This window comes from Neopsephotus bourkii, unplaced genomic scaffold (genome assembly GCF_033783945.1).
Source record: "Neopsephotus bourkii isolate Nb327-2 ecotype Australia unplaced genomic scaffold, CSIRO-AGI_Nbou_v1 NB_882, whole genome shotgun sequence".
Lineage (NCBI taxonomy): Eukaryota > Metazoa > Chordata > Aves > Psittaciformes > Psittacidae > Neopsephotus > Neopsephotus bourkii.
Window position 1 is genome coordinate 1,942,222 of NW_026901376.1, and position 230,327 is coordinate 2,172,548.

The window sequence follows — 230,327 nt, forward strand, 5'->3', positions numbered from 1 at the left end:
ATTATTGACCACTGCCATGCCATGCTGGGGGTTCCACCCCTGTGTGTGTGCTGCTTAGGATACTCCACAACCTACACCAAATGGATCAAGTCAGATTACCAAGAGCTTCATGTTAAACTTCAGCTCATTCTGATGAAGCCGATTAGGGAGCAACCACACAAGCCAACAGTGACCCTGGGCAGTGAGGGTGAGTTCAGGCATGCAACCTCTTCAGCTGGGTGATGTGTGATGGTAGCAGCCCCTTGACTTACGTCTTTATTGCCTTTCCCACAAACCTTGTCTCAAAAACCATTTGCTTGTAGTGGTAGGACAAGGGGTAATGGGTTAAAACTTAAACAGGGGAAGTTTAGATTGGATATAAGGAGGATATTCTTTCCTGTTAGGGTGGTGAGGCACTGGAATGGGTTGCCCAGGGAGGTTGCGAATGCTCCATCCCTGGCAGTGTTCAAGGCTATGTTGGACGAGGCCTTGGGTGATACGGTTTAGGGCGAGGTGTCCCTGCCCATGGCAGGGGGGTTGGAACTTGATGATCTTAAGGTCCTTTCCAACCCTAACTGTTCTATGATTCTATGATTCTATGATTCTATGCTTAGAACTGGCTCTGTCGCAAATAATAATAATACAGTGATAGTATGATATAGAGCGGTGAGTCTAAATAGAAGAATACTAATGACCAAGAAAAAAGTGTAACAAACCCCACTGTTTAATTTTCCTTTTTCTTCACTGTCTGTAGTTATTTTGACAGCAGTTAGAGCTGAAGCCATCAAGCAAAATGGGCTGCAGCCAGCGTGATGGGAGCTGAGAAGTACCCTGCCCCATGACTGTTTCCAGCTCTGCTGCTGGAGATTGACGTGGATAAAAGTGACCCTTTGGGTCATCTGCCCTTGTCACCTTGTCTAGTCCATGCACAGCGTCTCCTGGTGGAGCCCATCTCACCATGCACAGAAGGGCTTCACTGGTAAGGGTGCTTCATCAGTGAGCGTCATGGAAGCAACTGTAATCCAGATGAAAAAGTAAGACTAGGGAAAAAAAAAGCTACTGAAATTGAGCAGTGGATGAGACTGTGAGAGGAAGAAAAAGCCTCAAACTTTAAAGGCAGTATTAAAACTGGGCATGCAGAAAGTGAAGTCAATTAGGCAAAAGAATCGTTTGCTGACGGAGGTCGCTGGGCCAAATTCCTAAAAGGATTCATGAATCGACTAAAAATACCCTTGGGATAGTTTGAGTACGGACTGAGTTACTGAAGGGCAATGCCCCAGATGACCCAGGAGACCCCTTCCAATCCTACAGTATAAACAATGATGCTATTAACATTCGTACTAAGTACCTGCTCAGGCTCCTCAGCTCCCATCCAGAGCAGGAGCAGAGGCTGTGAGATGTGCTTTGCTCCCTACTTTACATCCTTTAGGTACCCAGCAATTGCTCTGGTTTTCTCATCCCTAAAACCACCCTCGTAGACAGGGAATTACGGAAAACCCTCTTGACAATGGTAGGAGCAGCAAGAGGCCAAAAAGATCAGTGGAAAAGCCTGAAGGAAATCCTGCAGTGTTGAAAAGAACAACAGAAAGGCTGGAGAAAATCACCGGTGAGCAGAGAGACTCAGGGCACAGAGACCTTAATGGCCAAGTAATGCCGAAGAAGCACTTGCAGGGCACAGGAGGAATGGAGACAGTCGGGGGAGTTTGCAGGCATCTATTCTAATTGTAGAAACAAAGAGAACAACATCTGAGGGCACTGAAAAAAGCCAGGTGGAGTTTGGGGTGAAGGAAAAGAAGCAGGATCCTGGTGTCACGAAGGTGCTCCAGGTGACCTTAATGTTGGGATGTGCCATCCCACTGGGGAGGATTTATCAGCATATAGACCAGAGACTGTGTGTTGTATTGGCTGCAGCAAGAGACAAGCCATGTTGTTATTAACTATTTCCTTTAACATCCCTGATGACTAGACCTGACTGAAATGACACCCCATGCTGTGTCATTGTCGGGTGCTGTCCTGGGAGGTGGCAGAGCACTGTTGCACCTTGTGTAGGTGTACAGGTCTGGGTTTAACATGAAGGCAAACCTGCTGCCCTAAATCCCTAACTTGTAATTCAAGAAGGTAAAGACAAAGCCAAGGTTACATAGAAACCTCCACTATCAAAACTTAATTATGCACCCACAGGCTGAGGCTCGTTATTTGTCCTTCAACCTGGAAGCAAATTAGCCTAATGAAACCATGAGTAAAAATGGAGAAAGGATATAGAGGCTGAAGAACATTTGTGTCTGTGCTCGAGTATCAAAGTCAGCACTGAGCTCTGGATACTACATTTGTCACCACAATCAGGTGCTTCCCACATACGGTGGTATATCCAGGACGTGTATTTTGCTCAGAGCAGGTTACAGTTGCTCATAAGTAGGAATCTGAAGCTGTTAGAGACTGGTGAGATGCAGGAGCCCATCAAAACCAGAGGCAGTCAGAGACCATGGATCTAGTGTCAGCTGCCACTCAGTCAACCCAACTTGAGAGACACGTTTAGCTCTGGCACAAGCTCCCCAGCGACAGCCAGCATAGCCCCACAGAGAGTTTGGCTCCAATGACCTCTCATAAATGTGGAATCAAAACCCAGGGGCTGGGAAGAAAAGAAGCTGGTAACTACAGTAGGATGGCAGCTCTCCGTGGGCTTATTGCGCAAGAGTTTAAGAAGCTGAAGACTATAATTAAACTGCCTGGGAATGTATAATCACAGCAAGGAAGGCCTTTTGCCCTGCTTCTTCCCTGCAGAATGTGGGGAGAAATGAAATTACATCATAGGAAAGGGACTTGGTAGTCATTTAATCCCATGCTCTCTGCCGCACCACCCAGCACACCTTGGGTTTTGACCAGCTGCTTTGGCCACCTATGAAAGTCACCCATAAACTGGAAGTCCTGGCATAAGTGGGACAATCCTGGGCTTGGGGATAGCTAAGGGCTTACCAACAGCATGCTACAGCAAATCTGGTGATATATAGCCCAGGTCAGCTTTGCAGCAGAGCATAAAAGGTTCAAGTGACCTAGTAAAGACCATGCCAGTACCAGAGAACAAGTCCCCACAGGCCCCTGGCTGAGCCATTCTCGTTGCTTTATTCTCTCACTTCCATCCTAATGTGCTTAACTATAAATGACCCCTTTATTTTTTATATCTCCATTTCATTTTTTCCCCTTCTTCCAAGGAAGCAGTAAAACAGGGAAGCCGAGAAGCAGAGCTCTTACTGTAAAGTGAGCGCTGACACAGAGCAATTCTGGGGACCTCTCTGCTCATGTTGAACATTTGTATCACCACAAAGAGGCTCTGGGCTTTTCCCCTGAGCCCAAACCCTAATCCTGCTCCCAGATTCCCAGAAGAAGCCTGTTGGGATCGCAGAGGTGTATCTGGTATGGGGGCCCTGACATTCACTGCGTGAGCTTGGCACTATTTTATTCCAGTTTTGCTGGGTGTTTTATTCCATGCTGTCCTGGGGTTCATCACAAGGATAGCAGACTGGGGGGGAAAGACAACACGGGTGAGCAGAGCCCCCCAAACACAGCCCCTCTGCTGTGCTCTTTGTCTCCAATATGCAGAAGATGCTCAGCCGCCCTGGGCAGAAGGACAACAGCTAGCTGTTTATTAGTATAATTTTTAAAGGTGCCTCATTGTATTTATTTGCTGTGTGGTTAAACATTTATTATTTATATTTAATTTTCCCAGATTCAAAGGGGCATCACTAGTGGCTGAGTGCCTGCAGATTCAGTGCGGCTCCTTCACACACTTATTTATGTAACCTTGGCCTCCCCTGAGGGGCTCCCATTTCACTATGTGCCATCGGCCCCTTAATTGGCCTCACAGATCACACCTTCTCCTTCGGCTCTCCCAGGTCCCCGTGACTCGGAATTTCTAAGATATTAAATGTGGTTGAAACAAAAGAGTTCAGTGAATTAAAGTCAGGAAGTTTCCTATCCCTCCTAAACCTTTGCTTTCAATTCCCTCTCCAGGGTGGTGGCCAGCCTGTGGTCATCCCAGTTGCTCTGGAGGTCTCAGAGAAGGACCTGGCTTCTCTTGGGCAGGAGATGGACATGCCGGCCGGTGTGCCTGGCCATTGGTTTTGCACTCAGCTGCATCTTTCTGATAACAGTTTCTGGCACTAATTAGACTCCAAGCAGCTGATTAACCTGCAGGGATGTATGGAAGCTGGTTGTGCTATTAGATGCCACAAGAGAGGCAGGACTCTCTCCTTGGGACCCTTTTGTACAGCCCCCTTGGATAGACAGTGGGTGGTGGATGGAGGAGAGCCATCCTCTGCCTCTAAGCCACCCCAAAGCCACCTCTTCCTACTCCTTAGCGCTGTAGCACTCACCCAGCTCATAGTTTGGGTACCAAGCTTGCAGGGCAGCCAGGATGGGACCTCTACCAGGGTACAGACTCTGGGGTCTAAAAATGCAGTTTTCAGAGTCAGGAAGACCAGAACTCCTACTGACATTTCCTAAGAAGTAAAACCAAGTCAAGGCAATAGCTTTGGATATTCCTTTTGTGATAAATCCTCCTGACAATCCACCCCAAGCACCTTAGGGACACAACTGACCCAAAGATGCTGCATTTCACTTCCAGCCACCAGCTGTGGTGCTTCATAAGTAAATAATCCAGAGATTTAATCCAAACACAGACCAGAAAATGCACTTACAGCTGTTAAACTTTATCTTAGACAATATAGATGCGGTAGCAAGGAGTTCCACGTGTCAGCAATAAGGCAAAGGCATCCGGACAACTCAAACATGTCAGGTTTTCAGAGGGGTAACTAGATCTCCAGATGAAGGGGGTTCATATCCCTGGTATATTTTAACCCAGTTGCCAGCTGCTTGGGCTTAAAGAGAAACATTCACTGCCATAGCTAGAGCTATTTTGGCATTAGTGATTTTATATCTTCTCCTTAAATATATCACAAGCTATACTTGGAGATAGAGTTTGAGAGTAAACATTGTTATGCTGGAGCTGTCATCTGTGAGTAATCACAGACCTAATTGAAGCTGGCCAGCCTATTAAATAAACATTCAGCATAAACGAGGGAGCAAAGAAATACCCTTTAGTTTGGTAATAGTTGGAATGATGGAGACCAGTACCTGAGTTAGGGATCAGGGTGATAACGTTAGAGTAGCAGGAGGGCTAGAGGGAGAGAGAGGTTTCCCTCAAGCAACTCATAGCAGCATGCTGCAAAGCAGCAAGAACTTGAAAGCATCAGGAACCAGCATTTGGAGGGAGAACAAAGAGGGAGCTTTGTGGGACAGGTTGCTGACCATGGCAAGCCTGGATTTTGGGGTAAGGAGACTGTGGTCTCAAGGAGACTGGCTTTATTGCATCCCGGGAATCATGACTTCCTGCCACCTACTGTTAATAGATTGGCTAACGCTCACAAAATAGCCTAACAGAAATCATCCTCCCAGCATCAAATACTGCCTAATCACCCCACTGAAATGGGCAACAATACAATCTTGCAGCGCTTCTTGTGTTCCTTGGGGAACCTCCTAATCCTCTGTGTTGTCTGTCAGTTTTTCCTTGTCCTTGGGAATTTCATGTATAGAAAAGGCTGGAGATTTCCAGAGCTGGAGGCTCTCTCAGCTTGCTGCAGTGCCACAGGCAGCACCGAGGCACACGGGCATCAGAGGCTGCTCTCCAGGGACCGTAATGCAGGATTGGCATATTTTCACCCCAGCAAACCTTGCAGCATCCTGCCTCTCCGCATCCCCTCGCCAGATGTTGCACGGATGTGTGCGAGCGGCGCTGCCTCTTTGGGAGGTGATGAGAAGAGGGTGATGCACCGAAGTGACATGCTCAATTTCCCTCAAAGATGGTGCAGCCACAATAACATTTTTCCTGCTGATGGCGTCCATGTGTCTCTCCCTTCTCACTGGACCTCTGTTAAACACTGGGATGTGGTATGAGCGTGTGTGCACCTTCTGTTCCCTGAGCCATCCCTGCCTTTCTGGGGAGGATGAGGTGCCTGGCCTTCCGTGGTTAGTTTAAGAAAAACACTCTCCCAGTGATCAGTGCCTGTATGAAGTAGATGTATGGTTTCAATTCTGTCCTTGAGCCATGGATCATTTAATGTTGTCAACACATATACATCCTTCTCAAACATCCCACTGAGAATTTCTAGGGACTGTAGACAGCTTAAAGCTAGCGTTACAGCAGCAGCTTCATATTTGCTTCCAGATCCACGTGCATTTTTTAATACTAAAGCTTGCATAATTGCTACTGAATTTCTAAGCAACTTCTTCAAAGGGGCAAAGACATACTAGCAGCAGGGGTACTGGCGGTGGAGCAGGAACAAGGCCTGTTGTTGGCTTACGGCTTCCCAGCAGCTGCTCAGAGATGGTGTTTGAGGAGCCCTGAAGAAGGACTGGGTTGGGACCCCCCAGCTCGGCATGTGTTTGAGCACGTTTTCTTCCTGACCTGAGATGTGCTTGCCAAACAGCCACCGATGCTAGGTGCCTGCATCAAAAGCATTGTAGTGCAGCATGTATCTTGCTAAGGAAGCTTGCACTGACATCCTGCTTTGAAAAGTGGGATAGGGCACTGTCAGCCTTATATTTCTGGGGGGAGGTGGAAGTCTGGAGATGCCTTGAAGCGGAGTGAGATGCTACATGCAATGGCAGGCAAATGGTCCATCACAAGGCTGATTGAAGCAAGTCTATGAAAGGGGAGACAAGGTTGTTCCTTAGTATAAGAGAAGGATGCCCTGATCTTTCCCAGCTAGTGGAAATGGAGTTGCAGCTAGATGGGGTTAATATCTTCTGGTTTTGAACGTTGCAGTCACTCTGAGGCATGAGGTGTGCTGCTGCTCCATGGCGGTGTGGTAACAAGCTGTGGTAGGGATGCCCATCCCCACAGGGGTCAGTCTCCCCTGGGTAAAGGGCAGTGACCACTGCAGGGAGCAGGTCACTCTCCTCTTTGTTAGCTGCCAGCTGCTCTCAGATGCTGGGGAAGAGACTGATGGAAGGTGATAATGTCTGCTGGCCGCAGCCTGAGAACAAGAGGCTGTGGCTTTGTTGGAGAGGCTGGTCACTGCTGAGAGGTATGGATGGAGCTGGGTACCCAATGGCTCCATGTGCCTTTGGAAATGTAGAAGGGCTGTGGGTGGTGATGGCTCCCTGGCTGCACACCCAGCCGCAGGGCTCTGCTGCAGGCATTACAGACAGCTTCTTCCTCTTCCTGAGGAAGGGCATTTCTGGGGTGACTCCAGCTTGAAGTGTCCCCCTGTACCAAAGGGGATGTCCCCTCTCCATCCCTCTGGCTGCCATAGGGCCCTGCGCAGCACCACATCAAAAGCACCTGGTCAGCCAAACTCCGTTTACTGTGTCTATGAATTTATTATCTTTGGAGTCCAGGGTAATTACTTTACAACTCTGAACATTAAATATCATTTGTCTTATTCCAGGAGGTCCAAATCTTTATGAATTTTATCTGATGCTTGCTCCCTTCAGTTATCTGCCATCAGGAAAAGTTTATCATTGCTGCAAAAATATCAATTTGCTAGAGGTTGCAATACATTCACTCTCCACCTCTGTAATTTACAAACTTACATTCTTATGATTAGAAAGAAAAATGGCTAATAGGAGAAATATTCAAGCAAAATCGATACTGAATAAGATGCTGCCACCTTTTGGCTTAACCTAATTCTACATCTGGGGCCAAATTCACCCCTGGTGTAACTGCTTTGCTGGGAGATGAGCTGCAGTGGCCCAGGGGTGGCGCAGGATGGGGAGATGGAGCAAGATCTGGGGGGGCTCACCCCATGATTGTGAATGGGGCATGGGGAGCTGATGCTGTGGGGGTTGCAGGCTATTAAGTGAGGAAATCTTCCATGGCTGTGCTTCTGCAGCACATTTCCTTCTTGCACATTCAGGGCCAAAGTGGAGGTTCCCTTCAGCCATCCTGGAGGCTGTTCTTGGAGCTGTGTCCTGAGCACAGGGACCAGCACTGGGCTGCAGGCTTGTGTCCTTGTTGATGCGCTGGGAAAGAGGGTCTGGGATCTGATGAGAGCACACGGCTGAAGGTACTGGTTAGACAGTTCATCTAAGCTTCTAGGCAGCCTCCACCACGCTGCGTGTCTGCAGCACAGTTAGACAGGATGCACCACCGCGGGACTTGCAACGCCATCAGTCTCGGCAGCTATTGAATGTACTTATTCTTCAATTAAATGCCACTGCAATGGGCTGTGGAGCCCAAATGCTGCTGCGCTCTCAAAAGAAAACAACAAAAAAGGCATTTATTTTTTGTAGCAGAGGTATTCCAAATTGCTAAGTGCTGCAGCAGAGCAATCCCAATGTTGCTCTGTCTCCTTGCCCAATGACACAGGGGTTTTTCAGCTGAATACAAACAGGCATGTGATTAAAAGCTCTTTGGATTCTGCAGTGGTGGGATTTCCAGCAGAACTTGCTATTTCTCTCATATCTTGCCCCTTTGTTTCCCCGAGTCCAGGGCAGAGTCTGAATTCGGTAATTGCCACCTGGATTTGCTTTGCTGTCTTCCCAAGGAACTTGTTTGAATAAATTGAATTGGCAAATGTATTGTTCAGCTGCAAAGCGTTGTGTCAGGAATAATACAGGTATTACCAGTCTCTCTATTACAGCACTGAGCACACTGCCAGGGACAGTGAACTGAGGCATGAGAGCTCCCTTTGAGCAGCTCTCTCTGCTTCCTCTTCAGAGAGAAGATCATGGGGTTTTTTGGATAGTTGCTCCATGCAGAAGGAGCTACCTGGAGCTTCCTCAGCATGTGCAGAAACTCTCCTCTGTTGGGAAATCTTCTGCTCATAGGTTCCTATGGCTTGTATCTATGCTTCCTTCACTAAGCAAGACTTGGGTGCAGCAGTTACCTCTTTTTCCATGGGCCAGTCAGTCCCATTGACTCCAGCAGCAGGTCTGCATCAGTAGAGCTCAGGGCATTGTGGTGGGACAGCCAGGTCCTGGGGTTGTACCCTGCCTGGGCAGAGCAGGGCATTAAGCTGCAGGGCTTTGCTGAAGGACCCAAAGCACCAGGTTAGGCTGTGGAAACTCAACAGTCAGAAGCTCAGGAACATAATCAAGGCACTAACTGGGTGCTAGGCAAGTTCTTTGGGTTGGGGATTGTCACTCATGCATTTCTTGGGTGCTCCCAAGATGAAGGTGGTCTGAATGTGCCAAGGCATGAAGTTTAAAGTTCTTCAGGGATATAGGCTCAGCTGCATCCTCCCTACCTTGACATGATCAAGTGGGAGAAATAAGCTCTCCTGCCTGCAGGTCCATGGAGGCTGGGGGCACAGTCAGTGCACACCAGCAAGTCAACAACTACCACCATGGTGGATGTCTCTCCTAGTACCCACAAATGACTGTGACAGCAGGGACAGGAGCCCATGACCTTGAGGAGAGCTGTAACCAGTGGGAGATGGCAGCGCAGCTCTGCAACCCCTGTGCTGTAGAGTGACCAGGTTTCTGCAGGAGATGCAGAGGGCTCTCCAGGCAAGTGGTCCTCCTGGGAGGATGCTCCATGGCTCAGAGCAGTGGCATCACCTCCTCCCTCAGCCAGGGCTTACAGAAGGGAGCCCTGCCCGGTTATTAATAAAGGCTCAGTAGGGGTATTTTAACTATGGGGCTTCCTGGAAGCCGGAGGCCTGCCAGGTTGAGCAGCATCCTGCAGAAGGTGCTTGGCCACGGAGGTGACCCCATGTGCAGGTTATCAGGGACATGGTGCCACCTCGTGGCACACAGCTCCGGGTGTCACACGTCCTTGTCCCTGACATCTTTCCACGGGGAGCATCACCCTGTGGGTGTTCCACTGCTTCCCAGGGCTGTGTGGTGCCTCCAAGGATGTGGCTGCATCAGGCCACCAGTAAACGGGTGGTTGGGAATGATGGGTGAGGGTTTACTCTCTGCAAAACAGGAGAAATGGTTAAAACTGTTGTCCTACACCCTAGTCTGAGTAGTGGCTGCAAAGCTGGGTATGAACCAAACTCATGTTGTCCAGCTCAGCCATTGATTATGGAGAGAATTTCTTTAGGTCTGTCTGCCCACTATGGAATCCATACATTAACAGGGTCTCCTCCCTTGCTCAGCTGTTCCCCATGGGTTTATTCTTTGTTTCCCAAACTCTACCAGGATTCCCCTGACCACCCTCCCCTGCTAACCCCCATCCACACCCCCATGCTCATCCACACTAGAAATGGGCTTGGGTCCCTTCTGCACCTACAGCATAAACCAAACCCTGCTTATGAGAAATTAGGTTTATTTCTTAGTGCTACAAAATGAGAAAAATAAAGACAAAAAAAAGATGGCTCTGTTTGTCTATGTAAATAAAGGAAAAATAAAGACAATGCTGAGGTTTGGCACTGCTGTTAAATCATCCGTTGAAGTGCTTAAGGATAGAGTCTCAGTTTTCAGTGAAATGCTTTAATTCAAAACCAGCAATGCAATGAATAAGGAGGCTCTAGTGTCTGACTTCCCTTGCTGATTGATGGCATTGTGGTAGTGCCTAGGAAATATGGGGCTTGGTGGTTGTGGATTGGATCCTATTGTGCCATTTGCAGTATGGACTCAACAAAAAAGCCCATTGTTATCCCAGGGGAGTCTGCCACAGAGACCCTTAATCTGTTTTCTGCTACGTGTTGGCAACAGACATTGTAAAACATTAATGTTTGATCTGTGACCACAACTCACCTGATAAGGGACTTATTTCTCCACTACTATTAGAAAGGCTGTTGCAATGCTTCCCACTCTTTGACATAGCCTTTTTGGAGCTATGTGTCCTTTCTACCTGTCCCACTGCCAGCTTGGCTGCCATCTGTGCTCTTTCCTTTTGGGTTGGGACATTCCCAAACAGCAAAGCAAATGGCTTGATTCTGCTGAATCTTTGTTCTTCCTATACAGCACAAAGTGATACTGAAGAAGGAAAACCTTTTTGTTTTTAAAATGATGCTCCTTTTAGAGAATCCTCTCTGGATGCTCTTTTAAAGTGATGCTTCTTTTACAGCATCCTATCTGGATGCTCTGAAAGGGGGTTGGAGACATAGTGGGTGTCAGAAGCAGCAGGAGATACGATGGGGCTTACATCTAAAACACTAAATCTGAGGTTTCCTGTGGAGGGCCAGGAGCTGGGGATTAGGAGCACTTGGTCTCTAATTGAAGTTCAATCTACCAAGTAAACCTTTGTTTTAGTATAACCCAAGGAAATAATTTAACATCCTTGTACAGGTCTATGCCATCCTTTCCAGTTTACTTCATCATTTAGGAAGGGGGGTTTAAACAAGAGACTCTTCTGTCGAAGAAGTGAGCTCATGCTGGTACAGTGGTATCTGTGTAAATCCGGCAGTGTATCCGTGGTTGCGGCAATGAGCCTTTAGGCACTTAGCAAGGATTTGCCAAGGAGCCTAAGGGCTGATATATACTTGAAACTCAATGGGATTTAGGTGCCTAAATGCGTTAGGCTGCTTGGAAAATCCCAGCCTTTGAAGTTAAAATAGGCACTAACAAAAATTGGCTAAAAAATAATTAAAATAATAAAATTCAGGCTCAACTTTCCATGAAGGCAGTGGGTGCTCTGAGTTTCACACTCAAAACAAGGCAGCGGGAGGTGGCCACCAAAGGCAAGTGAGGGGCTCCACCAGCATGAGGGTTCCATCCTTCATGTCTCCAGCCCCATCAGGAACTGCAGAATAGCCCCTCTGAACTATTTCCACATCTGATGGGTATCTGCATGCGTGGGAATGATCCATGGCATTTGTCTGGGGACATCCACTTGTGAGAGTATGTGAGGAAAAGATTAACAATGCCTTTTTTTTGTTATGGTTGAGAAGAATCTTAGGAAATTAAAAGTTGGAGAACTCATCTTCGTTATTTCTCTTTAAAGTTACTTATGAATTGAGAATGGCTCTGCTCATATTTCTCTTTTATTTGCTATCTCCCCAGGCTAAAGTGTTGTCTATTTATCTTGCATATTAGGTTACTTTTTATGGGGTTCCTGCTATTATATTTCACCTCTAACTTTGTTAGTTTGTGTTTGATATTAAATTATGTTGAATAAAATGGGAAGCTCAAGGACATTTTTCAGCTCCATCCTGAAATGAGGTTCTTAATCCTGTTTCTGGGTCTGCCCCTGTAGCCCAGCCTGCGGGGACAGGATGGGGTGGGTAAGAAGGGCAGCAGAGAAGTGTGTGTATCAACTGTGTGCTTTGCTGGGTGAAGCTGCAGGAGAATTGTGCCTGTAAAACCAATCCGTTCATGTACAGTGATTTTGGAAGCATCTCTTTAGAAATGGGTTCTAATAATATTGACACCATCACAAGATAAGATCCAGGACTAGTTAAACCACAGCTTCGCAACTCGGTGCTCCTTTGGGAATTAGAAGAAGTCGCAGGGCTGTCACTCTAAAGCTGATCATGGGCTCGTTTAACTATGTCATCCCCTAAGACAGCCCTTTCAATTATGTCAACCTGTCTGCTCTCCCTAGACTCTAATTTTAGAGCAGCAGTAGCTAATATTCTTGGAAAACTGATCCGCCTCCACAGATCTCTCCTCTCTGTCTGCTGCTGTTAACGGAGTATCCTGTGGGGAGATCGGACTGCTTTACTTCCCCTCCTGTAATAAACCTAATAAAAATAGGTACCATTAGGTTCCTTTGTGTGTGGTCTCTTTAAGACACTTATCTGAGCTATGTAATGGAGATGTCACGTCTCCTCCACAGAGGGATATGGCAGCACCACAGGGTCATTGCAATAAAAATAAAACTCACTTTTAAGAGCCTGGTATGAGATTATGAGCTGAAAAGCAGGTTGATGGGATTGGAGTTCAGAGACCTGCAAGAGGCAAGTGTGAGCTGGAGTCACCCAAACGTTAATGCTGCAGCGGTGGCTCTGCAGCAGGATGCTCCTGGCTGGTGCAGGAATATGGTGGGAGATGGGGTGGCCCTGGGGACCCCAAAGACAGGGGACATATTTGTGTCTTCTGGATGGTGCTGGGAGGAGTCTGGGGCACACAAGGTGGAGATGAGATGGATGGACCCCTGTGTCTTGGCCATGGGCACCTCTGTGATGTGCTGTCCATCATAACACACCTCTATGGGAAGGGGACAGACTCTGCCCTGAGAGATAGGATGGAGACAGCCACATCCCTGCCTCCCCATCCATGCTGTGTCCATAGCTGGAAGTCATCCCCCTGCCCTCACAGGCTGGCAGCACAGGAGGAAACAAAGCCATGATTGGGCTGTCCCATTTGGGGTTTCCATCATGTCAGCATTGAAAAGCAACAAGGACTTTCTCCAGCCAAGCAATTGAAGCTGCAATGAAAGAGAGGATGGGGAAAGCCTTTGAAGACCTTCTTCTGGCCAGTGTGACAGTCTGCTCAGCTGGGTCAAGTCTCCTTTGGTCATTGCTCCTCTGTGCCTGGCCTCCACCAGGCTGGACTGGCCATACTGGAGGATAGTGGTGTGTAGGTCTGAGGCTGGCAGAAAGTTTTCTGTTTTCTGCAGAGCCTTTTCCAGAATAATTACTTTTGGGGGCCCTGTTTGAAGGAAAAACCCATCTGTGAAGTTGAAGAAGGATGTGATCCTCTTCAGAGGTGTTTTATTCCCTCTTTAGAATGCAGTGGGTGTCCTAAAGCAGATCATGCTGGTGAGGTGGGGTGGACAGTGGTGTCTAGTCTCCTGCAGAGCCACCAAGAGGCAATCACAGGGATTGGAGGGAGAGAAAGGGAAGGAAAAAGGAAAAAGCAATAGCCCTCCTCCCGTAAAAATAGAAAAGGAGTAAAAGGGAGGAAGGGGAAAAGAAGAGGCAGAGAGACCCTGCAGAGACAAGGGAGGGAGATGACCCCCATCCATCGTCACCATCCTGGTGGCAAAGTCCAGGCCTTCCCCTTGCGGACTGGGTTATACAAACCCAATACACTGCAGGCTGCTGGGGAGCAGTGCCCCCCGCAGACTCCAGCAAGTTAGTTACACGTAGCTTTCCTTTCATAAACCCATGTTGGCTGTCCCTAATCAAATTCTGCTTCTCAAGCAATTTCCCTTGCTAATTCCTCCTGAATCAGTTCTAACCCACCTATCCCCCTTGTCGCTAAGCTAGCCAGCCTCTAATCGCACACTGCACTGTGTGATCCCTTCCCGAGTAATACAGGGTTCGGCACTTTCCTGCGGTTCTCAGCAGCCTAACCTGTCAGGAGCAACCTTCTAAAAATATCACTAAAGACCTCGGCTAGTTTCTAATCCTCGTTTCTATTAAGATGGCTGCCTGTACTATGTGGGTTTCTAGACTTGGGATTTACAGTCTTCCTTAAGAGCATCTAATCTGTGCAGAGCCATTTCTGTTGTTATCCTCACACAAACTCCTCCCTTCCCTACCATAAAACATGATCCCTTTGGCAGCAGCTCTCCGGCGCAGGGCAGCATCAGACAGCCAGTGAAGACACCAGCCTCTTTCTGCCTCACTTTGGCAAGCCTTCCTGGAGAGATCAATGGGGTCCCACTCCTCTTGGACACTGGGTAGGTGCTTTGTATGAAAAGCATCAGCCTACAAGCTCAGCATGTGATTTACTTTGCACTTCCCAAGTTCTTGAGTGTTGTGTAAATAATATAACAGCTGATGTATAGATGTGTAATGGAGCAAAGGTCTTGAAGTACCTCGTATAACTGGACTTACTGTTTGTCTTTGGATATTTTATGCTGTTTCCTCCTTCTTCTTAATACTCCCCCATCCCCAACTGTGAAAACCAACCAGGTCAAGAAGAACAAGCAAAGTGGGGTAGAGCCATGCTGCCTGCCATCACCCTGGCAGACACCAGGCAGCTGGCTCAGATCAGTCAGGGGAAATCCCTTTAATCATAGAATCACAGAATGGTTTGATTTGGAAAGGACCTTAAGGCCCATCCAGCTCCAACCCCCAGCCATGGGCAGGGACACCTTCCACCAGACCAAGTTGCTCCAAGCCCCGGCCAACCTGGTCTTGAACACTGCCAGGGATGGGGCAGCCACAGCTTCTCTGGGCAACCTGTCAGCACCTCACCACCTGCATAGGGAAGAACTTCTTCCTTACATCTAAGCTAAATCTTCCCTCTGTCAGTTTAAAGCCATTTCCCCTTGTCCTGTCACTTCCTGCCCTTGTAAAAAGTCCCTCTCCAGCTTTTTTGCAGGTCCTTTTAGGTACTGGAAAGCTGCTCTAAGGTCTCCCCAGTGCCTGGCCAAAGGAACCTGGTGGAATATGCTGCATGGCTGTACTGTCACCAGGCACATCTGTGTGCTAAAAGGAGCATTGACTGCTAAAGCTCTCCCTGGGCTTGAGACCACCAGGGCTTGTGTCAAATGTGACTCGAGAAGCAGGTTCTGCTTTCGGGGAGAAGGGCATCTGCAGCCCAGGGGTGGGACCCTCAGCAGGTAACAGCATGATGTCTCATGGGAACATCTACCACAACTGCAGAACACTCTTCTAGGACACAGCTGGACAACGAGGGCTCTAACTTACACATTCAAAGCAGCATCAGCCTGGTACCTTCAGCTGCTGCTTATAAACATGGCAAGAAGAAGCTATGTAAATCAAAGCACAGCACTTCTTTAAAGGCAGACAAGCCAGGAAAACTTCCACACTGGAAACACAAGGCTGTCTTCTTTCCATGAGAGCAGGGGTGTTGTGGGACAGCTGATAGGAACAAGATGCTTTTAACATTGAGTTTGGTTTGTTTATGACAGGAATTAAATGAAGTACTTCTATGTCTAATAGAGACTTGAATTGAGTGACCTAGAAAGTCTCTTCTTATGTCAGTCTCCAAAGTCTGTAGCCATGTGAGGCAGAGGGGCAGGACACACTCTTCTTGGCACACCACTGCCTTTCACACTGCCCCTATCCTGAGCTGGTATCTCCCTGTGGGGCTATGCCCCACTGTCCTGGGTTTAGCAGTGGCAGTCATTTTTCTCTTGGTAGCTGGTGCAGTGCTGTGTTTTGACTTTCAGCTGGGAACAGAGCTGAAAAACAATGATGTTTTGGTTTGGCCAAGGACTTTGTGAGCCTCATGCTCTGCCAGGGAGGAGGGGAGCCGGGAGGAAACAGAGACAGGACACCTGACCCAAACTGACCAAAGAGGTATTCCATACCACAGCACGTCATGCCCAGGAGGTAACTGGGAGTTAGCCGGAAGGGCTGGGTGGACTGCAGGGTTGGAGGAGGTATCGGTCGGTGCTTGGTCGGGCTGGGGGGAGCAAGTTATCGGTCGGCTGGTGATGGGGTGTTGTATTCTCTTCCCTTGTTATTTCATTTATCATTACTATTATTGGTGGTAGCAGTAGTGATTTGTGTTATACCTTAGTTACTAAACTGTTCTTATCTCAACCCGTGGGAGTTGCATTCTTTCTGATTCTCCTCTCCGTCCCTCCAGGAGTAGGGGGAGGGCAAGAAAGGGGGGGGAGTGGGTAACAAGCTGTCTGGCTGTGGGTTAAACCACGACAGTTCTTTTTGGCGCCCAACGTGGGGCACGAGGGGTTGAGATAACGACAGATCTGACCGTCACAATGATGATTTATTGGATCTCAGAGCTTCAGAATGTTGTAACTTACTTAGAGCCGGTATTTGCTGTGTTAGTGTTTATCAAGTGTGGGGCTTGGGCTAAGGTTCTTGTCTCACTGTACTTTATGGCAATGACTTGTAATACGGGCGGGCTCCAGCAGCAGGGCGGGACGGACGTGGCCGTGGACTGGTCCCTGGCCGTCCGGCTGCTCCTCACCGTCCTGGCCCTCGCCCTCGCCTCCGTCTGCGTGAGGCTCTGGGGAGCCGAGGGGGGGCGGCCCCGGGAGCCGGCGGCTGCTGAAGCGGCCCGGGAGAGCGGCCCCGGGGACCGAGCGGGACCGGAGGCCGCGAGGGGACGGCTGCCGGTGGAGGAGGTCGGGGCGGTCGAGCAGCGGGAGAAGGCGGCGGAGGAGCCGAGCCCCGCAGAGGAGCCGAGCACCGCGGCCGAGCTCAGCCCCACGACGCCCGAGAGCATTCCCCGGAAGCCGCCCGCCGAGCCCCAGGAGGACGCAGGAGACCCCGCAGCATTTCCCAGCAAGGCAGAGGAGGAAGAGCTGGACTCAGGAAAAGAGAAGCTGGTGGTGGGAGAGCCGGCAAGCACAGCAGCTACACCAGCCCCAGTGACAAGTACAGCAGCTACACCAGCCCCAGTGACAAGTACAGCAGCATTGCTTGAGAGTTCTGGTTTTGAATGGCGTTTGGGTACCCTTGGGACCTGCCTGCTGATTGTGATGGTGTTCACTATGTTGGCACACATGCAGAGTGTGTTTTACCCACCACCATTGTGTCTGATCCCAAAATTTAAGCAGAGTCGGGTTTGGGTCTTGTCTGGGGTTAGACAACGATATGGGAGGACCAAGAGGTTTTCTCCAAGACTGGAGAGTCATGAGTGGCAGGGCATGTGGGACAGTATGGGCAAGTATCTAGTCCACTGGGCCCCTCCAGTGCTTTGGAAACATTGGAGATGGAAGGACAATGAATTATTTTGAACCTGGTGGGCCCATGACCCTTAAGGCCAACAGAGCAGTGATGCAACATAGAGATGGACTCATGATCGAGGGGTGGACCTAACAATGGACGCTACTGCCCAGGTTATTCATGTGTGTGAACACTGCACACAGCCTCTCCTGCTCTGGAAGACTGTTACAAGAGATGGAGCCTGGCATCATGGACCAGATGGACTCAGCAGCTTTATAGGGACTGGTCCATGCACTACGATGAGAGTGCACTTAGATAAGAGTGAGGGTATATTGAAAATGTGGGATCTGAGCATGACGTGAATGGTATGGAATAAGGGGTGGATAATGTCCTGGGTTTAGCAGTGGCAGTCATTTTTCTCTTTCTTGGTAGCTGGTGCAGTGCTGTGTTTTGACTTTCAGCTGGGAACAGAGCTGAAAAACAATGATGTTTTGGTTTGGCCAAGGACTTTGTGGGCCTCATGCTCTGCCAGGGAGGAGGGGAGCCGGGAGGAAGCAGAGACAGGACACCTGACCCAAACTGACCAAAGAGGTATTCCATACCACAGCACGTCATGCCCAGGAGGTAACTGGGAGTTAGCCGGAAGGGCTGGGTGGACTGCAGGGTTGGAGGAGGTATCGGTCGGTGCTTGGTCGGGCTGGGGGGGGCAAGTTATCGGTCGGCTGGTGATGGGGTGTTGTATTCTCTTCCCTTGTTATTTCCTTTATCATTACTATTATTGGTGGTAGCAGTAGTGATTTGTGTTATACCTTAGTTACTAAACTGTTCTTATCTCAACCCGTGGGAGTTGCATTCTTTCTGATTCTCCTCTCCGTCCCTCCAGGAGTAGGGGGAGGGCAAGAAAGGGGGGAGAGTGGGTAACAAGCTGTCTGGCTGTGGGTGAAACCACGACACCCACCCCTATGGTGTCCCCAAGATGGGCTGTGGATGCTCCCAGCATGGACATGGCACAGCCATCCCTCAAGACCCTATGCAGCAAGCACTGCAGTGGAGGAGATAAATCAGATTGCTCTTCACAAACCAAAGACCTGCGACAGATGGAAATGCTCTGTCATCACAGCTGACCAAAGAATGGCATTAAATGAGGTCTGCTGGTAATTTTATGGATTCAGGAGGGAAAAGCAGTATGTGTAGGAATGCCTGGAAATGTCTGGTTGATGACAACGTATCATTTAATCCAGCAGGACTGTGTTGTTGGGAAGGCCACAGCACCAGTGTGGCTGGCTGTAAGCTGGCACACACAAGCAGGAGTCACACAAACACAACGTGGCGAGGTGATGTGGAAGACAGATGAGTGGCACATGCCAGTTCCAGCGTTGGCAGCACAAACTGGCCTTTGCAGTCACCACCTGCCTCCCCAAAGCTCCTTTTTGCTCTCATAGCTCCACTCTGCATCCGAGTCATCTGCTACAGGCGAAAGCCAGGTGTTTTCCAGGGAGAGCAGGGGCAAAACAACATCTTGTCATTTCTCAATCCTGTAACAAATGTCATTACACCAATAGTCCTCACCTCCTCTGTGCCAAACAAGTTACACACATTCAAAGATCAACATTTCTAACCTACACCTTGATCTCAAGGTGCCTCGTTCAAGCCAGGTAAGCATTTAACACCACAGACCCACTGGGAAACTTTTTATTCGGCTGATTTTTGCAAACCCACAGCTGCAGCTGGGGCTTGTCCATCCAAACCAGTCCATACATGACAAAGTCCTGCAGCGGGATCCCGACCATCACCCTGCTGCGACGAGCAGACCCTCTCCCACCCAGGCCCATGGATGTGTTCGAAGTTTGACGGTGACCTGAATTAAGCATCAGAGCTCACACGGATGCCGTCTGAGCCCTGATGGAAAGATGAAATCAGAATGAGAAGAGGCTAAGGGCTGGGTTTCTTCTGGAGCAAACCAGCCCGACAAGGGCTCTCCGGGCACTCTCACACGTCTACCTTATTCGATACACGTGTTCCTGTTTGAGACAACGCACCCCTGCGCTGCCTCCCCTGTCAGCGCCTGCATAACGGGAGTTCACAGCCGCGGGGCTGCCCGGATCAAGCCGGGTCCGGGTCCGGGTCCGGGTCCGGGTCCGGGTCCGGGTCCGGGTCCGGGTCCGGGTCCGGGTCCGGGTCCGGGTCCCCGCCACCACCCGCTGTCACCCATTACCCCCATCTCCTCCCTGTGCTCCGGTCCCTGATCTGCTCCATCACGGTCACGGCCCCGGCACATGACTCAGCACCCCTCCCCGGCCGCCGATTGGCCGCCCGCCTAGAACGCGCCGCTGACGACACCGGAGGGCGAGGGGCGCCATTGGTTAGGCCCGTCTGATGTCATCCGTGGTGGCCGGGGCATGACTCAGCACGTGGGTACGGAGCCGGGCTGAGTCAGCGGGAGGTACATAAAGGCGACGGCATGCCCCGTGCCCTGTATCCGGTCTGGAACCCGAGGTCGTTGCTGTTATGGAGTTCCCGGGGCTCGGTGAGCACTGCTCGGAGCGCACCTGCAAGCAGCTGGGTAAGGAGCGGCCTCGGGGCGCGGTTAAGGGCTCCCTGCGCTGCCCTTGAGGGGGGCTCCTCTGGGCAGCGCTCGTAGGATGGTGCTTAAAGGGTGGGTAGCTTGTGTACTGGGGGGTGTGGGTGTCCAGATTTTGCACCCTGCGTCTGTGAGGTGCTCTGGTTGCTCGCAGATATCAGTGCTGGTTCAGTGATCCCTTCTAAGTGAGTGGGGGAAAGGAGTAACAGCTGAGCCCCAGTGATTTGTTCTCCTGTCTTGTGAAGGGATGCTTTCTAAAGAATAAAACTCTTCTGGAGTCTAAGCTTCGGCTTTGTACTTCAATTCCGAGGTCCTGGTTGGTGCATTGCTAAAGTTTCTGTGTTTGGGGTGCCTTTAGGGTATTTATGGCTTACGTTGTTTGAATGCTGTGGGTAGAAAGAGGGGAAAATGCCTTATTCTTTCTTCTTTAGTTCTGATGTTTGTGGTGGCACTTTCTGTAGAGGTAACTACTTGTGACTAGACAAAATGATTTGCGTTTGAGTTTCTGTAGCCTTCTGTGAGTGCTTTTACAGCTGCTAGCTCTGCTTCATGAGAATGCTTTCTTTTTTACTTCTCTCACAGATTTCCTTCCTCTGAAATGTGATGCATGTGGGGAGGTCTTCTGTAAAGACCACATCCGTTATGATGACCACAAGTGTCGCTCTGCCTACAAGAAAGTAAGTTCATAGACATGAGTTAGCAATTAGCACTGCTGAATTGTCAAGTCACGTATACAGGCTGCTCTGAAACTTGACATGTGGTTACAGTAAAGGTAGATGGGGGGACTACAAGAGTTAATGATACAGCTGAAGTTTGGGTATACAGAAACACAACATTTCAGAGGTCAGTACTTCTGTGTCTTTCACTTACACCACACTGTCCCAGAGAGAAGTGCTTTATATTTTAAGGAACGTATTGTGGTTCAAAGCTTCCTGTAGCCCCAGTCCTTTACGTTGGAGGACAGTAAACATGAAGAAATAACTAGAGTAAGCAGGGCCAGACTTAGATTTCTGGCCTCTACTTGGACTTTGAAGTGTTAAAAGGCTGCAATTCCAGAAAGTCTAGAAACATACTTAAAGCCAACCTACCCAGTATGTTGCTATAAATTGATATAGCCAAGTGTGCCTGTCTATATTTTGGATAATGACTTGCAGTTTCCTTTGAGAGGATTGCCTTTAAATGCATTAGTAAATGAGTAGAACATAAAATGCTTGTGAGTGGGCTACTATCACCCATGGGTAAGGGAGCAAAAGGATAGAAAAATGAAGTTGCACTTCTAAGAGTAGATGTGATTGTCTTAAAGTTTTTTCCAGCCTGGATGATTCTGTAATTCTAATCTGTGCTGTATGTGCTTAGAATATGCAGGTTCCAGTGTGTCCACTCTGTAATGCACCCATCCCTGTACAGAAGGGAGAAATACCAGATATTGTGGTTGGAGCCCACATGGATAAGGACTGCAAATACAACCCAGCACAGCAAAAGCAGAAGGTAAAGAAACTGCTGGTAAAGTCTAGACTGCCTGCCTAACGCTTGTGAAGTTAGGTCTTCTGACAGCAGAATGTGTAGAAGCTTGCTCTGTTTCATCTTAATTCTAAGGCTAGCTTTGTGTCCTCTATTTAGATCTTCACAAACAAGTGCTTAAAGCCAGGCTGCAAAAGGAAAGAGATGATGAAAGTTGTTTGTGAGCAGTGTGGTGGCAACTTTTGCATAAAACATCGCCATCCTCTGGATCATGACTGCAAAGGGAGCAGCCACCCCATCTCCAAGGCAGGGTAAGCTGTATTTATGGTACTTCGAGCTCATTCCAAAATTTCAGAGCTAGTATCAGGGGCTGATGGGGAGCTCAGACAATAGGGAATTCCGTAAACTAGTGGTCAGGTCAATAAAGTATCCACTATTTCCTCCTTGTATCTCAAACTTAGTTTCTGCAAGTCTGTGGGCCAGGATAAGAGCTTGTCAAATGCTTTCTTAAAATTCTTCCAAGCTTATCTGTGTCAGTCTCTGCTAATTGAGAAGAGGTGCTGGCAAGCTCAAGTACCCTTTGGGGCCTGGATCTAAATACTAAATCCTGATGTTCTGCCCAGCACCTTGAGGTAACCAAGAACAATAAAAAACATCTTTCAGGCAGATGTACCTTTGTTGTTCTGTGCAATAGGACTTTAAGACTTGTGTGACAGATGGAGATAATTAAACTAGATGGAAGAGTGAAACTTCACTGGTGTGTACATAAGAGGTGTTGACCTTGGTTGTATTTCTTTGTAGATACGCTGCTCTGATGAGAGCTTCTCAAGCTGCCTTCAAGTCAATAGGAGCAATTGGAGTGCCATCTGATGGGAGTCTGCAGCACAACAGGTACAAGCTGTAGAAGGGAAAAAGACAAACGTCATTTAAAAATAGTCTTGTGTCAACATGATGTAGGAGTGCTGCTGTCCTGCCTCTAGCTGTTCTAGAGTTGGTCACCTTTGCTTAGTGTTGGGAATGTAGTAGAGGTGTTCTGACAGCACAACTACATCTTTACTTGTCCATCCTGTACTGCTTAAAGTTGCTGTATAGGCAGAAGCATTAGGACATCAAATAGTTTTAATGGCAGATTGGTCTTCCACCTCCTCTGTGTGAGGCTTGGTCAAGTTCTGGAAAAATGGTGTGTCAGCACAACGCTGAGGAGAGCATGGCAAGCATTGGAATTACAGTGAATGGCCCAAGTCCTTCTCTGCTGGGCTGGATCTGCTTGTGACTGAAGGTTTTAGGCATGTAACTCTTACAGTGTATTCTTATGTCTTTCAGATGCAGATGGTAAAGGCTTTTCACATCTGGATCAAACCTCTGTCTACTTAATCTTGTCTATAGCTCTCTAAATTTTTCTATGCAATTAACTTATTTTTGTATGATAATGTTTTGTGCATTCAATAAACTGTTGCCCTTTCTAAGCTAACTTTGTTCTTATATTTGGAATAAGATCTTAATGTTCTGGAAAATACTCAGTGGAGGAAACTGGGCAGTGGTGGTAGGAAGGTGACTGAATTAGTGAGAAAGACAGTCAACTTAGCTTAGGTAATGTTAAGTCTCCCATGCTAACTATGAGTCTCCCAAGATGGAAGTCTGAAATACTAGCTGCTGTCATTCATCTAAATCCTTTTGGAAGTGACCTGGCACACAATGCAGCATTCTGCTTGACAAATGACATACATCAACATGAAGCAAGTTTTTATACGAACTGCCATTTGGTTTCTGATTGTCATTGGAAGTACTTGATTTATAAAAGCTGTACCTAGCTTTCCTAGGCTCTCCCTAAGCAATTCACTGAAAGTTAGTGCTCACAAAGGTATGTGCAGTGCAATTCTTCAGAATTTATTGCCCCTTAGAAGCTTGGAATTGCATAGGTATTTTTTGCAGCTTGGAAAGGAAAAGGAAGCCAGATAAAGCAGCATTAACTCTTTGCCTCATGTAATGAGAATGAGGCCAAAATAGTGTTGTCTAGGGAGGCTGTTCTTGCTGCCTTCCTGAAAAGCTTAAACAAATGAAGACACAACAGATATGCTCCATCTATTATCCTGATCAGCTGTCTTGGCTCTTTAAAACTGCATGAATATCCAGCTGCTTAGCTCGAGGCTTGAAATATTGTAGGCTGATGAAATGGAAATGTGCTGTTAATGAACAATGCTAATTCCCCAGCTGGGATCTAAGTAGACCTCTCATCCAGCTAATTGTGAGGAAAAATGCCAAGGCTTACTGATGGTGTCAGGAGGTCAAGACCTCAATTTCATGTGTCATTGGAGCTGTTCCTCTGCATGCTGGGGCTGGTGGGCTGAAATGTTGGTTTAGGACTAACTGGAGGGTAATTGCAGTCCCTTGCATCACCTGCAGCTATGAGTGCCCACTGCTGTTCTGCTGTGGTGGGAAGATGAGCAGTTTGCATAGCAGAAAATGCTGTGTTCTTTGACCTGGGTAAAATGATCTTTGATAAATACTGTAGGGGATGTGAGTGTGTTATAATGCCTATGCTTTATACAGCGTTGAGGTTGTACTGCAGCTGTGCAAAGGTTGCTGTGTGCCTCTGAAGAGGCTTAATCCTTAGAGTACAAATGCTGCCTAAAACAGAAACGTGGATTTATGGTCTTTGACAGTAGTGTGTAAACAAGCACCCTAGTGAGCTGCAGGCCTTTCATCTGAAGGGGCAGATACAACATAATTTCTGGCCAACACAGAACAAAATACCTGTGCTGTCTTATCACATCGGGCCAAACATTATTATCTCATGCAATAGAAGTTTTTGAAGAAGGCTGAAGCTACATGGAAGGCTGAAGTTTGTCAGACTACATATGTAGTGTAGGTGTGAGTTACTGCTGCTGATTCCATGTAGTCTATTCTTATGCAACTGTGGTCAAATTTGTGATGTGACAGTGTCTGTAATACTGTGTTTAACCACAGGATGTCAGAATAGGATATGTAATTAAAAACCCCCATAATTATTTTAGGAAATCTAAACACAGAAAACATACCTTCCCTATTCACATTGGAACAAAAGCTTAAATTAAACTTCTAATTTTAGATGCCACCACCTGCTTATTATCCTCTGTGCTCTAATGCCGTAACACATCCCTAGCGTCTTACTACAGTATTGGGACTTTTATAATCTCTCTAACTGGCCATGCATTTCCAAACAATGCTGTGCACCCCACTGGTGGTGTAGGAAGGGGTTTCTAGTGGAGGCCCTGTCCTAGAGGCTTTGTTTGGGACAGCAGGATTGGCACCCCGTGATGAAGGGAGGAAGTGGAAGGAGAGGAATGGCAGAAAGTGTGATGCTGCCTTGGACAGGAGTAGGAAACAGGCTTAGCTCTTCCCATTGGTACATGTACAGGGAGGTACCACCCGTATCTGCTAGCACAGCAGCTACTGGGATCAAACTTAATGAAAACAAAAGCCCTGTTTCAGGTTATGAAAAAAGAAGCTCCATCTATGTGTGTGCTTGTGGTAAATGGTTTTGCCCTTAAATTACTAAGGGGAAATGGGAGTGTTTGTGCACATGGTATTTATAGAAAATGAAAACATGGAAACCAATTTGTTCCCTAGGAGCCTAGTCCTAGGAGCTGTTTTCTTGCCCTCTCAAACCGCAGCATTCACCTCTTCCCATCACGTTTCCTCAGACCTGATGGGGACAGCAGATAACGCTGCCTCAGACACACAGCCTTTAGGATTTGCTGGCTGGAAGGCATCACCATTGTCCACAAAGCAGCATCCCACTGCCTTAGCCGGTGGCATGGCACCCACGGGGTGACACAGGAGCCTCCTGTGGCCGGCAGCGCTCTGGCTTCCGTGTGGGGAAACTGGGTGTCCTGCACGGACCGTGCAAGGGTGGGTGCTGCCAGATCTGAAGCTCCCTGTCGGGCCCCGGCTGGATTCCTGCCGGGCCCTGGTTTGATCCCTGTCGGGGTGCGGAAGGGTCCCCGTCAGGCCCTGAAGGGTACAGACAACGGAAGGGCGGTGCGGTCCCGCCCCTTCCCGGCGGAGGAGGTGGAGCCCTCTTCCATGGCGAATCTCGTCGCGGAAAGGTGACGTCACGCGCACCCCCAAAAGTGGCCGAGCACTCCTCCCAACGCGTGTTTCAGGTGGGCGTTTCAAGTCTGAGCGAGGCTTTCTATTGGTCAGCCTGTAGATTGGCATGGCGAGGGCCAATCAGATCCCTACGTACTCTCCTTGTAGCCAGTGAGAGAGAGGGGGCGGGCCGCGGCGGCAAGCGTGGGGCTCGGTTAAATGCGCGAAGGAGGCGGGATTGTGAGGTGCGTGAGGGGAGCGGGAGAGGGAGGAGGAGAACGCTCGGTGTCCCGCACTCCTCAGGGCCGCCATGAGGCGGGGGTGTCCCTGTCCCGCATGGGGGGGGATCGGGAGGGATGCTTCTCAGGAAAAGAAACGCAGCCCTGGGGTCCTGGGGTGGGAAGGCGGCGGTTCGGAGACTCCCCAGCGCCGCCAGGGGCCTGCTCCCGCTGGGCCCTGCTGCATGTCGTGCCTGAAGTGTCCCTGTGGTGGAGGTGCCGGGGGTCGAGTTTTGTTAGGTGGTACAGGCCCTTACCACCTCCTGCTGTGAGGGTTATCTAGCCTGAATGGGTGCCTGGGTTTTGGGCTAGTTTATCTTTCAGAGTGCGCTTCAAGCTTAATACTTGTGATGGAGACAGCTGTTGTGTTTATGCTGTTACACAGAAAGCGACTGTGTTGGGGCAGCTGTTGGAAGCCCCTGAAATCGGTTTTTCAGAGAAATAATATGCTGTTACAACTAGACCCGATTTTACAACCAGGTTCTCTACAGCTCCTGTTTGCCGTTGCGCTCAAGTCGTAAAGTGAAAGAGAACTCATAAGACATTTAAGCATGATTTTCCCCATTAATCTACATAAACACAGGAAAACTTGAAAGTTTCAAAGAGCACTTAACGGTTTAAAATTGTTTAGTAATCAGGTAGGCTTACTTTTTGCTTGTGGGTATGTGTGTATGCACATGTGTATAATGAGGTGACTAAGTCACATGTAACAGTTTTGAGGAGAGGCCTGACTGATGCTGCCTGAGGTGGACAACTGATAAAACAGTTCAGTATGATGTGCTGTAACCTGCAGCAAGCACAGCACCCGTTACGGGGTATTACAGCCAAGAGGGCCAGTGGAGCGTTTCACAGAGTGGGGCCTGAGAGGACAGTATGTATTGAAGTTTTCTACAGGAGAATGACATTCTACTTCTACAGTAGCCTAACTATGCTGTGTTCCTAAAGGAAACAGGGTGGAAGCTCTCCAAAATGAATAAAAACTCAGTGCAGATGTGTGTTGTGTAGTTAAGTAGCCACAAATCATTCTTGCACCAGTGTAATTATGATATAACTCTGTATACAAGATTGATGTTTAATATAAAAAAAAGGTTCTAATTCTGGTTTGGTGGTTTCTGTTACAGAGTAGTTTTGGTTTAGAATGTCGAAAACAAATGTGGAAAAAAAGAAAAAGAAAGCAGAAAAAAGAAAACAGCTAAAGCAGTGTGTGGCCCAAAAGGGAGAGATGGAATCAGAAACTGAACCAAAGAAACAAAACCTGCAGGTAAGTTCTCCAATTTTTGACTGTTTAATTCAATAAAATGTAGATATATTGTTACCTGTGATATGAGGGTTTCAGGATTCAGTACTGAGGCTGAATATACTATTTGATTCGATTGCATTGGTTCCTTGGTGCAGTCTACCCAGTGTGAAAGCTAAAAGGTGAAGATAAATTAAGCCAAATCTAGATATGGTTGTATCAGGTTGTACATGTTTGCTTTGGATGCTTCTGTGAAAGAATGAGTGAGCGAATGTGGGTGAAAGGTGGACTAAATGACTTGAAGCAACTGTCATATGGCAGTATAGGCATAGCATAAGTCCTCATGTGATCCTGAGTGGCTGGAAAAACATGAAAAGATACTTTCTTGGAAAGAGTCTTGATTTTTGGGCAGGATGTCAAGTGGCCAGAAGGTGTCAGCAGTCTCTTTGTGTTACTGAACATTTTATGAATTAATTTTATAAGCATGAAATTAGCAATACTGAGTTATTTAAGTGCAAACTTAGAGCTGTAAGATTTTTGTGGTGGAAGTGGTACATAAACAGGGTAATTCAGTTCTGCTGCTCTGAGTGGTTACTATAGAATATGGATCAAAGAAATATGAAGGGGTTTGGTAACGTCAAGAAGCAGAGAAGAGAAGGCAAAGGACTTCCAAAGGACTTTTTCTCAGGACTTATCAAGGTGATGTTAAGCCATAGTCTTAAAAACTCTCTTAGCTTTCCTGACCTAACATAAAATAGATGTGAAAAGCTGTTTGTTCATTTATTGTGAGATGTATAGGTCAATGGAGATCATATAAATAAAATGTAGTACTTCTTACTTCGTTATTACACTTCAATAAAGTTCATTGGCAAGAATGTTTTTTGAGAGGTTTTTCATGCATAAGCATCTCTGGCTATTAGATTTAGAGTTTGTGAAGTGTAGTATACTAAATGCCAACCTATTGGCAGTAGCTAGTCAGAGGTCTGTAAATTCATGCAGTTATGAACTCAGCAGAAATATTCTTAAGTAGGAAAAGATTGCACCTTTGTATCAGAGCAAAAATAGGAAATCTGGTATTTACAGCTTAATAAAAGGGAATGCTTCTAATTTTCTATGTAGGGTGTGTATATAGACTTTAGGTTCACAGTACTGTTATTCAATTTGCATGAGAATAATTTTCTAGCATAAACCAGTGTGAATTTGAAATGTCAAAATTAAAAATATATTGCTTCTGTCAATTTCATGTAGAAGTAGAAAAGTCCCTGTTGGGCTTCAAACCCTTTGCAAGTGGGACCTTTTTAGACCATGTGATGTCAACTGGTCAATTTGTGGAACTCCCCTGTTACTTTTTGTTGGCCATGCAAGACTGTAGGACTGTGAAAGAAAAAGCAAGTGTGAAATGCAAAGAAGAATCCTTAATACTATTGAGGAACACTATTAGGCACAACAGTTCCTGGGATTATAAAAGTTGGTGTCAGTGGGTGGCTTAAACTTGTATATAGTGTTAGTTTTAGGGAGTACCATATAAGGTCTGTGACAAGCCATTTTTTGGCATCAGCTTTATAAGCTGTAATTGTTGATAGTAGGAAAGTGTAAGTTAGTAGGCCGCTTTTTTCTTTTTTTGTTTGAAATGGCTGTAGAGAATAAAAAATGTTTAGGCAGATCTTAAAACAATTTTACTTCAGAAAGGATTAATGGAAGTTACCTCTTCGGCAGTTTATGATGATTGGTCAGGATGTATGCTTCCAGCTTTGGGTGATGTACTCAGTTAAGTCACAGTGGCAGTTATGCTTCAAAATGCTTTTGGTCACCAAACCTTGACAGCATGAAAATATAGTAGAAAACAAGGTAAAATTGTTTTGTGTGTACAGGAAGATCAGGAGGCGTTCTGAGGCTGCAATGATATGCTCAGTTAGTCAGGATGGTTCCAAAGAAGAAATTTGGAACAAAAATTAAGGCAACTGCTGAGAATGTTTATTTTGCAGCCTTACTTTAATTTTATTTCTGTTACTTTAAAATAAACTGGAACCTTGATATATTTACAGAAATTCCTGAATCATGATGACTGGACTCTGATGAGCTGTGATTGACTTTTAATGCGGCAGCTGAATTAAAGAAAACTTTTTTGGCATTCTTAAAGTAAGAATGGGTAGACTCCAGTTTCTCCTAAGGAGTCTCATGTGATGGAAAGACCTCAAAAGATAGCTATATGACCCATTGCTTTTGGTGGGAGAGAGTTTTCACTGGTTCATTAAGTCACTTTCCTATGATTTACTTTTTTTTTTTTTTTTTCCTATTCTAGTACAGCACTTTTAGTCTCCAAAGTGGAAAATTAAATCTCTTAATTGATTTTGTTATAGAGCTGCAGGCGGGCAAGTTGAAATGTATCTGAAGTGACTGGATTTAGTGTACATTGGTCATTCCTTCCTGAAATTTGTTTCAAAAACTCTTACCAGCCTAAGAGAAAGCATTTTTCCTTCGAACAGCTTGACCTTTCAGAGTAATCTTGATGTTCTATTGATTTTCATCTACTCAATTTCTTCTGTTTATATTAAATAGCAATGAGCAATTCAAGACCAATATAAACAGTTTTCATGAATAATCTTGCAACCCCACACTTTTAAATGACACATGTCTAATGGAGCTGAGCAATGCAAGTTTTAAAACTTAATTCAGACCTGTGTTTATTCTGACAGATTTTCACAATGTTACCATTTCATTAAGCTACTTGGCAATAAACCTTGGATTTTAAACATTGATTTTTATTGTTTGTTTTGTTTAAATGCCTGAACATGAGTTTTACTTTCTTCCTTTCATTGGTTTTGTAGTTTACTAACAGACTTGCATGTTAATCCTTCTGACAGTTTACATTTATTCTTTTGATTTGTCAAGTGACACAGTCATAAAGAAGAGAGATTTAAAATGTGCCGTCTTTACTGGTGGTTTGAAGTTAAATACTGGCTTCTGAAAGAAAAACTTTCTGAAGGACCTTGTCTGAGACAAATCAATGTTGTTTCAGTTCTCTGAAAAAAAAAATCTTTATAATGTTGGTAACATGTCATCTTGAAATAACAGAAGCATTAGAAGTGCTTGTTTGCAATTCCCTTGTCTGGCTTCTGTTTATGGATTTCCTCACTTTTCAGAATTTCAGCTGCCTTAGTGCCACAAAACTTACTGAAACAGCAGTACTGACACAACACTGTAGATGGGGAACAACATGTTGTGGTTGCTTTGTTTATGAAGGCTATTTGAGTTATACCCAGAATGACCTCACTGTATCAAAGGATCCTTTAACCTTATAATTTTAAGGGGAAATCTTGTTTCTCCAGTTGTTGTTTTCAGAGCTGCAGGGTTTACACAGAACAGTAACAAATTCTTCCAGAGCTGAACATCTATTAGGCAATCTGTAATCAGTAGAAAACAATATTAATTTCCTGGTTTTCCCAATTTAGTCTGGTAAACTAAATTTTTCCCAATTTAGTCTGGTAAACTTCAAGGAAAGTTACACTAATTAAGAGACAGTCAGTCTTTATGAATCAAATCCTGGTTGAAGGGTACTTTAGATAAGGCTCATACAGTCAGTGGGTTCCCTTGTATGTTCCTTGCTATCAGCATTGCAAATGTTTGGAGGAGGAGGAATCAACGTTTTCCCCAGATAAAGGCATAATCAGTGGGAAAGGAATTTAATTTTTGAGATTCCATACGGATAGTACAAACAATGGCAAATAAACAAGTAGCTCATGGTCTTTCTTTACTCAGAGGGCTTGTGTGCAGGTGCCCAAACAGGAAGATCTCTTTGCTAAATGGAAAATGGCAAAATTTGTAGTGAAAAGGTTTTCCTATTCAGCTTTTTGGAGGTTATCAGAAAGACCAATAAGGAGTTATTAAGCTAGTACTACAGCAGAGCAAACCACAGAAAAATGATTCTTTAAAGTTATTATTTGTAGTGGTGGAGAACCCCATAAAATTATGTTTAAGCTGTGGACATAAATGTTTGGCATGAGCTTGGTGGAATAGCTGGGAGTATTACTTTGATATGATCTCTAATGCTGCTTGTCATGAGGTAACTAGGGTAGTAATTTGAATATTTAATAAATGAAAACCAGGCATTTTGTTCTACAAACTCCATCAAGCAGATACTGTAAAAATATCACCAGAAAGTGTATTTATTTATTTGACAACCCACTAATTCATAGCAAAGCCTGTTGTTGAAATATTAAGCTGTGGAAGATTTGCAAACAAACTCACTAATCCCTTATTGTTCCATTAATTATTTTTCTTTAGTTAATGGGAAGTTTATCTTGTAAGCATCAAAATAACATGCTATGTATTTTCCCATCCTAAAAAATGCCATAAAGTTACAACATAATGTGATGTTGCAAGATTTTCTTCTGATTACCAGGCTACCAATATTAGCTGTATCTTGTATGCATTAAAAATGTATTTTGGAAACTGTTTACATTGCAATTCCACTATCAACACTTCCTGCATTTGTTTTGTTTTGCTATACTGGCTTAATCCTTTCTTGTATGCATTAGTGTTGTCACAGAATCACACAATGGTTTGGTTTGGAAAGGACCTTAAAGCTCATCCAGTTCCAACCCCCTGCCATGGGCAGGGACACCTTCCACTAGAGCAGGTTGCTTCAAGCCTTGTCCAACCTGGTCTGGATTGCTGCCAGGGATGGGGCAGCCACAGCTTCTCAGGTACCCTGTGCCACTGTCTCACCACCCTCACAGTAAAGAACATTATGCAGGGTTATTATTTTTGTTTAAGACATATGTAGAAAAAAGTTATTAAATACTGAAAAAAGGAAAGTAAATTCCAAAAAGTTAATTTTATTTTGCATAACCCCATAAAATAAGTATCTTCTTGTGTCTTTTTGACATTCTTTGAAGTATTTTTAACAAGCAGATAGAATTTTGTCCATGTTAATGATGAGAAGGTGACATAATCTTTCATATTTTTCCCCTGTCTCCAATGCCTGATGTAAGGATGCATCAACAGTTAGCAGTGGTCTGGTGATAAAGGGGGGTGGGTGGGTGGGTGATAGCTATTTCTCAAAATAGCAAAGTTAAATGTCAGTATGGATATTAGTATGCTCTTGTTAGTCTGCTGGTTTTGGTCAGTCTGTAATTGAAATGTTGGGCCTATTTCTCTTTTCTTTGGGCTGTCTTTCAGTTGAATGTTTATTCTTGGTTTATTTGTAGGGTTTTTCTTACTTGCACAGACAAGTTTACTGTTTGCTGGCCAATTGGCTTCTTATTGCCTTACTATATGATGGCCTTCATGATAGTTGAAAAACTGTCATGAAGCTACAAATCCATTTGGCATTTCTGACTCACTGTGTGACACATTACTTGATGGTCTGTCTGCTTTCTTATCTATGCAATATTTCTCAAATTAGGAAAAAGAAAATTAAAAAAGGCCACCCAAACTTTGAGGGTAGCTGCTTATGGGACTGAAACATTTGTTTCCTGTGAAGACTTTTCCATCAGAATATTGATGGAGTGCTTTAAATAGTCTTATTAATTTAGCCATACATTTATTTATTTATTAAAAGAGGTAAATTTGATTGTGACACAATATAGTGTTAATAGAGAATAGGAGGCCTTTTGTAAACAGACAAGCCTAAGGAGGTACAAAATAGTGTCTGAAATATGGATATGCATAGATTAGGCTGAATAATTTCACATTCCTTTGAAAATTATTTTTGTAACGGTAGGAACAGATTTCCCAGGAAAGAGTATTCACAGCTGGGAAAACAGTTGCTACTTTGAAGATGGTTTTCCCAGGCGAAAGGCTCACGTCCCCAACTGTGTTCGGTATAAACAATATGTGGTGTATTTCTTACTTTTGTTTAAAGGAATTGTGCATTCTTCATTACATATAAACCAGCGAGAGTTTCATGCTAATTCTGGGGTTTTGCCTTAATCTGTAGACATTCAAAGTTAATTCTTCACTTTTATTAATACAACCAAGGTACTAAAGTGCGTTTGGTGGTGAAACACAACTGTCCCTCCTTTGCTATTAAGAAGGGAAATTCTTCATTCTCGGAGCACATACTTGATGTTTCCTCTCAGCCCCTATTTTTTATTTAGTGGTGAGACCTTCCTTGATGGTTCTTGTTAGGTTTCCAGTATAAATCTTTGCTTTCATGACTTAGCTGCAAATACTTTCACAAAATGGAAATTCAGGATTCCCACCTGTGGGCTGAATTTGGTGAGTAACAGTTGTCAAGCAGTTGTTGGAGTAAGGAGCAGAGGGTAGGTCTGCTTGACTGCGTGTCACTCAGCTCAAGTCCAGTGACAACACTATTTTCTGCCTCTTGTGTAGTTACGGTTTTTTGGGGGATTCTGTGTTAATAACTTCCAACTCATCATAGAGAGAGATCATAAATGAAAATGGCTGGAAAAGGCCCAAATTGCTGAATGTAGAAAATTTGGCACAAAACCCCAAAATATTTGTAAGTTCAGTTAAAAAATTAAAGCCCCGTTACATGTTTGAATTCACAAATGTATTCCATTTGGCAAGAAACTAAGTTGTAAGCTTGAAAGGATAAATGTTTGCTACATTCTGATAGAGGATAAAGAACAGAGAAATAGGCATTCAGAGGCAGGTTCTTGACAGGGCTTGAAACTTGGAAGTGTGCACAGTATAACAGATTAATTAATGCAAGCCTGATTCTTGTGTATTTGTTACTTCCTCTTTATTGCTCTTGGTACTATTTTTTTATGTTAATTTATGAAAAAAACCCCTCAAATAGGACAGACTTGGATATTTAAAATATGCTTATTCTAAAAAGCAGCTGTTTTGTTCCCCATTTTTGACAGAATGACACCTTTTTCTTTTTTAAACAATATGGGTGTCTGGTATAAGGATTTTAATAAAGTACAAATCAGTGTGCGTTGATGTAACAGGTTTAAAACAACCATCACTTTTTGGATCAGATAAAGGGGGGACGATGGCTGCTTTCCTCCTCTAAAATACCTTTTCTGTTTTGATCTAATATTGTGAACCACAGGAAAGATTAGTGTCTATTTATGTATGTTAATAAATTACAGCCTAGATAAAACGGCTCTTGGGTATTAGATCAAAGCCGCAGACATTAATTCATAATTGGAAAGTGCTTGTCTGCTGCATCCAACAGGTAATTAGAACAGAAAATTCATTGTTAGACTTTTAGAAGCTGCCTGAAATAATGACGGTATAAGCATGAAGGTGTTTGACAGGGGAATCTCTTGCTTATAGAACCAGACTCTGTCTTTTGAATGCATTTACCTGTTTCTAATGGAATCCCACAAGAGTTCTGATGGACACTGAACAGAAGATCATTAATTAATGTTTTATTAAATTTCTCAGCATTATCTTAATAATTTGCATCTGTAAACCAGGCTTTTGCAAACAGCATGTATACCCAAGGGAAGACAAAACTCTGCTCCTACCATCTTGCAGTCTGAAATGGTGAAGTTGTTCAGAGAATGTACTGAAGACTTAGAGCTGCATCGCTTAAAAGGGAGCAGAGAGGGTTATATAAAAGGGGATAGCGAATCTTAAGTATGCATGCTTCTAATAATTGTCATTCTATCCTACCTTTACATACTGAAACATAAATGGGAGTTATTAGTATTTACCCACTTGTAAAATAACTAGGTGGTTACAGAACTGTTACACTGAGCTGTAATATAGAACTCACTGAAATCAGTCTTGGCGTTTTGGGGGGACTTACTATTGACTTTGGAGCCTTCATGTACCTCATTGGCTGGTTCTTTTTTCTAGTTACCTTTGGAATAGGCAAGGTTTTCCTATTTATTTTATTATGAAATGCTTATCTTCCATTGTCCAAATCTGTAGCTCCATGACTTCCTAAAGGCATTTTTAACAAACCTCTGGGGTTTGGTTTTTTTTTTTTTATTGTTTGTTTTCGTAAGTCTTGTAATAAAATCTTCTGGCCAAGACCCAAAAGGTCTTACGCTGTATCGGAGAGAGTCAAGAAGAGCACACATCTAGCAGAGGATCCTCGTGGACCCCTTGTTACGGACAGAGTGTGCCATGAGGTCTCTGTGATCTGATGTCAACTTTAGCAGCACATCTACCAGCAAGTGTCTGCTTCTGATCACATGACATTCAACAGGGCCATGCAGCATCAGGCATCTTTACATTACAATACAAAAGTAACATCACATTTCTCACTGTTCTAAGAATTGTAAGCATTTAGTATCAGAAGTAACTCTTCTTGACTGCCTATTTGAAAACCAAGCGTATTTATAAATATGTTCTCACAGGTGTCAATATCTGTATTATCTTATTGTCATGCTACTTGGTCATTAGATGAATCTTAATCACATTGTTTAAGTGAGCTCTTCCCTTGATTTCTTTCTCCATTTGCTGTGTGCACTTCACTCATAACTAAGTACTGGAACACAAGAGTTAACAGGTTACTGCAGTCAGGTAAAGGCTGTTTCTCTTTTGTAGCTCTGAATGAGGAGAGAATGAAAGGAAGAAAATCTATTTGTCATTATATTATCGTTTCTATTGAGAGAATGCCCAGGAAAGGAAATGTTTTTGCTGCTGAGGCAGAAAGCCAATTTATCTCCACCACTATTAGGCAATTCTACCACCAGGCTCTTTCTGTAGAAATAGTTTTAACTTCAATTTCTAAGGATAATGTAGCACTATTCCAATAATGTTCCTGTTTCTTTAGTATGCCTTTTTTTCCACAGTTTTTCTGAAGTCTATAAAGAAAACACATTCCATGCAATTTGAAAAGGTTTTTAAACCTTTTTCAGTCATTTTGCTTGCAGGTTGAGAGAGCTGGGTCTTGTAAGCAAAGTTGCTGCTTTGGAAAGGCTTTCCCTGCTGCATTAAAGGCTTATTTAGAGTAGGTATATTAAAAAAGTTAGGTTTTGCTTTTTGGTAATGCATATTTAGAATTTTAAAACTTCTGTATATATCTGTAGCAGACTGTTTGAACAATTTGAGATCATAGGTTGGAAACTTGAATGTGGTTTTGTCATCAGGGTTGAACAGCTTCAAAAGCCATTCTAAATGGTCTCACACAGGTTTTATGAGACGTAGAAAATCACCTCTAAATTTTGGAGTGAAGTTCAGTGGACATAAGTAAAATAACTGAAGTAGCATATAAGAGGCTGAGTTGGAAGTAATGAGCAGATCTGGAGTATCTGAAGTCCTGAGGAGGAATTGCTCTTTTGTTGTAATCTTGGGTGGCTGGCTCAGTGTGCAGCTGTTTATTCTTAGCTCCTGGCTGTGTCATGCTGCCATAAGATGGAATGGAAATCTAAAAGGAAGCCAAAAGCTGAGGCTGAAAGCTTGGTGTATCATATGTCAATGTGGAATAAATAGTTTGGACAATGTTGTTAAGGAAAGGACACCTAAATTATAAATACGAATGGAGGGTGTTCAGGTTTTCCAGTCTAGCATGTCTCTCTTTAAAACATAACTCAGAGCATGTACCACAGTATACCTCCATGGCAGCAGCGAATGAGTGTACAGAAAAGATGGTCTGTATGCATGTCTTAAAAATTGCTTGTTCCCTATCCTCTGTCATTGCAGACTTAATATAAGTAAGATAAAGTGCAATTCCAAGGTGGAAATGGTTTATCAGTGATATATTTATTAAGCAGAAGGTAATAATAATACTTTCTTAACATGAGCGGTCTCTGAAGGAGGACTGACTGGGTCTCAGTGTGTACTGCTGGGCTGCTGGAGATGTCATTGGTAATGTAAGACTAAACTTGCATTGCAGATGCAGGATTGCAAAGATTCAATCAATTGAATTAAGGAATTTGTCCCTATGCTCTTCTCTGATGACAGTTTTAAATATTTGTCTGATGGTCTGAATGGGTAAGATGAGACTTTTGGAGTGAAATGGAAGGATACTGTCCCTTAAATTAAAATCAAACCCCGATCTTTGTCGTTTTCAGTCAAATTAATTCATTGGTTCAACTTCATGAATAGCTATTAAAATTTAAACCTGCCTTCTTCATACACAAACTTGTTTTTCCTGCTTAATGCAGAAACAAGTTCACGTGGAATTAAATAATCAGGGTTGAACTTGACATGTTTTTACTTACGGTAAACCACTTTTTAATGCATTTTTTAACGTGATGATCCTAACCATTTAAAATTGTTCAGACAACCTTTTCCCTTCTGCAATCTTAATAAACAGCTGAGAAAATACAGCAAAATCCTTACACAGGAAAAAATTCCATTAGGTTCTAACACGACTTGATGCCTGGAAGAAGGATTAGAGCCTGCACTGTACAGGCAGTGAATTCTGTTTAAAACACAGGTATTTAGTCTGAAATTCTGAAAGCATTTCCTTGTTAAAACTTTGCGCTCAATGTTTTTTTATGAGCTTGCCTCTGCAAATTTAGAATGGATTTTCTATGCCAGATAAGCCATTTTTGATTAATAATAGAAATGTCAGATTACGTTGGGGAAATAGAAGATGAATCTGTATCTTTCTCATTTACTAGAAACAGTATTGAAGAAAACAATGTTTTAAGAATTCTGATATTTTTAATTTTGTTATTTATTTTATAGCGTATCTTGTCTTTTGGAATTGGTGGATTGGATGTTCTGAATGCCAGCGTTCTCATTTTCTGTGGAGAAGAGAGGAGTGACTTCTCTCACATGTTGTCTGTATTATGTCAAAATCTTGCAGAGAATTTGGGATTGCCTTACTCATTGTTTCAAGTCCGCTTTCACGTGCCCTCACATCATGAAGCTCTTCTCACAAATGGACCAAGCTTCAATGTTAGGCAGACTGTGGGGTTTTTTTAGATGTGGATGTGTTGTGTCTGCACAGTCAGTACTTAGTGTGCCTCCCAATATTGTTATAAGGATAGAGAGTTACAGCATCTCTTTAACATGTTTAAATGGTCTAAGATAACTATTTTTCTCATACATTTTGACACAGCTGAATGAAGACCGTTGCTTTCAATCACATCAGGTTCAGACTGGTGCTAGTTTGTGCAGCTTGAATTTATTTTGTTTCTAGATACTCAGTAATACTTTGTGCATTCAAGACCTTTTTGTGTTAAGGTGTTATTTTCAAAAGCAGTTAGTGGTTTGAGGGATTCTTTAATTTCTTCATTTTGTCTTTTTCTCTGTGTGCTTTCTTTAATATTAGTCTTGTCTGGAGATTTGACATAAGACTATTATAGTAAAGATTGTAAGCATCTTCATAGTTTTTATCACTGTAGCATTTTAGGGAGGCATCTGGAATCCTTTCCTTAAACAATTCGTGAGAGACCAGAGAGAAAAGTGAAGAAGTTATATCAAAACTCTTACTCCAATTCCCTCTTTCCCTACACTTCAGAAAAGGTTTTCTTAAATGTTCATCACACTTCTTAATTTTAAAGAAAACTACGTAAAGCACAGGTCTTTTTGGTTCATGGATAAGCCATGGTAATGAGTTCCTGCAAGGTGGTAAGCTGCAGAAAGCATGTTCTATATACAAATACATGAAAGTTGTATGGCATTTCTGTAAATGCTACTTTGGACATAGTTGCTGTTAAAAAAAACCCTAAACTTTTGGGAAGAAGTGTGCAATTTCTTTCCACTTGGGAGAGTACTTTTTATTTAAAGGAAGTAATCTGTTTAAATTTAGTCATTTCAGGCACAGTTCATAAACCTGTACCAAAATGCCAACATCGATGAAACTCATCGAGTAGCTTAGATTTGTAATTTGGTTTTAAGTATTCAATAGGTCATTCCAGCTTGAGTAAATACTGTTTTCTTCATACTGTAGTAATCTGTTCTTTACTAGATTTCACTGTGATAGCAGGACATTATTGCATATGATCGTGTAGAAACAAACTATTTCATCATATGGATGAGCAGGTGTTTGATATTATTGTCTGTTTATTATAATAAGGGTCTGAACAAAACCGCTTTCTTGGTTTGTTACCTACAGTGGTGATGAAAGGGCTTCTACTGTAGCCTTGATCAAAACGTAGATTCCTTTATTGGAAGGAAGGAGGAGGGGAAAGAAGTTTATTCCTATAAAAACAAAATAAGCAACAAATACAACAGGGAAGTGTATTTCTGTAACCCCAAGTACATTATTTATTCATGGCAAGTGTCAAAATGACACGAACCTAATACATCTGTTACCTCTGAAGATGTGTCTGACTTCACAGAATTGTATTGCCAAGAGAATTATCCATTCCTTCAGTTCTCTGTTGTCTAAAATAGCCATCTTTCAAGGTGTGATTAATGTACATTGGCAGTCACTAGGACACGAGTAATTGTGGCTAATTCTAAAGTGAGTATAATGAGGAAGAAGGGCAGCGTGTGATGGAGCAAGGTGCTGTGATATTTCTTCTAAGTGTTCAGTGATTCGTTCTATGCAGAGAAGGCATGACATTGCTTGCACCTTTCTTGGGAGAAGATCTGTTTGGTGTTCTACAGGGAAGATGTGACTAAATGACATTTTTCCTTAGACTGTAATTAGCAGTCACTTGCCAAAAATCAGCAGTTGCCACAAACTCCACCCCGCAGTTCTATTTCACTTGCAGGAATATCTTAGCTATCTATTTCAAATTCAGTCATCGTCTTGTGGCCTTTCTGTTTATAGGTCAGGTCTTTTGTGGCCAAAGCTTCCACTAGGAAGCTCTAAATACTGCGTGAGAAATATGAGTGGAATCATTGTTTTCACTGTTGTGTTTTTTTTTTTATTGCTTAGTAACTTTAGTTATTGTTTTGTGTGTATCTTTAAAAATTCTTTAAAATCCATTAATGTGCTAATTAATTCATATGTGACATTTGAAAATAGAACAAAGCATCTTATTCTGTAGAGTTCTGGTGCTTTAACTCAATGAGCACAGAGGTGAAATGAGTTTGTTTGCTTCAGAGATGCAGCAGGTAATGTTTTAATGACCTTGCACACTAATCTCTAGCAACTTTATAGCTTCCTCTGAACAAGTTCAGCAGTAGCTTATGCTAAACCTCAATAAGATTGAAACCCAAGTTATTTTCTAGCAGAAATTGAAAACTATCATTTTCAAGTACATGGTGCTAACCTTTGTTTTCTTAGTATAATTAATCTTCAGATGAACAAAGCAACCAACATGCATCTTAAAATCTTGAAAGGCCCGTAGTTTCTGGAGATGGGATGAAGGGTGCACAAAGTGCAGATCTGATAATAACAAATCACGCTCCCAATTGCATAAATTCTTCCTTTCTAAAACCTTGGGCTTCTGTCATTTTCATAAGCATTTTTTATACTCTTTTGTAAGAATGAAACTTTAAACCCACAGCAGTTTGTCCTGGCAATCAAAATAGGCTGCTAAATGTAAAGAGATCCTGTGTAACTTTCATTTAAATCTGAAGGCAGATATGAATGTAGGTATATGCGCACTGGTCTTTTTCATGAAAGGCCCAATTATGTCTCTCCTGGGAAAGATTGTCTTGGGCAATCCTTAAAGGGTAGAATGAAGCATTACATTTTGCTTCTGTGAAATTCTTTGGGATGAGCAATATGGTTACAGATGATTTCAGTTTTGATCAAGTGCCGATGTAAACAGTAGATTACATTTATGAGACGAAAACTAACCACCGTGCTAGATTATATTAAGATTTAGAGAAAGCTCATCATGGAAGACATGCTAGAATACAGTGACAATAGTACTCTGTAGTTCTTCTAAGCAAAGTAATTTATCTTAACATAGTTGGATAAAAAAATCAATGTTTTCTGCATCTCCATGTCAATAAGTTGTAATGATTTTTTTTCCCCACTGCTACGGCAGCTTCATTATTTCGGTGGAAGTGCTTTATATACACCAGCAAAGTAGCATCTCTGATCAGCAGGTTACATCTGGAGTCATTGTAACTTGATAAAATTTTCCCCCATATTGTTGTTCATACATACGTAATATAAAATAAAGCTCCTTCAGTGCTCAGCTTTTAATAATCCTGTTCATAATTAAATCTGACTAAAACATATGCTTCTACATTTAAGTCTTGTCATAAAAACATTTTGAATATAAACCTTCAATACTCAGTAGAGTGATACTAATATATATATATGTACACACACACACAAATGCACTCTTTTCTGTTAGTAGAAAGCATTTTGTTCACTGTTTGCACAACTTCACAGTCATATGTTTTATGCAGCTACTCCTAAATCAGACTTCTGATTGCTCATTACTGTCAGGAATGACAGACGTGAAGGCAGCCTGACAAAAGCGGTGCAATGTTGACATTTTTGTTTTCTGTTCAATGTACAGTCGCAGTTTGTCTCTGAAGGTTTCTCCTAGAAAACTGTAAATTAAAGGGTTCAAACAGCTATTAGAAAAAGCTGCTAGGTTCACAATATGTCCTGTTAAAGGATAATCATGTCTGAAGGATGGGCTGCTTGAAGACACAGGCTCGCTTTTCTTCTGAAGAAGTTGAACACTAATGAAGACGTTTTCAGGTAGCCAGCATATAAAGAAAACCAAGACAACAACAAAAATCATTCGAAGAGCCTTCTGTCGCCGCAGACGAAGACTCCTGTGCTTGTGGGCTTTTATAAGAACTCGAACAATTAGTGAGTAACAAAGACCGATGATCACAAAGGGGATAATAAACCCCAAGGTTATTTCTAGCCATTGGATTTCTTTTACATCTGCAAAACAAAAATAGACCTCTCCGGTGTGTTGTAAATGCACAGCTGTAAATGGAACTAGTGCTGCAGAAATAGATGCCATCCATATGAGACCACAGCTTATTCTAGCGTGTTGCATAGTGCGAAATATGTTGGACCTCATTACTTTTGCCAGTGCTATGTATCTGTCAAAACTCATCCATGTCAGAAAGAAAATGCTGCTATACATGTTGATCTGAAGGAACAAAGACATAAAGGTACAGATAATAGTGATATCATAGTACTTTTCATCAAGATTAAAAACCTCAATAAGAGAATCAGCAACTAAAATGAGATCAGCTACTGCAAGGTTTATGAAGTAAAGGTCTGGAATAGTCATTTTTTCACGAAAGCTTATGTTGACAACCAGTATCAGAATGTTTCCTACAAAACCAATGGGAAAAAGAAATATTGTGTAAAGACATGATAAGAAAAGACCAATAACATATTGTTGGTGTTCTGTTTTATCAGCTAATCTAGAAGATAAGCTTTCATTACACAAATGTGATCCATTTAGGTTAAAAGTTGTGCCATTACATATAATGGGTGATAATGAGGCAGAGTAAGCTTCCATGGTTGAATTATCTGCGGAAAAGATACTGGTACTCACAGTTTGGTGGTAATGCCAAAAAAATCAGGTTTTTTGTTGTTTTCAGCCAAGTTCAAGGTAAGCATTTTGATTGGATTGAAAAAAGATATACACTTTCATTTAGGAAATTAGAATTCTTTAGAAGTCAAATTAGTTAACATTGACTGAAATATAACAGTACATAGAGTAAATTTCTTAAGGTTTTTTTTACAGGACACTAAATACATCGCAAATGAGAGAATTTGCAGTTCCTGTATGCCTTAAAATCATGTAGGAATCTTTTTACCATTATGGTACTTGGGTCTCTTTAACAAAAGCTTTTCATCAACGGTGTTTCTTCAGACAGGCTGGAAGGTAGAGTTTTAGCTCCATTTGTTTTCTTTTAATAATCAATGAACATCCTTGGACCTGCAATTTGTAAATGGAAAATGATTAATCTTATAATCCAGCATTGTACTATGTGTCATAGGCTTCTGCTAACTTAACATCCACAGCTGAGGTTGTAGAAAACATCATGTTTGAGTATATTTACAAAGGTTTAGTTAAAATTATTTCATTTTGCTGTGGATTATAGTATGTCATGAGGGCAGATCTGTAAAAATGTTGTGTGCTCTCAGTATTGGAAAATGTAAAAATAGAGAAAATTAGATGAGTGAGTTTAGTCAGCAGAGGAAAAAGCCTTATCTATGTTTATATATGTGTGTGTATATGTATATATGATGAATATATTTATTTCGTCATCATCTTGTAAGGCTGTTAAGTAGCAGTCTGTGTCTGAGAAGGTAACAGATAAAAAGCAGTTGGTTCCTCCTGCTTTCAGTAAGAAGGAAAGTCAAGTCTTGGAAATGAAGGTAATACAAGCAGCATATTGATTTACACCAACACTATTATACTCAATTTGCTTTTCTTTGGGATTAATTATGTTGCACTGACTTCCGGATAGGAATGGAAAATACCAGTTATCTGATTTGTTTACTTATATGCGGTGAATGGTATGGACTTAAAGGATTGCTGGAAGTTTATTTAAAAGGAATAAAACAAACAAAAGACACCCCAAACAAATAAAACAGCGATAAAATTATAACTCAGGGTACTGTGTGTGAAATTTTAAATATTGTGAATTGCTTTAATCTTCATCTTACTCCCAAACCCTTGGTTTTAATGACACTAAAACATAACAAAAAAATTGGTTACTAGTAAAATTCATGCATATTTCCACATTTTAATGACTCAGTTCCTGCTAATTAACAATCGGGAGAAAAAGGAGCACTAATGGAGTAGGAGTGTAGAATATTTTCAGTCAGAAATACAGCTCTGAATTTGCTTAAATATATTCATATTAACAGAAATAGCTAGTAGACACTTAAAGAAATAAAGGTTATCAGTTTCAAAGCTTTTATTTCTTAATGAATCAGGCATAAGTACACAGTAGCTGTTGCTATGTTTTAAATCATTATCCTAATGTCAGTCTTTACGTTAAAATATCCATATGAAGTTACACTTACTTGAAGAAAGCTTGGTGTTTGTTTCGAGCAGCGATGGGAGCCAGACGTGAGCTGTTGGTTTTTATGTAACATCCTTTTATTTTTGAATAAGGCAGTAAAACTGCTTTAAATACAAGACAAGCTAACAGTCTCAGCAGTTGATTTTAAAAGGTTGGTCTGTGGTCAGATTTTAATTACACCTGAAAGGCCACCAAAAGCCAAGCAATTACAAGCATTACAGGTAACCATGTACTGTGAAACACTTTATTTTACCTTAATTCCATTTCTGCAGAGCTGATTTTTCCTCCAGTCAACAGAAGGCTGTTTCTTGCTCGGGTACACGCTTAATGGATGTGCCAACTTCAGCAGTCGTGTCGGGGAGAACTTGCATTTAGGTGTGTAAAGCTGCAGCGAATGCCACCTGTTGATGATGCAGCAGTAAAAAACATCATATAAAAGTCTATTCTGCTTTAAAATGTCTTAAATAAAGGATAGTTTACAGCAGCAAAATGCAGATCTTGCTGCATGTCCTTGGCAATAAAACAAGCTTTATAGATTCCCAGGGTTGTTCTAATTTGTGTGCAGTTGAAGTGCTGCTGAACAGCCTTATAAGGCTAGAATTAACCCTGTTTCTGCTGGTTTCTTTTCTACTAGGGCTAGTCAAGCATCTTTTCTCTCGTATTTTCCCATTTTGTTGTACCTAATGTTCATTTCATCCTCTGTTCTGCCCCTAGCATTTTTAAAGGTTATGTAGTTCATTCAAACCTACAGCTCAGCTGATCAGTAATGAAGAGATTTATTTGCCGATCATAACTAAGCGTGTTTTAGATAGTTAAAAAGCAATAATTACTGTTCTATGCAGTATGATTTTAAAAGCCCCTGGACTGTCCAAAGAGGAATATTCTATTGAGAGTAATCTAGCAGCTGCAAAGGGTCATTTGCTAAACTGACAATATAAATTCCAGTTTTCCTACCTTCAAGTTGATCCCATTTTGCCTATTTGTATTTATATTTTCAGGTATACATCATCATCCTCATGCTTCTTAGGATTGTTCAGCTGAAAAATCACATGGATAAAACAAGCCTATTTTGCAGAGTATGTGAAGCCTCAGCCTTGCATAAACTCACCAGTGTTGCAGGTGGAGTTTTGCATTTCATCTGTAGGGGGGAAAAAGCTACTTGACATTTCCAGAAACACCACCTGCTGGTGGCCAGGGTTCTTAGAACAGGAACAAAGTTAAACCTTTCTCATAAGAGAAATAATTTGTGTAAATTGCTTTTTAGGATGGCGCTGATTCGATTCCTGAATGTTAAGTGCCATAAATGGCTATGCTGAAATGGATATGCCGTACATTGATGCATTGTTCTGCTGCTACAGGAATAAGACAAATTGGATTTCAGCATTTAGGATTTCAAGAGGACAATGTTACAGTTTCAGAAGTGTGGAGTAAACAGTTAACAGGTCAGTGTAATGGATGTGTTACATCTATTACAGCGGCCAAATATCTTTAGGTGACAAAAGATCTCATCTACAGGAAAGTGAAGCAAAAGTTCCTTACACAAGTGGCTTTGGGAGTAGAAGGCACTTCGCCTTCTAATGCCATTGAGGCAAATACGTGATTTGCTGTCTTTTTGTGGAACACAAGATTTTTGCTGTGTTACTAAACATGTTTTTAAAGATGCTCCTACATGATGGCTGTTTACAAGTAGGTTTGGGTTAAATTATCATTTAGCCAAAAGAAACCTTGCACAAATTAGTGCTGGTAAAGTGCTGAACAGAGGGCTTTCCCTGTGTATGGAATGGTTTTCTGGAGTGTCTTTCTGCAGGGTTATAAGGACGGGAGCCTCAAGTGTTTTGCTTTGAGAAGTGTATATACATTTGCATTGTATACTGGAATAATTGTGATGTTAGAAAAATCTTGTGATACCAGCTTTGAAGATCTTGATTTTTTGCTGCCCTAAAGAACCCTAAAGGGTTATAAAAAGCTTCTGTTGTTTGCCGATCATGTGGTTTTGCGGTACTTAATTCCATCCTTCAGAGCTTTTACTGATCTTCTAAGGGCCAGAAGGATTTTTTACTTTTCTTTATGCGTAATGTTAGCTTCTGGGTGTTAGTTGTTTGTAATTCTGGTGGCCTGGATTTGATAATCAGCTGGTCTCTTTGTCTTTGGTTTTCTACCTGTGAGTATCAGCTGATTTGCTATTAAAATGCAGTATCCTGAGTGCTATTTTTCTGGTTTGAATTCATGCTAACAAATATGTCACTGCCATATTTCCAGAATTGTTAGGAAATTCTCTTCTGAGAGACCCATGAAGCAGCTGCTTTTCCTGCTAGGAGAACTGTGAAGCGTAAGAGGCCAAGTCTAGTATTACTATATTGTAACTAGTTTTTAAGTAAATATGAGATGATCATGTGAATCCTCTGAATCCTGTTTCCTAAACCAGATGGCAACATATTCAGGGTCTTGTTTATGCAGTCAAATTATTGTTACTGATTAATCTATTTTAATCTCACTGTTCATCACTTCCATATTCCATAAAATGCTTAAAATTCATTTCAGCAGCTGCTGAACATTGAACTCTTCTTCCTTCCCTCTCAATTGCTGATATTCCGTGGGGCTTCATAGAGAATGCCTTAATGATCCATTCTGATTCACAGTTGTGACAGTACCAAACATTACGGTTCTGCCTGTCATACCTTACCTTGTTTGTTGCTAAAACGTATGAAATGGACTAATGTGATAGCATTTGTATACTGTCAGACCTCAGTAATCCAGCATTTAAGATTTTCCTTAAACAAAGAAAATTAAGGTTTATTTTTAAATCTGTAGTAGACAACTTCTGTATATATCTCAACATGTCTATGACTGTGGAGTCTTTAAGGAACACTAATTGTCTATGATGTACTTAGATGCACCCAGAGGCTAAAAGCGGGTTTAGCAAAAGATGTTCTATATAATTTAGCAGACTTCAACATATGGGACTGCTGTTGTGTTGCAAAAAGGTGAGAGCTGAGGAGGAAGAAAGTGTGAGGTGTGAGTATAGAGGAAGTAGAGATGCTGTTATAATGTTCATGAAGTTTTATGAGTAGATGGATCTCATCCTCCAAATTCTTTCTCATCTTTCTGTTATGTGGGTACTGACTGTGACCTTTTTCAGCCACTGAATAACATCTGGTTGCATCCATTACCCTGTTCTAGAGCAGCCTCACGCTTTATCCTGTCCGTTCTCAGTAATTTTCCCTTTCTTGCAAGTAATCAAACTTAGTTTAACTTGGAATTGTGTTCTATGCCCACAGAAAACCTTGGCTAGAGTAGATTTTGTGTTTAGGCATTTCAGTTGCCAGTAACTCCGAGAATGCATTTTTCTTACTAAAAATAAGTTTTAGAAGTTAAGCCTTTTCTTTGGCAGGGACAACGCCCTGTAAACTATTTTGGTAAAAAGTTTTTGTTTTTCTTCAAGTGTATATTGCAAGTCTCTTGGGGATAATATAAAAATTTTACAGAACTGGACCACAAAATGTTATCGAGTGAAAGGTGATTCATCACGGGACTTCAGGCTCTATCCAGATACGATGAAGAAATACAGTCTGCAAAGCATCAATGGTTTTCACTTTAGTTGTGCAGTCTGGCAGCCCTTTGCAGGGCACTTGTACCCACATGGAGGTGAAATGCATTCTTTGATTCTAGTCAGTGATAATTTGTCACACAACATGTGTAGTGTAGATGTTATATAGAGTACTTATTTTGGCTGAATTGCCTTAGCTTTCGCCCTACCCCAAAACTTCTGCAGCTACCTCAAAATCAAGATAAGCAATACTGTTGCCCTTTCAGGGTTTGTACATTTGAAATTAGAATGTAACTAGGGCTTAGTAATACATGGGCGTAGCAGCTCAAGTTTTGATTCAAGTGTGCAAATCCAATCTCTCTTTAGCTCAGATGTTGTTTTGCAGTGGGATAAGAGCAGATTTGAGTCAGCTGGTTTAGCAAGATGAGTCTCTACATGTTCTTTTCCAAAATGTTACCAACTCAGAAATTCATGCTTAAACTTCAGCAGCCAGCTCACTTCTTTTACTGAATGGAAAGGTTTATTCAAAAGCAGGCCAAAGTCTTTCAAAGAAAGGAGTATTACCGGTGCAGAAGTAAAATATTCTTCTTTGAATTTTCCAGTGTATTCCTTCAGTTAATTTTGACATCATGCCTATAAAAATATATGCTCTTTTTCTTCTGGAACATACTGTTAAAAATTAGGGGAGGCCTGGAAGTAGTAAGCGTTCAGCAAAGCTGTTGCTGTTGTAGGGGAAAGAAATCTCTCAGAGCAGGGAAATTTTATTTTGTTCTTAAAAATACAATTAAAATTATTAGTAATTTAAAATTATTGCTTTTAATCTTAGTCACGGCTGCTCTTTTCTCCCTAGTGTCAGGTTGTTTTAGAATGCCTTTTGGCGACAGTTTCTGTTCCTTCCTCTATTGCACGTAGGGGTACTTGTCCTCATCTAGTAGGGTACAAGTAGGTTTTTGCTGGGATGGTATGTTCATTGTCCTGAATTTTAATGTAAGCTCTGTGTAACTTTATCACGAATGATTTAGCAAAACATTTATGCACTGCTGGCAGTTAATTTATAACCATTTGAATTATTTTAATGCATTTTTCCACCTCTTCTCTGCTGTTTACTGTTGTTTTCTCCTATTCAAAGTCTTTTCATTGCGCATAGAGATTTTTTTATGACAATATAACTGGCCATCCAGAAAATACTCTTTTCCCCATGACCATAGACATGGACAGGGAAGAGGCCAGAGTACATTAACTCGCATCTCACAGACTTCAGCCAGGAGCTATATCCAGGATTACACAGTCTTGGTCATTTTTAATATATCAAGATATACTTGTTCCCAGATCCTAGCTCTGACAGTAAGGCCCTACTGGTTTTATTACTTTGAGACATTTGGTTATGGGTCTGCTTCAGCTGTGTTCCTTGCTGAGAGTATCATGAAACATCATCTTTCCACCTGTGTTGAACCTTCAGGTCCCTTAGAGATTCACTCATCATTAGACCAGTTTCCAGGTCCCAGCCAACATTAACTAAAGCCAGCATTTACTAGGTTTTCTTTTAAGCACCTTTAACAGTAACTCAGGACTCAGAAACAACACAGTATTTATTCTTTCATCCTCAAATATAAAATATATAGAAGCAGTGAATAAAGTATAATCCTTTGAGCATAATTGCCACACTGGAAAAATAACCTGCTTATCCATGGTGCAGCTGAAACTATGATGTTCATCTGAATTGTGATAAACAGCTTGCATCTTCTGACATACTCTTTCACTCAGTCTGTCAGCTTTTTCACTGATGTACAGCTCTTGGAACTCATATCTTCAAACTTCTTTCTGCAGGGCTGATATTTGGTCCATGTTGTTTAATCTCCTCCTTCTCAGGTGCAAAACAAACTTTCTGATGCCAGCTGAGAAATCCTTTCACAAGTATGAAATTGGGTCTTGTATTCAAAGAGATGATTATCTACGTACTTCCTTTCTGACCAGGTTCTATAATGGTCTGTTTATATGTAGTGTCCTTTAATTAGCCATCTGTTCATGCTGGCAGCAGAACAAAATTGAACAGGAAAACAGGCTGACTTAATACAGTGCAGACATCTTACCAGCTGATTTTTGCATCTCACAGAAACATTGGTTCTTATGGTCATAGCTGACTGAAGACTACGTATTGCCCTTTATTTGCATGTGATGCAGTCATGGTCCATATATTTCAGGACTTGGATGTCTAAGACTAGATCCATATATCTAAATACTGGGTCTAGAAACTTACTGTTGAGCAAATACAATTCTTCCATTTATGCACTTAGTTGTTTTATGGAAGATGTTCCTCTTGACTGATCAGTGCTTGCTTTGTCTCAGGCAGCTTGGGCTAATTTGCACCAACTCTCTACACAAATCTGGACCCTATCAGGAAGACCTTTCAAAGCATACAACTCCAAAACCAAATCTGTCACCTCCATTAGCATCCAAGTGTCATGCAAAGGCACATATTTAAGGATGAAAGTGGCTTTTCTCAGAACCCTTCAGGTCACTTGAGCTTTCCTCGTCACACCACTGTATTTTTATAACTTCGCAATTTAAGTTTTCATCTTTACAGAATTACAGAATCACAGACTGGTTTGGGTTGGAAGAGACATTAAAGATCATCTAGTTCCAACCCCCTGCCACTGGCAGGGACACCTTCCACTGCTGCCCAGAAAAGGGTTGTCCTGGATGGTGGGGCATCTGCAGCTTCTCTGGATAACCTGTTATATGGTCTCATCACCCTGGTAGTGAGGAATTGTTTCCTAATGTCTAATCTCAATCTCCCCTCTGTCAGTTTAAAGCCATTCCCCCTTTTCCCGTCACTACATGCCCTAGTACAATTTTCAAACTTCCCTGTTGTTCCAGTTCCCTCTAGCTCTATGAGAGAAAAAACTGAAACCAAAACAATGTCTAAGATGCTCCTGACCAAATTCAGTTACAGTAACAATGTGCTCAAAGCAAGCATTTAAAACTTTGCACCTACATCTTGGTCTGTATTGGCTACTGATTCCGCAGGGCTACAACTGAACTCCTATACCACAGCTGTTTTATTTGCTGATTCAGATTTTCGTCCCCATTTTGCACCATTTACCCAGGAATTCTAAACTAAATATATTATGCTCATGTCTTGTCCCTGGCAGATCCCTGATTTCAGTTTGAAACTTGGGTTCTGCCTGGTTTCAAACATTCAAACACTTCTACTGTTCTGGGCTGGCTTTTCTCCTGTTCTTTTAGTTAGTATATTATTGTGTGACTCTTCCAAGGCATCTTCATACTTCTGAATGAACTCATCAAGAATGGCTTAAATCAATAATTGTTCTAAGTCTTAATGCAGAGTTGAAGCTTAGAGTACATTAACGAAAACCTTTCATTCTTATAGAGTTTTAATTAGCCATCCTGTTGATCTTTCCAGTTCAGTGCCTCACAAAGGAGCTGAAGCTTTCCTTTATGGACCAGACTTTCATTAATTTGAAATTTATTTCTTTTCTTTTTTTGGCACACAAATTCAGATAAAAACCTTAAGGACTCCAATAAAACTATAGGAGGAAAATGGAAAAGGGAAGAAATGCTTAGTTTGTGTGTGTGTGTATGTATAAGCAAGTGCTACAGTAGATGTATAGTATTACATACTCTTTCAGGGTTATAATGGATTCTTAAGCCATACTTCACTGCTGCTGCTACTGGAATTTACCACTGTTATAAAAATAACTAGTTTGTAGGCTAAGAAATCAGAAGCAGCAGCACACCTGAGAAAATGCTTTGACTGAAGATTTTTACCTTTGTTCAGAGTTGCTTTCTGCTGTGTTTTTGCTTGCAACTTTGCTGGGGCGGTGGTGATATTACAAAAGCACACTTCTATGGCAGCAGGACTTTTCTTACTACTTAGTTTTGAAGTAACATTGTAGGCGATTTAAATATATATATATATATGCAGAAAAACCCTCAGACCTTACATGTTTTCTTATAGATCACTGCTAATACTAGCACTAAGTATCTTTTTAGTTCAGAACTGCTAGCTGTAAGACTGTCCAAGTTGGTTTCTAAAGAAGGAACAATTACCCTTTTTTGAAGAAGTGAAAAAATGAACCAACACCCACAAACGAACTCAAAAGTAAAATGGATTGACAGTTCCTCAGAACAACAGGGTATTACTGAGACCCACTTTCATGGGTTGTAGCTGTTACTGGTATTTCCAGGTGAGTGTTGGCATTGTTTTTCCTTCGGCAGGTCTGGATGACTTTAAGTATTTCATCCTTGCATGGTTTATGAAAACAAAGTATAAGTACCAAACTAGCACAGCTTTCACAGAACAACACAATTTCAGCAATATTCATCACAAGCTCATTCTTTGGAGTTCCAATGCTCTTCTGTAGTTTGAATGTTGCCCTGAAGAGAAGCATAAGGTTGTAAAAGAGACGGCATATAAATATTGTTATGCTTATAATATATGCAGCAGGGTAAGTACGAATGTGCTGTTGTAAGGCTGGAGCTTCAGCAGGTGCTTCTTTTGCGAAGAGAACAGTAAAACAGAGCATCTGAAGAAATGATGGGATTGCAAATCCAAAGGTGAATTTAATGATCTCATATTCAGGCCATGCAAATAATGGATCTAACTGGCAGTCTCTTTCCAAGTGGTAGTTATCTGTGCCAACCAGTACTGCCTCAGTCAGTGACAAACAGAAGGCGTATATAAGTACAAATCCAACACACAATGTGGGTCTTTGAGTTGCTTTGCTGAGAGCAGTCCTTGGTGGAAATCTCTTCAGTAATAGTATGAGAAGTGTCAGCAAGAAAACATACTTAGAATTGAAATAACTGAAGTTGAAAAAAAATGACAGTACGTTACACGCGAGGTGAGTTGCTTTTAAATAGTCAGGTCTAGTGATAACAGAAAATGATAAAAGAATCATGATAATATTGCTGATGGTGAAGTCTAGAAGAAGCAAGTCTAAGTTTTCTATGACCTTGTGCTGCACATAATTCTTTATGAAAATGATCAAAATACATATGCCAGCTATTAATCCTGTTGGTACAAAAAAAGCGATGTAGCAGTGCATAAGTCTTGATATGATGTTTTGAGAAGCTATGAAGGCTTCGATTTCTTCTGGGGAGTTGAAAGCCAAGTTCTTGCTTGGGTAGCTGATCCATGTCATGTTGTGAGAAGCCATCCTTCCCTCTACACCGTGCTTATTTCCCGTTCAATGGAGTTTGAGTCTGAAATGGAAAAGGAAGGTGAAATAGGTTTTAAAGTACAGTTCGTAATTTCTGCATTAAATATTATGTGCAGTCAGGAGTATGAACCATTTGTTCAGAATAGCTGTAGTATATTTTTGGTGGATTTTACATTCCTATGTTAATTTTAGGCCAACTTGCATAATATTTTTAGCCAGCAAAATCTGCCCTTTTATTTTTTAATCTGGTTCCTGCTCTCACCACTGCTCCCTTTTCCTCCCCTCATGCAAACTGGACTTCACTGTGGCTCAGCCCTGCAGAGAGCAGCCAGGATTCAAGCGCATTCATGTTGCCTGTAGAATAGATGGGGGAGTTGGCCGTTTGGCGGGCGAGGAAGCAGTTGGCTCTGGGATTAGGTGGAGCCACTTTTCCTCACTATCCTGCCAAAAAAGGGTAAGGACAGCTCCAGTGTGTGGGTTGCAGCTACAGCCACAAAATAACTTCTCTGTGCTGTTGCATGTGTGGGTATTTTGTCTGAACCCAGCTCACAGTCTCAGGGTTCACACTGCATACTGAGGAAAGTGCAAAGATAATCACAATATGAGGCAAGAGACACATTCCTTCTTTGTTTTTAGTTTTGCTTCCTTTCTGGTATGAAAAAAAAGCGCCTTTTGTATCAGCAGTCTGTACTGAGGAGCTCATATAGAATCAACATGAATGCTTAAGAACTGTTACGAGCAAGCTGCTTTCATGCTAAAGCATCTTTATACATTAATAACACTGTCATTTTTAGATATAACTGTTGCATAAAACTGTGAAGAATAATGGTTTTCTGCATGCTTAAATTTGAGAAAATTATTACCAGTACATTATAAACCTATTGATAAAGTTTTAGCAAGGAATACTTCTTACAGCTGAGTTATAAATTTCTGAAAATAGGGAATTTTAAGAGTAATATGCTAGGCTGTTAGCTGTAATGACTCTGTGATATGTTGATACAATAATTCTGCTACCATATAAATGTTTGGAGGATCCTTTTTTAAGCCAGAAACCTTTGTAAGAGAACATAATATGTACTAAAGAAGAGCAAGATAATGGACTCACTATTCCTAATGAATTTTGAATGTCTGATTAAGTATGGTCCTTAGTGCTAGAAAAAGTTAAACATAGAGGCAGTTTTACAACAGTGTAGAATGTTGTTTTCTGAGAAAAAAGAACCTTTTTTACTCACAAGGATTTCAATTTTGTGTTAGGTTAGAGTATGGTGGTTTTAGTTTGTTCCGTTGTATGCAAAGCTAGTCTGTATAAGCAGCTTATGTGAACGGCACATCAGGCTAAGACAGGACAGCAGAGTTCTCCCGTACAGAAGTTTCTGTACAGTCATACTGGTAACAAGAATGATATATTTAGTTGTACATAATGCATTTCCCATAAAAGGATTGTCATGATGTTAACTCTTAAAGTGAAAGTAACTTTAAATTGGTAAAAGTTCATCAAGTTGCATTAATGTTTTTAAGCAGTGCTCATTATAGATAAGTCAGTGTCTTAATACTGTTTGACAATTCATTTATGGTTGTTACCTCTGACACTACTTCATATTTCTGATATTTCTAATCTCTCCTCAAAATTGGAATTCTAATACTGGTTTTAATTAGAAAAGTTGATTTATCAAAGTGGCTTTGATTAAGTGTGTATATAATCTTATGTAATTATAATTTCATTTATATAAACCCGTGGAGTTATGTTTTGATTCAGTGGTGTTCTTTGTCCCCTTTTAAAGACAGAGCTTCTTGCTTTCTAGAAAAGGTTATTTTTTGAGAGATTTCATTACAGGAAGGCGTCATGCACCCAGGGAAGTTGTTTTTTGGTACAGGTACACTTGAAGGAGGGGAAAAGTTGGCTGGTCAGAACTCTGGCTGTGTTCTAACCCCTGAGCTGCAGTTTACCATATAGGAAAGCATTGATGGGCAGAACTGGTGGAAATCTCTGAAGCAAGCTAAGAATCGATATAATTTTGAAGCCTAAAAATAGATTGTTAAATGTGAACAATCTTAAGGAAAATGGAGTGAAAAATCTCAAAAATGACAGGTGTTGGGAGGAAATATTGTTGTCTTCTTAATTGTGAAAATGTATGTTAAATGCTTGCAGTAGAGCGTCTGTTTCTGTTCACCTGATTTTTAATATGAACCACTAAGAAGGACTCAAGTTAGTATGAAAGTACTCAAACTGAAGAGTGAGAATAATTAAGAAGAAAAAGCGCAAACTTAAACCACACATGCAAAACTGCACAACTGTAGTTAACTGGTTGGACTTTTTTATTTCTTCATGCCAGTGATTTCCCCATCTCTTTCGAAATACAACTGATCTGATTTCTAAATTACGTTCCATGTGTAATACTGAAACACTGGGGGGAGGAATCTAAAAAATTTCTCTGTAATTGAGTAGCAGCAGTGCTCTCCACTTTGCTTTGGTTTTGCACCTGAAAGTGATGCACTGTGCTGTTCTGTTCAGACAGCTGCAGCCATGGAGCTTGACAGACTTACTTCTTCTGACTTCCTTCTGCTGCTTTAATTTCTCTTTATTATTTCCTGGAAATCTGAAGGCCATGAAATTCTAACTTCTGCGGTTTGTCTCTTCTTAAATACTTGAGAGAAATCTCAGGAATGAAGGAAAGTGAGAGTCAAATTTTGACCTTGTATCACAAGAGCGATTTGAAGCTTAATCTGCTGAAGGATAGGTAATTTGTGACTGTTAGAGAAAGTGGAACCATTTGAGCATCTGCAGAAAGCCCACTTCGTAGTTCCAGGAGGTTAAGAAATAATTACATTTTGAGCTCTTCCACCAGAGTTTCCAGTGTTACCTCCTAGTCTCATCAGGCCTTTTGGAAAGCTGAGTATTTGAATTTTGTTCTGGCACTCTGAAGGTCTTCATTATCTTCTCAATAACCTTTATACCATGAGCCAACTAGCCATGCTTACTGTCCTTGCAGAGACTCTCAGAATAACCTAGCAACATTCAGCTTTTATGATAGCATAATTGCAAAGGAAAAACAAAGGACATAGTTTTGGGTTTCACAAGAAATCAAACTGCAGGAAAAACTGCGAGGCCAAAACTCGATTGAATTTGCTCAGGATCTGGCCTTGGTACTGACAATGGCTTCATTTTTGACCACAGGAAAGGATTTTCATTTTAGTTAGCTAATTTTTGGGCATTTAAGACAAAGTAAGGGGCATTAGAGTTCATGCAGCATATTCCAGTAGTTGCAACTTACTGTGTAAAAGTGCATCATCTTGTTTTCTCTTTGTACCCACCAGTTTGCATGTTGTGATATTTTAATGACAGACCATCACCATATTACATAGAGGCTATTGATGTGTTTAGGCTTCATTTGTCATAGGTGTCAAAAAGAGTGCCTGAAATAGTTTCATTTGGGTTGTAATGCTCATAACCACAGACCATTATTTAACATTACTGTCAAATAGTAACAGTGATGTCAATACTACACTGATTTTCCACCTAGACATTGTTATTCTAATATAAGTATGTGTCTTTTAAATTGCCTCATCTGGTAAGGGATTTAAACTAAAGAAAAGCCATGTATGGCAGGGGGGTTGGAACTTGATGATCTTAAGGTCCTTTCCAACCCTAACTATTCTATGATTCTATGATTCTATTCAACCTAGAATTAACATACTAACTTGGGAAATAACACTGCAACTGTATGTGTATTATAATCAGGGTAATAAAATTGTGACTTAAGGAAAGATTTCCAGGTGTGTTGTTTTAAAGGGAACTTCCTTAGTCCCCATGAGCATAATGCTTTCTTGAATTCAGTAGTGTGTTCATCACAGTGAAAGAAATATCTGCGAGCAGTTTGTAGCTTATTCTGAAATATTTTTTGTTTTGGCAAATAAGGTTAAAGTTAATGCAGGTATTATTTCTACTCCCCCTTAAATTATTCCTGGAATGTTTTATTCTGCTTTAAAAACAATAAATCACAATGATAATGGCAGACTACTGTCTTATTTGGCTCTGGTGTCTCACTAATAATTTCAAAGAGAGGAAGTGTAATTTTGAGTTCAGATTGTGGTAGGAAAGGCTCGTGTGCAGGTGTCTGTAATCAGATATGCCTAATACTTAATACAAGCTAATATAAATAGGTTCTTCTCTCTAACATGCTCACACTTAGATACATATTTCTAATTTATGACCTTATCCTACAGTCTATTTCTTTTCAGTATTTGTCTCTTCATAATTATTTCAGTGAAGCTTAAGGATATATATATATATATATATATATATCACTTTATAAGAAGTATTGCTTATCCCCTCATGAAGTCGCTGCATTAGGGTTTTCCAGGTGAGATTATCAATTGGACCTTATCAGAAAAATCTGACTCCTTTGCACTCTCTGCAGCTGATGGCTTGAGTATAGTCACAGATGGCATAACCTCTCTGTATATTTGCTTACACTGGAATGGATGGCTTTAGAGACTTTAATGATGGTAAGGTGTACATCTACCATGGAAAGCAACTCTTACAGTTTCTAAGCCTATGCAGTTCTAAAACATTCCCAAAGTGTCAGTTTCTTGCACTGAAGTAAATGTATGCTTAGAATAATAATGGGATGGAGGAGCTTGCAACTTCTGCTGTAGTAAAATGAAATTTTGCAAATTTTAATAGGCTTTTTTTGGTAATACTTGTTTCATTTAAAATAAAAAGTTCCATGGGAGCAGCGGAGCACCAGGAGGGTGTTCTATTTCTCACATCTTTTATTTCAGAATCCCCGTGCAGCTGACCACGTTTTTCATTCAAACACTTTGAGTTTCCATCATAAAAAAGTAAGGAATTTATTATGTCATTTTCATCTACTGTGAGAAAATCTGCTATTCCCTCAGTTCTTGTCTGGGTCTTAGATTTACTGCAGGGGCATATGTTTTATTTCAAAATGCATTTAATGTTTATGCTCTGCTTGGTGGGGGGCCATGAGTCCTTTACTCTTTTAGAGGCATCTGTTAACTTTGAGTGCAAACTCCTTGAGACCTGAATGTGGGGGTTTTTTGCCTCAGAACATACTGTGAGGTAAACTGTAATTTCTGTTTACTTACTGGTAACAGAGTAATATGTAGCATGTCAAAGCTCACATATATAGAAGCTATGGCAGAATCCAGGCCCATTCCTGTGGCTCCTAAGATTGATTAATAAGGGTAATTTGCAATATGCCACTTGCATTATCTGTCCCTGTATTGTCACGCTCCAATATTTTGTCTTTTCTTTAACTCTGTTTCCTCTCACTTGGTTTTAATTGACCACCATTAGTATACTCTGAATTCTTGCTTAACTTCACATGCCCTCGCTTTTTTCTTGTTCACCTCCTTCCCTTTTTCTGGCCCTGTTTCCCCACTATCATATGCTCTGCCTTTTGTGTCAGCAGTTAAAGCAAAAATGTTTGATTCTGACTCTCTGGAGCACGGTGCATATGTTATTCCTCACTTCCAACAGATGGAGCTGAGCAAATGAGCACAGTGTTCAGAAGACAGCTTAAAAATAACAAGCTCTGAAAAGCCTACTTTCAGTACTGAGGGAACCTAGTTTCTAAGATTTCATTGTTTTTGGTCCCTCAGCCCCACTTTGATGGTTAACTCGCGCAAATGAAGGGCTTGGTTTCAAGGAAACTTCTGTTTATTTGAAGTCTAGAAAGAGGAGCTCCTAAGATGGGGAGTTTCTCCCTGGCAGCTAGAACTCTTCCTCTATAAAAAGTCTGGCAGGGCAGTCTTTCTGCATTCTGTCACCAGCCTTTTGAAGGAAAATATTCTTTCATCTAGTTATAAAAAATACACATGATATTCCTTATGAAACTCAGCTTTTTGGGGGCATGTCCTGTATTAACCGCTGAAACCACTGCACATACTTCGGGGGTGAATTTGTCCTTTCTTGTTCGTATTACATCTGCCAAGTTAGAAGAAGGGGGCAGCTCACAGCATATGAAAGAAGGAAATATACTGTATTCATCTTGCTTGTAATGTCAGAATTCCTACTGAGGTGGTAAAGGTTTACAAAATCTTACCCTTAACTTCTGAGAAATTAACTATTTCCTGAGAATCTGAAAGCTTCTATTTTTACTTTTCCAGAATGTAAATGAATCAGCAGTAACTGAACATAATCTCCAAGCAGCATTGCTGACGTGTTTCCTGTCCTATACAATTCCCGCTCTGTAGTCCGGATTATCCAACAATGTCTATCCTTTAAAATACTGCTTTTAGGCAATGGTTGAAGTCTTTTATCCAGACCCTTGAAGACTTTCATCGTCTGGCTATCATCAGTTCAAAGGGAGTTAGGTACTTACCAGAAGACAGTCTCTTTTACTCTATTTAATGCTCAGCTTTATTATAAATTTCAGCTTTATTGTAAGTTTCAGCTTTCTGAGCATATTTTCCAGATACAGTATTTTACTTTGTGTAGTTCAAATGTTGTCAAAGAAGGGAAAACCAAACCCTTTAAATTATAACTTCACAATCCGAGCCTCTTGTGATGAATAAAACATTGCATATTCAAAGTAATATAAAGCACTTACCTTCTCAAGGAAATGCTCCACAGATACAAACAGGCTGAGACTTTCCCTATGAATAGTCAGATGAAATATAATTATTGTTTGGAGCATATAGCCCTTTTTATTTATGCAGAAAGCAGAGTGTATATATTACAGTAACTTCTTTAGCTGCTGTACATCACGATGAAAAATCCAGACGCTCGCTGACTACAAAAACATACAGTTCTGTAAAGGAAACAGGAACTTGGTTTAAGTCATTCAAACCATACACGTTGCCTGTTTAGCAAACCTATGATTTCATCATGTGACTTTAAAGTTCAAATTATCCTCTGCAGAGAGATATTTTAGAACAGAAAAGTAGTGTTTGTCCCTGCCATTTCTAAGTGTGTGAGGCCATCCAGTGGATTTTTTTCCCTCTGTTCATGAAGTCATCCAACATGCATTGGCCAGCCTTTACATTTACATTTTTTTCTAGTGTGCTGTTTTAAGTCCTACAGGTCTAGAAAAGGAAAAGCCTGTTTATTCAATAAATACCAAGCAAGGCCCATTGCTTAACAAGGCAAAAACTCAGCACAAGTAGTTCATGTGAAAAATATTAAGATCCCTTCTTAAAGATAGAGTGTATTTATATTTTTCTGTGGGTCCTGACTCCATGGAACATTGCCAGTATTGTATACATGCAATAAATTATTTTTCCAGATGCTCTGCAATGACCGTGAAGTGTTAAGAGACAGGATTTTGAGCCTGTGGTATGTTTTGGGTCTGGCTCAACATCAGTCTTCTTAGTGTCTGTGTTGAACCTCAGAAAAGGTTGGCACACGATGTATATTTTCTGTGGTGCATGCAGCCTTTCTGTCTGGATGCATCAGTAGCATCATGTTTTCTTTGTCCAGCACACAGGGAAGAACATTTTAATTGTAATATTTTAATAATCTTCCGTAGCTTTCGTAAGATTGAGAAGATAATTTGTGACCAGTGTTTGAACAGTGCTCTCTCTGTTTTCACAGTGTCTTACTTGTTGCACTTTTATTGAAAACACGTGGAAAGAGCTAAAAGACTTCAAGAAAATGAAAAGAGACAAATATGAATGAGTCTAGATTTCAGAACTGGAGTTGTGGGTTACCTGGAGAAAATATTTCAGCACTGGGTCTACATCTTCACCTGAAGGTTAGCACCACTGCCCCAAATGCTTCTTTGAAACTAAAGATGCATCTAGAGAGTCTTGGGTTGCAGCAGTGGCCCACATTTCAGCTTTCAGGTTGAAGGGTTATGTTCTTTGTGAAGGAGGTGTACTCCAAAACAGCTCTTCAGTAGTTAAGAGGCACTCTCTGTGAAATGTGGTTTCCTATGAGCTTACACGTTATTCAGAATGCTGTAATTCCTATATTTGGTTTGGATCATCTTAGCATAGTAGTTAGTTGGACCAGGTAGGAATATTCAAACTACCCTTTACAAAGGTTTAAATTATTCTCAGTTAATTAGCAGTCCGTGAGTAAGGAGTAACTCAAGATAAGCATTAACACAGCAGTGTTAGAGCCACATTTCCTGTTACTCAGTATCTGCTTTTCTGATAGTGCAAGGTGTAGTACAGCAGAGCTCTAAGGGAACTTAGCCTCTGCTGAGAAAAATTATATAAATAGGACCAGAAAAGCAGAAAGAGAAAAGCTATTTCTTATGTCTCTCATCTTTAAAAAGAAAAATAACCTAAGAGAAAGCTCTCATCTTCAAAATCATGTTCACATTTACAAACATTATTTCATACTTCAGCTGAAACCTGTATTAAGCCTCGTTACTCAGTGGCATTTAGAGGGCAAGAGAACTTATCATACTTTGAATCAGTGTCAAGTACCATCTTACAATTTCAGCGCATGTAGAGAGATTCAGAAGACCACATCAGACAGTACCTCCTTTTTACAGGTGGAGCACTTGGCTTCTGAGAAATGTGTTCTCCCAAGTTGATGGAATAAATTGAAAGTCAGAGGAGAAAGAGGTTAGAAAATCAAGGTTATCCTACCCCTTATACTTTATTCTCTTAAGATGGTACTCACTCCCATCTTGGTAGCTGCAGTTCTGCCTCATCTAAGGAAGCAGGCAAAACTGAGTCTGAAGTCTTGTAACAGATGCATAGTGTGGTTTTGGCAGCAGCTAACCATGCTGTTACTGTCACAGTTAATGTGTTACTAAAAGAAAACCAAGATATTGCTGTTGTGTGGCCAGCCCTGTCTTTCCTTAAACAATTAAATAGTTTATTTAATTTGCTTAAATGATCGCAGGGTACAAAGTCATATGAGAACAGTGGCAAGCAGACTGTTTTGTTGTTTCATAAAACTGCAAAAAATGGTGGTTAAGTGACTCTTTGGGATGAACCATAATTTCACTGTTATTTTTATTAGTAATTTGTGGATTTATGATTCCTTGGCAGTTAGTATCTCAGTGGAAAATGTTTATGTATGATAATGATGTTCCGGATGGGGCAGAGGCAAGAAAGGTAGAAGTTGCAGAAGGTAAAGACTCATGAGGTGCTGTGACCATTATTTAAGGACAGGCTGGTAACACAAACAGTTCCAGGAACCGCCTACACTGTGTTTGCTGTGGTGGGCAAACCTTGTTTGTTTTTTTTTTTAACACATCTTATTATTCCTATGGCAAAATAAATATGCCCAGTACTGAGTGACAGATGTTATTATAAAGAAGGCACACGAGACCCCCTTTTATTTTGACCAAAACCAGTAATTTCTCTTAATTGACCCTGGTGGTATTACTGATGTGTTTATCAGAGTACAGACCCCTGACAGCAGGTTTAACTTGAAGTCTCTTTCTCTCATGTACATGTATGCCAGGTGAGAGAAACTTCTCTATCTTCTCTATCAAACCCCATTCAATGATTCTGGCTTGCTGAAACCATGGAGATTTCAGTCTTTTTATTCTCTGGCTTAAAGCTGATCGGTCCAGTAAAGTATTATGGAGGTGGTGATACTATCTTGCTTACCTACCTTCTGGATCATCATGGTCAGTTGTTCAGCAGTCATCACAGCCAGAGACCAAAGGCTGCAGTGAGCTTGCAGTTACTCAAAGGATTGGACTGGATTGCTTGAGGGTAATGATTATTGTTTGGGAGCTAATCGTGCATGAGAAGCCTGAAGTGCCTTTTTAGAATATGTTGTCGTCTTCTGTTCTCAACTAACATATCTATTTTATTTTTTGCCTTTTTGATGTAATGTTATTAAGTGTCCCTGTGTAGTACAATCAGATTGTTTTGGGATATTAACAGGCTTATTAATGCCCATTCCCCAGTGTATTGTGATGAAAAGCAATTGCCGTGCTACTGGAAAATTGAATTGTGGAATATTCTACACTTTTTTTCAGATTTTTTTCATCAATTACCATGTATTTATGTCTTATTTTTTCCTCTAGTGTCGTTACATAATAAAAACAACCACAAAACTCGAGTGCGGGATGTTAGCCACCCTTAGTCATAGATTGCTTTGACTTAGTTCAAGGACTGAGCTGACATAGGGGAAGCTTTTCTTTGTGGGGTTTTAAGGATCCTTGTGACCTTAAGGACACTTGTATTAATGCCGTAACTTAGGATTCCTGGAAAAAGAATCATTTCTTGAGAAGAGCATCTGGTCTAAGGCTTTTGTTACATTGATGCACACCAGTCACTCTGTGAAATAGTTCTTGTGAAAGGCCTTGACATAAAAAAAGGGGAAAAAACCCCTAGCAACCAAAAACCCCCTAAACCAGGAAAGAAGTTGTATGGAGAACCAAGAATTGCTAGCTTGAAGAAAGTTGAAGGAATTTCAGTTATGGATGAATTTTGGAGTACAAAGACATACAAGATTTTTTATTGTATTCCCTGCATGTTTGGTTTGGGGAGGGCTCTTTGAGTGTGGGCTTTTAAAAATGTAATTCAGTCATTTATGCTGATTTATAGGGTACATGGAGCTGTGTGTATTTGTGAAATCTGACAGTCTTACTGCCACTGCTTGGAGCTCTGTCCTTGGAAAGGGTTAAAAAGGCACTAGTTGGAGATGTGTATACATAAGCACTGGTATTAATAATTACCCATGCCTCTGAGGCTGGTTGTGAATAACGTTTCTTCCTTTTATTCTAGAACAGCCATGCTCTGTGCTGTTCAATTGCTGCCTTTAAATCTCAGGATTGCTTGCCCATTATTCATTATTAGTGGTTTTATATTAGCTTATTTGGCCGTTGTTTGTAATGCAAGTTGTTTTATAAAGAGTACTTTATTATTATTACTATTCAGTAATGTTTCTATCGATCACAAAATAAATCCCTCAGTGCGGGTAGATCGTCTACATAACTCAGCAGTGAGAGCTCAGAAATTGCCTGTATTTCTAAATAATACTTTTCCTTCTGTTAAAGGGTGGAAAAAAGCTTTTTCTAATGGCAAGTTTTAGAAGAGAGCTGGTCTCTGTATAGCACTGCAGGTGTTAGAATGATTACTGAATTGCACATAGGCTAACCTGAAAAAGTTTGGTAACTTCTGTATTAATTATGTATGAAATCTATTTCGTTGTGAACCAGTGAAACCATAACTTAATTAGAAAGAATTACAATGCTCTGGAGCTGAATGGGAATGGTACTTGCTTTGATCTTTGAGCATCTTGTCAACCACAATGACTAGTACCAGATGTTTCATGAAACAATACAAGAAACATACGCTTTTTTAATAAATATTTCTTTCTTGTGAATAATCAGGCCTAATGGCCTGCTTAAATGTCCTTCTGCTGGGTTCAAAACCGAATTAACTGTTGCAGAGATTTGTTCCTTGCAAGAGAATATTCTGTTACATGCCTCATCCTCGCAGCCAGTCTGTTGCAGCAGTCATGGTTAATTTTATTCCTTCTTAGAAATACTTGCAGCAATGCCCTTAGTGCCTGCAGGCAGGACCATCCAGTACAAATCCATGTCTCACCAGAGACTGGGACTGATTTCTTTTTCCTAATGACTAACTTAAATCCTCTAATTCGTTTTACTGATCTTACTGCTTTTGGGAACTGCAAGAGTATTCTGCTAGTGACCACCAGATGGAGTTTCTAAAACATCTTTGACAACAACTCAGAATTTCAAAATGATCCTTTAAAGGTTCCAGAGATGAGCTAAGAAACAGTTGTGGAAATTCGAAGTGTTTCAAGTTAAAATTGGGCTTAAATTTGCAAATGTTGTTACTAAAAATCAAGCTTTTCAATTAATTTTGTAATTGGTGATTGTATTGGGTCTGTACAGCAAGGGTTTGGTAGTGGGGGTCACAGGGGTGGCTTCTGTGAGAAGCTGCCAGAAGCTTCCCTATGTCCAATGCCAGCCAGCTACAAGATGGACCTGCCAAGGCTGAGCCCATCAGTGGCACTTCTATGTCCATGCCTCCAAGTTGGGAGTATTTATGTTGCTGCTTATCTGTCTTTTCATATTCAAGTACTTTTGAGCTATGAGAAAATGGATTCTCTTTCTGGTTATCAATTTTGTTTGCTTTAAAGAGCTTTTGGTACTGTTTTGTTTTTGTTTGCTTGTTTTCTTTGGTTTTTATATATGTATTTGTCTATTTAATTCATAAATATTTTGATAAAAATTTGGTGTTTAAAAAAAACATTTTACTGTCTTGATTTGTAACATTGCGGTAATTCTGTCTGGTGTAGACTGAATGATTTTGACCATGCTTGTGAATGTAATTGAAAGCCCTAATTCTGTAGAAGGAAGGAATATAAGGAAATCACAGACTTCCAAGGTAAGGAAAGGACTCAGTGTGAAGAAAGTGGAGTGACAAAGAAGGTAATAAATTCTCTTCTGTCCTGATGGCGAAAGAATGTATTCAGCATATGTTGAAGTGTTTTGATATATAATGGAAAACTAAAGGAAATGCAACAGAGGAAACATTTCACACTTCAGACCTGTTGTCATGGCAGTCCCTGCAGCTGGTTTGGTTCCTTTAGATTGCCTTCACTTGGAAAACGTGTCGCATGAGGTATTTAAGAAGTAGACATGGTTTTGCTTACCAAGAAACTGCAGAAATTAATCTTGGAGCATATGGTTCAGATTCATCAGTGCACTGAGCACTTTACAGCTGCAGCAACTTAGGTGATAGACAGTGCTTCTCCAAGTGCTCAGCTACCAGCAGAACCGAGAGCAGCACTTGCCCAAACTCTGTGTTTGTTCTCTCTTGCTGGTCCTGCACTGCTGCAGTTAAGCTCACGAGAACGTCTCCAGCCTGAGTGAGCCCTGTACTGCTTTCATTTTTACTGAGCAATGATAAATGGGGTTTTGGCTTTGTTTGTATCAGGAACACAAAAACAATTTAGTTGTTTTTAAGGTTTGTTTTGTTGTTTTTTTTTTAAGAAATGTAACTTCCCTTGAGTTTTCTGGTAGTGGTGGCGTAATTTCTTCACAGCTTTGGGGCCTATTTTGGGGCCTGTTCTGTTCTATGACAGTTAAATGCCTGTTTTCTGTGACTGCTCCAAAATGTGGTTGTGTTCAGTGAAATCTCTTCGTATTGACAGGAAAGGGTGGAGTCTGATGCTGTGCTGGTCTGGTTTATACTAGTGTAAACCTATTGACCTGGCTGTACCTTAACAACTCTTTTTCCTTGCATTTATGGAGAAGTTCCCCATTTGCAAACCTGTAGGTTTGTTGACTTGCTGCTTAATTAACTAACTGTTCTCATTTAGTGTCCTTCAAGTCTATGTTGTATAAAAGGGGGTTTACTAATCCAGATGAGAAATAGCCTTTTTATGTATGACAGTTATACCTTAAAGCTCTTAGGAATGATGCAAAAGAAAAATCACCACTCTGTTTGTTGAGAGATGCTGGTTTCTTAATTAGAGTAACTACTATAATACTCTAAATACTCTTTCAGTGCTCTTTAAACCCTTGTGTGGAAGTAAGGGCACCTTGTCAGATACTAGGTCTTGACTAAATGATATAATATTTCAAATTCCATTTTCACGGTTGGTCTTTAAATAGAGTTTGATTTCACTTACTGTCTTCCTCCACTTTACAGAAACATTTAAAGGGAACAAATTAATAATCACAGAATCATAGAATAGTTAGGATTGGAAAGGACCTTAAGATCATCAAGTTCCAACCCCCCTGCCATGGGCAGGGACACCTCGCCCTAAACCATATTAGAAGCAGAAGCATAGCCAGAAAATCTATTTATATACGTGGGGTAAACAAACTGATCCACGGTGAATGATCTTTTCGGTTATCCACAGTGGTTACTGCAATAAATGTGTCATGAGCTACATTATATTCTTAAAGCTGAATTTTCTTTGGGATGCCAAAGGTATGCGGTATTATATTATGTTGTTCTGGGAACCAAGATAATTCCTGCAGGGAGCCGATTTCCGAGATCTCTTTTGTGGCAGTACAAAGGAGAGGAAGTGACAAGGACATGGCCAACGTGCGCATTAATCACCAGCCTTGTATTCCTGTGGTACAACGTTACTTTGTCTTATTAGTTGCAGGACTCTATGCTGAAAAAAGGTATGTTGTGTGCCCTTTTCCTTTCATTCCCAGGTAAATTCCTGCTGATGGACAATGAGATCTAATGATGTCAGAATTACATCCTGGAAAATCTGTTAACATGTGTGATTTGACATTCAAGTCATGCAATTTGTTACGTTTTACTTCAGTGAAGCAGCACAGGTTTAACCTTCTCTACAATAGGTTTTTATCAAGAAGGCCAAAAAAACAAATGACACATCTTACTGACTGGATACACTTGAACACTTTTTATTGAGAATGTATTAGAGTCAATAGCTCCTTTGTGAAGCTTTGCAGAAAGTCAATTTCTAGAGTATTTTGACATCATTTTGGAGGCCACATCTCTTTATTTTAATAGAAACAGAAGTTTTCTAGTGATTGATCACTTTCTTCCATTAACTGAAATTATGTATTCAGAGACCAGCTCAGTTGGATTCTCCAGTGGAAGCTTTCGAAAGTAGGGCCTCTACTCGGATAGCCAATGAGGACCTGTCTTGAACTTGCTACAATTAATAATTCAAGCAGAAGCAGAGCACAACATTTTTGTTAGTTCATTGAATTGACTTGATCGGCAGCTCGACAAGAGGGCTGTAAACCACAGATCAATTCAAATATCAAGTTTAATTTTGTGAGAAAATAACACTGTTAATAATGGCACTTAACTAGTGCTTCATTTCTAGTATACAGTATATACATTCAGAAACATACAGTACACCTTCCTGCTCAGAGGTTTACATTCCAGTAATGTGCTTTAAGAAATAATTTAATAAAATCTTTGTGAATTCCTTATACATCAGTAGACTGATTTTTTATCTTGCATATATACAGTATTTTACTCATATTTGAATGCAGAACAGATAAGCCCCTATTTACAGTAATCAGAAACCTTCAGGCATTTGAAATGGAAAGACCCCATTATGGAGGACTTTGTATATTAAAGATTTTCCATAAATGTTCTTTCGTATGTATGATATATGTATTTCCTGAAGTATTTTACTGCGCTTGCTCATGTGCAGTTCTTTATATAGATATTGCAAAGTTCTCACTTTTTGGGATACTGCTTTTTCAAGAAATACCATGTGAGGGTGCTGTGATTAAGTTCAAAATCTCCTTATGAGAACAGCAGCCAGGCAGCTCCATGGCACAGTTTCTTTGAGGCAAGTAATATATCAAATTAACTCTTAGAAAAGTTGAGTGGATATCAGAGTTGCTTATTAAACTGTGAAATTTGTTTGCCTATATGATTGCCATCACATTTAGTATATGTATATCTGTACATATATATGTATGTACTTAACTGCTGCAATGTAAGAAAGATTAGGAAAAGAATAAAAATTGAGTTTTCAAGGGTAAATAATATAAAAACTTATTCTTTCTTCATCTGTCAAATAGCAGCTTCCATTTGGCTACATAAATCCATTTGTAATGTCAAATCACTGAATAAGGTTTGGGTCATCATAGAAGAGTCAGTCTAATGAAGTAAATGTGAGTGGTAAGCAGTACCGAGTGTACAAGGCCATGCATGGGGGGAAACGGAGGAGCAAAATGAAAATAAAACATAGTTCAGGGAAGTGCAAAAGGTGAGAGAAAAAGAGAAATGATAAAAGATCCATGATGTGAAACTGTGAATTTAACACAGAGAGAAAGGAACAGAAATAAATGTGACAGTCCTGTGAAAGACAGGAAGATGTCTTAATAGAAGGGGGAAATAGAAGTAAGGGAGCAAGTGTAAGTTAAAATTGCATTTAATGCTGCCTGTTCAGCCACACAGTTCTGGCAGTGTCCCAGTTCTGGAAGCCTCTATTCACACCAGATAAGCCAGTTCCTCCCTGCTGGAATTTTCCTGCATAATGGGATAAAATTTCTTTAACAGATTTTTACAGGAGAGATTTAATGTGGCGCATTAGGAAACCTAATTTTCTTCAGATGGGAAGAAGAGGAACCTGACTGCTTGACAGTTGTAAGGAAAGATTTCTTTCTTAAGCACTTCTGTGTGGAAGTGAGTTTGAATGTTCAAGATGTGTAGAAATGCACAGAAAACCTCTCAAGGGAGAAAAATCCAACCAGAGCAGCCAGGATCATGTCAGCATAGAAGCACAATAAATAAATATGTGAATGGGGTACAATGATATAGGCTTCATTCCTTAGCATGGTTTTTCATCAATGGGCTAAAACTGTGAAGTAAATGGATGTAGTTGTGCTGGGTAGTTTTTGTGTGGAGAAAACACCACAAAAATAGATGAATAGTATAGGCTTAAAGGATTAAAAACCCCCAAATTAATAAGTGAAAAGCTATTTTAGAAGTAAAGAATAAATAGAAAATCTTTTCCATCAGGATGCTGACAACTTAGACATGCTTGTATATGAAGCAGACAAGCAAAGATGGCTATAAGAAGAAATTGCTTGAGTAACATTGATGAAAAGGGAAAAGATCTGGAAAGGTTGTCCCTCACCTGCTTTCCACTTAGAATTTCAGAGGACCCTTTATCAGGTGAGATTGTGCTATAAGCAAGGGAAAAGGTTAAACTTGGATTTTGCTCCATGTTTTTTCTATACCAGAGGCTTGAAAAGGCACGATTTTTTGAACAAAGTCACGTGGAATTCGAGTTGTGTTGTGACAGATTAAGCAATGAAATGATTCTGCTGGGTTGCAGAGTGAGTGACAAAGATGTCTTGGTGCCCCCAGACCAGTGGGAGAGTGTAAGTTTAACTTCTGTCCCCTCTGTCATTAACAGTGCAATAGCAGCTTAGGAACAGGGGGTTCTTGGGTCAATGTTTCATTGTTTGGTGTTGTGGGTAACTTTTTTCCTGCAGCATGTTGGTGTTTCTTACATATTTCATATACTCAGTAAAATTTGGCAACCTCGATTGGATTTCTTCATCCCCCTGTGAAATACAGAAACTATACCTTCACTATGCATTCAGGAATCACATTGGGAGGCACTCTGTTTCCGAGAGGTCAGCAAAAAGCTGATGTTGACTGGGATTCCTAGATACTATTCCCATTTTTAAACCTTGTATGTATTCAGGGATTTGGTATGGTTTCCAAACCCCCAGTGATACCCTAGATTAAAGAGATGTTAATTTATTTGTTGCAAACATATCCCTTGAAAATACAAAATGTTAATCATAAACATATTTATTATTAAGATAATTGTTACATGAACATATGTGGACCATAACACTTAGCCAGACAGTCTTTACTAGTTAAACTTTGATTTAACTTTGTAAACCACTGTGTCCTTCATTTTAATATGTGAAACAGGCATCTCTCGGTTCCCTTAGAATTAGTCAATAAATATTTCTGAATTCTTGAAATGTTTAGGATGCAAACAAAGCACTGGAAAACTAAAACACATTTTTGTTGTACCTAAAAAAAAAATCAATTTACCATAAATGTTAAAACCTAGGTTAGTTTGTGTGAGAAAATGATTTCTGAACGTGGTTCAGAATGGGGAGCATTCTGAACTTGGGGATTCAGTAATAGAGAAAGAAATTAAATAATTTAATTTATAATTCACATTTACTATTTTGACATGTATAATTGGATAACATGATCTTTAGTAAAGATCATCTATATCATCTTCATTGAAAAATGCTATTTACTTCATCAAGGATAGCACTATTACTTCTTTGTACAGAAAGTAAGGTAATACCTTTTCCTATACAAGATACAAGGTGCTGTGTCTTCAGTCAAGACTTCAATAAACTGCTTAGTGATTTCTTCAGACAGGAATATCAGAGCGATGAAGACAGAGTTTTTGCTTTGTAACCCATTCAGTGCACTGGAAGCATTAGATGTCACAGGTATTACAGCACATAGGCCAGAGTCTCACAAGGTTTCGGCAAACAATTAACTATTTGAAAATTAAGACTGTTCCATTGAACTGTAATGGAAAGCTCCTTCTAGCCCATTGCTTGGGACTCTCACATTAATGGCTCTGAGTACCAACAAGCAAAATCACAGTCCCAGTACTGGTACAGCAAGTACTGCATTAATAGAGCAGCAGAGGGTTTTTCCATACCTACGTCATGACCTGCTGTACTACTGTGTGCTCATGAGAACACCCTTGATTCCCACAGTGTATCTTCTTAAGCAGACGTCGTAATTTGTTGGGAAAGTTTTTGTTAATGTATCTGTAGAGCAGAGGCATTACAAAGCTGCTTGAGAAAGCCAAGAATTTTGACAAAATCTTGGTAAAATGTAGTATTCGACTGTAATTCTCATCTGCAATTCTTCCTTGTGCATTTGTAAATGTGCTTACCAAGAGAATAACATAATAGGGCGTCCATAAGGTAAACTGTGTACAGACTGTGGCAATCAAAAGCCTGTGCACTGATGGATCTAATCGTCCAGTGTCTTGATCCAGTGGTGTCGCCTCTTTGCGTATTCGCAAGATTAATACAAGTGCATACAGTACAGCGGTAGCTGGTACAACATACCCGATAAAGACCATAATGGCATCTGCTGCTTCTTTGTTCTGCATCTTGGAACATTCAATTATTTTAGTGGAGACATGATTGCAGACATAGAACAGGAGAGATGAAAAACTTGTAAGCATGGCACCACCCCATATGAATCCACAGACGTGTTTGGTGTTGTACACGCTTGACATGTAAGTTCTAGGTAGAGCACGTTCAATGTAGTAGTCCAGACTGAGTAATGTAGTTGAGTACATGGTAACTAAAGATGAGACGTTGAATAAAATAAGTAAGGTAATATAAACTTCATTGTTAGAATTCCAGATGGCCCATTTTGTATTGGCAAGACCTAGAAGATACATTGGTGCCAGAGCGTTTATGATGAGGCCGGCAATGGCAATGTTGACAAAGTAAACATCTGGCATAGTCATAGTAGCTTTGTTGTAGAGGTTAACTAGGACCAGCAAGCCATTGTAACAAAGGCCAACTGGGAAACATATAATGAGGTAGAGTAGGGAAAAGATGGAAAGCACAAGGTGGAAGTCATGGCAGAGATGGTGGTCCTCACTGCTCTCGGTACTGTTGATCACGGCTTCACAGCTCCACATAGTGATTTTAGCTTTTGTATCTTCTCTGCTGGTTACCAGCTTTTCTGTAGAGAGAAATAGTAGAAGGATTGTTGAAATATTATATTGTAAGTGAAATGCAACGTAGTATGAAGAAAACATTCTAAAGATAGACATTGTATGCTTCATTTAACTGTTCAATTTAAGGTCAGTGACTGAAATGCCTTTTGATCATGTTAGACTAGAAGAAAGTCACCTGTGATTCAGAATTTCATGAGACTAGTACATGTTCTGAAGTTCTAATTTAAATGAAATTAATGGCAAATGAGTTGACACAGGACACTCCACAGAAGTAAATAAACTATACCTTTAAAGTAAGTACGGATATAATATACCTGAAGTACAATGCTTTTTAAAATTACTAAACAGTACCTTTTATATAGTGAATAATATAGAAGAGTGGCAGCTGAAGAACTAAAGGCTATAAGCTGAAGAACAAATCTTAGCGATAAGATCAAGAACAGAGTTCTCTAAGGTGTTAAATAAGCTTTATGTCAAAAAGATAGTTTCTTAGGAGGCATTTGCAAGGCAGTACGGTGGATGTATACTGTATCACTGATAAAGCTGACAAAGACTAGAGGGAGCTGGGAAATGAGGTGAAGGGTTTTTTTTATAGGTCAGTTTGTAGTGAGACTTCCGACCTATAACCATTTAGTTGGAAAAAAAAACAATGGACCTCTGTAGTCTAGGGAACCTAATATCAGGGCAGCCTGACTTTCCGAAGGGGCAAGAATCGGCTATCATTTCCTCTCAAAATAGCTTGAATTCTTTAAAAAGTATGCTAGTATCAGTAGTTGTTGTCCAGCTATCTTTGCTTTTGTAAAGAGATAACGTTTTAACTGAAATCAGTGAACTTCAAAGCAATCATGAACAGTCTCTTTCCAAAATGCAGAAATAAGAAATAATCTTTCAAATACAATTCAAAACATCCACAGCCTTAAAACCATGGTTCTTATTCCCATATCTGGGACAGCATAGAATTTATGCAGCAGGTGATTTCCCATGTCACGTGTACTCTGATACTGTCAGATACTCAGCGTTGCGTCTCTCTTTCAGCACGTATAGGAAAGTACAAATACATATACCTGCATTCTTTCCAGAGAGAGAACAAGATTTAATCAAATCCACAATAAACATTGTGCAATTAAAATGAATGTTACTAGACAACATGCTATATACTCCATGAACCACAGGGCTAAATTATATGGTATGGGGTTTGCAAGCATACGGACACGTGATTGCATCTCTCTGGTGCTAATCCTTTGACACTTCAACCATAGTACAGAATGTATTCCAGAATCATGTCAACTTCCATTTTTTCTTTTCCACTGCAGTTGTTTTGTGTGCATTTTTCTTCTAAATACCATAGTCCGTGCCAGAAATCAGGCTAAAAATACAGTAAGTTTAACTGGGCAAAGAAGTTTTTATTCCACTGTCATATGTTGGATTTCCTTAGATAAGTGGCAGCAGCACAAGACGCAGTTCTATTGTTTTTAAAACTTGCTTTCTCACCTTAGAGGAAACGCTTTGTTTTCTCAACTCAGTTCTTTAGCTATAGTATTGACGTGAGTAGAAAGTACAGTATCTTTATGTTGTCTTTCAGTCGTCACACTTCTTGAGCACTGAAAACCACCCAGTTTATTTTCAGGAAGCATCTGTTGTTTTAAATGTTTAAGAAAGAAGAAAGCTGTTTTGCACAGTTGAAGGCAACCAGAGTTACATCTCATTGAACTGTTATGACTTGATCCAACCAAAGCAGCAGACTGGAACTCGATATTGCAAATATATGCACTGTGGTGAGCGCAAGGGTGACTAAGCAAAGGCATGGACACAATCACGTAATTCCATTATGTAGGTTTATCCTTAAGCATGTAGCTTTGATTACTCCAGACTGAATTACATCAGCCACAGAATACCTGCCTGTGTATTGTCTCAGAAGATCAACAGTCTTTGCTACCATGCTTTGTATTTTATAGAGCAGGAGAATGTCTGGTTTCACAAGTGTTTTAGTAATTACCACATTTTTCTTTACGGCCTTTAACTGCAGTTAAATAAGACAATTCTATATTAATGGTAGAAATGGTTGGCAATTCATTGTGTTAAATAGTAACCGTACCAAATTGCAAAACTTAACTCCAAAATTACAAAACTTACCTCCAGAATGACTAGGAATAAATGCCAAAGTAAAAGTATTTTCAGAGGAAATTCTGTTGATGACTTCTAAATTACCAGATGAGGTATTCTGGCCACTAATGCAGAAATCACCCATTTTAAATTGTCACTTACCTCTGAAGGCACTGAACCTGTTTGCTCTGCTGCCTGGGCCCAACTCAGCATTTCTTACCCAGCCGTGTCTCTTGTCATTTTAAAGGCAGTTGTATCTCCATAGACCACGTCTGGGCAAGTCCTTCCGATGCTTCGGGCGCAGTTGTTTTACCCGATCAATCAATACTAAACCCTTTCTCCAGTCAAAAGTACATTTGCAGTCCCAGGTTGACTCTGTTGCATAAGTGACTGCTGCAGTGCTCTTGTTTACTGTGGCCTGACTCAGCCTTCCCTAATGCTTCCCCAGGTCTTGCCTGATTTTATACTTCTGTCACGCTGAAAATTAAAGTCAGAACTCCAAGCGTAGAAGGGAAGAGCGCCCTGGCAGCCGCCGCTCGCTCTCCAGCCTGCCTTTCCCACGGCCCCAACCTCGGCAGCGCTGCTGTAAAGCCTCTTACCTTTAATTCACGTTTCACATTCCTCCGCGTTACCGGATCCGCACGCCTTTGATAAGCAGCGTTTCCGAGGAAGGAAGCTGGCTGCACAGCCCTGTCGTGTTTCGCTCAGAGAACATGGTGATCGCCTCCCACCAGCGCCCGGGCAGCGTGCGGCTCTGCGTGCCTGCCTGCCTGCGCTGCACTTGTTTTTCCTCTGTAACTTACTCACAAGTTTCTGCTTGGCTTGGCAGGCGGCAGGCCCCTCCCTTTCCCTGTTTACAGCCAGTTTGAAGAAGTGAGAGGCTGTGCTGCGAGGGGAGCGAGCTGCTGGATCCAGCTCAGTTTAGTCTCTGGGTTTCAGATTTATTGCTTAAAATATACGGGCTGCCGGAGCCCACAGGTTTGTTGCGGTATTGTCATCTGCGCTGGGGTTCTCCGGGGACATTGGAGGGGCTGCTCCATTCCCTTCAAGTGCAATCAGCAGCTCTCGGTCAAGAGCGTGGGTTTTATTTAACCTGGGATGAGAATATATAGCTTTGAGGTTTCAGTTTTATAGGCCATACATCCAAACCAATCAGTATTTAAAAGTCAGTGTACAGGTGCTCCTGCTGCTTGCAAAGGTGAGCTTGCTTGTAACAGAAGCTAGTAGCAAAGGTTTCTGAGCATTTACTTTGAATTTGGAGGTTCTTCTGGCGCTCTGAAAAGGCTTTACAGTGTGAGCCTCATTTTGTGATGGTGTTACGGATTCCATTCTTCCTCCTTTTGGAAAAGTTGAAAAGACGATTGTTCTCTATAGTATTTGCATGTCACTCGCAATTAATGGATGTATTTATTCTGTGTATATTCTCTACATGTTTAAAATGAATCATTTCTTGAAAGAGTTTTTGAACTGTTGGTTGGTAATTCATCTAATTCATCCCATGCTGAATTCTGTTCTGTGGTTGTTGATTTATTTGTGTGGAAGCTTCTCAGATTAATGAACTAAAGTTACCATCTTCAAAGTATGTTTTTAACTGAGATTGTTAACCAAAGCTGAGAGCTGCCTTTTTCAAAATAATTAGTTTTATATTTAAAGATTCTGAGGCTTTATTCCATAGCAAATAGACACCCATGAAAACTCCTTTAATTAAAAAGCAGGTGTTTATGGGATAAATGCCAGAGAAACACTAAAAGTGGTTATTCAGTTTGTGTTAAGTTACTCTATCTGATTGCAGTTGGGGTTTTTTTTTTTAGGCAAGGTCTGTACTTCTTGGTTTGTATTTAATAATTCATTGTGACTATTGTAAAACCAATACAAGTCTCACATGGCAGGGAGTTCCTACACTCCTGTTTGATACATAGTCACAGACAGAATTGTGTATGTACTATGGATAACACTGTTTCAAACTGGCATCAAGCCTTTGCTGCCCGGAAGCTTTAGGAGGACTTGAATCATCCCAAGTTCAGTGGGGAAACAGTAAGGTAGGAAAGGTATTAGTGTAGAAGTACTTATAGAATTCTGATACTTGGTCAAGCACCCATTTCTTTACATGCCAGAGAAGTTGAAGGTGATTTTGTATAGATACAAATTTGCACAATGTACTTAAGGAAAATTTTTTAGAACACTGCACAAAAAGTCAAGAGCACTTGGTTGCAGAGATTGTTTTAGAAAAAAAATACATTAAATGAACTTGTAATGAGAAAAATTAATGACGTGCTGCTTCCTTATGTTACAGAGCTCCTAGCTGCAGTCTGTTTTTTCAGACATTTTCGTTCATACTGCAGCACCAAGTTGCAGAGCAGGTTGGTTAACAGTTTCAAGCATGACCATTCCACGCTCTGATTACTTTATTTGACTTAAAAAGCCTCAAACCTTTATCCAGCTGTAGCAGTATGTCTTACTCTGCAGATTTTTTTTGTTTAGACAATGAATGATTTGTCTACTTGGTCTGTTACCGTCTGTATGCGATATAGCTCTTATCTAGATTATCTTACCTCTAAATATGTGTTTTCACAAGCTGTAATACCTTTGTAAACCACACATGGCTGTTGCCAATGAGGTAAGTCTCTAGATGGGCCTAAGACTCCTACTTTCATCAGGTCTTCTGGAGTTCTCTCAGGATCTCCTTACAGAGACTGAAATACCATAGGGGAAGGCTGAGCGCTGTGCGGAGCATTGCTGCATGGCACAGGTTTACTTCAGATCAAGAGTGAGGAAACTGAAAAGCTTGGCCAGAAGTGTTGCATATACGCATAAACCATTGTTAGCTACTCATGAGGGTTTGAAAAGTGCTTATTGAAAGTGTTACCCTAAATATTACTTACAGGTTATTTATTAATATTTTAAATAAAGGGTGATTGGTATTTCTGGAAAACAACGTACCTGCAATTAGTTGTACCTCAAGGGGAACACACTGAACTCTCAAGTGTGAGAGAATGAAGTGTCACACTGTTGTTACCTCTCAGTCTGGGTAGCATGACATATTTTTAGGCTTACTAGCTTATATACATACCATAGGGATTAACAGAAGACTTGTTGGCTGAATATACAGAAAAGTAAAACTAGATTGCCCAGGTTATATGTGAGGAGGGGAAAGAAATGCAGCAGTGCAGGCAAGTAGGTTCCAGAATATACTTTCCTTATGCAGTTGATGAGTTGCTGCTGTTTACAATACAATGATACAGCTCAGATAAAATGCTTTTAACATTAGTGGAGAAGAAACTCCTGCTTGATTCTGGGTGCTGGGCTGAAAAACAGGCCCCTTCAAACCCTATCATTTATGTCTTTGTGGTGCAATCCTTGACCAGTTTGGCAGGTGCTGTGTTTATAATCAATAGCTGTTCTATTTTACAATGTAGTTAATTCAGTGCAGTGTAATGTGAAAGAAGTCATGACTGAATAACAAGAATGCCTCATATAAAGTAGCATTGAAAATAACTCAAGTTTCCCTCTGCAGTAGGAACTTGCTTTAGTAGCAGCATAACAATAACTAAAATTTCTTTAAGAAGTCCTTTGACTATTGCCTACTCGTGCTAAATTCTGCACAATTTGAGTGCTGGGAGCCCATTTTCAGCTTTATAGCTTAGTGTCTTTCCCTGATCCAGTGTAATTCCTTAAGTGTTCACTTTGTCCAGACATAAATGGTTATGCGGATTTCCCCCTCTTTTGCTGTATTTTAAAAACCCTTGTTTTTCACATCTGCCTTGCCCTTGTTTTCCTCTTTATCTCTCCCTGATGACTCGATTACAGTTAATGCTGCACCTCCCATCATTTGCTCTTATGACACATATACTATATTGTAGCAGACTTATCATAGGATTTCTAAGTATGATACTGTTTCACCTCTTAATTCTTCATTACCTTTTCCCATGGGAAATCTCAGGCTGTTCTTAGGGTTGTCAAGTCAACAATAAAAATCGAATTCCCAAGAACCGTAAGGGTGTATTTCTGTCACATGTTGAATGAGTACAGAGAGACTCATGCTGCTCTGGTTATTGCATTTTGCTTTGGTCATCCTTTGAGGATGCTCACTCTGCTTTCCCAGAAATTCAGACTGTGTCTTTCATATATTTCATATATATCCCCTTCCTGTAGCCCTCTCTCTCACTTGCCAGGTGACCCTTTTGTTGTTCCACAGATGTTGGCAACCACTGTCACTTGTTTGTTCCTTTCGTTCTGTAAGCACCATCTTTGTAGTAAATCACCTTTATAGCAGCTACCTGGTTATCCAGATCCCACTTGTGCCATGATAAACTGCTTACTGCCCCTGGCCTTCCTTCTTCTGTGTTAACCTTTTGTTTACATTATTATTATTATTATTATTATTATTATTATTATTATTATTATTATTGAAACAGGTATAATTCCATAGAATATAAAACTATTAACAATGTCGGTTGTACATTTTGTTTCTGTTTACATTGTTCACCTCTTTGGGAATCTGTATAAGGCCATGGTCAGAAGCAAGTCTCTGCAAATTGCTGGCTGGTAAGCATCAGCAAGTGAGTTCAGATACGCCTTTGGTTTGGGAGAAAGAGGAAAACTTGATTTTGGGATACAGCCACTGGTTCCCAAGATGCACATCTTCTATATATTAGGTTAGAGCTGAACAATTTATATCTTCAGAGTTCATAGACAGTTGCTCACAACATGTGTAGCTATCAGCAATGGATAACTGTATTTGCTTTCTTTTCTCTTTCCTCACTCCCCCTCAATTTTTAAGCAGCTTAAAGCTTATGAGAACAGATAATACCCACCAATAAAGAAAGACAAAAAAGATCAACTACTCTGGAAACCATAATAACAACTGCCCAAGGGTGTTTTTAAGAGCCTGTTATATGTTGGAGAATGGCATTGTGGTAGTGTTGTTTAAGGTTGTAATAACAAAGTGCTGCGGGGTAGAAGAGGCAAATGAAATTCCTGCAGAATGGGGAGACTTTAAGTTTTGTGGAGAGGAGATAGTCCAGCATTAAGGCCTCTGAAGAGTTGCATGGGAGGAGTCCCATGTTCAGACACAGATGCTATCTGCCAGGCACATCTGCCACTCCAGATAAATCCTCCTGTTCTGTGCTGTTTATTCCTTTGTAATGGAGCCTCTGCAGGAGTTAGGCTGTTGGTGGCTGTGTCCTCCTTGCAGCTGCTCAGTGCACTTTGTGCAGTGGGGCTCTGCACGGGTTAACTCAATAAACCCCATCATGTTTTGCTAACATCTCACAGTATCCTGGTATCAGATGAGTGTGACTGGTCTCCTGCTCCACCTCTTCCTGACTTAGCTTTATCACTGAATTCCGAATGAGCTTCTATATGGAAAACCTGACAAACCTTTTCTTTTATAACACTTATGTGCTGCGAGAAGGAATTCACCATAGAGCGAACAGTGCGGCTTTTCATACATCACGGATGTATTGGGGGTTAAGATTTCATTACTGCAAAAAGTGAAATGCCTTATTTTTGTGCAGTTCTAAAGATAAGGTATTCCTTCAGGAAGCATGAATTTATGCAGCAGTTACCTGTATTCATTTACAAGCCTTAGCTGCCTTGGTTTCGGAAATGAGATGCCCAGCTATCACTAGGTAATGCTTTCCTTAAAAACTGAGTCATATGAAAACCAAACCCCCTGTAGTTTTCCTGGTATTCATACTGACTTCCAGTAGCTTATGGTGTGTTAAATAACAGGAATAATTAGAATGAATGTAATATTAGAAAATAGGCATCATTAGATGCTTTGAGTTCCGGATTTTATAAAGGTGACTCCTTGGAATACAAGAAGTGGCAGCTTTTCAGCATCAGCAGAGTAGATGATGCCTTTCAGTGGTGGAATACAAACAGCCAGTTAGCACCACTGTAGCTCCTGGTCCATGTTTTCAGAGCACTTGGAGGCTGATTTTCATGCAACTGTCCTACTTTAAAACTAGGCAGCAACAAACCTGAATAAAATTCAGTATCAAGATGATTGGAAGTTGCTACAAAAATGTAACCTGTGGCAGAATTTCCACTGTGCTTATAACTGGGGAGCAACAGAACCCAAAGGACGTAATTAAAACATACAGTGTTGTTTTCTTGGAGAGCACACAGGCCCATCAACTGTAGCAAACACTTTCATTCAGTTTAAAACTGAAGGTAAGTGGAGGTTTCTTGCCATATGAAATACTTCAGCTCAGTGGATCTATCAAAGATTACATGCACCTTCAGAAAGGATTCTTGCTGTCATGGTGGTGATGTTCAGAGTAGCTGGGACTTAGTGGATTTACACTGGTTTTAATGAAGGTATTTAGTTTGTTTTTCATGACTTAAGGAATTCAATACACAAGGTTGGTGATTTCATTAAAGGATCTTTCTTATATGGTAATCAATGGTGTTTAAGGTTTCCCCCTTTGCCAGTAGCTACAGACACTTAAACTGTAGAACAGCAAGTCAGTTAAGGCTGGCTCTGGGGAAAAAGTGTTTATGAAACTGATCATGTTCCTTTCTTTTATGTAAAGTTCATCAGATCATAGAGATTAAATCAGAATTTTCTGCTAAAGCTTTTTTAATGTTTGAGAAAATATAAAATTGCAGGATAGTTTTATGGTAAGTTTTTTTTGTTTAGCTGATTTCTCTGTTTAGGTCTCTTACGAGATAGCAAGTGGCTAGATCCCTGCATTTCTAGCATTTTGGAGTTGCTGAGGTTCCAGGTAAGGAAACTCTATGAACTGAAGATTCTGCTTCTGGTCCCTGCAAACCAGCATCACTCTAGTAAAGAAGACAGATTCTTGCCAAGCAAAATTAATGCAAATTATCCCTGTTCTAGGTAGTGCAGACTGAATTTATCCAGGGACTGAATGTCAAAGGCGCACCGACGCTGTGAATTACTCAGTAGATGAGTTGGCAGGGTGGAAACAGCAGCTCTTATCTTAACCCGCTGTTTGTTAGCTTCAGCCGCGCTTAGGGCTTCTGACAGGGAACACTGCTGAAATTTGGCAGCACGAAAACATTCCCTACAGATACCTTGCTGCCAGTTGCAAAGACTGACAGGAGGCACAGATGGTAGTTTTCCTGGAAACTATAATATAATGCCATTTCCTATTAGAAACACCAGTGAAAGCTGACCCTGTGACTTATCAACAAGACATCACGTTGCCCATGTAGGAAACTCTTGCGAAACAAACTCGGACTGCAGGGACCAGGTTTCCAGTAAATGCAAAAATATTGACATAGTTCTGTCTCAGATAACAGTTATGAGTATGAAACTGCTTGGAGTGTAGAGTTCGAAGGGAAAATCGGCCCTGAGCAGAGTTGCTGAAATGACTTCAAAATGTGTCACATCTATTGGAGATAAACAGCAATCTTTCTGATAGTTGTCAGCAAGTCTAAAACCTCTCGTTCTTGCCACTCCTGTGGCTTTTAATTTCTATTGCTTGGTGAAGGGCATATTTTCTAGCTGCCTCTTGGATGAACTCACGTATTTGCTGATTGTGTCTTACTCCATTTATAATGTCTGAGTAAAATATCTTGCATTCTAGGTGAACTAGTATAATACTATTCCTGATATAGGGGTGGGTATCATTAGACTGCAAGATTTGGAGTAGGGATTTTAGTTTACCAGGGGCTTGAAATTAGTTAAGAAGCGTCTTACTGACATGAATGGGTTCTGATTTTTCCATCTGCTGCATGTCATGTCATGCAATCCCTGCTCCCCCTTATCAGTGACAGGGTTTTTTACCCCTTATTCATCAATATTTTCTGCCAATACTCTTGATTTCTCACAAGGCTCCCCATTGCCTCTGTATGTATGGAATGACCCTTCCATGAAACCTGGAAAAGTCAGTGATAACCTTTAGCACTTTCTGTTCTAGGATGCTGGCAAAGGCTTTGACTGGTTTAATTAAGTATCCGATGATTTCACTTTAGTCCTTGGCCATACTTCCACAGGTGTATGAGTGGGGATGCTTCCCTAAATATTCTTAATGGGTGTTCTTCCAGCCCAATATGAGGCTGGACAAATGCTTTTCACGGGGAAAAAAAACTCCAGAAGTAATTTTGGCGGAAGAAATGCTCAAAGGGACCTCTGTAAGCCAGGGCTCTCTAAACCTAAACCAGGACTCTTAAACCTGAAGTCTGTCATTACAAAAAACATCTGTGAAGTTACACCTTGAGTATACTGCTTCTGTAGCAGATTTTGTTACTTCAGGAGCTGTGCAGAGCCTTGATACGTAAAATTGCATTGGGTTTGCATGGCAGGGTTTTGGTAGCAGGGGCTACAGGGGTGGCTTCTGTGAGAAGCTGCCAGAAGCTTCCCCCATGTCCAGCAGAGGCAATGCCAGCCAGCTCTGAGACACACTGAGAGGGCCAAACCCATCAGCTGCAGTTGGTAGCACCTCTGGGGTAATGCATTTAAGAAGGGGAAAAAGTTGCTGCACAATGGGAACTGCGGCTGGAGAGAGGAGTTGAAAGCATGTGAGAGGAACATCATGTTGGAGAAGTGTGTGGAGAGCTGTCTCTAATGGGAGGGAAAGAGTGTGAGCAGTCCTTGCCTGAAGAGGAAGGAGCAGCAGAAAAAACATGTGATGAACTGACCACAACCCCCATTCCTGCCCCTCTGACCACTTGGGGGGGAGAAGGTGGAGAAATTAGGAGTGAAGTTGAGCTTGGGAAGAAGGGAAGAGTGAGGGGAAGGTATTCTGACATTTAGTTTTATTCCTTATCCTACTCTGATTTGATTAGCACTAAATTAAGCTAGTTTCCCCAAGTTTAATCTGGTTTGCCCATGACTGTAACTGGTGAGTGATCTCTCCCTGTGCTTCTTTTGGCCCATGACTCTTCTATTGTATTTTCTCTCCCCTGTCCAGTTGAGGAGGGCAATGATAGAGCAGCTTGGTGAGCACCTGGTATCCAGCCTGGGTCAATTCACCAGCAAATTAAATTTATAATCTGCTTCCTCCTGTGCTAATGGGTGTAGGTTTGAGGAGTAATTAGTTTGTCACAGAGCCAGTTTCTTAGTAATGATTGATAAATGGTTGTTTTTATGTAGCCCACACAGACACAGGGTGCGTATGAACAGTAAACCGCGGTTTGCAGGGAGCTCACTGGAGCCTACTCACTTGTCTTCGCTTAAATAAGCCCTACATGTTTTAGCTGTTGTGGAAAATATGCAGAATATTCTGATAACCTCTTATCTGATGTTCAGACCCTGAATGCAGAGGTTGACATGGATCATTCTGATGTGCAGATCACAGCCATAGACAGTCACATAAATCACTTTGTGCAGACATTCGATTAACTTTCTTTCATCATTTCAGAATCAGTCCAAGTTCTGTTGGAATCCATGGGACACTGATGGGGCCAATCAGATACATGAAGGACGTGATTCTGGCATGAGAAAAAAGTTGCTGCCTTTTTGTGCTGCTTTAGCTTTTCTGTAAGAAGGACATAAAGTTCAGCTGACAAAGCCCTCAAGGAAAGTAGGTCTTCTGCTAAGTACAGTAGAAAACAGATTTGCAAATATCATGGTGATTAGCATAGTTAAAAATGCTTATGGAGGCTAAAAAGGACAGCAGTCATTCTGCTTATTCAAAGCTTCTCCTGAAAGCAGTTAGGAAATTTTTTGCTGCTTCGAAGTTTGCCTTTGGCTTACCTTCTTTTAGAATATAAATGAAAATGAAGCTTAATTGTGATTAATTAGTTAATTACTTACTGCTGTGTCTCTGCAGTAATATTTCACAGTATGGTTTGCTGTGTGTTTTATTACGCTATGAATAGAAGATTCATAAGTATCTCACTTTGAGAACTTTTTTGCTTTACTAAAGACTAATTAGATTAACTTTTGATCAATTCCCTTGCTCTACTTGTGCTATACTGTTTTACTGCTAGATTTAATACTCAGAAAGATTGAAATCTCATATTCAGAGCAATTAATAACAAACTTAAAAGCACATGCTCAGTACATAAAGAAGCAGTAAATGAGAAATCCAGCTAATGTGCAAGAATGTGAAAATTGAAACAAATAAGAAAAAGCCTAATACAGCTTGCTTTCAGACAGCTAGATAAGAGTAGGAGCATGACAAACTTAATGACATCGTTCCTAAAGAACCGTTATCTAAAACCTGAACACTGGTTTCTAACAATGGCGCTATTCATTTTCACTGATCCAGGGTTTATATGCATTAATGAAGATTGGTTTTAGGCTCTTAAAAACAGAAAACAATCCAAAAGGTGAATTTCTTAAAATCTCACCTGGGAGGCAGTGCCTTTGTGTTCCTTGGTGGCTGGCAGAAACATTTTGCCCATCAAGTGAGACCCTTTTCAAAGGGAGCTCAGGAGAAACTCCAGTATCTCATGTCTCTTGTAGGAGTAAACAGCGAGAGAGCTTAGGAAAAGACCGCTGACGCCGCTGCACTGCCCGGGGTAGTGGCACCGGGCTCTGTGTATACATGTGACTTCCCCTGCACATACATACACATAATCCTTTAAGCTTCAGCTGCATGCTCGCATTGGCGCAAAGGGCTGTTGCAAAAGCAGGGGGCCTGATCCTGCCATAGGGACTGTTCTGCGTACTGTGTTCATAATGGTGAAAGAGGCTTTTAGGGGTGGTTTTTTTGGAAAGCATGAACTGAAAGGACATTACTGTGGTCTGAGAACAGTTCAGTCTTCGGTGTAGGTACGTAACGGGAGACAAATAGCAGCTGCATTGAACTGGGGGAGCTGCTTGGTGCAAGAAGATTTTACCATAGGAGTAGGTATTCTGCAAAGCTGTGCATGTTAATAGTAATAAATCCAGAGGAAGATAAGCCAAACTGGCAAAATAATATGTTAGTAACATTCTATTTTCTTTAGAGGGACTCCTCACAGCTGTGTTTGTCGGGAGTCATAACCCTTCCCAGCTTTGAAAAACAATGCTATTTAGCAAAAGCCTGTAACATCCACTTGGCCTGTGGAGAGTTTAGACAGTTACCAACATTAGGCCTGAGTAAGAGCCAGTGTATGCTTTAGAAAATACTTTACTGTAAACCTCAGAATTATTTTAAGCATTCAAAAAGAACATTTTAATTAAAAGAAAGAAAACCCAAACATGTAAGGAAAATGCTGCTTTATCATCTGGCCTTAATGAGATGGTAGGGAAATGTAAATTCTTTCTATTTGAATAAAAAACGTGTAGTATCATGATTCTACCTACTTAGCTTGAATACAAATAGTCCTTAAATAATTTGCCTTTTAAAACTGTACTGAAGAATTAATTTATATGTTTTCTTTCCTCCCAAAAGCACTAAAGTGTAATATCTCCTTTTACTTATCAACCAGAAAGGAGTTGATCCCTAAATCAACAAAGAATTTGTCATTCATGTTAGGCATGTATGTAGCATTGTATTTACTGTATGCGATATACATGTATTTTCTTACTTTATACTTTAGTTGCTTAATTTTAGTCCTACAGTATCTTGTTAGCTAAACCATCAGAATAGGGCTCTAAGAGAGACTCTAAGGTTAACACCTGACAACTTTGCTTGTCAGTATTTGCCTACATCAGTTGTGTTTTTTTTGTTCCTTTTGGCTAAGCTTTTATTGTTTAAATCACAGTAAAAGACCCCCAAGTCTCTATTTACAATCCGTATAAGATAGCGTCTCTGTTTGTAGGTCCCACGTTAATATTTTCCATTGAATGCTCTATTGTTGGAGATTGGTCAAATTGTTAAATAAACAGGCCCTTCTGTAATCTCAGAAGTAATATTTCTATGAGGAGACAATGTGGGGCAGGCCAGGATTATGCTTTTTCCTTTTTTAATGGTTTGTAATATTTCATGCTTATCACTCATTTGGTTAAGCCGTTATATGTGGTTTGTGTTTTGAAATGCAGAGCAAAACCCTCAAACGCTGTTGATTTACATTTGATAAAATACCAGTGACAGTTGGGTGTAGAGTTTAAGGTGAAGTGTGCTTTCCTTTTGAAATTCAGGCCTCATAAACTTTAGCGTTTAGGCTTTTTGCAGGAGAAAAATGCAGAGACTGGGAGACGGAATTGTACTCCTTTGGTCTCCAGGGAGAGTGGAAGGTAATAACGTGGCTCCTTCAAGTCTGCTGCTCTCTTGGTTTTATAGAGGCAACTGCTCATTCCTATAGGCCCCGCCAGTCTATCATGCATTCAGTTTGCAGTGCCCACAGCCTGGGAGTTTTTATGTTATCCTGGTTGGGTTTCTCTCACATGCTTTCCCTGAGGCTTGTTTGTAAAGATACATAATCCCCTACACAGTTATGCTTGTCCCTGATCGTCTCGGGTAACTTGGGGTGGTTGTGGAGCAGAGGAGACTGTCATGCTTTGACCAGAAGGTCCAAATCTGAGCAATATCTGCACTTGTAGAACTTGCCCAGGTATTTCTTGTGGCAGGAGACCCACAGGAGTTTTTGCTGACACTCAAGTCCTGGACACACAGCTGCAAGGGGACGGGGTGAAATGGTGAACAAGGATGTTTGAGGTTTACTTTAGTGACTTAATTTTTAACTCTGCCTTATTGCAAAGTAAGCAAGTGCCGGCCTCAGTGAAGGTGGAGCCTTTTCTGTGACCTGCCAGGGAAAATTAGCCCATGCTTAAACCACCTTTAAACACAAGCCAGATAATGTTTGTGTGCAGCTGGTACAAGTGCATCTGGACAGGAGTCCAGTATGAGTGTGAAACACACACATAACCTCATGCATTGCCACTAAGCAGCAGGGATCACAGAGCCTTCAGATGCAGTACACTGTTGCTATTGGCTTGATAACACTGAATTAAATATGCCAGTTGCCTGTCCATCCTCCTCCAAATACCGTTCTCATTGCTGATGGTTCTATGAATTCAACGCACAGTCCTAAAGTTCATAATTACAAGTAACTCTGTTAATATGAAAGCTGTATTTGAGCAGCGCAGGTTTGCGTTTAAAGAATAATTTGTAGCGGTTCAAGTGATGAAGTTACCATGGATTTGAGGTGGTGATGTTTCTGACGCGCTGCCATGTTTGATTGATAGACAATTCAAACTACCAGAATTGATAGACAATTGATAGACAATTCTGGTAGGATTTTTTACTTACATAAGGTAGATAAGAGAAAACCTAAGAAGTTCTGTTCAATTTTCTTTGGCAATATAGTGACTTTCAGAAGTTCATCTTTTAGCTGTGCTCTCTGCGGTAACTTAGGTAGAGTTAGTGATTCAGATGGATTAAGGAAATCACAAGGTTAAAGTGAAAGTAGTTATTTGGGACTGTGGTTGCCAGAGTATTATTTTTATGAGCTAAAGTGGTTTTGTTGAAGCATCACTATGGCAGTAGTGAATTAGTGGGTGTACTTTTGGGCCCTTCATGCCCATGTGTAAATTGTTTATAAAGAATAGTTATTAGTGTAAAAGAGTTGTTCATCTGAAAGGATTATCCCAAATATTCCTCAGTATGCTTTTATCTGAAGCTGAATTAATGGTACCTGCAAAGAAACATGAAGAGTTGGTGGGACATGATAAAGGGACTGTGGTGTGGTCAAGCATCTCCTCATTGCATGGGATGTGGTCAGCCCTCACTGAGAGTTCTTTTTTTTCGGTACTGTAGATGTACACTAGTGTAGATGTAAGATGAATGGGGTCACTTGGAGTACTGTGTGCAGTTCTGGTGTCCTCAGCATAAAAAGGACATGGAACTGTTGGAACAAGTTCAGAGGAGGCCATGAGGATGGTCAGGGGACTGGAGCACCTCCCATATGAAGATAGGCTGAGAAAGTTGGGGCTGTTCAGCCTGGAGAATAGAAGGCCTCATAGCAGCCTTCCAGTATCTGAACGGGGGGCTGTAAGGGTGCTGGGGAGGGACTCTTCATTAGGGACTGTAGTGACAGGACAAGGGGTAATGGGTTAAAACTTAAACAGGGGAAGTTTAGATTGGATATAAGGAGGAAATTCTTTCCTGTGAGGGTGGTGAGGCACTGGAATAGGTTGTCCAGGGAGGTTGTGAATGCTCCATCCCTGGCAGTCTTCAGGGCCAGGTTGGACAGAGCCTTGGGTGATATGGTTTAGGCAGGGGTGTTGGAACTTGATGATCTTAAGGTCCTTTCTAACCCTAGCTATTCTATGATTCTATGACTGTTTATCTGTGGTTTATCTTAGTGTGAGTATTCAGCAAGCTCATATTTGGTCATAACGTGTCTGAAAATGTTTTGGTAATTACTTAAAGTTTAACTTGAATGTGCAAATCAGCTGAAGTAAGCACGACTTACTTGCAAATTTTAGCTTAGTTGCTTTAGAACTGCCTTTTATATGAGCACAACTTTTATACCCTTTCATTTTTTTTAATCTGTTACAATATTTCAGGTTCTAAGAACTTTGATGGAAAACTTTATTAAGGCGACCATAATTGTGCCAGTGCTGCTACCCCATTAATCATGCATTCGTTCTTCAGAACCAGCGTCTCTGCTTTGAGAAATTCAACCAGCTTTTCCCTAAGGGCTGCTCGTAATCGAGCTCTGGTGAAACTTGCTGCAGTAGCTGGATTCTCTGGGCCCCGATAGGATGGCACAGCCTCCCTTCTGGTGAGGGTGAGGGTACGGGATGTGTGTGTCTGCACCTTCCTGGCTTAGGTTCCAAAATGGACTGTGAAGGTGCAGCCTTTGAAAGGGGTATCATGGGTGTGTGAATGTTATCTTCCTGTGTCAGCTCTATCGTTACAGGAGCCTCCAGCAAAGAGAGGGTCAGTGGCAAAGAGGTTGGAAGAGCAGCGGTAGCACCTGGGCCCATTGCACATTCTTCCTCTGCTGGCTTGACTCAGGGTCCTTATGTGGTTTTAGTGAAAATCCCTCAGAGCTGCTAACCCAGCTAATTCAGAGAAGCTTTCCAAAAGGTTTTAGAGCTTGTGATTCATTTCCGTAGCATTTATTTTGAAAACACCATGATTCTGTTTCAGAAACATGAATTACACTAAAAACATAGCAAAAAACCTGATAGCTGCATACAAATGGGAGTGATAATGGGCAAGGCAGGAATGTTTGCATCTTTTCTAGTCAGTAGGCTTTTAAACTTTGTCTTCTTTATGTTTGGCCTCTAATTTGGATGGTCAAACTGCTTAAATTCACTGTTACATCATTGTTTGTGGGGATGTATTAGAGACATATTCCGGCGCATCTGTGTGCATCTTTTGTCTCTGCATACTTTGGATAATTGTATTAGCTATTGTTTGAAAATGTCATTAGACATTAAATCAGTTTATTTAGCTATTGTGGGCTAATCCAAACATGCATGATATAACACACTGCTCCTGACCTTTTCCTGTTACCAGGCTTTCAGCAGCTCTTTCCTGAGCTCTCTTGGACCTCAAGTGGTGAGCATGGAGGAAGAGCTTTAATCCTCTGGGTGTATCCTGTGAAGGCTACAGGACGGGCTAAAGGCACTACAGCTCACTTTGCAGCACAGGAGAAACAGGAGAGGAGATGTATAAGAAGGGAGTAAGTCCAGGGCTTTACTATCTTCCTTAATAAATGCTTGAGTGCATTCTCCCCACCCTTTAAAAAAGATGTAAAGCATCAAGTTTGCGTGCTCAGTACTAGCAAGCTAGCAGGATTTCATAGCCAGGTGACCATGACAAGGTCCTAGTTTCTAAAATCCGCTTGATTGAACTTTGCTTGTTGAAGAATCCAGGTTTTGGTGAAAATGATTGCACAAAAAGCTTTTAAGATGAGGTTGCATGGCTGAAGAACTATTTCTTTTAAAGCATATGGAGAATGGAGGTGGAGTCAAAACATCATTTCCATTTTACTACTGCTACTTTTGAACTATGTTCATTTAAAATGAAATCTCTACCCCAGCAGATATTTTAATAACACAAATCTGTTATATTTGTTATTAATAGCTAATTTTAAAGGGAAAGAAAAAGAAATGGAGGAGGAATGCAAGAAAAATGTTGACCTCAATGAGTAAAAATTGCACTCTTTGTACTATGAGAAAATGAGATAATTATGGCTATAAAATCCTGTGATCAAAGAATGAAAATAAACAATGCACACGCTATGTGGAAATGGGAGAGAGCCATTCCATTAGGACAGATCCACTGAAATCTTTTCTCCATAGTAATTCTTAATAATGTGGGGATTTTTTTAGTTTGGGGCTAAAACTGTCCTGGAGAGTGTTCCTGGAGTTTGGCAGCAGCTCAAGAGGATGGTTTACAAACATTCAACACCAGGAAAATATTTGGGAACCAGTAATGGGATGTTTGGCTGCTGCTATTATGAGCAGCATTAGATGCACTTTTTGTTGCATTACAGGCATTTGGCAGGTCAGTGGTCCATTTGTCTGTTGACAGATGTCATAGAATCATAGAATAGTTACTAGGGTCCAGTAACCAGCCCACTTTGCAGTCATTCCATATTTAATTTTAGGCTTACTCATATTTTTTGGGGGGGTGGGGAAAAAGTGTTTTAAAACCTCTGTCAACAAAGGGTTAAACCCTCAGTTTAATACAGCACAATAATACTGCAGTGGAGTTAGAGCCATTGTAACATTTGACTCTGTAGATTTTAGAATGAATTTTCCCTTTAAGCCATAGCTAAATAGTTTTCTTAGGTTGTTCAGGTGTTACTCAAACCATATCAGATCAGTCTGTAACATTCAGCATTTAAACCAGATCAGATCAGTCTATAACATTCAGCATTTTCTCCAGAGTGTCTGAAATGCTACTACAAAGAGTACTCTTAGAGTCTGACACCAAGTAGAACTAAAAGGCTGAAGTAACACCACCACTAACTTGCTTTAATTAATTGTATGTTTCTGTAGTTGAGCTTGAAGGGTGGAAAGTGTTGCTGTGTAAAGAGTACCTACAAACCCAGTGAATGAGCAGCTGCTTAGGGTGCCACTTCAAAGAGAAACACCCAGAGGAGCAACAGAAGGGAAGCTGCTTTTGAATTCCCTCAGTTCCTTTTGGCAGCCCAGAGCTTGCAAAGGAAAACAACCTAGAAATGGTGATTTTCTTTTGTGTTAGTTACATAACCAGCTCCCAGCAAATAAAACTGGAGGTGGAGCAGCCATACAAAGATCCACTTTAATAACCTGTGCCTCCCATTGCTGCTAACAGAATCTTACCTGACTTTATTAGTTTTTCCTTCCTGGCTAAGGGAGATTCCTCTCACTGTCTCCAGACAAAAGCCTGGTGAAATTCAGCAGCTGGTTGTAGCTCTCAGTTGCACTGTGCATATTTTGAGACTTAAGGTTTTGCAGTTACTCCAGATTTATTCCTTACAGATGAAGCAGTCAAATATAAATGGTTTCTACCATTTATAACTTTACAGATTTCTCTGTGTGAAGTACTGCTGTATTTGATACTAAAGAATTAGAAACAAGGGTCTGAAAATGGAAACTATTTTATTACAAGTGCTCTGTCTTTCCTTTAGGATCAGTTGAAGCTCCAAGGATTGTGTTTTCATGCTAATCATACTATGCTATTTTTCAGCTTTGCCTTTGCAGTCATGCTGTAGCATCCATTAACCAGCATCCAAGATGCAGGCTGGTACTTTGTTGCAGGAGGTGACAGCTCCAGCTATTCAGCATCCTTTGTTTTGGCAGTTGTGCTCTTTGCCTCCCTGTCCATATTAGCCAACCTCCCACCTACACACCATACATTGACACAGTCAGCTGGATGGTTGGTGTTGCTGTCTCTGTCTCCCTTATTATTTTCTTCCCAAAGCTCTACTAATGGCCTTGTCTTGGCTTTGGGACTTCAGCTGTGATTTACTAGTTTGAAATTCTGGAATTACACGTGTGCTCTTGCATTGTCTTCAAGTGTCAGCTCTAACACCACTGCAGAGATGTTATAGTGTCATCATCTAAAGGACGATTAGATGACCAGTTTGAGGGTAGCTATTACTAATGATACAATAGGTAAAAAGGATCAAGAGAATTTATGCATTTGGCAGTTCTTTCTAACCAGTTTTACACTTACTTTCTGTAAAATTAGACCTGGAAAGAGGGGACTCATAATAAATATGAAATTCTGAAATGTCACGTGTGCCCAGCTTCTGCAAACTTTGTTATCATTACCTCTGTAAGAATTAAAAGTCAGTTCATGTAGTCCAGAGCAGCAAATATTGTCATACAATGCGTAATGGAAATTCATAAAAGCCAGTATTTAACATCTTGAAATGAGAAGTGTCACTTGAATCCGATGTTTTACAGCAAAATATGAAGGTAAATATTAAGGCATTTTCATCAGGTGGCTTTAAATTAATCTTTGGATTTACTATAAAAGAAAATGAAGAACCTTTGAGTAATGGAGCAACAGAGTGCTCTTCATCTTGCTGTAACTCTAAAGTATGACACTGGGAGAAAAAACACTTAGAAATAATTGCATTTCCATGTTGAAAGCTCTCATTATTTGAGTCCAAAATGCTTTAAAATTATCTGGTTTAGGCCTTGATACTGGAAATTAACTTTGGATAGTAAGATGCATATACAGCGGCAGAACAAAACCCCACTGAAGTTAATAGGCTTGACTGGCCTGGAGTTCTGTCTCGTAGGGCTGTTGGCAGTGCTTTTGTTTTAACTGCGAAGTGTTTTAGAATGCTTTTTCCAACTGGATATATGATGTTACGTTTATGACAGATGAGTAGTACCAAACTTCAAACCATCCGACAAAGCAGCCTTCCTTCACTTTGTTCAGGAAGATCTCTTTGATTCTGTTTGTATTTAAAGTGCGTTGCTGGATAATCATGGAACATGTGTCTGTTTAAACCAAATTCAAAGAGTATCGTGAACTGACACCTGCTTAAGTCTTTAATTAAAAGTGGCTTAATCTCTAACAATCTCTACATACATAAGCACAAAGTATCTGTGTTTAATGTGTACTTTGAACTGCCACTAATTTAGAAATCAAAGATTTGTAAATGAAACACAGTATGCTAGACATGATGATGTTTGACTGGAATCCCTTCTTGTTGGCATAGCCTAGTTTTCCTGCTGCTGTCAGCCACTGGAAATACATCCTTATTAAAAATTATGTGGAGAGGGAAAGTATAAAAAGAAGGGTGTCTTAAAAAATGTGTGTGCATCTACTATATATAAACCATATTTAAGAGAGGCAAATATATACAGTGGGACATATAATGGAGAATTGCTCCTCCTTGGAAAGATCAGTGGAGGGAATACTGTTTGTATTTCCAGACTTATGTATGCTATAGTAAGAGATGTATTTTCTGTATTTTTTCCTTAGTACATGTAGTGAGCATGACTTGCACAAGCTGGGGAGCATGTAACCTGTTTGACATGCTCATCTTGCCTATCTTGAATTATGGCAGTGTCTGTGCTATGTATGTGTTGAGTTAAGTTACTAGCAAAGATGTGTGGAAATGCATCTGGAAAGTTGGACATTCCTGAAAAACATTTCAGAGCTGATGTTTAAGAGTGCAGCATTAAAGGCATTTGCTTTTGACCTCCTGCAGAGCTCACCAAAAGTAGTTTTGGGTAAGAGAAGACTACAGAAAGAACTTTGGCTTGATTTAAATATGGATAGTTGTGCTTTTGGGATGGAGACTTAAATTCTGAAAAGTTAGGTGTTTGTTTGGGTTTTGGTTTGGTTTTTTTTTCTTTTTAAGAAACTTTATTTTCCCTTTTACTATGGTTTGTTCATAATGCTGGATTTAAAATAGTTGGGGTATTGTTTGGGTCACTGTTACCAACCGTTCATAAGCGCATTCATATTTGTATACCGTGATACAAATCCAGTGTGACAATTGATGGATCACAGCACTTCACCCTTAGACTGAGTGTCTCTACAAGCTGCATTCAGGGAGAGACAGAGGAGGCAATTAGAGAAGTCTTTTAATTGTGGCACAGGTATTTGACTATGACGTTTACTGATGGCTGTTGTCATTGCATGTCCAAAGCCCAGTAAGGTAAATCTTTATTTCCCTCTTTTCTCCCATCTGAACTTTGCTTCAGAATGCTGCACCCACCAGTGTAAGATTCCTATGATTTCAATTAAGAAATTGGGAGTCTGAGGTTAAACACTATCCACTGCTGGTTTTCTATGATTACTTAAAAAAAATCACTGGACCACAGTGTTAGCAAACCAATATGCATGGAATTATAACAGGGAGGAAGCAAAGCCGACAGTCTGAGTAAATTAGAGATACATTCTGTTTCTGGTGTTTAAAATTTCAACTGTTTTTTACTGGACTGAATCAATCATGAAATAGTTCCAGTTGGAAGGGACCTTAGGAGGTCTTCTCTACAAATTCCTGCCCAAAGCGGGTCAGCTATGAGATCAGACCAGCTCCCAAAACTCTCTGAGAATGGAGACTGTGCAACCTCTGGACAACCTGTGTCAAGGCTTGATTGTCGTAATGGTGAAAAAAAGGGGTATTTCTTTATATATTGGAATCCATCTGTTTTTCAACTTAAGCCATTGTGTTTTTTCATCCCACCATGCATTGTTGTAAAGAGCTTGTTAACTAAGCCTCTTTTAGGTGCAACATGGCGGTTGTTAGGTCCACCCAAAACCTTCTCTTCTCCAGCTTGAACAACCCCAGTTTCCTCAGCTTCTCATCATAGGGCAACTGTTCCTGTCCTCAGCTGTCTTGGTGTCCTTCCATTCAACTTGCTCTAATTTCCTGGAAGCTTTCTTGAATCGAAGGGCCCAGAACTATTACCACGTTGGTCTTCATGCAATGAAAGGACCTTTTTGTAATTGTGATGTGGAGGCTTACTGAGGTCGTTGTATGTTTTGTATCTGGCCAATGGGATCAAAGTTATTTAGTTGAGTGTGTACCTTAGGGGAGCCTTTTCTAGGCCAACTCTAGGTTTTGGGATAATGGACTTCTTATTTTTTAAGAATAGCCCCTGAAGGGATGGCTGCCTATGGAGCTTCCTACATGTAATGGGTTTATGATTGGCCTTCACTGAAGGATTTAAACTAGAACCTTATAGCTGATATCTTACTCCTTTCTGGTTTTATACATAGATTTTAAGATTAGTGTGGTGGAGTATACTGAAAGTAATAAAAAACAGACCCAGAAAAATTGTTGCATGTTTAAAAAAAAATATCATAAAATGAAAGAGGAAGTGCATCATTTATTATAACACCATGTAGACTAATGAAAAACATACTGCAGGCTGGAAATTTGTTAAGAGCTGAACTCAAAAAGTTTCCATTCCCAAAAATGCCTTGGGGCCTCTGGCTGTAAGCCTGGGGCTGAAGAGGCCCTATGGTAAACTGACATAAAAAATAACTACTTCATAAACATCCAGCTCCTGTTTCATAATAGTTGGAAATGAGTTTTTAAAAAGTGTTACCTCTTGATATTGACTGTACTTTATCAAAGTAAAAGGGAGGCAGTGCATTTATGACTGGAATGTTAAATTGGGAATTAAACACTGGGGAGATGAGCACTGGGCACAAAACCATTATGTTTGCTGTACATAGGAGAGCATGAAAAAGATGGAGTGGCTTACTGAGAGGAACAGAAGAGCTCTTGGTCTGGCAAAGCTGATACTAACATGAAGTTATTCCTGGCTTCTAGTCCTTTGCTCATTGACTAGACTGGGGTGAACAAGTCATCTACTCCCCACCACTGTGAGCAGGTGTCAGCCTTTGCCCTGGAGCACATTCTTCAGACTGCATCCAAATACACCTGCAGAGTTTGAGTATTGATGGTGTTTGCACCATCAGTACTCAGATGGGTGGTATCGGCTGTTTGGAGAAGACCAAGTTTTGTGTGTCTTTCTTTTTAATCTGTTTAGCTTTCTTAAAGGTCTGTCTTCCTTGTGGAGTTACCCCAAACTGGTTGACTGCGTGTTGGCTTTGCCTTTCTCCTTCTCCCTGATGGGCCCTTGTCAGTGTATGACAATCATTAATGTGGGCTGTGGATTTTCAGGTAGTTTTAGCTGTCATGATGGCCCAGTGATAGAGGACATGGGGAGAGCGTTACAGCCTCAACTCCTTCTTCACATGGATTGGCAAGCAGTTTGGAGAAATAATGCCTGTTAGAACCTTCTGAGGGCTGATGTTCCTCCAGTCTGTTTCTGCAGTTCTTCTCGATGATGGAGGTTCTTCTGCCTGGCAAGAAGCCCTGGAGTGCCTCAAAATCATGGATCATGGACTTCCATGAAGTCCAGATTTCACAAACATATAAAGATGTAGTAAATTGGATGTACCTTTGTATGAGGCTACTTAGGCCACTGGTTTGTGATCTCTGAGGAGGACAGTCTGGAAGTACATAATGCTTGTCTTGGCTAACTGTTCAGTGAGGACTTAGTAATCCAGTACATTTTCACAGAAGTAAATAGCAGGTCTAGAAGTCCCAATTTAGGTAAGTATTTTCACTGTTTAAATTGGTTAAATAAAAGATATACAATGATGGTCACAGTGTATGTCTATAGCTGTACTTACATGAGGTGCAGCCCAGGAGAGCGTCAGCCTGAGATTCAGCCACTGGGAGGAAAGAAGAAAAGAAAAAGAAAAGGTGAAACAGTTGTTGGTAAGGGGTTGAAAGAAATTAAAGAAAATTTCATCAATTCTGTTAAATACAGATCATTTTCATTTTTTCTTATGTCTTATTATACCATGTTCTGTGTAGCGTTTACAATACACAGTGTTTTCATCCAGTGATTAGAAAACCTGCAACATGATTGTGCATGTTTGCTGTTGAATTGCTGCATGTACTGACTTGACTGCAGCTGAGAAGTTGATAGAATTAATGTATCCCAGTGGTGATGTTTTTATTTACATTTGTGAGGTGAGTCGAGGATCTTGAATAAAGCTGTAGATTAGTCTAAAAATAGAAATGTAAATTCCTCCTCCTCATTGAGAATGTCAGTCTTGGTGGGTTAAAACCGACACCTAACAGTCCTGTTATGAAATACTTGTCATGTAGTAGGATACTATGATAAACGTCAGCTTGGTTTGTTGTAGAAAGCAGTGGGTTTGGCATACTGTGTTACACTTATTCACTTGGGTTGCTGAGTATGGATTTGCTCCTTTGCATGTGCTGGGGGGAAAAATGATGGAGAACAAGCATGTTTTATTAACTTATAAAAAGTGTAATATATCTGACCACTCAGAATTTCTAATGAGTATTTCAATATGCAGATGTAGCTTATCAAAAGGAGAAGAAAAATTCAGTAAAGCACTAATTTCCCTATCTTACAATAAATATATATATATACACACACACAGGTATATAGACATTATAGAGGTTTAAGTGTTTAGATAAATAATTGAACAGTAATACTTGGACAGCAGGAGAACTTTTAAGAATAGATAAATTTTCCCCTAAAAAAAAAGATTAGCTAGTTCAAGGGTGCTGCATTATGGCTGAATTTTGAGGTAAGCAGAATACTTTATTTTGGGAAAAAATGGTTTAAGATATCCTGTGCCACTTCATTCTTCTTATAGTAAAGTTTTACTGAGAAGTGCAGTCATGGTCTGTAAATATCTGATCTCTTTTTGATGCACATTTTCCCCTCTCCTTTTCTCTACTCCTAGCAGTGGTTCTGGTTTTTACTACCTCGTGTTACAGTCAGAGCTCCCCTGCTCTGCCTGGCCTCTCTTTGCCCTCGGTTTCACATATTGCGGCTGGCGTGTAAGGACCCAAGAAAAATAAACAGTGCAGCCAGTATTTTGCTTGCAATTTTAGTTTCATAGTTTGATGAAGAATAGTAAACAGAAGCACAAACTATTGTTATTATGTGGTCATCATCTTATGAGAAAGGGATTTCCATGGCTAACATGTATTTGTGATGTGCCACACAGGTAGAAATCGCCTAACACCAACTGTAGCAGTCTTAAAACCATGCTGCAGTGGCTGGCTGTTTGATCGTGGTCTTGGGCTGGCCTCTCTTCTCAAGATCAAAGGTGAATGTGCCACAAATTCATGCAAAGAAACAGCAGATCTTCTGTTTATATTTTCATGCAGATTTAAGTTGTGTTCAAGGACCTGGTAAGGCAGTTGCAGCATGTGTTAGAGCAGAGAAATGGATGTAGAGAGCTCCTTTCCTCTATTAGATGGGAGGAGAATGCAAGTAGTTAAACTGGTGGGTGTGAAGAGGCCTGACTGATACCTCTTGCTGCCCCAAGTCCTACCTGTGGAACAGCTGTAATGGGTTCTGGAGCAATGGGAGCTCCAGCCATGTAGGAGCAAGGCATAGGAGATGGCTTCTCCTGACTATTCCAGTCCTTCACTGCCATAGTTGTGACTCACATCCATTTACGTATTGGTAAGACTAGAATTAGAGATGTGGGTTGTCGCTGAATTCAGCTGGCTAAGTTGCACAAAGTTATCTATGTGCATGGAAAGATGCAGGAGGGTTCTGCCTGAGGTGGTCACCCAGCAGTCAGCGAAGAGAAGCTCTGCTACTGTTGACCTCCAGATACACAGGAATAGCATGGATCTGGCTGCCTTCCTCCTTAGTGACTCAGTAGCTCTTCTGGATTGATTTGATTTTCTTGCTTTTTAATACTTGTTGAAGTTCAATTTCTTTTATGTAGTAAGCAATGTTTCAGGAATGATTAAATCACAACATGAATCATATCTGAAATGCTGAGTTGTACATGCTCTTCACATCTCTAAGCCTGTGGACATGAATAACAAGTTTCGTAGTGACAGCCTTAAAGTGCGTTTGCAGTTTTGCTGGGAGCTGAACCCACTGTTTTTAGTCTTCTAATGTAAGCAACTTGAGTGGAATAAAAAGCCAGTTAAACAGTTTGAAATGAACTTTTAACATGGACAGAATGAGCGCAGTATTTCTAGATAGCTTAAAGAATGGAGTATGTTTTCAAATGTCAGATTTAATGTATAATTTTATTCATAAGGTTTGTGTTTTATATTCTAACAAACAGAAGTAACATTAATCATGTATAATTCTGAATCACAACATAAAATTTTGCAGTGCTGTAATTAAAAAAAATGAAAGAGATAAGGAGTAGCAGCTGGATGGCTAATGAAGGTATTAATTTCAACATGTGTTTTAGACCATTAAGTACTATAAAGCAAAAAGCATTGCGTTGCCAGCACAAACCAAAGCCAGGCAGTGACTACCCCTCCCCTCCCTGGACCAGCATTGCATGGGGTGCCCTACAGCTCAGGCTTCACTAAAATTGATTCATTGGCTCAGGCAGTAGAAATGTGGAAGAAGATATAAATCACTGCTGCAGATTGTCTTTGCAAGGAAAGCCTTTTGTATTCTGCATGTGGATATGATCTTTATGAGAATGTTTTTCTACTTTCAGGTTGGAATACATTTTATACATTTATTTAATAGTTTGAGAACTAAGAATTCAGGTCATTTTTTCTGGCTGTCAGGACTCTTCAGAGGCTGCAGGCCATCCAATGCATCATTGTTCACATTGCACTGGGTTTTTTTAACAAGTCTGAAGCATTTTCCTTCTGTGGTTTCGCAACCCCCTTTTTTTCCCCCCAAACAGCATGAGTCCTATCACTAGATCAAATTTAGCAGTCACAGCTTCCAACAATTGTCTAATGGATCCACATGTTTACACAGCATGACACTGGCATCTAAATAGTGTCCTGGAAGTCTCCAATCAGTACTACTGTTTCATGCTTCCTCCTGGCTTTAAAAGAAAAAGCTACAGATGCAGTTGTTCTGGTATTCAGCGAAGCAGTGAATGGCCCCTCTGTTTCAGCCACTGGTATTGTGTCACAAAATTTTGAACACAAACTTTTTTCATTTGCTTAAAATGGAAATGTCAATTCTTGGGTATTTAATTAAAGCTTATTGTATCAATAAATAGATTTTAAAACGCTACTAAATGGGAGACTGGAAAGGAACATTTCTAGGCCAAGTCCCTTTTTGTCTCCCGAGAGTCCCAGACTGAATGAAAACCTTAAGCTGTGTGTGCCCCTACTATCAGCCTGCAAACTGATGCCTTGCTGAAGTCCATCTAGTCCACCCCCCCTTGGCAGGGCCTCTAGTTGATCTCCAGAGGTCCCTTCCAACTCCAATGATTCTGTGATTCTGTAAAGCTCCCAGCTACTTCTTCCTGCCACTGTTCTGTCTCTGTGTTATTAGCATTTGTGTAGCCTTATCACAGAATCAAATCACCAAATTGTTCTTGCTGAAGACTAACCCACCAAGTGGCAAGCACAGTCACTTGGCTTTTGGGGAGCATGGGAAGACCTTTTGTAATTAACTTAGCCAAACACTTTACAAAGTGTTTAATTCCTGTTCTCTGTGATTGGGTGTAAACAGATCAGTAGCAATTCCTTGGCAGCAAACTTCCACAGTCCTTTGCTCTGGAGAAACGTAGTCCCTGGTAGCATTAAGTAAAGGAAGGGGATTTGGTCAGGACACCAAAACCTTTCTGTTTTTTTAATGCTCTCATGGGATCTTTCACTTCCACACAAGCAGCTGCCTGAACTGGCCAAGTGCTCTTGATTTAATGTTGCTTTATGAACACTACTTGTCCCAGCTGCAGGATGTCATAACCTCTATTTCCTTAGCTTAGATTTGAAATCTGCAGTTGTATGATTCAGATGAACCACAACTGCCCTCGCTTTAACTTGATGTATTTGTTCTGAAAATACCGTTGTTCGCTCCAAGTCTTAGCTGCTGAACAAATTAAGCTGATTTGCACTGATAAATGGGGAATACTTAGCAGCTTGGTTAAAGAAAAAGAACACCCTAAAACCTGCAAAGAGAGCTCAGTAATTTTTAACTCATCGTGCCAAGGGTAATACTTCATTAGTGTAAGCTTAACAAATGCAATGCAGATTGTCCCAAAGATAAGTGTGCCTCTGAAAAAGTAAAAGAAAACATAAATCTCACCAAAATAATTGCACGTCATAGAGTATTTCAGTGAAAGGACAGTGAGCACAGAAAAAGCTGTTGCTGCTGACAGGATTCAGAATAGAGGATGATGAGCAGAACTGGGTTGCCTTTGCATTCCAAATTTGATTTTACGTGGGCTCCTGTTCTTGTGCGGCTTAGAAACAAGCTTTTGGATTTGAAGTAAAGCCAAGTGGATTTGTAAAGATGCTTATCTTATCCTCTGGCTCTGTTCAAATCACCAGAAAATATTAAGGCTGACGTGCCTAACTTGATATGCTTTGCAATTAATATTTTTATGCTAGATTAGAGTACACACAGACCTGCACAGATGCTAGGTTTGTAGTCAGTCAGCTGGTATTTCTAAGCAGCAGATGCTGCCTTTGCCATTGTGTTGTAGTCCTGTAAGCCTACTCTCCACAAATAAAGTCACTGCACATTTTAGTGTCAGTTTAGTGCCTTTACATGTAACTTGTTGTGTTACAGAAATCTTCTGCTTTCTCTGACAGGCAGCTTTAGTATGGCACTAAACTCTCCAGTTTCTGGGTTCACGTGTACAGTGTGTGTCAGCTCTTCTCAGATCCCTGTCCTTTCTGGCATTTGGTCTCTCCTTGAAATGTATGGGCTTCTCGGCTGAGCAGGGCATTATTTGTTGGGTTTAATTCTTTTGTAAAGAGTAACTTAATCCAGAGTAAGCAGCAGAATGAATGCTGTGCCACATCCTTTCTGAAGGTATTTGATGGCATGCTTTAAAAATGTAAAAGGAAGGAAGGAAAACCAGCCCTTGCCATGGCCGTAGCCTGTTAAAAATGAGCAAAAACCAAACCAAAACGAACCAACAAACCAAACAATCCCCAAAACCACCATCACCACCACCAAAAACCCACCACAAAATTGCAAAAATGACCTTTTATTAAAAAAAAAATATTGAGAAATAGCAGAAAAAAATGGAAAACCTCTGGAGCGGGTTTGCATGTGTACCCAGTTACTGAAGGTCAGTCTGAATTGCAACTATTTCCTCTGAGGCTTTTGTCATCACTCTTTATATAAATGAAGATGTATTTACACACTCTGTTTTGTAGAAATCTTTCATAATTAAGCTTATACATTTACTAATCTACTTCTTTTACTTTTATAGTTGCCAGTTTTTAATGGTATTTTGTGAGTTTTCTTATTTATTCATAAGTGCTCAGAGAGGCTGAACAGGAAGTTTGCAAGCTGGGATGCTTACCCAAATATAATTTAGAGCTATTTGTCTATCAGTGAACTGCTTCTGAAATCTAAGTAGCTCCAGCAGCGCCTACAGAACAGCATGTACAGAATGCTAAGTTGGGCAGATCAAGATTTTTGTTCAGATAACATGCAGATGGATCAGTCTTAGGGTGTCTGCAGGGTCGCTTCTAATTGTCTCTCAGGTGTTTCCTTACAGATTGGCAAAGTATTGAGGAAATTGCATTTGAATACTAAAAATGACCTTACAGTTGAGATGCAGATTTACTTGATGGATTTAGGCAGTTCTCCTTTGCTGCCAAACTGTGCGGACTAAGTGGTTTTTTTTCTTCCTGTCCTATTTCCCCATTCTCCAAGGGTAACGCAATATAGTGGTTCTGAATTTGATGTAAGACAAGTTCAGAACAGTGAAGGAAGGCTGTGAAGCTGTTCTGGATTTAAAAGCTGGTTTTGGTGTTTAAAGGCAGTGGTATGGCCCAGGGACCAGCTGAAGCAGTTTCATACAATCATAGATTGGAAGGGACCTTAAAGCTCATCCAGTTCCAACCCCTTCCACTAGAGCAGGTTGCTCCAAGCCCTGTCCAGCATGGCCTTGAACACTGCCAGGGATGGGGCAGCCACAGCTTCTCACAGGAAAGAACTTCTTTGCATCTAAGCTAAATCTCTCTTTCAGTTAGAAGCCATTTCACCCTGTACTATCCCTACATACCCTTGTAAAAAGGCATAGAAAAAGAGAGCTGGCTTTGTGCGTCATGTTAGTAATGATTGTTACTAGAGGTAAGGATTATAGAAGAGAGGCTTAGGAAAGGACAGTGAGCACTGTAGTGCTCCTGGATGGAGAAGCGGGAGGTGGGTTGAATGTGTTGTTGAGACACAGAAGAATGGGATTTTGCAATGAGGAAGAAGTGGTGTGGTTGATATTGCTCCATCACAGTTCTTGATGGCCCACCCATTTGTTTTGACACAAATACCTGCTAGGAGTTATGTGGAGGCATGAAGACTAGACGCATACCTTCAGACTTGAGGTCTTCAGGGTTTGTTATTACTCTTTGAAGCTTGAGCTTTATGTTTTAATATTTTGTTTGGAGCCTAAGCATTTAGATTTATAATTCTGCCCTTCTAGCCATTTCCCTGATTTACCTTGCAGAGTAAACATGCTTTTGTTCTGCTTTCCAGACTTCCTTTTCCTTTTCTTTGCTGTTGGCTTAATTCTGAGATATGATATTCAAGTCAGAGGTGTCTCTTTGGGAGCAAAAGAAAAGACAGCTAAGGATTTGAGTGAGCTAACTATTTTCTCTGTTTAGAACCAGCAGCTTAGTTTTCAGTCTTCTGCAAGTCTTCAAATACAGGTCCTGCCAAAGGCACCAACTTTAACAGCAGCAGTGCTTAGGAGGACACGCTCAGGTTTTCTGGCAGTGCTTACAAGGCACTTAGAAAAAACAGGCATATTGCTTGAAGTGAGTTCCCCGCAGCTTGGAAAACACTGCTTGAGACAAAGTTGTAAAGAATTCCTTTTTGTGGTTACAGCTCTCCATCTCCATTTCATCTAGAGTAGGCCCAGTTTCCTCAGTGTTTGATATCTAGGATCTCAACATCAAATCTGTAATTAATACAGCTCCATTTAGAGACTAAGACGTTTGCAGTGTTTATAGCAATAATTCACCCTGTTGCACAGTGTGCGACTCTGCATGTTTTAAACATTCTCCACTTGTGCATATACAGACCTTTATAGTTGAATTAAGAACTTATAACATGCTGGGTCTCATATTCCAGGTCTGTTTGTTTCTAAAGCTATACACAGAACGTGGTCATAAATTTCTGTAGATGGAGCGAAGGCTGAATTTTAATATTAAGGAAGGAAATGGCCTTGGGTAGTGCACTACAGAGCAGAACAGGCCTTCTGTTAATACACAAGAGTATTACTGTTTTCTTGAACTTTGCCTTCCAACCCAGTTACTACTTGTGCCTAGAAATCATAAGTGATGCCTCCCATTCGATAATGTTGAATGTTATCCTTGTCCGAGTTTATATCATTTCCAGTAGTAAAAATTATCTTGATTATAAAACCACTGGATAATACACTTCTAAACTTGAGTTATGCGCAGTAGTACGTAGTAATTATTGATAAACAAATCAGAGTCATGATAGCATATCAAATTGACCCAGTTCTGTCTCTTTTAAAATTAAATGAAATCAAGGGGTTTTTCTCGTGACATGCTTTTCCTGTGATAATGTATTGCATATTGCACTCTTTGTGATATGAATGAAGACAAAGCTTTCAGAGTAAAATGATTTTTTCCACGAATCAAGCAAAATACCAGGAATCTGTTTGTCAGCTTTCATATTAAGCACTCTGTAATAGCATCATGCTCACAGTATGTAATGAGCTCATACGAGGAGTAGTTCCAGCCACCTCCTTTATCAGCGTCAGCTATCGTAGCTCAGTATGTGTCCTCCTGTGTCCTCCTCCCCTGCCTTCACTGGTAACTGGATGGGACTAGATGCTGCATAATTCTCTGGATCTGTATTGCCAGTCCTTCACTGCACACATTTTTGCTGCAAATTTACAGCAGAATGTTATTACTGAAGTGTGGAGACACATTCTGGTTTTATAATAATTCTGGTATTATTACATGAAAATCGATACTGATTCCTGGGTGTTTCAGAGTATATTATTAGCATAGTACAACTAATCATTTTCTTAGAAGGAGAATGATGGTTGCAGCCTTGTTGAGGTGCTGCATGTGTATTTATAGGATCGTGGCTAAGCTTGGTTGCTTCTCCTGCTGGTTTCTGTGGTTTCATTTCATTGTCCAGAGAAGGTGACAACATTCTCAACTCTGTAGCATCCATCTCCAGGTTTGTGTGACGTCCACTTTTGGCAGGGGAAGAAAGATGTATACTTGTTTATTTGGTCCTTTAAATGGCATAGCAGACTTCATAGGTTTTTATCTGTCGTTAAGAAGTTTGTTTATAGTTCTCACACCATTAAAACATCACATTAGTGGCACAGTCTGAAACATATTTATGCCACTCAAAAGACTCAATGGTTTATGCAGAGCCTGATATACAAGTAGCTTTAATTTAGATTTTGTCCCTTTTTTCTTTGATCACTTGTGTACATGTTTGAAATGTATGTCTGATGTTGATTCTTTGTTGTGTTCCATTGGGTGCATTTGATTTTGCAGCTAAAAGGATTGAATACTAAGTGTTCTTTTTGCATGTGTACGTAAGAGTGTTCTAGTTTTCTTCTTTCAGGCAGAGCAGGGGCATTCCTAGGATTTAAGGCCTGATAAGGTAATAAAAATATGTAGTGAAGCCAGAAAGACTCAAATAGGAATGTATTTTTATAATTTGTGGGATTTTATGTGGTTAATCAGAGCAAAAGGAAAAAACTATCAGAGATAATATTGAAAATTAAGATTCAAATTATTACATTGTCATCCCCACTCTTAAGAACAATGTGGATAAACTCTGACTTCCTTGGTGCATTTTTTTGCCCTATATTAACCCACCAGTGTTTCAGTCAGCAGGAATATATGGGGTTTATCATGACTTGGTATAATGAATCTGGTGCTGAGAGAGTTGTAGTCAAAGATTTTTGTTTTCCCCTTTCTTTCTTAAAGTAGAAAAATGCTAATGTTTCCTTTATAAACTTCCACAGTGGATATTTGATAAGCTGGCTCCCAGGGGAAGAGCGCTCTTCACAGATCCTCTTTGTAGAGCAGATGAATTCTTTTTCATTCGTTGCAGTTTTTAAGCACAGCACAGCAAGTTAGTTTAGGTTTGGTATCTGCATTAGACATGGCATTTCAATAACGTTCTTGTTAAAGGGTTCTGTAGTGATTCAGTGCTGAACGTGCAGTGATTCTACAGCTCTGGGGAGACTCATTTCTTTCTGGCCCATATGTTATCTTTAAGCAGGAAACCATTTGAGCTGAGATGCCTTCAGATATAATATGAGCAAATACAGAAGTTCAGACCTTACTAGACAGTTTTACAAACTGCAAGGGAGGATCAAACTGTGGTATTGCTACAAACACTTTTTATCTGTTGAGTTACAGTTTTTAATTACTCACAACTGTGAGTGATTTTATGTCAGCCATATGAGCTGTATATAAGCGTTCAAGACTGAATTATCATTACAAGCTTCCCAGACATTTTTACTTCCCCCTCCTCAGTGTACTCAAAAGGTGAAAGAAGGGAGCACTGGTCTTGAGCAACTGGAGACAGATCTCTTCCTTCAGTAGGCAAGAACAGAAAGCCTACGCTGGTGATCCTGCTGACATCTCATACCAAAAGCTTCTCAAATGATCCAGGCATCATACAAAACACTAGTATTAAATCAGCTCTTAGTGGAAGACACCAAGAAGCCTTGTGCTTCATCATGCACCATGAGCAGTGTTCCTAGCACTAACCCTGGAGATCTTTCCCACGCTTGGTGGTATCTATCCTGTTGGACATGAACATGGAAACCACCAACTGGGCATGTGTGTGTAGACCAGAGTGTCCCCACAAGCACTGAAAGAATGTTTTCAGCTTTGTCAGAGGTGTCTCCACCTAAGCGTTTACAGAAGAATGCGTGGGAGTGCAGCTTACATCTTCACCCATCATAGAATCACAAAATGGTTAGGGTTGGAAAAGACCTTAAGATCATCTAGTTCCAGCCCCCTGCCATAGGCAGGCACCCTAGTCCATGTCACCCAAGGCTCTGTCCATTTCTTCCTGAAGGATGATGCTATGTCCAGTGCTTGTTCTGGCAAAGCCTTTGTAATGTTACTGTAATAGTTTCTAATTACTGATTTCTGCAAGGTCACCGCCTGGGAGTCACCACAAGCCAAATACTCTGTGAACAATTATCCCAAGATGTTGTTAATTACTGTGGAGCCACTACAGCTCTTTAAAATGCATTGCTTGTACCGATACCATAAATCCACTTTCTGCTTATTCTGGAGCCCTCTGTAGCCTGGATTCTGTGCTAATGAAGGTACTGAAGTGCTCCTATGGCTTATTCCTCATGTACGGATGAGTATGTGAGATGGAGGCACAGCTAAAAAAGACCCTGTTAACCAAGTAAATTAGGTATTTTCTGGTCTAGGGTGTTTTTTTTTTCTAAGTCTAGAGGAAGAGCCACAGAAATGCTACAAACTTTTCCATCTTTGTAGTGGATTTTGTGGCTTCCTATTTGCAGCTTTTGTTGCCTGTACATTATTGCACTTTGGCCAAAACAAGACTTTTTATAACTTTACTTCCAAATGTGTTGAAAGCAATGTTGCTGCATTATTTATTGTACAGCACTTAAATAACTTTATATACTGAGCATATGCTGAAGTAGAATTCACAAATGGCATCCCTCTTTGGAACTTTTGGAGGATTTTGGAGAACCTACAGTTGGCGTCCTGCTGTAACTGTGTACCTCTGTAAAGAGGACATGATTGAGAAGTTTTCAGACAGAATAATGAAACTTAATAATGTTTGAAATTGTTACAGTAGCAGGAACAATAACCCTGACTTGATTGAAATCCAAATACAAACCTTATTCTGAAAAGCTAAAAAGTAAGTAATGAAACTTTTAAGGCTTTTATTATGGGTAGGATTTCAGAAGCCTTATGAGGTCTGTGTGCTCTTTTTATATGGGTTATGTTTCTGACACCTCTCAATGTAGGATTGAAAGCAGTTTTTCTCTTCAAAAGGAAAGATACACAAACAGTTTGTCAGTAGATCTACATTTTGAATAGATAAAAATGCTTAAAAACCCTTGCTTGTTGCTTGTAAGAGGAACTGTATTAGAAAGTTATTTTTCTGCTTTTACTTCCAGTAAATTTATATGCTGAACAGTTTAGGAGGCATTCTGGGTTAATTATTCATTTCCAAGTAACAACCCTTTTCCAAGTCTTTTGATCATATTTCCAGTTTTAAACTGAAGATAAACCTTGACATGATTATGCTTTCTGCTTCTTTAGACTGTCTTTTGCAGCCTGTCAGAAATTTTGCATTGATTTGAAGAGGAATGTTTCTACTGTCAAATGTTGATTCCTTTCACCTAACGATACAGTGATGTATTCCACTGCAGTGAGGATAGGTGCTGTGTGGTTCAAGCTTTAGCAAGCAGAAGCATGTACCTGCACTTGAGCAAAGCATGTTATTAATGGCATCTTTTGTGTGTGTGTGAAAACATTATAGATTTGTGCTTAAAATATTTACTTGTTGAGTACTGTGTTGTTCAAAAGGATGTTTATTTAAATATGATGGAAAAATAATAGTATATTAATCACTTATGTATAATTCCTTCCCTACTTGCACCAAATTCTCTCCTGATGAGGATGTCACTGAGAAGCTCCTTGCTGAGGTGTAAGTGGGAGAATGTGAGACAGGACAATGTGGAATGGCTTTAAGCTGACAGAGAGGACATTTAGATTAGACATAAGGAAGAAGTTCTTCCCTGTGAGGGTGCTGAGGCGCTGACACAGGCTGCCCAGAGAAGCTGTGGCTGCCCCATCCCTGGCAGTGTTCAAGGCCAAGTTGGACACAGGGGCTTGGAGCAAGCTGCTCTAGTGGAAGGTGTCCCTGCCTGTGGCAGGGGATTGGAACTGGATGAGCTTTAAGGTCCCTTCCAACCCAAACCATTCTGTGATTCTATGATCTCTTCTTTCCTGTTACACCACTCCTATTCCAAAATAATTTCCCATTTACCACTAGTGTCCTTACAGCAATAATCTGTTCAGAAGGGTCTAATCTGAGACAGGTAAAAAAATCTTAAAATCTGGTGAGCTCAACCTAACTTTCATTCTGTAGTGACTGAGGGTGAAAAAGGCCTTTTAAATAAGTTTGCCCTTTTTCTAACTAGATAACTAGCTAAATTCATGTCAAATATTTGATCAAATATTAGATCAACTGATCAAATATTGGTTTAAGTTTACAAAACAACAATGTTTGAAGAATTAGACTTCTTAGAAAAGAGTGAACACTTTTATGTGTCATTACTTCTGTACCAGTGACCCAAGTGCTTTGGTCAAAATAAAAGACCTTTCTGATGAAGATTAGTCAAACAAACATTTTTGCAACTTGCTTAGTTCTTACTGTTGTGTGTATTCATGTTAAAGTAACACTGTTGTGGGTTTAAACTCTAGTCATTTAACTAGGGAAAGACCAGTGCTAATACCTCATAGCAGCCTTCCAGTATCTGAAGGGGGCCTATAGGGATGCTGGGGAGGGACTCTTCATTAGGGACTGTAGTGATAGGACAAGGGGTAATGGCTTAAAACTTAAACAGGGGAAGTTTAGTTTGGATATAAGGAAGAAGTTCTTTACTGTTAGGGTGGTGAGGCACTGGAATGGGTTGCCCAGGGAAGTTGTGAATGCTCCATCCCTGGTGGTGTTCATGGCCAGGTTGGACAGAGCCTTGGGTGCCATGGTTTAGTGTGAGGAGTCCCTGTCCGCGGCAGGATGATCTTAAGGTCCTTTCCAAACCTAACTATTCTATGATTCTATTAGACATCATGCTTCCCATCACTTAAAGAGTTTTAAGTAGACCATATTGAAGTTTTTGCAATCAAATTCCAAATTCTCAGTTGATTCTTCTGATTGATCTGCTCTGTGAAGTTACAGCCTCCAGTGATTATTGTATGTTGTGTTTAAATAATTATGGGCCTTTTGAAACAATTGCTAGGGTTTAATTTTTAACAGAGTACTGCTGCTTGCCTAGAGTAATTGCTGAACTGAATGATGCCTTCAGACATGATGCAACTCCAAGAGGAAATGCAAAGGGAAGGACAAGAGGATGGCAACAGGTATTGTTCTTCTCTATCTTTAACTGCCTTGACCACACCTTGTCATATATTTGTATTTATATAGTCTCTGAAGGTAATTTGTTTTCTTTTTTAGATTAGATCTTAATAAAGTTACAGGTATGGGTTATTATTAGATGGTAGCATTTGTTTATTTAATTAGCTAAGTGATTAAATTTCATTTTGAACCCAGTCATCTGTTAAGCAACTAGAGCAGTTTAATAATTGACTTATTCCATTATGAATCCCAGAATAGGCAAGCAAAGCCACACATTTTTGGAACAAAAGCAGAAAATTGCTTCTGATGCGTTTGTTGAGCACTGGTGGGTAGGTAGTGAGTGAAAGGGGATTTTCTTGCTCATTATAAAACACAGCTTCTCCCTTCAGTTATAACTTGAAGAGGCTTGAAAACCTGACAGCTCTGTTTCCCTGGCTGTTTCCAAGCTATGCTTCAGAGTTTTGGATGGGCAGGAAGTCAGTGTATATGCTGAGCAGTTAAACACTGTGACTCAATGAATAACAGCTCCAGCAGCCAGAGAGTATTATCTAAAGGGAGAAAATAATTGAACAAGTAGCTCATTTAAGGACTGAGAGGGACTTCTCTTTTACGTTAATACTTTCAGTTTGTGAAAATGTGAGTTCAGTACACTATAAACATTTATAAATTACTATACTAGTTACTTATTGATGTTTTTTAATTTGCTGGTTTGGGTCTGCAAGAAAAATACCTTCATCAGAATTATCAAATAGCTAGTGAAGTGTTTGGTCCACGTTGTCATGGTCCTATTACAAATGCTTACCCTCTGAAGGTAGAAGGAAAATGGTTCTCTTGCATTCCAAATAGACTGATTCCTGCCTGACACATTTTGAATCATAAAAATGTGAAGCATACATTTTGGTAGTTTTGGGTTACGTAAAAAAACAGAAACCATACATTTAAAAAGACCACCTCATTGTTTGCTTTCTGTTTTGCTTAACTTGGAAAAACAGTAGATGCCTTTGGGGTGATGTTCTGGGATTCTGTAGTCAATATTAAGCATCCATATCTGAGCAATAAGTGGGGAGAGCTACATGTTCTCTATTTGGAGGTGTTTCTGTTCACCTGCTGTGTCCTGTGCTTTGTCTGGGGAGATGCAATCTCTCTCACTGTAGAAGAACAGCTATTCCAGGCATACTACTCAAGGGTTTTGTGTTCTGCTTTTCTCATGTGTTTACTTTTGCCTTTGTTTCCCTTTCTTCCATTGCATTTTCCCTTTGTGGTATTCCATGTGGTTTAGCACATCCATCAGCCTTTTTTTTTTTCCTCTCCCTGTATTACCCCATCTATTCCGGAAAGTCCAAAGCTGTACAGTGCATGGCACTCCTAAAAAGCACCGAATACCAAAAGTTCTATGATAATTTGAGGGCTGTCAAGCTGAGATCATCATCCCTATATGTGAAAGGGAGACAGACGTGACAACATTATGTATTTTACACTTATTTTTATTACATTACCTATTTTATGCATACTTATTTTAAGGAATGGGGTTTCAGCCAGAGGCTGCAGAAAAATGTGCTCCTGCAGGCTGCACAGCCACTTGGTTCCACCTTTCTGTCACCTCCTCTTTTGCTGGCAGAAATATTCACAGTGAATCGAATTAGGAACTGCTTTGGTTTTCAAGTAACCTTCTGTGGGGGATAGAGAGGTGATTTTAACCCAGATGACTTTAAAAGACTGCTCAAACACTTGTGCCAACCCGAGGAAGAGGTGGGAGAAAATGGAGAGTGTGTCTTTTGGCAGCAGTATTGACTTATGTGGGTTTAAAATTGTTCCTGAAACTATTACCTGAGATTCTTCTGTTCATAAGCAAAGCTTTCTTTAGAGCCTAAACAGAAGTATTTGGATGTGTAATCTTGAACTGTAAGCAAAATATACTGCATCTAATTTATAAGCATATTGTTTGTACTGCTGCAGTCACTGTGTGACTATATTTCTTCCTGTAAGTTAATAATTTCTATTATATATAATATGGATATTCTAGTGGAGGGTGAGAAAGGAAGAAATCAGAGCTCTCTGTAATGACATTAAGCTTTTAGGCATATAGACAGCTTAAATGGACTCACAGCTGCTTAACATATGCCCTCTGCTTGAACTCGTTTTATCACTTGGTATCTGACTTCTCTCAACATATAAAAAGTTGATGTGATTGATGGTTGGTTATACAGTATTTGTCAGAGTGAACTGAATCATTATGTGTATAGATTCAAGAATATAGAAAAATAAAGCTGAAGGAACAGCAACAAAAGAATCTGACATTTTTTCCATTCATTAAGCTTACTTAAAGTAACTCTTTCTGTTTGCTGGAGTTAGTGCTTGCTGGTTTTTCTAAGCAGCAGTTGCTGAGTGATTTAAACTACATCTCTGCTCTTTGTTTGGATTTCATTTGTGAAACCATTTAGAGTTATAAAACTGTCAACTTAAGAACGTTCTATATATTTTGCCAGTGAGGGCCTTCTGTATGCAGATTTTATGTTCTTCTCTCCATTTTGTGTGCCGTTCTCATTCTCCAATATGTATCACCGTTCTTCGGGTTGGACATTAGAGTCAGCCCCATGGCTTGCTTTAGAGCAGCAGGAGTTTTCAGAGTAATTATGAAGTGGCATCCTAGGTTAGTCATTAGATAAATGAATGTAGAATGTAGGAGATGTGCTAACAACCTTATCTCGCCCTTGGCTAAGCCTACCCTAGCAGTGTAGGAATAGAAGGCTCTGCTGATGCATAAAAACAGACGGAATTTAGAAGGCCTGACTGCAACTAGAATTGAGTCATGCATCTAAACATTAGAAAGCATGGACCAGAACTGTTATGTTAATTACAGTAGTTAAAACACTGTATGGCAGCTTTCTGAACTCTGATTCCCTAAAATAACTACCAGCTGAGAGTTGAAAAATGGGATGCAAACTGTATTACTTTTGCTTGCTGTGTTTCTCTCCTGCAGAATTCCTCAGCCTTACATTGTGTGGAAGCTGTAGGGCCCAGCTCTATCATTCTACACAACAGTCCCTCTCTTGTGGACTTCCTAGTGCCTTAATTCCAGAATAAGCAACCACCACCAACACCTTGTACTGTGCTGCTTTTACAGTGCTGTCTTTCAGTGTGGTCTGGTGAAATACAAGCAGGTTTTATAGAGTATTTTTACTAAACAGTCAACAGGTTTTAATTTAGGGTCTTAAATTGTAATTGTTTTTCAATTTTCTGCTCTGCCTCCCAAAAGCATAATGAGGGCACACCTGATGCTATAAAATCCAGATGTCATTTCAGCATTCCAGGACTGTGTGATAAGTTTGGAGAGCCTAACAGTTAGTATCATAGATGTATAGTTAATCAAGGTTGCTCACAAGAACAGAAAGCATGTAAAGCATTGCTAAATAAATAGGGTTTGGGCATGGGTTGCACTTTAATTTCAGAGACTTTCAAAATGCTGAAATATGGATGGAATTCCTACTGATCATGTTTAATGAGACAGAACTAATTGTACTTGGTCATTGTGATTGGAAGAGCAGCAAGCAGACCTGAAAGAAAGCTACATCGTGTGACTTGTGCCAGCTCTTAGAAATGTTATTCCTTTAGCTTTCTCCTTCAGACAAAACACCCTAAGCCAGAATGTTCAATGGGAACTGAACTGTACATGAGATACAAGGGGAGCTTTATAGTACTTGCTTCTTTAAACAAGTTCAGATTCTGCATACAGGTGTTCAAAGGTCTATTCATGGAAATGATACACATTTACAAGAATAATAATTTCACAGAAATTAGTTGTCTTAACCTGAGTCACTCATCTCTGGTTATCACTGGGCATAAAGTCAAATGCAAAAATCTGTAATGGCCATCACATTCATTCCTTATTTTTTGTAAAGGCTTCTCTCTTTTCATACCCAGACTTAAGGTCCAATTCTCTGTCTCCCAAACCATTTATCCCACTGTAAAGCAAATCAAGTGGTGAGATAGGAGCTGAGGTTGTTCATACACTGGTGCTCAGCTGTTATGGTATGAATGTACAGGACAGTTGAGGGGCTGCTTGTGTTCTGGGTGTTGCTGTAGGTGTCTATTTTAGGGTTGTTGAATCATGAATGAAAACATTCTGCTAGAGAAGTGAATCCTGCCCACTCCATCTTCGTGACTGTCTCCTTCTGGGTCTCATTCATGACAAATTGAAGATTGCATGTTCCTCCATACATGTGTGTGTAGTTGAGGGTATATACAAGTGTGTACAAAATATGTTCTGGAATATTTAGGTGGGTTTTTCTAAAGATGTTAGTATAGCAAACTACAAGTGATGCTGGTTTTTTTTAATAAGAAATTAATAAATAGAACTTTTGTTGAGGCCTAGGACAATACAGAAGGTTTGAAAGTAGAGTGTGTATACACAAGGACATTAATTCCCTCTAGGTATAGATACTGTTGTACTTTAGAGCTTAATCTAATGATAACTTGTTGGTAAAGAGGTATGATTTTTTTTCACGTGTTTGGATGGCTTTTTTGTTTTTAACAAAATTTGAGTTAAACGTAAGGTTTCCTGTTTGAATTGTAAGGAAAGCTACCTTTCCTAGGGATTGATATCCATGGATTTTTCATTTAATAGCTAGTGTTCTGCTTCGCCAGCTTTTCCCATGGGTGGGGGGAAAATTGTACCTTCTCCAACTGTATGTTTAATTATGTTCCATTTTTGAGTCAGAACGGGCACATAACAGAGAAGCTGTCAATTTGAGGCTGAGCAAACTAAATATACTCAGCTGAGTGAATCCAGTACTGTGACATGAACCACTGGTGTAAATAGGAAAGGAGATACCTTGAAGCTTTACAGAATCCAAGAAGCGTCAGATCATATTCATTTGAAAGGGGTGGCAGCACTCTTTTTCCACCAGCACAGACACCAGTATTGTGTTTCACCCAATGTGGGCTACCCAAGTGGTTAGCAGACCCTGATGTTTGCACTTTCATCATTGAATTTCAGCATTTTTGGAATAAGCATTCTGCTTTTTCTGTAGAACCCCAGATCTTTCCCTTCATAAAGATTTTGATAGGTGAAATTAAAAGAATGTTTATTCTTCCACCTTTAAACTCATTTCATCTGCTTTGCTGACTGTTGCAAAGCGTTGTATGCTGCTTTCCAAAAGCTCTTTTACCAGTAAAAGTGGCTGTAAGGACAATTGGCATGAGCTCTTAGGAGCTCTTAACTATGGTGCAGGTGTGATTTGTTTTTGAGGATGAAGTACTGTTGATCTGGACTATCAAGACTAGTAGAAATATGAGAAATAGATTCCCATTGATTCTATTTCATTATATCCAACTCAACGTGGGATTCTTCAAGGTCTCCATACTCTAAAGGAAGAGTCTGAAGGACCGGGTCACTGTTTAAGGAATCTCCTTTAATAACATTGGCGTGCCTGAAAAACGTTGAGAAGCCTTGCTTTGAATTGTGACTGCCAGAATATCTGGTTTTGGTCAAAACTTCTGAACGAGAAAACACTTCTATGTTGTGTGTTTGAAAAGAGCACATTCCATTAACAGGAGATGCTGTGGAAACTCAGACCCCCGAGCTTCTGAAAAATACATTACTGAACAAAAATACCCTGCACTCTGCTTTAAAGATAATATTTACATTTCCTGCTGAGGGAGTAATGGGGAGGAATATCATTTGAGCTTGAGAATGTGGGTGCAAGTGATCTGCATTGTCTAAGTCTCACCTAAGCTTTCCTCGTTTGGAATTTCAAGTGAAGCCTTCAGTGAGTTCCTCTGCATAAGGATAAATTTAGCTCCAAGAGCAGCGCAAAACAGACTTGTTGATTGGTGTGGGAGTGATTGCTGTGATTCCTGAGCTGTGAAGGTGCTGTCATTTCTGCAAAGCATCTGTGCAGGGGCAGGCAAGACATGGAACAGCTTTTGTAAAGGTGGATCATGGGTCTGTGGATATGCCCAGAGCCTCATATGGGGCTGTATTTTGTTATGAATCACACCTTTGCTTTTTTGTTGTAAATTATTGTTCTTTAATGACACCTTCAGCTGTAATTTTGTGGCTCTTTTGTGTGAAGAGTTCAAAACTGGACTGATCAAATCAGCGTAAAAACTTCTTACTATTTAAATCCAGCCTCAGCTATTTTTGTAGCTTGATCAGAACACTTCATGCTTTAAAAATGCTTAAACATCTGCAAAAAATAACAGTCCCTTATGGAGGTGTTCTTCAGGTCACTCTTCAAGTGTGGGGGTCATTTCCATTTCCATGTGGTTTTGAAAATCATAAAATCACCCTTAACAGGCTGTGTTTTCTAAAGGAACAGCAACATTGCACCTGCAGAAATACATATGCACTTGCTGGACTGAATTCTTGCGTTCTGTCTGCTGGAACTGAAATGGAGGAGATGCTGGGAAGCCTCATCTTTAGCATCAGAGTCATCCAGACTGTGTACCCTGCGGGTTTGGGATAATGAGGTGCCGAAACATTGAGTGGAAGTGGAGGCATCCAGTCCCTCCTCAGCTCCCTGTGACAGTGAGCATGTGTGTTGCTGTCAACACCTAATGGTGACCAGCATGGAGGGGGCAAGCATGGTTGCTCTTGCTCCACAGGCATCTATTTATTATCTGTTCCAGTGAATTCCTGCCACTGCTGGAAAAGAGATGTAGCTCTCATCATTTCTGCTTGCCTTGCAAAAAGGCAGGCTTTGATTTCACCCTTCATGTCTCACTGAAATCTAGATAAACAGCCTGAGGTTGGCTAAAAACTTGAGCAGAATGTTGTGATCTACAGCTGTGATTGTGTCTCTCACATTCTGATAGGGGTAACTGTGTAAGAAGTGCATGCAGAGGGTCATGTCAGAATATCACATGCTGGGTTGTACGGTGTCAGTCATTCCTGAACAGTGTGCCAGAAATCCCCCTCAGCTGTTTTAACAAGTAATTTCTTGACAACACAATCAGACAAACCCTTGTGCATGCAAGTTGCTCTAATTCACGGTACAGTTCAGCCCGTGGAGCTCGGTGCAAGTATGTACTGTATGTGGCTGCTATGGTGATTAAAATACATAAATAAAATAGATAAATATGGACCATATTAGAAATTCATTACTGGCACTCTCTCAGATCGCAGTCAGCTCCAGCGTGTGGTGTCAGTCGTGTTCCCTTCCTCTGAGTGATCCCTCCTGGCCCCGGAACATGAGCTCCTGGAGCGGCTGGACTTGTTCTACCTTGTCAACTAGCGAATTCAACGCAAAAAAAGGGTAAACAAAGGGCTTTTGTGCATGTTTTATAGCTCAGTGAGGATTAGTGGCAGGACGTGTTTTCAGATGGGACAAGCTTAGTGTCAGCATGCCTGAGGTTAACAAGGGAGGACATGGGGCAGTCTGTAGAGGCAGGAGCAGAAAGGTCTCCCTCAGTGTTGGACGCGGTACAGAGAGCCGATAGAAGTGGTTCTGCTTACCTGGGTCAGTGCGTCAGTCACGTGTTCCCAACGTTCCGGCTGCTTTAGGATGTGGATCGTGCCGACCTCAGGCGCTTGCTTGCAGCCCTTCCCACAGCTTCAGAGGTGCCCTCCGCCGTGGTGGACATCCTAGCCTGCACATGGGCTCTGGCTGAATCAGATTCCTGCTTTTCTTCCCCCTCTCACCTTTTAGCATTCTCCAGCCGTAAAATCCATCCCTTTCCTGAAATGCGGAACGATGCACTTGTCCGGTGAAGTTTGTCCAGGCAGGATTCAAATTCCAAAAAAGCCTTAAATTTCCTTCGTGCCAGGGGGAGAAAGGTAGGGAGGCAAAGGAAAGTGCTCGCTTCCTTTAGATCCCCACCAGCGTCTTCCCAGCGCTGGAAGCAAAGTAGCTTGTCATGGTGATCTTCAGAGTCTAACTTTAGGGGGGAGGGAGAAAGTGGAAAGCAAACTGAATGCTGTAGTGGAGATTTCTCTCTTCCCCCACTGGGCCCCTTGCCGACTGTTTTTATTGATTTCAATCACTGGAGGCTAGCTGGCTCTCAGAAGAAACACTGTGTAATGTGTTCTTTCCTGGCTTTCATTAAAGAAACTCAATGCAGTGCGGTCACGCTGCCGAGCTCGCCTGGCAACCTGCCTACACCCTGTGGTACCTCTTTCATTGGAGGAGATGGAGCTCGTGGTTTGGGGTGGTTTTATTTTTTATTTATTTATATATTTTTTTATGTAATTCTCCAGCAAGGATTTCAAAACAGCCTCCGCTCTGCTCCCACCTCCTCTCGCAGCCCAAAGCCTGTTGCAGCTTCAGGAGGAAGCAGCAGCACCCCTAAAGGAGGCGACTTTGGTGGCGATGAAAACCCGGAGCGCTGCGACAGCCTCGTGCTCCTTCTGTTAAAATTCCTCCGTGTGTGTTTCTGGGGACGGGTTAAAAGGGCCGTGTGTGAGCCACAGGGATGTGGATACCAATGATTTCCAAGGGGTTTCCTTTTTTTAATTCCATCTTCTCCCGATTGGTGAATATGGTTTAATGAATGGGAAGGGAGAAAGCAAAAATCCTCCAACAAATACGTGAGAATTCCTGGCAGGGCTGGAGGTGCAAATGAAGCAAAACTGCATTCCCCAAGCCTGCAGTCGTGGTGATGTCTTAAATACTTCTGTTGTGTTCAGGACTGTGATAGTGGTGGAGGAAAATGAGAAATAAACATGATACTAATTTGTGCCTTAGATCTTAATCTGCTACAGTATGTATTTTATAGGAGCAAGCAATCTATAAAGTGGAATTCAGCAGAATAGATTTACAGAAATCATGTTCTGTGTGCTTATAAAGGCTTTCATTTAATTTAGTAAATTGTTCCATTTCTTCTTATGCAGCAGTTTCTAATGATAACACTTTATGTGCACTTAGGAATTGGCTATAAATCTGTGAAACATGTAAAGATCACATAGATGGGAATTAAACCAAGTTTCGAGCTAATAAAGGTGCATCTATTCTCAATTACAGCTGCAGATTTCACATGCTACCTGATTACTTGTGCTTGTGAGGTACCATGGCTGTGTCCACAAGGATGCTTAAAACCCCCCACCATTTACACAGCTGCTAAAAGAATCCTTTCCTGGATCAGAAAGATAAAAAGCCTGTTCTTATTTAAATCTGGCTTCCTGCAAGAACTTGTTTGAGGCTTTTCTGCCCAGGTTGCACCTACAGAAACCTTTCCAAATCAGGGTAAGGTAAATAATTTGCAGTGTTTCTGTCGTGAGGAGTTGAGATTCTAAACCCACCTCACGTCTATGGAAAACCCTTATGGTTTTCTTTGAGCAATGTATAATTATTCCAAAATCTTCTTCTGTGAGTGCTACAAGCATGATGCGAGGAGGAACTTCTACAAATGTTACTTTTCATTCAAAACGTGCTTTTGGCATGCTGATGAAATTCCATCTGCCCTCTCTGGCCGTACCACTTCTGTTCATAAGGTGCTAAATGATAGAAAATAGTTCTTTAAATTTAATATGGCCCTGAACTGTTTTATGCAAATTCTATAGCTGTAGTCATAGCACAGTTCCTTTGCAAGCCTCAGATAGTAAATCATTTGTCAATCTTTCTTTTATGAACCTTGCATCTAAAGGGTTGCCAGCCTTTCTTCTCTGTAGGTTTTGAACACTGTTTATAGATTCCGCTTTTTGTTTTTAAGCTGGCAGATGGCCAGTTATTTATCTGAGATCAAATGTATTGTGTACGACAGAAACAGGACGTTTTGCATGCTGATATCATGCACAGGGCATTTTTGGGGCAAAAGGCTGCTTGTCAGTGAAGCCATTACGTGACGGGTCGGTAGCTCCACGTCAGCTCTTGGTCAGTGGACAGAGCCCCTTTTGACATTTCTCTGTATTAAAAGTTATGAAATAACATGAACTTAATGAACAATCAAGGCAGTACAGTGCTCCTACTAGGAATTAAGCCATATCGTCCGTTTCCACCTCTTTCTCCTTGGAGTTCAGATATTTGATGTCCTTTTTATTCATTCATCAGTCAAGTTATAATTTACTCCTCTGAATTTCTGATATTGCCTGCTTTGTTGTTGTAGAGACTTGTGTGGCTGTGCTGGTAGAAACGTCTGTTGGCTTTTGGAGGAGCTGGATTCACTGGTACCAATAAGTAGTAAATTTGGTGTTGTGGCTTGGTCTGTGGTTACTGCTGTAGGTTTGGCAGAGAAGCTGAACCCTTGAGCAGGCAGAAAGCTCAGACGGACCTACACAGACGAATCCCAAAGGCAAATTTGTAATAAATGAGTATTCAGTTCATTGTGGGATTTCTTCAGAGTTTCTGACTCTGTCAAGCTTATTCTTTGCTGGCGGCAGAAAACTGGGAATGCAGATTTAGGAGTTTTTTGGAAGTGATGAGCCAGAAGGAGGAACAGAAATCCTTAGAAGATGTCTTCAGTTTTACTCAAGTATGGAGCCAAGAACCTTTGGGTAGCTGAATCTGGAAACAGATTAAGAAATGCACTTATTGCTCTGCTGAAACATAATACAATTAGTGTGCTGTTAATACCATCTTGGTACTGGTTACCCAGCTATTATGGTTCATAGTCCTCTGGCACTGAAAGCTTTTATGCGGATGCAGTCTCTGAAAAACTTCATCTGTTTGGTTTTGACGCTCTTTCTTTTGCAGGAAAAGGGGTCAGATGACTGCAAGAAATCCTGTCTTGGGTACATCTTTCTGCCAGGTTCTCTTGCAGTTATAGTTATTCTTCTCTGTTCTGAATCGCGTAGCAAACACTGCTTTACACTGTGAAATGCTTTCCTGCAGTTTGAGATGGCTCCCCCTTTGGTACGGGTAAGCCTATTACTAAAGAGCTACAAAATGCTTTAAATTGGTGCAGTATTCCCACATTATAAAGAATAATGGAAACCTTGAACTGGTATCTAAAACTGCCACAGCTGAAACCTCCAGATATTTTTAGTTGATGTCTTAGGCTATTTACAGTATATTACTGTGTTTACATACAATTCAGAAGTTTAGAGGCTGGCATTGATGAAGGGCACTGTGTTGGCAGTCACAGCTTTTTGTATGCAGATGGAAGTGGTATAGTATGAACTTTGGAGTGTTTGAGCTGACGTCTCTGTACCCTTGCAAAGGTGACATGGCTTTTCATAAGCATGAGTGTTAAAGATTTGGGGGTCTGTCTTTTTACTCACAATATGGCATCCAGTGGCAATACCCCTTTTAGCACCTTTTCAGGGCTTCTGGAAAGTTTCCAAGTGGAAGACTCCCACCTCCTTAATCACGAGAGAACACTGGCTCTCCTCTGAATGTCATTCATTCAAGTGTGCTGACCTAGCCTGACCCTGTTTAGATTGAGATCTAATGAGCCCACGATCCAAGGTGGTGTGGTAGCTCTCAGCAGGTTTTGCAAATAAGCAAGTGTTGTGTTTTTCTGGATGCATGTGGTTTAAATTTATCACATCAATAAACAAGTGTCTCACGCTCAAATAGGGACTTTACAATGTTGTAGTTAAGGCTAAATGGTAGCACTACAAATTGCGATGTCACTTTATAAATATAGAAGGAGACAACGTGGAATATTTATGACCTCAGAACAATGAAGTCCTGTTGGTTTTCTTGTTTTTTTTTTTTTTTAATTTAAATTTAATGTTTAAATAATGGTATAATACTTAAATTCTTAATCCAAGTGGATCACAAACTTTGGACACACTAATGGTTCAGGGAAAGCAAAACTGAAAAATAAGGCTGTTGATTTAAATAAGAGAGATGCATCAGTAGAGTATCATAACAGAGATCATCCAAGCTAAAATAAATACAACTAGGCTTTAAATCCCAGCAAAAGGTTTGGTTTTGCTTTCTTTTGAGTCCTAGGTTTTGGGGAAGGTTGGTTTAGGTTGTATTGTTCTTTTAATAATTGTTATAAAACTACCCTCAGCTTCAGCAGAGAATGTGCCACCAAATGTAGGTGTTTTATGAAGCACATAAAAATTGAGGCTTTCAAATAAAAAGCCAGTCAAGGACGGATTGTGGTATGTACCGCTGGATTAATCAAGTTGGCATGGATGGATAAAAGTGCAATTGCAACTAGAAAAGCTGTCTGAGCTGTAGGGTTGCAAGCGCTTTCACAGTCTGTGTGCTGGGAGTCCCAAATAGAAGCCTGATGAATCCGATTTTCCTTGGATGATGCTGTGGGCTAGCAGAAGGGACTGTAAATCCTAACTCTTTCATGCCCAGGACAGCACCAGCCCCACAGGGGGAACAATTCTCTTGTTTCAGACAGCCCACAGTGCATCCATTGCGATGCTGGAAACAAATGTTGTTAGGGCTCGGTATTTATGTTAGGACCTACAGGGAGGGAGCAACTTGTTTTGTTTTTAATGGCGCGGTTGGCAAGAGGGATAAAAAGCTTTTTGATAATGCCAGGAATGCAGGGGGGAAGGGAAGGTACAGAGATATGCATTTACTGTAAGTATGAAGAAGCAGAGGCCTCTTTATCAGGCCAGCTCTAATGATGTGCCACAGTCGCTTTATTTGAAAGCTTCATGGCTCACAGAAAAGTAAACAAGTTCATTACATGATTTTTAAAAGAAGATTAACCGTGGTGTGTCGTCTGTTGGACAGCTGCTGCAGTCATCTTCCACAAACACTTTATAAATGACCACCCTTAGTGTTTTCCTGGGCTTTGTGCGCCTGCGTTCTTGTTTTAGTAAGGACCAGGGTGGCTTTTCAACCGAAAACATTGCTTCCTGTCTAACAATTACATACCTACCTTCACCCTAAATGTTATTTTATTCTCAGCATGAGTTAGAAAACGTCTTCTGTATAAATGCAACATGTGTTGGGTTTTTGCATGTGTTTGCACAGGAATGCTGGCTTTTCCATAAAAGTAGCTTGCAAGTATTTTAAACAAAAAAAACAAACAACCCAACCTAAATTCTTTTTACTGTCCCATACACAATTGTTCTAATTTCTGCTTTATTGGTGTCTTTTTGTCTTTGAAAACAGAAAGTTGAAAAGATGAGGCAAAGTAAAGTTAGACAATACATGACACTGAACAAATATTAGTCCTCAGCAGGTGTCTTTGTGTTCAGGTATTGCCTTGTTTAACTACCCTTTGCTTGAACAGCAGCAAGAATACTGTTAAGAGCAACGTGTCAGGTTTTTCATTTGGAAACCCTCAACTAACACAAATTGATATCACAAACGCTAAAGATTTTTGAGTTTATATGGCAGCTTCAGCCATTTTTCCATACAGCAGTTGATCTTGTGCATTCAGGTTTCAGTTATGGTTCCCTAGTACAGGTGAGGGGGGAGCAGGGAGAGGAGGAAGAACGTTTCTCTCCCACTCAGTTTTGCGTCTGTGGGTTTCCGATGCTCTAGCAGAGGTCCTCACCTGGCAAGTACAATGCAAGTAAAGCTGCTGGATTTGAACTAAGTCCACTCTGTGAACAAAATTATTGCTCTTGGAGGTGGTGGTTAAATTCCTTTATCTTCCCCAGTCTTGGGATGTAAGATGCTAACACAGCTGCTGTAGGCCTGGGTGGTTCCTTCAGGTTGCCTCGCTTGTCTCTCCCTATACATATACTCCAACAGTTTGTAGCTGAAGCATTCGAGAGACATGCAGATTTGGCAGAAACACCACAAAATGTACTGTATTTATTTTGAGCAGAAGAATTATGGATTTAAATAACAAACACTCACGTGCAATCTCCCATTATTCTGTCCTTGTCATATAGTAGTCTGCTTGAAAGCCCATCTGTGTACAGATAAGGTAGACATTTTCTGGGCCACCTTACATCCATGCCATTTCCACTGCTGTCAGTGGGTAGTTTTCCCCTACCCAGAGGTCCTGTTTTCTTATAAATGTAGCCTGGCCTTGCAGGAAACTGTCCCTTGCTCAGGTTGTCTTATTGAACCTGGTACAACTGTTGCTGAACAAGTGGATTAATTAATGGAGTTACTCACAAATCATTACTGTCCTTGTGCATACCTTTAGTACCTGACCATGGAGGTGGCTGAGAAGCACCTTTGGTACCTTTGATGAAGGTATCAAAGCTCTCTTTGGGACTCTCAGATCTGTAACTATCATATAAGCTACGAATTAGCACCACCCATCTTGGACTTAGAAATATCTAAAAGCAAGACCAGTACAGTTAAAGAGTCTTGTTTGAAGAATTCTGTACTCCTTTGGTTGCTTGGTTGCTACTGGGAGATAGTGCAGAAGAGATGGCTTCATTGTGTCCAAATCCCTCCTGCTTCCCAAGGTACACAGGGCTTTGCACAACCAGTATTAGGTATGTTTAATATATAGCTAGAAGGTGCTCTGGTTACTGTACTGCTGAGAACAGTAGAGCCGTCTGGAGAGGGCAGTTCTAAGGCTTCTTCAAGTGCAGTATTTACAGTCCTGTGAATTGAGCAGAGTAAAGAGGTGATGGAAGTATAGTGAACAGTAAAATTACGAACCTTGAAGCTTCTGGTTTTATCTGTGTCCTTTCATTGCATATGCAAAGTAGGCATGATTGCTTTTATGCTTTTTTTTTTTTTTGCTTTCCTATAGAAATAGTAAACTTCATTTAAATGTTTTTTTAGGCAACAGAAGAAGAGGAGGAGCTTACTGCAGAGGAAAGGAGGAAACTGGAAAGAAAATTAAAAAAAGAGCGCAAGAAGAAGGAAAAGCAGCTGATGAGGGAAGCTGGGATCTCTATCAAAAAGGTGGAGCCCAAAAAGCAGTCGGGATCTGAGCTGGCTCTGGCCTATTTAACCAGGTAGGATTAGTAAAACCACTGCAGGTGCTCCCCACAGGAGTAATCTGTAAACTGTGCCAGAAACCCAGAACAAGCTGGACCAAGTAATAACACATTAAAGGAAATTGCTGCAGTTAAGTATTGAGTTAATGTTTCATCTCAGTTGACACCCAAGCATACAGTTGATCACCCTTTTGTATTTATATCACAGGAAGAGCTGAGAGATGTTAAGTATGGTGCAAACATTTTATGGAGAAAGACAGCTCCTGTCTTTCTGATCATGTAGTTGATATGTAAATACCACTGGGTTAGCTGCACTTACAAAGATGAAAGGCACGTTGCAGAAAAGATTGCACTGAGGAAATCAGTTCTCTTTCTGGAGTGCACTGTTCTAAGCAAAGGAGTTCCAGTTGTTCTCTTTATATAAGCAAATTGCATGAAGTGGTTGAGCATTATGGAGTCTGAGTTTAACCTCCTGCATGATGTTTAGATATTTGCAAATCTAAATGGGATTATGCTGCTATTTTAAAGTTAACAGAGTACAATGCCTTATTTTTGCATACCGAAGTATACATCAAATATAGTGGCTGATTTCAGAATACAAGCAATTACTTCATCTAGTTATTTAGAATACTCAACATTCTGTTCTGGTGTCCTCAACATAAAAAGGACATGGATCTGTTGGAACAAGTCCAGAGGAGGCCACAAGAACGATCAGGGGACTGGAGCACCTCCCATATGAAGATAGGCTAAGAAAGTTGGGGCTGTTCAGCCTGGAGAAGAGAAGGCTGTGTGGAGACCTCATAGCAGCCTTTCAGTATCTGAAGGGGGCCTATAGGGATGCTGGGGATGGACTCTTCATTAGGGACTGTAGTGATAGGACAAGAGGTAATGGGTTAAAACTTAAACAGGGGAAGTTTAGATTGGATATAAGGAGGAAATTCTTTCCTGTGAGGGTGGTGAGGCACTGGAATGGGTTGCCCAGGGAAGCTGTGAATGCTCCATCCCTGGCAGTGTTCAAGGCCAGGTTCGGCAGAGCCTTGGGTGCCATGGTTTAGTGTGAGGTGCCCCTGTCCATGGCAGGGGGGTTGGAACTGGATGATCTTAAGGTCCTTTCCAACCCTAACTATTCTATGATTCTGTTCCAACATAAAGCAAAGCATATGGTTAAACTGAAGAACTACAGCAAAGCATTCACAGTACCCTACAGACACTAAGAGGTCGCGTATAAACAGGACAAAAGTGCTTATTTTTTTCCAAACTGCAAAATATGCCCTGTCTGTCAGACCTCCAGCAGGCTGGTGTGTTACAAATAGCATTTTACCCCATGGAGTAATTCCAGGGTCGCATCTCTGGCCATGCTCAAAACTGAAGCATCCAGACAGTCTGAATTGTTACTTACCACTCTCAGTGGGGAGGGAGGAAATTAACTGCATTCCAGGCAGAGGGACACGTGCATTTTTGTTGCATAACCCACAGCATGCAGTGATAGCAAAATGACAATAATATTTTTGATCTGGAAAACAGCTGGAGGAGTTCACCACTGGTTTGAACTGCAAATGGATTGACAGTTGGCTTTGAACCATCTGCTCAGACTATACTCTGGTATGTGTGCTAGTAAGTGGTGGATCTCTAGATTACGGATTTCAGGCTTGGGAAGCAAAGGAACAAGCTGTAGGGTTTTGCTTGATATACTTTACTGGTATTTAGAAGGAAGAAGTTCTTTACTGTGAGGGTGGTGAGGCACTGGAATGGGTTGCCCAGGGAAGCTGTGAATGCTCCATCCCTGGCAGTGTTCAAGGCCAGGTTGGGCAGAGCCTTGGGTGCCATGGTTTAGTGTGAGGTGCCCCTGTCCATGGCAGGGGGGTTGGAACTGGATGATCTTAAGGTCCTTTCCAACCCTAACTATTCTATGATTCTATTCTATGTTTTGTATGGTCTTTTCACCTTGCTAGGTGAGAGTATATGAAACTGTAATTGAACTAATATTTGAACCAGTTTAACTCAAAGTTTCACTTAACCTGTACCAAATGACCTTGAAATAGTAAACCTACTATGTCATTTGGACTTGTAATACACAGTTTTCAAGGGCTGTATGTATAGCAGTAGGTTGGGAGGGATTGTTTCAGCAGCAGTTAGTTTGAATTTTGTAGACTTAACAGGGACGGTCATAAGATGCTGAACTGCCAAGCAAACATAACCATAGACTCTGTTCTAGCCCTAAACATGCTGAGACCATCTTCCACCATTGTAAATTACAGAAAAATAGCTTAATCCTTTCACACCGCAGATGTTTTTTCAACCCAGCAAGACTGAAAACAGAAAGAAATGTATTTAAAGTAATCAGAGAAGTAATGTATTAGCTGGGAAAGAGAAACTAAAATCCAAGCTCTGGAAGTCCATTGCAAAACCCCCAGCAACTTTAGTGGGTCAAGGATTTCAGTCTACATGTTTTTGTAGGGTTACAGGCATTAATAATATGTGGGAGGATAAATTAAGTGTATAGATGAAGGATATAATTGGAAGTAAACAACAGGGTGCTGTGGGTTTATATTTTGCCCCACCTACAATAAAAATCCTTACATGACATCAGGGTTGCTAAGTGAAGTGGCAACTTCATTCACTGATGACATGTGAATCTCCAGTAGGACAGGTGGAACTTGAAGTACCATATGATGACTGAAAATATCCTTTTTATTTATTAAGAGACTATTTGCTGTATGAGACTACAACCATTTCAGAATCATCTTTTCTGGTATGTGGAATTCTTCACCAGAAGAATAAATTTCTGTTTCAAGCAGTAAGATCAGGGAGAATTAGCAAGATTTTAATTGGAGGAAATAAAACGTAACTAGTAAAAGGAGGGGTCCTGTGCTTGTAGAAGGCCCTGCTTCTGCAATAGCTCTGTATGTTCCATTTAAAAGATGAAGTGGGAGTAGCAGGCAGCCCACAGGCAGCACTTCTCGCTTCGCTGAGACACAGAGTGACTGTCAGAAAGATGTGCCTCATCTTTTTAGTTGAGAGGAGTTAATGAAGAGAGCATTAATAGGAGGGAGGAAGGCATGCAGCGTGTGGGGGGCAGGACTGCTAATTGCATACTGCCCTTCCTGACAGCTTTAGGACCAGCACTGCAGCAACAGGGCTGGATTCAGAGCGATGCTTCGCACGAAGAGCAGTGCTAGACGGAAGCATGTGGCTGTCTTTGGCAGCACCGCTGATGTGAGCCCCTGTTGGGGGTCTTTGTAAACCTCCCTGCTGCTGGGCACAGTGTGCTACAAGCTGACCAGTTCTTCCAGTTTTCCAGGTTTGTTATTTGAGTCTAAAAGCAAATAATCCTTGATTCCTTGCCAGCCTGCAGAGAGGTCAAATTATCGTTTTGTTGGAGGGCCATCCGAGAAATTGAGAGAGGCTTTTTTCCCCCATTTGTATGGGATGGCCACATGCAACAGCAGCTGACGCCAGCTATCAAACTGCAGCCTCCAGCCATATCTAAGGGTGCTGAAGGGTCTCCCTGTTGAGCTGGGTGACATTTGATAGACCAGGCTTTTCAGCTGCTTTCTCATTTGAATGAGACCAGAATGAGCAGGAACCAGGTTTTGTACTCCTGATAGAGGAGAAGCAGCCAAATGGCTCCTGTTGTTTTTCCTCTCTTGCTTTCTGTTGACATGTGGGAAAAGGGGAGAAAAAAATGTCTTTGCTTCACCAATTTTTATCTCACCTTTTCCCTTGATGAGATAAGCTCAGGCAGTTTCCCAGTGCAGTTCTGTCTAACGTAGCAAGTGTGGCATGCCTGTGGAAATAGAAGAGAGCCTACTACAGTCAGATTCTCCAGCTGGCTGGGGAGCAAAGAGAAAGATCTGAAGATATATAGAGGATTAAAAATAGGGAGCTAAAGTGAAGCAGAAAGGTTATATAACTACAAGAAGGAAAAAAGAAAATGTGGAATAATGAAAGAAATCCTGAGTGGTACTGAACAGAAGAGGGAAAACCTGTAAAATTACTGCAGAGGAATAGGGAAAAGCAGCACTTTGAAAGTATTAGTGGTTAAATAAACTGCACAAGTCTCTTCCTTTTAATGATGACATGCCTTTTTTCTTTATGATGATAAGTGATGATTCAGGTTTAAAGCCAAGATTAGAATGTTCATTACTGTGATTCTTAGAAAACAGAAAATAGAAAATCATCTTTTTCTGAGCACCAAGTGCCTTCAAAGTGAAAAGATGTTGCAATTCATGAAAATGGTAATTAGACTTAATTATAACCTAGCTGACCTTCTGTGGTGTTAAAATGTTGGCAGAACTTGTTTGTCTTGGCAAGCCTCTCTCTCCTGGAATGCTTCTGTTCTTGTGTTTGGCTTAGAAAGTTCATTGCTATATGGATCTGCACATATGGTTTTCTCCATCACCCATCAAAGGGATAGACAGAGATCTGAAAAGATATCACTGGCAGTATGTGGAATTACAAGATTAATATCAACCAAGGTAGAAGTAATAGATAATATTATCTGGATATTGCTGTGAATTACCTAAGCCTTGAGTTTTATTTATCATGTGTTTAAACTTTAAAAATAAGCTGCTGAAGTATGTTTTCTTTCTGTAATGGTTTATATTATACTAGTAATACATGTCACCAGAACGTTCCCCATGCATTGTTCTTTCAGTTTTCTTGTAGATCTTACTTTCCCCATCCCTAATTTAAATTTAGATGAGATTCAGAGAATGTCAGATATTTTTAACGATGCCCATAAGAATAATACAAAGCAAGGGCATGTTACAGAAGCACAAAAATGAGAGACAGTCAGAATTTCCCATCGAGAGAGGAGACAGTCTGACTCTGCAGAACACAAGGTGGGTTTTGCTGAGTGCAGTGGCAGTGCTGCTGAAGGCAGTGTACAGCCCAGGGCGGTTGTTTATCTGCTGTGTTTGCAGAATGGAAACAGATCCCAGTCCTCCATCAAACTTTATAACAAACAGTGCCAAGCATGGGAGATTTTAAAGCTGGAACATGGTTCTTCCTTTGAAAGAATACAGAAATCTGAGGGGTGGTTGCTATATGCATTTACTTTGATACTTTGATATTTTTAATACTATTTCTCTTCTCTCTGTATATATATTATAAATAAAAATAGCATGTTTAAAGTATGTCAGGTTTTTACTTCTGTTGGACAAGAAGCCATGTGGAGAAGGGCATTAATAAATGGTGGCTTAGTGCTCACTCAGTGTTTGCATCCAAGAAGTTTCTGATTTTTGAAGGAGGCTTGTGCTGGGCAGGAAACAGGGCAGCAGCATTTGAGATTTGTGGCCAAACAGCTGAGATGACTGTGGCCCTTTAGGAAATCACAAGACGATTCCTCCTACCACATTTGAGGCCAAGTGACTCTACTGGGAGAGCTTCTGAGCAAATACAACCACCCTTATTAATGCTGAAAAACAGTTTCTAAATTTAAAGTACATTGAGTAGGCTTGTGTCAGATTTAGTTTGCTTTGTTGATCCACAATATTTTGAAGCTGTTTTTTCCTCTCAAAGGGTAAGTATTTTTTAGCTGTGGTCCGTGGTGACTTGATGTTTGGTTCTGAACTTATTTAAGTCGTTCTTATGCTGCTGGCCTTAATCCTTATTAATTTCAATCTTGTTGATGTTTCACCATCAGTGTCTGAAGTTTTTAGGTATTAAAAGTGATTGATGCACTAGAAATGTAAACATACACAGATCTTTTTTCCTCCCTCCAGAGACAGGCTCCTTGGGTTTGATAACAACTAACATTAGCATTTAGTGTCATTTCTCCTTCCCCCACCCTCTGGGATGGAGAATGAGTTTTCTTCCTGATAGGGAGGTGCAGCATACATAAAAGCTCATCAGTTATCTCAAGCTTCATAAAATATTGGAGAACTGCTCAAGTGATGAATCTCAATTAGCCCGTAGCAAAAAATAGTATGTGAACTTGAAGAGAAACCATTGTAATGAGACACGGTGATGTTACTGAATTCCCTTCAACAGCTGGGCCTTTAAGGTGTCTTGAAAGAACTGCTTTTCCTCAGAGATTAAGGGAATCTTGGTGGAGGCAAGTTTTGCTTTAATAATCATAGGGCTACTTTTTAAAGGTTCTGGGGCAAGCATTAACTATGGATGTAATTAATCTATTCATACAAGCTTTTAGTCATTTTGTCACATTCATTAGTTCCATAAGAAGCCTCATGAATCCAGAGAGTCAGATACAGGATAAATCTGCATTTGGCGTTGTTCTGCGGCTGTTTTATATGACCTTGGGCAGGCGCTTGCTACTATCTGATTTCAAAGGCTTGCACTTTTCCTAATACTCTGGAGATCAGTGAATTTGTTTTAGCACTTCTCCAACTTTCTGTATTGCTTGACTTTTAATTTCTACCAGGGCCTGACCTGCCTCTAAGTGGGATTCCTCTCCTTGATCTAAATCAGCATGCCTGTAAAACTGAATGTTTTCCAATTGATGGTAATAGTTGGACAGACCTTCCTTATTTTGAAGGAAGCCACTATCTCTGTTCGCAGCAGGGTAGTCTCATGTTATTAAGAGTGACTTACCTTATCATTATCCTACACTCCCTTGTGTAACTTCAGTACCCCATGGCGTCTGATGAAGCCGCCTCAGTTTGTTTGCAGTTCCCTAGCAGCCCCGGCATTACTCACAAACTCTACAAAGCTCTCTGTTGCAATGCCCACACCTTTCCTATTTTTAGGGTGCTGGTATGCCAGCAGTTATTCTTATGGGGGTAGGCGGAGATGGCATATTTGCTTCACAGATTTGATGCTACTTAGGGCTATTCTGTGAGCACACTCAAGCATACTACCTTCTGCAGAAGGCAAAACTTGCTGTTAGGTATAGGAAGCAGAAAAATCGCTCTGCTGTGTTGGACCTGGGACTGGGAAAGGCTTTCTAAATCACTGTATTGCCCCACATTTTGTAAATAAGTTTTCTCCATCCTGATGCTTTCATCCTTTACATGGCTTTATCAGTTTTCTCAGTCTTGCTGCCGCTTTGGTGAAGCAGTACATCCATAATCCTTCATCTGTTGCTAGTTCTTCCATACACTGATGTGTTCTATTGTTCTTCTTTGAACTCCTGTGTCTGTGAAAGTTCTGGAAATGCATGACCTGGAAGCAAACATGTTGTTTTGCTGGAGCCACCTTCCAGCTTCACACAAGAGGGACTGAGAGTCTGTGATTCCTTCCTGCTCCCTGTCATTCTGGCTTTGGTCTGTGGCTTACAACTTTGGATTCTTCTTTGAGCCATAGCACATTGAGATTTCGCATTTCATTTGCTGCATACTAAAAACCTTTGGGTTTCTTTTCTCCCCTCAAACTATTACTCAGTTCTGTGTTAATGACACCATTGGCATAAACATGCCAGCTATAGCCATAATAAATTTTTCACTGGCTGTAAAAGGAACAGTGCTTCTCATCGTACTTCAGCCTGGCTACAGCAAGTCAGATGCCCTCCTGTTTCAGAGCTGGCTTTACAATACACATTTCCAGATGTTATTGTTCTCATTATCATCTTGTTATTCAAACCATGCATTTAGGATTCTGTGAATGTCACGTTACACTCTCGGTAATAGCACCATACAGCTTTTGCCTGTTTAATCAAGATGTCTGACGGCAGCCAGACGTGATGATTTTCAGTCCCTACTATACACTCCCTGGCTTCTGGATTCACTTTCCTGTATCTTGATAGCAAATGATACACAGAACTGTGTTGGAGCCATGCCAGTGATTTTCTAACCCCTTCATGACATCCCCAGGATGTCATATTGTTCAAGAATTGCTTTTAAACTGTTATTAACTTCTTGGTGGGTTAGCTGCTTTTTGTGGTTCTAATACAACAATTTCACTGCTTTGCAAGAAGCAAGTTAACATCTTAATTTAGTAAGTGCATGCAGATTACTGTTCCTTATGTATACCTCATCTCTTTTTCACCTATAAATAAGCTATCCAGACTGAGTGATCCAGGTTTTGCCTGGTGAAGGCTCACCTAACAAAGGAATGCAACATTTTCAGCCTGCAGCTCTTCCATTTGAGCCCAACTTTGCAGTGCAGGTGGTTAAAGAGGTACTGTCACTGAACAGAGGAAAGTGCCTGCATAGTCCAGTGCTGTGCAGAAATACCAGCTCTGGTCTGGAAGCTGAATAATCAGGTTAAAACCCAGATGAGCCTGAATTAAGAAGTCATGGCTCATTGCAAATGAGTTCAGGCACGGCATGGTGGTGGTTTGTAAGTTGTACCACTTCCAGTGCCAAAGCGGGCACCAAGGCTTCTTCAGCTGTTACTGAAGATAAACTTGTCAAGTTAAAGCTAATGCTGACAAATAACAGATATATTCTGGTTATCAGTAATACTTTTACTGGAAATGCTCCAGATGGACAGAATCACTCTTTTAATGTCATTTCAGTCACTTCAGGCAAGTCCTCTCCATACTGGTGTATCTGGGTGTATTTTGCCATTTCTGGCTTCCTGGGTAAGCAGCTCTGCTTTCTAGAGACAAAACATTCTGAAATACCACGGTCTAAGACTTTTAAACTTAGTTGCATGCGGAAGTTCTCAGATGCTGCAGATATCTCTGTGGTATTTTCAACTCATTGAGAAGTAGGAAGCTTTAGAAACATCAACGATTGCATGATTTTCCAGCCAAATTAGTAAATGCTAATGATGCAACTCATGCAGATGAGCTTTGGAAGAGCAGCTGGATTAGCACTACTTTCCCTGAACCAAATCTCTTATGGCTTAGATATTAATATTCTGGATAAACTCTTTTCTGTAGGGAATGGTTTTGGAGTAGCTTGCTTAGCCCTAACATATGGCTTAAGAGAAAGCAAAGGAAGCTCATGTCCATACTAAATTTTTCTCCATCAGAGTCAGGAGCTGTTCTGTCTCCCTAAATCTGCTCATTGTCCTACTTACCTTATGGCAGAGGAAAGAGATTTCTTCTTGTAATTTCCATAACCATAAGTGGTCACTAAATTTAACAGAAAGGGAGAAATAGATGAGGAAACACTAATCCTGCTTTATGGCTCCAAATCAAATAATTTGTCTGTCTAAATCTTTCCATAATGTTATGGCCGGTCACAAGGACACAGCTCAAAGCATATTTCAGGAGAAGCTGCGGAGTGATTTACTTTGACACCTTCTGTCTCTCTGTGCTTCTTACCATTTTTTTCAGTGTGAAACAAAGCTGTCAAAATATTTACTTGGGCATTTTGTTCAGACATTCTCGAGGGGAAATAATGTGGTTAATAGCATCATTAACATGAAGCCACAAATGTTTTTGTCTGACATCTGTCATTTACAGGATCAGCTGAAAAATATGTTCTTGAATAACCAGCCCCATCTTTAAAGGGATTTTTTTTTTGCTTTTAAAAGTTATTTTCTCTATCTTCTCCCCGTCATAGTAATGGTAATTGGCTTTTCTATAGTGCCTTTCCTGATAGCATATCATGACTGTGTTCTGTTAAAATAAATGAAAAATATTTTGACACTAATGTATTCACCCTTGTTATGACAGCTTTTGAGAAATTGTTATATTACCCCATTTCTCAGATAGGTAAAATTAAACAGCGATGAAGTCTGTGACTCACCAAGGTCCTTGTGCTATCTGAGGGTCTCCTTTCAAACAAGTGACACAAGGGAAACTAGGCATACAACTTTCATCTCATCTGAACACAGGCTCTGTTTCCTTTGGCCCTACAACAACTCTAGTCCCAACAGACCTCTAGGATTTTCTCAATTCCGTATTCTGACAGAGGAGTTTGCATGGGTTTTTTTCTGTAGTGGCATCTCAAGGCATTCCTCAAGGCCATTAGCAACTATACTAATCGCTGGGTGAACACACAATGTGTGGATTAATATTCCAAACCCTTCTGTGACTGGGGTCTCCTTGCAGTTGTGATCCTTTGTAGTACTGCTGCAAATGACCAACGCAGCTTTATTCCACTTCATTGCTGCTGATAAAACTAGGAACAACATTTCCTGAGTTAGCCAGCTGGAGGTTGCAGACAGCACTTTTATTCCTCATCACATATGTAAGAATTTTCTCCTGCACATAATGATGTATCAGATGAGATTGGTGGCTCTTAAGCTGACTTGTTCTCATGGGCCCAAGGAGGCTTCCCATGCATTCCTGGTGAACAGATTTTTTTCCAAAGGTTAGTTTGCCTTTATCTATTTGTAATATTTGCAGTAGGATGTTTGAGTTTCCTCGTTTTCACATATACGTTGCCGCAGCTATAAATTGCATTAGCGGTAATTAACTGTCGTGCTGTAAAGTGCTTCCTCAGTTAGGGAAAACTAGATTATGTGTGTGAAGTCCATAAATACCGGGGTAAAAATAGTTAAGGTTTCTTTGCCTGATTCTCTTTCCTGTAAAATAACATTTTTATTTCCAAACCTAGTTAAGAAAATTTAATGCATCCTCTCTTAATGACTCTCATTTCCAGTAAAATAAAATTCGGTATAAATGAATTTTCTTAACAGTTTATTAAATGTAGCCATTAGATATTTCTCACTGAGATCCAGCTTTCATCTGTCCATAGTATTATACAAAAGAGATTGCATCTAATTGAATGATTATGCAGCTTTAATAAATTATTTCATCTGAAATGACTTTTAGAAACCTTGTGAGATGTATTAGGGAAATTCAGAAGCAGAAGTCTTTAATAACAGACCAGTCACCTTCAACTGTATCCTGACAGTAACTAGACACCTTCATTGCTCACTGAAGCTCTGAGTGCTCAACACATTCACACAATCACTTTGACCTTTTCCATTTGTCTTGAGGAAATCTCATGCACTATTCAGGTCAGCTAAAACCAGAATAATTAAAATTGCCCATATCACATTTAAATGTTACAACAAAGTAGCTCTTGGTATTTTTAAACTAAAAGCAGACTACAGGGATTATTTATTTTAGTGAAATTCTGTTTGCAGCTGGGGCTTTATTGAAGGTATATGAGGCATAGCTTCTTCCTCCCAGCCTCTGAAGTCTGCTTTCTCCTGGCTCTCTAAACTCTTTGCCTAGTGCCTGGCTCCAAGCCCAGGCATTCCATCCTTAACCCATCTTCTGGGGTTGAGAAAAGGTGTTCTGTACTCACCCATCTTCTTCTGTTCAAGCTGTGTTCTTGACATGGCAGAAATGCAAAAAAAGAAGGTTTTATGTTTTCCCTGTGTCATTAAATTTGCATCTAGGAGAACTAGCATTGCTGCTCACTGCCTCAAACACATTCAAGCTATTCATCCAGTGCCCAAATACTCACAATAGTGGCGAGTAGTTTCGTAGCTCTGGGGAATCATTTAGTCTAGTCAGCCAAAGCCAAAATTAAAGTTTAAAATGCAGTTGGCAGTGATTATTAATCAATTAGCTCCAGGGAGCTGTCAGGGCTTCCAAGCCAGAGTTAGAATAACCAGCAATAGTTTTGAAATAATAAAACTGGATCCTTAATAAAACTCGTCTCCTGCTCCACACGTTTATTAATATGATGATGCCTGAAAAGGTATCAGTAATTACTTTTATATGAATAAAATTGAATTGGAATGAGAGCCATCTGCAGGAAGCAGTAATTGGCAGATCAGCCTCTTTAAGCATAAATTACTTAAAATCATAGTAGTGCAATGCACATCACAGGATATTAGAAGAGGAGAATCTGATATTGTCCTGAATACTCTAGTGCAGCAGCAGATTTTATTATGCAGTTAGAGATACCTGAACATAGCAGCTAAGTCAAGAAAATGTGAATGTTCTGTCAGCTGCTGTACACTTTTAGGGTGATCCTGATATTTTCATTGGCTTGTTCCTTTTTAGAACTCTTCTGCAGAAAGAAGAATAAATCATTCTGTAAGGTTACAATTTAGGCGATTCCCATGGCTCAGGGTCTGCAACACTCCTTCTGCCTCTGCCATGCTTCCTAATGATGCAGGCATGGGGTGTCCAAATTGGGATGTAAAAAATGACAATGGTGGTTGATGGGTCATTTTTTTGTTTGAAAGCTTCTATACATATCCTTTCTGTTGGTCCAGAATAACCCCAAATGTGGTATCCTCACAGATGCACTGTAAAAGCCATCTGTGTGATGGTTTACTTGAAGAGGACTTTGTGGGGCTTCCTGTAACAATGATGAGCTGTGTCTAATTAGGCAGTGCATTTAGGGCTGGCCTCCAAATTATGTTCTTCAATATTGTCCTAAAAGACCTCAGTTAAGGGCCTAGGTAAGAATTTGACAATCCAGGATGTCTTCTGTATGCCTATAGAACATCATCACGAGAGTAAGCCAGCGCTGTGCAAGAGGTTCAAGGCCAGTCCTGCAGCAAGCTCTGTTGGGAAGTCTGCAGGAACAGGATTTGAATCTTGTGGGGTCTTTCCAAAGGTAAAAACAGCACAGAAACAGCCAACCTGGAGTTAACAACACCTGGTTATAAAAAGCAATGCATTTTCAGTAGTGTTGCTGGTCAGAGGCCCAGCTGGATTAGACACCTTCACAGGATGCAGGTCTCATTATGTAGCTTCAGGGCTTCTTAACATAGCCCATGCATAATAACTGAGTAACACAAACTTTCAACACAGTATACTGAGCAGTAAGTCGGTACTTTGGCATCCTGTCTGGTTCAAAGCAAAATTGATCAAGCCAAGATCTTCACTATTCAGTCCTTCTGCAGGGGGTCATTTCTTCATCCTTCCTCAAAAACTTTCACTGGTAAGTAAAGGTGGTTTCTCATCCAGCATTTTTTTCAGCACTACTATATGGAAAACCATGATATTTTCATGGATTTTTGGTGTTTTCTTATTAAAAGCCAGAAGTTAGTTTTGTTTTGTTTGTCAGGGTTTTTTTAATCATTGCTAGCTTTGAGATAGGCCTTAAAATGATTCTGAGTTTTTAATCATATTAGTAAATATTTGACTTCTGATAGCAGCTTTTTATAGCTTGTCTAATTCTTCTTTCGTTACCACTGTAGTATTGTAAGTATAGCTGGTGTAGGTATAAGCCAGCACTGCTGAAACTACAGAAATATTTGTACAGACACCCAGAACAAGATTAGGGACTATCAATGCCTCACTAGCTGTATACACATGACTAGGTATTACTGTAGTAGTTTTGTGGCGCTGAGCAATAGAATTGAATCTTCTTGACCTGGCTTGAAAGGACTTGAATTGCTTATCCCAGTGAGTTTCTCCAGCTGAGAACCACCCCAGAACCTAGTCTTACCCCAACAAGATGGAATCATAGAGTCCCAAGCAGTGATTTCAGCTTGATTTCAATATATCTGCCTTCATATCTTTCCTTTGAAATGCAGAAATGTCCTTAAATTGATTAATCTGTTATTCTTTTCTTCTTTTGAGATGCTGGGGAGGGGACAGAACCTCCCCTTTTTTTTTAGTTTTTTAAACCTTTGTTAGTTTTTAAAGTAGATTTAAAGTAAAAAGCAATGAAAGCGAGCTACTGGTTGCAGCTCAGCCTGAGTCCATGCCTTGGCAGGAATAGTCTGTACGACAGTTGGACGTTAATGTGGTAAGGCAGAAGAGAAGTGACCATATTTGTTTTTTCTGGGTCTGGTAGCATATCCCTCATCTGATCATCAGAAAGCAGTTACATAAATGGATTGTTGCCAACTTTTAACTTGCAGCTGGCTTCGGACATGATTTTCATACAGACTACGGGACCCTCTTTGTCTCCTCGTACCACCCAGGATGTTCTTCATGGGAGGGAGGCACAACAGTTTTTTTTCATATTCCCTTTTCCATATTTCTGGTGTGGGCATCAGTGTGACCAGAATTAAGTGCAAGAAAGGATGGACATCTGGAGAGGAGATGGGACTTCAGCACAAGATAGCATTTAGTTGCATATTCCTTTCAGGAGCAGAGCACATTGGCTGGGAAGAGCTCAGACTCTATTGTCTGTTAATCTGCTGTGATAATTCAACTCTGGCCTTGTCTTCTTTTTATGAATGTATGTAAAATAAAAAGCACATTTAGCTTAATAATACAGTCATATTAGCGGTGGGCTTTCACGCCTACTGCTGACCTTTTTGTTATGACTGAAAACAACAGAAAGTTCTTAGCATATTATTACTGCTATAAATATGTTCTCAGCTCAAAATGTAATTTTGCTGCAGGCAGGCTAATGCAGATACCAGCAACTAAATGACTGTATTAGAGAAAGAATTAAAATAATAAATTAAAGGATTTTTTTCCCAGTGGAACCCTCTTGGCATATGCAGGTAGGTTGGTGTCTATGACAAGGCGAATCACAGTAAGACCCTACATGTGTTGTACCATATAAGAGATATAAGCTGTACTGATGACCTGCTGTATGATTTTGAGGCATCATTGCAGTTTTCTGGGTCATCTTGCCATTCCACTTATCGTCTGTCTCATCTGTTTATACTCGAAGCTCTTCAAGGGGATGTCTCATGTTGCGTTTGAACAGTGCCTGCAGTGAGGGAGGAAGGGGATTTCTAGCTTGGCTGAAGCTTCAGGATGCAAGCATAATACAAGACGTTACAAATAATGGCAAGTGATAAAAGTACGTATAATAAAAGATACGCTGTGATAAATGTTTTATGTAGATTTAATCAAAGCTTTGCTTTAAGGCACAAAGGCCCTTTCCTTTTGCCTTATAAACACTTTCGAAGAAAATTCTGTGGAGTTTGCTGTACGGATACAATCTGTCCTTATGTTGGACATCAGGACAAAAAAGGGACACTAAAAAGCAAGTTTGTTTTTTCCTGCATGTGTGATTCCTAAATTTAAATAAAAGAGGAAAAAAAAAGCTTCTTCCCTTCGCCTTTTCACAAGTCTTTAGTCATTATGCTGTGTCTAAACCAGATGGAAGAATATATTAAAAATTGTTTTTAAACCACAGATTGAGAAATAGTGCCAGGATTTTCAACCAAAAATGTGGCACTGATTCTAAAATCTGTTGACAATTTTAGAAAGTTTTTTTTTTCTGGCAAAAGAGCTCCATTAGTGTCTCCTTTTCCAGGAAAAGAAGGAAAACCTCTATCTGAGTCATAATTGAATTAGCTTCTCAACTGGATTTGAGAATATCAGTGTAAATACATGAACTTTCTCCAGGAATTGAAATTGGCAGATAAACAGAGTCATCCATAACACAAGAAAAACACAGTTAAAAATAAAGGCTGTGAGTCTCTTTAATCTATATATTGAGTTCTGCCACAGATTAGTGTGTCTAAGACTTTAACTGCAGCCATTCAGGTCAAGTCATTGAAAATCTACTTAGAGTTTAAATTCTGGATGTTTTTTCCAAATGAAGAACATGAGCATCACGTGCACTTGGAATTCTTACGTTCCATTGAGCACTGAAACACACTGCAAGGCAGCTTGCTGGGCATGCAACTGTTGGCAAAGACAGACATTCAAAAACTATCCTTATAAAAGTAAATTCATTTTAAATGCAAGAAAAAAGAAGAAATTCTGAATACCCCCAAGAAAAATAAACACTTTTTACATTTCCCTTTAAATAATTGCATGTGTTATAACTGGACAAAAAATTATTATTCCTACTTCACTATATGCGCTGTAGGGCATATATAAAACTTCCATCCACATCCATATTTTTTTAATACATATCCATCTAAAACCCCATCCAGAAAATGGCTCTTCTCCCGCAAGAATGAGCTTTTGCCAAATTCCTGCTCCTTCTGTGCTGCTTCCAGCAGTTCCAGGGGGGCTCTTTGAGGTGCTGGGTTCCTCTGCTCACCTGTAAGCCATATGTGATGTTACACTCGGGGCTGCACTGACTTGATAACAGCATTCAGAGCTTCCAGATTTGGGCTTGATAAGGCCAGTGAGCTTGCCTAAATCACAGACCTCAGAGCAGCCTTCCAGTATCTGAAGGGGGCCTATAAGGATGCTGGGGAGGGACTCTTCATTAGGGACTGTAGTGACAGGACAAGGGCTAACGGGTTAAAACTTAAATAGGGGAAGTTTAGATTGGATATAAGGAAGAAGTTCTTTACTGTGAGGGTGGTGAGGCACTGGAATGGGTTGCCCAGGGAAGCTGTGAATGCTCCATCTCTGTCGGTGTTCCAGGCCAGGTTGGACAGAGCCTTGGGTGATATGGTTTAGTGTGAGGTGTCCCTGCCTATGGCAGGGGGGTTGGAACTGGATGATCTTAAGGTCCTTTCCAACCCTAACTATTCTATGATTCTATAAATTCACCTCAACCATAAATGCAGTATTTTTAAGCTGTTGCTATTGTATGTATTGCATTGCAAACCACTTGAGAGCCAAGTGTTTAAGCCAGGTTTTAAATCTCTTTAAGGGAATTTCTTAGTGCATGGTTGTTCTTTATTGAGGAAGCACCTGGCACCTCCTGTCCACATTTTATGGATAGATAGTGAGTGCAGCAGTGCACCTTTTGCACTGTTCGCTGAGAGCTTCAGGAGTAAAGTGTTTAACTTGATGCCTTGATCACGTACCGTAAGTTCTGTTCAGTCTTTCTTGGGGGGTATGTGGGGTCACAGCATAGGTGATCCTTAAAGATGGGTTTCATGGTGATGAAAAACTGAGTGTGTCAAAACAGAAGAGTACCCAGATAAATGAGGTGGGAAGAGGGGCGGCCATGAGGGGTAAGAGGAGATTGTGAGGGGACAGGAGGGGTGGCCATGAGAGGAAGATCGTGAAGGGACAGGAGAGATGGCCATAAGGGAAAATCATGAGGTGAGATTAGGGGCAGCCATGGGCCATAAGAGGTGGCCATGAGGGGAGATCTTGAGGGGAGATGAGGGATGGCCATGAGGGTTAGGGATGGCAGCTATACAGTGTGGGGCCACTGTGAGGGGGCAGATAAGGGGTGGCTGTGACAGGAGATCATGAGGGGCAGCCATAGGGGGAGATCAGTTTGCACTTAGTGACATGGTTTAGTGGTGGGCTTGACAGTCCTGGGCTTGATGACTTTACAGGTCTTTTTCAATTTGATTCTATGTTTCTGTGATTCTAATGTGACAATTTTTGTATAGTAATGCAGTGTGCTGCTCTTAATGTTTTCGATAGATCTTTTCAGTGTAGCCTTGAGTGTGGTGCAGTGGACCAGATCCATTGCTCTGTCCATCCTCTGAGACTCAGTGAAGCTTGAGAGAGTAAGTGACAAGGGTCCTCATGGGTAAATCCCAGGAAAGCAAGAGGAGACAACACCATGATCTGGTTCACACAGCTGGAGAAACCTTTCAGGTTAATTCCCTGATGCTGAGTGTGGGCTGCATGCTGGGGAGATCTAAATTTGGGGGCCATCTGCTTTACCTTGGAGAGATACCCATGCTGGACCACCAGTGGCACCAAATTGGAGCATCAGATGTAGGTGAATCTAGGTGTCCTTGCATCTGGCATGCAACAGTGCTTCTGTCTTCTGGAAGGTTTTCAGCAGTCACGTATCTGTCTCTCTGGTCTCTCAAGACTTGTCTCCTACCCAATGATCTTTTCAAGTTGAATGAGCAAAATGGTTGGTTCTCAGCACAGTGGTTTTATACACACAGATTATTGAATAACTGTGACAGCTTTGCAGGGTTTTGTGCTGGCCAGTAGTCTTGAGTAGATGCTTTGTGTTGTCTTCCTGAATGCAATTTGTAACAATAACGTTTGTCTCTTACTGTGTTTCTGGAACCAATTTGCCTACTTTCCCTTTCTCTTTCTACTAGGACATCCAGAGAGCGCTCTGCCCTGCACACTACCAGTTCTCTTTTGTTTGCCTACTTTGCTGCCTGTATTCCCATGTTTTGGGAACAGGTTTATGTGAGGTTACTTTAATGTAGAGACTAGAAGTCATTATGAGCTAAACCAGTGAGAATCTTGGGCAGCTTTTCCACGTGAGTCTCTCATGCTAAAATCCAGACTCCCAAATGTAAAATTCCATAAGCGGCTTGATTCATTTGATTCATTTCCTCTGTATCTTCAATTTCAAAGCCATTTAGGAAGATCATTTGCACAGACATAAAAGTTCTCTTTAACTAAAGTCAACCAATGTGTTTTTTCAATGAGCTGGAGCTCGTAAGAAAGCTTCCAACATTAACTGTGTAAAGAAGGCAATTAGTGTTTGAATAATATATTGAAAATTAGCCCGAGGCATACTGAAAAAATGCATGTTTTACACATGTATATTTTTGATCCAATTCCATAGTTTATATTAGATCTGGACATAGACACTTCTAAAAGCTACCAAATCAATTCAAACTGTGGAAAAAAGTTGTGATTGTCTATAGAAAGGTTTTTTTGAACAGTGATGTAGTTGCTGTATTTAATCACTCAAAGGAAAAGGCTTTTCTACTGCTGTAGTATGTCAAGGAAGCTTATCTGCGTATAAACAGCAAAACGAGACCTCTCTCATGTTACAGAGCTTCAACTTTTGTAGTTTAAAAGTTGAACATTTCTAAAACTGTACTAATGATGTCATTCTGATAAACAAGATACCCCTCTCCCCCTGTCATGGAGTGATGCTTTCCATAGGTTTTAGAGCTGTCATAAGAGTAGGAACAAAGCTGTCATAGTCATAGGAATCAGTGGAAAACTTTCATTTTAATATCTGCTGGGGGGGCCGATTACAGGGAGCAGCCTCAGGTTATCTGTCTTAAAGATTGTTGTGTCCATTATCATGAGTATTTTGCCCACAGTTTGATAAGAATTATGGTCAAGAGAAGGATCATTTTCCTGAAGGGGGAGAAACAGGAATTGATGCAATCATGGATAAAGTACCAGTAAAAACGTGCTTTCTGCAGTTGTTTAAGAATTTCTTATTTGTATCAGTTATTATGGTGTGTATAGAGCAAAATCTTTCAGGAAGACTAGCTGAAGCTTTTGTCTGTTCCTACAAGAGAATTCACTAGAGTAAAAGTCAATGTGGGGTCTTAGATGCAGAAGTATAACGGCTTGCCTTAACATTTAGAAGAGCATATGGTTTTGGTAATAGGCTAATAAGAGCAATTAACCTTACAGTGCACTCTTTTGTTGGTCTCAGTTGTTTATAAACTAGGTAATAAAGATATTTTAACATCCTATAGCTTTATAGGAGATTAGTCAAATCAGGCTGTATTTTTCAAGTTGATGTCTAATGTCACAGTATCACAGTATCACAGTAGGTTAGAGATTGGAAGGGACCTCAAAAGATCATCTAGTCCAATCCCCCTGCCGGAGCAGGAACACCTAGATAAGGTTACACAGGAACGTGTCCAGGGGGTTTGAATGTCTCCAAGGAGATCCCATCCCTGGGCAGCTGTTCCAGTGTTCGACCTCACTGAGAAGAAGTTTCTTCTCAGGTTTAAGTGGAACCTCTTGTGTCCAATTTGTACCCATTCCCTTGTCCTTTCATTGTTTGCCACTGAGAAGAGCCTGGCTCCATCCTCGTGACACTCCCCCTTTATATATTTATATACACTAATAAGGTCACCCCTCAGTCTCCTCTTCTCCAAACTAAAGAGACCCAGCTCCCTCAGGTGATACTGTAAGTGATAGAAACATAAAACTAGAAGAGCATAAAATGTTCAGAGTACTATGCGGTGTGTCTAACCAATGAATATAATCACAAATACATAAATACATAGTATGGTTTAAAGAAATAAAAACATGTTAAAGGTTTTCATTAGAATGAGGAATGTTTTCACAGGATGCAGTCACAGATCTGTCATTCGTCTTGTTCTTGTCACCTTGCAGAGATTAAAATGTAAACTGTTTCTAGGTTTATTTAACGTAAAACCTGATTTTAAACTTACCTTCTTCTTCGTGTGTGCAAATAGACAGCATTTCTCATAGCATCTTCCATGTAGTTGTTCAGAAGGATGAACTTAAACAAATGGGTTTCTTTCAACAGCAAGCACTGTCATTGTCTTTTGGGCTGTTTTTTGAAGGACTTGATAGTCTTGCTGCATTACTTCCTGCAGAAGTTCCAGTTTCTCAGTTAGGAGCTGCTGTGTTTGCTTGCCCCAGAAACTGCACTCACAAGAAAAGCTCTTATTACTTTATTCTCTGCCAGCTCCTTGCATTACAGATGGTGTATTTTGACAGTTGTTCAGTTGGGTTTCTTGCTGCAAAGCCAAGTGACACCAAGGGTTGAATGATCTTTCTTTTGCACGTACTTTGGTTTCTAGGTTCGTGGTGATGGGAGAATGACGTTTTCCCCATCATAATATTTTTTTATTTGGTTCTGTTAACTTTTGGCAGTTCAGCTTTTGGGCTCCTGCTTTTGTGCAATATTTGTTTTGCAAACTTTTGCCCATTTACTGCAATGTCCCAAAAGAGCCTTCAGAATCAGATCATTTTTGGATTTAATTTGGCTGTGGTATATTGTGTTTGTTAGTGTTTTGTTTATCCTTCCTGTTATTTGTCTGAGTTTTACCTTATGTACTGGTTACAGACATTTTTATTGAATTTAGCTGGTCATAACCCTAATGACTTGCTGCTGCTTTTTCTTTATCATGAGTTTGAAAGTCAGTACAGTAATTTTTTCTTTGGGCTTTCTGCAGAGACTTCCATGAAACCCTTCTGCACTAATTTGTGGTCTGGTTTTCCCTCTTTCATTGAATTGACTGAAAAATGTACTTGCTGGTGCAGCATTCACCAAATATGAGGGCTTTTGCTTTATTAGACTTGGCAGTATTTAAACAATACTAATTCTTATACCCAGCTGGCTTTTCAATTGATTTCTGTGCTCTCTGTTGCTGTGTAAAACAAGCTGGAACATTAAAGGCATCATGCATGCTACCCTCTGGAGACTTGTTTTGTAGAGAAAAATCAAATAAGTGTAAAATCTTCTGTTTTTTTCTCCTCATAGCTTTTCTTCTGGATCTTTCAGTGATATTTCAGTGAGCTGGCAGAGTGTGCACATATTAAGATGCTAATTTTCAAGCACATTCCTTTAAAAAAGCAGTCTTTATAGTGAGATTTGCTAGCTTGCTCTTTGTTTATAGAAATAAAGGTCTCTTTCATTACCTCAAACAGAGTATAGCAGCTTTAAATCATATTCAAGATGGACGTAAATGTGACATTTTAACCCAGCAAAAACTGCATGTTTCAAATGTGTTCGCTAAATAGTCCAAGAATGTCTGCAGATGTTAATCATTTGGTTTATCCGCTCAATTTAACAGTATTGAAGCAGCCTGAAGTTTTGAGCTACGTATTAGAATTCCTGGAGAGAGTGAGACCCAAAAAGCATTTTCCTGTCCTGTAAACACCAATATTGAAGTCACACTTCTGGCCAAATCCCAGCCTTAAAACATATGCTCCTGAAGAATGAATCTTCTCTGCTCTAGAACAGTCATCTGTGATGGGCTTCAGCCTTTGTTGAGGTGACTGTGTAGCATGAGTCTCTCTTTCCAGTCCTTCAGAGGCTGCTTATTTTCATGTCAATTTATTGTGAAATTCCACAATACTGGAATTCCACTTACTGGAACCCAAACTTGACTCCTCGTCCCCTCCATGTCCCTGCGTACTCAGATAGGCCTGAAGTTGGGTTAAGGATTTGGTTGTTGTGGATCAAATGAGGGCAGTGACCTCTCACAAAGGACTGGTCAAAGCTGAGGAGTGAGAACTGATTTTTAACGTCAAGAAATCAGTGCTTTCTGATGGAAATGTATAACATTTTTGGCCATGATGTCTTCCTATGATCTTTTCCTTTCCTGCGTGGAAGCCAGGTAGCCATCTGTTGTGTTCTTTTTGCCACTCACACAACATGCATGCTAGTATCCGTTTCACAGTGTTATAAACTCTATGTTGCGCTTATAAAGTTACATGGAGTCATTGTAGGAAAGATTTTATTAATAATTAATGGTATTTAATGTATTTTTTGTACTACAGCTGGTCTGAAAACCCAGAAGAATGGAAGTTTCAAAAGACAAGACAAACCTGGCTCCTCTTGCACATGTATGATAAAGAGAAGGTTTGTATTAACGCCGCTGCTTCTCAGAACAAAGATGATTTAAACACTAGTTGTAGCTATTTTTTATTCACCAAAAGTTGCTAGTAATAGCCATGGGCTTTGCTAATATTTTTTCAGTAATTTATAAATCAATTACCTTGTGTTTTAACTAAAATGTGGAATCATTTAGTTTAAAAACCCTAAACTGTAGAATCATTTTAATTGCTTGTAATTAACCTTTTTCTTTTGTTGGTGATCAGTCTCCTGTGTACACTAGATTTTTATGCTTGATAATATGTCATTTTTATACTTGATCTATGTCAAGGATAAATAGAGCAGGTAAATATTTTATGTAAATCTGGAGCTTACTGAGAATTTGAGTCATCCTTCATTTCTAAATGTGGAACCCAGTATTATAAATCGTGATTCTCATATTGCTTTAGGTGTCTCTGGCTCCATATAAGATGCACAGCCATCTTGCCGAGATGTTAAAATAGCTTTCTCATTAAAATATAAGTGAAACCTGATGTTGATTGTAAAAAACATAAAGTATAACCAGAAGCGAGGCTTGCATCATTACTGAAATCCATTCATTTCATACCTTAAAAACCAGCAAGGATTGAATTTCCAATAAGCATCTGGCCATTGTGGTATTGAGTGGGGGTTTCCAGTCATTCATTGTGTTGTTTGGTAGAGCAAATATCTAGCTATTTGCACAGGGCCTTTCTTGTTGATTCATTTAATTGACACTCAGTTAGGTTTTGCTCACTTTTTTGTGTGCACTTCAACCTTTGAGCATTAACCAACTTCCTGACCCAAATTACTCAGCAGCTCTTAAAAGAATCACTTGACATAGGGTGTTACCTTTATGATAAAAATACTTTTAGAGAACCAGATAATTAAAAGCGTAGTTTCTGAAGGGCAAAAGTGTTCACAGAATACAATACTTTACAAAGATTAGTTGCAGAATGCATATTTGATTGTAAGTATCTAGGTTGTTTGCACTTCTGTTTTTAAGTTTTTCCTGTGAAAGCCTTTTATCAAATTTCAGAATCAGTGTATGCTCTTTAAAACTACCTAGAAATTGTTTTACAGGCAGAATGATCTTTTAGCTTTTTACCTGTTTACTTTGAGTTTTGTGTTGAAATATACTGGGAAATAATTAACTTCAAGTAGCATTTGTTTTATCTATCAAAACACATCTTAACTCCTTATTTCTCAACACTGAAGTGAAACTTCGTCTTGTTTTAATCTGCTGAAAGTGCAATGATTCATTTAAATTCACGTGTTTTGTAGTTTAATAATCAGAGATACATTGACTATGAACTTTATAGAATCACAGAATAGTTAGGGTGGGAAAGGACCTTAAGATCATCCAGTTCAAACCCCTGTGCCATGGGCAGGGACACCTCACCCTAAACCATGTCACCCCAGGCTCTGTCCAACCTGGCCTTGAACACTGCTGGGGATGGAGCATTCACAACCTCCCTGAGCAACCCATTCCAGTGCCTCACCACCCTAACAGTAAAGAACTTCTTCCTTATATCCAATCTAAACTTCCCCTGTTTAAGTTTTAACCCGTTACCCCTTGTCCTGTCACTACAGTCCCTAACGAAGAGTCCCTCCCCAGCATCCCCATAGGCCCCCTTCAGATACTGGAAGGCTGCTATGAGTTCTCCACGCAGCCTTCTCTTCTCCAGGCTGAACAGCCCCAACTTTCTCAGCCTATCTTCATACATAATAATCATTATGTAATGATTAACATCTGCCTTCGATTAACATCTGCGTTCAGATGCAGTATTTAATAGAACTGCTCAAGTGCTTATAATTAAACAAATGATGAAGTCTCTTTCTTCATCAGGACTGTAGGAAGGGCAAACCATATTCTTTTGAATATATTTTATGCAGTTGAACTTCCTATCCATGACAGAATAAAATCTGTCAGATATCCATCCAAGCATGTCTAAAGTACAAAAGGAGACACGAGTTTCTTTCCTTCCTCATCAGCTTCTTTGATCTCATGGTGTCACTTGGATGCCTACTGAAAAGCCATGCAAATGAGCGAATTGAGTTTCCTGGACTGACAGGCCTCTTTCTGTGAGAAATAAATTGAGATTTTGAAGTCCTTTGTGACAGGAGGGTTTTTTTTAAGTCCCTTTAAAATCCATCTGGTGGTTGGCTGACAGCTTCCATCCCAAGCCTATATACCTACAGTGTATATAATGGTTCAGGATCCCATGTAAAATAAACACTACATCATTTGTTGATCTTTGTCATCCGGTGCAGCATTTTCAGGCAGGAACTACATCAGCTGTCTTCAGCTTCTGGGCTGCAGGGCCCTGGAGGGGTTTCTGAAGCTTCCTCAGAAGGTGACAAAAAGTCAAGCTTGGCCGCAGTAAGCTGAAGTTCTCTATGCAGATACCTGTATTTGTTTTGCAAAACCTGGGAGCATCTGCAAGTCTAAAAATCCTGAAACCCCCAGAATTAAATAGTATAACTTAAAAGTGATAACTGTTCTTTTCCTGCTGCTGTTCTGTAGTGTTTCCCCCCCCCCCCTTTTCCCTGATGACAATAATTATTTTGGGATATTTCCATGTTAGCTCCAGTGCGTATTAGCTGGTTAGAACAGAGGTAAGGTTAGTGTGTGAGAGAGAAAAAGAAACTAGAAAAATGTCAAAGCAGTTTAACAAAAGAGTAATAAAATCCCATAAGCATCACTTCCACTTGCCAGAGCCGTGGTGGGAGATATGGATATCCAATTTCAAGCCAGCCCAAAAGCTCATCTTAGGTGGATAGTGTTTCTTTCTATAAAACCACAACAGGAGTCCCTGAAATTTCACGTCTTGTACTGCTAGATTTGATAATCAAAATTGAATATCATTTATTTTGCTGCCACTTTTGGTGTTCCAGCTCTATTGTACATGCAAGGTAGGAGGAAATACGATACTATCTTGCCTCCTTGGTACTGTATTGTATTACTCAGCTTGTGCTGAGATAAACCTAATACCTGCATTAAAGAAAAAAAATCAGGCTTTTTGAACACTTGAGCAGTTATCCTTAGGGCAAAATACTAAATGTTTGCTAGGCTTCAGGCAGCCACATGTCTGTCTGCACACTTAGTACTTCTAAGTTTTGAGTAGGCTTTTAATTGCCCCCTCAAGCACTTCGCTTGAATGATACAATAATAACTGTAATTCCACAGAGCGAGGTATCACTGTACCACAGGGTCTGAGAACAAAAAGTGTAAATTACATAAATAACTTGGATAAGGTTTGAAATGTAGAAATGTTGATGAGACTTAAAAATGCTGCACTGAGCATCTGTGTTAAAGAGCACTGTCCTGCTGAAATTGTTTGTATCTGATTTTTTTTGTCTGTTATTTGTACCAGCTTACTGTGAGTAAAAAGGTTGCAAAATATAGGCATTTTTTGTTATGTTTACATGTGTTTAATTTGTATATTATAGCAACACTTCATGTATCATCCATTTCAGTGTTAGTCACTGTGAAATTAATTTTTTTGTATCTATATTGTTCCTTTAATGCAAGAGTGTTTATGTGAAGAATTAGAAGGTTTTCTATAGTGTAGAAGCGATGAGGCTGAATGCAGACTTTAGTTTTGATTTATTACTTTGAAGTACCTCTGATTGATGAAGGCACTGTTGGAATATTCTTTCTTCCTCTTCTTTTGGAGTGATAGAAGTTTCAGTGATCAAAGTTACGCTGCCAAATGTTGATGGAGAAGTGAGTTGTAAATTAAGTATCTGTTGAAGCTCTGTCTTCTCTGAAATGTTGATACTTTGCAGAATTGAAACAGCCCTCGAATAATGAGTCTCCAATCCTTTAAATACTTACGTATGTGTTTAACTTGACTCATGTCAAGTTTTATGTGTAAAGTTAAACATGGAGGAAAATATTTGCAGCATTAGGTCATTTTCACATCTCCTGATTCACAGCAAAAATATTCTCTTATTGGCTGAAACCTGTTCCACAGATACACAACGTAAAGTTAAGATATGCTTCAGTGTAGATCTGTTCACCTGATGCTTTTGAAAATAAATTGGTTTGAAATACCGAATAAGTAATTCAGAAGTCTTTGTTAGGCTCTTGCCAAGATTATTTAATGTAATGTTCATTTAAATTTTATGTTGTACCCAGTAAGCTAAGATTTAACCTGTGACTTGTTAATTAGAAAGGGAATGAAATGGGGGTAATGCAACTGGAGATGACTAAACTGCTTTTAATGTTAGGCCAGTGAGTAGAGCCTATCAGTTTTAGTCAGCGTGATTTAAAAATGATTTCCATATGTCTGACTTTCAATTTGTTTTTCAAATCGAATTCTTTTCCTTTGTATGAGCATTCTGTCAAAGTGTTTGATGGTGGGTGGTATCTTATCTCAGCAAACAAATAGCTCTGGGTAGGGATGAGGGTAATTCCCGCAAAATTCCTTCCTCAGACATGTGCATGCAATTCTCACTGAATTTGGTGAGGTTTGTGTACATGTTTCTAAAAGTAGGATTTGGCTAGTAGTTGGGTTTTTTTTTCTACCAACAACTTTCAGCCTTGAGCTCATTGTCAGGGGGTGTTTGCATTTGCTGATCAGCATTTCCACATCTGCTTAGAATTTCCTCTCAGATGCTTTGCCCATCTGAGCACATGACAGTCCTCTTGTCATGGTCCATCCCTCCCGGCAGCTTGAGCCTTGGCAAGGAAAACTTCCACTCAGAGATGGGCATTGGCAAACACAAAAGCCCATGCAGTTTTCTTACTTATCTTTCAGGCGGTGTTTTGACATGATTGTGAATGAGTAGTGAGAGAGAAGAAAGTTAAGCAGGGATTTTTTCTAATTCCTTGATCTTTCTTTAAAGGTTCCAGACAAGTATTTCACCATTTTACTGGATTACCTGCAAGGGCTTCAAGGGAATGCACGAGACTTAACTGTGCAGAAAGCTGAAGCTTTTATGAAGGAATTTGATGATCTCAATGCAGAAGACCCAAACCTCTTGGACAAGTGCGAGCGCATACGACAAGTTCTACAGCTGCTGTCCTGAGAGTATTTTTATGTCTTAACAGTTGCCTGGTGGAGAGGAGGATAGGTTGTCATATATAGAGACTATAAGTTAGTTGTAAAGACATATTTTCTAATGAGAAGCCTAATATTATATGTATTCTAATACTGGGTATTCAGATTTTGTACCCATAAGTTTTTCCAGTTGCACAGCTTTATCCTGTTTTGATGTGATAAAATAAAAATAACATATTTGGTCCATAGACGTGTTATTTAAATAATCTTAAGTGCATATCTTTAGAAAAATAAACCTCTCTTTCTTGTTAGTTTTTCTCCACCTCCCCCTGTAATTACTGTTAAATAAGAAGAGCTTTGCAGTTCTTAATAAGAGCGAAGGAACCAACAAAAAGCCTGGAGGGTCTTTTACAATGGCAGCTTTTAAAATGAGCATACAGTACAGTGTTTGCTCAGCCAGCTGTAATCTATCACTTTCAGCTTTAGAAGTATGTCATTTGGATTTGGGAAAGATCATTTTCAGTCTGTTGAACATGGGTTGTATAACACAGTTGCTTATTAGTACTTCACACGGTGATCTGGAGATACCATCAGCTTTGTTAGTTTTCCTTTTATATTTTGAAGTTTTCAAATGCATTATGGCAATTGTTTAGATACTCAGATAATGCACAGATGGGAACAGACCAAATCCGTTGACTCTATGTAGTGAAGTCATCTGATTGTACCAAAACTTACCATATGATGAGAAGTGCTGTGCTGCAACATTTTGTAGCTAGCCTGCCAATATTGCATTTTCGTCCTTCTCTTTTAACTGGCATCCAAAAGAGTTAATTTGTGTTCATTCACTTTGACGTGAGACATTTGTCTCCTGTGAACATGCTGAAAATATGAGGCTTTCAAGTAGACAACAAGGACATTAATTACTCAAAAGTTGGATGATTGGCTTATTTAATAACACTTGTATTCAGTCAGTGTTCTTGACCTGATTCTTTAATGTTTCTTCAAACATTGTTCATACTTTATTAATAACAACTATATGAAAAGTGTAGTGTTTAAGAAGAGTGTCTGTCTTTGGGAATTACAGCTTTAATTTGGGTATGTGGGGCAGGGTAGGATCTATGGATATGCGGGCCTAATTTTTCAATAAGAAGCATTTGAGTGGATTTGACAGCCTTCACAGTCATGGATTAATTGCAAATCTTCAGAAATATGAAATATATTACTAGTAACAAATAACTTACGCTTTCTGACTTCTTGAAGGTGATGTTTTCAGCAAAAAAAAGACTAGGGACCAGCATGCCCTGCTGTAACACGATAACCATCATGGAGTGAGCAGAACTCAGCAGCAGTGACTAGCCTCTCTGCTGAGCTGCCAGTCCCTCAGCATCAGCTCAGGTAGTGTTCAGTTACCACAGGACAATGATTGGGTTGTGGACTGCCGAGGATGCAGGAAAGGCCTAGAGCTTTTAGAGGCCCAGAGCTGTATAAAACTGACTTTGCAGTTTAAAAGTTGGTGAAAAGGACCAGTAATAAAGAGAATTGATACTGACATTTAGCGAACTTGTGAATGATCATTGGACTTGTATTTTATGTCTGAGAATGCGCATCTGGGAAAAACTACTGTCACTCCAAACACAAGCTGATACATTTACTTTCCATCATGAAAAATAGGAATTTCTCAAGGATTAAGTTTTCAAAGTTTCTTTTTTCAGCTTAAATGATGCCAGAGAAGAATTTGTGTTCTTAGGTTTGAAAATCGACACTTTTGGTTTCTCAAGTCACAAAAATGTGGGTCCTCATAGTGCGCTTAATATACCTTGTGGCTGAAAAGCCCAGTTACAACTGTATTTTGCACTGTATTTTGGAGGAGACTTGTAAAAAAGATTGTAAAGGTAAGCTCCAGGCAAAAAGATGTGAGTCTTTTATGATTTTAGCAGCTTTTGGCAAGATTCGCCTTTCTTGGACTTTGGTTTCAATTGTGTGCAAGCATTGACAAATCTGTGAGAAGAGAGGCTTTGTAGATTAAGAACATCATATTTCTTTTTATAGCAATCAATATTAAAAACATGTAAGGCCTGCCAATCTGGAGTCCATGTGAACAATAACATTTGGAAAAGAACAGTTAGAGCCTCTCACCAGTGCAGTAATAGACCTGTGTGAGTGAGGTCCTGCTTTGCTGTCCTCTTCTTCAGCTGCAGTTCCAACTTTCCCTTCGGTGCTACAGGTTCCTGGGTGAAGGACATGGTCTTTGGCCTCTGTGTCTTGCAGCTATGGAAAACTCAGAAGTTAAAAACTAAGGTAATGGTTGCTATGTTTGTTTTCGGTACAGAAAGCAAAGTATGATGTTCTTTGCCCCATGTTTCTTGGAGTATGGTGTGGTTCAATGGTCAGTGGTGTCTGGAAACTGGGTGAAAGGCTTGTAAAACTTCTGCTTTGCATTGTTACTGTGCATGTCTTGGGTTTCAACACTCAATGAAATATTTTAAGTGTTGTCTTATACTTGATGTTGTAGTGCAAATAAGAAATAACACTTAATTGTGTTTCGTTTTTTTTACTTTGCCCCATTTCTGAAAGAATCTTCAACTGATTGGCAAACAAGTCATCATCAAAACACCCATGAAACACAAGAAAACATTTTTGGAATACATATTTTTAGGCTCATTTTAAAGACGAGATTGTGAGCACCCAGACAGATTACCCAACACAGCATGCAAATGCAGTAACATCTCTGGCAATCAAATTCTGTTTTTTCCATATGCTCACCACCAGGCCAGCTTCTGCATCCTGCTCCGCTTGGCATTTTACTGTAGGAATTTACATTACGTGATGAGTAAGTATAGCAAGATTTCCTCCGTCATGTAATTTAAATTATTAAATTTATAATCAGTTATTGAATTCCTGTAGCTGATCGAAGCTGCATAAGAAGATAGAGTCTGGCACTTCATTCAGTTTGTCATTTGGTCATGTAGAATTCTCAGATCTCAGCATCGCTTGTAGCTTAGGCAATTGTATGGATAAAGATAGGACAAAACCATGTCTCTGCCTCCGTTTAAATCAGCCTACTGTGTTAATAAAAATTGCATCCAAGGCTAGAAGTAACAGTGTGTACAGACTGACAAATTGCATCTTCATCTGCCCACTATAATTGTCTTCTAGTTGAGTTAATCTGTATTGTGTAGCTCTGGCTAGAAGAATTCATATCCTAAGAGAATGCTGAAGTCAGGACTTCTAGACAAAATAACAGAACCTTAATTACTTAGAATTGCTTAAAGCTGGAACTGTGCCTCTAATGGAAGTACTAATTACTCAAAAATTGGCAATGTAGAAGGTTCCCTTTGATTTGGCTGATCCTTGCTATGGATTGTGCATCTTCTTGGTTCTCCACTGTCTGCTCCCAGTTCTAATTTGTTATCATGGTTGTAAAATTACTGGGTAAATGAATTCTCTGTTCTTATTTGGAAAGGGTGTGTCACAGCTGTTGAATGTGTAGTTTATTTCCTTATTTCCTCTGACTGGAGAATAGCTCTGGTGTGCTTCTGTTGATTTTAAAGCAAGGTGACTCCTGACTGATCCCCCATAATTTCCAATAGCTCAGAAATGTACTTCAGTTTGAGCTTAGGGTTTGTTTGTTTGGGTTTTCTTCACTTTTGCCACCGAGTAAGGCAAGGTAATGAACGTTAAAATCTACTCACGTATCTGCAATTGAGTGTCAGAACAAAACAATCATGAACGAGATTGAAGTTACAAAGTCAAGCACTCCAAAAATTGGGAAATATAAGAATGGAAATTGTCTGTGTAATTTCAGTTTTACTCCTTCACGCCTATATGGTATGATGCAACCTCTAATTATGTCATTTCCCATCGTGTGTGACTGATAAGTCATTTATTCAGTGTTTTCCTTGCAGTTCTGCTGCAATTCTCAATTTCAAAAATTAGGTCTACAAAGTAATAGTAAAGCTTAGAGAAACAGCTTTGCTGTGAGGGTTTGATCCTGCACAGGAGAAACAAGTAGGAACTTTCCTATTCATTTGGTATAGGAACTAGTCATAGATGTTTCATCACAAATATGCCTTTTAAAACCTGTCTTAATGTTCTGGTTCGTTTACAGTCAAAATACTGCATTGATGTTGCTTAATTTAAATCCTGTTTTATTGACATAAGACTTTCCAAGTGGCTTATTCTGGTTTAGCCTTTGGTTTCCTTTTATGTCTTCCTTTCTGTACAGCTGAATGAGCTAGTTATTTCAGTCCCTGCAAATAGGAATATTAGTTGTTTACAGTGATTCCAGTCATACAAGGACACAATTAAATGTCCTTGCCTTTGCAGGACAAGCTCATTTTAGCAGTGATTTATAGTTGCATTCTATTTTAAATTCTTCATAAGAACATACATAGTCAACAACTTAATATGGTCAAAAATAAAGATTTTATTCAAAATATGTTTGTTTTCCCCTCCAAGGAGCGGGAATACCAAACTAAATAAAACCACTGAGTAAATGGTGGGGGAAGGGCAAAGCAAAACAGTGGTTTATCTTTCTTTGTCAAAACAAAGCTGAATAAGAAGCTTGTGCTACTAAGAAAGTTGTACTGGTGCTGTAGACACAGAGGGAGGGCCCTTCAGTTAGAAACAGAACAACAGTCACTCAGTTGCTCTTACTGATTTTTTTTTTTCCCCTACATGCAGAATTTTTGGCATTCCCCACCAAAACCCACGAAAACCCCTACGTCCAAAAGTTAAATAGGTCTCAAAATCAAATACTTAAAAGGCCAAGAAATGCCACATGTATATAAATGGCCAGAAGAATTTAGCTTATACCTCTGTGTGCCTCCAGCCTGGAGACTGAATGAAGGGGGATTGTGTTAGAAGTAAACAGGCAAGAGCCCCTAAATTATGTGAGCACATAGTTGAAGATGCCAAGTAACTTTTATTCATAGGAAGGTGGAATTATATTTCCTATTAGCTTTAGTTATTCAGATATTCTAATTGAAATATCATGTAGACTTTTGCAGTGACAACTTGCATCTATTCTCCTCATGGTCCCACGTGCATTTTATAGAATTACAAGCCATGGGACAGAGGATCTGTCGCTCTCATTTGCTTACAAATAGCTCAGTCTAGCTACAGCACTGTGAAAATTACCCTTTGCTGTTGAATTCCTTTAGACCCAAAGGAGCATGCTGACACAGTTTCCATGTACTGGTCTAGAGGTACAACAGGCTTTGGCACCATCCTTTGTATCAACCAGGCTTTCTTAAGCTCCATGAAATTGCCAGAATCCAGTGCAGTGATGCTGCTTATGGAGTTTGCAAGCGAGCAGCAGTGTTTGTGGAGCGCTTTGAGATGTGAGGCCTCAGGATCTCAGCTGTTCAGGATGCTCAGCCCACAGCTTTTGCCTTCTGTGGCCTTGCCGCCAGTTTTCAGTCTTGAGCTGCTGAGAGGTGCAACCATTTATTTGTCCACTTTCTGTGGGCTTAATTTGACTAAACCATTTTAAAGCTATTTTGGTGTATTGAAAGCTTAAGTTGCAGTGATAGTGTTTCTCTGGTAGCACAGATACATGTAAATAGGTGTTATGGATTTCACAAAGAGAGTACCCTTTATTAGAAGCAGAAGCTTTTGCAGTATCCTGGAAATAACTGTCCAGCACCCTGATTTACCTTGTTAAATAAGACTGGTATATCCGTGATGTGTCACAAATACAGGCTAACAGATAGACATAGTGACAGAGAGCCAAGACACCATGTATGGGCATCAAACATACCAGAGGGCAAGGATGACAGCAGGGAATGTAACCTCGTGAAGTTGCCTGGTTAAGGCAAAATGCCACCTGGCACAAATCCTGGCTGCCATAAGGTTAAAAATAACAAATACTATCCCTATTACATAAGGAAATCTTTTGTCCTTGTTTAATGGGGCACTGAGGTACGCTGGAAAGAATAAATGCAGAGAGTCTCTGAACTCTTACTTGTAGTGTTAGTGCTTAGGGACAAAAGAGCTGAAAATACCAGGGTTGACTGTAAGCAGGACTCTGTGTATAAACTGTTGGCATTAAACAGGTGAAATCTGGGTGAAATTCCAGCATCTAAGCATGCTCAGCAGCAGCATCAAACCACTTCACTGGTGACATCTCAGCTCAAGAAGACCTTCTAGTCCATCACTCTTTGTGATGATCATGTTACTATAACATAAATACAGAGTATCTGTGTGTTCACAGCAGCCTGTAAACACTGTGGATGGCTGCAATCCATTGCCCATGTTCTGCTGCTTATTGCAGTCAAATAGGGGTTGGAGAAGCTGTTGAAGTCATTGTGAATGAACTTGATACTCACCCCAGGAGTGTGATCTGTTTTCATCCCATCCAACTTCCAGTCACGTGAAGGAAACACCTGGCTACAGCAGTTTGAAGGGTAAATTCAATGAAGGTACAGTGAGATGCTGCTCATGTCCTTGTAGGGGGCACACACCTCAAAATGGATTCAGTCAGTGACAGATGTTTTTATTATCAAAAAGAAAACCCTTTAGATAATTTTTATTTCCAGTGCTTTTTATATGCTGTTTAATCTCAGAAATGGAAAATGCACTGAGTAGATGGTTGCATTATGAATATTGCACCAACATCCTTCTTTCCTTCCTGTACAAGTTCCTGAGCAGATTATAACTCACTTTAACTGATGTATGGAAAAGTTCATCTGACTGAATTAGCAAAGAAGATGAGGAGGAAAGCAGCTCATCAAGAGTTAGGAAATGCAGAAGTTAACTTACATTTTGGAATAGGCCACATATAGATATCGGGAATCTGAGTCTGTGATGTTTAAACAAAACTCATTCAAAAATTATCAACTGTGCAGCAATATCACAGTATCACAGTATGCTAGAGATTGGAAGGGACCTCAAAAGATCATCTAGTCCAATCCCCCTGCCGGAACAGGAAGACCTAGGTAAGTTTACACAGGAATGTGTCCAGGTGGGTTTTGAATGTCTCCAGAGAAGAAGACTCCACAACCTCCCTGGGCAGCCTGTTCCAGTGTTCCGTCACCCTCACTGAGAAGAAGTTTCTTCTCAAGTTTAAGTGGAACCTCTTGTGTTCCAGTTTGTACCCATTGCCCCTTGTCCTATCATTGTTTGCCACTGAGAAGAGCCTGGCTCCATCCTCGTGACACTCCCCCTTTATATATTTGTATACACTAATAAGGTCACCCCTCAATCTCCTCCTCTCCAAACTATAGAGACCCAGCTCCCTCAGTCTTTCCTCATAAGGGAGATGCTCCACTCCCTTAATCATCTTAGTTGCCCTGCGCTGGACTCTCTCCAGCAGGTCCCTGTCCTTGAACTGAGGGGCCCAGAACTGGACACAATATTCCAGATGAGGTCTCACCAGGGCAGAGTAGAGGGGAAGGAGGACCTCTCTCGACCTACTAACCACCCCCCTTCTAATACAACCCAGGATGCCATTGGCCTTCTTGGCCACAAGGGCACAGTGTCAGCTCATGGTCACCCTGTCGTCCACCAGGACCCCCAGGTCCCTCTCCCCTACACTGCTCTCTAACAGGTCATTCCCCAATCTATACTGGAACCTGGGGTTGTTCCTGCCCAGATGCAGGACTCTACACTTTCCCTTGTTATATTTCATCAAGTTATTCCCCGCCCAACTCTCCAGCCTGTCCAGGTCTCGCTGGATGGCAGCACAGCCTTCTGGCGTGTCGGCCACTCCTCCCAGCTTAGTGTCATCAGCAAACTTGCTGACAGTACACTCAATTCCCTCATCTAAATCATTGATGAATATATTAAATAATACTGGTCCCAGTACTGACCCTTGAGGCACTCCACTAGATACAGGCCTCCAACTAGACTCCGCCCCATAGACTACAACTCTCTGGCTTCTCTCCTTCAGCCAGTTCACAGTCCACCTCACTACCTGACCATCCAGACCACACTTCCTCAATTTAGCTGCGAGTATGCTGTGGGAGACTGTGTCAAACACTTTGCTGAAGTCAAGGTAGACCACATCCACCGCTCTGCCATCATCCATCCACCGTGTTATTTCCTCATAAAAGGCTATGAGATTGGCCAAGCATGACTTCCCCTTGGTGAAGCCATGTTGACTGCCCCTCATAACCCTCTTATCCTTGATATGCCTTAAGATCGCACCAAGGATAAGGTGTTCCATCACTTTCCCAGGAATGGAGGTGAGGCTAACCGGTCTATAGTTACCCGGGTCCTCCTTCTTGCCCTTTTTGAAGAGAGGAGTGACATTTGCTTTCCTCCAGTCCTCAGGCACCTCTCCCGTTTCTCAAGACTTGGTAAAGATGATGGAGAGCGGTCTAGCAATGACCTCAGCCAGTTCCCTCAGCACCCGCGGGTGCATCCCATCTGGACCCATGGATTTATGGATGTCCAGATTGCTCAACTGGTCTCTAACCCATTCCTCATCGACTAAGTCAAACTGCTCCGTTGACCTGTCTTCATCTGAGGTCTCAGCGGTACAGGGCTCTTCAGGACTGCCTCCGGCAGAGTAGACAGAGACAAAGAAGGCATTCAGTAACTCTGCCATCTCTGTATCTTCTGTCACCAGGGCACCCGTCCCGTTCATCAGCGGGCCTACATTGCCTCTGGTGTTAGTTTTATCTGCCATGTATTTGAAAAAGCTCTTTCTGCTGTCCTTGACCCCTCTCGCCAGATTTAATTCCAAGGAGGCCTTAGTCATCCTAGCAGCTTTCCTACATCCTCTAGCAGCAGCCTTTTATTCCTCCCAAGTGGCCAGCCCCTCCTTCCATGACCTGTAAACTCTCCTCTTCCACTTGAGCATACCCAGCAATTCCCTATTTAGCCACGCAGGTCTCCTGGCCCTCTTCCTTGACTTCCTACGTGTCGGGATGCTCTGATCTTGAGCTCGGACAAAGCAATCCTTGAATGCCAACCAACTATCTTGGGCCCCTTTACCTTCAAGCAGCCTTGCCCATGGGATTTCCCCTAGCAATTGCTTGAAGAGGCCAAAGTTTGCCCTGCTGAAGTCCAGGGTTGCAATTCTACTTGCTATTCTACTGGTCCTACCACACAAGATCCTGAATTCCACCATCTCGTGGTCGCTGCAACCAAGGCAGCCCTCAACCTTCACTGCTTCGACCAGACCCTCCTTGTTAGTGAGGATGAGATCCAGCAGCGCACCTCTCCTGGTTGGCTCATCCACCATTTGCATGAGGAAGTTATCATCCATACACTGGAGGAACCTCCTGGACTGCGGCTGGGTTGCCAAGTAGTCCTTCCAGCAAACATCAGGGAAGTTAAAATCCCCCACGACGACCACGGCCTGTGACTGTGAGGCCGCTCTCAGCTGCCTGTAGAAGGCCTCGTCAACTTCCTCACCCTGATCCGGTGGCCTGTAACAGACCCCCACAACAGCATCGCCCCTGCCAGCCTGCCCCTTAATTCTCACCCACAGACTCTCGACTCGCTCATCATCTGTCCCCGGACAGAACTCAGTGCATTGTAGCTGCTCTCGCACATAAAGAGCAACCCCACCACCCCGCCTGGCTGGCCTGTCTTTCCTGAAAAGGACATAGCCCTCCATGACTATATTCCAGTCATGAGAGCTGTCCCACCACGTCTCTGTAACTGCCACCAGATCATAATCTCCTGACTTAACACAGGTTTCTAGCTCCTCCTGCTTATTTCCCATGCTGCGCGCATTGGTGTACAGACATTTCAGGGAGTGAGCTGAGCACACCGATTTCACCCTAGGATTACAGGAGGCCTCCCAGTCTTCATCAGTTCTGGAGTGCTGCCCCACTGGGGCAAGCCCAGCTACAACCCCATCCCACTTCGAATCTAGTTTAAAGCTCTCCAAATGAGCCCTGCTAATTCGTGCCCCAGCATCCTTTTACCTCTGTGCGATAAACCTTTCCCACAGGCCATTGTCCAGACTGGTGCCCTATAAAACCAGCCATTATCAAAGAATCCAAAGCCCTGCCTGCAGCACCAGCCTCGAAGCCAATCGTTTATGGACTGAATTTTCCCATTCAGTCCCACATCATCAGTGGAAGATGAAAGGAGTGAAGAGAAGATCACTTGAGCCCCAGAGTCTTTCACCATCCGCCCCAAGGCCCTGTAGTCTTTCTTCATCCCCCTCAGACTGCGGGAAGCAGCTTCCCCCTCACCCGTCTGGAAGACCAGCAGCGGGTAGTAGTCTGTCGGGTGCACCAGGTTGGGGAGCGCCCTGGTGATATCCCTGATCCGGGCTCCAGGCAGACTACACACTTCCCTATGAGGAGGGTCAACTCTGCATATCGGGCCCTCTGTTCCTCTCAGAATAGAATCACCTACTACAATGACCCTTCTTCCTTTATTTCTTATCAGAGGCAGTCTTGAGGTGTGAAGTCGACCGCCTTTTCCCATGTGAACTTGTAGGCGGGCCTTGCACCACATCCTCACCTACATCTCCTTCAAGATCCAGGGCCTCAAACCTATTACGGAGGGTCACCTGGGGAAGCGGGGCAGGAAGGGAGGAAGGCTGCCCATGACGCTGAACTGGAACTCGCTTCCAACCCTTGTCGTCTTTTTGGTCCCCTACCTCCGCGCGACAGCTACAGGGCAGGGGCTGTCTCGGGGCATCCCTGTCTGTCTGAGAGGGCAGGGGGTCCATCCCCTTTTGGGGGGTATCTCCCCGGAGCCATTCCAACTGGCCCGCCAGGGAGTTACTCCACCAGTCGATCTCCCTTTCACACTCCCTGATGGTCCTCAGCATCTCAACCTCCTCCTTAAGTTCAGCCACCAAGCTAAGCAGATCCTCTACCTGCTCACACGTCACGCAGGTGGAATGCTGTCCTCCCTGTTGTTGAACCTCGCGGTCGCTGAAGTGTGCCAGCTGCAGCTCTAGCTGGGCTAGCTAATATGGCATGAGCCAGCTCTCTGCACTTCACGCTGTCACTTTTCCTTTGAAGAGCCAAGACTGCCAACTGTAGAGCACAGTTTGCGGGAGGAAAACTGCAGTCAGCTTGACAATTATTTCCAGATACGGGTCCAATCCGCAAAAATACTCACTGGCTCTCGATAAAATCCAGGGATTCCCCCTTTGTTTTCTAATTTATTATTTTTTATTATTTCAGCTGTCTTTGGACAAAGGGAGAGGGTGGGGAAAGTGACCGCAGAGAGATCAAGAGTATCTTTGACATTGTTTAGTGAGAAAATACTGACTCTTGTTGAATTACTCCATTAACGCGGAGCAGACAGAGTGTCTCTGTTCATTTTTGTTTGGATTGTGTTTTGAGGGGGGTCCCAACCGAAGATGAAAGCAATGACAGGTGAGTCTTAGTTATATGCTGTTCCTACCCAAGTGTTACAGATGGTTGCTGCTCCAAAAGAAGAACGAAGGGAATGTGAGAAATGCTGTCCTTCTGCAAACAGCACGTCTTGCACGCTTTTCTGCTCTGCTTGTGCCGATGTTCCCCTTCCTTGTTAACAGAACAGCATTTCAGCCAGCAGAATGTATCAATCAGCCTTTATTTGCATTGTTGCTGTGGGTCTTGTATACCTCATAAAATTGCTTTAATGGTCAAATTAAACTTTTGACCTGCTGTACAGCTTGCAAGCCACTGGTGCTTTGAACTGACTGCAGGAACAATTTGGAGGATGCTCGGTTCACTCCATCATCGATGCTGGCAAAAGGCAACTGAATGCAGGTAATGGAGAACATAACCTTAGAGAGGAAAACAAATTCACGGTAATGCTGAACTATGTGGATGATGATTGAAAATGACAACTACGGCATGCATGCCTTGATATCAGGTGCCATAGAACTTGCTGACACTTGCATTCTTGAGGTATTCCTTTTCTTGAACAGTGTTTCTAGTTCAGCGAGTCACAGGAAGATAATATCAGTCCCACAAAACTTACTGCAGAGATTTGAAAATGACAAAACACTGCATCCCGCTACTGCAGCCCCATGGCTGAAAGCGTGCTGTAGCCTTTCAGAGTGACTTTATTATATTTAGAAATGATAAAATAATTGTCTTGGAGGAAGGCAGACAGATGTCTCATCAGCTTTATCTAGAAAATCCTACCGTTTCTCTCAGGCATGACCTTTGCCTAGGTCATCTTATCTTTCTTGCAACTCAACTAGATCACTATGATGGGCACCAGTTGACATACCCTTGAACTGGATTCAAAATCCCGCCGAAGCTGTGTTGTGGATAGAAGAAAGTAAAATGCTCATAGTCCTGTTCTGATTGTCAGGATGCTAAGGCTATAATTCAAGTCATTAGGCTTAGTACATAAAGCCCTTCGTAATCCAAGTCTTAAGAATCTGAAAGGTCACTTGTGGTCCAATAATCCTGAATAGTAAATGTGATGAGCTAGTAGTGACTGATCCTAAAGCACCTCTTAAAATAAATTCTGGTCTCTGCCCCCTTTAAAACATATGCATGTTATTTCTACACGATCCAAGAGGCTGTGCAAAGAACAAGCAGCTTGACTGTTGCTCAGCATCATGCCGCAATGACTTTTGAAATTAGTTTAGTAGCAGGAAGTAAGGAATAGACAGGAGGATGCTCAAGATTTTAAAGACACACACCCTCCTGTTCCTGCAGTGGTCCAGTGGAGAGATATCTGCTGCAGAGCTGCTCATCACCAAGATCCCCCACGCCTCCCTAAATCTGCCAGTGCAGCTGCTCACGTAAATGAAACGAGCAAAGGTGGCTTAGATGATAGGAACAGAAGGACTCATCCCCTGGTCCTGACAGCAGTGTTGGAGATCATTCATACAACAGGGTGTTCACACAGGTGACTGGGACAGTGGATGTGAGGAGGAGCCAGAGGTGCAGCAGTTGGCATTAAGCTGGCAGGTGCTGAGAAGATCTATCAGATCCCAGGTAACTATAGCCCAGCTGTGACCAGCTTGCAGGGTTCCAAAAGGCTGTGGCTTTGCGGAACAGCCCAGGAAGGGGGATTCGGTGCCTGGCGGTACAGGATGGCTGCATGGAAGGGGCCCCAGGGTAGTTTAGTGGGAGAAAAGGACAAGTAGCAATGTGTCAGACTGGGAGGATGCAGGCATGGGGTGATGTGGTATTTTACAGGGCTGATTCCATGTGAGATTGAGCACATAGTTTGTTGTGTTGAAATTGGGGAGCTCAGCCCTTTACTCACCTCCTTGACATCTCCTCAGGAAGATGCCAGAGGGGTAAGGAAATGGAGGGCTGGAAATGCTCACCCATTTATGAGACCACTTCTAGTGTCCCCTCTTGCTACCTGACCCTCCTTTTCATCCATGCTTTTGTGCTGAGGGCAATTAGATGCCAGCTTGGAGGAGAGCTGGATGACTTTGGTTATCCTCTTTAGTATCTTTTTGCCATTCAATTTGTTCAGTATTCGGAGTAATTTGATCTTTACATTGTATTAATTTAGTGGTGCTCTGGGTATGGTTATTTGTGTGCCCTGAAGGGCCTGCTTTTCCGTACTGTATCAATGTGCAACTTCCGTTAACATCAAGGCATGGTACATGTGTAAAGGTGCACTGAATAGCTAAACTGTTCTTAAATACCTGTGACCTCTTGGCTTTTCTATATGGAATGATCATAAATGTTTTGTCCTTGCCGTGTTTCATCAGAGGGTGCTGCCACACCAGGCAAAGCTGGGGAGGTCTGATCATCCCTTTATTACAGAAGGGAAAAACAGAGGGAAAGAGATTAAAAGATTTGCCAGCACCACAGAGCAATCAGTGGCTGTGCTGAAAATAGAAACCAGGCTCCTGGTTTCCATTCCCCAAGTCTGGCCTCTAGGCAACACGACTATATTAAAGATGTAAATGCAAATAGAGAAAATATTTCCTTTTTCAAACCTTCCCTGCTAACATTTTGTGTCCTTTTGATTCCATGCTTCACAGAATAAGCTGGTAGCACTTGGATCAAAAACTCAGGAACCAGATGGGCTGTTCTCACTGAACATAGCAAAGGAAACGGGACTGAACCACCAAAACCTCAGAGTGACCAAAAAGCTCATGGCAAAAGGTGGGAGGAGGCTTGTGTCTATTTTGAAACAGAAAAGTATTCAGTAGCTGTAGGCTACTGTTCAAAATACTTTGATTACTGTATTTAAGGAAGCCAAAAGCGATACCGTAGTGACAGTCCACCAGCCTTTGTATTCTAGAAAACATTCTCTCTTGTAATGCATAGCAGATATGAAGCTGCCAGCTTAGGGACATGCAGGCGTTTTAACTGTTTGGCATTAAGTTTGCAGATGATGGGTAAATCAAACCCAACTGAGGTCTGAAATACATATCCAGAAGAGAGAAGCACATTGCATCTCACTGAGGTGCTGCACAGCTGCAGGGCCTCTTGCTCTTCAAGCCAGAGATGCTGGCAATACCATTACTGGTCTCATTCCTTTGGGTTTGTCCCAGCTGTTCCCATATTCCCATTTCTGTTCCCATATTGTTTCTCTATGCTGTAAACAGGCTTGATGATAAAAAAAATAAAAATAGCATATGGATGCAACCCAACGAAACAGCCAGGGTAAACTTCATGCGAGAAACTGGATTTAGAAATGCAGCCCTGAGTCATGCCAAAGAGAGTCTGATGTTAAAGGCTTTTTTAAGAAGCAATTGGAAAGCAGTCTCCTTTTAAAGACACTTCCCAGTGCTCATTACAGGGCCATAACACTGCAAATTGGGGCTAAATTCCACCAATCTCACTCCTGTGCATGTGTTTGTCTGAGTAGGATTATGAGATATAGCTGCACTTGTTCAGAAGTCCCCCATAGGGTTGGTGACAGCAGCATGTGGCTTACTGTCTTGTCCAGCAAAACTTCACTGCACAGAGGGATCATGCACACATTGTCACCGGAGCACTTGAAGTAGAAAGCAAGTGTTATTGGGCTCTAGGTAGAGAAATAAGCCCCCCATAGGGTGCCTCAAATTCCTGCTGTTGTTAATAGCAAGCTTCAATAAAAATAATGGTGTCAGAAAGAGAAGAGTTGGCCGTGATGAAGCTGACGCATCTTCCCTAAGACATCTCATCCCAGAGCTCAGCTCCTTCTGAATCCCCTTCCATTTGGCAGAGACCCAAAATAAGAGATGAGATGAAATTTAAACCATGTTTGAAACTAGATGATCTTCAAGGTCCCTTCCAACCTAAACCATTCTGTGATTCTGTGTGTGATTCTGTGGCAAGCTAAGGACATCCCCTGTTCTCTGGAGTTATGAAGCTCCTTGACCTACTGCGTTCTGGGACAATGTGGTGCTTCCTGCAGGTCACTCACCTGCCTGGACAGTGGGGACATGGTGGTGATGTGGGAGTGACACCTCGTGGATCACAGGGCTGGCTCCTCTGCAGAGTCGTGCTCAGCTTTTGGTTGTGAGTCAGTCAAGAGGTGAGATAAACACATAGGAATTTCTTCTTGTGGTTGTTTTTTAGCGACTACAGTAGGCTCTTCTTTAGAAAAGGGAGAATATTTGCAAGTACTTTGCAGTGACTTAGAACCAGCTTTATTCCAACAATTACATTTATGTTATCATAACCATAAAATTGCGATGCATGAGGTGTACTGACTACTTCTGGCTTTGTATCCCATCATCCCCTGTTTCATTAAGGCTTTAGAACTCTAACACTATTCTAATGGCTGGGTTCAGAAAAGGTCTTTATGTCATCTTCATGCTCATCATTGATACGATAGCAAGAAAAAAAGCAGTTTTCATTAGCAAAACTGTCCCCTTTTGCCTTTTTTGCTGGTTTAGGAGAGCGAACGTGTCACTGATGAAGACTGAACGTGACTCAGTTTTCAATGCTTGGCCAGCAGCTTCTGAAATACATCCACATTTTGTGAGGTCAATAACCTTGTAGCCACTGATGTTGAATTTTTTACTGGTTCAAGTCCATATGTCTCTGACCTAATTAGATTTTTACTGGCTAATGGTTTATGGAGCAAACCTCTGAGGGTTTTTTGCCCTGATCATGAAGAATCCCTAGCAAGAGGGAAATGAAGCTCACTAGCACTGTAATCCTTCTTTAAAATGGGCAAGCACCTCATTCACTTCCAGGTTGGTAACTGTTCATGCTGTTAACCTGTCAGATAATACTGCTACATTTTAACTTAAAATTACTGATTGGATTAAAGATTAATCTGTAACCTTAAAAGGAGCAAGAAGCATGGTTCCCCTTTGGCTGGTGATGCAGTGCAATGACAAGTTACCGTTGCCAAACCCCCCAGTTTGCAGGCCCCTAAAATGCTTCCAGGGGAGGTCCGGGTTCATTTAAAACTGCTCTTGAATGGAGATGAGCTCCTTTCTCAGTGTCTGCTGAGACTACACATTTAAAACCACAGGCTGGATTTTGTCACTGTTAAGTCGTGTTTCAAGTGCTCCATGGGTGATAAAATACCCAAATTGTGATAGATTGAGTTACTTTATTATCTGCTGGGGGCACATTTACGGTATTGCCCTTTTTGGTACGCCTGTTAGTGATGACTGCGGTTCTGCTCATGTTTCTGTCACTGTCTCATATGGTCTTTGAACTAATCTTTTCTCATTTTCATCTGGATTTTCCTTCTATAAACCAGGGATAATGGCATTTCTTTAGCTGGAGTGCACTTCACATTCAAGTGAAGGGTAAAGTGCTGCTGCTGGAGAAGAGCTACCATCCCTGAAATGAGTGACAGACTCCATCACTCATTTGGGAGATATGATGAGGCTTTATAAAAGATAATCTGCACAGCACTGCAGAAGCTTGTGTCTCACTTGACACCATTTAAGCCCTTTAACCTTCTTCTGACAAATGGACAAATGCCTGGCCTTCAGCTCTGAACAGAAAACACCAAAACTCTCCAAATCCAGTAAGAGCCAGTGCCCCCAAGTTCTGTTACATGACACAAGCTCGCAATAGACAGCTCCAACCTGGAAGACAAAGGTTGTGCATGAATTAATGACTTAAAGGCACTTGCTGGTTTCAGGGTCAACAGCATTTTGGCTGTGCAAGGCACAGAGGGGTTGGAGCCGTGGGGTTTGGGCCAGAGCTTGCTTGGGGCTGCCCCATCTTCGCTGTGCCAGGCTGTCACGGCTGTCGGCACGTATTAATGAGCTGAAGGGAAAGGTCTGAGGCAGCTCGTGCCGCTTCAAAGAGCCCTTCAGGGTAACATGTAAGACACAGCTCCCAAGACAAATAAATGGAGAAGGGCTTAGCTTTTTCCTGTGGCTGCCTGCAGGCTGAGGCCGTGGAGCTGAGAAAGTGCTGCTGAGGCCACGCATGCTGGAGGGCTGCTGGCTCCTTCCAGGAGGACCTGCCCTCCACACGGGTCATGCAGCATCCTCCTGCTCCCATTGGCTTCCCAGGGCATGGCTCTCGGCACACTTGTGTTTGCTTGAGGGGGTCTGCATGGAGGTGGGGATGGGGAGGAAAACCCCACTCATGGAGATGGGAAATCGTATTTTCAAGGCTGCAACCTGAAGAGCCCAACCTGAGCACCTGACCTTTTTACTTTGGCAGGGTTGGTTTTTATTTGGCGTGTAGCAATGCAGGACTATAGAGGTGGGAGGCTTTGCCTGCACATGGTTTCATGTTTGCTTTGGAGGAAGTGCTGGTCTCAGGCTCTGTTGATGTTAGGAAGGCAGCGGTCGTATGAGGGTGCATCCCGGCCTGGTATGGGGTGATGCAGGCAGCAGAAATCGGTGTTCCCACAGTGCTGGGGATGGCAGTGTGGCTTTGCCACCCAGACACAGGCATGCATGTGCAGAGCTTTCTGTGCAGGTAAATGCCACACAGGCAGGGCAGGGCTGCCCATGGGTACCATCAGGGAGCAGGTCAGGGTGGGAAGCAAAGGGTTTTTTCAGAGAGAAAAGGGAGGGGGGGAAGTTGAAATCTTCATGCAGAAAGAGAGGAATGAAAAAGTATTTATCTTAAATATGTCGTGTTTGTGCATAATTAAGCACCAGCTAAAAGCTGGGATTGAAGCTTCTAGGATCAGACACTGGGCACATGGGATGAGAATGCCAGGGAAGGAGAACTTAAAAAACACAGCAAATCCTGCTTCAAAGTGGGCTGCAGCTGGGTTTGCCAGTGGTGCTGGGGAAGGAGAAGCCCAGTGTGATGATGAAGAGCAAACCCTGAAGCCTCAGAGAAATGTAAAAGGCCTGAGAGCAGAGTTTCTTCCAGGCTGGGTCCTGAGGAGGCTAAATGTCTAAATGCAGTGCTCATAGGTAAAGCAGCTTTAGACCGGAGCTGCCACGTGTTCTAGGGGAGGGGATGGAGCATTCACCTCTGCTGTGAGGTTATTTGACATGAAAAATACTCTAGAATCAAAGAAATGGGCAATGGGGCTTGGAACTGAGGCCTTTTTCCCTAAAGCAGAAATTGAATTATTTCCTATCACCAGATGCCCAGAAGGGATGTGATGAATTCACTGTCCACCCACAGGAGAGGTTGGGATGCAGCTGGGTGAGGGGGACTTTGCTGCAGGGTTGGAAAGCGCATCCCAGTGTGTTCTGCGTGCCACTGCTGTACCTGCTGGTAAATAACATGGTGCTTCTCAAAACTGCAGGATGATGCTTTGGGGGATGGTTTATCCACCAGCTCCATGTAGTCCCCCACACCACAGAGCAAGATTCTGAAGGCTGTCTCTACTGATTCCTGCAGGAGCAGGGCCCAAGCGATGTGCTGCTCCCAATACCCCTTGCTGTGCAAAGTTACAGTCGGATACATCCAGAAATGGTGATTATCACAGTATGAATTTTAATCCCTCTTGCCCATTACTGGCTCCAAGGATGGAAGGAGACCTTGCTTTCTGCTCTCCAGTCCTCTTTGTCCAAGAGTGGCTGATTTGAAAGGGCTCAGCCTCCTAATAATTATACACAGCCCAAAGGAATTACCTTCTTCCCCAGCTACAGATCCATGGGTGGATCGATCCTGGGGCACTCTGTATAAGCGCTTTTCTTTCTGTAATTTCTCCTGTGACTTTTGACATGACCCTGCCCTCACTGGGGACATTGGTTATTTTTATTTTTTTTTCTTCAGTGAGATCATTTACTCCTAGATAAAGATTAATTTTAATTTTAAATTTTAACTGGACTCTCTTAAGTGAAACCGTTTTTATAGGCCAGCTAAGATGCTGTTATCTTTGCCCAGCTTTGCCTCTGTCACGGGCTGCTTCACCGAGCAGGTAATAAGTAACCTTTCCTCCCTCTGGGTGGGTTGAGGGCAGAGGGCTGGCAGAAGTAGGCTGATGGCCTCCTTGCTCCCTTCTCCTTGGGAATCATAAACATTTTTAGTGTCAGTGACCTCTCTCTGCCCCTTGTTTTGGGTAATCCTTGCGGTGCAAGAAGATGCCATTCCTACACCGTTCCCTGCTTCCCTCTGTGTGGAGCCTAAAAGACCTCCCAGAAATGACTATGGTTAAAGGGCAGCAGCTGAGTCAGGCCCAGGGGAGCAGGGCTTCAGGCACAACGGCTGCATTCACAGCCCAGCCCTGACACATGCTCCAGGGCTGTCCAGGCCACAGCCCTGCACCACACTTCTCAGAGCCACATAGACAGGTCATTGTCCAAGCAAGGATGCAGACGTACGTATCCAGACTCCCAGTCTCCTGCTTTTACCACAGATGGTTTGTAACACAAGTGGGTTTGGGATGGATGGACTGTACCCAGGTGGTGCATGGTTTGAGAGAGGACTGGGTATGACATAGGATTACATCTCCTGCCTGAAGTGGATGGGAGAGTGCAGGTTTGAATGGGCGTTGTGTCCAGTCTAAGTGTGAACCTTGCTGAACCTTGGAACAGACCCAAAGCATCCTCAAGGCTGGTACCATCTCATAGCACAGTATGGAGCAGCACAAAATCCTTGTGAACTGAAAGAGCTGGAAAAAAAAGATGTCAAACTCTCTTTTCCTACCTAAGGGACCATTGCATCATTTGTCTGATCAGGGTAGTTTTACAGAAGTGATGTGTTTCCACTGATGTCTCTGACAGGTCTCACACCATTAGACACTGACAGAAATGTGGAAACAGCAGGTCTTTTACAAAACCTTCCATGTTCACATTGATTCTGTAATCCAGCTCTCCAAGACATGTTTTTTATATTCCTTTTGTTGTGTATAGAGTGCAAGTGGTACCAGTTAACACTGGATGGGGTGCAGAAAGCAATGCCCCTTGCTAAATGAGCTACACATGAAAGAGTTGTGTTTCCCTTCACTGGGAGAAAATGCTTCACTGCAAGGGGACAAGAAGGTGAAGAGGAGGGAAGATGGTGTCCACCAGTGGTCCATCCAGCTTCACGCATGGTCTGGAGTTAGTCTCTTCCCCTGCAGGACCGGCTTTTCCTACACTGTACCATGGTGAGCAATGCTTGTCTACCCTGAAGGATTATTTTGGGGATAAGTATTTGTAAAGAGCTGTCAGTGTTCAGAGGAGCAGGCTAGATGAAGAGGATGGAACAGAGAGATGAAGAGGAAATCCTAAGAGAAATTGCATTATCAATGCCTAATAAAGCAGATATGGGACTCCCAGGTGCTGGGAAATCACTGCAGGGAGAAGAATCCAAGCTAGGCTTTGAAATGAAGCAAACCTGCCCTACTGCACTTGGTGGGGAACCTGCACACAAACCGTGCTTCAACTTTGCCTTTTGCAGGCGTAGATTCCAGATTTTATGGAGAGCTGGGGGTGGAGGGGAAGATTGTGCGAAGTGCAGCAGAACCCCTGACATCATTTACTCTGGATAAATATAATGCGATAATAGGAGCATTCTAAGGAAGGTCTCTCAGTGGCTTTCCAGAAAGGCAAGCTCCACCAAAATATGGCAGCCTTCATGCCCTTCTTCATCTGTGGAGTGTGTGCACTGCTTTTTGCAGCTGCACTCTATGTTCTAAAAGTTTTTAAGCAATCATCAGCTTTAAATTTGCCTTCTGGTCCATTTCCTCTTCCCATCGTTGGCAGCCTGCATTTGCTGGACATCAGAAAGCAAGACAAGTCACTAATGAAGGTAAGAACAAGTGTCCTTTGTTTCTAGGCTGTTGAATGTCAGCAAGTACCCATTAAAATTCTCTCTGGTGAGAGTACTGAGATGATTTTTGGTGCCAAATTGATTTGTTTTCTTTACAATGTGATGTCTCAATGGTTTCAGAGCGACCAAGTGTCATTTCAGAAGGACCAAACTGTTGGGGACTGCTAAAACTGTTCAACAGAGTCCCAAATCTGCAGAGGGTGATGGTAAATATGAGCAGTGTTTCACTGAAAACTACTCTACACATTGAAAACTATGAGTGTCTGCATCAGATCAGACCAATGGACCTAAATTTTGGCATCTTCCTTGTGCTCTGAAATACTTCAAAATATTTGCGTGTCCACGTAGCCAGATTGAAAGATGGATGCATAATTGTGATTGCCAAAATAGCTTGTATTTCTTATGTTGCCAGTTTTTCATGAGAATGGGAATTAATGTAGCACAGCTCAAAGAAGAGATGTCGAACTCATTTGAAACAGTGAATGACTTGGAGTTACGAAGACAAAGTTCTCTATAGGAGTCATAGTTTCCTTGCATCTCTCTTCTAGAAAAAAGGGGAAATTTCAATGTATTCTGTCTCTCAGAGCCAAAATGCAGCTGTAATCTAAGCTCAGCTGCATTTTCAGTCAGGACACGGGGTGTGAATATCCTGCACCTTACACCAAGCCTTTTAGCATCGGGTTGCCAGCAGCCCTCAGACCTGCTTAGCATAATGTAGGGAAGAGGAGCTGGCTTTTTCTGTCTCATTCCAATCGCTGTGCTATGTGAGGAGCCTCCAAGATGCCTATGGAGATGCATCTTCATCTTACACCAAGCAGCTCACAGTGGGCTCAATGCCCAGAATTTAGGAGCTGGGAAGTGCTTGGACTGTGGTTCCTGTTTCTGACAAGACCAGAAATCCTTCTGCAGAGGAAGGCAGGGGAGAAGGAGTTTTGGCATTGTGCATGGACATACAGTGGGAAGAATAAGCAAAGCAGAGGCTGGAAAGGAGATGAAGACCCAGCAGGTGATAGCATCTTAGTGAAGCACAGGTATTGGGCACATTGGCCACGCTGATGCCTTCTTTTCCCCACCAACTATAACATCAAGAAGTCAGCTGGGAAAGGGGTCTACTGCTGAAATTAGCCAGGGAAGGGGTCTGTGGCTGCAGCCCAGGGGAGCCTCTCACCATCCTCTGCCCTTTGCAGTCAGGACAGAGCAGATGCGGTCTGCATCTGCAGCACCTGGGCTGCGGCTATGGGTGAGGCAAGATTTTACAGTGGAGCTTGCGAAACTGCAGTAGTGAGCTGAAAGCTGACTTAAAAGCCAGAATTTTAAGGTATTACTTAGCAAATAAATGACCTGGAGTAGAAAATCCTCCCTGAAAGGAGAATCCCTAAAGGATTCCCCTGTGAAAGTTTCACATTAGATGAACCAGCAACCAGCCATTGCTTTGAACAGATGTTTGAAATTGGTGTTCTGTGAGCTACTTTTCTTGCAGGAATTCAACAAGTCTGGCTATATTGCTGAAACACTGTTTAGACTCTGCCTGCTTGCTTTGGTGGAGCAGGAGGTGTTGCAAAGCTGTGGAACCTTCTCTAGTCACCTTTACCAGAACTGGTCTCTTTTATGGGACATAAGGCTTCGTCTCACAATAGCTTTATGGAGTTTCAACTGCATTGGTCTCAATCAAGGCTTAATTCCTTCTAGGGCCTGGCAGGACCATGTTTGTGAGCCTCCAGAGAACTCCTGCTACCCAGTAGCTCAGATTTCATTATAAAGTCCTGCTGTGCATTAGCTTGAAACCTATGGTGCAGCAGAAATAAAAAGCAGAGTGTGGTATTGTGGTTATTTTCTAAGGCAAGTTGAAAGAGCAATGGTTTCTTATGCCTTCATATGTCCATCCTTGGTGAATCATCTATACCTCTTTGCATTAATTGCAGCAAAGCTTTTATTTCACTTTTGTAAGAAATATGGACACCTCTGCTTTTTCATTCTCTTATGGTGGACAGTAGCTTTACAGCCTCCTCAGTCAGCAGTTGCTCTGTATCTGTCTGCCAAATCTCGATGATGCTTTTACGCTGCTGGTGGTGATCAAAAATGTCTTTTTATCTTCTGCTTCTTTTAACCTCCTGCACCAAACTGAGCCCAACCAGCTCAGAAAAACAGTGGTTTTATGGGAGCTTTGGAGTTAAGCAGGCCACCATTTATTTGCTTTGATTCCTTTTTGTCTTGGGGCTTTATCTCTGGCATCCCTCCAATCCTTCTGGCCACAGAAGGAGGAGGGAAGGCAGCTCTTCATCTACTCAGGCAGGATGCACTACTGCCACTGATGACTCTATGCTCTGATTTTCCTCTCCTTCTAGATTTCAGAGAAATATGGCCCCATTTTCACCATCCACTTGGGGTTTCAGAAGGTGGTGGTGCCGACTGGCTACAAGACAGTAAAAGATGGTCTTCTGAGCACAAGGGATATGTTTGCAGACAGACCACGTGTACCCATATTCTATCACATCCAACACAGAAACGGCACTGGCAGGTTGAAAAGATAAGGATGTGCTTGCTTTGCTGTTTCTCAAATGTGTTGTTTCGCTGCAGCAGTATTAAAGAATCTTGAGCTGCATCCTTATTGAGGGCTACATTTTGTGGAGCTTGGGGTGCAGTTGTTTGTTTTATTAAAGAATATACTTCTGGGGATCTTCTTATCTGCCTTATCAGGTTTTTGCTTTTAGAGGCACTTGGGTCACATTTCAAGGAGGTTTTGGTGGGTTTTTTTTGTAGTGCAGAGGGAAGGAAATCATTTTTCACAATGTGAAGGCTGAGGTCCTTATGCAATCTCTTTTCTGCAGTTACTGGGAGTTCAGACAAAGCGTGGATCATGCATGACTCATGATAAAGACTGCAAGAACTGGCAAGAGCGCAACAGCACGGGCTGTTTGTACCTCAAACAATTACTTCTGTAAACAGATTTTTGGTGTGTTTCTGAATTGCATATTAAAAAGTAGTACATTGCCCAAGACTAGACATTGAAAAACAATGAAGGGAATAATTCTGGCCTGAAAGGAAAAGATGTGATGATCTAATATGTATATAATGCATGCAGCGTGTGGGGCTTTTTTTCATCTTGTCTTTAAGAGTGAGGCCCAGTGTGAGGAAGGGAACACTGCACTACTTTCCCAACCACAGGATGAAGATGTAGAATATATTCAGTCCTGGAAGCCCTCCTGGGAAGGGAGGACTTCAAATTGTAGCCAAACACCTCCATACACTTTTGGCTGAGCACTTCTTTTGGCCAATGGGTTAGCCAGCTTGAGGGTATTCTCTATCTGTAAGCAAAGGTGCCTCCTTGTCATCCCTCCTCGTCCCCCTGCACAGTACATAGTTTATCTTCTAAACTGCAAGTCCTGTTCATGACAGGGATGGAGTGATGTCATCTGCTCTTAGCCTTGCTCTCTGAAACAGCTGGATCCTTTTTCTAAGGCAAAACAAGTCAGTTTGAGACGGATACCATGCATAGAGCTTTTTACAGTATATGGCTGCAAAGTGACAAAGCCATAAACAAGGCAAACCCAGGGCTGTGCTGTGAACAGCACCCAACTTCGAAGTATTGCTTCCTACCCTCCTGAACCTACCTGGGGTAGTGGTTGCCCAAGCCAGCCTCCTCCAGCACCCCACAGTCATCTCCCAAGCAGGCTCCTCCAGATTACAAAATACCTGTGCTCCCCAGCTGTGCTTTTGTTGTTTTGGAGCAAATCCTGAGCCTCAGCAAACAGGGCAGGCACTCCTTCCATAGGTGTGTTCTTTTCTTCCCAAGAGCTTTGGAAGAAAACACGACGGTTCACCATAACCGCCATGCGGGATCTTGGCATGGGGAAGCATCTTGGTGAAGAAAGGATGCTTGAGGAGCTTCACTTTCTCATTGAGTTGATCAAATCCTTCAAAGGTGAGCTGGGGTATCAGGAGTTTCATGCTACTTTACAATGCTACTGTGAAGACCTCTGGGTTGCTCCAGAAATGACCAGTGATGGTGCTCATTTCTAGGTAGACCTTTCCAATTGTGGTTTTTGGATATGGCTCCCAGCAACATCACTTTTGCTATTCTCTTTGGGAGAAGGTTTGATTATAGAGACCCAACATTTCTCACCCTGTTAAGACTCATAGATGAAGTTATGCACCTTCTTGGCTCTCCATTCTTGCATGCAAATTACCCTCTATGCTGAGATGCTCCATTATCCCACCTGATTTGGTAGGTCAACTCAATTTACTTCTGCTGGATGCATTTGGGGTATCTTTAGGTTACTGAAATATAAGATTCATAGAAGCATAGGGTGGTTTGGGCTGGAAGGGACCTTGAAAGGTCATCTAATCCAACATCCTTGCCATGGGTAGGGACAAGATTCTTCCTTTGGGGGTTTCCTCCTCCATGAAATCCTCCTGTGAAGGAGGTCCAATGTCATGTGGTGGCACTGGGCTGAGATGCTGATGTGACTGTGCCAGCAGAACGAATGTGTTTGATTCTTCTACAGCCAGAAAGTGCAATAATGCACCAAGTCCAGCATGGTGGGACTTGGCATGGGCAGAGTCCAGGAGCATCAATAGAAATCCTCAGAAGTGCTATAGACACCTCCCTTTATGTTATTCTTAGTCACTTTATTTAGCAAACTTCATGGTTTATGGCAAACTGTAGCCTCCCATGGGGAAATAGACCCTAATGTAGGTCTGGGATCTGGGTAACCTATCTTCAGTGTTTCACAGTAACTGCACGAAAACATTCCTGGAGTGTGTCTCAAAGATGTTTTTAGCACTTTTGGCAGAGTTCACAAAGATTCTGCTTTCCTGGGGTTTTGATGTTTTCTTGGTTTTGTTAGTATTTTTCCAGCAGTACCCAGAATGAAACAATGCAGCATATTCTATTCCCTTGTATTTTCAGGCCAAACAAGACTCTGGTGGAAGAGACAGGAGGGAATCAGGTCCCTCTTGGAAGGCATAGCCAGAGTTTCTTTCTTTAAAGAGACACCAGTGATAAAAGTATTGAAATACTGGCTTTATTTGTGGATGCACAAATGAAATCAGCCAGGCTTATTCCAGTTATTTTCTGCTGGATGCTGTGGGAATGTTCATACACAAGTAACCTCTTCTCTTAGGACAATTACATGTGTATTTGGGGGTTACTTGGTTTTGGTCACTTGCTACAGTTTAAGAAACCAGTGAAGTTACAGAGTTGTAGTACAAAGTACAGAGCCGCAGACATTTACATGCGGACCTCTCGTACCTCCTATTGTGGCATTAAATCAATACCCGCTCAATGGAGCCACATAAAAGGAGTATTTCAACTAAGAGGCTTTCATCTGAACCAAGAGTTCCTGTTAAATTTAATCCTTCATCACAGGGCATAGAGTATTAGTTACCTAAGGTAATAGTGAAATACTCATCCACACAAAGCTGTTAACAAGAAGATGTTGATGAATTCCTTACCTGAATAAGAACTACTTACAATAGCTACAGTTTACAACAGTACAACATCCCTTTTCTTTTCTCTGCAGCAGGTTTGGTTTGTGCAGAAATTACAACCTGTTAGAAAGTGCAGGAGGTTTGTGAATCTTATTCTGCAGCCAGTTTATTTGTAACATTGAGAAATGGTGTAAATAAACCCCCGCACATAAAACGCAACTGTTTATTGTGCTGTGAAATTTAACGATGCTGAGAACTGCGTGTAATTGATTTATAATTCATGTGAAAGGTAAAAATTATGATCTAACAACTTTAAAACAGAAGTATTTTGGCTTGCTAAACATTGCGGGTTTTCTTCGTGTAATGCATGTGCTTTATCTTTTTGGTTTATTACCTCTTTAAAAACGTAATTTCATTGTTTCATGAGCTCACTATCACTTCCCCTTAATTGTACTTTTTTTCTAATTCGTGTTTATAGGCTCTGTCTAGACAAGCCTGATGGGCTCCATTCATTTCTGTAGAGAATTCAATAAGAGGAAGCATTTTTATACATTTAAATTTTTTAGGAACCAGAAAAAGAGAGACCTCAGCCGCATCACATAAATGATTTCTCCATTATGGTACTTGAGTTTTACAAGGTGATTTTTTTCCTTTGTAGTTATTTAATTTCTACCCATTCCTTGGATTTCTCCTCAAACCTCACAAGATGATACTGAAAAAAGTAGAAGTGTGTGTGATCTTAAAGAAGTGCATCAAGGAAAGCAAAGAAAGCGTTAATGAGAACAACCTGAAGAGCTACATTGATGCATTGGTATTCAAACAGGAGGTATTTTAACTATATGACAATTCCTAGTGCTGTATCTTATACACAGAAGCTCTTTGTTTCTTGTCTAATGAGCATGCTCTCCAATGGCCTATACGAAAATTTTGGGTAACCATCCTTCTATTTTAACATGTTAAATTCTGCATATTGAATGAAAAACAACAAATAATTAACTATTCCTTATCACATGAATGTCTAAAACTTGTCCTCAGCTGTCAGCTACAGTCCCTTCCTTGCTGGAGAGAGGTAATATCATTTTTCCAACACACTCCAGGTAGACACACATCACTCCCTACAACTATGGGAAGAGGCAACAGATTGCCACTTGCAGAGATGCAGAAGTTCTTATTGCATTTATACAAATACATCACCAGTTCTCACATAGTAGATTTACCAACAGGAATGCTAGGATGGGAGTATGGCAAGGAAGGGTCAATCTGTATTTGCCCTTTTTCTCCCAGTGTTTGTATCTGTGTACTTGAGATGGGTGGTGGGCAGGATGGGTGCTTGGGCCTGATGCCGTGTGCAAGTGCCTCAGCTGTTGCACACAAGAATAGGCAAAGTGTTTTCCATCAACAGTACAAAGCAGGAACAGCAGAGTTGACATGACAGAGGTGTCCTGGGCCTTCCTGGCTTTCCTGTCTCTCCTAGGAGGGAGCCACACACATAGACAAATTCCAGCATGGGAAAGCATAGTCCTGTACCTCTCATCAATTTCTGCCTTCTCAGGATCCACGAGCAGGGGCTAGAAGACCTCAGTCAATAAGATAACCACTGCCCAGAGCAGATAAATGTCATGTGATCTTCAAAAATCAGTGAATTTGTCCAAATTGTTCATTTGGAGAAGGCAAAATCTCAAGTGTGCAAATATTTATGCTGAAAACCAAAGCATTTCTGTACTGAAATATCAATGCGGTGCATCATGGCACACGCATTCCACTGTAATGTCTCTGAAGACTAGGTTACCCCTCCTAGTTCTCTGTTCCCATGCTAACAGGAGTTGGTTTTTTCTTTGTACTTCCCTAAAGGAGATGAATAAAAACGATGCTCTTTTTCATGATGATGATTATTGGCTGCTGCACTTGACCTGCTCATGGCTGGCACTGAGATGACATCCACTGCACCTCAATGGGCCATCCTGCTGCTGTTGAAGTACCCCGAGATTCAAAGTAAGATACCTTTATGGTTTTGTTTTTCTTACATAGTGTGCTGAAGTGCTCTGCAGTGACTGTAAGTGATGCTCACCTGTAAAAGCTTTGTAGCTCCTCCTGTGTGCCAGAGCATGCAAAATCTGAGCATCTGGAACCTGTCCACTTCCATCCAAACCTTGTATGCTACCACTGAGGACCAAAGGATTTGAGGGGTTGTTTTCCATCTGCTCCCAGGAGCAGCAAACCTCCTGCCCTGAGGTAGCCCAACCAACAGTTGGCATGAACAAGATTTGCAGGTGCTTTACCACTGAGGAAAACACACTTCATGCCTTTTCTTTGCCTTACAGAAAAGGTGCACGCAGAGATTGAGCAAGTTCTTGGCCCTAGCTGCTTGCCTACCTTTGAGGACTGGAAAAAAATGTCATTTAGCAATGCAGTGATCCACGGGGTGCAGAGATTTGTCGCCCTCCTGCCACATGTTACACGGTGCACTTCAATTAACACCCACTTTAAAGGTTATTTCATTCCCAAGGTACTTGCTGCTCTTCAGTTGAAGAGGGGGGTGCAGCACACCAGTGACCTGCAGGGAAATTGTCACGAGGAGTAGGGGAGCTTGAAGCACAAGGCTTTTGGTGAGGAAGAACCAGTTCCCTAACCCCTGTCTCCTCTGAGTCCAGACTAATGGCAGTGTGACTTCAGAGTTATGTACACAACTTCCCATTTCACATAACTCAGTCTTCATAACCTGGAGTCTGTTCCTTATTCTCTTCACTTTCCATTGCCACTTGTGCCCTGTAGAGCAGTGCTGCCTCTGGAGGACCATGGCATCATCTCATCACCTTGCTTCAAGCAAGCAGAGATCAGCTGGGCAGCAAGGAAGCCTGGCCCGTGTCTTTATTCTGCTTCATAACTCAGGCACAGCCAACAACTATTGTTGTTTAATCACATTTAGTCAGTAATTCCAGTGAACAGTAACTAAGGGTCAGATGGTCATGTACAAGCCCAGAAATTAGTTCTTCAGAGGTGGAAGTTTGCTTTCAGACACAGCCCAAAGGGAGGAATGGTTACATGGCTGAATGGGCAAGCCAGACTCTTGCTGCAACCCCACATGCTAAAGCAGAGCATGGCTGTGCTGCAGGGAACACCAGTGATTCCTCTGCTCACCTCTGTGCTGCTGGATAAAACACAGTGGGAGACGCCTTGATGAATTCAACCCCAACCACTTTCTTGATGTGGATGGGAACTTCATACAGAAGAAAGCATTCCTGCCTTTCTCCACAGGTCATGAAAGTGTTTGCCCATGTTCCCAGTGCCCCTCAGAAGAGATTAGCCAAGTGGCAGGATCTGAGCCTCTGTTGGGAACAGCATGGGCATTGGTGGTGGGGATGGTTTGAAATACCTGCCCTAGGTTTTGATGACTTGCAAGCAGCCCCTCAGCCCACGCTGGAAGGCATCCTGGGGCCTACAAAAAGTTCAACACCTACAAAGGAGTTCAACCTTCCCTCTGCCTTGGGAAGGCTGATTTCTAGGGTGTCCCAGATGAATTCCTTCTGGGCACAGAGTGAAACAACCCTTTTCAAATGCCTGTAGGAGACCAACAGTGATGGCTGCTGAATATCATGCCATGCTATTTTGCATTTCTGCAGCCTATGCTGTCCTTCACACTATCAAGTAGCAGGGAAGAGATGTTGGGTTGAGCCACCACTTACCCAATCACTCCACCAACAGCCATGCTTTGACATTGCAGGGCAGAGAAACTGCACTGGAGAATGTCTTGCCATGATGGAGCTCTTCATCTTCTTACAGGCTTGATAAAGAAGTTGATTTTTAAGCCTCTACCAGGGGTCAAAGAATCTGAGCTGCACACAACTGCAGAGGCTGGGTTCACCATGAGACCCCAGCCACAGTGTGTCTGTGCTGTGCTATGCCAATAAAGCCACGGCTCTGAACTGAGACAGATCCATGTAATAGTTTTCTGCAGAGCCTAGCAGGTGCACTAAAGAGAAATCAGATCCCTGTGCAGTAGCTACAAGTAGAGTCTTCTTACACAAAGCCTTGCAAGTAATGGCTACATGCCATTGAACAAATACTTGGTCAAGACCCAGGTCGCCTTACCTACCAGGATGGTTAGTGGGTAAGGTGACCTGGAAAATGCCAGCCAGACATGACTGGAAATAGAAGGACAGTCAGTACTTTATACATCAAAAGTAGAGTGTAAGAAAGTTATCCTTGTTCTGAGCCTCTAGGAGAGGATGTGTCTCAAGAGTGAGTAATTTCTTCACTTGGAGAGCAGTAGTAGATAAAATGTTGTGTCATCATCTAATCCCTGCTCTTTTCCCATTCTCTGCTGCACAAGGGATAAATTAATCCCAGATACCTACACTTTCTGTGTGATGGATGTTCTTCTAACACTTTACAGGTTTCTGATTTTGAATCCCAGATATCAGACCCTAGATTTCATAGGTTCCCCTTGCTCTGAAGGACCTCAGCAAGGTTCCTTGGGAGTCTTTGGCTCTTTCTGGGTACAGGCTCTGCTATGCCTGCGCTGATATAGGGCTCAACAGCTCTCCCCAGACAAGTGAAGACACTCCCCAGCATTGTTGCAAAGGTAGCTCAGATACACAGACACAACCTCTTTTCAGAGCACGATGTGTGAACAAGAAAGCATGCAAACACTGTAGAGATGTGTTTCTAAATGTCTAAGATGCTCTTCCTTAAGCAGAACAGAAGCTGAGCAGATCCAGGCAAAGCAACAGAAAACCTGCCCATCTCCCCTTTCCTTACATCTCCCAGCTTTTTGTGAGACTTCTCAGAACCCTCCCTTTTCCTGACATTCCCTAGCTTCTTCTCCTCTGAAATGACTACAGATGGGGCCTCATCACATCTGCTCATCAGGGAAGACAGCAGGACTCTTAAGGCAGCTGGCTTCTTCCTTGGTCTGAAATGCTGAGTGGAGGCCAGAAGGATCTGATAGGCCTGCAATGGGAGGTGGGTTAAGCCATTGTCCCACAAGGTGCCTGAGATGGTTAGCCCCTCAGAGGGATCAGTGTCTGCTGTAGGATGAGAAGAGTGTCCTGTATACCACTTGATTCTTCCAGGTTAATGGTAAATAACTGCCTTTGCTCCCAGACTTACTCACAGGTGAATGCAGTTGGACTGGGGTCCATAAAGCCTCAAGGCTTGGATCTGCCCTCCCTACCCAGCCTGAATCTGGGGTTGGCAGGGTGTTTCACCCCAATAAGAACTGCAGGGCTGGGCTGTCTGTGACTCAGAGGGATCATGTTGCCATCTCGTGGCAAAAATAAAATAGAAATGATATTCTGCACAGTACTTATTCCTCTGGCTCCGTGGGGCTGCAGATACAAAGCAACCCTTCTTTTATAGATCCATGCAGTTCCTGCAATCCTTGCATCTGACCATCGCCCCTCTGAGAACAGGAGCTCTAGTTTTCAGCATCACACAGAGCTTGGGATGACAGGTTATGGCCCACGCTGCCCAGCTGGCAGCATGTGGCAGGAGCCACAGACATGGTGTCAGTTGGGTTTGTGCAGATCTTACTTTAAGAACCAAGCCACCTGTCCTGCGCCAAGATGTTTGCCTTCAATTCAAGTCAATGTGTTGCAAGGCACAAACATGTTTTGCAGCTAAAGGGAAGACCCTCAGGGCCACTGAGGAATGTGGAAATGGTATTGCCACCCTTGGGAGCTGATGTTTTCTGCTAGATAAATATGTAGCTGAGTTATAATCAGTGTTCTGCCATCATTTGGCTGAGCAAAGAAATGGGAGGCAGGCACTTTCTTTTATGGAGATGTATTCAGCTGTCTAACTCAGTATGCTGGGGAGGGAGCAATTCCAAACACAGGCACAAGTAAGATGCACTTTTCAAAGGAATCAAACCTGTTTTCCTTGGATGTTTGCACCTGGTAGCTGTGGCTCTGGGGCACGGGTATTGCGCAGTCGGCTGAATCTGTGCATGCAGGCAGTGCTGCTGCAGGCTCTGCTGTGCCTGCTGCAGAGTGCCAGTGCGGAAGGTGATGTCCAAAACCAGCAGGCTCAGAAGGCTGCTGTGCCACGTACAAAGGGATCCATCTCTTTCCTTCAAAGCCAAGAACCCCTAAGCCCATGGCAGGGTGTCAAGTCTGAGGTTCCACTGGTGAATTTGTGCAGATTGGAGCCCACCCTATTGTCCCCCAGAGCACTAGATCGTTGCCATAGCTGTGTTTTGAGTTCATATTACTTTTGGAGGGGGCTAGAGCAGGAGCAGTCCTGGCCTCTCTGAAGCAAAAGGCAAAAGTCTCTTTTATTTCAGCAAAACCAAGGCTTCCTTCACCCAATTGCTATGTGTCTTGCTCCCCAGTTGCTTTACCTGCCTCTCCCTGCCTTCCCTGAAGACCTCATCCTGCTTACCACCACTCCTCAAGAGCGACATTGCCAGCAGGTAATATTTCAGGAGCTCAAGGGGTGGGAGGCTCAGGGTCCAAGGCACTAAGCAGAGGGGCAGCACCAGCCTCAGTGAAGCTGTGGTGACAACCTTTCATTCAGCCTCTGCAAGCAAGAACTGAAGACATAAAAGTGAAAAACCAAGGCTATCCCCAGGACTGATAGCCCATAGCCAAGCATAAAGGGAAAGCTCTGCCCTGGAGAAACCACTCTGCAGGAGGGTCTCCTATTGAGCTGTTTTTTCTCAGGATGAGGGTATGCATAACCTTTCACCCAGGAGATACAAGCAAAATCATCACATTTGTTGTCACTCTGCGCTCAGGATCAGCCTTTCAAGGCATTTGTATTTCTGTGTAATGCAAAGTTGGGAGGGGGGCATATGAAATGTAACGAAGATGTGGGATTCAGATTTTACTCGGTTCCCATGAAGGGGGAAACAAACAACATGATGAAGCATGTGATAAGAAAATGCATATGGAGAAGTGGCGATTCACAGGCAGATAAATGGATGAAAAGTTGCCTGAGCTATGCATCAGCTGGAATAAGATTGCAGAATATGATGGCAGATAAGAGTGCTACAGACAGGGACAACAGCCAGACAAAGCTAGAGAGGAAAGGAAAACAACCAAAATTGGGTCTCACCTAATCCCTGATCCCAATTCTCCTTGCATGAGCGTGTGCAATACAAAACTATTACACTGGGCACCATTTGCATGGCTGGTTCCAATGGCCAGACCATCTCAAATACCAAATTGACAGCTGGTGTTGGCTTTTAACATTAACCAGGAGGTCTGAAGTGAGGAACACTGTTTGCTCCTGTTTAACAAGGTTAAGAAAGACAGGGATACATGCAACTAGAAATGGGTCTAATTTATTTTTTCTGTATCATTCACCTTTTAAGATTGGTTGCTGGTACAAATCTCATGTGGCCTTATGATTTAGACTTCAGATTTGGAAATGTAGATCTTGTTTCATTCAGACTGAAGCAGTGTTGAACTTGGTGGGAGCAGTACTTGCTTATCTAAGCAGGTTTGCAGACTCTGGTGCATCTTTCAGGACATTGTTCCAAGGCAGAAATAACTTTGTCCTCAATCCATGTGAATCGATCTGTTTTTTTTCACTCCCAGTGTTTGACTTGGTGGCCAAGCCTGGCAGGGTTTTGCTAGAAGCTATGGATAATTAGGAAACTTGGGAAAGTTCAGGGTGTACCCATGGATGGTTCACATGTGTGACACACAGTGTATTTCTGTGTCTTTCCTCAGGATTTTGGGCAGATTTCTGTGCCAGTATGATCCTCACTGCTTCCCCATGGGAGCCTGGGTGTCACACGTACTACTCATGGGCGGCATCCCCTTCACCAGACCACTTCCTTGGTCCCTTCTTTGGCTCCATGCACCATCTCTCTTGAGAAGAAGTGTGTGTTTGTCAACCACCATCATGGTTTCTAATCAATCATATGCACCTCTTCATGGTATGGGAGCAAAGAGGGGGTCAGCAACCTATGGTGGAGAACATTGGAGTGGAAGTGGATGGAGACAGCGGGAAGGGGATGTGAAAGAGGGTGGTGTGGCAGCATGGGGGATGGCAAGTCCTAGCATAGCTAAGCTGGGTGTAAGCAGCTTCCCCACCTGTTGGGTTGCTCTTCAGCAAGGCTGTGGTTATTCACGCAGGATAGCACAGGTTGCCTGAGGCTGAGGCCTTAATGTGAAAGTCGTCTGGGGGACGGTAAGGTCCAAGTCAGACTCTGAAACTCCTGGCTGGGGTTGAAAAGTAAATGTCTGAAGCAACCCTACAAAGAAGACGAACAACTCCATCTTGGCAAGGCTTTCTCCAATGCAGTTCCGTCGCCCTGCAGATGAAAGCAGCATGTTTACTTGATGGAAAGAGCAGACTACAGCGTTTGCCATGCACATGTTAGCATCTGAAATGTTGTAATGGAAGAAGTAGCGACACCTTTAAATGCACCAGAAGTATTTTGGAGTAGAGGAACCCAAGTTGCTGAAGCTAGCTGTCCCAGTCACGCTGGCACAGTGTGCCTGCCTGGTCTCTTTTGTCACACAGCCATCTGCAGCAGCAAGTCACAGCAATATCACAGGGTATTATTCATTTATGGTGTACCTTCTCCTCTTCTTAGCTCTTCCGACTCCCTCAGCATCTTTAATCCATTCTCTTTGAAAAGCAGCCTTACAGAAAAATGCCACCTTCTCCCAAAGTGGAAGGGCTTGAAACTTACTTTTCCTGTGGAATTTATCCTAACATCCCACTTACAGAAAAGACCATGTTTCTTCTTTCCTACCCTCTCTCTGTGCTAGATTCCCAGCCCCTGTGTGGATGGTCCCTGTACTGTTGCAGCTCTTGGTGGACAAGCAAGGACTGGCTTTTTAACGTCCAAAGTCACTACTGAGGGTCTGGGGTTGAAGCAATTCTGGAATTCCTTCAAGCCATCCTTTCAGAGGAACAGCTGGAAAGTTTGAAGTTACATGGGAGGATCTGTAGGATTCTGCAGGAAATCTCCCTTTATAGCACTTAGAGCCTCCTGCAGTGTTGGGATTTGTTAAACTCCCAGCAAGACTCCTCCGTCCAGCTGTGCCCTTTCATATTGCACACTGCTGCAGCTATGCAGGGCACTGGCTGGGGGCAGGCATGTCTGGAAATGAGCAGCCTTTGGAAGCGTTTATGGCTGTTAGGAAGGCATGGAGAAAGAGATGTTTCTTATAGGATGGCTCAAGGGAGGATTTCTGGTACCTAACAACTGTTCCTACCGTTAGCTCAGTTTAAGTCCCAGGGTTTATGAGCCTCCAGAAAGAGAATATTAATTGTATTTGAAGGTGAAATTGAGATTAAAAAAAGAAAAATAAAAGAAAATGTTTGTGACTTGACCAAAATGACAGTGGAGATAGTGTCAGGGTCACCTCCGCTAACCACAGGGCTGCGCTTCTTCCTCTAAAAGAGCAGGTCTTGCTGGGAATCTTTGGCAGCTCTCAAAAGTGCCACTGGAAGAATCACAGACCAAGGTGATGTCTGGGAACAATCCAGGGCCTTAGATTTAAGATTTCATAGTGAAAGTAATAAGGGTTGGTGTATTCTGTCCTGTATGGGATCTCTGCTGGATGTAATACTAAGCCCAGGTGCAAGGCTTACTGGGACTCCCTTCCTTGGCCATGGTGGGCAGTGGATGAGACCTTGTCTGTCAGACCTGCTCACACATGGGACTTGAGACAGGATTTAAGGGTCCCTGGATTGTGCCCTCACTCCCAAGAGAGCTCATGGAACCCCATGCATAGCTGTGCTGGCAGCCCCACCAGTCCTGTCTGATTATCCACCTATTGCTGACAGCTTTGAGGCAGTTTTCGACCTTTGTTTGGATGCAGTTTATCTCTTTCTTCCCTCCAGTTGAACCCTTGGGAACCAATGCCTTTAGTGGTGAGAGAGGTGTAGTTTGAGAGCAGCTGTTTGCCTGAATGCAGAATAGTGGACTCTGTGCAGTTGCCTGGTTGCTTACTGACCAAGTTAAAGGCAGTACTTAGCCATGAAGACCCCATTAGTGTACATAGTAATAAAATGATCCTGCTATAGCCTCAGCTCTGTGCAGATCAGCCTGTTAGTTACCTGTGGAGAAGGGCAGGAAAGCCCCTTTCTTTACAAAATTCCCTTCAGCATCAAGGAAGTGGTTAGGGTTGAACTGATGTGGTGTCTCCCATTGTGTCTTATCCAGCAGCACTGAGGTAAGTGATGGGATTACAATTATACCCTGGAAGAGAAGTATATGAAAGCACCAAAGTTAGCAGAAATGCTTTGGTTTGGTTCATTTTGCAGCAGAGACTTCAGTGTTCCAGGACATTTGCTCCACCAGGGGTAGGTGGAGAGCTCTTGAAGGGTTTATCCCATCAGTCAGTAAAGAGAGAAGTCAGCGAGATTTTCCCAGCAGTGTCAAGGACTGAAGCCAAATGCCACGTGGTGCTGTGAAAACCTCAAGGAAAGGGTCAGATCCTGTAAATTACTTCCCTTGAAAGTACTTCACTGTGCAGATGGCATCAAGGAGGTAAACTGGGGTCACTTGTAGAGTGAGGAAGTGAGAGTGACAGAATTGAGTCCTACAATACCAGTCTCTCTGGATTCCATGTAGTTGGACGGGCTCAACTATGAAGCAATAGTCCTACAATACCAGTGTCATAGACTCAATATAGAAACTCTTCTGGGGATGATTCTGGACACCTGTTTTGGGCTTCTGTCCTGTAATCCCCTCTAAAAATATTGGTCTGTAGTGGCAGTGGCAAAAATGAGGAGGGTGGTGTGTTCCTGGGATGGAGCAGTTACCTACCTTGGGAAGGAAGTAGCCCCTAAAGTGGGTGTCAACAGCAGTACAGCGAGGAACGTGGGGCAGGAGGGTGATAAACCTCTGCACTTCATGTAGCACCGCATTTGTAAACGGCATGTTCTTCCGATCCTCATATGTGGCCCAGCTTCCAGCTTTGACGGTTCTCCCAATCTCCTCCTGCACCTTTTCTGGAAGGAACAAACAAAATGTATGTCCCTGCAAGGAAATGAACTCCCTCCTTGGATCTGGTTTGGGGAAAAACGTATTTTTCCAGGGTCTGGGGGGAGAGGGTTCCTTAAAACATCAGCTTGGGTTTCCCCCCCTCTATTTCTAGCTCAGGCATGTGGATGGGCTGTTTCCCCAGCATCATACTTTACGCTCCATCCATCCTCTTTCCTAGCAAGGCAAAGGGACTATTTTGTTGTGACTTTGATCAACGTCTAATTACATCAGGAATTCATAACAATTAAGAGATGGGATTCAGCTGTTAAGGTGAAAGAGCTTTTGTGGATCTGAGACCTCTCCCCTCCTCATATCAGCCATGCCACAGATAAAGTGTAGGTAAAAGGAGCTCACTTTGAATCTCTGGGTATTTCATCATCAGCAGGATAGCCCACTGGAGCGTTGTGGCTATGGTCTCTGTTCCTGCCATGACCAGGTCGAGTATGGATGCCATTAAGTTGTCATCATGGAACAGGCTGTCTTTCTTGTTTTTCTCCTTGAAAAATACAAGTGGTAAGAATGGTCTTAAAGCCATCATCAGTCTTAGCTTGGGAAATTCTGCATAGCCTATGACAGTGTTAACTATGATCTTGTGTTTGTGAACTAGGTGATAAAATGGACCTGATCTTGAATGCACATCATTCACCAAAGATGGGGACACCAAAGATGGAAAGTTTGGAGTGGAGTTTTGGTTCAGCATCCATCTCCACTCAGAAGCAGGCTGAAGCTCAGGACCAGATGCTGTTCACGTGCTCAGCCTTGCGGGTTTGGAAAGAGCCCTGTCCATCTATCCCCTTTGCAGAAGGAGATTCAGCTAATCCTAACTCTTAAGGACTCCTGCCCAAAGGCAGGTTTGAATCCCTAACAATGTTTAAAACGACCTTCAGGCCATTTAGGACTATACTGACCCTTCCTCCACATAGCTGGTGGAACACTTAGTGCCTAAGGTTGGCCTAGAGCCATTTTGAAAGAAGGAAAAACTCAGAGCCTAATTTTTTGTGTTGAATGAAACCAACTGATGTGTGAAACTGCCGAGTCTCTACTAAGGTTAGATGCAGGGCAGGACTAGGACTCGTACTGATGATTTATCGTTCAAATACTTAGTCTGTAGTTTGTCTTGGAGCAACAGTATCAATGATTAATTGATTTGTTGTCTTAAAAAGAAAGGCAGAGTCAGCTTTCATGTGACTTCATGCATTTTCTACTAGGAAAAAGGAGTTGATCTCATATTATTTGTGCTGCTATTTCAAGAATGGACTGAGACAGTGGCTTTCATATGGTAATTTTGATAGAAAAATCCCTACGGTAAATTCCACCAGCTGTAAGAGACTGACGCTTGATTTCAGTGCCACTAGTATAACAGCATGGATTTCAAGAAGTTTACACGAAATAGCTGAAATCAAGACTCAGCAACAGTTTTAACCAGAAAATCCAAAGGAGACATTACAATCAACAGAGTTAAGCAAATACCTCTTGTTGCTTGAATATCAGTGCATCAATGTAGCTCCTCACGCTGTTCTCATTGATATCCTCCCTGCTCGCCTTCATGTATTGCCTTAAAATGGCACGCACATCTTCTATTTTCCCAAGCATGATCTTGTGGGTTTTGAAAAGAAATCCCAGGAATGGGTAGAAATTGAAATACTAATGAGGAATTAAGAAAGAGAAACATTAAGTCTGTAGAAATATCAGCATGCTGAAACAGGTTCTTCCTAAGGCATGACGTATCAGTTGAGTTTTGTCACATAGTAGTATCTTAGCATCCCAGGGACTTCCCAGGCAGATTTTCATAGAGGAAGGCTTTGCTTATTGAACTTTGAGCCTTTATTTAGTACTACTTAATTTTAAGCATTTATGCTGTTGCTGGTACCAGATTAACCTGTACCAGGTCAGCCTCTCAACAGAGTTGGGACTTCAGTGTGTGTGGCCACCAGCCAGTTTCAGTCATTGTGAGACTAGTTAGTTTTTTCCAGCATCAGTTATGAAGGACTGTATATGATAGTTTGAAGGTAAGCAAAGTTTTCCTGGCACTCCCCAAGGAAGCATATTCATGCAGTCTGTGAAATGTCATTCACGTAGACATCAGTACTGAATGTGTCCTTATAGAAAAGACACATAGAAAACACAGCAAAGGCAAAGCCCAGGTGGTGCAATTATGCTGAAAAGGCAAAAACAGTTAAAATAATCATAGTTCAGTTCTCATTTTAGCTCTGCACAGATGTGCAGGATGATGCAACAGCAGAGTAGCAAAGGGTAATCTGGCAACACATTTGTGGTGACCAGGGTGGTATCTGGAGGACTGCCACATTTTAGGTGTAATGGTTCTGAACACTTGAGAACTACTGAATTAACACTATGGTTTGTGTTGATCACAGCTGTAATGTGTCTGTGTAAAAGAATGTTATTCTGTGGGACAGGTTGCTTACGTTCAAATATGGAGATCCCAGAAGAATCATAACTTCATCTATGAGTCTTAGGAGAGTGATAAATGTTGGGTCCTTATAGTCAAACCTCTCACCAAACAGCATGACAAAGGTGACGTTGATTGGAGCACAGTTGAAGGACGTCAAGCTAAAAGGTTCCCCTACAACGGGAGGAGAATGCAAACATTAGTGAGATGTTGCAGCAGCAGTGACATGTATGAGGCTGTACAGCACTGGGATGGTCTGCAGCTCACCTTGGAAGGATTTGATCATCTCAATAAGGAAGTGAAGCTCCTCAAAGATTCTCCCTTCTATCGTTTTCTTCCCCATGCCGAGGTTGCGCATGCTGGATACCGTGAATCTCCGAGTTGTTCTCCACAGCTCCCCAATAGAGAAGAACAAACCTGGGGGGGGCGTGAGACATTGCACTGGGCTCACACACAGAGGAGCCCCACCACATGAAACAAAGCAGGGGACTGGATGAGGAGGGATCTCCACAAGTGTTTCTGCTGCCCAGTTTCCCATGCGGATTTAGGGACTAAGGGTCTCCCATTTCTGTGTGCCCCATCCCTGTATCCTCTCACCTCCATTCTCCCAGTCTCACTGAGCCTGTAGTTTGGGAAAAACAAGCTCCCACCCAAACCAGTTTGCCACAGCCCTCTCCTTGTGTGCAAGATAAGCAGGTATAGCTTTCAAACTAGTATGGTTTGGCTGTAGAGCTGGGGAGGGATGTAGGTCTCAATCAGTCCTGCAACATTTCTGACCCCGTTTGGCTGCAAGTCTCAGGCCTCAAGCAACAACTTCGTATCTTTGAAGCTTATCCTTTGTCCTATTCCAGTCATAAAGCTATTTTATCAATGTGGAATGGGATAATTCAATCTCCACAACCCTCAGGCTGAGCTCTTCTATTGAGATTCCCATTGTAGTAGCATTGTGTTTTCAGCAATGACACTATTACTATCATTTTGTGGAGGTTTCTGAGTTCATGCCTTGATGATCTCTAACACCACAAAGCAGGGATGGGTATTTCATCCCATCAGGGTGTTGGAAATAGTATAAGAAAAACTTAGGTTAATATAATCCAAACACTATCTCAGATTGTGCCAATCAAAAAGCTAGATTCCAGCACTTCACATCTTCATCTTGGCTGCAAGGTTTTTAAGTGTGTTTGCTTTCTCTAGAATAAACACTGTTTTCAAGCAGTGTAATTTCCATTTGGAAAGCAAAACTTCTTGCTCTAAAAATGCCAAAGCAAATTTGATTTTAAATTTTTCTGTGATCGATGCAATTTCATCTGGATCATTCCTTTTCTGCAGCCTCAGAGTCAACAAACGGGCATGGTGAAATGTTCCCTGGGAAAGTCTGTGACCATGGTTACTTCACCCCTGTGAACTTCCACCTGTAAGTGTCTCGGACCTGGGCTGAGAAGGTAAGTGTGAAAGGACTTATAGTGCAATACTGCCGATCTACCCCATATTTTACATGTAAATCAGCTCTGAAAAATGCTTTTCTCCCCATCGATTCCTTTTCTTTATGTAGCGATAAATTAATCTATTGACATTATGGATGGCTAATTTAATTTCTAATTGTAATCCCAACTTCAGCCTGTAACCAGCATATAAAGCTGTCAGGTAGATGCTCAAAGTTAGAGCCACAGCTGAAGCAGAAGATGGAAAATCAAGGCAAAAAGTCCTCTGAAATACTCAGGGATGGGGAGTTTCCTTGGAAAAACTATGGGGCTGTTTGTGGGGGTGAATTTCTAGCCTCAGCCAGTTGCTTCTGCCTGAGCTTGTTTCTTGTTGATCCACAAGAGCCTTTGTGGAGAGGCCAGATGCAGGGGACTGATGATGTCCCAGATTGTGGCGTCTGGCAGTGGGAGAAAGGGAAAAGCGCTACAGCTCCAAACAGCCAAACCAGTTAGTCTGAAGTCCCCTGAAACCATGGGGAAGGTTTGTAAATTCCGCTCTCATTGACATCTGATGGAAATTAACCCCAAAATTACCAGTGCCTTTAAAAATCCCACTCCTCACCCTCAAATGGTTAGGACATGGATTAGCAAAAACGATGAAAAGCAAGGAGGCATTGCATGGAAGTGAGGAAAGCCAAATGTTTTCATTCTGCTTGGCTTCAGAAGGGCCCAAGGGGGATGTTTGAAAGCCAGGCTCCTGGGATGCACAGTTATGCTGGCACTAAGCAACACCTCCCACCCACCCTCACTCATTGCTCTAGTACCGTTTCCGTTCTGAATTTGGTCAAATATTGGGATGGATGGTCTGTCTACAAACTCCTCTGTGTAGTTCACAAGCGCCTCCCGCACAACTTCGTACCCGGTCAGGACCACAACTTTCTGGAACCCAAAGTGGAGGGTGTAGATGGGGCCATATTTTTCTGCAAGCTGAAAAAGAGGTGAGCTGTGATGGTCAGAAAGGGAAGGAGCGTGCATGGGGCAAGCACCTGTTCCTCTCTGGTATTACATCAGAATTGCATCTGCATTCTGATATTACATCAGTTGCTGCTTTTCTGACATTACATCCTGGCATCCTGCTGGGAATGGTGGTGGAGCCGCCACCTGCAGAATGGTGCCTGTGAGCTAAAGCTCATCACAGTCAAACCCAATGCATTTTGTATGGACACCTGTCTGGCATCCGTGTAGGTTTTAAGATTCTTGCCATCAAAGAACCCCCACCCCCATCAGTATATTATTAATCTGGTTTTGCTCTTAAAGAGAAAACAATGAAAACAAAAAACAACCCCAAACAAAACACCTAGAGTTAAAACTGGACCTCAAATGGCAACACAAGTTGGCAAACCAGAGAAGACATTTCGACGCAAATAATGATGCTGTCGCCCAGGAAAGCTTTGGTATAATGCTCCTTTTGTACCAAACCACTCCTGCATCCCTGCTATTAGACCAGAGGAACCGTTTGCTGCATGCTGGGTGTTTAGTTTGCCCTGGCTGACCACAAATTCCAGATCCATGCCCCTCTGCTCGGACATGGCTTTGGTACCTACAGCTCAGGTGAGCGCAGCAGGGAAACCCACAGCAGGAGCACCTAGCAGGTGATGAAAGCAAGCAGGAGGCTGCTCAAACTACTGCCTTTCCCCATGCCTGTACACAAAGTGATGCTCGTTTCGCACTGAGAAGGCTCTGGGTGTATCTTTGCCATATCACAGAAAGATTCTTTCACTGTTCCTTGCTGGCTGGTTTTCAAAGGCAATGCAATGCCTCAGGGAGCTGAAAACCCCTCCAGCAGCACGCAGTCCCACTGGCATATCCTATATGTGTCCCCGGAGCCACTGTGCTGTGCTTTGGTCCCTACTCCTCTTAGCCCAGGAAAGGGGTCTGTGGCAGAGTGAGACAGGCTGATGGGGGAATCCATGCTCCACAAGGACTGATGTGTGTGCCTGCTTCTTGGCAGCTTGATAACAGCATTCAGGGACAGCTGAGAAGAGTCTGGGCTGGGCTGAAGCAAGGTGATGGGAAGCCACAGTCCAAATCTGCTGTCTAAGCAAACACACAGTGTATACATGCAGCCCCAGCCTGTGCCAGTTCCTCCGGGAGCTTCCTCAGGGATGAGGGGAGCACCCCATCAGGATGCAGGCACCAACAAACCCTGGTGCCTGCTGCTTTATGTCATCACCGTTTTTTGCTCTCTGTGGGGTGAGATGGAGGGATAACCCCTTTGGAGTAATCCCAAAGTAAATGCAAACATAGGCAATACCAAACAGAGCCTAGCAGGTGATGAAAGCATGCGGAGGTAATTCCAAACCGCCGTTCAGAGGCTGCAGCAACGTCTGCCGAGCCCCGCTGGGTAAACTGACCCCAGCCCTGACATTGCCCATAACAGCACCAGGTGCTGGGAGCCTCACCTGGCGGCAGAGCTCTCCCACTACCTGGCTGCTCCTATAGAAGCACCAGTGTTTGCTGAGCACCGGTGTTATGGGAGCCGTGTCGACGCCACATCGTGAACCGCCGTTGTCTGTTTGCTCACTCTCTCCCTGACCCCGGTGCAGGTCGATCCCTGCTGGTGCTGTCTGCTGAATCAAGGGGAGAGCCCTGAAGAGCCTGACACAAGCACCCCGGGCTGTGCCAGCCTCATCTTGCACAGGAGAACCTCTTACCACCATAAGCTGGGTGAGTTGTCTTTAATTACAGGTTAGTAGAAGAGCTTACAGGCTATTCGTTCTGGTTCCTCAGCACAGCTTTTCCATCCCTCTTCTCGTACTGGCATCCAGATTTTAATGCGTATCCAATTCACCAAGAAGGAAGTGGATATTGCATGGGCCATCTGCATTTGGCCCTCTCTGAAGCAGTTTTGGGGTCACTGCATTGTAGAATTCCACTTGCCGGTTCTCCAGGGCGGAGGAGAGGGAAGCGGTTTCATTTCATGTTAGTTATGTCCTAACGCTTTAAACGATTTTTAAGTGCCCCAGCTGTCAAATGAATAGTTGAAATCCCACAAGCATTATATACTTCGTGTACATCACCACAATTACATGAAGAAATCCTGTATTACCCAAAGGTCTTTTTTTAACGGGTGATCCCTCATAAATGACATCGCATCAACGCAGACACTGGCTAGAAGAAGCCTAGAAAAATGTTATAAAGCAGTTTTCACACCTTTACAGTTTAGTTTGAATTAAAAAAGACAAAAACTTCTCACTGATAACATCCCAGGCAGCTTTAAGAATCTATAAGGGTCTGGGTTTGGGGGTTATTGTCCTACCTTCATTAGTGATTTATCTTGCCTTCTAATGTCCACCAAGTGCAGGTTACCAATGATCGGAAGAGGAGTTGGACCAGGAGGAAATTTAAAAGCTGAATTTTTATAGCCAGTTGAAAAATAGACTGCAGCTAACAATACTGCTGCACACAGCAGAGAAATTAATGTAGGATCAGAGATAGATGAAATTAAAAAAGACATAATTATTTTAGCTATAATCTGGTATGGGGGAGCTAGAAGCAATAAAAATGCAGTGGCACTGTTCAGTTTCTGCCAGCTGGCTCTCTGTTTGCTCTCTGCGATCGCTACAAGCACTCGATTCTTATTAAGGTTTGTAGAGTACCTAAATAAATACTGCATACTCCACCCTCTTTAAACACCTCAGAGAATGTGGTCTAAGCAGTTTGTAAAGCCTGTCCAGAAGTAAAGAGAGTTTCAAATTACAAACCCATGCATGTGTGTGCAAGAACATATACATGGGAAAAGGTGCTTGGCATTCTTCTATAACCTCCTCCTCCCCTGAGACCTCAGGGTCCTTCATTAGCAGCACTGTGACCCTCCAAACACTTCAGTGACACCGAGAAATAGAAAGGTTTCCTTGAATCCTATTAGAAATCTCCAGGTTTAGGTTTGGGTAGAATTTGAGATCTCCATGTTACCAAAGAGAAAAATAGTATTGTCATGGGAGACTTCAGCTTTCTTGATGTCAAATGGAGATCAAAGGTTGTTAATGATGGTAAAGCCCATGTATCCCTGGAGGTTCTTCATAAAGTCAGCTCTGAACTGCCCAGAAGGGATGGGATTTCAGACTTGGTGTCTGAAGGACAGGACATGTAATAGCTAGCCATGGAAAATTAGCTTGGATCAAGTGATCATGAGTGGATTCATGAGTGGAATGGAAAGACAAAATTAGATTTGAAACCTTGGGGAAGATTTTGCCTTTTGCAAGAGCACCTTCTAAGAAACAGAGGGAAGATGATGAAGTTAATGAAAGCAGATGACCTGTTAGGCTTCAGAAGGGGAACAAGAGAGAAGAAGGGAATGATTTTAAATTAAAGATGCTAAACACCTGGAGCTTGCATCCCTCATAAAGGTTTAAATCCTGTATGGAAAGAATAGTGGTTTTCAGGAAGACATTGGGAATAAACAGTCAATAGAATAAGATTGTTCAGGGAAGAAAGAGCTGTCTTACATGATCAGGAAGTGCAAGGTTAAAGGTACATTTGTCCAAAGGTTAGATCATATAAAGGCCATTATTCAGCAAATACGGTTCCTAAGCAAATGCAGAATTACAGAGGGAAGTGGACCTAATCTGAAGGGAAACATAGCAATGGTTAGCATGGTCCCAGAGCAAACGGCTGCTGTGTTGCACATTGGAGCTGCCTGAGCAGTGTGGAGATGTTACAGCACAAGAGACACCCAGAAGCAGAAGAAGCTCATGTGTTGCAACATTTCTGGGATATTCTTTTTTATTAGTTTCCAAGAAATGGGCTGGAGGCAACGGTTTCCCCCAGAGCATGCCAAGGATGACTCAACCTGCCTGCTCTAGTGCGTGGAGAGGCAGAGGGGCTGTAAAGACAGGCAAGAAGGATCAGGGCTGGCACAGGATGCAGAACGTGGGCACCACGATGAGAACTTGCGATGGCATAATTATGCTTTGTGCCCTTTGCAAAATGTTTGTTCCTGCAGGGTTTTGTTTCACTGGGAGCACCCTTCAGTGCAGAAGTTACGTGCTGCTCTCCTGGTATTTCATCCTTGCCCTGGAAGCTGCTAAAATCATAAAAAGGCCTTTCAGAAAGAGACTTAAATTATCTCTGAAAAGCCAGGGGGGAGCGTATTGAGGCTTTTTAAAACCAGGCTCTGAGTGCAATGCATTAAAATGACAAAACGTAAGTAAAGCTCTTGCAATGACAAGAAATTCCTGTCTCAGTAATGTGTCTGGTACGTGTTTCACTCCGGAGCTGCACTGCTACGTGCTCCCCTGCCTGAGCACACAGAGCTAAGCACAAAGCACCTGCCAGGAGCTGACACAGCTCTGGGTGCATTCCTGGGGCAGCCAGGCCCCTCGGGATGCTTGCAGCCAGGTTGTTTTGGTTGTCCTCCATCCCTTGTGCCCACATGGCAGTCTCCGGCCACAGCATGTGAAGCCAGTGGTGGTGAGGACGTGGAGCACGGGCGTCATCCAGCAACATTGCGCTGCCAATTAGCCAGCCTGGGGAGAGCCAACCAGTGAAGCACCAGCCCTGCATCCTTTAAATTAACTTAAATCCCCCCAGATCTCTGCATCTTCCCTGTCAGTCCCATTCTTGACCGGCAGCGCATCCTGGACTGCAGCCTCAGATAACTCCTGCTGGCTTTTACTGTGATGAGTTCCTTCTAAGCAAGGGCAGGAGCCATAAGAATCACTGTAATAGGCCACAGCAAAGACCCATCCAGAGCCACATCATGTCTCAGACACCAGCTGTGATTTTTTGGGATTGGACATCCAGTTATTTCCTTTGAGCTCTTTGTAGCTATGCGTATTGCTCACTCTGCATTGCTAAACGTGTCTTCGCTGCATATTGCCAGGGATCCCTGTCTAGAGTGGGTGTATTAAAGGTAGTGCAGCCCAACTTTATCAGTCTGACCCCAAATCAAGTTTATCCTGCAGCAACAGATGGATCAACAGCAACAGAGCAAAATATTTATTTATTAAGTAGGAGATAAGATCAGACTTGCAGTAGTTACACTGCAAATAGAGCAACAGCAAAACAAACATAAGCAAGAGTTACAGGCTCCTTGAGATGTGACCAGAAGCTGGGGCTAGCACTGTGGTAGGTACAATGCACTACCACTGCAATAACAGTACAAGTACAAGGTATAGTGCAACTATTAGTGCTGCCTTTAGTTACATGAACTAAAGCTAGTGTGAAGAGTCTGTGTCATAGCCAAAGACTGCCCCACCTTGTCATCCCTTCATATTCTCTCCTGCTTTCTTTCGTTCCATTTGCAGCATAGATCAGCCTTAGGTGACAGCAGCTTTAGTTTTATGTTATACATTAACCATACCTACCCCCTCAGTCTCTGTAAGTTTCTGTTTCTCCCCTTTTTCTTTTCATCCCAGCCTGTCTTTCTTGCCTCAACCAGCACAAAAGCATCTTCAGTGACTCACTGCTCCCTAACCCACCTTTGGTTTCCTCCTTGTTTCACAGCACACAAAGCAGCCTCCTCTCTTGTACCTGCACCACTATTCAGATCTCACACACGTATCATGCTTCCCTCAACTGTTGTAAGCCTTGTTCCTACTCCTGACGGCTGTTACGTGAAATAAATCATTAATTGTGGTAATCAGTTGCTTTAGGACAGCCACAGTCTCTGGGGTGTCACCAGCTTTCTGCAGAGACCCCCCAGGACATGTTGATGGTACAAGTGAATGACTTGGTAACAAAGCCCATCCTGCTTCTTTTTCCAGACTCTGTTTCCAGTTTTACATCTGTTTTCACAGCGACTACGTTCAAAATCCTATTATCCATGACAGTGATGCAGGATCTCTGCTGGCAGAACATGAACATTATCAGCTCTGAATTTGTAACTTCAGCTCGTATGAAAGTGGCCAAAGCACATTCTGCAAGCACCAAAATCTCACTCGCAGTTCTTACTGCACTGGGCCTGCTCCTGCTGTGTGCTGAGCACATGTAACTTCCATGGGAGCCCATGGCAGTGGCATTTGCTCAGTGGTGCAGGCACTGTTACTCTGACTGGAGACCTTGCTGCCTGTCCCTGACACAAGGAATGTCTAAAGAGGAAGATATCTTGAAGTTGCTGGCTGTCTGCAGCTCTGCACCAGATGCACAGCCTCTGTGTACCTGGTCTAGAGCTGAAGACACACAGCAGCATTTTCTAAAGATTTGAAGCTGTATTTTCAGTTAAATGGAAAATACTGTCCTTATTCATCCTAACACCCATGATACATGAGACCGAAGTTTGAATTGGGAGCCTGTGAATGATGGTTCACCCTGCAGTCAGTAGAGAGTGAGCAATTGAGACCTTATGGCAGGTGAATCACTCACTGAAGGAGCCTCTCTCTCTTTCTGTGGATGGTAGAGAGGGTCTAGAGAGTGACTACAGCTCCTAAGGTGCAAAAGGAGAAGAGGGCTGAGACTTTTAGCTTTCTGACAGGAGCGTGGCAAGTGCTGCTGCCCAGCCCCAGGCTGCATCACCTTCACACTGCCTTGGCCTCGTGTCCAGTTTTAGCCATGTTGATTCAGAAACTCTTCACTTTGTTTGGCCAGTCATTGTCTGCCAGTTTAGGGGTCTAAGATGGCCCAGTAAGGGGTCAGACAAGTGCCAGAGCCAGCGTGAAGCCAGGAGAGGTGAGGGAGATGTAGAAATGCCTTTCTCAGCAGATGCAGAAAGCTGCTAGATTGGCCCCGTCATAATAGGCTCTTCAGCATAAAGTGCCTAGTGTGAGTTGGAATGAACCCACTTCCCAAACCACTTAGATGTTTTCTGATAACTGTCCCATGCCTGGCGCTTGGCATCAGCCCATGTTACACCCTTGTGTCTGGGACTCTGTAATAAAGATAAGGCAGGTTGTATCACACAATGGAAACTCAGTCTGAAGCTCAGGTGAACAGCTGTACTAGGGAGATTTCTAGATCCATTTAGTGTCTGTTGTCTCCAGCAGGGTCATCGAAAATCAGCTCTGCTGATTTTCTCAGCCTGAAGCTTAGACTTCAGGCTGAGAAATTCCCCATGGAAGCTCTTAGGGGAGAGTGTCTGATGGGTTACATCTATACAGGAGCCTTGAAGCCATTTCATTCTTTCAGACAGCCCTGAAAACTGCATCTCTGATGTGCTGTTCCAGGAATGAGTCACAGTTTCTGAGAGCAGTACTCAGGGGTGTCTGAAGGATCTGCATTACACAGACACCACAAAAGCTGTTGGAAAGAATGGCATGAATGAAAGAAAAAGAGCAGTGCCCGGTGTGTTTGTTTCCCTAAAGCTCAGGTACAAACAGCTTTTTTCCCTTTAACTACACTTGCTTTCAAGCTTGAAGTGCTCACTACTCGAACTCCATGTTGTTTGGTCATTCATAGGGCACAGCACAAACCAGGTGAGGCATGGGATTCAAGGTAAAGCCAACATCAGCAGTGAGATCCAGGTCTGACTTGTCCACTCCTGGAGGGGGCCGGAAAACAAATTTGCGGAGCAAGCCAGCAAAGAAGAGGAACAGCTCCATTTTGGCCAGTCCTTCTCCAACACAAGCCCTTCGTCCTGAAAACAACCAGGAGAGAAGTAAATGGTCTGTACTGTAACGGTTACCGTTGATGTCCGAGGCCTTTTAAACTGGAGGTACAGTCTATAAGAGCAGGATGCTGAGGTAGGAAATGCCTTCCTTCTCCCTGTATATTGGAAGTGCTGCTGACTTAGTTGCAAGCTTCACTGAAGCCTGTAGGTATGTGAAACTATTCAGTGACTGTGGGTAGGTCAGTGTCTGCTGGATCTCCCAAAGAAGTGGTTACTTGCAGCGAGGGTGGACAGGAAAAATGACCAGAAATCCCTTAGTCTATGTTCTGTGTCCCTGACTTCCATATTTGCCTAGAATTAGGGGGAACCATGCCATTAGCCCAAACCCAGGTGGTACACACACACCCCTCTCACCTATAGAGAATGGAATAAATGCTTCTCTCCTACTGAAGTTCCCATTGGCGTCCAGGAAGTGGGAAGGGTTGAACTGGTCTGGGGTTTTCCAGTGTAACTCATCATTCAGAGCAGAGGTCAGCAGTGGAATAATCTCTGTACCCTGAAAGGGACCAGAGAAACTCACAGTAGCTGTTTGGACCAGATCACTTTCCTAGTCAAGGCTAGCTGGTTGGTTTTTTCCTAATGTGAAGAGACAAATAAGACTAAGCCATGGCAAATAGAACGGGGGAATGCTTCTCTGCCCCACTGTAGCTCTGCCTGCTATCAGTAGATGCTGCTGTCTTTTTGGGCACAAAATAGTCCCTTCTTAGAGTCAGATCTTTAAAGAAAGGGAATGAATGAATGAATGAATGAATGAATGAATGAATGAATGCTGAAGTAGAGGTTCCACATTTGGTCTAAGAAATTCAAACCAGCGTGATTTAATTAAAATCTCTGCTTATTCAGGATTCAAAGACTGCAACAGAGGACAGTCCAGTGCCTGTTTATAATAACTACTCTAGATCCAAGGCAAAGGATCACATCATAGATTGAACCACACATTGTGGCATCTTTAGATTTTTATATTTTGATTCTTAACTGCTTTAAACAAAACTATGAGGAATCTGTGCAGCATAAGCTGCTAGCCTCAAAGCTCACCTTAGGAATCACATAGCCTTGGAAATTCACATCGTTAGGAGTTGATCGTGATACACCCATTGGGACAATATTGGCAAACCTTTGTATTTCATGTATCACTGCATCTGTGTAAGGCATTTTTTTCCGGTCCTCCAACTTAGGCATCTCTCCTGGTTCAATGACGTGGTTCATTTCTTCCTGAATCTTTCCTTGGAGGGAGGAAAGGTTTAAGAAGCTGATAACCCTCTTATCTTGCAACTGAAATTGCCTGCAGTTTGGCCAAGGTGAAGCAATGGAAAATTTTGAGGGGTATTTGGGAAGAGCAGAAGTGTGTAATCAGGGCATGGTGTGGTTCTTTCAGGTTTGTTGTTGAGCCAAAGGAGCTTGGAGTCACTACAGTACATCCCATGCCTGATTCTGATTACACACCTTTGTTACCCCGTAACCTTCAACAGAAACCAGATCAGAATCAGCTCCTGAGGAGACCTTTAGTGACGTAAGCCCATAGCCTGCAGGTGAATAACTATGGGGGATCTTTACTGTTAACTGTAGACTGGCCCTCAGCCTCTCCCACTTGGCTGGGCTGCTTTATTGCAATCCGGCTGAATAAAATTCCTTTGTAAAGTCAACGGTTGTTATCTCTCTCAGGATACTCAGAATAATTACTCTGGACAACAACGGATGAGTTCCACTCCCTTCCACAACCAAAGCCTTAAGCATGCATTAGTATATTGTACAAGAGGACTCCTCAGGCTTACTCTGAATTTCTGGGTATTTCATCATCAGAAGAAGACCCCAGCGCACAGTTGTAGAAGTAGTCTCAGTCCCAGCAGCAAAGAGGTCCAGGGTTGAAAACATCAAGTTTCCATTGCTGAACATAGTTTGGGCTTTCTTTGACTCCTTCAAAACATACAGGTAATGGCCATAAGTTCTACAGCAAGTGATACCGATATATGACTGTGTTGCCACCATTTTGGCTGCAATTTGGCTTTTGGTGACTTTATATGCTCTGGGAAACTATATGTCTAGTGGTGGAAATGCCTTTCTCAGCAGAAGGGCCTATGCTGTGTAGAATTCATCTGGTCCCAAGTGTATGTGCAATCCCCAGGTTAGGGGAGGTTAGTTGGAATTTAGCTACTGCAATGAAGTTAATCACTTATTATTCTTACAGGAAGGTTTAGGATGATCTCCTCCTTATGTGTGCTGAGTGGTAACTTATTTCACTTACGTGGGACATCTTGACAACTAGATCCCTGTAACCAGCAGTTTCAGTGGAGCTATGGAGCGAGCACAGCACAGCTCAATGTGAGTATGAGCTTTGATATGTTCTGCTTATCGCACTTCTGTTTCCACTCACTCTCAGTCCCACACAGAGGGTCAGTCCTAATAAGAAGTCAGAGCTAAGAGAACAGAAAGACTCAGACTTAGCTTTAAAGTACCTGTTGTTGCTTCATCAGAAAGGCATCAACAAAGCCTGTTAAGTTATTTTCATTAAACTCTTCCTTGTGTGCCTGGAATTGCTTCTGGAGGAAAGCATTCAGTTCACTGATATTTTTCAGCACAGTCCTGGAAGCTCCAGAGAGAAATCCAAGGGATGGGTAGAAATTATATAACTGTGGAGCAAGAAAAGTCTTACTGTTAATCAGCATTTTGAACATACACTGCTGTCTCCAATCACACTGCTGGTCCCTTGTCCCATGCCCTGACATTTCAGGCCATAATTCCCCTGCATTCTCTAGTACAGTCCAAACAGATATGAACTTCTGCAGAAATAGAGTGTTCTCTCTTATATCTCTGCATGAGTCCCCAACATGACTTTTGGGAGAATCATCAGCTTGACCTTTGAGGGCTTCCAGCTGTTTATGTGTTGAGATACAGGGTTTTAGATGTGAAAGATGAGAATGTGAGCATTGTACTTATTTCATGAAAAGACTTCAGGTGTGTCACATCCTGTGGCAGCAGAAGGGACTTGAACTGACCACCTCCACAGACAACCAATATTGCTGTGTCAACATGGTGCTTTCCAAGCCAATTGACTTAGGCACAGCACCAAGCTAACCCAACTATGCTGTTCCTAGGGGCACAGACATACGTGCTACTAGGAAAAAGGAGGGGTCTCACCCCATCAACCCATGAGAGGTGTGCACAAGAAGTCCACTAGCTGCCTTGCCAGACAACTGAACAAACACTAGCCATTAGCTGTTAGCTGGGATGGTCTCTGCACACAGTGTTTAACTCTGACCTGTGTTTGCATGGTGGTTTTGGGGCTTTGCTAGTCTGGTGTTACAGCCAGCCACAAACCTCACTGTGCCTAAGAAAGACAGCTCCACCGGTGTTCAAAGCTGAAGCTTTGTGTCAGGAGGGAACAGGCTTATATCAGCTGGTAGTTTGCTGAGATTGAGTTTCAGTGGCCAAAATAAAAGAAAAAGAAGTTTGTCAAATCTGGTTCTAGGAGAGGCCGAGACAGTTACCAAAGGTGTGTGTAATACAAGGAGACAGATTTGAGATGACATTTCAGGATCCGTCTAATATGAGAGACGTATTGTGCTTCTGCTCTTCAAAGAGGTTAAAATAGTTCCTTTGTGAAGATTTTAGGGTTTTTTTCTTTTACTAATAAGATTCACACAGGGGCCTGGGAATTTGTATGTTGTGGAAATAGAACCACAGATGTGTTCTGTACAGGCTGGCTGGCTGATAATGTTCTTGTTCTGAAGAAGCAAGCTGTGGGAGGCCAGAAGGACAAACATAGGCAGCCAGATATCCCCCAAAAACTAAAGGCTAAAACATAAAATCAAGCTCTTACCAGCACCATAGGGGAGCCCAACAGCTTAGTATTTTCATTCATCAGCTTCAGCAAAGTCAGAAATACAGGATCATCATATTCAAACCTCTCTCCAAACAATATAGAGCAGATGACATTGGACACAGCACTGTTGAGTACCATTTTTGTGTCAAACGGTTTCCCTGTATTTGAAGCAATGAAAACAAATGACAGTATGATTATGACTATTTTAGTCTGGTTTCCTAAGGAAATGTAGTCCAAAAAATACCCTCATTCACCACCCAGAATGCATAGCAGAGAACTCAGTTTCAAGGTTTTAAGGCTTCAGTTTAATAACCTACTTCAGCACACGCTGAACTTTAACCATGAGATAGCATTTACTTAGAGTTAAACTTTCATTAATCTTTATTGTTCTGCTAGACATTTTTTCTGTCTCTGGATGTAAGTCTTGACACTCACCATGATAGGATTCAAAATATTTGATAAGGGAATTTACTTCCTCCAGGATTCGTATCTCAATGGTTCTCTTTCCCATTCCGAAATCTCGCAGTGTGGACAAGGTGAATCTTCTCATAGTTTTCCATAGCTCTCCATGGCTGAACGCTATGCCTAAAATAAAGGTGGAACATCCTTCTGTTACCTGTGGTTAATTAACGTTGTTAAGGCCTTCTTACACATTGGTACCAAAGCTGCTAGACACACTGTTACATAGACAAAAAGCAAACTGTAAGAGCTTGATAATCCCTGCCTGCGAGAATACAATGAACTTAGACCCAACCAAGCAAAAGGTCACTTACCATTTCCTTGTGTCATTTTCCTAAATATGGGTATTTCTGCCCTCTCTCCAAATTCTTCAGCATGATTTAAAAGGGCATCCTTGATGGTTTCATAGCCAGCCAGTACCACAGCTTTCCTGTGTCCAAAATGCACAGTGAAGACATTGCCGTATATCTTGGAGAGCTGTCAAGGTGAATAAACGTGTTCGTTCTAAACCAAATCTGGACCCAAAAGCTAGCAGTAGCCACCCTAGGTGTTTTCGAGCCCCAAAGGAGCCTCCTGGCCATGCCTGAAGTCTCCAGGTGCTGCTACAGTGCAACTAATGAGCAACAGCTATCAATTGCCAGCATCTTTGCTTGCACCTTGTTTGCACAACAAGGTGTCTGCTATCACTGCTTCTATCGGAGAAGGCAATAAAATGCCATTGCATTCCTGTGGTGTTCTGCAGTAACAGGCCAGCATAGTGATACTACCATTTGGAGGCTGGTTGGAAACTGCTGTAGCAGGCAGCTGAGGCAGGCCTGTTTACTTTAATGCTGGTGACCTGAGGCAAGCGGGTGTGCATACATCTTTGAGGCCGAAGCCACAAACACTACAAAAACAAAGCTAGACAATAAGTCTTTCTTTCAGGATAGCACTTGTCTCTAATTATGTCAAGGTGGGTAGTGTTGCAGTCATCGCAAAATTATTTGCTGGCCACCAGAAACTCGAATCCAACTAGGAAGCAGATTCTTGTAGATAATATCAGAGGAGCTCTAGGCTTTTATAGCAAATTAAATCTGAATCATCTGTTACACAGAAGGGTGGCTTTGACAATCTAATCATTCACTCTGTATTTTAGACTTGGTTTAAACACACTGCAAGCCATCCGCTCCAAATGTCTTCTTGTTTCCGATGCGCCTGAGTTAGCATTTGCTATGTATTAGATACATTCTGAAAATTGAATTTCAGATTAGAAGCAGCTCCTGTTATTACACCAGACAAATTGAATTTGTTTTCATCAAATGGTGGTTTGACGGCTTGCGAGATAACATTAAAACTGGTTCTTTCATCCCCGGCAGCTCACAGAGTGTGTGGCAGAGCCAGGGGCAGAGAACTGCAGCCGATTCCTAGCCTTCCTGTGGTCATTTCTTTGCATTAGTACTGTACTCTTGGCATCAACCTTGTTTATTTTTAGCAACACCAAGTATTGGATGTGGCAGGTCTGAAAGCCTATAAAAACCACTTGGCAGATTATAGGAAATCAGTCTGGTGCCTTCGCATTACATTTGTATTATTAAATACCCCAGTACCACCAAAAAATAGTTGTTCTTCCATACCAGCACCCTCAAATATACCCATGATCAGGTGGGAGCTCAGGACCAGAAGCCCGTCACTGGGCTCTTCACAATCCTCTGCACTGTAAATCAAGGCAGGTGAGCACTGCATGACTGCCACAGGAATTGTGTACTTTTGCACCCTAGGGTACCCTTTAGTCTATGACAGCCTGGAAGATTTCAGTGTCTACACTCCCCCCTCATTGTGGCTCTTCAGGTGGCTGAGAGACTTTACTGGGGACTGGGTTTCCCCCATCATAGTTTCTAAGCACACATGTAGGGTAGGTGACAGGTCACTCATGGTACCTCAACTGTTTCTACAGCAACCGGCAGAAATCTGAATTCACATTGACTTGTCCCCACCACCCTAACGGAGCACAGCAGACACTTTCTGAAACAAATATTGCACCTGGGTTCATAATATTTAAGTCTTTTTTTTTCCTCTTTTAGTAATAAAAGTATCCATGGAGCTGCATAAGAGAAAGCTATTTGTTACCTAGAGATATAAAAGCCACGCATCAAGTCTTAACTAATGCTGGGCAGTGTGTGTGTGCAGGGGAAGGGTTGGGGAGGCAGAGTTGAGCTTTGCCTTGAAGGGATATAATTAGCTTTGCAAATAAATGCGCATATGATCCCATTTCCCTGGAAGTGTTCAAGGCCAGATTAGATGGGGCCTTGAGCAATCTGGTTGACTGAAAGGTGTCCCTGCCTGTGGCAGTGTGTTGGAGCTAGATGATCTTTAAGGTTCCTTCCAACCCGACCCATTCTGTGATTCTATGATTTCCTCTGCTATGGGGATGGTACCCTTCCTTCCTTTCTCCTTTTCTTCCTTCCTACCTACCTTCAGTGGGAAAGGTTGTATCTGCAGCGAGATATCTCTCCAGGCCAAATAGGTTGTATCTGTCAGCAGACTGGTCCAACCTGAGTCGTCTCCCTACAGACTCTGGGGGGCTCAAAATATCAACAATATGGATCTGATTGCAAGGGTTGGGGTCTACACTCATGTGTATAAAGGAAGGAATATGTGCATTATATTAATATAAATAAATACATGTGTGTGCTATATACCTCTAAAGGTAGTCACTCTGCCAGCCTGGCTATACACCAAATATATAATTTCTGCCCTCTGCACAATGCAAACACAATCACATCTCCATTTCCACAGTTGTATTTCTCATTCCAGGAACTACACGTTTTCCTTCTGCCTGCTCACTCAGACCCTACCTCTGTCAGCGACTGGAACGGCTTTTTCAGGTCCACCACATTCAGGTTTCCAATCAGAGGAAGAGGACGTGGCCCAGGAGGCAAGCTGCAAACAGACTTCTTCAAGCTGGTAACAAAGTAAAGGAGAGCAACCAGACCTGCTGCCAGAAAGAGCAACAAGCTAGAGCCCACGTACTGCAGCAAACTCTGTATGGCCATTTCTAAATCAAAGTGTGGGTATGAGCATCTTGGGGTCCCTTTATAGCATCATCTGAACACACCTTCTGGGGAAGTGGCTTTGCATGGAGAAAAGGAGCCTAAGGTCTTGTTTAATTCCATTTAGGCCAGATGTATTTTATTTTTCTGCCAAAGAAAGCACCCTGTTTTATTCTGAAACATGGATTATCTTAATCTGGAGCTCTTATTTCATTTACAACACTGGGACAAGGTGTTTGTTTTCCACTGAAAATCCGTGTTGTGGACATGTTGTGGTATATGTGATTTCAGGCATAGAATTCAGGGACCATGCTGGATTGCTGTCAGGGTGCCAGGTCACAGGACTCAGCTGGACCACTGGTGATGTAAGCTTCCTTGGTGATTCCTTCTCAAGAATGCCTTGTCTTTTCCAAAATACTGGGTGCCAAACCTCCGTGCATTATGCAGGCTATTGCCCTTGGACATGCTCAGGATTTCTTTGGATGTGCCTCAGGCTTTTTGTCACCTTCCTTTGCATCCTCTTTCTGCTATTGCGTTGTCTGTGTCTGATGGACTGATGTATCTGGTGGACAGTTGGTTTACTATTTTCAGAAAGCTTATTTATGACTGTACTTGCTGTTGCTATATGCTGTACCTTGTGATACTGAAATCTATATTGACTCTTGTTTATATACGGGTCCTGTTATAACATCTTTGTTTAATGTTGACTTCCTTCCTTGGGAAGGAAGCAGGACATGGGAGGGAAAGCCCCCAGTAATACATGGCCCAAGGGACAGCTGGCAAGGAAGACCTCAGAGAAGACAAGGCTGGCCAAGGAGGAGTTGAGATGATGGTGACATGAACATGTGCTAGTTCAGACTGCAGATGGGAGTAAGTCTACTTACAGGTGACAACTCTGATTCTCTTTGTTTTCCTGCCACCCCAATAAAATCACCTCTTTGAGCAACACAGTATTTACTCCTGATGCTGTATTGATCTTTGTCCCCAAAATCCTCAGCCAGCAATCCCAAAATGACCCTGAAAACACTTCAGCCTCTCTTTCACAGTTTCCAGAGGACTGTGTGCCTGGATGTCCATCAGTGTCTCCAAGTCTGGTGATGACTCTTTCCTGACTGTCCTGCCTGTTTACAAGCAGAGGCATGCAATCCTGGAGGAGAAGCCCTGTCCTGTCCAGGCAATCTTTCTGCCTAGACTGGGAAAGAGATCCTGGATCTTTGTAACCTGGGAGGAGCCAGGGTCAGGCTCTGCAGGTGCCCAGGCAGAGGATGGAGGACAGTGACTGCCTGGGCAGCAGTTGCAGAGCTATTGCCAGGAGGAGCACACAGCAACATCCCTGGCACTGCAGGTGAGCTGAGTCATGCACCATGCCAGGGCATGGTCCTGCAAGAGCCTGCATGCCTGGGCAACAGCTCCCCAAGGGCCTTTTGCATCTTTGGGGTATGACAACATAGCAGAAATGATGATGAACAGGAGGCCACAGTTTTAAATGGTGTCTCTGGGGGGGAAGAAGCCAATGTGATGCTCTAGCACATATTCTCAAGTGGGGATATTTTGCCCCCCAGTTGTAGATTCTGTCAGATTATTGGGCCGTGCTGCTGTTCTACCCTTCAGAAATCTTTAGTTTTAATAAATACTTTTCCTAGAATCCTGCAAGGCTCCCAGGCACAGGCTCCACTGATGGAAAAATGATGATTATTTATTAATAAAAGTACATTAGCCGAAGGCAAGGGGAATTAATAATCTCTAACTAGATTGACATGAAAAAGGTGCCTGCACATCTGCCTGTTCTCCAAGGCTTGTTATCAGGAGTGGAGCTTTTCCCAGGGGAATTGTCCTGTGCAGAAAAGAACTAGGCAGGGTGGACAGAGAAAGGAGGGCAATGGATGGTCATGCCCATATCATAATTTGCTGCACAGCTATGGAGTCCTGGTCTGCACCCTCTTGTCCCAGACAGTTCTAAGAATATCCTGTTGTGTCAGACTCTTGTCTGAGCAAATGGTGTGTCCACTGAGACTCTTGAGACTTTACAGTAAGAGTGATGAAACACCCTTCATGGGCCCAGCTGAATGCTAATGGAGAAAATGTTGCTCCCCACTCCCAAAGACAAAAGTCTTTGTCTTTCTACCAGCCCAAACCAGAACTGATATCATCTTCAGGTAAGTGACTTTGTGGGCATAGCTCAGGGAAATAGTTCAGTTCCTCCTAGAAAATGAGCCTGTATATTAAACAGCCACAGAGCCGTCTAACTTCTGTGTGCTCATCTGGAGAAGGATATATTATCTTCTACTGGGACACAGGTTAATAATGTTACAGTAACAGTAGGATAATGCTGAGAAAGAGCTGTTATAAGGCCATAATTCAGTCAATGAGTTCTGATAACATAATAAACCAGGAGAGTGAACACCAAGTGCTTGTGTGCCTTGCAAGGCTCTGCTACTGATTTACAACCTCAGGAGATGCCTATCAGCCCATGCATTGTTATCAGGGATATATAAAGCATGAGCACACCCTATTAAACATTAACATTTTTAAAGACTCAGATGCGTTAAAACTCAAGCTGCTCCTTGCTAATGGATTTTGCTCGCCTTGAAAAATGCCAATGCAAAAAGGAATCAAAAGCTTTCTGACTTTGACCTCTTTCACTTTTTCATATTTATGGCATTGTTTTATTGGATTACACCTGCTTCTTCCCATCCTGGAGATAGGTATTTCTACAGGATCACTACAGTGATCACTATCTCAAGTGTTTGCTATGCTCATTTCGATACAAATAACTTGCACTGGATTGCCTTTCATTTGTCTGTCAAATCAGTGTGTGGTGCACATCTACTGTGAGATGAAAGACTCCAAAAATATACTTTAAAAATAATCATTATTTCACTGCAAAATTCCAACGAAAGATTCTTTGGGGTTTTTTTTTCCATATTCTGAGCTGAAAGATTGTATGTGATGGGCCTGGTCACTGGGAGAAGAAAATGTAATATCTGTGCACAGGACTAGTGCATTGTCTCTGCAGAGCCTAGTGACAGTATTTCCCTCTCCTGTTAAGCATTTGCCCCTTTTAGCCACAAACCATTCTCAAGAACTTTGTTGCTTTTAAAAGCCTTGTTCTTGACTGAATAGATGTCATTCCTTCATGAGTCTCACTCGGTGATACATGGAGATCCTGGGATTCGGTGCTGGTGATGTACTTTATAATATGCATATCTATAAAAATACTCTTCCAGGCCCCATGCTTCAGCCAACAAGCCAAGGCAGCCTGACCTGGGAAGTTAGTACTAAGGAGGTAAGGTTATAAAGAATTTATGTTCAAACTATGGCTGAACAAATCAAATGCCTTTACATAGCTCCAAGGATTTTCTTGAGTCTCTAGCTTCAGTCTGTCTCAACACAGTGTTGCAGAAATCATATTAATCCAAGGGCGATTTGGGACATACCATGAAGGATGGTTAGTTGGTATGTATCAGTAGAGCCAGGGTCCCCGCATCTTACGTTTGGACTCCCTGTCTTGATGCAGATAGAGATGTGGGTTTAGATATACCAGAACTGCAACCCACAACGTAAGAAAGAAGTTTGCTTTGGCTTTCAGCGCAGTGTTACTATTTCTACCACATTCCCCTCTAACCTGATGAGGTTTTGGCTCAGTCTTAACAGAAAATGAGCTATCATTCTGTACATCTTTGTAGAGCGCATAATGTATTAGGGCTCTGACCTTACTGGCATGAAACTATGATTTCCCTGTAAGTGCAAAACATTAATTTTTCATTAATCATCCACAGCAGAAATCCCCATTCCCCAGACTATTCTGGCAATATTCTGCATTTTTGCTTGTCTAGGAACCTGAACTAAAAGGGAGAAAAATGGTTTACAACAGCCTGTGGCAGTGATGTAGCAAGAGGCCTTATGTAAGAGCTGGCGGCATGCTTGCTGTGCGAGGGTGAGGCGTAGGAATGAGTGATCCTGGAAGGATGTTTCTCTGAGGTGTGTTCTGTGCCTGGGCTGGGAACAGCAGTCTCAAGGGCACAAATTCCAGTGTCTGAATGTGCTTGGTCTTGTTCAACTGATTAATTTCTTACAGCTATCCCAAGTCAAGCTACAAAATCCCCGTGTACTTTACTCAAAGCCTTTCGTGGCTTGTCTATAAATTAGTTTCAAATTAACTACCTGATAATTTGAATCTGTGGGCTCTTAAGAGATGCGCCATGAGAGAGAGAAAGTAATGAAAGTCCTGGAGTTTACCTTCCCTATATAAAAGAATAAAGGTTCTGCCCTGATGTATTATTCACTTTGGTGCTTCCAAAAGTAATGCTAAGTGTGTAAAGACTCCTTCTGAAGGTATATTTGTCTAACTGATGGGTAAGCACAGTCAGTTTTCAGTGTGATCTGACAACATTGCAAAAGGGCAAACACTTTTTCAGTGTTACTGTAATCCATAATTAATGACTCCTTACTCCATAATTAATGACTAACAGTTCTGATTCAAGCAAAGGATTTTTGTTCTTTACTTTAACTATCCAGCTGTGCAACTTGAAAGGGGAAGATCCCAGGTTTTCCCTAGTCTGGGGAGCCTTCTAATGTTTGGAAAGGGCTCAGGACTTCAGACTGTGACTACTGTAAAACACTGCGTGCTTTACAGATTATCTGATCTCTCTTGTACAATGGGCACCTTTTTACTGAAGCAGCTATTTCAGATTTCCCTGGTGCTGTGAAAGTCTCTCACTTCTTTGAAAGATAATATGTGAAGAGCATTTAATTCTCTGTTTGTGGCTCTGCTCTTTGTGGCACTGTTTTTACTGAATTCTTTTGGAACTGGTTGGTTTAAGCCACAAATGAGGTTTTTTTCCTTTGCACTGATTATCTAATAGGGGTTCATTTGATCTCCTTGGGAAAAATACATACTAAGCTGCTAAAGCACATCTATTAGAGTCTAAGACAAACTGTACCTTTACAGGAAACTCTAGAAGATACAACCGACATTTGCAGTAAAAACATTAAGTAAGCATAACCAAACACCTGCTACTATACCTGACCTGAATTTGGGTAACTACAAAGTTTAAGACTCCAAAGAAAGACACGGAGTTTATTATAAGTAATTAAAGCATTTGAATATAATATAATACAGGAAGTTGATATAGCCTTTGCATAAAATCAGAGTCCTTTAGGATGGAAAAAAACCTTAAGATCGAGTCCAACCATTAACCCAGCCCTGCCAGGTCCACCGCTAAACCATGTCCATAAGTACATCTACACATCTTTTAAAACCCTCCAGAGATGGTGACCCCACCACTTCCCTGGGCACCCTGTTCCAGTGCTTGACAAACCGTCTGATGAAATTTTCCCTAATATCCAACCTAAACTTCTGCTTGCCCAACTTGAAGCTATTTCCTCTTGTCCTATACTTTCACATAGTTGTAGAAAGTGATAAGGTCTCCCCTCAGCCTCCTTTCCTCCAGGCTAAACACCACCAGTTTCCTCAGCCATTCCTCATCAGACTTGTGCTCCAGGCCCTTCACCAGCTTCACTGTCCTCCTCAGGACATGCTCCAGTATGTCAGTTTCTCTCTTGTAGTGAGGGGCCAAAAACTGAACATGAGTTGAGGTGCAGCCTCACCAGTGCCCAGTGCAGGTGGACAATCACTGCCCTAGTCCTGCTGGCCACGCTATTTCTGATACATGCCAGGATGTCAATGGTCTTCTTGTCCACCAGCACACTGCCGGCTTATGTTCAGCTGATGTTGACCAACATCCCCAGGACCTTTTCTACTGAGCAGCTTCCAGGCATGCTTGTCCAAGCCTGTAGCATTACATGGGGTTGTTGTGACCCAAGTGCAGGACCCAGCACTGAGCCTTGGTGAACCTCATTCAGTTGGCCTTGGCCCATATCCATCCTCTCCAGATCCCTCTGCAGAGCCTTCCTAGCCTCCAGCAGATCAACACTTCTGCCCGACTTGGTGTCATCTGTGAGCTCACTGAGGGTGCACTTGATCCCCTTGCCCAGATCATTGGTTAAGATATTAAACAGAAGTAGAAAGGATTGTTGTAGTCTGCTTGGGAATAATTCCACTGTGGGATCCCTGAATATCTTTTCCCTTTGATTTCTTCATTCATCACACAGGGAATCGGCAAGTCAACCCCTATGCCAGGAGCTAAGGAACATAATTTGGTCAGTTTGCTAAAATCAAGTGCCTTAACACTTCACTTAAACTTGTCCAGATGAAACAAAGCTGCTTCTCTGCTGCCCAGTCTTCTAAGATCTGAGAGGCAGTTTGCTGCATGTGTTTCTGAAAGAGGAGTATCTCCCATTTACTGTTAAGTGTTATAATGAAGTCAAGTGGAAAAGTGCTATTTACCGTATAATAAAAAACATCTATTGTTCACAGCCCTGAAAACATAATAATAAATAAAACCTTATATTTCAGGCTGTGTAAACCAGTTGCTTGTGTAACAGAACCTGGTGTAATTTTCCATTTACAATACTGTAATAAGAAAGCAATCAAAGCATAAAAAAATGCACTTGAAATGGGCCTGCAGGTAATATTTCCATAATGGTTGTCCTTAACAATTGCAGCCTTCTACTTGTCTCAATAATTTAATTAAGAGAAAATCAACTTACAACACCAATTGCAGCCATGGGCAAAGAAGAAAAAAAGACTAGCAGCATCATCCACAGTTAGCACTCGTGTGGGTTAAATTGATGCTATTTCTCATCCTCCTTTCGGGATGGCTACAACAGAGGCTCTGCAGAGAGCGTGCTGCAAACCTGCAGGCAAAAGGGGTGTTTTTCTTGGTCTCTGTCCTGAGGTTTGGAAATTCACTGCTTCCCCAGCATCTGTCAATGACCTCTTGTCTTGCTGCGTGATGGGAAGCCGTCTGCTCGCCCATTGCTTGTAGGAGGCATAAAATAACTCTGTGCTGTCCATCAGGTCTGTGCTAGGATGTTAACCCATGTGGATTAATGAGGGATGAGCAATCACATCCACTGGAGTTCAGGTCAGTGCAGCGGGATGGGGATGGCTCTTCCAAACTCCTGTGGGAGTTCTAAGGAAAGTTGCTGCTGCCTCCTGGGGGTGCCTCAGTCATGTGCTGATTCCCAGGGCTGTCAGATCACACCTCCAGCCAGAGCTGGGTCCTCAAACGTGTGTTTTTAAGTCTAGACCCAGTGCTCAGCAGTTGTGGGTGAGGAACTTGTGGTGGAGGGACCTTGACCACACACTTCTGGGTGGAAACGGGAACAGCTTTGTCAGGGCTGGATCCTGTATAAACTGCGCTGCTGACCGCGGGCTCGCTTTCTCCCTTCATCTCCAGATGAAGAGACACAAGAGGACAAGCCGTGTTCCCTGCCCCTCAGCAGGCTGGCTTCCCACAGCCACGGCTCTCACCCCTCCCATTCAGAGAGTTCTGAGGTGACTGAGGAACGCAACAAGGTTTTGATGAGGACAAACCGGTTTATTCATTATCAGCAGCAGCTGATGTACGCGGGAGCTGCGGCAGCGCAGCGGGAACGCCACCGACCAGAGCCCCCATCCCGAAGGACCGACCCCAGCGGCCGAGCCCATCCTGACGGGCAGCGGCGGCGTCTCCATGGTGACCGCGCAGCAGTGACATCACTCCTATCGTGTTGCCGTGGCGACACCCCCCCTCCCCAGAGCGAGGCGCTCCGGTTGCCATAGCAACGCCCACGCCGTTTCCATAGCGGCGCGGCGGTGGTCATGTGCTCCGCTCGATGCGCTCGGCGCTCTGGCGCCGCTCGGTGTTCGGTTGCACCCGGTGGGGAGCGAGTGACGGGAGGGACCTGGTCCCGGCCCGTTCCCCCTCGCCGCCGCCATGTCCACCGCTATGAATTTCAGCAGCAAAAGCTTCAAGCCGCGGCCGCCGGACAAGGGCGCCTTCCCGCTGGATCATTTCGGTGCGGTAACGGGGGCCTGGCCTCCCTGCGGCCTAGCGCCCGGCCTCTTCCCTGCAGCGCCGCGGGTGGGGGGGCCCGTGGTACCGGTTCCGCCGCCCGAGCCCGGAGGTAATGCGGCCCTCGCTGTCTCTTCTAGGGGAGTGCAGCGCCTTCAAGGAGCGGTTCATGGAGTGCCTCCGCGACAGCGGCTACGAGAGCGGTGCCTGCCGACAGCGCGCCATGGCCTACCTGGAGTGCCGTATGGAGAGGTACAAGCGGAGAGGGGATGGAAACCCATCGATGAGGGAGGAGTTTTGTGGCCTTACAAGAAACAAGTGCCCTTGGTGGCTTTAGCTTGGTTTTGATGTGTTGTAGCTGTCCGGTGGGCTAATGGAACAACTGCAAGACAACTGCACAGCCAGCTTTCTCAGTGTGAAGCTTTTATATTATTATTACTTTCCTAGCTGTATTTGTAAGTGAAAAATTTAACTTGCTCCTCAGGTAAAGTGAAAAAAAATTTTGCCTTTCAAGGGATGTTTCTGCCCTTGCATTGCTTTGCAGAGCTTCCTGCACGGTGCTGAGTCAGGAAGCCCATTGGGAAATGCACAGAGGGCATTATTAAATGCACTTAAATACAAGGACTTGCATACACTGCATGGCTTGGTGATGAGGAGGGCTGCAAATCAAAACCTGTTTGAAAATCACTACAGCAAAGTAGAGCGGCATCATGAGTGCTGTTCTAAGCCACATCCACTTCAGAATCTAGGAAATGCCACAAATTCAGGTAGAGTTTTAGGAACATCTTAATGAAGTCTGTAATTATCTTTAAGTCTCTTAATTAGAGATAACCAAGAGCCAGGTCAGTTTCTGAGGAAACTCTTATTCGGTATCGAAAATCAGGAAACAACACAATTAATTGGAAAAAGAAGTATCCTTGAATGTTGCTAACCCAAAACCTGAAGTTTCTAAGGCTTTGCCAAGCAGCAGTCACTCTGTATAGATATCTTGGATTTCTTTAAATAATACTAAATGAAATAGAAAATGAATAATACTGAATTAAATAGAAAATGATGCTCTTCCCTGGGTTATAGACTCTGTTATGCGAAATGTGGTTTTCTTGTTTTTTACCATAGGCAACTTATGGCTAATGAACCACTGGAAAAACTGGGATTTAAAGACCTGATAGATGAGAAATCAGAAGAAAAACATGAAAAGTTATGATGAAGATGGACAGCTTTACTCCTCGTGTATGGAAGGCATAACTCTTAACGTAGTACATATTGTACGTTCTGTTCATATTGCAATAGGAAGCGTTTCCTGAAGGAACCTTTTTCAGGGTCTAATTTTCCTCAAATAAGATTATTTTTTAAAAATATGAGCAAAAGTACTGCCTTTGTCTGCTTTCTTCAGGTATTTTTTCTCCCTTTTACTTTCTCTAGCCTACTTTTAAAGATCCATAAGAACCTGGAGAACACAGCTATTGCCTGAAGTGTTCTCCATGTCTCTAAGAATGGTGAACTCTTTAAAAAGACAAAACAAACCCCTTTATTGTGTAGATGTCGAACTACAGATTAATCTTACATGGACATTACTAATGTGCTCACAGCAGTTACTTTTCAGGTGGAAATAAAACTGTTGTGCTTGCGAATTGCTTTTTATTATATACTGCTATTTATCACCACCTTTGGGGTGATTCCATCTCACCCTGCTATAGTGTTCTTGGGTACTGGGGTGAGGGGTTTTCTTTCAGTCTCTTAACCTTTATTGTTGTTTGGAGACTATTTCTAGTTCCAGACACCATTCTGCTTTTATTTGCCAAGCCAGCAGTAACTAACTTCACCTGACTTCATTTAGCTGAAATCTTTCATGATGAATATATTTGTTTCTTTGAGTACAGCTGCCTTATGTGGGTTTCTTTTAATATCTTTATGGTGACTTCAGTGTGGAGACAGGAGTTGTATTTATTTATCTCAGTAACCGGTATTTATTTGTGTCTCTCTCCCATGTAAATGGGATTGGATAATTTTATTCCTTTAGAAGTAAATGTTTTATGTCAAAACCCAGGGTAGATCAAGACTTAGCTATCTAAGAAATACAGCATTTCTTTCCAGAACAGGTAGCTGCATCCATACATAGAGCAGGTAATGCAGTGGGCCATACAGTAGGTGAGCAAGCAGGTCAGAGAATGTCTTTAAGATCTCTAATATTAATACTGAGCCAAATCAAGCCAAAACAATATGGCTTTTAGCCCCCTAGGAATATGTTTCAAGCAGACAATAAATTTGTAATTTCTCTGGATGTATTTTGCACTATTGCCTGCCCTGTTCCTCCTGCTTGCAGGTTTTAATTCCTCTCTTTTTTTTTAACCCAGTGTATCATTTCTGTCTCTCTGTATCTGGCTCTCAAGTAACACACTTCGGGGTCAGGGCCTGTAGGCAGCAATACACACACTGTTTGCCAAGGCAGTTCTCCCACGTTTTCTCCTTTATTTGGTGTCCCCTGTTTGATGTATCTCACCTTTCCTGCTGACTGCTAGTACTGCTTTTGCTGCTTTCCACTGTGCATCTGTTCACACAGAGATCCAGGAAAGGGTAAAAGAACATTTTCTGCTGTACATATTGATGGCCAGAGCTGGAATTTAAATTGTTGTTGGGGTCTAATCTAATTGAACACTCTGCACATAGTTCGGAGCAGGTTCCTGTTTGAAAAGATTGTTCATGTCCAGCTGCCTATTTTTATTCTGCTTCATTCGACTATTTAAATTATATCCTTTGGTGAGATTAGTACACTTACAGAAAAGAAAGCAGAGATTTTATTGACGAAACAGATATTAAAAGACATTATATTAAACCACTGAACAAGAGTTTTCTTTCAGTGATACCAAGTAAGAATTAAAATAATCTTCAGCATCTCAGAAGAAAGAAATCAAATTTCATGCTTCTGTGCTCCCTGAATATTACAAGGTGAAGTGAATCCTGATAGGTATGAAAGAACCACCACCAGTGGTGGTGGAGTAGTCTGGGCTGTTGTCAGTAGTAGTTTCATCTTTTGGATACTGCTCTGCACCGTGAATTGGCCAAACAGCTACTGCATGAATTGAGTGTTTTTTCTGGGACAATTGATACTAACTCTGATCTCCAGGTTATTGGAAAGTAAAAGGGGTGAAGTTTGTCTTGAGTGATTGAATTTTGACTGTTAAGCTGGAGCGATGGCTGCCATTAAACGAAATGTCTTGGACCACACACTGAAGGAGGGACCACTGGGAACCAAGACCCAGATTTTGGACCTGCTGCAGGAGGGATGCTGGGGGAAAAAACAGTTTTAAAAAAACTTCATGGCCTGCTCAAGTGAAAAGTGCTTTGTCCTACTTGTAGGCTTGGAGTCCCTCTGTAGTGTTACAGTGACATAGCCAGGGGGACCCTGTGTAGCCCAGACTGACTGTGCTGCTGAGCCACCAAAGTGGCCAGAGCACGCTTCATCCTTCACAAATAACAGAATTAGTAACTGGGAACACTGAGGTGACAGTTTTGTACCTTTCGCCAACCCAAAGAGAACATCCTCATCCCATCCAGATCCATGGGCATATTGTGTCCTGCCTCTCAGGACTGTCTGTCAGGCTCACAGCTGTCACCTTTATGCCAGGACAATGGGTAGTTGAAAGCTCAGGGAACTGGCAGAGGCACACATTTCCTGGCTGTAGGGAGTTAGCTTGAGAACAGGATATGTTTAGTGGAGCTGTAAGGTGAGCTCAGAGCTGGTGAGGGCCACCGGCTGACCTCAGTTGAGATCTAATGCAGCAGAAGTGGTGGAAAACAAGTCTTTAATCAGTGAAGAAACTGGGGTCAAACAGTTTTCCCAGCTTGCTATATGGGACAAATCCGTGCCACACCAGAGTCATGTGGGAGAAGAAAAGTCCCAGAACGTGCTTCAATTTATTCCTGCCAACATACATATTGTTAATAAAAGCCTTTCCATTTAAGCCCTATTTATTTTGGGTTTGCTTGTGGTAGCCAGTTTTGTGCTCCTTTAAAATGGCAGCAGTGTATAAGCCAAAGGAAAGCTGTAAGTCCATAGTTACTTTTCCTGTTCCTGTATTAAGGAGGAGCCCCTCCAGCAGCCTGCCTCCAATTTGAGAAAATCTGTATTCTGAAAAGGCTGAGCCGAGGCATCTGCACTGCAGGGGAGGCCGTTTGTCAGTGACATAGATTTCTTCATGGAGCTATTTGGTGCTGATGGGCCTCTCTGCTGTGTGTGACACCAGGAGCAAGGTAAGTCCCACAGACCTCCATCAGTCCTTGCGTGAGAAGCCTGCCTGTGTGCTGCCTGCACTACTGCTGCCACCAAGCACCACCTGCTGACAGACTCTGGGAGTTGAAGATGTGCAAAGAGTTGAAAAATAAGGTTCAGATGGGAGTGATGTATGAAGCGCCAGCTTGGATGTAATTGTGCAGGTGTGGAAGGGATAGCCCAAAGCAGGAGGAAGTGTTGACTGTTGTAGTAAAGATCTATGTAAGCTGTTAACACAGTAATAGAAATCTATAAGTGAGGGGGTTACAATTTTCCTGCAGCTTTTCTCCAGCAAAAACCTTGTTCACACCAACTCTGGGTATCCTGCTGCTTGGCATCCTGTCCCAGGGAATCCCCAGAGGGTTCCAGGTCAGCAGAGCTTTGCATGTTTGGCATTTAGGAGTGCCTTGCCCACACACTAGCCCTTTCTTTGCTCAGATTAGAATCCATTCAACCACAAAGAGCTTAACTTTGATCACTGCAGTTATTTACAGAGAGAACATTGCTGCGAGCTAACCGTCATTATGTCTTCCTGGGAGACCTTGAGCTATGGGTGTCTCTGCAAACAACTGCAGTGACCTGCAGAACAAGGAAGAAAGGGTTTAATAAACATTTCCGAAGCTCTGGGTGTTCTTTTGTAGAAAAGCTTATGCAAAGAGAGCCTCCTGTGCTTGCTGGAAGTGGGCCATGGTCCAAAGTCCTTTGTAGAAGCACAATGGGCTTGTGCCTCCATGCTAAGGAAGGATTGTTGCTGCATCTGCCACCAGGAAGGGGGATACCTGGTGTAGCAGAAAGGATTCATTTCTCTGCACCCATAAAGTGAATGTTTGAGGTTGTGCAGTTACAGGCAGGACCAGCTGACATTCACTCTTGGTCCCCTTACAGAGCATTCTTCCCAGTTTGTTCTGCTTGCTTCCAGGCCATGGAAGCCCTTGCAGCTGGGCATGATGTTGGGTGAGTAGTCACCCACTTTGCTTCCTTTGCAGATGACAGATTTGCTGGCCTCTGGTGAGTAACTGCCCTTTGTGGTAGCAATCAAAACAGCTTTTACTTACTGTTGCTTTTGTAGGTTAGGCTTAACCAGCTCAGTGGAAAGGAGCTAGGGTCAGTTAGAGCACCTCCTGGATTCCACCCTGCTGTTGTCCTGCTCCAAGCAGGCTTGGAGAGCAGTGGGAGGCAGTGACACTTCCACCAAGCTGCTGGAGCTAAACCTGGGACATATGAGGCTGTGAGAGCAGGAGCAGCCTGCTCCCTGTATAGAAAGCATCTATAGCGTCACTTGTTGCTGTAGGATCTAAAAGTGCCTTTAGTGTTCTGGTTCCACTGGAGAGCAGTATGTTTCTACATTTCTTACCCGTGATTCTTGGGAAGGGAATGATGCTTCTGCTAATATGCAAGAGTGCAGTCATTTCTAGTAATGTACCCAGTGACCCCAGAGGACTTTATGTACTTTTAGGCCTGGAGGAGATCACTTGTGGAAGAGACCCTTCTGCTAAATTCAGAATGTTGCATATTGTATCAGATTTCCCTCAAAAATCAAAGCTTTAACTCAGATTAATTAAAAAGGACATTTGGAAGGGCACATGCAAGAGTCCATTTCCCCATCCAGGATATTTCAATGGAAATTGGATGTCTGATTAATCTTATTCTGGTTCTCTTTTTTTCTCTTAATGATTCTGTGACTAGCTGACAATGTTGCGTTTCCATCAGGATGCAGCAGATTTTCTAGCTTACAGATTCCAAGACAAAATGCCTTCCTTCTGGAAGGAAGGTGCCATATGGCTTCAAATGCATAATTGATCACTGCTCAAAATAGGAGCTTCATAGAAAGTCATCTAGAAGTCTTAATGCATGTGTGCAGAGGATGATAAACCTTGACACATTTTTTGTTTCCTAGGACTGGTGATGATACAGGGACAGGGTTTTATGGCTCTTCCTAGAGATTCTGACATTTGTGCTCTCTAGCACTGAACAGTCTGCTTCACCATTGGATTGCTTATTCCCACTATTCCAGGGGATCTTGGGACTTGCATTAGCAGGTGCATTGATCTTATGCTTGCTGATTCCTGCTGGGCTTGGCTGAATGAAAAACACCCCAGACAAGCCTGGCATTCACCATATAGCCCAACAAAGGCTACAGTTATTTCTCTGAGTGTAAAGCAGTTCAGGTGCATTGAACCAGGTGGGCTGAATCCAGCCCTTACTGTCTGATGCTTCTCAACCTCTGGTGGGAGGTGAAGCTGTGTCTTTCCCAGCTCCCACATAAAGCAGGGTAGGATCCTGCTGATGTGGGAGGGATGTTGTGGCCCGCCTGGCTGTGTGTCCTGCTGCCTGGTAATGAGTAGTGCTTTAAACCACTCAGTATTGTAGATGCTTTTCTGTTCAGGGCCTTATGAATTATGGCAAAGTGATAGGAGCAGAGTAGCAGAAAGCAGCCTTGCAAAAAGAGAGCAGGTGGTGAAGAAATCAAGGAGACATCCCAGAATGGCCCAGGCTTTTAACTTCACCTTCATGCTTTTATGAAGCAGACAGTGAGGGATGCTTCTGCAGCCCCTTTGAACAACTGAGCCCTATTTAGTAACCTTCTAGGAGCTGACAGCTCTGCTTTCTGGAGGGTTTCTAGTTTCCTCCCTGCTGGCAAGCCCTGCCCAGCAAGAAACCCCTCACACACCTGGTTCTGATCTTGCTTGCAGAGCTGATAATCAAAGGTAGCAGGGAGGGAAGGCTCTGGCACAGGAGAAGGTGTTCTGCAAGGGAGTCAGGCCTGGTGTTGTTTGCTTAGTTTGTATTTCTCTGTTATCAGACCATGTTCTGGGCTTCAGCAGGGTTTGGAAGCAGTGAATCTCTCCTTTCTGGGCAAGGTAGGAGAGCAATTGCAGTACAGAATCTGGGACACTCAGGACTGCTCTGAGGATTTGATGCAATGCTGTGTGCTGCAGCCTGCTTAGAGGAGCTGCCAATCTGAAGAGGGCTTTTCCCTCTGGGTTGCTCTGACAGCCCCATGGTAGCTGGGTAGACTTGCTGGATGCTCAGAAGGATATCAGCACACTGAAGAAACTGGTTTTTTTGGACAGGCAGGCCCAAATGGGAAAACATTTTCTTGCTGCCACTCAGGAATTGCACAGATGCTGCGGATCAGGTCAGTGATGAGAAAATTGCCAGTAACTCAGCATGCTGAACCAAGCAGGAGCAAAACCCCCCAGTGGTAACTGAACCTTCACAGCCCCATGAACAAGCACCAAATAGGAAATCCCAGGGGTATAATGATGCTGGTTGCTCCCTCAGATTCTGGTCTTTAGTGTGGATGTGGGAGTTACCTTGTGCTGACTTTAACCCATGGATTTAGCAAGCTGTCTTTACCCCAGTCCTTGCCAGCCATGGCTGCAACCCAGCCCTTAGAGAGCACACGCTCCGAGCTTTGCCTGTTGTCTGGCACATCTCTGGCATGGGTGTGCATGCTCAGAGCTGTTGCTAAGGTAGCATAAGTGTGTGTCCCTCTCTCTGTGCATTCAGATTTCTGTCTGATCTAAAGGAATACATGTACTGGGTCCATGCAGGCCTGTATCTGTATGGGAGAGCACAGGCAACACCATGGATCAGGCGTTAACAATATGTGTGAATGGTACAGGTGAATGGAGTGTGGGTGTTGGTTTAGTTCCCCTTTCCCTACACTGTGCTGCAGAGCCTGGCAGACAAATGGGACTGGCCAATGCCACCTCCTAGGGTGCAGCACAGAGGTGAACATCTCTGGCAGGAGATTGCATCCTGGCCTCCTTGCATGGGGAGATGCTCAGAGTATGCATGTGTAGCATGTAGAGATGTAACAGGAACTGGGTCACTGCAGGGCTTTGGCAATAGGGGATGTGCAAGTTCAGGTCAGAGGGACAGAAATGCTGAGTTCACTGGATGCTGAAAAAGAAACATGGGTGAAAATTGAGAGCATGTCTGGAACATCTGCCTCCATCCTTTCTGTGTGCATGGTGGGAGACTTGCAGGTGTGATGGTGCCAGCTAGAAGGACTCATTTGAGCAGAGAGATAGCTGGATTGATGGCTTTATTTCAGCTTATTTTAGCAAGTAATAGGCAGGGGGGTGATGTTTATCACTGAAACTGGAGCTGGCTAGTACTTTAGATCACAGCTCTAATAGGTCGGACTGACTTAGACAGTAAATCACTTTAGCAGCACTAATAACACAGAGTGACGGGTATAGTAAACCTCCTGTTGCAGCAATAACCTGGTCCTGCTGGGACTTTGACGCAGGTTGGTGCTTCTGCTCTGGTTTGTTTATTAAAGCTCTTTCACAAAAGTCACCTGGGTGGATGCTCCATCTCAGCCATCGAAATGGCTGTTCCTCTGTTCCTCTGCCATTCCCCAACCTGGCTTGGGCTCTTTTTATAGCCTGCTATAAAATTGTTCATTTTTGCACCTGTTTGTAAAGGCTTTTTGGCCACAGGGGTCTCATGATGTTGTTTTCATGGCTTCTGGAGCAGAGCTGCTCTGTTGTTGCTAGAAATAATTGCTGTTAATTAATTCTTTGCTGATTTTTCTTTGGCAAAGCATATTGAAATGAACAAATAAGTGAGCAGCATGAGCTACATCTCAGTGTTATGGGAGCTTTTAGGAGGCAGGCAGTGACATCCAAACAATCCCACCAGCAGCCAGAGGAAGGGTAGGACATGGTCCTCAGCTTTCTATGGACAGAGTTAACTGGAGGAGGATCAATTACCACCTCCAGCTGTTCAGCAGCTTCCTTCAGGCCATCATTTCTAATCTCTTTCTAGAGAAAAAACCACAGCTTTGTTTCCATCTAATGCTTTATTCAAATCACAGCTGAGCAATGTTACAGAAAGTGATGTGGTCTCAGACGTCTGAGCTGCACCGCAGCTGAAGGCAGCAGCCCATGATACAAGACTGACTGTGGGAACCTGTAGTTGCACCATTTTTAGTTCTGTGCCCTTTGGAAATGGTTCGCCTTCTTTCTGAGGGACTCAGGCTTTGCTGCAGAGACTTCCAGATCAGAACCAATGTGCTGGGCTTCAGCTCCTGTGTCCTACAGTCCTGCCTATTGCATCTCTGTCATATTCTCTGCACTGGACCCCTGGCAGGAGCAGCCACTGCTTCCTAGGACCCCCAAAGTAGGCAGCGGTTAGCTGGGCTGCTTCCACCTCCACCCTGCAACAAGACATCATACAGTCCAGTCTCCTGCTTGAATGTCTCCAAGCTGTTCCTGGAAGGAGGAGCCATTTGAGCCAGGAAGAGATTAAATTATTGGAACTGAACAAAAGCAATTGCCATGGTAAGTGCTTGCCCTGTGGTTTGCACATCGAACCTGTCATGCTGCTGCCTCTGACTCAGACTGGATTGATGGTGGCCTGCTCTGAATAATTATGTTGACTTTTCTTGGAGGAGCTGATACCCTGACGTATGAAGCTCTTCATACATGTTGGCTTCCTCCATACAGAGCTTCCCCAGGCCTAAGTCTTTTAATTAGTATAAATCAAGGACAGTGCTAAAAGCAGTGGTCTCTCACTGGTGTAGGTGAGTTACTGACTTCATTGGTCTAATTTCATCTTCTCAGAGAGCAGAAGGGAGCCTGCTATTAGGCTCTAGAAATCAGCATAGCTCCAGTCGGGTGCCTGGTGGCTGCTGTGGAGCCAACTCCCCCAGCTGCCCCCTCCACATCAGATTTTACATCACATGAAATGGGTCCAGTACAACAGGACTGTTGCAGCATGTTTTTTCTTGTGTTGAGCTTTCCCCGTGTGCGTGGAGCAGATGTACAAATATCCAGCATCCTCAAGCTATCAGTTATCCTCTTGCTCTCTCGGATGTCTCTTGGCTCCCGACCACTCCACCAGTGACTAAGCAGTCCTTGTGACCACATACCAATGCCGAAACCAGCCCACTGCTGCAGCAAGCCTGGCCAGAAAAGAAACTGAAAGGACATCCTGAGCACATGGTGGACAGGATCAGAAAAGTGGTTGGAGCTGCTTTCCTTTTTGCTGTGATGCCGCTGTGAGAGAGCAGTTCTCAGCTCTAGAAGGCTGCAGAAGCCTACAAAACCCGGTGTTTAAGTCAATCAGCAGAGAGATTTTGCTCTGCACCCTCTCCTTGTCCCCCATTCTCCCCATTTCTTCTCATTCACAGAGGATCTGTGTGATCTGGTGTGTATGATGCTATGTGCACGGCTGTCAAATCATGGGAGTAAAGGACTTCCCTTTTTCTACACTGGTAACACTGCAACAGAATTAACCACTATGCAAATGTAATGAAACCCTGATCTGCAAAGAACTCCACAGGGAGATGCTTTTAGAGCTGCACAACACCTTTTCTTTGAGGGCTGGTGCAGGTGCAGAGCAGCTCTGCAGACCCAGACTTGAGTCTGTTATTGCTGCACCCTCACATCATTTTCTCTTGCATCATCCTCTCCAACTTGACTAGCACATCCTAACCATGCAGAGGCAGTGAGTGTGCTTTTCCCTGTTCTAGGGGAGAAAAATTTCACAGGGTCCAAAACAAAGCAATTTGCTCAGATTCAGAGAAAGTTGGCATCTGTGTCAGGTTCTCAGTTTAAAGGGTTTTAAACACCCTGCTCTGAGCTCTCTGCTCTGTGGCATTCCTCCCTCCGAGCTGTAGCCACTCTTAATTTAACTGGATAACCCAGAAAATAAGATACACACACACACACACACATATATATAGGATATATATTTCTAGGATGTTGGTTTCTTTTTCTTATTTTCTTCTCTTGTTTTGAACAGGACAGGAAGCCACACTGCAACAAAACCTGCCTGCTTTAGCGTGGGTGTGGGTGGTCAGTGCTATGGCTTGTTCACACACATCTCCAGCTGCAAGACCTGCCTCCCCTGTGATGCTGAGGAAGCCTAAAGGATCCAGCCTGGTGTATCCACTGCTGCAGAGAGGTTTGCTTGAATGCAGTTGCAGTGGTGTGAATTATTGATATAAAGGTTTGCTGTTCACACAGGAATTTGTGATGCTTCCCCATGTTACGCTGTGAATGCACTCCTGGGTCACATAAAGAGTTGTGTTTAACACCCTTTCACTTGCATGGTTGTGGCACTGATTCAGCCATTTCAGGGCTGGGGCTGCAAAATTAACTGAAAACCAGTGTAAGCAGCTCTTTCCTAACAAAACAAGCCAGTGCCAGGTGAAAGGAGCTAATACGGAAGGGCAGGGAGAATGTATAGTTGTGTCTGTGTATTTTCAGAGCATCACCACAAAGATGATGAAAAGACTTCCAGGAATTTCTGAGCATCCTTTGCCCTAACCTCAGTCTGGCATTTCCAGAGGCTGCCCTTGCTGCCACCGTACTTAGCACCTCAGGAGAGCGCATTAATAACATCCGTTTCTAAGGCAACAACCTTGCGATCTAGAAAAGACCAAGTTGAAAGTGTGCATGTTTGCAAACAAGCACATTTCACACATAAATATGTAAGTATTTATATGCATATGTATATAAATTCACACCAGGCTTAACAAGTCACTTAGCAGTGGGGAGACAGAACACATCTGAATGAGGGTGATGTATTGACAGTGACAACCGGTCTCCAGAGAGTTTGGCCAAAGACATTGCAAGAAGTAGGGGCAAATTCATTAAGGATTCCCTGATAGGTCATATGCACAGGAAAAATGTGGGGAAAAGCTCAGATGAGGTGTTGGCTGCTGTGGACACGGGCAGGAACAGTCTGACATGGACAAGGCTGAGCAGTGATGCCCATCAGCTTCCCGGGAGTCTTCACCACCCCTACCAGGGCAACCTTCCTCCTTTACCCTTAGTGGGATGGAAAACTCTGATGCTGGTGCTGCTCTACACCAGGAATCACAATCTTTAGGAGCCAGTGTCCATCAGGAGAGCCTCACTGCCTGCCCTGAATCAACACTGCTGGTTGGCTCTGGAGCAACACCCAATCCCTTAACCTTGGATAAAGCAGGAGTGAATCTGTGGAGTTACCCCTGTACACGTGAGATTGAACCAAGCCCTTGATATTCCACTGAACAAAAGTTTATCTTTGATTTTGGCTCATTTAGTTCCAACTTTTTTCTCTCTCTCTCTCTCCACATCCCCTCCACCCACTGGGCTGCTTGTTTCCCAATGTGAAGTCTAAAGTAATTGTGATGGGACTTCAGTTCTGAGAATCACTGTTGATCAACCCTTGCTGGCCCTGTTCTCCTGCTCCGTCTGTCCTTTATGAAACGCTCCCCTCATCACTGACAACAGGCTCTGTTATATTTGATTTTATTACAAGATATAAATTTCTGTCTGCAGCCCTGGCTTCCAGCACATGGAGGAGAGAGAGAGATTGCCTAGCAACCGGCAGAACAAAAAATTAAAGAGAATCAATAAGTCTTAATGGAAAGCTAAACAGAGACTTGAAAACCAGTGCCCTTCCCTCCTCCCAGCTCATGATGATGTGCAGCATCCTGGCTATTGCATGGAGAATTCAGCAAGTGCATGTTCTGGAAAAGCCAGAGTACAAATGCAAACATAACCTAACCTGGACTTAGGTGAAGCTCTGATCCTGTAAGCATTTACACTGACAAGCTTGAATATAGCACAGGTGTGGAGGATTAGGGCTAAGATACTGTGCTGAGCTGGTGTTCCTCAGTGGATGCTGGAAGTCAGTGCTCTGTTCTGGGTTAGGATTAGTGACTTGGAGGTTGAAGAAGGTGAGGGCCTGGATGCAGCAGCTCAGCTTCTCCACAGAAAGCCCGTGTCTGGGATTATGCCTTTGGTTAGCACAGGAATGAGTTTCCAGACCTCATCAGCCTGCACGCGTAAAACGAGCAAACCCCAGCATGACGCGTAATGCTGCGTAGGGTCAGCAGGGAACACTGACATCAGTTTAAACCAGTCAGAAATCAACTCAGTTACAGTCCCTTGTCTGACAGCTCAAAGGTCACCTAGGAAAATGCCTGCCAGGCAAGAGGGGCATTGTAAACATGCCAGACCATGATTCTGCGCGTGTTCAAGGGTGTATGCCATTGCCTCCCACAAAGAGGTCCCTGAATTCTGCTCACATCCATGTACGGTTGTAGGACCAAGATGCTGATTTGGTTGTAGACGTTTTCCAGGAGTACCCTCCTCCTGCAGACACTGGTACACACCCCAAGAAGCAGCACAAATGGCATGAGCTGAGCCTGCAGGAAGGTGTTCTGCTTTGTTGGAGGAAGCAGAGTTGGACCATTTGAATGGGCGACTTCCATTGCTAAACCAAAACCCTTTCTGTAAGCAGAGCTGTATGAACCATAGGTAGGTCATAGCACCATTGCAGATGCTTGTGACCCATTCCTGAGAAGGTTTCAGCAGGGGTTAGGGCAGCAGCCTATGAGGCACAGCTCTGAACCCCTCCTCAGCCAAAGGCTTCCCTCATCACCACCCTAGGTCAGCCTCTTGGTCTTAGCTGGTAAGGCAAGGACAGGAGCCGTGTCCTGTAGGTGACAGGAAACACAGCCACAATGGTATGGAGAATTCTGCCCCTGTCCTTGGGGTGTTTTCTCCACCAATACTCCCTTGACACCATGGAGGGGTGTGAAAAGTGTGAGAAGCTGCCTGGGGGATAGTCCTACTGAGATTCAGACATGGAAGGTGGCGGTGAAGGAGGAACGTTCTGGAGTGTGGGTGGGTACCAGTTAAGCACTTATGAGTATCCCCTAACGATGCTAATCTAAAGAAATGCCCCCAAAGCACTGCTCTTGGACCCACCAATGTGCTGGAGCAGCGAGACCCCATCCAGCAAGGGCTGGGGGGGGGGGGCGGCTGCAAGCTGCAACCTCCTGCCCCCCGTATTCCCCACTGCCACGCCAGCTCCCAGCCCATGGGAGAGAGCATCCCCTCACCGGGCACCCCAAATTAA

At 42.2% G+C, this 230,327-nt stretch overlaps 9 protein-coding genes and 3 long non-coding RNA genes across 24 annotated transcripts; 7 read left to right on the forward strand and 5 right to left on the reverse strand.

Annotated features, from left to right (window-relative positions):
- The first annotated feature begins 19,807 nt into the window (after positions 1-19,807).
- On the forward strand, positions 19,808-27,068 carry ZFAND2A (zinc finger AN1-type containing 2A). 3 transcript variants are annotated; one of them, XM_061357050.1, is made up of 6 exons: positions 19,808-19,986; positions 20,587-20,681; positions 21,361-21,492; positions 21,625-21,776; positions 22,267-22,356; positions 26,936-27,068. In XM_061357050.1, exons 1-6 carry the CDS (start codon positions 19,932-19,934, stop codon positions 26,949-26,951), a joined length of 540 nt encoding a protein of 179 aa, XP_061213034.1. In that variant the 5' UTR covers positions 19,808-19,931; the 3' UTR covers positions 26,952-27,068. The 3 variants fall into 3 exon arrangements, with proteins under 3 accessions (XP_061213034.1, XP_061213035.1, XP_061213036.1); XM_061357051.1 differs by lacking the exon at positions 26,936-27,068 and adding an exon at positions 22,789-22,936 and having other exon boundaries at positions 19,809-19,986; XM_061357052.1 differs by lacking the exons at positions 22,267-22,356; positions 26,936-27,068 and having other exon boundaries at positions 19,809-19,986; positions 21,625-21,780.
- On the forward strand, positions 26,953-152,743 carry CUNH7orf50 (chromosome unknown C7orf50 homolog). 8 transcript variants are annotated; one of them, XM_061357048.1, is made up of 5 exons: positions 81,325-82,276; positions 83,098-83,177; positions 124,130-124,305; positions 146,102-146,183; positions 151,029-152,743. In XM_061357048.1, the coding sequence occupies exons 3-5, from the start codon at positions 124,223-124,225 to the stop codon at positions 151,209-151,211; spliced, it is 348 nt and encodes a 115-aa protein (XP_061213032.1). In that variant the 5' UTR covers positions 81,325-82,276; positions 83,098-83,177; positions 124,130-124,222; the 3' UTR covers positions 151,212-152,743. The 8 variants fall into 8 exon arrangements, with proteins under 8 accessions (XP_061213024.1, XP_061213031.1, XP_061213029.1 ...); XM_061357040.1 differs by lacking the exons at positions 81,325-82,276; positions 83,098-83,177 and adding an exon at positions 26,953-27,075; XM_061357047.1 differs by lacking the exons at positions 81,325-82,276; positions 83,098-83,177 and adding an exon at positions 64,744-64,874.
- On the reverse strand, positions 38,743-45,072 carry GPER1 (G protein-coupled estrogen receptor 1). The gene is made up of 2 exons (XM_061357034.1): positions 44,054-45,072; positions 38,743-42,704 (listed from the first exon to the last, which is right to left on the reverse strand). The coding sequence occupies exon 2, from the start codon at positions 42,279-42,281 to the stop codon at positions 41,208-41,210; it is 1,074 nt and encodes a 357-aa protein (XP_061213018.1). The 5' UTR covers positions 42,282-42,704; positions 44,054-45,072; the 3' UTR covers positions 38,743-41,207.
- LOC133214261 (uncharacterized) lies at positions 48,919-59,874 on the reverse strand. Its single transcript, XM_061357035.1, has 2 exons — positions 59,106-59,874; positions 48,919-52,573 (listed from the first exon to the last, which is right to left on the reverse strand). The coding sequence occupies exon 2, from the start codon at positions 52,525-52,527 to the stop codon at positions 51,508-51,510; it is 1,020 nt and encodes a 339-aa protein (XP_061213019.1). The 5' UTR covers positions 52,528-52,573; positions 59,106-59,874; the 3' UTR covers positions 48,919-51,507.
- On the reverse strand, positions 70,071-117,424 carry GPR146 (G protein-coupled receptor 146). 4 transcript variants are annotated; one of them, XM_061357037.1, is made up of 3 exons: positions 117,034-117,424; positions 96,169-96,210; positions 70,071-71,658 (listed from the first exon to the last, which is right to left on the reverse strand). In XM_061357037.1, exon 3 carries the CDS (start codon positions 71,612-71,614, stop codon positions 70,610-70,612), a length of 1,005 nt encoding a protein of 334 aa, XP_061213021.1. In that variant the 5' UTR covers positions 71,615-71,658; positions 96,169-96,210; positions 117,034-117,424; the 3' UTR covers positions 70,071-70,609. The 4 variants fall into 4 exon arrangements, with proteins under 4 accessions (XP_061213021.1, XP_061213022.1, XP_061213020.1 ...); XM_061357038.1 differs by lacking the exons at positions 96,169-96,210; positions 117,034-117,424 and adding an exon at positions 84,026-84,045; XM_061357036.1 differs by lacking the exons at positions 96,169-96,210; positions 117,034-117,424 and adding an exon at positions 74,356-74,694.
- A 17,339-nt stretch (positions 152,744-170,082) lies between the features above and the next one.
- On the forward strand, positions 170,083-182,929 carry LOC133214266 (cytochrome P450 2W1-like). The gene is given in 12 exon segments (XM_061357053.1): positions 170,083-172,131; positions 174,498-174,660; positions 175,925-176,074; positions 176,173-176,330; positions 178,241-178,408; positions 179,434-179,467; positions 179,470-179,574; positions 179,904-180,088; positions 180,695-180,757; positions 180,759-180,837; positions 181,304-181,354; positions 181,357-182,929. Coding segments are annotated over 12 exon segments (1,476 nt in total). The 5' UTR covers positions 170,083-171,945; the 3' UTR covers positions 181,491-182,929.
- A 2,320-nt stretch (positions 182,930-185,249) lies between these two features.
- Positions 185,250-196,789, reverse strand: LOC133214267 (cytochrome P450 2W1). Its single transcript, XM_061357054.1, has 9 exons — positions 195,687-196,789; positions 193,192-193,354; positions 191,214-191,363; positions 190,963-191,120; positions 190,007-190,180; positions 188,891-189,032; positions 188,318-188,502; positions 187,606-187,747; positions 185,250-185,845 (listed from the first exon to the last, which is right to left on the reverse strand). Exons 1-9 carry the CDS (start codon positions 196,041-196,043, stop codon positions 185,655-185,657), a joined length of 1,662 nt encoding a protein of 553 aa, XP_061213038.1. The 5' UTR covers positions 196,044-196,789; the 3' UTR covers positions 185,250-185,654.
- LOC133214270 (uncharacterized) lies at positions 191,890-198,953 on the forward strand. The gene is made up of 3 exons (XR_009726068.1): positions 191,890-192,388; positions 194,974-195,094; positions 198,787-198,953. It is a non-coding gene; the product is annotated as an uncharacterized LOC133214270 (long non-coding RNA).
- Positions 198,954-200,539: 1,586 nt separating this feature from the next.
- Positions 200,540-208,180, forward strand: LOC133214269 (uncharacterized). The gene is made up of 5 exons (XR_009726067.1): positions 200,540-200,672; positions 200,762-200,960; positions 202,773-202,901; positions 203,158-203,291; positions 208,045-208,180. It is a non-coding gene; the product is annotated as an uncharacterized LOC133214269 (long non-coding RNA).
- LOC133214268 (cytochrome P450 2K4-like) lies at positions 200,671-208,574 on the reverse strand. Its single transcript, XM_061357055.1, has 9 exons — positions 208,086-208,574; positions 205,566-205,728; positions 205,228-205,377; positions 204,790-204,950; positions 203,426-203,599; positions 202,745-202,886; positions 202,008-202,195; positions 201,327-201,468; positions 200,671-200,939 (listed from the first exon to the last, which is right to left on the reverse strand). Exons 1-9 carry the CDS (start codon positions 208,281-208,283, stop codon positions 200,752-200,754), a joined length of 1,506 nt encoding a protein of 501 aa, XP_061213039.1. The 5' UTR covers positions 208,284-208,574; the 3' UTR covers positions 200,671-200,751.
- On the forward strand, positions 208,188-208,949 carry LOC133214271 (uncharacterized). The gene is made up of 2 exons (XR_009726069.1): positions 208,188-208,301; positions 208,572-208,949. It is a non-coding gene; the product is annotated as an uncharacterized LOC133214271 (long non-coding RNA).
- A 7,028-nt stretch (positions 208,950-215,977) lies between these two features.
- Positions 215,978-218,058, forward strand: LOC133214275 (cytochrome c oxidase assembly protein COX19). The gene is given in 4 exon segments (XM_061357068.1): positions 215,978-216,090; positions 216,093-216,185; positions 216,322-216,433; positions 217,298-218,058. Coding segments are annotated over 4 exon segments (381 nt in total). The 5' UTR covers positions 215,978-216,002; the 3' UTR covers positions 217,386-218,058.
- The last annotated feature ends 12,269 nt before the right edge of the window (positions 218,059-230,327 follow it).

Coding starts and splice junctions, on each gene's coding strand:
- ZFAND2A (XM_061357050.1), top strand. CDS start 19,932: ATGGAGTTCCCGGGGCTCGGTGAGCACTGCTCGGAGCGCACCTGCAAG. Junction 21,493..21,624: donor CAGCACAGCAAAAGCAGAAG/GTAAAGAAACTG, acceptor TCCTCTATTTAG/ATCTTCACAAACAAGTGCTT. Junction 21,777..22,266: donor CACCCCATCTCCAAGGCAGG/GTAAGCTGTATT, acceptor ATTTCTTTGTAG/ATACGCTGCTCTGATGAGAG.
- CUNH7orf50 (XM_061357040.1), top strand. CDS start 26,953: ATGTCGAAAACAAATGTGGAAAAAAAGAAAAAGAAAGCAGAAAAAAGA. Junction 27,076..124,129: donor CAAAGAAACAAAACCTGCAG/GTAAGTTCTCCA, acceptor ATGTTTTTTTAG/GCAACAGAAGAAGAGGAGGA. Junction 146,184..151,028: donor ACATGTATGATAAAGAGAAG/GTTTGTATTAAC, acceptor CTTTCTTTAAAG/GTTCCAGACAAGTATTTCAC.
- GPER1 (XM_061357034.1), bottom strand. CDS start 42,281: ATGGAAGCTTACTCTGCCTCATTATCACCCATTATATGTAATGGCACA.
- LOC133214261 (XM_061357035.1), bottom strand. CDS start 52,527: ATGGCTTCTCACAACATGACATGGATCAGCTACCCAAGCAAGAACTTG.
- GPR146 (XM_061357037.1), bottom strand. CDS start 71,614: ATGTGGAGCTGTGAAGCCGTGATCAACAGTACCGAGAGCAGTGAGGAC.
- LOC133214267 (XM_061357054.1), bottom strand. CDS start 196,043: ATGCAGTATTTATTTAGGTACTCTACAAACCTTAATAAGAATCGAGTG. Junction 191,364..193,191: donor CCAAATTCAGAACGGAAACG/GTACTAGAGCAA, acceptor CGCCCCCCCCAG/GTTTGTTCTTCTCTATTGGG. Junction 185,846..187,605: donor TTTCCTGCCCTTCTCCACAG/GTAACTAACAGG, acceptor TTTCATCTGCAG/GGCGACGGAACTGCATTGGA.
- LOC133214268 (XM_061357055.1), bottom strand. CDS start 208,283: ATGGCCATACAGAGTTTGCTGCAGTACGTGGGCTCTAGCTTGTTGCTC. Junction 205,378..205,565: donor GAAAATGACACAAGGAAATG/GTAAGTGACCTT, acceptor CCTTTATTTTAG/GCATAGCGTTCAGCCATGGA. Junction 200,940..201,326: donor ATTTATTCCATTCTCTATAG/GTGAGAGGGGTG, acceptor GGTTGTTTTCAG/GACGAAGGGCTTGTGTTGGA.